Source organism: Zalophus californianus, chromosome 7 (assembly GCF_009762305.2).
Source record: "Zalophus californianus isolate mZalCal1 chromosome 7, mZalCal1.pri.v2, whole genome shotgun sequence".
Lineage (NCBI taxonomy): Eukaryota > Metazoa > Chordata > Mammalia > Carnivora > Otariidae > Zalophus > Zalophus californianus.
In genome coordinates, this window is record NC_045601.1 from 67,171,374 (window position 1) to 67,459,731 (window position 288,358).

Consider the following 288,358-nt stretch of genomic DNA (forward strand, 5'->3'; position numbering starts at 1 on the left):
TTTCATCCTACGTTCTTGATCACGCAGGGCTTTCCATGGCTCTTCCCCTGCCCCATCTTTATCTGCTAGTTCCATCATCAGGGTTTGTTTCTATTGATGGACTGTGTTCCTGGTTATGGGTCATCTTCCTGCTTCTGTGCATGTCTAGTAATTTCTTACTGGATTCCACATGTGCCAGATACCTGTGATTTTTATGTTATTGATTAATGCATTTTTTTCATATTCTTTTTTTTTTTAAGATTTTTTTTATTTATTTATTTGAGAGAGAGAGAATGAGAGACAGAGAGCACGAGAGGGAAGAGGGTCAGAGGGAGAAGCAGACTCCCCGCTCAGCAGGGAGCCCGATGCGGGACTCGATCCGGGGACTCCAGGATCATGACCTGAGCGGAAGGCAGTGGCTTAACCAACTGAGCCACCCAGGCGCCCCCATTTTTTTCATATTCTTATGAATAGTGCTTTTGGTTTTTTGCCTGCCATGCAGTTATTTAAGGTAAGTCCGAAGCAGTATTTTATCCAAGGCTAATTTATCCCAGTGCTACATTTCTGTGCATTCTACCCAATGCTCTGTATATTACAAGGTCTTTCCCTTCTAGCTGATGGGACATAAGATCTTCCAAGGCCCATGTGAATGCCAGAAAGTTCTTTGACTATTCGTTTCCAGTTTATTTTTCCCAGGATTTGAGTGACTTCCTCTCACACTTGGGCAAATTAGTGCGAGGCCTAAGACTTGAGGGAACTTTAAACTTCCTTTAAAATTTCAAATATATTAACATAAAGCTCTTTGTAGCCTTTTCTAAGTAGTTATTGAATATGTTGTATTTAGTGATGCCAGTCTTTCTTAAAAATAGTTGTATATTTTAACAGTCTTGTTAAAGAAGCAACTTTGTTAATTCTCTAATGGGGATCTCTGTTTTCCAGTTCATTTGTTTCTGATCTTCTATTTCTTTGTTTCTTCTGTGTTTCTTTGAGTTCTTATTTTTATGTTCTACTGTCGGACATTTGGCTTCTCAATAGTAAACATGTATTCTTTTCTAATAAAGTATGCACGTGGATCAATTGCCCTTAAATTACTCCTGTAGCTGTTTTTCATGAAGTTAAGATGGCATATTTTCATTAGTATTCTCTTCTCAGTTTTATTTTAAAATTTGTATTCTGTTTCTTCTTTGACGAATGAATGATTTAAAGTACATTTAAATGTGTGTTTATGCATTTTTACATTATCTTTCTTGCTTTTTCCTAATTTTATTGCCTTTGACTTAGAGAATATGAGGCTATCTTGTATTATCAGTTCTTGAAAAATTGGGATTTTGCTTATGAACGAGTTACATGATCAAATTTTATAATGTGTTAAGGGTTTGAAAAGGTATTTTTTCATTCTATGTATGTCCATTAGATAAATTTTAATTTTGTTGCTCAAACCTTTTTTTACTGATCTATTGTTTGCTTGATCTATCAAGTACAAAGGGATTTAACATCTTCTAGTGTAATAAGAATTTCTTATCTAGCTTTTATATTTTCAAGGCTATATTATGAGTTGAAAACAAGTTTACATGTGTTGTATATTCCTGGTAATCAAATATTTACTTTTTGAATTGACTGTCTTTATCTAAAATAATGTCTCTCCTCTTAATTCTATGTCATTTGCCATTATTATACCCATTTGTCTGGGCTTCTAATTAGAGCATCTAACCTTTTACCTTCATCTTTTTTGTACTTTCAACACCTCTGACTTTGTTTCTTGTATAAAGCAAAAATTGGAATTTATTTTTGTCTACGTGAGTCTGTAGATGTTTTAAGTAACTGAAGTTAATGTAACATTATTTTACATCTTACACCTGCTACTCTGAATAGTATATGTGCAGCAAGCTCTGCTTTACTGTTTCTTTAGAACATAGGCTAATGAGTGGACACTCTTCTGGAACATTGTTTTTGCCTGTGGGAGAAGAACAAGAAACATGGCAAAGTATATACTCTACCTGCTTCTTCCCTGAAGTGACATATGCTATTTCTGCTCACATTTCACTACTCAAAGTAATCTATAGAAGGATACTGACCTCCAGTCATGAGGTAAGCAATCCTACTATACAAGAATAAGACAAAGCCCAGAGTATCAAAGCATTAATTAGTTGCATACTGGAGCTTATGTATTTTCATGCTCCTTAACTTTCACTGCATATCATATTTTTCTTTTTCATGATGTTAATTTTTATACTACCTCCAGTTAACTAACAAGGGAAGGAAGTTAGAAATGTTATTCTTTTTTAGTGTATAATTCAGAAGAAATTTAGGGTTAGAATAGTTCATTTTGCCCTTTACCTTTCTTTATCTTTAAAGAGATTCCTTTCTGAGTGAAATAGTACCTAGCTCTTCAGTAGTATAAATTATATTTTCCACACTTAGTTGGAGATATCTAAAACCTTTGGGCTGGGGGCACCTGGGTGGCTCAGTTGGTTAAGGCACTGCCTTCGGCTCAGGTCATGATCCTGGAGTCCCGGGATCAAGTCCCACATCAGGCTCCCTGCTCAGCAGGGAGTCTGCTTCTCCCTCTGACCCTCTTCCCTCTCGTGCTCTCTGTCTCTCATTCTCTCTCTCTCAAATAAATAAATAAAATCTTTAAAAAAAAATAAAAAAAATAAAACCTTTGGGCTGTATCATAACTTGAAAGTTTGAAGTATTTTGCACCAGAGCTTTCCCATGCCTGAATATTTGTGCTATTCACTTAAAACATTTCCATAACGAATAATAAGCCAGATTCCAGAGAGAATAATTATTCCAATAGTTCTTAAAACTCTAGAAGCACCTTCTTTAAAAGAGCGTAATACTTTTTTTTTTTTAATGTGTGAGTAATATTCCGTTGCATACACACACACACATATACATGATACATACCATCTCTTCTTTATCCATTCACCCATCAGTGGGCACTTTGGTAGGTTCCTTATCTTGACTACTGTCAATAATGCTGAAATAAATATGGGGGTGCATGTATCTTTTTTTTATTAGTGTCTTGTTTTCTTTGGGTAAATATTCAGTAGTGGAATTACTGTATCGTATATTTCTATTTTTAGGGTTTTTTTGTTTTGTTTTTAAGGAAACTCCACATTTTTGCACTAATTTATACTTCCATCAACAGTGCAGGAGAGTTCCCTTTTCTCCACATCCTTGTGAATATGGTATTTATGATTTTACTTACATGTGAAATCTTAAGAAACAAGACAAATGAACAAACAAAAAACAGACTCTTAAATACAGAGGAAAAAAACTGGTGGTTGCCAGTGGTGGCGGGGGGGAATTGGCAAAATAGGTAAGAGATTAAGAGGTACAAACTTCCACTTATAAAATAAATCATGGAAAAGTACAACATTAAGAATATAGTCAATAATATTGTAATAACTGCGGCATCTGGGTGACTTAGTTAAGTATTTGACTCTTGATTTCAGCTCTGGTCATGATCTCAGGGTTGTAGGATCAAGCCCTGCATCAGGCTCTGTACTGGGCATGGAGCCTGCTTGGGATTGATTCTCTCTCTCCCTCTGCCTCTTTCCCCACCCCCAGCCAATAAAAAAAATATTGTGATAATGTGGTATGATTACAGATGGTTATTACATTGATTATGGTGAGCACTGAGTTATGTATGGAATTGTGGAATCAAAATGTACACCTAAAACTAATATAACATCGTATGTCAATTATATTTTAATAATGAAGGAACAGAACACTAAAAATATAACACTAAATTAGTCTTTCAAGTTCATTAAGATAAATTACATAAGACTTTCAGAGCCAGTTGAAATTATTACTCAACCAACAACATTGCTTTTAGGATCATAAGTTATGGAACAGGTAAGTGATATTTAGTAGGGTCAGTTCTCCCATTGTATAGATGGGGAAACTGAAGCCTAGGGAAACAGTGACAGAGTTAGGTTTTTGGACTTAAGCATTCTCAGACCCTGTCTATTGTTTACCATCTCCTAAAACTGACACCACCATACTTTACCCTGACTCTACCTCAATTGCTGTTTGAAGTATAACTTTATATTTTATTGCTTATTACTAGTACATTAAAATGCCATAAATAATAGTTTGGGGAAATATTTAAAACTTTTCCCTGATTGAAGGCAAATATTGTTTAGAAAATAAAGAAAATCTGAGAAAATGTTTATGACTCACAAATTATGAACACATTTCCCCAACAAATATTCAGACATCGTTGGTCATTTGTTTATTTTATAAGCTCTGACAGTTTTCCATTGTTCAGAGTTCATATGGCATGTGGTTATCAGTTCAGACAAACCTCACAGATTGTTATGAAAAGAATGTGAGTTTTAGTCAGCCATAACCTGCAGCTGTCTCCACTGTTGCAGATATATTTAGGGTATTTTTGTACATACTTATGAACTAACTGTCTATGAAATGTCACATGTTGTAACAGGGATAGTGACAGGAGCTATGGATGACTAGGAAACATCACAAGTCGGTTTGATTCTGGTTCTACATCTTAAAAAACTGCAAATCAAAACACATCACATAAGCAAAATGCATGAACTATTCAGCCCTGATTCTGAAAAAAAAAAGAACTGTCCCAACATTTAATGATATTGTCAGTATATATTTCCTTAATGTTTGCAAAGAAAGCTAAAGAAGAGAGTGCTCTGCTTTTGTTAAAGTTATACTAGATATTCTCCTTAAATTAGTGCCTGCTAGTTAGTCAGATGCTTAGTCAAGTGAAAAAAGTTTATTTATTGGCTACTAAGTGATAGCTTTTGTGATATTCCTTAAAAATTAGTTAAGGTAGTACACAGTAGAAAATGTCTTAGTTGGCACAAGAAAGAATCCACTTTTTGAACAACCCTTGTTAGTCCTTTGGTGCTCCCATTAGGAGATTGTCATGTATTTGACAGGATAGACTACTTTTGATGTGGTATCATTGGCTAGAGGTTTTAGGTACATATGTCTTTTATTAGTTGCTGCTTCTTGACTGTGTAAATAAGTAATACTGGCCTCGCATTAGGACAAATTCTGAATCTGAGCCATTTCATTCAGTTCAACTGAACTTTATCAAGTAAATACTTGTTTTTCCTCCTCATTTTTTTTTTCTTATCACTATTTGTTCTATCGCCAACACCACCCAACATGTGCGTCCTCACTATATGCCAGAAACTCTGACAAGCATGGATTTAAAATTCAATTCTGGCATGGAGGTCGCTCACGGTAAAGGCTTCTAATGCACTGGGACTAGGTGGTCATTTCAACTATAGTATGGGACATGCCTACATTAAAAAATTATTCATTGAGTACGTGACATTTAAGATTAATTGGTGCCTCGTGTTTTTATTTGTTAAATCATCTGAGTTGTGAGGCATTATGAGAGCGAGGGACTATACATTTGGTTTCCCTGAAATATAAATTCCATGTCAGGAGAGTCTAGTCCTGGGTAAGGGAAGTACAGTCCCAATATTTTCCATATAGTTAATCTATCCAAAGAACTATCTGTTCAGTTCTTTTCTCTGTATCTTAAAATACTTTTACCTATCTGTGGAAATAGCAGTGGGACTCAGCCAGCACAGTCACATATCAACAAATCCATGGCAGAGGAGGTACAAAACAGGAAAAGTAATGACTTAAACCAACAAGAAAATAAGCTAGAAAAGAATCTTCTCATTAGAATGTGTTTAGCTTACTTGAAGTTATTATTAGAATAGTGTTGCTATTTCTGTCCAAAAGCGCAAAATAAAATATTTCCTATAAAAGTATCTTGGTGAGTAAGCACGTAAAAATATGTGAAATATCAAAACAGTAAAATAGAAAGAGAAGTGTGCTCTACTCAGTTAGAAATATCTTTAACTTTTTTGCACAAAAAATTCGTTCATCTTAGGCCAAAACATGAAGCATGAAAACTTGCAGAGAATGAATGTCTTTTCATGTCCTAGTTCAGCCTTTAGAGAGCTAAGCTTGGGAAAATTAAAACAGCAAGGTTTTAGAGGTGAATTGCCATGAAAGTGTAATGTTAGCGATCTACTTAGGGTGCTATTAATGAGAGGCAGAAATAAATGTAAACTTCTTAAAGTTTCATTGACAGATGAATTATAGGTGCTAATTCATAGTGGAATTTGATTGTTAAAGCCGTATTCTGATTCCTGGAGGGAATTTCCAGGGTCAAGCCATAATGCCAGGCAGAATATTTGTGTAATAAAAGCAGTAGATTTAGATTAGGACAGACAGGTAAGTGTGAATACGGCCAGCCCCTTCCATTAATTAGCCATATGTAAATTTCTGAACTCCAAGATTACGGGGATAAAAATACACTGCACATGACGATGTTATGAGAATTAAGATATTAAATGTCTAACACCCACCAGATACTCATCTTTCAAAGAATAGTAACTATTATTATAATTATACTATCGATATAATAAAAAGGTAGTCGAGTACAGTCAGTACAAAGATTTTCCTTGTGATATTTTAAATGTTCTTTTTTTTTCAGTTTCTTCTATGATTAATTTCTCATGTTGGTAAAGACAATGTGACATATTGTTCATTGTCACAGTGAATGGCAAGGAAGATAAAATGTTTCATTTCTAAAAGCATCTGTCCCTTTCCTTCAGGTTTAGAATACTTTGCGTGAATAGACTTTAACAACAAATGCAAAAACTGCTATATTCTCATATGAATCTTCTGTTTACTAACTTAAATAACAGCCGCATTGCTATGAAATTATTATGAGAAATTGATTCTTCAAATTGCAAATATGTTTTGACTAGTAAGCCTTCTTTGGGAAGACCTTTACCTAGAGTTTTCAACATGTGCATTGAAGTGGCATGAAGATGCTTCAGGGTGTATGAAGAGATGGTCATGGGGCTTGACTTGCTAATTTCCATTCTTAATCTATCGCTCATCAATTCCATTCCCCTTCTTAGTGATTCACTTAGAAATGAACACCATGCCCCAATTCTGCCTAATAAAACATGAGGAAAAAGTCAGATTGGGTCATCTTCAAAAGGCTCTCTCTCTCCCAGAAAGATTGAGGAGGCAGAGAGAATGTCCTCCTTTGAATGTGGTCGCGTCTGGTTATAATGGCTGAACTGCTGCTGCCATTTTGCAACCATGCTAGAAGCCAGTCCATGAGCGACGTCACCATGCTGAGATGGATGGGCAGAGAGATGCAAGAGCCTGGGTTCTTGAGGATCCTAACCTATGTGGAGCTCACCATATATCATGAGTTTCCTTAGTTTTGAAACCAATTAGCATCACTGTTTTTTCTAACACGTAACTGTAAACCACCATAACTGTTAAAAGGGAAGCCCTCAATAAATGTGAGATATAGTCTTCCTCATCCTCCTACTCCTCCCTAGCGTCATCGTTATCTGTATTCTTATTTCCCCCTCAGCCTCACACAAAGTATATGGCCCACGGGGAAAGCCATTCCATTGAGTCTTCTCTCACAGGCCAAATCCCTATCTCTCAATCCTTCGGAGTGGGCAAGGGCTGCTCTTTCACATGTCTTGTTCTCCTAGCACTGTGCCCTGTTCTTCCAGGTCACTTATAACAATTGTACTTAAGTCCTACTTTGTTAGTTGCCTGTCTCACTAGATTGTAAACTTAAAGGGCAGTAAACTTTCCTGTCTTATTCAATGTTGTTTCTCCAGTGGATAGCACAGTCCTGAGAAGTACTAAGTATATACATTAAGTGAATGAAAGCGAATAAAATCAATGTTCAAAACATGAGGATTAACTGTTCTTCCAAATTACTCATTTGGAAAACATGTCTAGTAAATGTGCTACTTACACTTGGATTATGATTTGACAAAATTTTTTTGACATCACATATTACAGACTATAAAACTGTCCCCTAAGCAGTATCTTTAAAAGTATGGAAGGGAATTGGGAATGATGACAGTTGAAGGAAGCAAGGAGAGACCTGTCAGATCTACCCCAAATTTCATACTCGAGGGGTTAATGGCTTTTATTTGACAGTTATGTTTTGTCTCACTTTAATTGGATATACGCTTTTCTTTTGCGTTTGTAGTTGACAACGCTTCAAGGACAAATACTGAACCCTGCGGGGGGAGGAAAAAAAAATAGCAGATTGCCAGATAGACTCAAAAACAATTTAGCACTCAGCAAGAAAAGGAGTGGGAACCCAGGCTGATACAGCCCAGGTAGACAATGTCACCACAATACTTCCAGATAAAGAAGTAAAGCACCCCTCAACATCTCAATTAGAGAATCAAGGTGAATAGAATCATTTTCCTCGAAGCACTGCCAAATATTTGACATAAACTTCAATTTGCAGCAACAAGCTTCAAGGCATCAATTAGAACAGAAATTTTCTTTCAGAAAAATAATCCAGGAAGGAGTCTGCTTAATGTTTTTCTCATAAAACTCATTTTGTTTAATTGATCTGAGGCCCTTTCTGCTTAAAGATAGACTTGCCTATTACTCAAGACATGTCAGTTTCTTTTTCCTGTGGTGTGATCCAAAGAAAACTTTACACAGACGCGCGCGCGCGTGTGTGTGTGTGTGTGTGTGTGTGTGTGTACACACAATTCATTATGGAATCAGACTCCAGTTAGAGAAGATTGGTGTGCTTTAGAAAGATTCTTCTTAAATGCCTAACAATTTTGCACAGTGTTTTAAATCTCTTCTACTATCAATAATTGCGTTTAATTTCAGAGTGTTCACAGGTATTTTCTCTGTAAGCTTAACATGTAAATCTAATCCTATTAAAAATAAAGAATTGCCATGTTTTTCTGTTTAACTCTAAAGACCCATCAGCTGCAGAGTCTGGTTCTCTCCCAGGCAGAAAGGCAGATACTTAAGGGATTAGTCACTTACCTCCACCACTGATGACAAGTTTTCAGCAATCCCTGCACTTTCCAGCAAACACACAGTTTGGAAATTTTGTTTTCTCCATCTTGTCTTGTTTCAAGATTTTCCAATACCATACCAACCCCAACTACTGTTATTAAAACAAGCAAATGAGGGACACCTGTGTGGCTCAGTCAGTTAAGCATCTGACTCCTGGTTTGGGCTCAGGTCATGATCTCAGGGTCATGAAATGGAGCCATTCTACTCTGCACTCAGTAGGGAGTCTACTTGTCTTTCTCCCTCTGCCCTTTCCCCTGTTTGTTCTCTCTTCCTCTCTCAAGTATTTAAGACACACACACATAAACCCACAAACGAGTAAAAATAAACACTGGCAAAAAGGAGGTCTAAATTTAGAAAGGCTAGACAAGCTAGCTGTTGTGACTTTCAAAAAGTATTTTACATAATACTTTGTAGGGGCAGGAGGGAGAATTGATATTAATATCAATGTTGATATTAATATTGATATTAACATATCAATATCCTAGGAATTTCATAAGGCACAGGGAAATGGTATTTTGATAAGACCAGCCATCCAGGGCTATATGATTTTTATCTCACTAGGACATCTGAAATGACCTTTCTCTGTTCTTGAAAAATGATTAATTTACAGAGGAATTTTTTTTTTAAGATTTTATTTATTTATTTGAGAGAGAGAGAATGAGAGATAGAGAGCACAAGAGGGAAGAGGGTCAGAGGGAGAAACAGACTCCCTGCTGAGCAGGGAGCCCGCTGCAGGACTCGATCCCGGGACTCCAGGATCATGACCTGAGCCGAAGGCAGTCGCTTAACCAACTGAGTCACCCAGGCGCCCTACAGAGGAATTTTTCACGTATCTCTTAGATACTCAAAGGCAATAGGGCCACAAAGATAAATATGCATATTGCACTTCATATAGTATGGACTTTGAAATCAGTCCCTTGGTTTACCTGACAGCACAACCTTTTGCCCCTTATCACACATGACTTTAACCAAGTTACTTAAATTTGTTTTGCCTTGGTTTCTTCATCTGCAAAATGGGGATGATCAGACTGCTTTCTTTTCAGGATTGTTTTATATATATATATATATATATATATACACGTGTATATATACATTTATATATGTTTATATATATGGTTATATAAATGAAATCTTACTCTTAAGGTGTTTGGAACTAACACACTAAACACACATTAATGGTTAGCTCTTATTCCTACTATTACAGGATGCATAACTTGTCAGGGCATTTACTTATGTAATTTATTATACCACTATGTGAATTATACTATGTAGAAATATTTCCAGTGTTCCAAGGACACAACCTGCTCTTAGTTTATTGAACTTTTATGATTTAGAAAGAGGGTGACTTTTGAATACAGGAATCATCTAATTCACCTCCAGACAACCATGAATGCAAGTGAAAGGGAGTGCTATTAATGATGCTGAAACAATGGGTATAAACCAGAATTCACCAAGGGAAACTGAAATATATGATAATTCTACTTTTATCTGGCTTGGACACTTAATTTGTCCAGATGCAAAAGGAAGAAGAAAGACAAGATCAAGGATAGCTGGATGTACAATCTGATGGTCCCGAAATGGATGGAATTTTTAAGGAATAGCAAATAATTTAGTATGACTAGTATATGAAAGTACATACACGGAGAACTAAATGAATAAAGGCTGGGAGTATACTTTGGCTTCAAAATGGCACTTTATCTTACATTATAGGCAATGAGGAATCACTGAATAGTTTTAATTATGGGTGTGGCATGATCAAATTTGCATTTGGAAGGATAATTCTAGCTGCTTTGCGTGGATGAGAACGTGGAAAACCTAAGTGAGGGAAGTTCACTATAGTAGGCTAGGCAAAAAATAAGAACTCAATTAACCTGGGGGCTGTAAGAATGAAGAGAAGGAGTGGGATTCTGAGTCATTTCAAAAATTGACTTGAGGGGTGCCTGGGTGGCTCAGTTGATTAGGCGACTGCCTTCTGCTCAGGTTATGATCCTGGAGTCCCGGGATCGAGTCCCGCATTGGGCTCCCTGCTCAGCAGAGAGTCAGCTTGTCCCTTTGACCCTCCCCCGTCTCATGTTCTCTCTCTCTCTCTCATTCTCTCTCTCAAATAAATAAAATCTTAAAAAAATTGACTTGATTAACTGCATTGAACAATTTGATATGTAAAGATTAAGGAAAGGGAGCAAATGAAAATGATTTAAGTTCTAGCTTGGGTGAGTAGATGGACAGTGATTAACCAAGATGCAGAATCTAGAGTAAGAACAGGTTGGGAGAAGAATGTAATGAGGTATACCTGAAACACAAGTTCTGTGTCTGAGATGTTGCTAGAGAAAGCATCCAAGAGCTGCCCAGTACAGAACCATGTATTCTAATGAGTAAATGCTTTGGTATTTGTAATAATGGGAGATTTATGGCATTGCCTTTATGTTCTGTTAAAACAAATTGGAACAAGAGACTAGGGGTGTGCTCTATACCACTTGCCCTCAAAAATCAAATTTTTGAATTATCTGGCAGTTGTTTTTATGATTTTAAACTTTTAAACTTTTTAAAGATTTTATTTATTTGACAGAGAGAGAGAGAGGAAGCAGGGTAGCAGCCTCAGGCAGAGGGAGAGGGAGAAGCAGGCTCCCTGAGGAGGAGGGAGCCTGAGGCAGGGCTTGATCCCAGGATGCTGGAGTCATGACCTGAGCCAAAGGCAGACGTTTAACTGACTGAGCCACCCAGGCTACACTAGAAAGGAAATTTTTAACCAAAAAAAAATTATTTTTGGTGGTACAGTTTCCTTTTATTTAGAGAATAAAGGAATACAGTTTTAAAGGTTTTGATTTATATATAAACTTATATTATCATACTGGTTGTTTCACCAAAATTCTCTTAAACATGCAACCAGGTATAGACTCCTATTCTAGTAAATAACTTACTTTTCTTCCTTCAACAGAAAGCAGTAACTGAATATTTGTTAAATTGAACCCAGTGGATCTTAATGGGTTGAAATAAATATTCAAACTGAAGAGAGAACAAGCTGGGCAGAACAAAATGGGAGGTTGTCAAAGAATCCTGTTTCTTTCCCTTTTTCACTATCCTAAGGCTGTGCTAGATAACTGTGGAAGACAGGCGAGGGTACAGTGATAGAACTGTTGTTGTCCTCTGTGAATGCTGCTCATATCATGTTCTAAGGGCACTAGGGGTCACAGAAGAGGTACAAGGCAGAAAACACCAAGAAATCCCAACCAAGGTGGAACTTGTCCTCTTGCCCTTGCAAAGTGGCTGGGCTGGGGAAATTGTTTTCTTTTAAACCAAGTTTCTTGGCTCCCAACTTTAGACAAAGTGTCACCAGATGTAATTGCTTTGGGATGTGATGTTATTTATTCATTAAGGCAGATACTTGGCATTTTAAAACCATATCTTAAAATTGGACTGTATTTCTTTCAAATATTTAATTCCCTTTCATTAGCTTTATTGATTTAAAAAAATATTTAAATATTTACCTAATTACCTTAAGCTAGATACTGAATTAAAAATCAGTAAGTATAGCTTATTGGCAAAGAGAGCAGGAATCATTTCTGGCTTTCTAAGGAATTCTGCTTCAGTGTTTTTTGTTTTTTTTTTTTTGTAAATCTTATGGGCCCTGTCCATATGAGATGTTTGCTTACTTCCCTTTTTGCTGAGCCACTTGTTTCTGGTTCTGAGAACTACAGATGCTAGCATGATCCCTTGAGAACAATTCTTCCTACAGTTGATAATATCAGTAGGCAGGAGGCTCATGTCATTTTTTTTTTTAATGATTCTTCCTGACAGACCATTTCTAGAGGTAGAGACCCAAAATGATTGCCAAGGGCCTGAAAATACATATGTCTGTTTTTAAAAATCGGCTACGATGTTTTGTTTCTACTCTTGCACTCCTACTTAGCATTAGCAACCGATGTTCTCTTCCTTTGCTCTCCAGAAGACTCTCCTTCCTTCCAAGACAAAGTCTGGGTATAAGAGTATGTGCATTTGTCACATTGAAGTCCTATTAAAATGATGTGGGAAAGACTAGGCTTGGCAGAACTGCAATTGGGAGGATTTTACTTACCCAAGTCCAGACCAATGCTGGCCACTGACCCCAAATTACTTCCATTCTCTAATTTTGGCTGCTGGTTAAGGATACCATTTTTTTTTCTGGGATATGTACGATACAGCAATTAATGGAATGGAATTCAGTAGGTCTGATGCCTAGAAGAATCTTCTTGAGGCCTGGAAAGCATAGACAAGATCAAGAAAGAAACATGCAGAACTTTGTTGGGAAATTCTAGTCATCCTGCAGCTGTAAAAACAAAGCAATCTTCATATTGAGTTTTTTTTTTTTTCCCTAAGTATAGTAAAATTACGTCAGCATCCATTCATTCATTCCTTTCTTTTTCAATATTTATGAGGAAGGGGTATTTGGAAGCTTTTTTTTTTTTTTCTTTTAACTGAGAAACTTGGATTTCTTTTGAAAATGTTGAGGCTTTATTGAAGCAGTTTTAGCTTTAAGTTTTTTTCTTATGGGCCTTAATACATACATTGAACCTGCACACATTAGCAAATGATATTCCTGCATCTTCAGTTTCTTTATATAGCATTGCCTACTGTGTTAAAGTCATAAGCATTTGACTCTAGCAAATTAGACCCTGTCTGAAAACAGCACTTGGCAGTATATAAATAATCAGAGATTTCATTGCCTCAGTATTCAGACAGCATTCCCTCAAAGCAAAATATTTTATGGAAACCTTTCATGTGCATTTTATTATGTGGAGGGGTAGTCTGAAACTAACTCTTATGTTGATGGTTACTCTCATATTATTAATTATCCAGACCATTTATCTTCTGTGTATGAATAATCTCCAATTATGTATGAAAAATCAGCAAATCAAGTGTACTCTATACAGGGATATCCACAATTACCACAGGTATACTGACTCTACTGATGTATTCTTCAGATATATGTTGGAATACATATATCCTCTGCAAACCAATTGCATTTACTTCCTGATGTTGTTGTGATCAACTACCACAAATTTAGTGGCTTAAAACAACATGAATTTCTTTTCATATGGTCTGTAGGGCAGATGTCCAAAAAGGGTCTCACAGGGCTAAAATCAAGATGTTGGCAGAGCTGCGTTCTCTTCTGGAAGATCTACAGAATACTTTTTCTTGAATTTTCCAGCCTCCAGTGACAACCCACATTCATTAGCTCCTGGGCCCCTTCTACTTACAGAGCCAACAATGGCCTGTTAAGTCTTTCTCACATTGCCTGACTCTTTTGCCTGCCTCTTCCATCTTTAAGGACTCATAATTGATTACATTGGATCCACCTGGGTAATCTCTGCATTTTATGGTCAGCTAATTAGCAACCTTAATTGCGTCTGCAACCTTAGTACTCCTTTGCCATGTGGCATAAATTATTCAGTGTCTGGATATCAGGACATGGACATCTTTGGGGATCAAATTATACTGCCCACCACATCATTTTAAGATGTTGTGTTCTTTTTACCACAGCTGCAGTAGAAATGTTTTAGGACACCCCTTCTCAAATTCAACACCATTGGTCTCAACTAAATGGAGTTAGGGTAAGCATTTAACTGAAGAAGAAACCCATTTACATTTGCACCAATAATTTATGACCTCTAACACCTAGTACTGAAGATAAGCTGGGGAGGTAAATCATCCATTTTGGAGATTTAAACAGAAATAAAAAGGGAAGATACCAGGTGTCCATGAATGCAGGAGCTCCAAGGTTGTGCAGACTTGAAAGCTAGATGGCAGTAGCAGTTTTTAGTATGTTTAATTAAGCTAAGGAAGCTGGTTGAGGAAGGCAGTTGGAGTGTGGAATAGATATACCAAAAAAAAAAAAAAAAAAAAAGGCCAAAGAAAATCCGAGGTGACCTGAAGAGTTAACATGAGGCTACTTTAGTTCCTTTTATTGTTTTTGCTTATGTTGACATTTTTTGAGGAGTACTGGGTAAGTATTTTGTAAAAGTTTTCTCAATTGGTATTTGATGTTTTTCTCATGGTATTTGATGTTTTTCTCATGATTAGCTTGGGGTTGTGGGTCTCGGGGGAGGAAGATGATAGAGGTAAAGTGCTATTCTCATCATACCCTATCAAGGGTACATACTATCAATCTGACTTGTCATTGAGGATGCTGACCTTAATTACCCAGCTGAGGTAGTGTTGGTTTTGTCTAATGTAAAGATAAAGAGTGCGGAGTTATCTTCCACCTTCTTGAGGGTGGAGTATTCACATAAATTATTTGGAATTTTTTTTTCTTTATCCAACATTTGTCTATTGTCCTTTATTAGATCATTTGTTTATACCACTATGGACCTGTGGATATTGTATACTTTGGGTTAGAATTCTATTTTTCTTTTAAAGTTGTCATCTTTTTTTTAATTAACTGTACCTTTTAAGCTCTGTTTTCATTCTACACTCTGTAAAATGTTATGCCCATTGCTTTAATGGCCATTTATACTCAAAAGATTAAAAATATCTACCTCCTGACATCTCCAGGCTACTAAATGCTTTCTCATGGATGTCATAATGCTGTCTACAGTAGGCCTTGGCTAGGCCTATTGTGTTCAGTCCCTACTAGTTTGCTCTGTAATGGAAGATACAGTGCTGGTGTAAGCTCACAGACTGGTCCTCAGTGAATAATTGCAATGTGTATATACATGCATTGAGTCTATTGATAATTGTTTAAGGTCAATGTTGATAAACTGGCACCAGAACAAAATTGGAAAGTGTGCACAGAACTAAGTAGTTAGGTTTGGGTCTATCACATGATTGGTGATTATAAGATTGTTAAAACACTTTAATACATTCTATGTCTTGGCAGGATGTCACCTAAAGCAGTAAAATACCATCACCATTGAGGAGAACACATAACTTGAGAGGAAATCATAAGACCCAAAGAGCTTGGCTCTCCCGTGTCTGCTCTCTTAAAAACTTAATATGACTTGCTAGAAATATAGCTTTATAGCAATGAGGAAACTGAAACTTCTACAAGACTTCTGGTAGAGCACTCATTTTTGTCACACCTCAATCTCAATCTCAACCTGTCCGTGATGAAACATGTATTTCCTTCCTGCTGAATCAGATGCTCTCCTACTTTTCCTTATCTCTGTGAGTGGCACCACGATGACAGACATGTATCCAAATAATTGTATCAATTTATAGAAGCGTTATCTTTGGTGCTGCATTATCCCTTTTCCTTTAATTGGGCACTGAATCCTACATATTGCTTCCTATAGGTTTACTCAAGTCACCATTTTATATCCATTTTCATCATCAGTATCCTACTTCAAACTCTAATTTTCTGTCTGAAATGTACTTTGAAAACATTCTATCACATTATCTTCATCTACTCTTAAATTTTTTTTTTATATATAGAATGTTACCTTAGTTTCAGGTATACTCTGTAGTGATTTGACAAGTTTATATATTATGCTATGCTCACCACAAATGTAGCTACCATCTGTCACCATAAAACACTATTACAATACCATTGACTATATTCCATATGCTGTGTCTTTTATTCCTGTAACTTATTCATGACATAACTGGAAGCCTGTATCTCCCACTCTGCTTCACTTATTTTGCCCATCTACCCCTCCCTTCTGGCAACCATTAGTTTGTTCTCAGTATATATAGATCTGATTCTGTTTTTGTTTACTTGTCTTTTTTTTTTCCCGCATATGAGTGAAATCATGGTATTTTTTTTTTCAGTCTGACTTATTTCACTTAACACAATACCCTTTGGTCCATCCATGTTGTCACAAATGGCATGATTTCATCCTTTTTTACGGCTGTGTAACAAACCATCGTGTGTATATACCACATCTTCCTTATCCATTCGTCTAATTGAAGGACACTTAGGTTGCTTCCGTCTTTTGTCTATTGTAAAGCTGCAATAAACATTGGGGTATGTATATATTTTCAAATTGGTGTTTTTGTTTTCTTTGGGTAGATACCCTGTAGTGGAATTATTGGATCATACGTCATTTCTGTTTTAAATTTTTTAAACTTTATTTATTTAGAGAGAAAACAAAAGACCGTGAAAGCAGGGGAGGGGCAGAGGGAAAGGGAGAGAATCTCCAGCAGACTCCAAGATGAGCACAGAGACTGATGTGGGGCTCGATCTCACAACCCTGAGATTGTGACCTGAAAAGAAACCAAAAGTTGGATGCTCAATTGACTGAGCCACCCAGGCACCCCTCTAATTTTTTTAAGAATCTCCATACTGTTTTTCACAGGGGCTGTACCAATTTATATTCCCACCAACAGTACCCAAAAGTTCCTTTTACTCCACATTCTCGCCAACATTTGTTATTTCTTGTCTCTTTTTATTTTAGCCATCTGTCAAGTGTAAGGTGATATCTTACTGTGGTTTTGATTTGCATTTTCTTTTTTTTTTTTAAAGATTTTATTTATTTATTTGAGAGAGAATGAGAGATAGAGAGCATGAGAGGGAAGGGGGTCAGAGGGAGAAGCAGACTCCCCGCTGAGCAGGGAGCCCGATGCGGGACTCAATCCCGGGACTCCAGGATCATGACCTGAGCCGAAGGCAGTCGCTTAACCAACTGAGCCACCCAGGCGCCCCTGCATTTTCTTGATCATTAGCAATGTTGAGTATCTTTTCATGTGTCGGCCATTTGTATTCTTCTTTGGCAAAACTTCTCTTCAGGTCCTCTGCTCATTTTTTAATTGGAGTTTTTTTGTGTGCGTGTCAAGTTGTAGAAGTTCTTTAAATATTTTGGTTATATCATTTGCAAATATATTCTCCCACTCGGCAGGTTGGCTTTTTGTTTTGTCAATTGTTACCTTTGCTGTCCAGAAGCTTTTTATTTTGATATTTATTTTTGCTTTTGTTTCCCTTGCCTCAGGAGACCTATCTAGAAAAATGTTGCTATGGGCAATGTCAGAGAAATTACTGCCTGTGCCCTCTTCTAGGATTGTTATGGTTTCAGATCTTAACACTTAGGTTTTTAATCTATTTGAGTTTATTTTTGTGTGTGGTGTAAGAAAGTGGTCTAATTTCATGCTTTTTACATGTAACTGTCCACTTTTCCCAGCATCATTTATTGAGAAGATGGTCTTTTCCCGATTGTATATTCTTGCCTCCTTTGTCATGGACTAATTGATCCTAAGTGTGGATTTATTTCTGGGCTCTCTATTTTGTTCTGTTGATCTATGTGTCTGTTTTGGTGCCAGTAACATAGTGTTTTGGTGATTATAGCTTCAGAGTACAAGTCTGGAATTGTGGTAACTCCAGGTTTGTTCTTTCTTAAGATTGCTTTGGCTATTCAAGGTCTTCTGTGGTTCCATACAAATTTGAGTATTTCTTCCAGGTTTGTGAAAAGTGCTGTTATTTGATAGGGATTGCACCCACATCCATTCTTGACCAACCCCAATCTAGTCTTCATACCTGGGTCAGAGATCCTGGTTAAAAGCCTACATATGAACACTTTATCTTCTGTTTTCAACTGTAAATGGAATTCTGCTCTTGGGATTAAGATAAAAATACTCTAGCTTAGTTTATAAATCCTTTGTCTGTTGTTCCTATGTTGCTCTTCACCTCCTTTTAGTATCAGCTTCTCTCACCCTGTTGGAACCGTATCTGCTTGCTTCACCCTCTGGGATAGGCTATGGCCTGCTGTCCATCATGTCTGCGCTAGCTTCTTTTTTTTTTTAATTTTTTATTGTTATGTTAATCACCATACATTACGTCATTAGTTTTTGATGTAGTGTTCCATGATTCATTGTTTGTGCATAACACCCAGTGCTCCATGCAGAATGTGCCCTCTGTAATATCCATCACCAGGCTAACCCATTGCCCCACCCCCCTCCCCTCTAGAACCTCAGTTTGTTTTTCAGAGTCCATTGTCTCTCATGGTTTATCTCCCCCTCCGACTTACTCTCCTTCATTCTTCAGAAGTACAGATCTGTGATTCAACAGTCTTGCACAATGCACAGTCTGCGCTAGCTTCTTTGCATGAAGTCTGCTCTCCCTCCCTCGGAAATCCCTGTTACCATCCCTAAGATCTCCGTGTAGTCATCCTTTGCTAGGAAGACTTTCCTTATCTTTTGGATGACATAAACTCACTCTAATTTGCTGTGATCCTATAACATCTTAAACACAAGCCCCTTATGTTTCTCCTTCATAGCATTGGTCACAGAGGCAATGCTATGTCTATTTGGGTATTTGATATGTGACATGAATTTTTCTTCCACTAGACTGTAAATTTTGAGTACAGGTTTGATATATTTTCACCCCTGTACCTCTACTACTTAAAATAATATCTGGCACATAAAAAGTTTTTTAATATTTCTTTAATAAATCTAGAAATAAGTAAATTTCTTAATCTCCCAAATGAAGAAACAAAAGCTTAGAGGCATTAAAGTGCAAGATAATCAATTTGTTAAGGTAGAGACCAGCACAGTTCTCCTGAATTTTACTCAATTATTCTCCCATCTTCTGTTCCTTTGTGATTAAAATTTAAAAACAAAGCAAGGCCAAACAAAATAAAATTCAAGTACAAGACATATAATGTACTTACAAGCCATTTCTAATGAATATGGCATAAGTTTTCTCAGAGCTACAGCATGATTGATTTATATATTTATTTTATGTATTATTCCAATACATAGAATTAGCTTAACTATAGTCTTTCATTAATAACAGACTCATTTTTTATGAATCTCCTTTTTCAATTTGCCTACACTTTGTTTTTTATTTTATTTTTAATAATTTTGTTTTTAATAATAATATAAACACTCATGAAACCACCATTAAACACAAAAACTAAAATCTTGCAGATGTTCCCTACCTCTCTTACTCATTTGTGACCTCACTGACATTCAGTGGCAATAATTCCTTCACTTTTCTAAAATTATGTGCAGTTATGTGTGTTCACTTCATCCCAAAATGAAGAGATCCTATGGATTCATATACTTTCTGACATTTGTTGTCAGATTTTTAATTTTTTTAATAGGTATAAAATGATAACTCCGTGTGGTCTTCATTTGCATTTTATTGACCCCAAAATGGGTTTGAATCATCAGATTTTTACTTTCCATTAGTTCCTTTTATTCTGAGCTGAATTGGCCACAGTTCATTCTTCTCCTTCTCCTTATTTTACTAAAAATTGTGAAGAAGAATAATCTTACAAATCACTTTATTGTGATAAGCTGTTTTTACTTTAATGGACTATTATTAAAAGTATATAATTTTAGAAAGGAGGAAATAGACATTACTAGTGGTTATCATATTTTTACTCTATTTAATTTTTTTTTTTAATTTTTGAGGATTGATAGGGGAATGGGTTTAACAATTTGGTCCACTAGCAAGCAGGTGGAATTCTCCTGGCATAATAAACGTGATACTTAAAAGAAAATACCTTACTCTTAAGTGATAGGAATGATTAATTTGTGTTTGTATCTGTGTCTTTTCTTATGTTTACATATAAGTGACAAAATCAATGTTAAGGCAACACCCACATGTTACTTGGCCCATGTTCTGATTAACTGACACTTAGTGGCAACATATCTATAAGCTTAGTCTAAATAGGAATTTGCAAAGATCATCTACATCTTCCTTTTGGAAAATCTTCTTTTATGAATTATTACTAAAAACTTACATCCAAACAGTTAGAAATAATCTCAAATACAATCTACAATTATTTTTAGCAGATAAATGTCATTGCCAATCACTTGTGGGAAATTGTTCTGGAGATCAAACTAATGTGCTCATACCATTAAGTAAAACTGATGCTCAGGAAGATTAGTCATGTTTATGCTGAGACCTGAAACATTAACCTGTAGGTGAATATGTAATCTTGTATCAGCATACCTCCTCTAAATTATTTAAATCTCTGCCTTAGCTAAAGAAGGGGAAATTGTGTGTGTGTGTGTGTGTGTGTGTGTGTGTGTGTGCGCGCGCGCGCACGCGTGCGTATAAAAAGAATACCTTGAGTTGACTCAAAAATCCGGGTAGCATTTACTACAAAAACCCTTTCCAGAAAGTTAGGAAATTTCAGAAGTGTCATTGGAAACCTCTAATTCCCCTGAGTGCAAATACTTTATAGGAGAGGACACTGGTCAGTGTGAATTCTGGTAATCATGTATGCTGGATCAAATGTCTGCATTCCCAGCCAGTTACTCAAATCAGCTCTGATCGACAGTCCCAGGGCTGTTTAATTTTTTACCATGCCAATCATCAAGGCTTCCCTCTTCCCTCTCATTTATTTACATTAATAATGGAACCTTTAGCTGCTACGCTCAAAGTGAAATATTCTTCTCAGAAACCATTTACGGAGCCAAACTTTTTAGTGTCAAGTAGAGCTCAAGTCATTGACTCATTGTTTTTGTTTTCCCAGATAATATCAAACATGTGTCCCAGATCGTGTATAGTGAACCTGCTCAGAAAACATGCTGACTGCATTTGGTGTACAAAGTTTGATACCAGCTGCCAGAAGCTACACATTTTGATGTTGGCCAGATGTTAGGTATTTGTGCATAAAAACGATGGAGAAAAATATGCCTATTCATGGTCTAAGTTTTCTGCCAGCAATTACTCTAAAGGAGATTTTGGTATTTTATTTATAGTATAATAGAATCAAATTATTAAGTGGGAAGAGCAGTTTATCCCACAAAATAGGCTCTTTGGAAGAATAATTCTTAAGACTGACAAAAAAAGCAACATAATTTCCAATTATCTGTGATTGATCTTGCCTCACATCTCCAAGTCCCCTCTTGCCATTCTTCATCTAAATCTATGTACTCTACTCTCAAATCTTGAGATGGTATGGGGTCATTTTATCATTTTCATTAGGATGTTATAGGAAATATATAAACAAAAGCAAAAAAAATTGTTAGACTAGTAAATTGCGGAAAGTTTAGATGTTACATTTTAATCATTTAAACAAAAGTACATCTTTTTGCATAAAATATCTGAATATTTGTCCTCTGTTAATTCAGTTAGGTTATTCAGACAAGCCTCTTTTATGATGGAGTTCTCATTTGCATTTGAAACCTGAGGCAAAATTAATTTTCCTTTCAGATGGTATATAATAAAATCCTACTAGTATTGTCTTTCTTTAAATCCCTTTAGATAAGTGATCCTGGGAGCATTTCAAGCTTCTTAAAATACCTGAACGAATGAATGAAACCAAACTCTGAAGAACTAAAGATAGTCAGTTAGCACATATGTCAGTATTAAATAGCCTCAAGAAATTAAAGATCAAATGTTGAGTTTGACAGATATGAATTTCTAAGAAATATGGGGAAAACCTGGAAAGAGTCATAACTGCTTAGCATCTGAGTTAAAAAATTAAACTCCTAAAAAAAAAAACATTAATCATTTTTTTCTCTCTCCCTCTCTCCATATATATGTAGCAAAAGATATGGAAAATGCTGTAGGCAAATTTTTATGCTTTTGACTAAAGAGACGTATGCCAACTGGGTCAGAATTAAATGGCTAATGTATTCAAAAAATAAAATAAAAATCCTATGTGCTTACATAGAAATTTTGACAACTCTTAAATCAGGGAAGTGTAGAATATATACATAAGCAGAGAATGTTTGAAATTTGAGTGCACTTTGATATGGGGAGTTAATTGTGCATTCAATGATCAATAAAGTGAGCAACCTTAAGAATGCATTTGCATTCTAGACAAACAAGTAGCATTGTCCAGCAAAAGAAGAGGCCTGCTAGATGATCTAGTCTAGATAGTAGAAGCTAAACATAAAAATAACTGATTACTTAAAGCTCAGAGTTCATATATCAACCTAAAGGGGAAAAAATGTTCAGTGAATGTAATTTTTGAATAGCTATTCAGGTGATTTTTCTGAGTTCGGATCAGGTAAGGGTTGTGAGTCTTATTGATTCTAGAGAAAGTGATTGTTTTCTAAAATATGCTACATGCCCATGCAACCATGCTATAGGATTATTGCTTTGACGCCCAGCAATTCACTCACAAAACTGCTGTCTTATGCTGGCCAGTCAGAGATACATGAAATAAGAATATATTTTATAGAGGCTTGCACCATATGATTATGGGAGGGGGTTCTGAGAGCTACCATTTTGGTAGCACTTAGTAGGACCTATGATCAGGTAAGGTATCTAATACAACCTATTCACATTCTCATCCAGAGTGCTGAGAATAAATTTCTTTTGTAGAGACTACAACAAAATGGATCAATGGCTGTGGTAGCAACAGATGTGGTAGATATAAATCATGTGAAAGAAATGAAAGATTTATCACAAAAATCAGATACAGAATTGAGAATGGTAAGTCAGAGCAGGTAACAGGAGAATCTGGTTATCCTTATACAGTCCCAGGAAGATCTCCTACACAAACTAAGCTATAAATACTAAAAACACCAATCAGCTGTAAAACTCTTGCATTCCTAGGAAATAGCTTAGAGCCTGGCACACTGCACGTCCACTGGGACCATTTTTAAATGAATGAAAGAAGAGATAAATTTAAAAAAAAAAATCAGTTTTTGTAAGAAAAACATTTTGTATGATTGCTCTTAGCACCATAAACAGAAAGAAAATACAGAATATTTATACCTAACCAGGAGAAAGTTTTCATCCTATTTATTTAATACCACTCTATAGTGTTAAAATATGTGAACTCTTCCCCTGTGACATCTCCACCATTAATTCAAAACTGCTGGGTGAGGTTAGGTGCTTGGGAAAATGTTTTTGATTAGCATGAAGATAGAAATATGCTTCTATGACTAAAACTATGTGGCAAATGAATATGTATCATCTACCAACATATTTTAGTCATCACACCGTAGAAGTATGTGAATTGAATAAAACAGAGTTCTTTGTTGTGTGATTCTCTTGTTCAGTTCAATTAAATATAATTTCCACTTCGTGTCAGTAAGTAAACTTCAGGGTAGGATCAATGGTGAATCCTTAAAAGAATGCATTCCAGGAGTATTAAGTGTCAGAGCACTTTGATGCTAAAATAGAATTTTGAGATGAATTTAAATGAAGATGTATACGTAATAACCATTACTGAGAATCGTAACTAGAAAATGCTCTTACATAACAAAACAAGTGAGAATGCTGGAGACTTTCAATTGTTACCTTTCTGTGTTGCTTTGAAGCAAGACTTTTATCTTGGCAACACTGTAATTTGAAGTACACTGCTGGATGACTTAACCTAAATTGTATAGTAAAATCTCTAAATTTTAGAAAGCTGGAATTAAAACAAGGATCTAGATTCATAAGTGATTATTTCCTTATAAATGAGCTTACTTCAATTAATTGTAATTCTACTTAACTACATTCACTTTAGGAGGAACTCAGAAAATATTGGGCTTTAAAGTTACATGTAATCAAGGAAAAAAAAAAGCTACAGAAGTCAACAAAAATTGTTTCGGGACATTTCTAAGAATAGGATCAAAGGACATATTTTCTACTGGACCAAAGAACATGCACCTTCAGAAAGTAAATGAAAGGTGCAAATTTAAATTCTAAGTGAAATATCAGTGTAAAGTTTCTCTTTAAGTCACTTGGGAAGAGCCATCTGGCTTTTGATAGAAGGAGGAGGAGTGTAAGTAATCCTCCCAACGTGTGCTTTTGGAGAGGCTGGAGAAGCATATTAGCAGACTGGGAGAATTGCTAATTAATTTATATCATTCTTTCTCTTCTATTTTCTTCTCTCAGGCCTCCAAAAGATTGGTAAAATAGTAGTACCATGATAGAACTGATAAAACTGGGTAATTTATTGGAGGTAAGGATCCGAGAGAAAGAGGGATTGAATAATAGCTGAGCTCTTCTGATTTGGGTGACAGGTGTATGTGTGTGGGAGGGAGGTGTATGAAGGCACCACTTACAAAAATAAAATTTGAGGAAAAAAAGGTGTGAATTTATAATTAGATAGCTATTTGAGAATATGGCGCTATAGGGCTTAAAATAGAAACAAAAGTTAAATATATAAATTTACAAGGGAATCATCTACAAAGCAAAGAGAAGTAAAGCTATGAATTTTGGATAAGTTTTCTTCCTTAGGAGGAAGAAAAAAATAGGCCCTAAGTCATAGGTCTGCGGACACCTACATTTAGGATGTTGAAAGGTAAAGAGAAAGCAGAGATTGTAAGTGGACAGGGCAGTGGGTATTGAGGAAAAACCAGAAGCAATGAAGATTCGACTCAAAGGAAATATTCAAGAAATGGAATTAGGTGATCAATAAAAGACTGAGGGGTTGGATCAGGAGGAGAGAGGTACTGAAGAGGAAGAAAGGGAGCGCCAGGTGTGGAGCAAAGTGTTGGGGAAACATGAAGGGAATAAGCCAGGATGGGAAACCAGCCCGCTGTTTACTCTGATGATGGGCTGTGGCAGATGCACATTAATAGACTGGGAGAAAATATGCGCGAGAAAGGGACATTGAAGGCATTTGGTTTTTTTTCGATGAGGACTGAAAAAAGAAAAGATTTGGAAAGGTGATAGGAAATTATGAGCAAGAGTCAGTGAAGGATGATGGGGAGCTTCCACATGAAGATGAAGGGCATATGAATGTCCTGGGAATCTGCATGGGTTCGTAAATATCTTGAACAACTTTGGGCAGGCTGGGAGCGGGTCAGTACACAGACCAGTGTGATAGGAGAATGGAGGCCCAAGAAAATCAATATCTCAGTAAAATAGTGATAAAATTGCCATGAGAGATGGAGGTAGAGGAAAGGAGGGCAGCAGAGGAGGAGAATCAGCTCCTGACAGGACCCCAGTGGCAGATGAGTGCTGGAGTAGGTCCTGTATTCAAGGCCTGCCTTCTTTCTGTCTTCATTAAGCATTAGCTGTTGGACCCCAAGCCACACACTAAACAGGGTGATGAAGGCTCTTCTTCTTCCACCTGGTGAGGGGAAGTGTTGATTCTTCCAAAGAGTCACTTTAATTTCTTTTTTTTTTCTTATGTGGATTTAATTAGAAAAATATGAGAAATGAGGTCAAAAATTCCCCCCCCCACTTGATAGTGAGGAAGAAAAAAAGTGAAATGATGCAATCACTATTTTTCTCAGGGTAGGGGTCTAACCCCCTGCTAAAGATAGTCACATACTTCTGAGCTGATGGAATTTTCTAATTTTTAGAAGTAATTTCATTCATACATCTGGACTTGAAGTTTCCTTAAAATGCCTGAGGGGAAAAACTACGATTTTTGTTGTTGTTTTTCCCCTGACAGACTATTTCATTTTTATTGGCTTCATGATTTGGGGAATATTTGATAACAAGGCAGAACTCAAAGGGGTGAACTTTATTACACTCATTTATTTTGCTCCAGGGTCAAAGAGAGTTGAAACATTTATCTCCGTAGTGAATCTTATACACACACTCCTACTATGGACACTGACTCTATGTAAAAAGCTTCACACTTCTGAAGAAAAACATTTGTTTAGTAGCATGTCTACTAAACCAATGGGACACAACCTTTTTTAATTAGTAGAAACACTAGAAAGACACTGATGTAGTAGAAGGTAGCTAGAAATTTTAAAGCCCTCTGAAAATACTTAGTAAAATAAATTTTATAAAAGTCAGCCTTAAGACTACTTATAACAAAAAGAGTTTTAGAAGAGTTAAAATTTTTAAGCTTATAGATTAGGAAACAAAGACGAGAGAAAATAAATCATTTCCTGATTGCTGAAAAAAATTGTAACTAGAACCCAAATCTTCAGTTTCCCAGAGTAAGGCTCTTTCTCTAATCTCCCCATCCAGAGTGGTAATAATTACAAAGTATTAATAATAAAGAACATTGTCAAACTAATCCTGAACCTTCTTCATGAATGAAATCAAAGTCCACAGTTATAATAATCTTTATGTAAATTGGAACTAGTATCCAGGATTATTTAACTTTTGTTTTTATTTTTGTTTTCATCAGCTACATCCTTCTTGGAGCATAACAGAAGGCCATCATTTGACTGATTTTTATTCTCATCTTTGCATGGTATCTGAGTAGCTGACTTTCATTTTGTATTTTCTATAACTATTATATCAAAGCTAGTTAAATTCTTCCTTCAGAGATTTTTTAAAAAATATATGCCAAAACTTGAAAGCCTTTTCATTTGCTGTAATGTTTTTGCTTGTTTTTCTATACGAGGAACAGAATAAACCTTTAGTAAAGTGCTACAGTGTTCCAGACACTATGCTCAGCCCTTTGCTTATGCTTATTATTTTTAACTATTAAAGGATTCTCTGATTTCCTTTTATTGTATTTTCCAGTCAGGAAGACAAGAGAGTCAGATTATTAAACTTATTCCAAATAATATAAATAGTAAAGTGGCACAAAGGTTTTCACCAGGTGGTTTTTACTCCAAAGCCCATTCTTTTTTTTTTTTTTCTATAGACTAGCTCTTCCCACATGCTCCATAATCTCCTTAATTTGTTGTTAATTATGTAATTTCCTAGCCCCAATTCCTTTCAGCCATAAGTATTCTCTTCGATTCACCAAATATGCTTCCTTTATCAATTTATGATGAAATTGATATATTATTTGGCATTTATATTATTTCCTGAGGAGTATTTTTTCTCTTTCCCAGTGGCATAAATATCCATTTCTCAAATTTTACTGCTCTTTATTTCTTGAAAGAATATTCTTGCAGAGCACTATTATTTGATACTAAGTTTTAACAATATAATCTCACCCTAGATAATATGGTAATTATACCAGAAACCCAGAGAGATTAATAAGGATACACATGTAGACTTGAAGTGACAGTTTCAGGCCAACTACATGTTATCAAAGACATTACATACAAATAGTAGAAATCAAAGATGTGATGTCTCCACGTAGTGGTCTGACATCTTTTCCTAATGAAACAATAAAAGGAAGTTGTCAGTTTATTTATTTTTTTTAGGATGTTAATTTAAGATAGATACTATTGGATTGATTTAAGAGGTCTAGAACCATTTTTTTTTTCTAAGCATTGAGCTCTTTCTGTCTCCCTCTATTACTGTCTTTCTCTTTTGATCTTTCTCAGATTTCATCCTTTTCCAATCCATCAGGGATTTGACACTCTGGCTTGAGATAAATAGAATCCTCACGCTGAAAGTACTATTTTATAAGCGACAAAATACGGAATAGCAGATCTGGGATAGATTGACAATCATAATAACAACTATTATCCTCTAAAGCTGTTTTCTGCTACTTAAAGGGTCAGTATCCATTATAGAAAGAATATTCTTTAAAGTATGGCTCCACTGGAAAAATGTTTTGTTATTGTGATTGTTGCAAATATAAGCATATTGCCTTTGGCTTTTTGAAGTGAAAGCAGCTTCATTTCGCTTAAGAAGGTTATGGGAACACATTTAAATTGGTAACATTTGAATCCATGTGTAGTTAAATCTTTCAGGGGAAAAAAGAAAAGTTATCCATCTCCATTTCCACTACATTAATCTTAAGCCTGGATTTTCTACCCTCTACTCTTAGTACAAAGCCCTATTTGTGTCTCTGTACCTCATCCATACATAGTATTCAGATTTACCAGAATAATCACTTTCAAAACTTCATCGCGGTCATATTTCCCTTGTTCATGAACTCCGTTCATATCCAATAGGTTAGCAGATAAAATATAAATTTATTAGCTTGACACTCAAGGGATTAACATGCACTGCTTTGGCAAAAATAATTTCCTCATTTCTTTCAGACATGGAAGTCTGAAAAAAAAAAAAAGTGAGAAAGTGAAAACTGAACATTTCCCCCTTAATTTTTGCGTTTAACATCTAGGCTGATAATTCCCAAGTTCACATTTACAGGCCAGACCTCTCCACTTAATTCTGGACCTACATATTTAACTGCCTAATTGGCACCTGCACTTGGATATATATATAATAAGAATCTCAAAATGAACTTGTCTAAAATTGAACTCCTGATCTCTTCCCACACCAGCCCTTTCCCTCGTGTTCTTCATCTCAGTCACTGACCACTCCATGCTGCCTGTTCAGGCAAGTGATGTCACCTTTGCCTTTTTTCCTTTCCCACATCAGTTCCAACAATAAATCCTATTGGTTCTACTTCAAAACATATCCAGAAGTCAACTGCTGCTCACCATCTCCAGTCGGCAACCCACATTGGTCAAAGTTACATCATCTCTCCCCTGGACGAACACATTAACTTTTGTGCTGGTCTTTGTCCTTTTCCTTGAAACCTACTCTGAATTCTACAGCCAGTCTTTGCTGTTCTGTTCAAAACCGTATGTGGTCTATACCTCCTGTTCTCTGACCTCATCTTTTATGATTTCCTCCTTCTCACTGCTCCAGTCTCATGGATTTTCTTTCTGTTCCTCTAATACACAGGGCACCCTTCTGCCTCAGGGCCTCAAATGATCTGCTTTTGTTATTCTGTTGTCATATTCCCTAAATTCTGTTTCAATGATTTTTTTTAATTTTGTTATTTTAAAACTTCTAAATAGTTGAATCAGTATTAAATATTTTTCATTATTTTCTGTTTGTGTATTGCTCTAGGTAGTAAAAGCTATTCATTTTTCCCCAAGCATTCCTTTAGATAAATCTCATAAATTTTTAAGTGTTTTATATTATCATTTTTTAGATTTTCTATGATGTTTTATATTAACTTCATGAACCAGGACTTATCTAAAAATATAGTATTAAAATTTATGGTTAGTATAAAATTGTTTTCTGGTTATACTATTTTCATTTTTATTGACCTATGGTCACAGTATAGTTTCTGTATTTCTTTTTTCTCGATATTGAAGCTTTATCTTTGGTCAAATGTATGTTCAACTTTAATATGCTCTGAAAAGAAATTATAACATCAAATTTTAGAGTACAAGTTTTATATAATGTATGTATCAAATTTTATATTTATACAAGATAATACATACTTATATAAATACATCAATCCATACATATTTATGTACATCTATAAATCAATTAGTACTGCGCTATTGTCATTTTCTCTTTGATTTTCTAAAAGAAAGAAAATCAGTTGTTGGATTCTTTTTCTCCTTTCATAGTCTAAAGATTTATTATACTATTTTGGTCAATTTTATCTATTTTTATTTTCTCTAATACAGCTCCAGAATTCCATACATTCATTTACTTGAGTATTTTTGCTTATTTTTCCATTTTAAAGTATGCTTTTTATATAGATTTTAGGTATATTTTTATATAGAGTTTTTCCTTATAGACTAATATGAAATTATTTCTCTGGATGATTTTAGTTCATTTAAACTTGTTTGCTTTTCCAAGTATGTTTTCATATTTTTTAATGTAATGTTACATTTATTTTTTAAATTTTATTGATTTTTCTTTTTCAAGCTCTGTTTGCTTTAGTATTTTTAATATGTAGATTTTCCTGATATTTAGGAAGATTTGCTTTTTATTATAGTGGTCATCTTTATGATAATAATTTGAAACCACAGCCTTTTATTGCATATCATGAAAAAAATATATTTTCTCTACTACTTTCTCTCCCCATCTCTTATCTACATCTGATTTTACTCAGTAGTACTATTTTTATTATTTAGCTTTGCATCCCCAATGATACTTTCAATGATATCACTTAATTTTTATCTGTATTGGATGAGGTATTGAACTTACTCTACTTCCCATCTTTTTTCTCTTACATTTTCTTTTAATCGTTTTTTCATTGTGGCCTATCACTTCTACATTTTTTCCTCACCTTATATCTTAAATAGATCTTAGATTTATTCCACAGTTTCATATGTTTAATGCTCGTAACCTCCTCTTTTACATAATCTCTTGAGATTTTCCACAGTTAAATAAATTTCTTCTTATAGTTTACTTAAGAAGTACTCAGGAAAAATATATTTTCAAGCTTTTTGTATGTTCAAGCTTCATAGTTGAAGAGTGTGTTTTCCCTACATAAAATCCATAGCCCCACCTTCTTCTCTTGAGTGCCTTGTAACTTTGCTCCTGTAACTTCTGGTATACAAGTTTTAAAGAATTTTGAGGCTAGCCTAATTCTCTTTTTCTTCATAAAAGACTTGATCTTTTGGCCTTGCTTCCCCAAAAATTCTTCTCTTATCTTTGACATTTAGGATCCACATTGATATTGACAATTCTATGTCATTTTTCCTTATTCCACATAGTATCCTTTTGATATGTAAATTTAAGATCGTTTTGATTTCAGAGAATTTTTCTTGATTTATAATTTCAAATATTCTATCTCCATTTCTTTTTGGAGGAAGTGGGTGGAATGAAGACCTAAGCAACCAGACTTCTCCTTGATAAATCCTCGAAACCTTATTTCCTACTTAAGAGCCTAACGCTTTATTTTAAATCAATTTTGATTAATTTTGTCATTTATATCCACCATTACCTTTACCAAGTTTTCCATAGTGTCAGTTACTTCTGCTTTTTCCATTTTATCTCTGTTTTTCCTCTATGCTTTGAGGATTCCTACCAGCTCTTATGTCATTACCTTCTGCTGTCTTTTCTGAGTTCTCACTTTGTCTTGTGGTTTTACTAATCAAAATCCCGGTAAGAAACAGATGATCTACTCAAATGAGACAACACTAATGAGGCAAGTTTAATAAAAGGATTATTACAGCAAGTGCATAAACATGGTGAAGCACCTAAAGCTGGCAATAGTGGAAAATACATTATCTTTTGGAGGCTGCAAGGGAAGAAACAATTACTGGAAGCCAAAGGAAATGGCAGTTGCTGTAAGAGATGGTTACTTATTAGAAGCTGTAAAATTTAGTGGAGGAACAGGGCTCGCCAGTGTCCTGGCTGGAAGAAAGCTGAGGAACAAATGTCCTGACCTTAATCTTTTACCCCTAGATCTGCTATCAGTACTCCCACCAACCCAACTGACCAAAGTCAATCTGGAGGAGCAAACGAGAATGGCTGAGGAGGTTCACAATGATCCAGCATCCATAAATTCCTAGCAAATCGGAGAAGAAGGAAGCATTTATTAGGAACAAATGGCCCCCCACAGGGCCATTTTTAAATTCTTGGTAAAATTTTTCTGCTCTATTTCTCATTTTTCTTCTCCTAGTATCTTGTTGTTCTGCATTAATTCCTTTTTATTATCACATTGAATGAGTTTGAGTAGAGGATGGAGATGGGGCCATGTTTCAGGCTGAACCATAGGAAATTGCTATCTTTATAGGTTTAAATTGATGGACAGTTAATATGATTCAACATACAGAGGCTAATTAGTTTTCACAATCTTTTCCTTCACCTTTTCCTTCAGGTGTACATGATAGACTTACACTTGCAAGTGTGCCTTGGCATTGTACTTCTTGTTGGAATTCTGTTTTCTTTTTAAACCAAATTGGGTCCGTTGGCTTCTGCTGCAGCACTCTCTGCAGTGCTCCAAACTGCAACTGCAAACAAAGGTGCATGTTTGCATCTGGGAGTGTTCCCTTCACTTTTAGGAAGCATTTTTTTTTTTTTTTAATTTCCCAAGTTCTTTTCACCATTGAATCCCAGAAAGCATCAACAAAAGTATGTACCCACTGCTGAAACCTCTATCCCAATTTCTTTTATTTACTTCTTCCCATTCTAATCCTGGTAAATTTCAACTGTTTTTAAAGTTTTTAGACTTATTTATTAGTGTGGGGATGACACTTATCTTTTATTCTTCCAAAACTGGAAAATTATTTTTATGCTGCCACATCCATACCACAAATGAATATTTATTATGCACATGTTAAGTGCAATGCCTAAGTATTCATGATATAACCAAAGATTCTTTATTAGTGAATCTTATATTCTGTACAGATAGGATTGATCAATAAGTAAAGGATTTATTATAGATAGATGGTCTGAATAACAAACTATTCTATCCATCATTTTGCTAGGCTACAAAAATACTATGTAACAAACTACACCTAAACATAAAGTATTAAATGAATAATACTTTATTGTCCTAGAGCTTGGGCTGAAGATTGGCTCACCTGGCTGCACTGATCATGTTGGGTAGGCTTGCTCCTCCAACTAGGAATTGGTATGGGGTTGGAGAAGGGTGTCAGCAAATCTAGGCTGGGCTGAACTGGGGCATTGGCTGTACTCAAGGCCATCCTCTTCCTAAAATTAGCAAATTAACCCAGGCTTTCCCTTACCCACCCCCCACCTTGTTTGTTTGTTTTGTGGCAATGGTAGAAGCACAAGCATGCGAATAGAAATATAAAAGGTGTTAGAGGTCTTGACTCAGAACTGGCAGATGGTCATTTTTGTCCACTCTATAAAGACTTCATGCAGAGAATAAGTTGAATTTACTGTAGACACATTTCAAGAGAATTAGTGTGTGAAATTTCTTTTAATGCATTTTCCATGAAGAATAAAGTGCACCTAACATTTAAACAGTTCTTTTAGCGTTGCGCTTCACTCCTAAACTCTGTGGTTTGTTCCATCTACTGAACTTGTTAGCACCTCAGGTGGCTTTGTTAAAACCTCATGAAATCTGTCTTTGTAATGTTCTCAAGTGGGACACTGTAAAAAAACAAAAAACCCACAACAATCCCTGAACTGTCATAAAGAGACAAAAGATTTCACTAAGGACTCTTCTTGGCCAATCCCGCAGAACACTTAGTTCTGGTCAGTAAAGATAAAGGCAACTGTCATTACCCACCATAAAGGTTAAGAAAGATGGTGTATGTACATATGTATACATATATGAAATATGTATAAAATTTCCATTATGAAAACATTAGATGTTACAGTAAAAGACTAAAAAGTTTTAAAGGGTCAGTCCATTAAAATGTAGAGATTTCTCTTAGGTGTGCAAAGAGTACATATAAAAGAAACTAAAGGTCCTATCACACATTTAATCTGGAGACTTTCTGGGGGAATTCCACTGGGAGTGTGAAATAACATAGAATCAAAGACCATGTTATTATGGAAATTTGTCATTGTGCTGCTTTCAAATTTAAACATTTTATCTTATGTCCAATAACCTATGATTGCTTTTCTATTTGACTTTATTTTTAATTACCTACATGCTGCTTCACAACATGCATATCTTAAGGATCTTCCTTCTTTCAGACACCTTTCCTTTCATACTTGCTTTAATTCACCTGCACCTATTATAGGAAGTGAGCTGTGACACCCCTGTGATCTACATGGAATTGTAAAGCTATTGCATTAGGAATTCTCTGGAAATCAAAACAGCCTCAAGGGACAGCCTCATATAGTTGCCTATTTGTATTTCAACAATGAAGTCTGGAGAAGTAGGTTTTCTTTCTTCCCAGTATTTTTTAAGTAACATATATGCATTATTACCTATATTCATTTGTATAAACATATCATTAATGATTCCATGAAAAGTTCTGTTTCCAATATAGCTAAGCTTCTCTGCCAACTCTGCAGTGCACGCATACACACACACACACACGTCTCCAGTAAATAGTAATAGCTTACTTTTCCGCCTGAAATAGGTAAGTTCTTAAAATGATAAAACCAAGCGTTCTGGAGAAAAGTCAACAAGTACTCTCTGGATAGTCCCATTAGATGATATTCCCATTAGATGATTATTCTTAACTCTCATGTGCTGCTTCACCTGAGACAATTTCTTCTTCTTTGAAATAAATGAGTCTAATTATTTTCCAGTTTTAAAATTCCCAAGATAAAGCATTTTGAAACACACACACACACACACACACACACACACACACACACACACACACACACATGAAAATGTAGTCAGATACTTCATTTCTACTATGCAAGCATTACTTTACTCTTATTCCACACCCAGAAAAGTCTTCAGTGATCTTCCCGTTTTAAACGGTCCACTTACGCCTTTAAATCCGATGATTGCAGTAAGTCTTTCTACTTACCTTAACAATCAGATCTTTATTTCCAATACCTCACATTTTTTTCTTTTTAAGAAACATCTCTTGAGTAATATTTCTATAATTTTTAAGTACCCAGTGTTTTTAGATTAAAACACTACATTAAAATGAAGAAAAAGGAAAATTGTTTCTGATGACAATGAAGCTTAAAATACTAAAGAAATATTTCATAAACCAGTATGGAGTAGTTTTGAATCTATTGCAATGAATTAAGTAATAATCTCGAATCATGCAATGTTTACTGTAGGTGTCAACTTCACAGTAGAATAACTCAGGCAACGTCTGTAGCACAATTAACCTGAATGTAAGCTATGCAATTAGAAGGCTGTTTGCAGTATTATATTAGCATGGTTACAACCATTCTGGGGGTTTTCCTTAAGTTCTAATTACTGATTCATGTGGTATCAATAATAACTAAATTTCATGCCCCTGTAAGAAATGAAACTTAGAATGTGGCTACATATGTTATTTTAAATGAATTAAACAGTTCCTTTACTTTTTAGAGCAATTAACTATAATTATGTAATTTACTTTCATGTATAATGCAGTGGCTTTGTTTTTCCTCTTTGGGCTTAGACGGAATTTTTTTGGAGCTTATTTGTGAAAAAGAATGTTACAAATACACTAAAATTTTAATAGTGACTTTTATATCAAAGTTTTAAAAAACACTAAATACAAATAATGAAAAAAAAAAAAACAACTAGGGAACGCCAAAGCATAAATTGGTTTTTATAAAATGAAGGAGATCCATTACTATGATTTTTTTTTCATTTTTCTTGGGCTGATCCTGTTCTTATTTACACCTGACAGGAAATTCTGGAGGGCAATTAGGTCTTCTCTTATGAAAGGAAATTATCATTTTTTTTTTTTCTTTTAGCAATGACCCTGATCTTTATGCCCAATGAAGACAGATAAACATTTAGGTGACTGGCTTGAATTCAGTAGCTCACATGTATAATACTCCTCTCACAAACTGCTGAAAACAAAGATTATCTTTAAAATATTAAAGCTATAAGCCCAACAAGACAATATGATGAATTGAGAATTTGTAATTTATACTGTCCAAGGACAGCAAATCCATAAGGAGTGACACAGGAACAAATAGGGATGGGGGATTTTTTTTTTTTTTGTCAGAAGATAATGGTGACAGTAGAAAGCATCAAGAATATATACTTAAATAAATTAATCACAACCAGAACTACAAAATTATCTTTAAAGCAAGAAAAAACTGTATTTATGTGTTCAAAGAAGCTTCTGATTTTGACTACCTAGAGACTTGAACCTCTTTGTTTACAATTATTACTGATAAGGGGTTCTGAAATGGACATGAAAGCCATTACTCCTCCCTCATTTTGACCCTTAATATAGCTTTCTCTGAATGTTTACATTCACAATTTGAATGGCAAGATTACAGCATAAAAGCAATGTAATAGAATGTTTTGAGAATGTTCTCAAAACATACCAGCAAATCCAAAGGTTTACTGTAACTTCAAGGCTCAACTGCAACTAGCTTTGTCTTGGCTCAATAAGGACTGTCAGCTATGAAAACCTGACAGTTAACAATTGTACATTTCAAGATGACACCACACAGAAGTTTCGTTAAGTTTAAATATGAATATATGTTTATTTATGTTAAGATATAAAAGCCAACAAACAAACAAACCACAACACAAAGTAAACACATGAGTGAGTAAAGACGGCAGCCCTTGGGCTCAGTTGTTTAAATGGATCTGAATGTAAATTCTGGGACATTCACATTCAAACTTCCAAAGGGAAATCAGAACACAGATTTCTATTGTCATTATGTCATCTGTTACATACTCTTGGAAACCAGAACACAGATTTTTATGCCATCAGGATATGTTATATAAATTTGGGATCTAAAAGCTACTTCTCCAAGTGCCTTAACTCAGAAATTACTTTACATTTGATAATGCTATAGGACCGAGGGATTTGCCTCTAGAGCTAATTATAGGAAGCTGTGAGTTTGGACACTTTTCTGAATGCAGAATGAGGGTTCAAAAACAGGTGTTCAATCAATAAATCAGCTATAATATTAAAACTATGCATGCCCATTGATACCTCAGGTATAGAAGCCCATAGATGTACATAAATGTCTGTGTATACAAGGGGTCTGCTAACCATGGGATGCTGCCTGTTTTTGTAAATAAAGTTTAATTGGAACACAGCCATGCTTGTTCATTTATACACTGTCTATGGCTGCTTTTGTGCTCTAATGGCAGAGTTGAGTAGTTGTAATAATGTGTAGCCCACAAAGCTGAAAATACCATCTGCCCCTCTACAGAGAAGTTTTGCTAATCTGTGATCTATGATGTTTGTTTAAGCTTTTTATTTTTTAAAATTTTTTTATATTTTTAATTTTTAAGATTTTATTTGACAGAGAGAGAGAGAGAGAGCATGAGCATGTGTGCACAGGCAGAGGGAGAAGCAGGCTCCCCACTGAGCAGGGAGCCTGATGTGGGGCTCCATCCCAGGACCCTGGGATCATGACCTGAGCCAAAGGCAGACCCTTAACCAACTAAGCCACCCAGGTGCCCCTCATTTAAGCTTTTTAAAAACTATAAAAATTTTGATTTGCTAGATTTTTTTTCATGAACTGTAATAGATTCTTAGCAGCGGTGAGTCTCTCAAGCCGATATTTTAAGCAAGGAAGTGGATTTCACAAACATGCTATTATTTCCATACCCTTTTCCAAAGTGTAGTGAAATCAGTCACGGGGAAGAGTATTCTTTAGAGTCTTTTGTAACTTACAACTGGTCCTAATTTTTAGAGAAATAATTTAACAATATGACAATTTGTATGTGCTAATTATTTTTGGTTATTAGTAACTTGTCATAACTTTTCTTTTAAGAATTTGGGTAATTTCAATGAGCAGTGGGACCCTGGTAAACTTGATCACATTACAAATAATGTTAGATCAGAGCTAGCTTAGGTAAAACATAAATGCATTAGAAGGATATTACATATCTTATAAAATCAAGGGAAGTCCTAAATGACCAGATCATGTGAATAATATACAGACCTTTCCAGGGAACTCAGCAGTGAGATTTTTGTGAACCATTTCATTAGGACATTGCTATGGAATACTCCCAATTGCATTCTCTCCCTGAGTTTCAACTTGGGATTCAAATCCCTAAGAATCTGATCCATCTGCCTACATGAGGTCTTATGTCTAACTAGACAGACAAAAGTTTGTTCACAATTGATAGTCACACAGAAGTCACAGGGAAGAGGCATTTTATAAAATAAATGGTATGAAGAACTAAACAAAAGACGTTCATGAAGGCTTCTGAGCAAAGGGAAGAACATGCTTCAAGCTCTAAGTTTGGAAATTGAGTGGTAGGGCTGATAAAACAGAAAATAGAACTTTTATTTAGAGATAAGTTCAGGTCTTTGTGGGAATATAGTCTCATTACAAAGTGTGAAAGTAGCCACAGACAATATGTAAAGCACAAAGGGTATGGCTATGTTTCAATAGAACTTTATTTACAAAAACAGGTGGTACATTTGATTTCACCTGCAGCCCATAGTTTGCTGACCCCTGTTCTAGGTCCATGGTTGCCAGAGGAGACTGGATGTTTGCCAAAAGTCATTCAAGATGAAAGCCTAGAATATGAAGGGAGGTAGGAGGTTTTCATTTGTATTTTTCTCATCCTTTAAAAAAATTCTAGTTGTATATGTACATTATATCGAATATATTTGTAGAATAATATGACTCTAACATAATTATAAATGCATGTTTATTCATTTTTTTACTAAGGTAAGTATATAACCAAAAAAGTATATATGTACACACACATACACACACAAAACTGTTCTGGGCTATAGGGAATAACTGAATAATTGTACTTTTTTTAAATCAGTGAAGTAACTTAATCAGATTTGTTTTTAAGAAGGGTAATTTTGTAAGCTGTATTTTCATTATATTTAATTTCTTTACCAGGAATGCAGCTATCATTTTCTTGATTCAGAAGACTTTTTACCTTGGTTTCTTATGTCTTTGACTATTTCAGTTTTATCAAATGCATTTTCTGATGGTAATCCCAAAGTAAAGCCATAAAAAGCATCAGTATTACAGAAAGTAATGATGCCAAAAAATGACAAAGAATTTTAGTAACTTGATGAGATCTTGTTGACCAAAACAATTCAGTGTAATTTTTGGTTTCAGTTGGAGAAAACCATGAGATCATTGAGTAGAGCAAGTTTAATAGATAGGCTGAAGTGATTAAATGGCAAAATCTCAGAACTACTACTGACAGGAATATTAAAAGGGGTAACAGAATAAGTCATGATTTAACACAATGGAGAAAATGTATTTTTAAAATTTAAATCAACAGTTCTTCCTATTAGACTAGAACATGCATTTCAGAATTAATACAGTACAACAAATACAACAGGAAAGAGTTCATCATGCTAAAAACAGTTGCAAGACTAAGGAAACAGATTCATCCATAATGGTTTTAACAGAAAAAGGTATAGTTTCTTGAAAATAATGCAGAGAAACATTTTCTATAGACATCTACTGGGGAAACCTCATTCACAAAGGGAAAAAAAAATCAAGGATTCACATTTTTCATAACCAAATCCTAGCGTAGATGACCTATACAAAGAATATAGTAAAATATGAGAACAGATATTATCCACTTGGCCAACAAGTAGGGTACTGGAAAGACTGATCATCCTCAGGGGTAACCCACCTTGCACTCTGATCTTAATATCATTGTCACTCCATCTCAGGCTCTCACCCCTGTGGTCCCATACTTGATATCAGTATAACCAAGAACTGTGCCAACCAAAAATTATGACCATGTATTTTCATCCTTCGTGCATATTTGCACAGTCTGTCTCTGCAATAATCTTTTACCTCATTTAGAGCTCAAATCCATTGACTAATAAATAGTATTATCAGTTATTTTTCTCTAATTTGGATTCTTGGATTCATCATTACAATCACTTTTGTACAAATACTCAACATCTTGCCCAAAAATAACAGATTATCAATCAAGATGTTGTTAAATAGCTGTGTATGTATTCCTGTTGCAAAACCACAGCCTGTTATTTTATGCTAAATGGTGTGGAATGGATGAGTGATTTGTTCAGATGTAAAAGAGGACATTGAGTAATGGTGGGCAGCTTCCTGGAGGCAGTGTGGCTTGATCTAAAATTTTATAATGTATAGAAACTGGATGGGAAGGCATTTGTAGGAGGGAGAATCTGATAAGAATAAATGGGATAACTAAAATATCAGTTTAGATCTAAGGGATATAAGTACAAGGGGTTAAGATTAGGAAAGAAAAAAATCCAAGAATAATTTGAAAGTATAGGGTTCATCTTTGCATATACCAGTTTCAAAGGTTACAAAAAATTATAGCAGAGACCACTGGGCAGGACACACATTGAACAGCAATTTATTTTTTAGTTAAATAATAGCACTTTTCAGGTAGTGACAGCAGTACTTTTTTTTTCAACAAAAATATCTCTAAATTTTGTATACTTGATCATATTTAGTCTTAGGCATATATATAAAATTATAAAATTAATTAAGTTAAATGTTTAGTATTTGATTAAGTCTCTTTTATATAACGCCATACCCAATCATTTTTATGGCTCCAATATATTTAGCATGACAGGGTAAACGAGATTAAAAGCACAAAAGCTACTTACTGAGCTCAATCAGCATTTTCCCTGCATGCATTACAGACTTTCATTTGCAACTTGGTATAAATTGAAATGTAAGTGTATATATTAAAGACAATTAATCATGCTATGTTAGTAGTTTCCTATATCTTGATCTATGACCACCATCTTAAGCATTCATAACTTCTGTATGATATTTCAAAAGCTGAAAAAGTAATTTCAAACACTGGGACAAAATTCAAGATTTTCACAGCTGCCTATCAGAAAAAAATTAATAGTGGATAAACGATGGTTGCACTTAAGAAATATAGCAATGACAGTGTTCTAGATTTTACTTCTAATATTCAAAACCAGGCAGCACATTTATAGAACACAATAAGCCTTTAACTTATAAACAAAAAAACCGAAAAACAAAATCACAAAACTTTTTAGAATTTCATCAGAATGTTTACTCCAAACATATTTTATATCACATGGGGGTAGAAAGGAAGATGAGTCTACTCTGAACCAACTGGCATAGATTAAGTTCTAAAAATCTGTAATTTCATTATTCTAGATAGTATCTGAGGACTAGCTCTTGCCTGGGACATGAGAAGAGAGCAGGTAGAGACATAAAGTACACTTGAGATGACATTGATTCTTTGTCTAGCCAGGTAGTTTATTAATGGCCATCATAGAGATCTCTGTCTAGATATACACAAGTTTTATAATCTATTAATTCATTCTGAATAAAGATATGTTGACCTGACTAGTCAAAACTGTCAGAATATGCAATCTGCTATGTTCATGTAATGTACATTTATAGTATCAGATTCACTGAACCTGTTAAGACGCAAGGGAGAAGGTTTGGATCAAGGGTCACAGCTCACTTACAAACATATGGGTACAAGTCACACATACACATGCTTTTTGAGTATTATCAATAAACAATCAAGATTATAGGGAAATTAGAAATATAAAAACAGGCCTTTAAAATAGGATCCTTAAAAAATACAGAATAAATTAAATAGAAGTATGCAAAAGCTTTCCTGACATGAAAAAGGAACCAAGGTTTTCTTTCTTGGTTTCCTCTTAATCCAAATCTTTTAATCCAAGGTTTTTCTAACATAATTAAGATAATAAAACCCACAATTCTAACATACTTGAAAAATTAACAGAAAATATTACATTCATAAAATTTCCAAATAAAAATGCATATAAATTAAAAACTTTGATTTATGTTAGACTTTCCTTCTTCGACATTGAATACTGAAAGAAAACATTGGTTTGAGGAAGACTTTTGTGTTCATAAGCTGAGAATTCTATATTATATGGTTTATACGTGAAGGTCAATGGGAATTCATTGTTAAATACAGGAATAAGAATATATATGCATATTCCTATATGTAAACATTAATATATTTCCAATAGTATTAGATGTAAATATAGAGCTATGAATATAGACATATAGATATGTTTACATGCACACATAATCAAGGTATAAGAGAGATGAAATAACTCAAAAATGAAATGTCCAATTAAAAAAAGAATATATGGAGGGGGCGCCTGGGTGGCTCAGTCAGTTAAAAAAAGAATATATGGGAGATAAGCAGCAAAAAATACATAAATATAGATATTTTGGAATAGAAAAGATCTGACTGGAAAAAGAATTGAAAGCAAAATCAAAATGTTCTTGAAAGAGATATTTAAATATATTTATTATTGTATTAAAAATAATTACTCTCTGCTACTATAAGCCCACATTAAATCAACAGAGTTCAAAATGAGAGAGAGCATGAAAACAGACCAAATCCCTCATCTTAAATAATAGGAAGCAAAATACTGCCATTTTTTTGTCTTTATTCACTAAAGGAAAAGCTAAGGCAATTGACATAATACCACACACATCAGACATGCCATCTGATGACTTAAATTTGCTACTATGAGCAGCAGTACAGTATAATGCTAAGAACACGGACTCTGGAGGCAGACTACCTGAGACTGCAAACCCTGTGTAAGGCTTGCTGGTGTTTAACAGTGCTTCAGAACTCTGGGCTTTAGTGTCCTCATCTATAAAAGGGGAATTATAATATACCCACCTGATGATTCAGTTAGTTTAAATAAGAAAAACTTAGAACAGTACAAGCACATAGAAACCTTAAGTGAGTGTTGCTGTTATTGAAAAAAGAAGCAACGATATCCTATTGTATGTTACAAGAAACAAATTTAAACAAGATGCTAAAAGTCAAAAGTTAGGGAAAATACATGTAAGTCAAAATAAGCAAAACTACATAACTATTAATACCTAAAGAAATATACACATGGGAAATAAAAGTGAGAAATAAGAATTTATAAATCTGGACTGTATATTTAAACATATAGTAATTTTTTTTAAAGATTTTATTTATTTATTCATGAGAGACAGAGAGAGAGAGAGGCAGAGGGAGAAGCAGGCTCCCAAGGAGCAGGGAGCCTGATGCGGGACTCAATCCCAGGACTCCGGGATCATGATCTGAGCCAAAGGCAGACGCTTAACCATCCGAGCCACCTAGGCGCCCTAGTAATGTTTATTTTTAAAACAGTTGGAAATTCAAGGAGAAATGGACAAATACATAAATGTAAAGAGAGATTTAAACATAGATCTGAGAGATGGATAAAAAGACAAAAGATTTGAATAATAAGGTTGAATGTTATTTATGCGTCTTTGATGTTTGTGTTCTATCACAAATACACTTCCTTTCTATCTAAACACCTAAAAAAAAATTGCCAAAAGGACTACCAGATGTTTATCCCAACAGGAATAAATAACACACTTATAACTTAAGGAGGGTTCATTTACAAAGTGACTATTTACAAAGGTGGGTGTAGGAGCAGAAGGAATGCTGTAATAACCCAGGCCTAGAGTCCACAGGCACAAGAGGATAGCAGAGGGGAGGTATTATAAACCCAGAAGGGTAATTAAACACTACACCTCTGTTCTCCCCTTGTCCATTCCCTTGCTGTGGCTTCCCAATGGACAAAACCAACTAGAAGCCAGAAAACTGAGAAATCCATTGATGCAATTCCATGTAGGTCAGACATTTGAGACAGAAAGCAGAAGGGAGGAAGTGAAGAATGAATCTGGAAAGACAAACAAGATATGTGGCAGAGAAGCCACAAAAAAATTCCAGTAAATTCCAAAATCCAGGAAAGGCTCTGGGCACATTCATTCTGATCCCAATAAAACAAAAGGTAAATTTTTAATAGCAATTTTAAGTCAAAAAAATAGATCCACCTTAAACAATTTCTTTGCTCATCATCCCTTCTTGCAACTCCTTATTTCCAAGATTCTTTTTTTCCCCAAATAGCATTAATTCCCTTAATAGTTCTTTCAGGAAAGTCTTCAGTGTTAAATTGTCTCTACATGTGTGAGTCAATGGTAAAGAAAGTAATCTAGGAAGCAAATATTAACATATTCATAAACTTAAATGTTGACTATAAGAGTACCAATTTGGGGGAATTAAAAATATGAAATTTCTGAAACAATATGAAAGGCAGAATTAGGGAGCTCAGAATTAAAGCATTTGAAAAAGATATTTACAGCATTTGAAAGAATGAAGATATCGATTGCTTCATGGTTAAGTATGACCTTAAAAAAATTGATGGTAAGTGAAAAAGATTACAACACCCAAACCAATATGTGGGAAAACAGAATAAAAGAATACTTAGTCAAACAGAAGCTAGGAAAGGAGAAAAAGGACGAAGAAAAACATGCTAAATAGGAGACAGAAATTAACATGTTCAGAAATCAAAATAGGGGCACCTGGGTGGCTCGGTTAAGCGTCTGCCTTCAGCTCAGGTCTCGGGGTCCTGGGATCAAGCCCCACATCAGGCTCCCTGCTCAGTGGGGAGTCTGCTTCTCCCTTTCCCTTCTCCCCCACCACTCATGCTCTCTTTCTCTCAAATGTTAAAAAAAAAAAAAAATGCAGACATTCAAATAACCTAATAAGGAAAAGTTTATCTAATTACATTAAAATATTGTTTCATGAAGTTTATAAAACATACACTTGAAACAAAATCAGAATTATTGGAAATAAAGGAATGGAAAAATATTTTCCAGAGAGAATTGCTATAGCCAACATTTGAGGAAAAAATTGAAAGTCTATCAGTAGGGTATACATAGGGGGCGGGGCAAGATGGCGGAGGAGTAGGAGACCTGGATTTCTTCTGGTCTCAGGAATTCAGCTGAATAGGGATCAAACCATTCTGAACACCTACAAACTCAACAGGAGATCGAAGAAGAGAGTAGCAACAACTCTCTGAACAGAGAAGCGACCACTTACTGGAAGGTAGGATGTGCGGAGAAGTGAATCCAAGGCGATATTTGGGAGGATAGACGGCGGGGGAGGGGACCTCCGTCGGCCGCTTCTGGCAAGTGATAGAGCCACGGAGCACAAAATCGGAACTTTTAGAAGTCGGCTCCGCGGAGGGACGTCGCTCCAGTGGCTAAGCGGGGGGTGGAACCCTCGCGGGACAGTGTGGTCTCAGGACCCTCAGGGTCACAGAAAGACCGGGGGTGCCTGAGTGCGGCAGAGCTCCCAGGTATCAGAACAGGGAAGCCAGCTGCAGAGACGGAGCTGAGGCGCGGACTCTCAGCTCGGGGTTGCCATAAACCGTGATCCGCGGCCCAGTCGGGCCACTGCTCCTCCAGCAGGGACCCAACAAGCGGCAGAGCCAGAGAGACTCCCCTTCCTCCCCCGGGAGGATCGGCACGGGAGCACACCGCAGGGATCTGCTGGGTTTGGAGACTCCACACGGGGTCAGGTGCCAGAGATAGAAATGCTCGGTCACAGGCGGGGTGAGCACGGAGTGCAGCCGGAGACCGGGGACACGGGAGTGACTGCTTTTCTCTGGGGGCACACTGAGGAGCGGGGCCCCCCAGTTCTCAGCTCCTCCGGGCAGAGATTGGGAGGCCGCCATTTTCACTCTGGTCCTCCAAAGCTTTAGCGAGAGCTTGCAGGGAACAAAAGTGCCTGAGAGCAAACCCGAGCAGCCTGCTTAGCCCGGACTCACAAGGGCAGGGCAATTCCTCCTCTGGCAAAGACATTTGGGAACGACGGCAACAGGCCCCTCCCCCAGAAGATCAGCACGAACAGCCAGCAAGCCAAGACCAAGTTTACCCATCAAGGAGAATGGGAGAACTCCAGTGCTAGGGGAATACTGCACGTAGAATTCATGGCTTTTTTACCATGATTCATTAGTTTTTCAAAGTTAATTTTTAACTGTTTTTTTTTTTTTGAATTTTTTTTCCCTATTTCAACCAACATCTTATCAATCCCATCTTTAAAAAAATTTTTTATTTTTCATTTTTAGAGTCATATTTTATCCCTTCATAGTAGTTACCCTTATTTTTGGCATATATATATATATATAAGTTGTTCTCTCTTTAAAATTTTGAGATAGTTTCTTCTAACAAATTAAAATATACCCTGAGTCACTAGTGTATGGCTTTGTTCTAGTCTCCTGCCTGATCACATTCTCTCCCTTTTTTTTTTCTTCTTTTCTTCTTTTTTTATTTAAATCTTCTTTCTTTTTTCAAACAACTTCTTATCAATTTCTTTTATAAAATCTTTTATAATTCTCATCTTTACAGTCATCTTCCATTCCTTCATTGTATCAACCCTTATTTTGTACATATATTAGTCTTTCTTCCTTTAAGATTTTAGCAGGCACTTTCTTCTAACAGACCAAAATATGCCCAAGATCTAGTGTGTGGCACTGATCTATGCACTAGCCTGATCATATTTGATCATATTCTGGTTTTTTTTTGTTCTGTTTTTGTTTTTATCTTTTTCTTTTTCCTTTTTTTTTTTTTCTTTTATCTTTCTTTCTCTTTCTTGTCCCCTGGTTTTAGGTCTTTTCTGATTTGTATAGAGTATATTTGCTGGGGACCTTGCTAACCTGTTAGCATTCTGTTCTCTCATTCATCTCTTCTCTGGACAAAATGACAAGATGAAAAAAATCACTTCAGCAAAAAGAACATGAGGTAGTACCGTCTGCCAGGGACCTACTCAATACTGACATTAGTATGATGTCGGACCTAGAGTTCAGAATCATGACTTTAAAGATACTAGCTGGGCTTGAAAAAGCGTGCAAGTTATTAGAGAAGCCCTTTCTGGAGAATAAAAGAACTAAAATCTAACCAAGTCGAAATCAAAAAGGCTATTAATGAGGTGCAACCAAAAATGGGGGTACTAACTGCTGGGATAAATGAGGCAGAAGAGAGAATCAGCGATGTAGAAGACCAAATGATGGAAATAAAGAGGCTGAGAAAAAGAGAGAGAAACAACTACAGGATCACGAGGGCAGAATTCGAGAGATAAGGGATACGATAAGATGAAAAAACATTAGAATAATTGGGATCCCAGAAGAAGAAGAAGAGAGAGAGAGAGGGGCAGAAGGTATATTGGAGCAAATAAAGCAGAGAACTTCCCTATTGTGGGGAAGGAAACAGACATCAAAATCCAGGAGACACAGAGAACCCCTCTCAAAACCAATAAAAATAGGTCAACACCCCGACATCTAATAGTAAAACTTACGAGTCTCAGAGACAAAGAGAAAATCCTGAAAACAGCTCGGGAGAAGAGATATGTAACCTACAATGGTCGAAACATTAGACTGGCAACAGCCCTATCCACAGGGACCTGGCAGGCCAGAAAGGACTGGTAGGATATCTTCAGAGCACTAAACGAGAAAAATATGCAGCCAAGAATACTATATCCAGCTAGGCTGTCATTGAAAATTCAAGGAGAGATAAAAAGCTTCCAGGACAAACAAAAAGTAAAAGAATTTGCAAACACGAAACCAGCCCTATAAGAAATATTGAAAGGGGTCCTCTAAGCAAAGAGAGAGCCTAAAAGCAGCATAGATCAGAAAGGAACACAGACAGTATACAGTAACAGTCACCTTACAGGCAATACAATGGCACTACATTCATACCTTTCAATAGTCACCCTGAATGTAAATGGGCTAAAGGCCCCAATCAAAAGACACAGGCTATCAGATTGGATTAAAAAACAAGACCCATCAATATGCTGTCTGCAAGAGACTCATTTTAGGCCCAAAGACACCCCCAGATTGAAAGTGAGGGGGTGGAAAACCATTTACCATGCTAATGGACACCAAAAGAAGGCTGGGATGGCAATCCTTATATCAGACAAATTAGATTTTAAAACAAAGACTGTAATAAGAGATGAAGAAGGACACTATATCCTACTTAAAGGGTCTATCCAACAAGAAGATCTAACAATTGTAAATATCTATGCCCCTAACGTGGTAGCAGCCAATTATATAAGGCAATTAATAACAAAAGCAAAGAAACACATTGACAACAATACAATAATAGTGGGGGACTTTAACAGCCCCCTGACTGAAATGGACAGATCATCTAAGCAAAAGATCAACAAGGAAATAAAGACTTTAACTGAAACACTGGAACAAATGGACTTCACAGCCATATTCAGAACATTCCATCCCAAAGCAACGGAATACACATTCTTCTCTAGTGCCCATGGAACATTCTCCAGAATAGATCACATCCTAGGTCACAAATCAGGTCTCAACTGGTACCAAAAGACTGGGATTATTCCCTGCATATTTTCAGACCACAGTGCTTTGAAATTAGAACTCAATCACAAGAGGAAAGTCGGAAAGAACTCAAATACATGGAGGCTAAAGAGCATCCTACTAAAGAATGAATGGGTCAACCAGGAAATTAAAGAAGAATTTAAAAATTTCATGGAAACCAAAGAAAATGAAAACACAACTGTTCAAAATCTTTGGGATACAGCAAAGGCAGTCCTGAGAGGAAAGTGTATAGCAACACAAGCCTTTCTCAAGAAACAAGAAAGGTCTCAAATACACAACCTAACCCTACACCTAAAGGAGCTAGGGAAAAAACAGCAAATAAAGCCTAAACCCAGCAGGAGAAGAGAAATAATAAAGATCAGAGCAGAAATCAATGAAATAGAAACCAAAAGAACAGTAGAACAGATCAACGAAACTAACAGCTGGTTCTATGAAAGAATTAACAAGATTGATAAACCCCTGGCCAGACTTATCCAAAAGAAAAGAGAAATGACCCAAATCAACAAACTCATGAATGAAAGAGGAGAGATCACAACCAACACCAAAGAAATACAAACAATTTTAAGAACATATTATGAGCAACTCTATGCCAGCAAATTAGATAACCTGGAAGAAATGGGTGCATTCCTAGAGGTGTATAAACTACCAAAACTGAACCAGGAAGAAATAGAAAACCTGAACAGACCTATAACCACTAAGGAAATTGAAGCAGTCATCAAAAATCTCCCAACAAACAAAAGCCCAGGGCCAGATGGCTTCCCAGGGGAATTCTATCAGACATTTAAAGAAGAATTAATACCTATTCTTCTGAAACTGTTCCAAAAGATAGAAATGGAAGGAAAACTTCCAAACTCATTTTATGAGGCCACCATTACCTTGATCCCAAAACCAGACAAAAACCCCATCAAAAAGGACAATTACAGACCAATATCCTTGATGAACATGGATGCAAAAACTCTCACCAAAATACTAGCCAATAGGATCTGACAGTATATTAAAAGGATTATACGCCAGGACCAAGTGGGATTTATCCCAGGGCTGCAAGGTTGGTTCAACATCTGCAAATCAATCAACGTGATACAATACATTAACAAAAGAAAGAACAAGAATCATATGATCCTCTCAATAGATGCAGAAAAAGCATTTGACAAAGTACAGCATCCTTTCTTGATCAAAATGCTTCAGAGTATAGAGATAGAGGGTACATACCTCAATATTATAAAAGCCATCTATGAAAAACCCACAGCGAATATCATTCTCAATGGGGAAAAGCTGAGAGCTTTTCCTCTAAGGTCAGGAACACGGCAGGAACACCTCTATTCAATATAGTATTAGAAGTCCCAGCAATCAGACAACAAAAAGAAATCAAAGGCATCCAAATCAGCAAAGAGGAAGTCAAACTCTCACTCTTTCCAGATGATATGATACTGTATGTGGAAAACCCAAAAGACTCCACCCCAAAACTGCTAGAACTCATACAGGAATTCAGTAAAGTAGCAGGATATAAAATCAATGCACAGAAATCAGTGGCATTCCTATACACCAACAACAAGAAAGAAGAGAGACAGATTAAGGAGTCGATCCCATTTACAACTGCACCCAAAACCGTAAGATACCTAGGAATAAATTTAACCAAAGAGGCAAAGGATCTGTACTCAGAAAACTATAAAATACTCAGGAAAGAAATTGAAGAAGACACAAAGAAATGGAAAAACGTTCCATGCTCATGGATTGGAAGAACAAACGTGAAGATGTCAATGCTACCTAGAGCAATCTACACATTCAATGCAATCCCTATCAAAATACCATCCACTTTTTTCAAAGAAATGGAACAAATAATCCTAAAATTTGTATGGAACCAGAAGAGACCCTGAATAGCCAGAGGACTCTTGAAAAAGAAAAGCAAAGCTGGCGGCATCACAATTCCGGACTTCCAGCTCTATAAAGCTGTCATCATCCAGACAGTATGGTACTGGCACAAAAACAGACACATAGATCAATGGAACAGAATAGAGAGCCCAGAACTGGACCCTCAACTCTATGGTCAACTAATTTTTGACAAAGCAGGGAAGAATGTCCAGTGGAAAAAAGACAGTCTCTTCAACAAATGGTGTTGGGAAAATTGGACAGCCACATGCAGAAGAATGAAACTGGACCATTTCCTTACACCACACACAAAAATAGACTCCAAATGGTTGAAAGACCTAAACATGAGACAGGAGTCCATCAAAATCCTAAAGGAGAACACAAGCAGCAACCTCTTCGACCTCAGCCGCAGCAACTCTTCCTACAAACATCACCAAAGGCAAGAGAAGGAAGGGCAAAAATGAACTATTGGGATTTCATCAAGATAAAAAGCTTTTGCACAGCAAAAGAAACAGTCCACAAAACCAAAAGACAACTGACAGAATGGGAGAAAATATTTGCAAATGACATATCAGATAAAGGGCTAGTATCCAAAATCTATAAAGAACTTACCAAACTCAACACCCAAAGAACAGATAATCCAATCAAGAAATGGGCAGAAGACATGAGCAGACATTTTTCTAAAGAAGACATCCAAATGGCCAACAGACACATGAAAAAGTGCTCAACATTGCTCGGCATCAGGGAAATCCAAATCAAAACCTCAATGAGATACCATCTCACACCATTCAGAATGGCTAAAATGAACAGTTCAGGAAACGACAGATGTTGGCAGGGATGCGGAGAAAGGGGAACCCTCCTACACTGTTGGTGGGAATGCAAGCTGGTGCAACCACTCTGGAAAACAGTATGGAGGTTCCTCAAACAGTTGAAAATAGAGCTACCATACGAACCAGCCATTGAACTACTGGGTATTTATCCCAAAGATACAAATGTAGGGATCCGAAGGGGTACGTGCACCCCAATGTTTATAGCAGCAATGTCAACAATAGCCAAACTGTGGAAAGAGCCAAGAAGTCCATCGACAGATGAATGGATCAAGAATAAGTGGTATATATACACAATGGAATATTATGCAGCCATCAAAAGGAATGAGATCTTGCCATTTGCAATGATGTGGATGGAACTGGAGGGTGTTATGCTGAGTGAAATAAGTCAATCAGAGAAAGACATGTATCATATGACCTCACTGATATGAGGAATTCTTAATCTCAGGAAACTGAGGGTTGCTGGAGTGGTGGGGATATGGGAGGGATGCGGTGGCTGGGTGATAGACATTGGGGAGGGTATGTGCTATGGTGAGCGCTGTGAATTGTGCAAGTCTGTTGAATCACAGATCTGTACCTCTGAAACAAATAATGCAATATATGTTAAGAAAAAAAAAAAGAAGATAGCAGGAGGGGAAGAATGAAGGGGAGTAAATCGGAGGGGGAGACGAACCATGAGAGATGATGGACTCTGAAAAACAAACTGAGGGTTCTAGAGGGGAGGGGGGGTGGGGGGATGTGTTAGCCTGGTGATGGGTATTAAAGAGTGCACATTTTGCGTGGAGCACTGGGTGTTATGCACAAACAATGAATCATGGAACACTACATCAAAAACTAATGATGTAATGTATGGTGATTAACATAACAATAAAAATAGTAGGGTGTACATATATGTTTACATATATGTATATATATATGATGTATATATAATGGGATATTATGCAGTATATATGAACTGAATCTATTAATATCGATACATTTAAAATATGACTTTGAAAAACTATTTTGCTTAATTATACATGTGATACAAAATTTATGTTCATTTATTTTTTTATAGATTTTATTTATTTGACAGAGATATAGTGAAAGCAGGGAACACAAGCAGTGGGAGAGGGAGAGGGAGAAGCAGGCTTCCCACGGAGCAGGGAGCCTGATGCGGGGCTCGATCCCAGGACCCTGGGATCATGACCTGAGCTGAAGGCAGACTCTTAATGACTGAGCCACCCAGGCGCGCCAAAATTTATGTTCATTTAAATCCATAAATCAACAGTGTGATGCATTTTTCTGTAATACAACCTGAAAACACTGGGATGATACATATCAAATTAATGATACTGGTGAGGAGGAGGGAAATCAGCCTAAACAGGGATCAAATAATTCTTCAATATAAAGAAAAACTGACTAAATGTTAGTATTTTCTGGATATTTAGAAATTAATGTTTATTGCATCATTCCTTGTATGTTATTAACTTAATTTTTAAGGCAGATAAAGTTTGAAAGAACAGTAAAATAGGGCAGCAGAGTGGTTAATAATCATAAATGGTACCCAACACACTGTGAAATATGTCACAGAAATAAGGTCTTGACAGAAATAAAGATCAGGCATCATGGATTCACATGCATATGGTCCTAGTGTTCAGAATCACAGTAAGTTCATCTCTACCCTTGGTATGAGAACTTGTACTTTTTTCAGCTTATTTCTTTAAAAAGTAGCTTAAACCTCTGTTTCACTTGTCCTTTATTACATGAAAGACATTAAGATAGACACAAAATATTTGGACAAGTAATGGTCCCAGAGAAGAAAGGGTAACCAATGGCAGAAACAATTCCCTCAGAACAAAGGAAGCAAACAAAAATGTTCTTGTCTGGGAGGGTGAAAGGGACCTTGAAGTAAAACACTTGACGCAGTGCTGGTAACAGCAGACAAGGATAGTAGACTGACTTCACTATGGTAAGGGGTCAGAGGGGTTGCCAGTGGCAGCCAGGAGTAATGTGAATGAGTGACGTCAGCCAGGCTTTCGTACATGGACAGGTAGGTGACTGACAGCCTCAGTGTGGGGGAAGACCCAGGGATTGACAGACGCTGTGCTGAGCTGGAGAAGAAGTATTCCTTTCTGAACAATCAGCTCCAGTTGATCATTTTAATCAAGAAAGTGGTCTTAGGGTTGCTGTACTTCTGGTTTCTCAAGAGAAGATAAGAATTCTGGTGGTTGTAAGAAATCCGCCTTCTTGAAAGCTGGAAACAAATTTTAGATGTATAGCATTGTGCTGGTCAACACTGTGAAGGAAGCAAATCCTGGCTTTGGGCTACCATGGCCCTCCGGCCAACAGCATGAGAACAAGTGAGTTGGCAACGATGGTTTACTCTATGATGAAGTGTCTGGATGCCTTGGTCAGAGTCCCAGCACCAAAATCTCCCTGTCAAGCAAACAGAATGACTGTCAGATAATCCAGAAAGCTCCCTACTTGTATGTCTACTTCATTGCGTAACCGTTTGTTTGTTTAGCACACTGAGAGCTTTGTGCTTGCTCTGACCATAACACCATGCCTTCGACTGTGTGATCTCTATAACATCTTTCATTTTATTGAAAGGTATATACACAAAACTGGATTCTGAATATTATGCTTATTATCTTTTTAATGGACACTTGGGTGGCTCAGTCTGTTAAGCGTCTGCCTAGGGCTCAGGTTCTCTGTTCAGCAAAAAGCCTGCTTCTCCCTCTGCCCTTCACCCTGCTCATGCGCTCTCTCTCGCTCTCTGTCTCTCTCGCTCTCTGTCTCTCTCTCGTGCTCTCTGTCTCTCAAATAAAATCTTAAAAAAGAACCATAATCTTTTTCACATGCCTGAAGGTTTTAATTCATGGCACTAGAATCTAATGTTATATTTGTTGAGTGGGCGTCTAAGAGTTTGAAGTTGACCGCCTTCTGGATGACATCCTAATAAGAATAAAGTTGGCAAAAATCTTACGTGAGGATGTTTCCCAGATTATATACACAGGAACAGACTTCATGATGAAAAAGAAGCTAAGCCAGGGGCAGCACTTACAAGTGAGCACAAACCACCAAGAAAGAGCTTTTTAAAAATTTGTGCACATGGTTATACATCTTTGGGGCTGAGTACGTATCATGGCACCCACAGAGCAGGACTGGAGAAAACTCCCCACCAAGACTGACTCCTGTAAACCAGAAAAGTATCCTGACCTCAGGTCTTCACAGTTAAAACTGAGTAGCTCTTTGAGATTATTAAAGCAAAGCCTTTCTCTTGTTCACTTAATTTCTCTATATTCTCCTTACAGGCAACAACATGCCTTTCCCCATACATATGTATCTTATAATAGGTTTTACATTGGGTTAATAGTAAATAAGTGAAATAAGGCCATTTCAAATGTTTATTTTTCACATGAAACCTAATCAAATAAGTTTTTCAATAAGTACATTACAAGATCCTAATTTGTTCTATAAATTGAACGAAGAATAGAGAATACAGAAGAAACATAAATTAAAATTAAATTACGGAAGTAATAAGTAAATGGGCAGTTTGCTGCAAATAATTACTAAATGTATCGGTATTCAAATCCTCTGGATTTCCCAAATTGACATCACCATAACAGTTAAAATGGAAAAAAAAAAATGTAGCTACTTCAAGGAAATAATCATTAATGAATAGTCCTTAGTTGGAAAAGCAAATGAGTCACAGTGAGTATTCTGGTCTTGTCTTTGTGACATGCCCTTCTAAGCCATGGTGGGCTCGCATGTGAATTTCCCCTTAGTTACAATATGAACTAGAAAGTTAGGCAAGTCTTCACTGTTGAATCAATAATTGGATTAGTGTTTGGTTGTGTGTGTTTAATGAATCAATTACTTACCTTTGTTTAAATGCCACATAATCAAGTGATTGACTTGTCATATATGATATTTTGATTACCTTTATTATTTCTAGTTTCTATTTGCTTTTAAGGATTAAAGGCATGTGAAAGTCAAAAGAGTAATGAAAGGAAGTAAGTGGCCACCTTCCTGTGAAAGCATCACAAGAGGCTGTATCAGTAACACTGTCAGACTCCTGACAACTTTATGGTGTATATAGACAATAGGGATTTAAAAAAAAAAAACTGATATAACTATATGTTTTGTGAGTTAGAATGACTTCAGAGAGCTGATTCCTTAAAATTGCAGTTGAATCAGTTTTATTGCTGTTACATCTGGTGGCAGAACCAGTAAAAATCAATCATTCAAAACAAAACCATTTACTGGAGAAAAATATTCTGACTGGATATTAGAGTAAGTGTATTTTGATATTTGTCTAGATTTTTTACTTTTTGTTATTAGGCAAAAGAATACATGACAAAAAATACATTAAAAGATCATACATCTTAATATGAGGTGCATATTTCAAAATAAAAAAATAAAAACACATGTTGATATGCTACAAAATGTAGTCTCTATTTCCTAATTCTTAACAAGTTACATGCATTAACTTACCTTCAGTTAATTATAGCTCTGTATTTTAAAATCAATTATTAATTCTAACATGGTTATATGTGCATTAGAAGAGTACACAAAAATAACTGCCAAAACATTCAATAGCCTAAAAGCTTTTAGAAAGGCATTAGTTTATTTTTGAGGTATTTTTTTGTTTTTTAAAGATTTTATTTGAGAGAGCATGTGCGAGCACAAGTGGTGGGGGGGGGGGGGCAGAGGGAGAGGGAGAAGCAGGCCAGACATGGGACTCTATCCCAGGGTCCAGGGATCATGACCCAAGCTGAAGGCAGCCGCTTAACTGACTGAGCCACCCAGGTACCCCATATTTTTGAGATATTTAAAAAAGGATTTCATTTACCAATCTTTTAAGTAGTATTAAACTTGAAGAAAAAAGTGATTAACTTCTGAAAAACCTAAAGCATTTCAATTGTGCCTAAATAATCCATCCTCAAGTATAGGTGCACATGTCTGTGTGTATACACATTGACAGCATTCTAGAAAGAGCACTGTTAATTATGTTATTTTAAAAGAGTTTTAGTCTGCTCATAAACATATTTGTCATACCAGGCTCAGGTCTGCAGTCTCCTCCAGTCTGTCCCCGTCCTGTCTCCTGTTCCTGCTTATATTCCTCCCCTCCCACAGTGAGCTCTACTGATGGTCAGACATGGGCCCATAGCCCCACAACCTCTTCCATGCCACACCTGGCTCCTGTCCTGTCTCCAAAACACTTCTCCTCTGTCTGCTGAAAGTTTGACTCCTTACCTGTTAAAATACCTGTTATTTTTTCCTCATTTCTTTAAGGAATTTTTTGTCCCCTGCTTCATGTTACTATGCAGGCATCTCACTTCCCATCAAAGTCATTGCATCTTCATCCACTGAATCAAACACCCTCCATTCTTTCCTCTCTGTGAGATAACAGGAAAAAATATATATATACATATGTCTCTGTGTCTCTGTCCCCGGTTCCTGGCACAGAGCTTATAAAACCCTTGCAATTTCCTAAGTGAAAGGAGCACTAGGACCATGTCTTGCTCGAATATTTGGTCTTTTGACTTATCTCTGACACAGGGCTCCCAAAACTCTTATAAATTCCTACGTGATAAGAGTACTAGGAGCCTCCTTTGTTCTACTGAACTGACTCTGGGTGGGTTCCTGAATAGCTTCTGGATGCGGGCTGGTCACCAGAAAGACCAAGCCCTGGTTAGCAGCTTAGAATTTTCAGCTCCATCCTCAGTCATCCTCCTGAGAAGGGAGAGGGCTAGAAACAGTAAATAATCATGCCTATGTGAGGAAGTCTCCATAAAATCCTGAGAGAATTGGGTTTAGAGAGCTTCCAGGTTGGCGAACACATCCACCTCTATGGGATCAGAAGCTCCTGTGCTTATCTCTTCATCTGGCTGTTCACCTGTATCCTTCATCATATCCTTTAATCAACTGATCAATATAAGCATTTCCCTAAGTTCTGTGAGCTGCTCTAGCAAATTAAACAAACCCAAGGAGGATGTTGTTGTTATAGATCAGGAACCTCTGGTCTATAGCCAGTTGGTCAGAAGTTTATGTGATAATCTGGGCTTGCAACTAGCTTCTGCAGTGGGGGTTGGGGGGCAGTCTTGTGGGACTGAGCCCTTAACCTGTGGGATCTGGTACTATCTCTAGGTAGAGTGTCACAATTAAGACTCCAGCTGGTGTCACAGAGAATTCTTGTAAAGGGATAAAGCCTCCATAGATTTGGTGACCAGAAGTTATCTGAAGTGCAGTGTTCTATATGAATATTCTGTATGAATATTAAAAGAGATTCACACAGGAAAATTCTTATAGTAGGGAAGAACCGGGTTTTTCCCTACAAAGGAAGGACAAACCTGTTTTTCCTGTATACTACTTCAATTTACTAAGCTCCCTGCTCTTTCTTCTACTTCTTACTCATGACTGCATCTTTCCCCTTAGCATTCATATATGCTACAGTATGACCTAACCAAAATACAATCTGAGCCCCTTCCCTGAGAGCTCTATTTCCACACACACCCAATATCAACTCCTTGCATGTCACTAAATTTTCTTCCATTCACCTCTCAGCTCATTTCAACTGGGGTTACAAGATTTAGCAAACAAAACAAAAAGTATGAGTAGTTAAATATTCAGATAAATAATTTTTAGTATAAATATGTTTCAAGTATTGCCCGTATTTTATCTGGCAACACAAGTTTCCCAAACATTCATCTTCCATCATGAACCAAAACTGCTCTTGGTCAGAAACGGTATCTTTGTTGCTAATCCAACTTTCTTAGAAACAAAGAATGCCCCTTTATTCACCTGGAATAGACTGAGAGGGTTAGGTAATGACCTATTTCTGGGAATAGCAATACTCAATGACAGGTGGGTTTTGGCAGAAATATTCCAGTTCTTGTGCCCTTTCCATAGGTTAATTCTAAAGTGTGTGATCTACTTAATTTCCAAGAATTGCACCATGGGATTAAGCTTTAGAGTGGTAGCCAGCTTAAATAATATATTTTGTATGGCTATTTTCTCTTCCTTGTCTCCTTCCCATGCTGCTCTGCCAGAGTTCCTAGCTCTTCCCAAATAAACTACTGTTCTCAAATCCTTGACTCAGTCAATTTCTGGAAGAAACCAAAGAAAGGCTCATGTCTAAGCCTCTTTCACTCTTCAATCTATATTCTGCTTTTTTTTTTAAAGATTTTATTTATTTATTCATGAGAGACAGAGGAGGAGAGAGAGAGGGGGAGAGAGAGAGGGGGAGAGAGAGAGAGAGAGAGAGGCAGAGGGAGAAGCAGGCTCCCAAGGAGCAGGGAGCCCAATGCAGGACTCGATCCCAGGACCCTGGGATCATGACCTGAGCCGAAGGCAGATGTTTAACCATCTGAGCCACCCAGGCGCCCTCTATATTCTGCTCTTGATCTCTTCTTTTCCATGGCTTTACCAACTTCCTATAAATTAATATGTTCCAAAAATTTTATCTCCAGCTCAGACCATTCCTTCCAATGTTCAGGTTTATAAAACAGATACTTGACCTCCATCTGGATTGCTCTTAAACATCTCAAAATGAACATGTTTAATTTTTCCCTTTTCCTTATTTATGCTCTTACTTTAGTCTCCCCTCTCTCAATAAATGGCTTTTCTACCTACCCAGTTTTGTTTTGTTTTTGTTTTTTGGTTTGGGCTTTTTTGGGGGGGGGATTGTTTTGATTTTTTTTTTTTTTTTTTTTTGCCGTAGGTGAAGATGGAGCATTCTCAACAGTTTCAAGTCTCTCGCCTATACAGCTAATCGGTTACCAAGCCTCAGAGACTACCTCCGCAGTATATTTATAATAGGTACATTGTTCCCTCATGATTTCTGTCACCTTAGCCCTGCCACAATATTCTCTACATTGGAAGAGACTTCACTCTTCTACTCTTGACCTCTTCCAATCCATTCTCCGTGAAATAGACAAGTGGTACCACAGAAATATAAATTAAATTTTGTACTACTCTGCTTATAAGACTTGGCCACTCTTACAGGGCCATTTAACACACTGACACACCAGTCTTCTTTAAATTAGTTGAATCACTAACCTCATGCTATACCTGAAAAGTAATATTCTATTTCCTCAGCTGATTCTTAACTAATTTAACTAGTTTTTCCCTCCAAATTATATCATAACCTGTAATTATATTTTATTTTTTAAAACATTTATTTAAATTCAGTTAATTAACATATAATGTATTACTGATTTCAGAGGTGGAGGTCAGCAATTCATCAGTCTTATATAATACCCAGTGCTCATTACATCACATGCCCTCCTTAATGTCCATCACCCAGTTACCCCATCCCACCACCCCCCCTTCCGGCAACCCTCAGTTTGTTTCCTATGATTAAGAGTCTCTTATGGTTTGTCTCCCTCTCTGGTTTCATCTTGTTTTATTTTTTCCCCCTCTACCCCTATGATCCTCTGTTTTGTTTCTTAAATTCCACATATCAGTGAGAGCACATGATAATTGTCTTTCTCTGATTGACTTATTTCACTTAGCATTAATACCCTCTAGTCCATCCACATCATTGCAAATGGCAAGATGTTTTATTATGTTAATCACCATACATTAAATCATTAGTTTTTGATGTAGTGTTCGATGATTCATTGTTTGCATATAACAACAAGTGCTCCATGCAGAACGTGCCCTCTTTAATACCCATCAAGAGGCTAACCCACCCCCACAGCTCCCTCCCCTTTAGAACCCTCAGTTTGTTTCTCAGAGTCCATAGTCTCTCATGGTTCGTCTCCCCACCAATTACCCCCCTTCATTTCTCCCTTCCTATTATCTTTTTTTAAATATAAAATGTATTATTTGTTTCAGAGGTACAGGTCTGTGATTCAACAGTCTTACACAATTCACAGCACTCACCATAGCACATACCCTCCCCAATGTCTATCACCCAGCCACGCCATCCCTCCCACCCCCGACCACTCCAGCAACCCTCTGTTTCCTGAGATTAAGAATTCCTCATATCAGTGAGGTCATATGATACATGTCTTTCTCTGATTGACTTATTTTGCTCCGTATAATACCCTCCAGTTCCATCCACGTCATTGCAAATGGCAAGATTTCATTCCTTTTGATGGCTGCATAATATTCCATTGTATATATATATACCACATCTTCTTTATCCATTCATCTGTCAATGGACATCTTGGCTCTTTCCATAGTTTGGCTATTGTGAACATTGCTGCTGTAAACATCGGGGTGCATGTACCCCTTCGGATCCCTACATTTGTATCTTTGGGGTAAATACCCAGTAGTGCAATTGCTGGGTCATATGGCAACTCTATTCTCAACTTTTTGGGGAACCTCCATACTGTTTTCCAGAGTGGCTGCACCAGCTTGCATTCCCACCAACAGTGTAGGAGGGTTCCCCTTTGTCCGCATCCTCACCAACATCTGTCGTTTCCTGACTTGTTCATTTTAGACATTCTGACTGGTGTGAGATGGTATCTCATTGGGGTTTGGATTTGGATTTCTCTGATGCCGAGTAATATTGAGCACTTTTTCATGTGTCTGTAGGCCATTTGGATGTCTTTGGAAAAATGTCTGTTCATGTCTTTTGCCCATCTCTTGATTGGATCATTTGTTCTTCGATAAGTTCTTTATAGATTTTGGATACTAGCCCTTTATCTGATATGTCATTTGCAAATATCTTCTCCCATTCTGTCGGTTGTCTTTTGGTTTTGTTGACTGTTTCTTTTGCTGTGCAAAAGATTTTTATCTTGATGAAGTCCCAATGGTTCATTTTTGCCCTTGCTTCCCTTACCTTTGGTGATGTTTGTAGGAAGAAGTTGCTGCGGCTGAGGTCGAAGAGGTTGCTGCCTGTGTTCTCCTTTAGGATTTTGATGGACTCCTGTCTCACGTTTAGGTCTTTCAACCATTTGGAGTCTATTTTTGTGTGTGGTATAAGGAAATGGTCCAGTTTCATTCTTCTACGTGTGGCTGTCCAATTTTCCCAACACCATTTGTTGAAGAGACTGTCTTTTTTTCCACTGGACATTCTTTCCTGCTTTGTCGAAGATTAGTTGGCCATAGAGTTAAGGGTCCAGTTCTGGGCTCTCTATTTTGTTCCATTGATCTATGTGTCTGTTTTTGTGCCAGTACCATACTGTCTTGATGATTGCCACTTTGTAATAGACCTTGAAGTCTGGAATTGTGATGCCGCCAGCTTTGCTTTTCTTTTTCAACATTCCTCTGGCTATTTGGAATCTTTAATGGTTCCATACAAGTTTTAGGATTATGTGTTCCATTTCTTTGAAATTAGTTGATGGTATTTTGATAGGGATTGCATTAAATGTGTAAATTGCTCTAGGTAGCATTGACATCTTCACAACATTCATTCATCCAATCCATGAGCATGGAACGTTTTTCCATTTCTTTGTGTCTTCCTCAATTTCTTTCATGAGTATTTTATAGTTTTCTGAGTACAGATTCCTTGCCTCTTTGGTTAGATTTACTCCTAGGTATCTTATCATTTTGGGTGCAATTGTAAATGGGATTGACTCCTTAATGTCTCTTTCTTCTGTCTTGTTGTTGGTGTATAGGAATGCCACTGATTTCTGTGATTTGTTTTTATATCCTGCCACTTTACTGAATTCCTGTATGAGTACTAGCAGTTTTGGGGTGGAGTCTTTTGGGTTTTCCACATACAGTATCATATCATCTGCAAATAGAGTTTGACTTCTTTGCCGATTCGGACGCCTTTTATTTCTTTTTGTTGTCTGATTGCTGTGGCTAAGACTTCTAATACTATGTTGAATAGCAGTGGTGATAGTGGACATCCCTGTCGTGTTCCTGACCTTAGGGGGAAGGCTCTCAGTTTTTCCCCATTGAGAATGATATTCGCTGTGGGTTTTTCATAGATGGCTTTTATGATATTGAGGTAGGTACCCTCTATCCCTATACTATGAAGCGTTTTGATCAAGAAAGGATGCTGTACTTTGTCAAATGCTTTTTCTGCATCTATTGAGGATCATATGGTTCTTGTTCTTTATTTTATTAATGTATTACATTGATTGAATTGCAGATGTTAAACCAAACTTACAGCCCAGGGATAAATCCCACTTGGTTGTGGTGAGTAATCCTTTTAATGTACTGTTGGATCCTGTTGGCTAGTATTTTGGTGAGAATTTTTGCATCCATGTTCATCAAGGGTATTGGTCTGTAACTCTCCTTTTTGATGGGGTCTTTGTCTGGTTTTGGGATCAAGGTAATGGTTTCCTCATAAAACGAGTTTGGAAGTTTTCCTTCCATTTCTATTTTTTGGAACAGTTTCAGAAGAATAGGTATTAATTCTTCTTTAAATGTTTGGTAGAACTCCCCTGGGAAGCCATCTGGCCCTGGCTTTTGTTTGTTGGGAGATTTTTGATGACTGCTTCAATTTCCTTAGTGGCTATAGATCTGTTCAGGTTTTCTATTTCTTCCTGGTTCAGTTTTGGTAGTTTATACATCTCTAGGAATGCACCCATTTCTTCCAGATTATCTACTTTGCTGCCATATAGTTGCTCATATGTTCTTATAATTGTTTGTATTTCTTTGGTGTTGGTTGTGATCTCTCCTTTTCATTCATAATTTTATTTATTTGGGTCCTTTTTTTTTTTTGATAAGTCTGGCCAGGGGTTTATCAATCTTGTTAATTCTTTCATAGAACCAGCTCCTAGTTTCGTTGATCTGTTCTACTGTTCTTTTGGTTTCTATTTCATTGATTTCTGCTTGATCTTTATTATTTCTCTTCTCCTCCTGGGTTTAGGCTTTATTTGCTGTTCTTTCTCCAGCTCCTTTAGGTGTAGGGTTAGGTTGTGTATTTGAGACCTTTCTTGTTTCTCGAGAAAGGCTTGTTGTATTGCTATATACTTTCCTCTTAGGATGCCCTTTGCTGCATCCCAAAGATTTTGGAACAGTTGTGTTTTCATTTTCTTTGGTTTCCATGAATTTTTTTAAATTCTTCTTTAATTTCCTGGTTGACCCATTCATTCTTTAGTAGGATGCTCTTTAGCCTCCATGTATTTCAGTTCTTTCCGACTTACCTCTTGTGGTTGAGTTCTAGTTTCAAACCATTGTGGTCTGAAATTATGCAGGGAATGATCCCAGTCTTTGGTACCGGTTGAGACCTGATTTGTGACCTAGGATGTGATCTATTCTGGAGAATGTTCCATGGGCACTAGAGAAGAATGTGTATTCCGTTGCTTTGGGATGGAATGCTCTGAATATGTCTGTGAAGTCCATTTGGTCCAGTGTGTCATTTAAAGTCTATTTCCTTGTTGATCTTTTGCTTAGATGATCTGTCCATTTCAATGAGGGGGTTGTTAAAGTCCCCTAGTATTATTGTATTGTTGTCGATGTGTTTCTTTGCTTTTGTTATTAATTGGCTTATATAAATGTCCGCTCCCATGTTAGGGGCATAGATATTTAAAATTGGGTTAGATCTTGTTGGACAGACTCTTTAACTATGATATTGTGTCCTTCCTCATCTCTTCTTATAGACTTTGGTTTAAAATCTAATTTGTCTGATATAAGGATTGCCACCCCAGCTTTCTTTTGGTGTCCACTAGCATAGTAAATGGTTTTCCACCCCCTCACTTTCAATCTGCAGGTGTCTTTGGGTCTAAAATGAGTCTCTTGCAGATGGAATATCGATGGGTCTTGTTTTTTTATCCAATCTGATAGCCTGTGTCTTTTGATTGGAGCATTTAGCCTATTTACATTCAGGGTAACTAATGAAAGATTTGAATTTAGTGCCATTGTATTGCCTGTAACGTGACTGTTACTGTATATTGTCTGTGTTCCTTTCTGGTCTGTGTTACTTTTAGGCTCTTTGCTTAGAGGGCCCCTTTCAATATTTCTTGTAGGGTTGGTTTGCAAATTCCTTTAGTTTTTGTTTGTCCTGGAAGCTTTTTATCTCTCCTTCTATTTTCAATGACAGCCTAGCTGGATACAGTATTCTTGGCTGCATATTTTTCTCGTTTAGTGCTCTGAATATATCATGCCAGTCCTTTCTGTCATGCCAGGTCTCTGTGCATAGGTCTGTTGCCAATCTAATGTTTCTACCATTGTTCTCTGCTATAATTTGCTCCAATATACCTTCTGGCCCTCTTTCTTCTTCTGGGATACCAATTATTCTAATATTGTTCATCTTATAGTATCACTTATCTCTCAAATTCTGCCCTCATGATCCAGTAGTTATCTTTTTCTCACCTTCTTTATTTTCCATCATTTCTTCTTCTATATCACTAATTCTCTCTTCTGCCTCATTTACCCTAGCAGTTAGAGCCTCCATTTTTGATTGCACTTCATTAATAGCCTTTTGATTTTTACTTGGTTATAGTTGTTTTATTTCTCCAGAGAGAGTTTCTCTAATATCTTTCATGCTTTTTTCAAGCCTAGCCAGTATCTTTAAAATTGTCATTCTGAACTCCACTTCTGACATCTTTCTACTGTCTGTATTGATTAGGTTCCTCGCAGTTGGTACTGCCTCTTGTTTTTTTTGAGGTGATTTTTTCCATCTTGTCATTTTGTCCAGAGGAGAATAGATGAATGAGAGAACAAAATGCTAACAGGGTAACAACGGTCCGAGAAAAATATACACTAAACAAATCAGAAGAGACCTGGACCCAGGGGAAAAGAAAGGGAAAGAAAGAAAAAATAAAAAAAAAATTAAAAAAAATATGATCAAATATGATCAGGCTGGTGCATAGATCAGTGCCACACACTAGATTTTAAGCATATTTTGGTCTGTTAGAAGAAAGTGCCTCCTAAAAATTTTAAAAACTTATATATGTACAAAAATAAGGGTAAGTATGATGAAGGGATGGAATATGACTATAAAGATGAAAATTATAAAAAATTTGTAAAAGGAATTGATAAGGAGTTGGTTGAAAAAAGAAGAGAAATTAAAAAAAAAAAAGGGAGAGAATGTGATCAGGCAGGACACTGGAACAAAGCCATACACTAGAGATTTAGGGTATATTTTTGTCTGTTAAAAGAAACTGTATCCCAAAATTTTAAGGAAAAAACAACATATATATACCAAAAATAAGGTTAACTATTATGAAGGGATAGAATATGACTCTAAAAATGAAAAATAATTTTTTAAAGGAATTGATAAGATGTTGGTTGAAAAAGGGAAAAAGAAAAATTCAGAAAAGGAAAAAGAAATAAGAAAATTAAAAAAAATAATTTTGAAAGACTAAAGAATCAGGGGGAAAAAAAGCCATGACTTCTTTGTGCTGTATTCCCCAGCACTGTTGTTCTGCCATTCACATTGATCGGTAAACTTGGTCTTGGCTGGCTGTTCTTGCTGATCTTCTGGGGGAGCGGCCTGTTGCCGTGGTTCCCAAATGTCTTTGCCAGAGGCAGACTTGCCCCTCCCTTGCTGGGTCCGGGCTAAGTAATCTGCTTGGGTTTGCTCTCGGGAGCTTTTGTTCCCTGCAAGCTTTCTGTACAGCTTTAGAGGACGAGAGTGAAAATGGCAGCCTCCCAAACTCTGCCCCAGAGGAGCCAAGAATTCAGGGCCCCACTCCTCAATGTGCCCCCAGAGAAAAGCAGTCAGTCACTCCCATCTACCTGGTCTCCGGCCACACTCCATGCTCACCCGGCCTGTGACCCAGCATTTCTATCTCTGGGTCACAACCCCGTGTGGAGTCTCCAAACCCAGCAGATCCTGGCAATGCACTCCTGCACTGCTCCTCCTGGGGAGGAAGGGGAGTCTCCCCAGATCTGCTGCTTGTTGGGTCCCTGCTGGAAGAGCAGTGGCCCAACTGTGCTGCAGATCATGGTTTATGGCAACCCCGAGCTGAGAGCCCACTCCTCGGCTCCTTCTCTGCAGCCAGCTTCCCCGCTCCAATACCTGGGAGCTCTGCCACACTCAGGCAACCCTGGTCTTTCTGTGACCCCGAGGGTCCTGAGACCACACTGTCCCAGTGAAGTTTCCACCCCTCTAGCTCTAGCCACTAGAGCGACGTCCCTCAGTGGAGCAGACTTCTAAAAGTTCCGGTTTTTGCTCCGCTGCTCTGTCACTTGCCAGTAGCGGCTGACGGAGGCCCCCTCCCCTGCGGTCTATCTTCATGAATATCACCTCGAACTCACTTCTCCGCACGTCCTACCTTCCAGAAAGTGGTCGCTTTTCTGTTCAGACAGTTGCTGCTATTCTTTTATTTCCTGTTGAGTTCGTAGGTGTTCAGAATGGTCTGATCCCTATCTAGCTGAATTCCTGGGACCAGATGAAATTTAGGTCTCCTATTCCTCTGCCATCTTGCTCCTCTCCCTGGCAAGATTTCATTTTTGATGGCTGTGTAATATTCCATTTGTGTGTGTCTGGGTGTGTGTGTTCCTTATTTATTCATCTGTTGATTAACATCTGGGCTCTTTCCATAGTTTGGCTATTACAGACATTGCTGCTAGAAACACTGGGATGCAGGTGCCCCTTCAGATCACTACATTTGTATCTTTGCAGTAAATACCCAGTAGTGCAATTGCTGGATCGTATGATAGCTCTATTTTCAACTTTTTGAGGAACCTCCATACTGTTTTCCAGAGTAGCTGCACCAACTTGCATTCCCACCAACAGTGTAGGAGGGTTCCCCTTTCTCCACATCCTTGCCAACATCTGTCGTTTCCTGGCTTGTTAATTTTAGCCATTCTGACTGGTGTGAGGTGGTATCTCATTGAGGTTTTGATTTGTATTTCCCTGATGCCAAGTGATGTTGAGCACTTTTTCATGTGTCTGTTGGCCATTTGGATGTCTTCTTTGGAAAAATGTCTGTTCCTGTCTTCTGCCCATTTCTTGATTGCACTATTTGTTCTTTGGGTATTGAGTTTGATAAGTTGTAGATCTTGGATACTAGCCCTTTATCTGATATGTCATTTGCAAATATCTTCTCCCATTCTGTCGATTGTCTTTTTGTTTTGTCAACTGTTTCTTTTGCTGTTCAAAAGCCTTTTATCTTGGTGAAGTCCCAATAGTTCCCTTTTGCCTTTGTTTCCCTTCCCTTTGGAGATGTGTCTAACAAGTATATGATTAGTTGTTAAATGTCTTTCCTCTCTACCAGAATGTAACTTCCATGAAGATAAAAGCCATACCTGTTCCATACTGCCAACATAATGTCCTGGGATGTAATTTTGTGTCTGATTTATGATATGGCTCAGTAACTGATTGAACGAATATACCAAAAGATTCAGAAAATACATGTGATAAGCTGTAACTACTGAAGGGTTTCAACCCATTTACTCTTTACAACTATATAGAATCTAAGGGAAACCATATCTAACCTTTATTGAGCTTCTATTACATTCCAGGCATTTTGCATGTTTCCCTTTTGTTCTTCACAATTTAAGCATCATCATCATAACCATTTTAAAGCTCAAGAAAATGAGTCTCTGAGATGCTCAAAAATTTGAGCATGAAGTGACTCATAAATCTAAGAAGGATCATAAATGTCAGAGCTGGAATTAAAATTTATATCTGGCCTCAAAATCTCTTTTTCCAGTAATATTCTAAAAACTTCATTGAATAATATTTCAACTTGGTGTTGTAACAATAGGAACTGATCTCAGAGGTTTTAGAATCTATTACATTTAAAGAAATCTTGGTAAGTAACCCACAACTTGTTTTATTAAATATTTTTCTCAGCAAGGTTTATTACTGAAAGATAATTTTCCTATGGTTTTCATAGTGAAAATTACTGGGAATAAGATATTGCTTGTACATTAAATGTACATAACAATTAACACTACCTTATAGGCAGATATTTACAGCAACACTGAAAACATCCCTATGTCAGGAGAAACAAAATTATCATAGCACTTATGGTCCCGAAAACTAGGTAGGTTGCAATTTTTTTCCACACTTACTAGTGTGGGGCATTTGGCAAGTTACTTATTCTCTCTTTACATCTTTTAATCATCTGTAACATGTGGATGATAACAGTATCAACCTCATGAGTGTAATTGTGAGGAATAAATAAGTTAATATGTATAGAATGCTTAAAATAGTTCTTAGCACATATTAACATTGATTATCTGCCTCTGAAAACTCAATGTTAATAGTTTGTCACCTGCTAATTTATTTAACCACTATTAAGTCACCACATAATAGATGTTTAAATTCTATTATGGCAGGTAAAATCATTTCATCTTAATCTAGATGGGGAAAATGACCCTAAAATAATACAAGAATGAATAAGAAATTTCAGATGGTGAGAGTTGCCATGAATAAAATGAAACAGGAAGACAAATTTGTTTTCCATTAATTCTATATTAACTTTAATTGAAGTAAACTCCATATCTATAATTTGATTTGGGCCTTTCAACCTAAAGAGGAATATGCTAATATTTGTATTTACCTTTATACTATTCTCTTTTAATTTTTACTTTGCTCATTCTCATAGTTATCATTTTCACTTAATGTTAAAAAGAACATACACTTTGTTCTAACTGCAAAAATCATTTGAATTTTAATCATAAAATCCAAGTTGATAATCACTCCCACCTGCATTTTGTTCTGAATGTCTTTAAGATTAAAAAAATAGTTGGTCTGGTTAAATGTATTTAAAAATTCAAATAATCCAAATGTTTTATGTTTAAGTTAAACCATCTAGATCCCTTGATTTCTGTTGGAGTAGACTGTAGGGACCCACGTAGTTCATCACTGTATACACACAACCTCTGTGGCATCTTCTTGTCTATCTGTCCTAAGGGGAGGAGAAAGAGAATATGTGTTTACATGGTGTCAAAAACAAACTATAATTTGTCATGGAGAGTTTATCTTGAATACTTTCTTATTCCCATACTGAAATCATTCTTATCAGACCAAAAGTGGTAGTAAGTAAACCAAATGGGTGACATAAAATTTGCCTTAGAAAAATTTCCTTGGGCACCAGGGTGGCTCAGTTGGTTAAGCGTCTGCCTTCAGCTCAGGTCATAATTCCTGAGTCCTGGGATTGAGTCCCATGTCAGGCGCCCTGCACAGCAGGGAGTCTGCTTCTTTGTGTCTCCCCTGGCTCCTGTGCATTCTCTCTTTCTCTTTCTCTCTCAGATAAATAAAACCTTTTTTAAAAAAAGAAACATTTTCTTATGACTTCTCTTGTTCTCCTTGCCTCCAAAAGAAATACAAAGGAATTGGTCTGAGCTATGTATGCATTCCCTCATTTCACAAAATAGGCACTAAATCCATTCTAAAATGCTACTTTTAACTGAGTTTCTCCAAACAAGCCATAGGATTATACATGCTTACACACTTCAAATAAAATTAGAGATGAACAAATGTTTTTAAAACTTGAAGATATAAACCACATATGCTGAGATTCTATTAAAAATGGAAACTATAATTGGCCTGGGGGAGATTGGAGTGCTTTCCTAGGGAGCAGTGAGGAAAAATGATTTCTAAAAGAAAAAAAGGGTCATTCATCTCAAGGAAAATTAAATTTAAAAAGGAAGGCATCAAGAAATAAAATTTTACAACACGTGTATTAGGAAAATACTTTTGAAAAAATATAAATTCCTTTCCATTTCATATGTCAGCAAATAACTCATTTTCCCATTCTGATTTGATAACATTTGGACTGAGTCAAAAGAAAATACAAAGTGTTCACTGGAAGTGTAAAGATGTCATAAACTTAAACCATAAAATATCTGGAGATTTTACTGAGTCCTGGCTGCATAGTTAAGTTATGACATAATTAATCTCCTCTTAAAGAACAAAAATAGTATGTATTTTAAGAAATTCTCATCTATCCAGTGGGGAATCCTACTGTCTTGACTTCCCATTTCCTCAACTGTTCTTATCCCTGATTCAGGGATGTGGAAACATGAGTTAGAAAATCTTGTTCTAAAGTGAAAAGAGGCATCACCCTCCCCATGCTGAAAGCTAATTCATCTCCCAATGCTCTCCCTCCCACTCTAGTTTATGTACTCAGGGACTTTGTTCTAGCTAATAATCCTTTTCTCTGCATTGTCTAAAACATTTTTGTCACCAATGGTTTCTTCTGCCTATAAATGTCCTCAATTTTTTGTCATAACTCAAAAAAAAGTTCTCTTTTGATTCTATGTCTCCTCCTAGATAAATATAAATCTTGAATACCTTCCAGTCTTTTGAGGCCACTTCTAAGTACTGCTGCTCTGCTTTCTCTCCTTACTTCCCAAATCTCCCCTTGACTGGGTACAATCTGGTAACGTTTTTCCAAGTCACTAAAGTTGCTTTGCTAAGATCATTAACAATTCTATTTGCTGACTACAAAGACCAGATTTCAGTGAATATCCTGACCACTTTTTCAGCTGAAATGCTGAGAAGAACGTTCAAGTTGTTTTCAACAAACAAATCAACCACGTATTTTAGAAGTGGATGGTAAAGGACATGACATCAATCAATCCTTCTCCTCTGTTTTCTCCTATAATGCATTTTGTGTCATGGCAATAAGTGAGTACAGAAAGAGAAGACTAATGTGATTTTCATTGTTCCTTCCTTGACCAATTAAAGTGTGTGATTACTTTACCTTGCTGCACTTTATATTCACATCATCATTTACATTATTAAACTCTTACCAAATACCATATGATGTAAGCATTTAAAACATGTAAAATAAGTAGGTCAGCAGGAAATCAACACACTAAAGGAACTGGAAACAACCTTTAAAAGATGAATGTCTACCCGTCTTAAAATTTTGTGTTTAATTTCTCCTCATCCAATTCATATTCTTGTTACATCTTCATTAGTGATTAATTAAAAATTATTTCAAGAAAAAAATAGGCATTAAGAGAAAATCTGAAAGGCCATATAGTGTATAAATGGTTTTGATCCCTTAAATACAAAATTCAATTTCATTCTAGTTCCATGAATATGGAAAAATGTTTCATGTAAATAAAAGTAAACCCCCACAAGATATAGCAATGCTCTATTAATATCACTCAAACAGAACTAAAATTTTGAAAAAAAGTTTAATTATGATATATATATGCATATTTCATGCAAATTCAGAAATTCAGATAGATTTCACCAATCAAAGCAGAAGATGTTCAGTTCTAAAACATGCCTCTGGTTCATAGCTTAAGTTTGATCTATTTTAAGACAAACTGCTACATGCTGTTATTTATTTCCAGGTGCAATAAAATCCATTTAATTTGAAGACTGATTAAAGTAGAGAAACCTAATAGCAAGGAGTAAACTAATGCTCTACCAGTCAAACTAGAGTCTGACACAGACTGCCAAAAACAACAGTGAACACTTGGTAAGGGAAAATGTCAGCACTGATATTAAACATACATAGTTTGTTACTGTTGTAAGTCATGAAATTAAGTACATAACTTAATATTTTGAACCCCAAGCCATATTAAAGCCTATAGTTGATATCTTCCTCTAAAAGAGTTAACTTTTTAAATTGCGTCAGTAAACATGACTACTTAATAATCTGTTCCTATTTGCTACATGTATATATTTCAGAGCACATGAGTAATCATATAAAAAATTAAGGATAAATTAGAAAAGTTATTTATGTTCTTTCTGCTCATCTGTAATTAATTTCCAACCGAAATACTCTGATTTAAGCTATGATACTATCAACTTTTTAAGATTTAAAATTTTTGTTTGCTTTGTTTTTGTCTTGGAGATACATGAGATAAAGTTTTGACTTACTTTCTACTTAAACAAATGTGAAACATTATGCCAAAATGATTTAAATGCTTAAAGACCAAAATGCTAGTGAAGGTGAACTATCTCTTTAAATGTAAATTTTTCCTATTTTTAGGAATCTGTGAAAAATTTAGGATCTGTGAAACTAAAAATAAGTTTACGTAATTCAAAATTTTCTGACTTCTATTTCCAATACTATACATAACAAGCACAACCTTTAAAACTCTAGGTAGTAGGTATTATTAAACCAAAGAATGTATTTTAAAACTGAAGATTTAAATTAAAATCCAGAACCATTCTGTGAGATATTTACTCACTTTCCTGAGACTTCTTTTCCTATGTCAAATAGTTAAAATACTTGTCACATATTGTTTTCTTTATATTAAATATAGAAAGCAGTACAGATATAGAGTAGGAGTTCAGAAAAAGCTGTTTTCCTTATATTAATGATTGAGTTGTTAAAAAGAAAATCACAGGCCCAAAATGGCATCACTTGGGTTGAGTCACCAAACCAGGGCTTAACACCTAATCTAATTGCAGTTTCAACCACCCCCAGAAATACCAAGTCAGTCAGGAATTTTCTGATCAGCACCAATAATGAAGTAGTCTGTCACATGGGACCTCTCCATCCATCAAAATAAGATGAAATAATCTGCCTGATAAGATTCCCTGTTCTTCACCCTAAAGGAAAGAGATCTTGCCAGAATAATCCTTTTGTTTTCCCCATAACTTTCAGGTTCTACCTTTCTTCCTATAAAAAGTTTCCATTTTCTTCAGCTACACAGATTTCCCTTTACTTGCTAGATGGGATAGTGCTGGACTCATTTTTTTGAAGATTTTATTTATTTATTTGACAGAGATAGACACAGCGAGAGAGGGAACACAAGCAGGGGGAGTGGGAGAGGGAGAAGCAGGCTTCCTGCCGAGCAGGGAGCCCGATGCGGGGCTCGATCCCAGAACCCTGGGATCATGACCTGAGCTGAAGGCAGATGCTTAATGACTGAGCTACCCAGGTGCCCCAACTGCTGGATTCATTAATCACTTAATAAAGGAAATTAGATCTTCAAATTCACTTGAAAAAAAATTTTTTTTAAACAGATGTGGTGGCAGTGGTAAGATCTGAAGCAAATTTCTGACAGTATTTGGGGACAAGAAACACAGGTGTGGTACCCTGTGAATCCTTTGAGTTCACTGTCTTTTTTGCCTTTTCTGAGGGCCATTGGTAAGTCCCTCTAGTCCCTTCTAGCTCCGCTCCTTTTGTATTTGAGCTACTGATCTAATTCGCTTTCCAATCCAGGGTTAACAGGTCAGTCTAGACCAACTGGAGGCTCTAACAGAGTTCCAATCCTTAGCCCTTGGCTTAATCTGCAACTTCACATTGGAAAAACTTCCCCAGCTCCAATCCAAAGTCCCCATTTACTGGTATTTGCTGATTTAGTCCTTTCCCCATTTCTAGACTGCAGTCTCACTGAATGGAATCGGTTGGTTTAGTCCACAGAGGGGACTGCTGGTAATGTGCAGACTTAGCCAGTCTGCATGACCTCTTTTGGTTACTGCTGGTATGTTGAGGTCCATGTTTGTTTCTCTTGTTTTGTGTAAATAATGCCTATTGCTAATAGGGTTTTCAGAGGCCAAAAAGCCTCAAAAAATGGTGGGCATGAGTCTACCACTTAAAAGCTGTTAAGAGTCCACCATTGCCCACCACCTAACTCAAAGACTCCTGTGTTAGGCCCATGCAGTGAGGCACACTGCAAAGCACCCACAAATCCCAACCCTAGGGCAAGTCTCTCATAGGTATTAGTTTAGCTCTACGAAACCCAAAACCCACAGTCCTAGCTAAAAAAATGAGATCTTTTATATCCAGAGAATTGAGAGAGCCACATTCTGGCATACCTGCTTATTTTATGTCTAAGAACTATAGTCCCACAAGTTGCATATATCTAGCAAGATAAAAAAAGAAGTTACTAAAAAATAATGTGGAATTACATTGGCTATTTTGGGGAGCCTTCCAATTAGGTAAAATCATATAAGCAGCACCCTTGAAAGCAAGGGTTCCTAAAGTAAATGGAATGGGATACCTGTTTTAACTGAAAAAAGAGAAGCCTCCAAAAGGTTTCAAAATTCCAAAACAGTTGTATTAAGATTCATTGCAAAAGCTAATAAGAATTAAGGAGAAAGATATGCAAAATTAAAGACTGTAAGACTGATATAACTCCTACTGCTGCCCTCTATCCTTTGAGCATTTGTCCTATTGATCTTTTGTTTAAATCGCCTATGGAAGAACCCAGATGTCCATCGACAGATGAATGGATAAAGAAGAGATAGTAATAAACATAATGGAATATTACTCAGCCATCAAAAAGGATGAAATCTTTCCATGTGGAATTTAAACAAAACAGAGGATCATAGGGGAAGGGAGGGAAACATAAAATAAGATGAAATCAGAGAGGGAAACAAACCATAAGAGACTCTTAACTATAGGAAACAGTCTGAGGGTTGCTGGAGGGGAGGTGGTGCGGGGGATGGAGTAACTGGGTGATGGGCATTAAGGAGGGCATGTGATGTAATGAGCACTGGGTGTTATATGTAATTGATGAATAACTGAACTCTACATCTGAAACTAATGATACAGTATATGTTAACTGAATTTAAATGGGATTAAAAAAGTAAGTTGCCCTTCTACTCTACAGAGACTATTAAACAGTGACCTTTTAGAATAGGACCACTCAAGGCTATAGCTGATCTTCTTGAGGTATTTTTTGTTCATTGGTCAAAGGCCAAACTAAGGACCATAGTTAAAATATTTCTTGAACCTAGGGGGGATGCTGAAGAGTTTTTATAAACAGAATACCTCCTGAGCCTGGTAGAGAAAGGGAAGTAAAATTTCACATTGTCCCTTCCTCTCTAAATCCAGACCCACTGGTTATTGATCCTTCTTCTCTGTAAATAGCTATTTCCTTCTGGCTTGTTTCGTTCCGTGTCCCAAGAACAGGGTTTGACTTTTCTACCCGCCTGGGACACACAGGTTGTTGGTTGTTTCTCTGGCTATCTTTAGGAGAGACTCTAGATCTTATGAAGACAGTATCTTTTGCATACTCTTTGATGACACCTCTTGAGTCCATAAGATTGTTTAATACTGCCAGAAATATTTACTATTTGTCCTTGCTGAAGCCTGACAAGATATTAGAAAGGACTTCATAACTCTATGATCAGAAATTTGGCCAAATTGGAAGCTGATATTCAGAGCTTGATATAATTTTTTTCTTTTTAGGACTTTTCCCCTAATCTCAATGTATCAGAGGTAAAAACATTCTTATAGGTGGATGCATCTGTTAGTCCTTTGATATGATTCGAGTGGCAAAATAATTCTTTGAGGAATTAAAAATAGCTATCCTTGTTTTACAAATCTAGTCTTTTTTTTTTTTTTTTTAAGATTTTATATTTTTGTCAGAGAGAGCACAAGCAGGGGGAGTGGCAGGGAGAGCAGGTAGAGGGCGATGCAGGCTCTCTGCCAAGCAAGGAGCCTGATGTGGGACTCGATCCCAGGACCTTGGGATCATGACCTGAGCCAAAGGCAGACGCTTAACCAACTGAGCCACCCAGGCATCCCACAAATCTAGTCTTTATAGGGCCAGAATCAATTCAAAGATAACCCATCCTTCTTACCAATACCCAAACCTCTCCTATTTATCTCAAAATGCTTGTAAGTATTATAAAAATTATGGCCTTGAAGGAACAAAAGTTCCTCTAGGAGGACTTTGCTTTTCTCCCCTGTGCATTAAAATGTAATTGTTCAATGTTCTATCTGGTCTTCTCAGGAATGCTTATCTACCATCTCTTTTAAACGCAAACTTCAGAGAGATGATTTTTTTTTTAAACCAAAGTATAGCTGACATACAATATTAGTTTTAGGTGTAGATTCCACAAGCCTATAGGTTATGCTATGCTCATAAGTACAGCTACAATCTGTCACCATACAACACCATTATAATACCACTGACTATATACCCTATGCTGTACCTATTATTCCCATGACTTACTCACTCTGCAACTGGGGGTCTTTATCTTGCATTCCCCTTTACCCATTTTGCCCATCCCCCAAGCCTCTGCCCTTTGACAACCATCAGTTCTATTTATGCATTTGTTTCTGCTTTCTGTTTACTTTTACATTTGTTTAAGTTCCACACATAAGTTAAATCATATGGTATTTGTCTCTTCACTTAGCATAATAATCTCTAGGTTCATCTCTGTTGTTGCAAATGACAAGATCTCATTCTTTTATATGGTTGTGTAATATTCTCTTTATATATAACATCTTTATCCATTCATCTATCGATGAACACTTGGGTTGCTTCCACATTTTGACTATTGTCAATAATGCTACAATAAACAAAAGGGTACATATATTTTTTTTCAAATGAAGTACTTTTCTTTGGGTAATTATCCAGAATTATTGGATCATATGGTATTTCTATTTTTAATTTTTCCATAGTTTCTGCACCAATTTCCATCCCCACTGACAGTTGCAGAGGTTTGTTTCCTTTTTCTCCACTTCCTCACCAACAATTTGTTATTTCTTGTCGTCTTGATTCTGGCCAACCTGACAGGTGTGAGGTTGTGGTTCTGATGTGCATTTCCCTGATGATGAGTGATGTTGAGCATCTTTTCATGTGTCTGTTGGCTATAAGTATATCTTCTTTGGAAAAAAATGTCTATTGAGGTCCTCTGTTCATTTTTAAATCAGATTATTTGTTTTTTTGGTGTTGAGTTGTATGAGTTTTTATGTATTCTGGATATTAATCCCTTATTGGATTTCTCACTTGCAAAAATCTCATTAAGTAGGCTGTCTTCACTTTGTTGATGGTTTCCTTTGCAGTGCAAAAGCTTTTTTATTTTGTTGTAGTCCCAATAGTTTATCTTTGCTTTTATTTCCCTTGCCTGAAGAGATGTATCTAGAAAAATGTTAAGACTGATGTCAAAGAAATTATTGCCAGTCTCCTAGGAATTGTACAGTTTCAGGACCCATATTTAGATGTTCAATCCATTGTGAGTTTACTTTTGTGTATGGTGTAAGAAAGTGGCCCAGTTTTCCCAAACCATTTGTTAAAGACACCATCTTTTCCCTATTGCATATTCTTGCCTCTATTGTCATCAGTTAACCATACAGGTGTGAGTTTACTTCTGGGCTTTCTATCATATTCCACTCATCTGTGTGTATGTTTTTGTGCCAGTATGATATTGTTTTGATAACTATAGCTTTTTACTGTATCTCAAAATCTGGGATTGTGATACCTCCAGCTTTGTTCACCCTTCTCCAAATTGTTTTGGCTATCAGAGGTCATTTGTGGTTCCATATAAATTTTAGGATAATTAGTTCTAGTTATGTGAAAAATGCTGTTGGTATTTAGATAGGATTGTATTGAATCTATAGATTGCTTTGGGTAATATGGACATTTTCACTATATTCTTCTAACCCATGAGTATGGAATATCTATTTGTATCATCTTCAGTTTCTTCCATCAGTATTTAATATTTTTCAGCAGATAGGTCTTTCACCTCCCTGTGAAGTTTATTCCTAGGTATTTTATTCTTTGTGGTACACTGTAAATGGGAATGTTTTCTTAATTTTTCTTTCTAATTTGTTAATATATAGGAATGCAACAGATTTCTCTATATTAATTTTGCATCCTGCAATTTTACTGAATTCATTTATTACTCCTAATAGTTTTTGCTGGAGTCTTTATGGTATTCTATTTATAGTATCATGTTATCTGCAAATAATGAGTTTTACTTCTTCCTTACCAATTTGGATACCTTTTGTTTTTCTTGTCTGATTGCTAGGGCTAAGAATTCTAGTACTATGTTGACTAAAAATGGCAAGAGTGGATAGGCTTGTTTTCTTCCTTATCTTAGTGAAAAGTTGAGTTTTCCTCTATTAAGTATGATATTAATTGTGGGTTTTTCATATATAGCCTTTATTCTTTGTTGAGAGTTTTTATCATGAACAAATGTTTAATTTTGTTAAATGACTTTTCTACATCTACTGAGTTGATCAAATGATTTTTATCTCTTGTTTTCTTGATGTGGTATATCACACTGATTGATTTTCAAGTACTGAACCATTCATATGTCTCTGGAATAAATCCCACTTGATTGAGGGGAATGATTCTTTTAATGTATTGTTGAATTCACTTCACTAATATTTTGTTGATGATTTTTGCATCTATATTCATCAAGGATGTTGGCCTATAGTTTTCTCTTTTGTATTGTCCTTGTCTGGTTTTGGTATCAGGGTAATGCTGGTCTTATAGAATGTATTTGAAAGATTTCCTTCTATTTTTTTCAAGCAGAATAGGAATTAACTCTTCTTTAAATGTTTGGTAGAATTCACCCATGAATCCATCTGGTACTGGATTTTTGTTTGCTGGGAGGGTTTTTTGTTTGTTCTTTTTTACTGATTCCATTTTGTTAGTAGTAGTCTGTTCAGATTTTTTATTTCCTCCTGATGTAGTTTTGGAAGATTGTATGTTCCTAGGAATGTATCCATTTCTTTTAGGTTTCTTCTAAGTTCAATTGTTGGCATATAACTTCATAGTACTTTCTTACAATCCTTTGTATTTCTCTTTTCTAATTTTGTGTCCACTTTTTTCTTGATGAATCTGGCTAAAGATTTATTAATTTTATTAATCTTTTCAAAGAACTAGCTCTTTTATTGATTTTTCCCATGGTTTTCTAGTTTCTATTTTTGCTTTGATCTTAATTCCTTATTTCTACTAGCACTGGACATTTTTTTTTTTTTCTATTTCCTTTAGGTGTACAGTTAGGTTGTTCATTTGAGATCTTCATTTCTTATGGTAGGCCTATATTGCTATGGTTCTTAGCAAAAGCAGTTCTTAACAGGGAACTAAAGATTTTGGCCCATTGTGTTTTTATTTCTGTCTCCATGTATTTGTTGATTCACTAGTTATTTAGCAGTATGTTCTTTAGCCTCCATATGTTTGTGTTTTTTTTCTTGTAACATACCTAGTTTTGTACTGTTGTAGTCAGAAAAGATGCTTGATATGATTTCAACCTTCTTAAATTTATTCAGACTTGTTTTGTAGCCTAAAATGTGATCTTTCCTGGATAACATTCCATAAGCACCTAAAAAAAAAGTATTCTGATGTTTCTACTGTTTTTAGACAGAATGTTGTGTTTATATCTGTTAGGTCCATCTGGTCTAATGTGTTGCTTAAAGCCACAGTTTCTCTTGTTGATTTTCTGTCTGGATAATATATCCATGATGTAAGTGGAGTGTTAAAGTCCCCTACTATCCTATTACTTTCATTTTTCCCTTTATGTCTGTTAATTTTTGCTTAATGTATTTAGGTGCGTTGATATTTACTATTATGTCCTCTTGTTGGATTGATCTTTTATCATTATTTAATGCCTTCTATTGTTATATACTTTTGCTTCCATTTGCAAGGTAAATGTTTTTCTATCCCTTTACTTTCAGTTTGTATGTGTCTTCAGGTTTGACTGCATATAGATGGGTATTGTTTTTTTAATCCATTCCACCACTTTTTTTTTTTTTTTTTAGATTTGTTTTAGAGAGAGTATCCTAAGTGGACTCTGTGCTCAGCACAAAGCCTGATGTGAGGCTCAATCTTTTTTTTTTTTTTAAAGATTTTATTTATTTATTTGAGAGCAAGAGAATGAGAGACAGCATGAGAGGGAGGAGAGTCAGAGGGAGAAGCAGACTCCCTGCTGAGCAGGGAGCCCGATGTGGGACTCGATCCCGGGACTCCAGGATCATGACCTGAGCCGAAGGCAGTCGCTTAACCAACTGAGCCACCCAGGCGCCCATGTGAGGCTCAATCTTATGACCCTGAGATCACGGCCTGAGATGAAACCAAGCATCAGACACTTAACCAACTGCACACCCAGGTGCCCCCATATCTTTTGATTGGAGCATTTATACCATTTACATTTAAAGTAATTATTGCCATTCTGTTAACTGTCTTCTGGTTGTAGTTCTCTGTTCCTTGCCTTCCTAATGCAGGTCCCTAATAGTGGTGGTACCTCCTTTTGCTTCTGCATGCTTGTTATTTAACTCCCGTTTGTGGTTATTTGCACTGGGGGTTTGGTTCCCAACACCATCTCAGCCCCTCTTACCCTTTCTGATGTGGCCTTCTCTCTACAACTAGCTACGGAAGAGCTATTATGCCAGTCTTCAGGTCATTTTCAGATGTAGTTGTATAAATTTAGTTGTTATCTCAATGTGTTCCTGGGATGATAAGAGCTCAGGACCCTCCTACTCTGCAACCTTACTGCTACTCTCTGTAATTTGAGTCTTCTTTAGGGCATTATGATGGGTAAAGGAATGTAAAAAACAACAACAAAAAAATGAGATTTGTCAAGGAGCTGGAAGTACCCAAAGCAGCCATTTTGGATTTTCCACAGCCCCAATTGTTCTTTAACTTAGAGTCACCATTTACCTGTCTTAATTTCTGATTCAGGTGTAGATGGATGTGAAGATGGCAGTAGTCTGGCAATTAGGGGCCTCCCCCCCCCCACCCCACCAAAGCAGAATGGACTTCATCCACATGTGCAACAATCTTGCAAATGCAATATAAAGAAACCTTAGTATTACTTATTTCACAATACTTCCCATGTAATTTACATATTAAATAAGCCTAACTGGTTTAACAAATCCCCTGTTAAATTCCAGATAAAAATGTTTTAAAAAGGTTTTAAAACACTTGATGAAACAGAATCACAGATCATTATGAAATTTGATTGTGAAAGTTTCTTTACCTTTAAAATATTATCAAAAGCAGAGCAAAAGTCCAAGAAAACTTTCATAGAGTAAAAAAAAAAAAAATCTAAATATGTACCAGCTTACTTTTGATTTTAAAACCCATTTTTAAATAAATTCATTTCGATCTTAGCCACCTTGGCCATACAGTAAAATTCCTTTTCAAATATTCCTTTTCAAATATTCCTTTTCCACAAACCTTCTACAACTGTATTTTTCCTCTTTAAACAACCAGCCTTATTTTAGGAAAAAATTACTTTCTTTGCCCTCAACGAAAAATGCATTTCCATTTCTTATACCCTTTTCTTACTGAAAAGACATCCCATTTTCTAGCACATGGAGATATTATTTCTACTAGCTTTAATGGTATACATCACTTAGAATTCTTAAACCTCAGAATCTTAATTTCTAGTGAAAACTAAGAACCAATTGTGATCTGTTATACCAGCATTCTTTAAATTTGGAAATTTTTGAATACATTTCATAATTTCTGGAAGCATAGGGTTTTTTTTTCCAGTGTAGCATTAACACACCCAAATATTGCTTTAGTTTCTGTGAAATAAGAAACCAAAAGTAAATAAACCTATACTGATAATTCTTTAGTATTTTGTCTTATTAGGAAATGATCTAGATATTTTAATGAATTTACTCATCATTTAACCTAACTCCGAGAAACCTCAATATTTTAGGTTACCAAAAGATTTGGAAAGTAGACATAAATATTGCTGAGTTCATTTATGAAAACTTTTATCTTGCTTACATCTATTTAATTCACTTGTTCTTAGTAATTCTGTTTAGATTGTCTAATACATAATGAAGTTTTTCTAGGTAAAGTCAGCTATTATCCTAAGCTATTTTATTGTTGATCTTGTGTGGGATAACAAACTTATTTGGCTAATAAACTCTGGTAAAATAAAAGTTGTATATTTAATGTTGATAACTCTAAAGACATAAGTTTTAATTAGATTTTCAACCTTAAGCTGGCTTTCATATTAAATATTTTTTAGGGTCACATGAACTTGAATAACATTTGGGTTGGTATCTATCTTTCTGAAGGTTTCAGAGTGCTTAATCCTTACAGGTGCTTGCCTTCCAACCAACTAGAGTTCTTGTATGAATTCTAGTAATACTACCCAGAGGTAGAAAACGCCACATATCTACAACATACGTGAACATACTCAGCAAACTTATAGCTTCCATTTTAAAATTACTACCATGAAATACATACAAAATTCACTAGTTATAAAAGGTCAGTGTGAGTTTGTTTTTTGGGTTGGTGGAATAAGTTAAGGTTATCTGTGTAGATGCATAAAGCTTTTTCTAGTATTTGTAGAGAAGACATGATTTGTATTTGTCCTTACCAAGCCAAGTTCCAAATGACCTTTCCCCTCATTTTGTTTATTTTGATAAGAATTACCTCTCTGGGGTTCCAATCCAAGGTGGCAATGTAGGAAGACCCTGAACTCACCCCCTCCCAGACATAACAAGTCTCAACCTATTTATAGAGTAATTCCTACCGAAGAAGCCTGACTGAATAGCTTCTGTGCAACAAAAGATAGACCACATAGAGAACAGCATGAGAGACAGAGACACAGTACAAACGGGAATCCCACCTCATGCTGCGAACAACAGTGGGAGGGATAGTGCTGATGAATCATGAATCGATACGTGTACCCTGGGGCACAGAAAAAAAAGCTACAGACTAAAGGAGCAACCAGAATATAAAAGATCCAGCCCTAGAACTTTGCCAGACACAGGTAGAGCTGCTGGAACTCTCTGGGTCTGAGGAGCCAGCAAGATCCATGGTTCACATTTCCTCTCCATCTTAATGGTACAGATGGGAACAGGGTTTGGATGCCACAGTTGGCCTGCTGCCTCAGCCATCCCTGGAGTCTAGCCCCCACCAGCTCCAGATGCCCTGGGGCATAGGACAAAGGTATAGTTTAAAGGAGTAAGTAGGATAAAGAGGAACTGTCTCTAGAACCCTGCCAAACAATGGGGTAGCTGCTAGAACTCTTTGGGTTGGAGAGCATAATGAGCAACACAGTTGATAACAGTCCATCTTGATTATGGGATCTGGATGCCTTTGCTGGCCTATGATCTACCATCCCCAACTGTTCCACTAAGGCAGCCTCAGTGTGGCACACACTGGGACACCTCTGGTCAGCATTCACTGTAACTCTATCCATCATGCCAAGGTGACACCAGCACAAAGCACTGGAACACTCGGGCCTGTAAAATTTTGGCTCCGGATGGCTTGCTAAGGAATACGTGGAATGGGGTGCTCTAGGACTTCCTTGCTCATGCCTATTTTGTCTTCAGCCAGGGCCACCCCCACCAGTATTTCCTGCCTATTATACCCCAGGTCACCCTGGTCCATATCAGCCATGACTCCAGTTGCCCCCACTCGGGTACCCCTTGCAGTGAGTACCCTGGGACACCCTGTCCTATACCCACTTCAGCTGTCCTGCCAGGGTGCCCTCTGGGTGGGCTCCAGTCATCCCAGTCACCAGCCACCACACAGTCTATACAGGGGATGACCATATATAAGACCATTCCTTCAAGTTTAGGAGAAGCAGCTGTTCTGCCTAATTCATAGAAACAAAACAAAGTTAAACAAAATGAGGACACAGAGTAATATGCTCCAAATGAAAGAACAAGACAAAATCTCAGAAAAGTAACTAAATGAAACAGAAATATGCAATATGTCTGATAAAAGAATTTAGAGTAATGATCATAAAAATGGTCAGTAGACTGGAGAGAAGAGTGAAACAACTTGGAACTTCAATAAAAAGACAGAAAATATAAAGAACCAGAGTTGAAGAATACAATAACTGCAATGAAAAATACATTAGAAGAAATCAATAGACTAAAAGATACAAAAGAATGGATCATTGATCTGGAAGACAGGGTAATGGAAAGCAGTCAAGTTGAACAGCAAAAAGAAGAACTTTAAAAAATGAAGATAGCTTAAGGAATATTTTGGGCAACATCAAGCAAACAAATATTCACATATAAGGGTCATAGAAGGAGAAGAGAGAGAAGGGCAGAAAAGTTATTTGAAGATATAATAGATGAAACTCTCCCAAACTGCAAAAGAAAAGAATCTAGTATCAGGAAGTACAGAAAGTTCCAAACAAAATGAACCCAAGAAATCCACACCATGACACACAATAATTAAAATGCCAAAGTTTAAAGACAAAGAGAATTTTCAAGGAAAAGTTTACAAGGGAAACCCCATAGGGCTATCATCTGAATTTTCAGCAGAAATTTTGCAGGCCGGAAGAGAGTGGCATGATACAATCAGAGTGCTGAAAGGAAGAAAAAACTACAACCAAGAATACTCTCCTGGCAAGGTTATCACTCAGAATGGAAGGAGAGAGAGTTTTCCAGAAAAACAAAAATGGGTTTACCACCACTAAATTGGTCATACAATAAATAGTAAAGGGACTTTAAGTGGAAAAGAAAGGCCATAATTAGGAGAAAATTATGAATAAAGATATATAAAATATGAAAACATATATAAAAACATGAAAGGGAAATTAAAAAAAGTTGTTTTAGAATTTATTCTAACAAGTGACCATCAACTTAATATAGACTGCTATATACTTAGGATGTTATATATGAACCTCATGGTAACACAAAACCAGAACTTATAATACACAAAAAATAAGAGAAAGCCAAGCATAACACTACACAAAATCATCAATCACAAGAAGAGAATAGAAGGGACAGAGAACTACAAAAAAAAAAAAAAAGGAAAAAAATTAACAAAATGGCAATAAGTACATACCTATCAATAATTTATATGTAAATGGTATGAATGTTCCAATCAAGAGATGTAGAGTGGTGGAATGGATTAAAAAAAAACAAGACCCACCTATACACTGCCTACAAGAGACCCACTTCAGACCTGAAGACCTATACACTGAAAATGAAAGGATAGAAAAAAAGTCCATGCAAATGGAAGCAAAAAAAAAATCCAGTATAGTAATAGTTATATCAGACAAAATGAAATCTTAAAAAAAAAAATTTAAAAATAAAGTTTATTTGTCAGAGCACACAGGCAGGGAGAGCAGCAGTGGAGCAGGCAGCGGGAGAAGCAGGATCCCTGCTGAGCAGGGAGGCCGATGTGCAACTCCATCTCAGGACCCTGGGATCATGACCTGACCAAAGGGAGATGCTTAACCAACTGAGCTACCCAGGCATTCCCAAAATAAACTTTAAAGACCGTAAAACAAAACAAAACAATAAAAGGGTATTACATAATGATAAAGGGGTCAATCAACAAGAGGATATGATAATTGTAAATATACCCCACCATTAGAGCTCCTAAATGCAGAAAGCAAATATTAGATATAAAGGGTAAAATTGATAGTAATAATATAGGTCTTTAACACTCCACTTATATCAATGGATACATCATCTAGTCAGAAAATAAAAGTGTCTTTGAACAGTACTTTAGACCAGATGGATGTACAGATATATACAGCACATTCTATCCAAAAAACAACAGAATACACAATATTTTCAAGTCCATACAGAACATTCTCCAAGACAGATCACATGTTAGGCTACAAAACAAATCTCAATAAATTTAAGAAGACTGAAATCCTATCATGCATCTTTTCCAATCAGAAATAGTATGGAACTAGAAATTAATCACAAGAGGAAACTAGAAGAAACACAAATATAGATAGGCTAAATTACAGGCTATTAAACAGCCAGTGGGTCAATAAATAATGTGAAAATGAAAAAAATACATGGAGATAAATGAAAATGAAAATCCAACAAACAAAATCTTTGGGATGCAGCAAAAGTAGTTCTAAGAGAGAAATTTATAGTGATATAATGATACACAGTGGTATAGTGATACCTCAAGAAACAAGAAAAATCTCAATTAATGTAATCTTACATTTATAGGAACTAATAACAGAAAAACCACAAAGTCTAAGTTTAGTAGAAGGAAGGAAATAATATAGATAAGAGCAGAAATAGAGATAAAAATAGGAAAGATCATGAAACAAAGCAGATTCTTTGAAAAGTTAAAATTGATAAATCTTGGGGCACCTGGGTGACTCAGTCATTAAGTGTCAGCCTTCAGCTCGGGTCATGATCCCAGGCCCTCGGATTGAGCCCCATATTGGGCTCCCTGCTCGGCGGGAGGCCTGCTTCTCCCTCTCCCACTCCCCCTGCTTGTGTCCCCTCTCTCGCTGTCTTTCTGTCAAATAAATAAATAAATAAATCTTTTAAAAAATTGATAAATCTTTAGGCAGACTCACTCAGAAAGAAAAATCAGACAAAAGAGTAAAAGTAATAACAAATAACACAAATTCATAGGATTATAAGAGAAAACCATGAAAAGTTATATGCCACCAAACTAGACACCCTAGAAGAAATGAATAAATCCACACATGTAAAGAGAAGTTAATACCTATTCTTTTCAAACTATTCTAGAAAATAGAAGAGGAAGGAAAACTTCCAAATTCGAGGTCAGCATTACTCTGATACCAAAACTAGACAAAAACACTACCAAAAAACTACAGGTCGAACATTTCTAACATAGATGTAAAAATAATCAACAAAATATTAGCAAACCAAATTCAACAATACATCAAAAGGATCATTCAGCATCATCAAATGGTGTTTATTCTGAGGATGCAAGATGGTTCAATATTTACAAACCAATGAATGTGATGCATTAACATTAAGAAGAAGAAAAGTAAAAGCCATATGATCATCTAATAGATGCAGAAGGAGCATTTGACAACATACAATATCCATTCACCATAAAAATTCTCAACAGCCTGGATTTAGAGGGAACATACCTCAACATAATAAAAGCCATATATGAAAAACCCACAGTAACATCATATTCAATGTGGAAACACTGGAAGAGTTTCCTCTAAGATCAGGAACAAGACAAGGATGTCTACCTCATCACTTTTATTCAATATTGTACTGGAAGTCCTAGCCATGGCAATCAGACATCCAAACTTATAAGGAATAAGTAAAACTGTCACTATTTGTAGATGACATGATACTATAAATAGAAAACCATAAAGACTCCACCAAAAGACTATTAGAACTGATAAATGAATTCAGTAAATTTGCAGGATACAAAATTACTATACAGAAATTTGTTGCATGCCTATACACTAATTACAAAGTACAAAGAAAAATTAAGAAAACATCCCCACTTCTAATTGCACCAGAAAGAATAAAATAGCTAGGAATAAACTGAACCAAGGAGGTAAAAGACCTATATGATGAAAGCTATAAAACATTGATGAAAGAAATGGAAGACAATATAAAAAAAATGGAAAGATGATTCTATACTCATGGACTGGAAGAGTTGATATGGTTAAAATGTCCATACTACCCAAAGCAATCTACAGATGTAGGTAATCTCTCTCTAAATACTAACAGTATTTTTCACAGAACTAGAAATAATTATCCTAAAATTTGTATGGAACCACAAACATCTCTAATAGCCAAAGCAATCTTGAAGTATGACAATCCCAGATTTTGAGATACACCAAAAGCAATACTAATCAAAATGATATCATACTGGAACAAAGACAGACACACAGATGAGTGGAATGGGATAGAAAGCTGTCATGGCAGTCATACTCTCAGTTTTGAAGGGGAAAACACTTTATTGACATTATAAAAATCTAACAGAAACAGAAAGGAAAAAAGGGAAATCTGCACATACATGAGGGCAACAGTAAGCTGTAAAGGAGAATAAGACAGTTACATCAAATCGGATACTTAAAACATCCAACTTCATCAGCTGGGGAAACCCCATGGAAATAGCCAGGCTGACTCCCAATTGAGAGGCCTGAGTGGAGCATCCTCCCCTCAGGTGAGACTTCCAAATGACCATTCCCATAAGGGCCACATTTGTAGGGCAAATGAAGGGGTCTGAAGTTAAACATTTGTTTGCCTATGTGCAATTTGGAGCCAGCTGCATTCCTATGTTATCATGTCTTTACATACTCAAGGAGCCTGGGCTAGGTGGGTTTGCCTCCCCTCCCAAATGCCATTCTGGGGAGTGGATGGGGACATAAGGCAAAATTCATTGCTCATGGAGTCCAGACCAGAAGGGCCAATTCTAACCTGGAGGCCAGCTAATGTCAACTAATCAGACTCCCAAGGTCACTCATGAAGCTCAAGTCTCACAAACAACATTCTTTAGCCTGCCTGTGTATGTGCAGGTCTGGACAGTAGGTTATAGAGGACAGATCACAGAAACCTCCATCCATACAATACAAAAGCCCAGAAGTAAACTCACACCTATATTGTTAATTGATGATAGTGGAGGCAAGAATATACAATGGGGAAAAGACAGTCTCTTCAATAAATGGTGTTGAGAAAACTGGACCACTTTCTTACACCATACAGAAAAATAAACTCAAAATGGATTGAACATCTAAATGTGAGTTCTGAAACCATAAAACCCCTAGAAGAAAACATAGGCAGTAATTTCTCTGACATCAACCTTAGCAACATATTTATGGATAGGTCTCCTCAGGCAAGAGAAACAAAAGCAAAAATAAATACTGGGACCACACCAAAATGAAAAGCTTTTACACAGCAAAGAAAACCATCAGTAAAACAAAAGGCAACCTACTTAATGAGAGAAGATATTTGCAGATGATATATCCAATAAGAGGTTAATAGCAAAAATAGAGAACATACACACACACACACATACACACACACACACACACACAGCTTACAAAACCCAACACCAAAAAAAAAAAAAGAAAAAGAAAAAGAAATAAAGAACAATCTGATTTAAAAATTGGCAGAATAGACACTATTCCAAAGAAGACAGAGCTGGCCAACAGGTACTAGGAAAGATGCTCAACATCATTAATCATCAGGAAATGCAAATCACAACTACAATGAGATACCACCTCACACTCGTCAGAATGGCTAATATCAAAAAGATAATGACAAGTGCTGGTAAGGATGTGGAGGAAAGAACCTTCACATACCATTAGTGGGAATGTAAATGGGTATAGCCACTGTGGAAAACAGTATAGAGATTCCCCTGAAAATTAAAAATGGAAATTCCGTAGGACCGAGTACTTCCACTGCTGAGAATTTACCCAAGGAAAATGAAAATACTAGTTCAAAAAGATATATACACTCCTATGTTTATTGCAACATTTAGAATAATCACGATATGGAAGCAACCCAAATACCCACCAATGGATGAATGGATAAAGATGTGATTCATAAACACACATACACACACAGAGTAATATTATTCAGCCATAAAAAAGAATGAGAACTTGCATTTTTGAAAAGATGAATGGACCTAGATGGTATTATGCTGGTATGAGCAGCTATTGTAAGTCTCTAATATCTTATGCTCAAGACTATTAACAGATTAAAGAAGACTTCCTGGATTCCAATTTAAAGGATCCTGTTGATCACAACCTGTTGATGTGATTATTATTTTGGAAACATCATCAGAGCAAAACAGCTCACATGCCCAGTTGGAAAGGACCTTACTAAGCATTTGTGACTTCTGATAATGCTGCACAACTAGGAGGTACTAAGGCTTTTGGGTACACATCACACAACTATAGTAGGTTCCACCTGATGCTGGAGACTTCTAAATCCAATTGCCAAGGAAGATAAATAGCTAACATTGAGTTAGACTGCTTCTACCCAAGACAGCAAATTAAAACTTCATACTTTAAATGTTTCTTCTTTTCCTTTCTGTTATCTGGCCTGGAAAGATAATGTCCTCATCTATATTTTCTTTTTTTTATTTTTAAAGATTTTATTTATTCATTTGAGACACAGAGATAGAGAGAAAGAGCACGAGCAGGGGAGAGGCAGAGGGAGAAGGAGAAGCAGGCTCCCTGCTGAGCCAGGAGCCTGATGCGGGGCTCGATCCCAGGATCCCAGGATCGTGACCTGAGCCGAACGCAGACACTTAACGACTGAGCCACTCAGGTGCCCCTCCTCATCTATATTTTCCAGGCCATTGCTCAGTGAGGGGGTGGAGGATGAGCTCTAGAATTAAACAACAACAACAACACCTTTTATTTCAAGCTGGGAGAAAATCTAACTGTGCCCCTAATTTTTCACAAGCAAAAGAAAACATCTCATCGGTCAACTCCCTGAATTTACATTATTGAGTTAAAAAGAACCTACCAGGAGGCTTTGTGATTCAAAATTTATTCCTGGGTGCCTGGGTGGCTCAGTCAGTTAAGCGGCTGCCTTCGGCTCAGGTCATGATCCCAGGGTCCTGGGATCGAGTCCCGCATCGGGCTCCCTTTTCAGTGGAGAGCCTGCTTCTCCCTCTCCCTCTGCCTGCTGCTCACCCTGCTTGTGCTCTCTCTCTCTCACTATCTCTCTCTCTGTGTCAAATAAATAAATAAAATCTTTAAAAAAATTGATTCCTTTTGGCAGGTCCCTATTTACCTGGTTAGGGATAAATATAAATAAGTCTATGATCAAGAACTTCTTAAATCTGGGCGCCTGGGTGGCTCAGTTGGTTAAGTGACTGCCTTCGGCTCAGGTCATGATCCTGGAGTCCTGGGATCGAGTCCCACATCGGGCTCCTTGCTCAGCAGGGAGTCTGCTTCTCCCTCTGACCCTCTTCCCTCTCGTGCTCTCTGTCTCTCATTCTCTCTCTCTCGAATAAATAAATAAAATCTTAAAAAAAAAACTTCTTAAATCTTAAAATTATTGCAGAATCTGCTGTTAAAACAATAGTGGTCCAACAAAGATCCTTAAATTCTCTAGTCAAAATAGTTCCTTATAATAGGATAGCCCTTGATTATCTTTTAGGTGAGCAAGGAGGTGCCTGTGCTGTGGCTACCACCACCAGCTGTATCTGGATTAACACTTCCGTGAAAGTTAAAACTCAGTTACAAAAGATCACTAAATACGGCACTTGGCTTCAAAGGGTGACTTCTTCAATTGGGATTTTCTTTGGTTTGGATCTTGACCATGGTTCTGAAGTACACTCCAAATCTGGGAATTATCCTGCTTATATTTATCATAATAATCTCCCTGGTGCATTGTATCCTCTCAAAAGCTTTAAATGTCTATTCACGGCCACTAAATACCAAGCAGATGTTCTAAGATTAGAACATCAGAGAAGTGAAGAACATAACTTAAGGATTGTGGACCTAAATTGTGGCCTATGAATATCACAAGGGTTCAGAAAAACAAACACCCATGACCTGTGAATATCACACACAGGATCAGTAAAAGCTACAAGAAGTGCAGACCAGTAGCTGAGAGTATCACCAATGCCTTAAGTTTTTAATTGATCATAAGGGAAGAATTGTTAAGAAAACCACAGGACCCAATCTAATGGCAGTTTCAACCTCTTCCAGAAGTGTTAAGTCTTAACCAGTCAGGAATTTTCTGATCAGCCCCAATGAGGTAATCAGTCACAGAGGCCCTCTCCATCCTCCAAAGTAAGATGAGGTAATCTGCATAAAATCTTCTATTCTTCCCCCTAATGGAAAGTGACCTTGCCTGGAACATTCCTTTTTTTTTTTTTTTTTTTAATAACTTTCTTACCTCACCCTTTTCTCCCTATAAAACTTTCCACTCTATACAACTCTACAGTTTTCCTCTACTTGATAGATTTATGAATCATTTAAACAAAGCCAATTTGATCTTCAAATTTACTCAGTTGAATTTTGCTTTTTTAAGAGTAAAGAAAAATTAATCATACATTTATGTTTTTATTCATAAATCACATTGGTATTATATATTAAATTATACAAAATATTATATAGAAGTAGCATAAGCTTTCTAAATATTGTCAGTAGAAAATATTCCAGTGGTGATTTCAGCTTTTTGTGGCATATTATTGAACATGGACAACAGGACCTAAAGACTTTTAGATAGAAGAAGGGCATCTGGGTGGCTCAGTCAGTTAAGAGTCTACCTTTGGCTCAGATCATGAGCCCAGGGTCCTGGGGCTGAGCTCCATGTAGGGCTCACTGCACAGTGGGGAGCCTGCTTCTCCCTCTCTCCCTGTGGCTCCCCCTGCTTGTGTTCTCTGTCAAATAAATAAATAAAATCTTTATAAAAAATTTAGATAGACAAACAGTATTTGATTTTTTTTAATTTAGCACCTTTCGATACTAGTACAGAGGATCTCATTTCTTCTCCTTCAAAATTCCAGCACCCTAACTTTAGCTGAGCACCATTTATTTTATTATTACAGATCCTTAGGTCACCTCTGTACCTTGAATTTCTCAAATCTATCCTTCCTACAGCTTTCAGAATCTACTAATAAAATGTAAATATGACCATTTCACATCCCCATATGTGGTTACTCATTGTTAAAAGGCACATTTCCAAGTTTCTGATTACAGCACACATTTTTTCCAGTATTGAGATCCTACCTACTTACCTTTTCCAATCCCATTTACTGCCACTACCTACCTCATACTTGAAGCTCCAGCACACCAAATGATATTTTCCCTGAGCATACCTGTGTGTTCTTCTTTCATCACTGTTCCTTTGCTCATGTGATGAATTCTACCCAGAAGCCCCCTCTCCAACACAAATTGGTGTGAATAAATTCTATTTATGGCCATAAATTCAATTATGCTGTTACTACACCTCCACAAATTTTTGATATCTCTTCAAACAGTGATATATAACTCAAAGATAAAGGAATGATTGGCTCATTTAACTTTATAAGACCATCAAAAACTAAATACCATAAATATGAGATAGACTAAGTGCGAATATATTAGCAGTGTGCATTCAACAGATGAAAGGTTAATATAGAAACTACAGAGTTCCTCCAGACAATAAGCAAATATTAACTGAACTAATTTCAATGGGGGAAACATACAAGTAATTCAAAAAAGGAGAAACTCAACATGTGCATGAGTAGATGGTCAACTTTCAATATTATCAAGAAATCACAAGTAAAAGAAAAAAAATCAATCCCGCTTTTTACATATTACCTTGAAAAGTGTTTGAGAGGCACCTGGGTGGCTCAGTCGGTTAGGCATTTGCCTTTGGCTCAGGTCATGATCCCAGAGTCCCAGGATTGAGCCCCACATCTCTAGCAGGGAGTCTGCTTCTCCCTCTGTTCCTCACCCCGCTCGTGTTCTGTTTCTCACTCTCTGTCTTCTAATAAATAAATAAAAATCTTAAAAAAAAGTGTTTGAAATGACTGACAATATTCTGTGTTGGTAAAAAATTAGGAAAGGAAGCTTTCATACACTAAGTCCTTTTTAAGGAAGTCAATTAAAATGTATACGTATTTTGACATGGCAATTTCCCTTCTAAAGATTTCTCCTACAAAATGCCCACACCCAAATACACAAAGATGTATGTACAAAGACCATTTCTTAATTTTAACAGGTCAAAAATTTAACAGCTTATGTGCCCATTGAATTTTATATGTATAAGTGAAATTATATACAGTAAATGCTAACTTTTAAATACCATGCACATATTGGAAAATAATAAAAACTAGGTTATATATTTGCAAAATACATTAGGAATAAAGATCACATCACAGAACAGTAAGAACAGTATAATATTCTTATGTTAAAATATATTTTTAATTTTCAATATAAGTAAGACAGGAAGTATGGATAGTTGGCTAAAATACTTATTTTATAACACTGCCTGTGTTTATTCCCAGTTCCACCACTAATTATATGACATTGAGTTATATGTCTCTTTATAGTTCAATTTCCTCATCTGTAAAATGGATATAAATATGTTTTTTAATGAGTACTAAAAAAATTGAAAGATGCTCATTGGTATATCACTAGGGGTTATTTCTAAGCAAGGAATTGGGAACACAGGGGTTTCACTTGAAACTTAATTCTTACTCTATATATTTCTGCATTTTGAAATATTTTACATTAGGCACATTATTTTTACAATGAATTCTGTTAAAGTGGCATTGCTCAGATCTACAATATAAACAAGTCTTCCATGTAAACACAGTTAATTCAATTGTTACAAGGAAGATCCATGTCCAGAATATGAGCATTTATGCTGTGTTCATTTTTATGGCTATACCACAGCATATAGAAGAAGAAAATTTATCCACACCCTAACTTTCATCTAAGATAAGAAATGTTAGTATGAAACTAAATAAAGTAAAGCATACACTGATAGGTGAAGTCTTAGGAAGGTATTAGTTTGTACAGGGGCTGTTCACCTAGGTTGACAATTCTGGGTGGTAAAAGCTTGATTACAGTTCCCAGTTCAAATTAACTTGGTTAAGATATCTATCTGAATCATAGGTATTTTATTTAAAAATTCATATTTTTTAAATTTTATTTTTTTTTCAATTTAAATTCAATTGGCCAACATATGGTACATCATTAGTTTCAGATATAGAGTTCAGTAATTCAAGGAGTTGCATATAACACCCAGTGCTCATCACATCACGTGCTTTCCTTCATGCCTATCACCCAGTTACCCCATCCCCCCAGCCCACCTCCCCTCCAGAAACCCTCAATTTCTTTCCCATAGTAAGAGTGTCTCATGGTTTTTCTCCCTCTCTGATTTCTTCCCACTCCATTTTCCCTCCCTTCCCCTATGATCCTCTGTTCTGTTTCTTATATTACTCATATGAGTGAAACCGTATGATAATTGTCTTTCTCTGACTTATTTCACTCAGCATAATACCTCCAATTCCATCCACGTCAATGTAAATGGTAAGATTTCATTCTTTCTGATGGCTGAGTAATATTCCATTGTATATGTGTATATATATATACCACATCTTCTTTATCTATTCACCTCTCAATGGACAGCTGGGCTTTTTCCATAGTTTCACTATTGTGGAATTGCTGCTCTAAACATTGGGGTGCAGGTACCCCTTCAGATCACTACATTTTTATTTTTGGGGTAAATACCTAGTAGTGCAATTGCTGGGTCATAGGGTAACTGTATTCTTAACTTCTTGAGGAACCTCCATAGTGTTTTCCAGAGTGGCTGCAACAGCTTGCATTCCCACCAACAGTGTAGGAGGGTTCCCCTTTCTCTGCATCCTCACCAACATCTGTCATTTCCTGACTTGTTCATTTTAGCCATTCTGACTGGTGTGAGGTGGTATCTCGTTGAGGTTTTGATTTGGATTTCCCTCAAGCCGAGAGATCTTGAGCATTTTTTCATGTGTCTATTGGCCATTTGTATGTCTTCTTTGGAGAAATATCTGTTCATGTCATCTGCCCATTTCTTGATTGGATTATTTTTTTCTTTGGGTGTTGAGTTTGGTAAGTTCTTTATAGATTTTGGATACTAGCCCTTTATCTGATAAGACATTTGTAAATATCTTCTCCCATTCTGTTGACTGTCTTTTGGTTTTGTCAACTGTATCTTTTGCTGTGCAAAAGATTTTATCTTGATGAAGTCCCAATAGTTCATTTTTGCTTTTGTTTCCCTTTGCTTTAGAGATGTGTCTAGCAAGAAGTTGCTGAGGCCAAAGTTGAAGAAGTTGCTGCCTGTGTTCTCCTCTAGGATTTTGATGGATTCCTGTGTCACATTTAGGTCTTTCATCCATTTTGAGTTTATCTTTGTGTATGGTGTAATAAAATGGTCCAGTTTCATTCTTCTGCATGTGGCTGTCCAATTTTCCCAACACTATTTGTTGAAGAGACTGTCTTTTTCCATTGGATATTCTTCCCTGCTTTGTCAAAGATTAGTTGACCATAGAGTTGAAGGTCCGTTTCTGGATTTTCTATTCTGTTCCATTGATCTATGTGTCTGTTTTTGTGCCAGTACCATACTATCTTGATTATTACAGCTTTGTAATATAGCTTAAAGTCTGGAATGATGGACATTCAACCAGGAAATTAAAGAAGAATTTTGAAAATTCATGAAAACAAATGAAAATGAAACACAACTGTTCAAACCTCTGAGATGCAGCAAAGGCTGTCCTAAGAGGGAAGTACATAGCAATACAAGCAAGAAAAGTCTCAAATATACAGCCGAACCTTACACCTAAAGGAGCTAGAGAAAGAACAGCACATAAATACTAAACCAAACAGGAGATGAGAAATAATAAAGATCAGTGCAGAAATCAATGCAACAGAAACCAAAAGAACGGTAGAACAGATCAATGAAACTAGGAGCTGGTTCTTTGAAAGAATTAGTAAGATCAATAAACCCCTAGCCAGATTTATCAAAAAAGAAAAGGGCAACTATATGCCAACAAGTTAGGCAATCTGGAAGAAATGGATGCATTCCTAGAAACACATAAACTATCAAAACTGAACCAGGAAGAAATAGAAAACCTGAACAGACTCATAACCACCAAAGAAACTGAAGCAGTATTCAAAAATCTCCTAACAAACAAGAGTCCAGGGCTGGAGGGCTTCCCAGGGGAATCCTACCAAACATTTAAAGAAGAATTAATACTTATTGTTTTGAAGCTGTTTCAAAAAATAGAAATGGAAGGAAAACTTCCAAATTCTTTCTATGAGGCCAGCATTACCTTGATCCCAAAACCAGACACAGACACCACCAAAAAGGAGAATTACAGACCAATATCCTTGATGAACATGGATGCCAAAATTCTCACCAAGATACTAGCCAATAGGATCCAACAGTACATTAAAAGGATTATTCACCATGACCAAGTGGATTTATTCTTGGGTTGCAAGGGTGCTTCTACATTTGCAAATCAATCAACGTGACACATCACACTAACAAAAGAAAGGACAAGAATCATATGATCCTTTCAACTGATGCAGAAAAAACATTTGACAAAATACAGCATCTTTTCTTGATTAAAACTCTCCACAGTATAGGGATAGAGGGAACATACCTCAATATCATAAAAGCCATGTACAGAAAGCCCACAGCAAATATTCTCAGTGGGGAAAAACTGAAAAGCTTTTCCCATAAAGATTTATATTTTTAAAATAAAAGATTGAATGACATTTGTAGATCTGACAGTAAGGAAGAAGACCAATTCAGAAATGATTAAACGTTAATCATAAATACATAGACACATAGTGTAGAGGTCAATTTTTAAACTTTCCTCACAAGTACTGCTAAAGCATTTATTTATATGTAGTGGATAGGAGTACCTCTATTTTCTCCCTGCTTTAACTTTATTTCCATATTAATTATAATCTGATTATTTTCTTTTTCAAATATCTCTGTGGCAGAATTATTACCTCTACTTATCAAGGTTTCCCTAAAATTGCAAATAATTTTGTCTCTGTAAGTACAGTGTTGACACTTGAAATACAATTTACATTTACTATAAGGAAGTTATATTCTTCAATTGTATGTTTCCTGTATATTGGAAGTAGATCTGAAGATCTACTTTTCTCTTTGTATGATCAGAAAATGCACATAATTGAACTGTTTTTGTTTGTTTGGTTTTTGTTCTTTCTTTACTTGGGAATGACTGGACTCCTCCTAAACTGTGTTGCACTGATAACTGTCTTTGTCTGTCTTCAAGGCCTCTAGTTTGTTCTGTGATGATAGCAGTTTTATAGTCAATCCCATCTTGTAGCAGGAAAAGAACTGCTTTCAGATTGAGTACGACCTCATAAAAAAATCTTCCTACCGTGTAAAGTCATTGATTCTACAAGCTTTTCTAAGTTCTAATTGCCAGCATTTCCCTGGCTATAGGAATCCATGCTCTTACTACTTAACTGCTTTTTGCCCATTATATGTAAACTACATGTATTAATTCAAAACAAGTTAATTTAAAATTAGAATTGACTGAAAAAAATGTTTTGATACACATAAATACATTTGATGTATGATATAAAAGGAGACAGACCCTCAACATATAACTGATACCTAAAAATTATAAAAAGCTCGGGTAAGAAATCTTGAAAGCCACTAGTTATTCAAGCTCTGAAATAGTCAATTTTAACATTTAATCATTGGGTTATAACAGGCTAAAATAATTTCATAGTATGCATGTGATGCTTATTAAGTAAATAGATGAAAGAAGGAATGAAGTGAATAATTTTTTTGCAGATTATTTCATTACTGCTACTTGTGGGTCTTGTCCAATTTCCACTCAATTTACTCTGTGTGGACAGTGAAATTTTTATCTTTGCTGTAGCAACTACTATGAAAATGGCTGTTCTCTCCCAGAGGGTAATATAATTTTGACTTTTAGGCTGTCTAAAAATAAAGGCCTAGAAGCAACTTCGCTCTATGATCAGGAAAGACACATTTTCAGGCACCCAGGGAAGAATTAAAGTCAACATAATATTTAACAGCCATGGGAGTACCTAATAATCCACTTTGATCATCCTCATGAGAAATACAAATTCACCTTTATGTCTTTATTGTGATTCCTTCAATCTATCAAATGACTGAATTTGGCATTTCTCATCCCTTTGATTGCTGTAATCCATCAAATAATGGAACTATGTGATTCTCATTTCCTCCAAAACGGTGTTCTGTTTTTCTCTTTTCTTTTTCATAGACTGATTTACAACCTTTTCTTCTATTACTCCCTCTGGAACTCTCTTTCCATATTTCTACCAGCTTTTGTGTTAAACAGTTTAAATTGCATGGTGGCTCACCCCCTCATTAACTTCAATCCCTGCCTTCCTACTTTTAAATTAACAATGCCTGACTACCAAGGGAGTTTTATGACCATCAACCCATTTCTTTCTTTTCATGATTATATAAATACAGTTATTTTATTCCCAATGAGAACACTCCTAGAACACATTTTCTCTGAGATTAAAACAAAACCATTCTGCCTAAATTCCTTCATTATACATGTTTTAATTTTTTTTATTGATTTCTACATTTGGGAAAAGCTGAATGGAATTGCACATACTATTCTAAGTGGAAGTGCATATACTATTCTAATACTATTTCAACTCAATATTTTAAAATTATATTTAATGCTTATAAGAAGATCTTCTTTAACTTATAATGCTAAATACATTATTTTTTATTTTTTCATATGTTGAAATAATATTGTTTGGATATTCCTAGGTATTTTTGGTATTTTTACTGAAAATAAGTTACTACTTTATACATTTTTATCATTATGTGCTCTTTGATTTTGACATTGACGTTTTTAGTAATGATTCTAACATATGCTCGGAGATGCTTGTTGTGAAATTATATCATTTAATATTTTTGAATATATTTATTCAGTGTTTTAAAAATGTTTATTATCAGTGGTCCAAAGGGAAGGTCACCATGAGGATTGTGACTGGCCATATGTGGTCACCAGTAACCCAAAGACCAAATAAAGGATGGCTAAACTACAGGATAGTTGTGTGGGAAGTCATTCATTCAACATTGTATGTGTGATGTTATATAATAAATGTTGCAGAAGATGAGTAAAGCAAAGTCTCTGCCCACAGACATAATGAGAGGCTAGTGGGGAAGTTACAACATACACTACTAACTACTTCAGGTACATTGTAATAAAAACTGTGAAGGGAGCATAAAGTGCTTTGAGAAATGCCAGGTGATGATGAGAGGAATCTTTACCAAACTTCATTGATTTAAAATCATATATTCAGTGATGCTACAAAATAGACACATTTGTAAGTATCATGTACACAAAAATGCATAAAACAAAGTCACCTGCTCTTATGGAGTTTAATCTCTAGTGAGTGATAATCTGCACACATTCAAAGAGGAAGTGGAAGAGGCAGAGAAACATATTTCAAGCAGAAAAAAGAGCCCCCCAAAAAGCAACTTGGAATTATGAAATGATTAGAAGTACTCAGAATCAAGTACATGTGTACTCATGCAGGGAAAGGGCTGGCAGTAGAAAAAGAGTATTGGGATACAGGGTGAGAAGGGACCATGGAGGAAACAGGGATCTCCCCACCAAGGATTTTAATTTTAACTGTGTAATCAGTAAGTGTAATAATAGAGGTATTGACAGATCTACATGTACAAAAGTAACTGAGGCAACAGAGGGAAGGAAGTGTTACCAGTGCAGACAGGAAGACCAATGATAGTATTTCTTCTAATGGTTCAATACAGACATGTTATATGACTGGAGTTTTGGATGTGGAATAAGGTAGCTATAGAAATTAAGTGACAGAAAGAAGGGTACAACGTGGTCCAAGTTTGGGTGGCAGGGTTTGATGATAATACAGTTTCCCATAATGGGAATATAGAATGCAATGAAGTTTGAGAGGCAAAGTGTTTAGTTTGTCTGTTTTTGTTTTGAGGGAGAGAGAGAGAGAGCACATGCAAGCAGGGCAGGCAGGCAGGGAGGGGCAAAGGGAGAGAGAGAATCTCAGGCAGGCTTCACGCTCAGCATAGAGCCTGACATGGGGTTTGATCTCATAAACCCTGAGATCATGACCTGAGCTGGAATCAGGAGCGAGACACTTAATCAACTGAGCCACCCAGACGCCCTGAGACAAGTTTTATGGCGGAAAATTTGGATTTGAAGAACTTGTGGTTCCTATTGGTTGAGATACCAAGTAGGCAACTGGAAACTGAAGTAATGTTGAGAATTAAAGATGAATATTTGGTATTAATATATGTTGAAAGTTCACAAAACGGGACTGGGTGAGATTGCCTGGCAGAGAAAACTGAGAGAGGAGGAAAGTGGACAAAAGGAAAGACCACTGGTGAACAACAAAATGGAGAGGCGGGAAGAGAAAAAGATCTTAAGGGTCCTGTTAAAGGATAACCAGGGAAAATACTACTGTGATTCCAGAAGAAAGGAGTATTAATAATCACATATGATAAAAAAATCTATTACATGTGGGGATCACTAATGATCATTACAGAAGCAGAGTCATAGAGTAAGAGGAGCAGGGATCATACTAAAGAAGAGTGAAGAGTAAATGAGATAATAAAGTGGAAGCAACAACTGAAATACAAGAAGTGAGCGCTTTACATAGAGTTTACAATTTTCCAGGCCCTGTTATAAACACTTTACATGGTTTTACACATTTAGCTTTCAACAATAACCATGTGAGGTATGTATGATTATTAGTCTCACATTAGAGATAACAAAACTGAGCTAGAAAAAATGAAGTAATTAATCCAAGGATACAGAGCCACAAATAATGGAACCAGGATTTGAACTTGGTCAATTTGTTCCAAAACCTTTCCTCTTAACAACCACGTATTATTTCCCAGTGCATATACTTCTCTGCATTATGTTTTGCTGCTCTTCCCAGAGGTGGAGTCAAAGTTACCACAATCATAAATTTGTGCTGGCCTTATTATTTGCTTTAATGAATAGAATGTGGCAGAGGTAATGTTGCTTGAATTCTAGAGGCTAGGCCTCAAGAGGCCTTGCAGCTTCCACCTTCACCCTGTTAAAAACACTGTCTTGAGATACCATGTAAGGATGCTAGTTTAGCCTGTTAGCCACATGGAGTGGAAATGAAGTGCCCCAGGGAAAAATTAGCACTGATTTCCAGACATGTGAATAACTAACTCAGCCAAAGATGCAGCTGAATGAGCCACATGAGTAAAGCCCAGGGGAAAGCAGCAGAGGAAACACCCAGACAACCCATGGGATCTTGAGACTAGACCACTAAATTTGGGGGGCATTCGCCATGCAAGAATAAACAGTTGGTGTAGAAATTGGTATCTAAAACTGGGTTGCTGCCATAACAAAAATCTAAAACATGTGGCATTAGTTTTGGACAAAGTAATAGGAAGAAACTTTAAAAAGCAGCAAGGAGAGTGTTAGTGGATTCTGAGAGACCAATGAAGAAATTGCTACTAAAGGATTGAGAAAGGGTGATCTGTATTATCTGTAGGGTAATCTGTATTATATAGTAGACAAACAACTGACAACAATGTCATCTGAAAAACTTGGAAGATAAAAAATAAAACCAATGAACTTGTGAATCTGGCCAAGGAAATTTCCAGAGTATCAAAAATGTCAATTGGCTTTTTACAGGTTCATATGACAAGGTATGAAAAGGGAGACATAAACTGAAGTTCAAGCAGCAAGAAAAATCTTCAGAAATTACAGAAGATACAGTATACATTATGAGTTGGAAAATAAGTCTATTTCTCTTCTCCATCTTCTCCCCATAAAAGATTTTTTTAATAAAAATTGGCCTCATAGGGGCGCCTGGGTGGCTCAGTCGTTAAGCGTCTGCCTTCAGCTCAGGTCATGATCCCAGAGTCCTGGGATCGAGCCCCGCATCAGGCTCTCTGCTCCGAGGGAAGCCTGCTTCTCCCTCTCCCACTCCCCCTGCTTGTGTTCCCTCTCTCACTGTGTCTATCTCTGTCAAATAAATAAATAAAATCTTTAAAACAAAAATTGGCCTCATAGTACGTATGAAATTTAAGGTATTAAGACCTCAGAAAGTTAAGTTACTACTAATAAATCCTTTTAGCAGGAAAAAAGAAAAACTATCTTCTGAAAATCATAAGGGCATTATCTCTTAGAAGTTTCATGTATTCCTCAAATAGTGGTTTGTTTCAAAGTGAATTGTTGATTTATCTTTTAGATCATGGAGGAAACATAAATCAGATTCACAGGAAACTAGAAAATTGTAAGAAGAAATTATCAACATTACTGGCTTGAGCTAAAGGGGTCATGGTAGATTAAAATGAACAGAGGACTCTGGGAAAATTGCACAGCTACAGAGACTATTTCTTATTAATAATAAAAAAAAGAGGGAGGGAAAAGAAAAAGAGGGGAAGGAAAAGGAAAGGAAAGGAAGAGAAAGAAAAAGAGACAGACTGAGAGTCATTGAGGGCAGAACATGAGTCCAAGGTCTTGAGCTAAAAACCCAGAAGGCAGAGCCAAGAGCTGAAGGGAAAAATAGGTTAGGGAACCATTTCTGGAAAATGGAAATGGATCATCGCCAAGTCTAATTTCTTGTTCTAGGAGTTGGGAGAAGTCGTGGCATATGCCTTCCTAGAATTCAGAACCACCACAATTTCTATAGTCCACTGGCTGCTATGTCCCTCCTTTTCCTTTCTTTTTAAAATGGTAATGAAAAATTCCTACCATGTGGGAAATGGGAATGGTAGATAAATTATTATCTCTTTATTTCACAAGTCTCTGGATTAAGAAAACCTACATCTGAAAAGCCTCACCCAGAACTGATAGAATCATGAAATCAAAAACTTTAATCCTGATGATATGATTTGATGAGATTTCACTGAGGTCTTTGAAAGAGTGAATGCATTTTGCATAGAAGAACTGTGTAATTACTTGTGGCCAGAAGACAGGCTATAGGAGACTAAACTTCCCCAATTTTTTTTGCAGCTTCTTCCATCAAGAGGTGAGGGCTGTTTCCCTGCTCCTTAAATCTAGGCTGTTCTGGTGGCTAGTTATGATAAATGTAATGTGTTAGAAATGACAATTCTAAAGTCTTTCAGATTCCACTTTTCCCCCTTAGAACGCTACACTGACACCTCAGTGAAGGAAGAAGGTTTACTTTAGTATAGGGAGGAGAAGCCACATGGAGGGGAGGCAAAGTGTCCCAGCCAAATGGAAGCATGTGAAAAAATCCTGGACTATTCAGCCTAGCCTCCTCCCTTGTTAAATGTAGCAATATGAGTGGGCTGGGAGAACTCATAAAAGGAACCTCCCAGACAACCCACAAAATTCTAAAGAACAATCGTTTTAGCTAAGTTTGGAGTGATTTTTTTTTAAATCTAGCATTATATAAGTGATAAACCTATTGTTGCTCACTACTGTACTCTACCTTTTAAAGGTGTTTGTTTGCAAAAGTCAAGAATTAAGGTTTTAATTTAAAAGAAAAGCTGAATCAATGGATGTGTATTTGTGTATGTATTTTAGAATAGGGAAGTCTAGACACATTTGGCAGATGGGACAAAATATAACAAGGTACGAGTAAAAATTATTACAAATGTAAAGAGAACATAAGTATCTATGCAGCTGAGATTAAAAATTTAAGAGATTATTATAAACAGCCATATGCCAACAAATTTGAGAAATTTTAACATAAATGAGAAATTCGACTGACCAAGAAGTCACAGAAAATTTGAGTAATATGAATGATATCTAGTAAGTAATTAAAAAACATCCCAAACAGATAAAACTGGCTCTTAGGGCTTCCTAGGAATATTTGGTACTCAATAAATAGTAATTTCAACCTTAACTTCATTCTTCTAGGAAATGGAAAATGAAGGAATGCTCAACTGAGTTTATGAGATTATGCCCAACTAGATAGTTTGTTAGTTAATACCTAGTTCAATATGAACAGTTCAGGTTTTCTTCCTCCCAAACTCCTGTTCTATACTGCAATTCCCCATCAGTACTTGACACAATCACCAGAGAGCATTGCAGTCTGATAATAGGCACCCTGAACACTCTTGATTTTAATAGATTATAAGCACAAGTAATAACACTCTTTGCTCTGCAGTCTGGGCTAGCTAGAAGGCCTGCATGGCTCTGAATCCCACTCAAAGCTCTCAATATTATGTGTTACCAGGTAAATAGGTAGGACTAGAATTTCCAAATATGTGTATCAGTTGAGCAATCCACTGAATTTTGACCTACGTCATCCATATATCTAGAGAGGTCCAGCAGGCATTGTGCTTTTCATAGAGTTAGGGGGTCTGAGATGCAACTTATCTGATACCCGGAAGGGGCATTCCAACATCCTTTGGACAACTGAACAGCTAAAACATTTAATTCAGTGGCAAGCATCTAAAAGTCCTTCATCTTATTTTCTATCGTCTAGTATGCACATATCTTTCAAGGTATCTAGGATACCTGCTATTTACCAATCAATGTCCTATCAGCATGGACAATCAATGTAATAGATCAGCATGATTTTCTATAGGAAACAAGATAATTAAGGTTCCACTGAGCTAAATTATGGAGCCAAGCCCAGGAACTGATAAAGCCTTGTCGCAAAACAGTGCAGTTATACTCTGCCAGTTGAAAGTAAACGACTTCTGATGCTCTTTGTTTATTGGTATTGAGAAAAAAAATACATCAATCAACTTGATAGCTAATTTTCCAGGTGTCAGGGACTATATTCACTATCACCATTAAGGAACACATGCAACTGGAGACACCTCTTGATTGAGCTTAAGATAGTCGGCTATCATTCTCTATGATCCATCGGCCTTCTACCTAGGCCAAAGTTAAATGGGGCTGTGATGGTATAAGCACCTCAGTGGATGGAAATTACATCCTTCCAGTTACTCAGGGCAAAAATTATAGAATCATTCTTGATCTCTCCCTTCCTTTCATGCACACATCCTATTTGTCAAGAAATTCTATCAGGCTTATATTACTGTGATAGCTTCCAACCTGCTCTCTTACCTTCATCTCTGTCCTCTACCATTGATTTTCATTGGAGCAACAGAGAAATGCTTTTAAAATATAAGGCAGATTGTGTCACTCCTCTGTTGAAAACGCTGCAGTTCTCCACTTCACTCACAGAAAAGGCTGATAACTATACAGTGGCTTACAAAACAATATGGGTTCTGGATCCCCATTAAATCTCTGACTTCATCTCTTGATCTCCTTTCTTGCTCACTCTACTCCAGTCATACTGGCCCCCTTGCTGGTTCTCGATCACACCAGTCATGTTCCTGCCTTGAGTTCTTTGCTCTACTTGTTTCTGCTGCATGGAATGTTATTCTCCTAAAATCCATATTGCTAGCCTCCTTATTTTCTTTAAGTTTTTGCTCAAAGTCATCTGCTGAATAAGGCCTCCCCTGGCCATCCTACGTAATACAGGAAACGCTCCTCCTCCCCTAGTGCCTGCATAGTCCTACTGTTCCCCATACTCTATTTTTTCTATATATTTCATTTTAAATATGCTACATATTTAACTTGCTTATTTTACTTACTCATGTTTATTAGTTACTATTTGTTTATTTTTTACTAGAATGTGATCCCTACGATGATAAAAATCTTTGTCTGATTTACTAATATATTCTGGGACCATAGAAGGGTGTGTGGCATATATAGGATGCTCCCAAACTTTTGAGGAATCCATAAATGAATAAATAGATAAATCTTAAAAGTATTTTAGTGAAATAAGGCAAGTTGCAGAAAAATCCATATCATATAATTCCATTTACATAGAACAGAATAAAGGAAAACTCTAAAATGTTATTTAGCAATTCATCCATATATGTTAAACTATGAAGGAAAGTATGACTATCATTCCATGATAATCATGAGAGTCAGAACAGTAGCTATTCTGGGGTGCAGGAAGGGTAATGTAATTCAGGAGACAGACATAGGTTACTTTAAAGACAAAGGGAGGTCCAAGATGGCAATATAGGAAGAGCCTGAACTCCCCTCCTCCTTGGATATACTGAATCTGTACCTTCACTACAGCAATTCTTCCTGAAGAAAAACTAAGGGCTGACTGAATAACTTCTGCACAACAGAGAATTAGAGGGACCACATACAAAGACCGCAGCCCAGACACTGAACTACAGAGGAGATGAATACTACTGAGGGACTGAGAGCAGATTCATTTGCCTAGGGGCACAGAAAAAAGTCATGGTTTAAAAGGCAGCTAGAATTTAAAGGAACCAGCCTTTGAGTATCTGCCAAATGGAAGGCAACCTGTGGAATGCTCTTTGGGGTATGAGAGGCTAGAGTCCATTGTTTATACTTCCCCTTCACCTTGATAACACAGACAGAAGCAGGGTCTGGGCACTCTGGCCAGCCTGACCCTTCAGGCCTCTAGCCCATAGCAGGCCCAGATGACTTGAGGCACAGGAAAAAAAAAAAAAAAATCCCACAGTTTAAAAACAACTAGAATATAATGGAAACAATCCTAGGGGAGCTGCAGGAATGCTTTCTGGGGTTGGAGGGAGCATTGAGCACCATTTTTCATTTCTCTCTACATCTTGATAGTGCAGAGAGCAGCAGGGTATGAGTGCTCTGGCTAGCTAGCTGCCTGAGCAAGCCCTGGGACCCTAGCCCACATGAGCCCCAGCTGTCCCCACAAGGAGGCTCCCTCAACCACTCAAATTCCAGCCATCCCCAAAAGATAGCCCCAGTGCAGCACACACCAGGACACCCTTGAACAAAACCCCCTGCAGCTCCAGCCACCTTGTTCAGGCAACAATAGGCACAAAGCATCCTGAGACAACCAGGCCTGCACAGGCTTCAGTTCCTGCTATCCCACTGAGACCCCTACACCTCCCTACACCAAGCACCCTGAGAACCCCCTGGCCTATGTCTGTTTCAGTTTCAGCTGTCCCACCAGAGCACCCCAGTGTGGAGTGCTCCAGGATCCCCAGCCCATGCTTGCTACAACTCCAGCCATCTAGTCAAAACTGCTAGGCACAAGCAGTCTATGAAGGGTACATTACTATACAAAGGCATTCCTTCAAGACTAGGAAAAGTAGTTGTTTTGTCTAATTTATAGGAGAAAACACAAAGAGTCAAAATGAGGAGACAGAGGAATATCATCTAAAGAAAGAACAAGACAAAACTCAAAAAATACCTAAAAAAATAAGATCAGGGGCACCTGGGTGGCTCAGTTGGTTAGGCGACTGCCTTCAGCTCAGGTCATGATCCTGGAGTCCCGGGATCGAGTCCCACATCGGGCTTCCTGCTCAGCAGGGAGTCTGCTTCTCCCTCTGACCCTCTTCCCTCTCATGCTCTCTATCTCTCATTCTCTCTCTCTCTCAAATAAATAAATAAAATCTTAAAAAAAAAATACCTAAAAAAAAAAGGAGATAAGCGATCTACCTGATAAAGAGTTCAAAGTAATGGTCATAAAGTTGCTCACCAGACTTGAGAGAAGAGTGGATGTACTCATTGAGAAATTCAACAAAGAGAAAATATGAAAAAGAACCAATCAGAGTTGAATAATACAATAACTGAAATGAGTACACTTAAGGGAATTAACAACAGAATAGAGGATGGAGAAGAACAGGTCAGTGAAATGGAAGACAGGGTTCTGAAAAACACCCAAACTGAACAACAAAAAGAAAAAAATAATTTATAAAAGGGGGATAGGTTAAGGGATAGTTGAGATATCACATGTACTAATATTCACATTATGGGTATCCCAGAAGGGAGAAAGAGAAAGGGTGAGAAAACTTATTTGGAAAAATATTAACTGAAAACTATTCCCTAACCTGGGAAAGGAAACAGATATCCAGGTCCAGAAAGTGAAGAAAGGTACGAAAAAGATGAACCCAAACATGTCCATAGGATACCACATAATAGTTAAAATGTCAAAGATTAAATATAAAAAGATAATTTTAAAAGCACAAGAGAAAAGCAACTAGTTACCTACACAGGAAACCCCATAAGGCTATCAGCAGATTTTTTTTAGCAAATCTTTAGGTGAGAAGGGAGTGGTATGATATATTCAAAGCACTAAAAGAAAAAAAAAAAAAAAAAAAACTACAGCCAAGAATATTCTACTGGCAAGGTTATTATTCAGAACTGAAGGAGAGATAGAGAATTTCCCAAACAAAACTTAAAGGAGTTCACCCCCACTAAACTGAGCTTACAAGAAATGTTAAAGGGACTTCTTTAAGCAGATGTGAAAAGGTCATAACTAGAAGTAAATACACACACACACACACATATGAAAGAAAAAATACATATATATACATATATATGAAAGAATTCACAAGTAAAAGAAAATACATAATAAAGGTAGTAAATCAAACCCTTATATATCTAGTATGAAGGTTAAAGACAAAAGTAGTTAAAGATTTATTTATTTATTTATTTATTTATTTATTTATTTTTATTTGTCAGAGAGAGAGAGACAGAACACAAGCAGGGGGAGAGGCAGGCAGAGAGAGAAGCAGGATCCCCGCCAAGCAAGGAGCCCGATGTGGGACCCGATCCCACGACCCCAGGATCATGACCTGAGCCGAAGGCAGCCGCTTAACCCACTGAGCCGCCCAGGCATCCCGAAAGACAAAAGTAGTTAAATCAGTTATATCTAAAACATAATTAAGGGACACACAAAATTTTTTAAAAGGTAAAATATGATATCATATACATAAAACATGGACTGAGGAGGGGCGCCTGGGTGGCTCAGTCAGTTAAGCATCCAATTCTTGATTTCAGCTCAGGTTATGATCTCAGGGTTATGTGACTGAGCCCCTAATCAGCTCCATAGTCAGCAAGGAGTCCGCTTGAGATTCTCTCCCTCTCCCGCTGCCCCTCCCACCCCCACTCCCTAAATGCATGCTCACGCTCTCTCTCTCAAATAAATAAATAAATCTTGGATGTGAGGGCGATCTGGCTGCGATATCTGTCACCCCATTGATCGCCAGGGTTGATTCGGCTGATCTGGCTGGCTAGGCGGGTGTCCCCTACCTCCCTCACTGCTCCATGTGCGTCCCTCCCGAAGCTGCGCACTCGGTCGAAGAGGACGACTTTCCCGATTGAGGAGAGGACCGTTCTTCAGTCAAGGGTATATGAGTAGCTGCGCTCCCCTGCTAGAACCTCCAAACAAGCTCTCAAATAAATAAATAAATAAATCTTAAAAAAAAGAAGTGGAGCAGGGAGTAAAAATGTAGTACTTTTAGAATGTGTACAAAGTGAAGCAATCATCAACTTAATATAGACTCTTCTATAATGTTATATATGAACCCAACATAACCACAAACCAAAATCTATTATATAGATGCACAGAAAAATAAACAGAATGAAATCCAAGCATAGCATTGAAGAGTCATCAATCACAAGAGAAGAGAGGAGAAGAGAGGAACAGAACTACAAAGAAAAATCAAAACAATTAGCAGAATGTCAGTAAATACATACCTATTAATAGTTACTTTAAATTTCAATGGTCTAAGTGCTCCAATCAAAAGACACAGTGTAACTGAATGGAAAATAAAACAAAGCAAAAAACAAGATCCATCTATATGCCACCTACAAGAGACCCCCTTCAGACCTAAGGACATATACAGACTGAATGGGAAGATATAGAAAAATATATTCCATGATAATGGAAGGAGAAAAAAGGCCAGGATATCAATACTTAAAACAGACTAAATAGGTTTTAAAACAAAGGCTGTAACAAGAGACAAAATAGCTTTACATAATGATAAAGGGATCAATCCAGCAAGAAGATATAAAAATTTTAAATATCTATGTACCCAACACAGGAGCATCTAAATGCATAAAGCAAACTTTAACAAATATAAAGGGAGAAACTGACAGTAATTCAAAGGGAGACAAACCATAAGAGACTCTTAATCATAGGAAACAAACTGAGGGTTGCTGGAGGGAAGGGGTCAGGGGAATGGGGTAACTGGGTGATGGACATTAAGGAGGGCACATGACATAATGAGCACTGGGCTTGATAAAAGACTGATGAATCACTGACCTCTACCTCTGAAACTAGTAATACATTATATGTTAATTAACTGAATTTAAATTTAAAAAGGGGGGAATAAAATAAAAAATACAGTAATAATAGGAAAAGGGAGGGGGAGGGGAGGAGGAGGGAAAAGAGGAAGGAGGAAGGGAAAGGGTTTTCTGACTGTGTCATTTGTCCATTGACGTAGGTTTTATTCAACATTAGTACTAGAAGTCCTAACTGGAGCAATCAGACAAGGAAAAGAGATAAAAGGTATCTAAATTATCAAGGAAGAAGTACAACTTGCACTATTTGCAAATGACATGATACTATTATAGAAAACCATAAAGACTGTACCAAAAATCAGATAAAATGAATTCAATAAAGTTGTAGGATACAAACATACAGAAATCTGTTGCATTTCTCTACACTAATAATGAAGTAGCAGAAAGAGAAATTAGGAAAACAATCCAATATACAGTTGTACCAAAAAAATATAAGATACCTAGGAATAAACTGAACCAAGGAGGTGAAAGACCTATATGATGAAAAGTACAGAACACTGATGAAAGAAACTGAAGATGACAGAAACAAATGGAAAGATATTCCATACTTATGAATTGGAAGAATTGATATAGTTTAAATGTCCATACTACCCCAAAAAATCTACAGAGTCAATCCCTATCTAAATGCCAACAATATTTTTCAGAGTTAGAACAAATAATCCCAAAATGTGTATAGGACCAGAAAAGACCCTGAATAGCCAAAGTGATCATAAGAAAGAAGAGCAAACCTAGAGGTATCACCATCCTGTATTTCAAAATATACTTAAAATTCTATTAATCAAAACAGTATGGTACTGCTACAAAAAAAAAAAAAATAAACACATAGATCAATGAAAGAGAATAGGGAACCCAAAAATAAACCTGTGCCTATATGCTCAATTAATCTAGAGCACTGGAGACAAGAATATATAATGGGGGAAAATCAGTCTCTTCAATGATTCGTGCTGGGGAAACTGGACAGCTACATGCAAAAGAATGAAACCGGATTACTTTCCTATATCATACACAAAAATAAACTCAAAATGGATTAAAGACCTAAACCTGAGTTCTGAACCATAAAATTCCCAGGGAAAACATAGGCAGTAATCTCTTTGACATCAGTCTTAGCAACATATTTATGGATGTCTCCTTAGGCAAAGGAAACAAAAGCAAAAATAATATTGAAACTACTCAAAATAAAAATCTTTTTTTACAGCAAAGAAAACCATCAACAAAATGAAAGGGCAACCTAGGTAATGGGAGATTATTTTCAAATTATATATTCAATAAGGGGTTAAGATCCAAAATATATAAAAACTCATACAACACTAACTTTCCCTCCCCCACAAATAATCCAATAAAAAATGGGCAGAGGGCCTGAATAGACATTTTTCCAAAGAAGACATACAGATGGCCAACACATACATGAAAAGATGCTCAAATCACTAACCTCGCACCATTCAGAATGACTAGTATCAAAATGACAAGAAATAACAAGTGTTAGTGAGGATGTAGAGTAAAGGGAACACTTATGCACTGTTGGTAGGAATGTAAATTGGTATAGCCACTGTGGAAAACCATATGGAAGTTCTTCAAAAATTAAAAATATAAATACCATAGGGCCAATAATTCTAGTAGTGGGTATTTACCCAAAGAAAATGAAAGCACTAACTTAAAAAGATAATATGCATCCCTATGTTTACTGCACCATTATTTACAATAGCAAAGATATGGAAGCAACCCAAGTGCCCATCAATAGACAAACGGATAAAGAAGATGTAATATAAAAATGCAGTGGAATATTAACCAGGCCCCCCCAAATGAGATCTTGTCATTTGCAACAATATGGATGGGCCTGGAGGGTATTATTCTAAGTGAAATAAATCAAAGACAAATACCATTTGATTTCACTTACATGGGAGTTTGTTTCCTTACAAAATCAAAGGAAACAAAGAAAACATAAACAGACTCATAAATACAGAGAGCAAACTGGTGTCTGCCAGAGGGAAGGAAATGATATAGGTGAAGGGGATTAAGAGGTACAAAAGTTCCAGTTACAGAATAAATAATTTACAGAGATGAAAATGAGAGCATAGGTAATACAGTCAATAATATTTTAATAACTTTGTATGGTGACAGACGGTAACTACACTTATTGTGGTGAGCACTGCATAACATACAGTATTGTCAAATCAGTGTGTTATACACCTAAAACTAATGTAAACACAGTATATCAACTATAATTAAATAAATGTTTTTTTAAATAAAAATAAAGTAACATTTGAAGCAGAGATGATATTCTAATACCTGTTTGATTAGAAGGCAAAAAGATACTTTTTTTCATATACATGAATTAGTGAAATAATAGATTTCTAATTTGAACATTTAGTGGTATGAAACTGAACAAAGGGATAAAGAGGGTGAGTACTTTCACTCTTATGCTAAGTAGGTGATATATTCATTCAGCCCTTTATTTACTGAATAAAGTTACTCAGCATGTTATATATTAGGTACTGTCCTTGGTGCTAAGAACATCTATGGAAAATTTAAAAAAAAAGAAAAACAAAACCAGCAAAAACTCAAAAAACCAAACAAAACCCCCTTTGCCTTCCCAGAATTTAAATCTAGTGTGGAAGATTGATAATAAAGAAATAAATACATGGCTGTGACTTCTATTAGATATTGAAAAGTATAATAGAAGTGGTATTTTACATATGAAAATCAATAAAGTCTTCATTGAACTGAAACCTGAGAAACAAAGAAATTCAAATCATAGAGAGATCTCGGGAAAATTATTTTAGGCAGGTAGAAAAGCTGCTGGGCATATTCTGACTTGAAAGTATTTGGGGAATAAGACAGCCTATGTGACTCAAGAACCAAGAGGTGAAAGGACAGAGCTGTAGAATATGAGACCAAGCTGTATTTTAAAGGCTTTAGATTGTACTCTGAATTAGATGGGAAGACCCTGGAGGTTTTGATCAAAGGACTGTTATAATTAAAATGTTTAAAAATGGAGCTATCTGGCTGCTGTGTTAAGAACTGACTGTAGGCAGATGAAGACAGAATGAGGGAGACCTGTTTGAAGACCACTGCAGTAATCCAGGTAAAAGACAAGAGCATGGACCAGGGTATCACAATGCAGGTGGGGAGATGTGGTCAGACCCCAGGCATATTTTGAAATTTTATCTGATGGATTGGATGTGGGTTGTGAGAGGAAGAGATGAGTTAAGGATAGCATCAAGGCTCAAAACCTGAGCGATGGAAAGAGAGCTATTTAATAAGATAGGGAGACCATGGGTAATGTCTTAGTCTATTTGGGATGCTACAACAGAATACCATAAACTGGGTGGTTTATAAAACCAATGGAAATTTATTTTTCACAGTTCTGGAGACTGGAAGCCTGAAACCCAAGGTACTGGAAGATTCAGTGTCTGGTAAAAGCCCTCTTTCTGGTTCAGATATGGCCATCTTTTTGCTAGGTCCTCATATGGTACAAAGAGCAAAGGAGATCTCTGGGGCCTCTTTTTATAAGGACACCAGTCCTATTTGTGCTAATCACTTCTCAAAGGCCCCATACCTCCAAATACCATCACATTTGAGGATTAAGTTTCAACATACGAATTTTGAATGGACAGGAACATTTAATTCATAGCAAGTGGGATTCAGAATCAGATTTACATATATTAAATTTGAGACATAAAGTAGATTAAATAATTGGATATACAATCCTGGAGTTCAAGGAAGAAGTCTAGAGATAACATTTTTTGAATCCTCAGAAAACAGACTTGATGGGGAAAACAGACTGTGACTGGATGGATTCATCTCAGGCATCTGTTTAGATAGAGTACTTTCAAGGACTGAACCTGGAGGAGGCCTTTCAACATTTGAAGTCAGAGAGTTGAGGAGAAATCAGCAAAGCAGTTTGAGGATGACTAACTCAGGAGAATAACCGAAAGAGAGTGCAGTGTTCACTCCCAAGGCCAGGGTAAGGTCTTTCACAAAGAAATGATCAACTCTGTCAAATGTTGCCATTATGAAAAAAAGAAAAAAAAGAGATTTAAAATTGGCCTTGGAGTAACATGAGTTAGACCTGGTAAGAACTGGTTTTGTAGAGCACTGAGAGTAAAATGTGTATGAGAAGGATGAAAATGGTGAAAATAAAACAGTAGAAACAATTTTTACTTTCAATAAAGATATCTGAAATCCCCTTTAAGTGAGATAGGAAGGTTAACTCTTAATATTTCTCAGTTGTGCCTCTGAGAATAGTCATACCTTTACTTGGTCCCTGGCACCCTGGGTGGGGTTTGAATCAACAGTTCATAAGAGTATTCTGTGAGTCATCTGGCTTTGTTCATCATGAGTAGAATATTTTACAGTCTACTTTTCATTTGCTTCCCTCTACAGAATAAAAATGTTCTTGGAAAGTTCAATTCCTGAGTAGCCACCAGAGGAACCGGCACCAGTTTCCTTATGGAAACTTCAGCAATCAACAGTGTGAATCAACTGCCAGTTGTAACAGAAACAGTGTGTTAGTGGCAGAGCTGAAATCAGTTGGAGAATAGATCTTGATGGTATTATTGTTCTTTACAACGTTGATGGTAGTGAACCAGCCACTGCTCTCATATTCTCTCTTCCAAGACTTACTGAATTCACAGAGAGGATATTTTTACTACCATATAATTTATATTCAATTGTTTTTGAAAAGAGACTGAGCATGCTGCACCTAAGATAGACCACACTGGTTTCAAGACCTCCATAATTGTGAATTTAGTAAAAGTGAAAGCTGAAACTTTTTCTTAGCTTTTTTTACAGCATTATCATCAACTTTATCTGTCACTAACTTTCTACTTAGATTCCTTAACAACCCCACTGATTCTTTCCCTGGTTGTTTGTTTCTTTTATTGATCTCTCTTTTCCAAAGCCATAGGCAGTACCAAACACAACAAACAATTTAAGGTCTTTATTTGTCTCCTGAGTCAAACAGTTTAAAACCCATCTGATGATATTATCTCTTCAGCCCATAAACTTCATAGTGGGCTTCAACAACACAACTTTATGTTTTCAGAGCATAATCTCATTCTAATTTCTTCTTCTGTGTTGCCATACAAGACCCCACCTTCATTGCGACTTTGTCCTGTCAGTTTCAGATTTGCTAAACAGAGGCATGCTAGCATTCATTAGCTTTAATTAACCATATCATGCATTCCTATGCATTTGTTCCATAAAAATACATTAAATATAATCAAAACTTCCTTTTCTGTGGTGTGCCACTGTAAAGGTTATTTGAGGTATTGTTTATTCACATTTAGTTATACCCTTAGGGTTATCATTTGTTATCCTGCAGAGTTCAGTAATGTTCTAATTCTCTAGCTGTGTTTTAACTACATGAGGATTTTTCTAGATTCTCTTTATGTTTGTGAGTCTGAAATAATATATTTTAACAATAAAGCTAATACTTTATCAAATATATTTTATGTATCCCTTCACATCTAGCTGCTGCTGAAGTTTTTGATAAAGTTTTATTTTCCCCAAATTATAAACTCTATCTCATGGGAATTATTTTTATTTTCATTACTAATGGCATAAAGAGTTTTCAAAATTTCTTGGACTAGGGCTAAAGGTCTTCTTGGACTTAATATTCTTTTGTATACTAGACTATAGATCATATACCATGCAAAGAACTGGTGATAAAGCAGTGAACCAGACAGGCATAGATCCTGCCATCACAGATCATTAATCAGGAAAGCAACTAATAGAATAGGTAGAGGGGATAACAGCAGAAGTACATCTTAGGCTTGAATATTTCCCTACCCTTCATTCTGGTGCCCCTCATGACTCAACAGTAGAATGTAGTTCAACTGGGATTTATATTTTGTGCACCACAGAGTCTTATATTTAAAGAATGAAACAGAATAAGTGTTTCATCAACAGTAGGTATCTTGAAGTCTAAGAGCTTGTGAAAGAACAGAAGCAACAAGCCAAATACAACCCTATTAAGTTTAGGATTTTGCTTAGTATTAGAGCTATTGGGATTACATTGTTGGAATGGATACCTTCAGTACAGCAGCTTTCCATGCTGTGGGATCCTCATCTTTCACCTGTCATCCTGAGATTATTTTGAATCTTTATACCAACTTTTGCCTCTGAAATAATAGGCATGTTAAAAGGAGCTTGGTCAGAATGACTCTAGTAAATCTACTTCCTTTAATTTGCTGTGTAGAGCAAATGTGGACATAGCCGAATCACTATAATTATCCTGAATCCATTTTTTTTTTTTTTTTTTTTTTGTAGAATTTGTGGGGGTATATGGATAGAGAAACTTGCAATATATTACTAACTCATGGTGTGCTCTATGCCTGGTTGGGGCCAAGAAGTGACACAGGAAGGCTAGATAAGCCTGCATAAGCAGGATAAGGGATGGCTTAAAGATGAATAAGATGAAAGATGCATTTAGATGAGCCATATGCACAAAAAGCATCTACAATAAATATTTAGTATAATTCACAGAAAGCATCCAGAGCACAACATTCAGGAGTTTCAGGAGAAGAAAGCACAATAGGTGCTGGCTTTCAGGGAGAGATACCTATCCTGGTACCAACATAATGGCTTTCCTAAAGGACCTGGTTGAGACCTATTAACTAAAATACAAGATAGCCTTAGAAGGAAGATAACAAATGATGTAAAAGGAAGCAGCAATGAAACAGAACTGATTCTGAACCAATGACCTAAAGGCCTACAATGTGCATTCCGTTTTCCTGACAGAGGTGGGAGGGGGTTAACAATAGGGAAGTGCTCAAGTGATCCCAATTTGTAAAATTATGGAATTGGAGAGAAATTCAAGGTAAAGAAAACTCAGAAATGACCTTGAATTAATGCCACTAGTCTTCACAACAGACAAGACTGAGCAATTTTTGTTACAGAGTTGCCTGAATGGCTGTCAGTCCATGGTATTGACAAAAAGTTTCTTCCCAATTTCAAGAAACCAGAGATATGTCATAGCACCATAACTTCAATTATGTAAGAAAGACTTTATTAGAACTTCCAGTCTATTTTTAAACCTTTAGAAATCTATATGTGATCTCAGTAAATATTAACCTGATTCAATCATACCATATCCTCTATGAATGCTAAAGGGTTTGAATAAACTAACATTTGTTTGAAATAAGTCATCTATTTCTCTCTTCTCTGATCCCTGGAGTAGTTTCTCTTTTGGTCCTTCCTGACTTGACATTTTCATTATTCACTTTTGGACACTTGTTTATCCACTTTTTCCCTACTTCCTATTTATAGATCATACTGAGTTTTAGAGTCTAGAATCCTTTGAATATAATGACTGATTATAATTCCATTCCTGGAAAAAATACTGGGTATGCCAGTCACAGTTCTATAAACTTGTTTACCCTTCAGGGAGAAATATTTGATCTTATCATTTCCTGAAATTTATCTCTTTTTAATTTACAAGTGATTACAGATAGCTAAGCTTCTACTTTAGGGGTGTGATGATGTCTCTACTTAGGAGTAGAGACCTACTCTTTGATTCTTTAGCTGTTCTCCCATCAATGAAACCTTCTACTTTTATTAAGTAAATATGACACATTAGCACAAGATTGATATAACTCATTTAGTGAATTCAATGAAACTGCAATTTGCCTTTTACTGTTATTTCCTTCCATGTTTTTAAAATCTGTTTCCTAAAAAAGGAAAGAAAAAACAGTGAAAATAATAATGCTTCAAAACAAAAAGTAAACATTTGTACAATCTAGTCTGTGATTTTTTTATCTTTGAGTATTAAGCTCAATATCCTGATTGTTAGCTTTTTATGCTTATAAAAATTGTATCAAATTCTATATATTTTTAAGTTTGCTTTCGCCTTCAGTTTTTCCCTCATGAGATAGTATAATACTACTGTAACTTTTAAAACAATAATCTTAAATTTACTTTTACATGAGTAAGAATATTTAGTGTTTTCAAGTAATATTTTTATTGATTATACTGATTAGAAAAAGAAAATTTGCTCTGGCCCCCAAAAGGTTTGTGCTTTCTTTAAGTATGCCGGACTACCACAAAGGACTCGAATTCTCAGAAGAATCCTATGATCAGACTGTTAATTACTATGTATTTAAACTGCCTCAAGGGTCAATCTAATCAATCATGTAAAAATACTATTTCTTTTAAACAGAGTATGTGTCAAACTTAGTGCTGCTCATTTGACAGATTTCTAAATTTTACTTCAGTGATTCTTAGTCCAATATAGAGTTCTATCATATCCAAATGGTGTTGTGGAAATGTCCATATCTTCTAAAATGAAAAGAGCTCATTTTTATGATAAATTTAATAATAATAGTGTTCTGGAGCTAGCTGTACCAGCTTGCTGGAGTCAGTGGTATACATTTCCTGCTAACTCTTCATTCAGTAACAACATATTGGTAGCTTAGAATAGGCCATGGTGGGAGTATTTACACCACAGATCCACAAATCCTATAAATAAAGGTCTTTTGTTTTTGAAGAGCAAGTTGTTAAATATTTACCTGCACACTGTTGATAAAACCTCAATACCAAAGTATACAAATGTATAATAAAAAAGTTAAAACTTCCCCTGAAATTTCACCACCTAGAGATTATTATTTTAGTGTATATAACTTTCTAGAATTTGATATAGTAAAAATTTCTACATTAAAGGGGAAAAAATGCAAACTCTGAGGAAATAATTGGTTCAAACAGAAGGAAAACCCCAGTAGCCAGAATTCTAATACGGTCCTCAAGATTTTCCCTACCTGATATACAAACTCTGTATAACCTCCTCCCCTTAATTTTGGTAAGTGTTAGTGAATATGCTAGCAAGATCATTCTTCTGATCAGGTTAATAATCAGATGAGTTTGGGTTAATCCAAAGGAGATAATCCTGGAGGACATAATCTAGTTAGATGAGCATTTTTCTCCTGATGGCCTGGAAGAAAGAAAAAACAGCCATGTTGCCAACTGTCTAGGGAACCCATGGTGCAGACTTATTGGTAACCTCTAGAGCTAAGAGAACAACCAGAAAAAAGAGAGACCTAAAAAAAAAGAGAGACAACAATCACAAGGAACTGATTCTGCCAACAATGTGAATGATCTTGGAAGAAGACAGCAAGCTCCAGACAAAATCTCAGTCCTTCTCAATATCTCGAATGGGACTCTGAGCAGAAAACTCAATTACACTGTATGAACAGAAATTATGAAATAATAGATGGATGCTGGGTTAAGTGGCTAAATTTGTGATAATTCGTCACTTAGTAATAGAAAACTAGTATACCCTATAAGGAATATTTCGAACATTTTTAGAAAATGGTGACTGGGACAGAAAAATTAAAATGGAGTCCAACCACAGATAGAGGTTTCAAGGATGTATTTTATGTTCCTCTTGAGGAAGAATAAGGGGTTCCTAGGTCTAGGCCTGGATAAGTAGAGCAGGCTACCCAATATGGCTCTCCAAGGTGCTTTGATGGTTGAAGGGGAAACAGCACAATCTCCTGGCACTTGGATTCCCAGGATTAAAATGAAATAGGAGACAGAGAGTGGATCTCAGCCTGGTAGGATTCAGCTCTGCTGGTAAAAATCAGTTGCCTTAGGCTTGGTTTCAAGGGTGCTGGTAAAAACTGGCCATGGGAACTCCTACTTCCTAAAGATTCTTCATGAGGAGCTCAACGTTTAAGCTTGGAACAGAGGTATCTAAGTCACCACAGCTATACTATCTGAAAAGAACTTGTTGTCATGGGCCAGGAACTGATCAAACTAGACTTTAAAATTCTGAAATCAATATTTATCCCTTGAGGACTTCTGCTTGCAAGAAATAAAAGCAACTATAATGAAAACAGTTGAAGGCAGATGGAACATCATTTTTTTTCCAATCTCCCAAATTCCCCAGGCTTATTACATGATTTGATACAAGGCAAGGACAGTAAACCCTGAAAAAATGCTGATATCAGGCTTTTCTTCTAGCTAGTTGGATGGTTTAATTTTGTATATACAAATAATGACGTGACCTCTAGTTTCACAGAGCAACTTACATTTATGAATTCATAATATTGTAACTTGCTTTGTTAACTTAAAATTCCTTCTATAGTTGATATATACAAACATTTTCTTTAGAATATATTTTTCAAAGTAGATTAACTTGGAGAAAATGTGGAAACACTTTCAAACTTTAGATATGGATGGCCAAATTGCCTTTAGGAAAAATGGCATTAAAATTATACAACACATCAGTAATGCACATTTTATAGTATTATCACTAGCACTGAGTACTGTATGCTTTGTTATTGTATAGGTAGTATTACACATTTTATAGTTTAAATTGGCTGTTCTTGGATAATTTGATATAAGGAATACACTTAATGTTAATTCCCTTTTCTAAGAAATCTAGTGAGGCATTTATGTTTTCCTCATCAATTTTTCAGATTTTTGCCCATTAAACACTTTTATAAAATAATTTTAGCTATTTATGAAATCATTAAACAAAACAAAAAGAAAATAATATTATTGGCAATATTTTCCTGAATATGACCATTTATTCTTCATAAATCAAAAATAATGTCCTAGGATTCATTTATATTCATAAAACCTGGCCAACAAATTTTATGTTGTGAAAAACAAAATATGTTTTTTTAATTTTTTTTTTTAATATTTATTGGTTAGAGAGAGAGCGTAAGAGAAAGCAGGAGCAGGGCAGAGGGAGAAGCAGACTCCCCGCTAAGCAGAGAGCTCAATGCGGGCCTCGATCTCAGCACCCTGGGATCACGAGCAGAAGGCAGACGGACGCCTAACCAACTGAGGCACCCAGGTGCCTCGTGAAAAACAAAGTATGTTTAAGGGTACATATTTACAATATATGGAGAGAGAGACACACACAAAATATGCTGAGATATTTTTGTTTACTATCTATAAGGCAGCAAGAGGCATATTTTTAAAAAAATAATAAGTTTGAATGGATAACTAATCAATAGCTAACAATTTGGTAGCTCTGAAGTTTCTGATAATCTGTGAGACTCTGGCAAATCTACTTAGCATCATTAAAGCTTATGCATACAGAACTTGGTGCAGGGATGCCTGGGTGGCTCAGTAGGTTAAGCGTCTGCCTTGGGCTCAGGTCGTGATCCCAGAATCCTGGGATCGAGCTCCATGTCAGGCTCCCTTCTCAGCAGGAAGCCTGCTTCTCCCTCTGTCTCCTCCCTTTGCTTGTGCTGTCTCTCTGTCTCTCTCTTTCAGTCTCTCTTAAATAAATAAATCTAAAATCTTAAAGAAAAAAAAAAGAATTTGGTCAAACCCCTGTCCCATCACCTTATCCTGGTATGTGAGAGGCAGCCCTGCCAACTCTATAAGAATAGTAGAAGGAGAATCCCTTATGTCTATGGGTGAGTCACCAATATCAAGGCCTTTACACAAGCCAAAATAGAGAATAGTTGTTACTGGTTGAGGTTTGTGAGCCTGAGAAAGGGGCCGAAATATTCCTTCTATTAAATTGATCTTCATTATATTTTATGGGTAGTTCTTCCAATTATATTTATATGTTTGTTAATATAATTAAAATAAAATTAAAAAATGGATGTGATCTTGATAATTTGAAGAGATTAAATAAGCAGCAGAGAGACTAACTCATCAAGGAAGGGCAAAGCAGGGCATATCAAGAGTTGAATGAGATTGATTTGGGCCCATATTGGAGATGGAAGCTCTTGTGGAATTCTGGTTTCTCATTTCCAGGTGAAAAAATAATAGTAATTTCTAAGGAGTAAGGAATGGTTTATTGCATTACAAAGTCATCAGTTAACCTTGCAAAAAATGGCCCTAAACAAAGTGTTATTACTTATTTCTCCACCTATATATCAACACACACACTAATTGATTAGTTTAACCATTACTATCCATAGAAAGAAATCTGGGAAGGTACAAGGTCCTGGTCAAACTGGCTGATCTGGATGAGACAGAAAGTGTATCTAGCCTGGAACAAGGAAGGTTTCTTACCCTGGAGCAGTAAGAAAGAGACTCAATTAGAATTAGAAGTGAATTAATCTCTCCCAGCCCCTCCTCCCCCCATGTTGTGACAACACATCAGTTTTTACTCTCATAAATCAGCTTTGATTTTTCTCTGGTTAGGATTCTATATTTAGGTTGTCTCCCATGTAGAGAATTAAAATAATTTCTGAAAATACAATCTGAATCAGAAACAAAATCTTCACAATGGGAATTTGATAGAATATTTAGCTTAAATGAAATTCCAGACAGAAATAAGACTTAATCTTTTTCTTAAATAAACATGTCCAGAATGCAAATGTTATGGCAGGATGAACCTAAAGGGAGGTCTCTTTGAATAATACAAATCTGCTTTAATTTCAAACCACCTATCTTATACTGAAACTGTCTTGAGGGTAATGGCCATGTGAAAAAGCCTACAGTGGTATGGTAGATTTATTATGTTTGCAAATATTCATTCACACACCCTTGTCCTCTTTACCCTTGGAGTATACTTTCCATCCTATTGATACTGGGCTTAATTAGTGATACATTTTGATGACTGGAATGTAAGGGGATTTGTCATACACCACAACTGAGCAGAACTTTTACATGTAGAGTTTGTCTTAGTCTCTTGCTAATTCCCACTGCCAAAGAATGGGCATGTCCTAAATAGTATCAAGGCAGAGGATCATAGGGGAAGAGAGTAAAAAATGAAACAAAACAAAACCAGAGAGGGAGACAAACCATAAGAGACTCCTAATCTCGAAACAAACTGAGGGTTGCTGGAGTGGTGGGGGGTGAGAGGGATAGAGTGGCTGGGTGATGGACACTAGGGAGGGTATGTGCTATGGTGAGCACTGTGAATTGTATAAGACTGATGAATTACAGACCTGTACCCCTGAAACAAATAATACATTACGTGTTAATAAAAAAAAGTGGAAATGAAAAAAAAAATAAGTAGTGTCATCTCTTTCAGCCTTGGTCTTAAAATAGATTTGCTGAGGAGGGCAAAGCTGAATGAAGTAGAGTCACATCAACCACAGATAAGCTGAAGTCACAAACACCTACAGAGGCAAAGACTAAATGTATGCTGTAAAACACTGAGAGTTTGGATTGTTTGTTTAGCAACAAAGCTGACGGATACAAGTGAGAATTTAAACATTGGTTAAATTTATAAACATTTTTAGTTTTTTAATAGATTTATACTCTTTCACCCATTTCTCCCAACCTTTAACCCCTCCTCTGACATCACTAATCTATTTTCTGAATCTATGAGCTTTTTTCCTTTTCTTTTTTTTTGATTTCACATATAAGAAAAATCATATGATATTTGTTTTTCTCTGACTTATTTCACTCAGCATAACATCCTCAAGGTCCATCTATGTTGTGACAAATGGCATTATTATATTTTATGGCTGAATAATATATATATATTATATATATGTCACAATTTCTGTATCCATTAATCCATTAATGAATAGTTTGTTTCCATATTTTGGCTATTATAAATAATGCTACAATGAACATGGGGTGGGGTTTCATATGTCTTTTCAAGTTCTGGACAATGCCATTGAAATTTTGATAAAAATTGCACTGAATCTGTAGATTGCTTTGGGCAGTATGGACATTTTAATAATATTGATTTTTCCAATTCAGAAACATAGAATCTTTTTTCATTTATTCATGTCTCCTTCCACTTTTCATTAATCCTTGTAGTTTTTTGGTACACAGGTCTTTTACCTCTTTGATTAAAGTTATTCCTAGGTATTTAGTCTTATTCCCAATATTTATCAACCTACCATGACTTCCAATTAGCTCTGAACTCAAAGTTGAATAAATGTCCTTCAAAAGAATAATGAGCATATGCAGATTAATATTAACAATGACTCTATTTATTAGTTAACAACTTTATTTAAGTCATCTCGTGGTTAACTATAGACCCTTCAAAAAAGTTTTATGACTTTGAAATTATACAAACATATAATGCCTAAATTCAAATTATATCATAGTTTTTTAGATTAGAAATGTTTAAATAGGAAGATTTTAAGGAAATCCAGTCAAAATTCAAAATAAACTATCAGAACATGTGCAATTCAAGCAGTTGGCATTAATCTGAACAAGGTCTCAGAATTTGTTTCCAGTTTCATTATTCGCCTTAATTATGTATTGTCAGTTTATTTTTTATTCATGAGAACCAAGAGATACCATTCCAAATGTGTATCATAATTGTCCTTTCAGAAGCAAAAAACATTTCATAGTAAATATTGTGAAAGATTAAGGTGGCCACTTTAGCCTTTTGCTTGTATGATTGTGTTTAATCTCATTTTTCCAAATTCACTGTTGAACAGATACACAATACCATTATTTCATGAATTCTACTTTTCAATTTGTTTGATAAAGAGGATGTTATGCATACTAGATATTTTCAAGAAAGTTTTTGAGGCTTGTGATTTCTTCTTTTCCAAAATGTACACTTTTCTAGGTGTCATTGTCTTGGATCGTAAGATGACAACATTCTAAATATGTCATTAAAATGCATCCTATCTGATTTGTAGAGGGAATAAATATTCAAAGATGCTATCCATGTAATCCTATTAAAGCACAGTTTGCAAGGAAACGTTTCACATGCTCTTGAATCTTTGAAGCTCATGATGGTTGTAAGCCATACTATAGCTCTGTTGTTAAATTTTCCCAAAGCAGTTAAAGCTAATGGCAGTAACAAATGAAATGCTGTAAATCCAGGAAAGCATCAAGCCTGCTTAATTCCTGAGGCATACATTTTAATCATTGGAATAGAATTTTTTTCTGTTTCTTTAGCTAATCTCACTTTCCTTTGTTTCTCCCCAAGAGGATTTGATGTTTTGTTAAGAATGAAATCAATTACAATACGACTGCAATTTATAAGAGATTTAGCCCTAGACAGAAGTCACTAAGATGCAAGAAAGGTGTTTCACTCTGTTTTTCAAGCAAGAGTCTCTCTCTCTCTCTCTCTCTCTCTCTCTCTCTCTCTCTCATTCTCTCTTCTCTCTCTCTCATTTGTTTGATTTTTTTTTCTGGTATTTTCATTGAGGAATTTCTGGCAAATCAAGCACATAACATTGACATTGTGACTATATAGATTTGTTTAGCCTGTTACAACATGAATCATTGCCATCAGAATTCCCTGGGTTTCTTTCCTTCCCCCCCAAAAAAAATGCACATTCCTTGGCTCTGACTAAAACTCACTCAACTAGAATGATTCATAACCCATGTTTCTGGATTTTAACAGGATCTTCAAGTGACTGAAATTTGAGAACCATTGCTATACATAAAGTAGCTGAATACATAAAATCACTGACATTTTTTACCCCTCCCTTTTCATTTGCCTTTTTTGTTCTTCGTTTCTAAATTTGATTTGCTATAACTATATCTTCAAAGTTGAGTTTCACCTTTCATCAACAGAATTCCAGCACTGCTGGGTAAATCTGAAATAAATTAAATTTGTGCCCTAAGGTATTAAGTCTTATTTTTTTCTTGTTTCACTGAATTTGTTATGTTTGTTATGTTTCCAAATAGGAAATTCATTTGTTTTTCTTGTAGATTAGTGAACTTGTACTTATAGGATGTACTTTAGTGAGGGGAGAAATTGTCTATACGGGACTTTTAAGAATTTATTTAAGGCCCTTCCTTCCAAGAGAATGAAGATAATTTAGTGAGTGTTTATTGGGATATCTGAAATGATCAATATCTGGAAAGAAAAAACCTATGTCAAAGATGAACTTGTTTCTTTCATATTTTGAAGAAAACTACATTCAAGCCCACAGCATCATAAAAGGAAAACTACAAGGCTATAGAATAGGAATAAAATAACGTATGCTGAAACATCATTCCCTGAGCAAATGGACAAAAACTTCAAACCCATGCTATAACCCAGTAATAAATGACTCATGTGCACATGCCAATACAATTCAAGTTAAACTGGTGTTGACTTAATCCAGTGTACATCATATGGATAGACTGAAGTAATATCTTAATTTCTACCTAAATTACAAAAGAAAAGCATATATACTAGAAAATCTTGTTCAATATAGGAGATAAACTCAAAAATATTATTCAGTTAGCTAAAAATACATTACAGAATGTATTATAGTAATCCTGACATAATCGAGGGTGTATGTGTATAAAATCTGCAAATTCTCTTAAGAATTACCTGTAGAACTGAATTTTCAATGACTAAGAAAAAGAACATAAAAGTAATTTTGTGTAGCCCTAAGAAAAACGTTGACTGCTGAACAATTATCCTTGTATTTTAATGCTCAATTTTGGTAAACAACAATAATAGACCTTATCATGACCACTGTTCTCCCTAGCTGGTATTTTCCTTTTAGATTTTCTGGATATTTCTCTTAACTCTTCATTTTATTTTGTTTCTTTTGATGTAACTTATATAATCTTGAAATAATAGAGGTCCCCACTATCTCTTTCAGAATGCTTTATATCTGTACTATCACTGGAAAATGGTCATAGGATGTTTATAAATACTTGAGAATGAGTTCATTTACTAATCTACCACTAATTAGGTATACGGAAATAACATAAAAAATCTGGATCTTAGTGCCTTTACTCCTAAAATAAAAAGTGTTTATCCCTTTTATCTCTAAATTTCCTTTCACCTCAAAAAGTATATAATTCCATGGGGCAGTTTGTACCATGACTGAAAGAGCACTGACTTCCAGAAATTTCTCCCTTGTATTAAGAATAAAGCTGGTCAGCCATGATTTTCATTCTTTCTGGAACAGTACTCAATAGGATCTTTTTAGACATATGTGAGAGAAATCCATGTCAAACTGAATTTAGCAAATACAGAATTTATTGTCTCACAAAACTGATATGGCTTGAGCCAGGTGCTCAAATGATATAATTAAAGTTATCTCTCTCTCTCTCCATCTTTCTGTTTTATTTTCCTCTTCAGCTGCTTTTGTTTTGAGAATGGTGTCTCCAAATGGTGACAATGATGCCAAGCAGCAATTCTGGCCAAATAGTCTTGTTTTATCAACCCCTACAAAAAGAGACAGCCTCTTCTCCAAAGCTTCCTGCAAAAGTCTGAGAATTGAGTCTCATTGGCTTGTACCCATTTCTGATTAATTACTCTGGCTGCCAGAGGAAGAAATAGGGCTTATAAAAAATGTACTTATTGGTTATGCCTAGGTAGAATATCTACCCCTGTGGCAAGGAGTTAAGATAAGCCCCAATTTTAACAGGGGCATTCTGATTCATCAAAGGAAAATGGTGTGGTTCTATCAGAAAAACAGAAATTGTATGCTAAGCAGGTAAAAACAAAAGATGTCCAAGTATTCTAACACTTAATGACACCTAACATTTTGTTTCATTATTCTTCTGTTAAGTTTATTTAAGCAAGCACTTCTCATGTGTTTCAGTCTCAGGGCTTCTTTAAACTCCTGCAATTGTTGAGAACTTCCAAGAATTTTTACACATGTGAGTTATATGTACTGATATTCACCATATTAAAAATTAAAATGGAAAACCTAAAAATCTTTTATTATTAATTCCTATAAAATAACAAGAGTAAACCTATTACTTATTAGTGTAACTATTGTACTTGTTATGAGAAATTAGTATATATTCCATAAGAAGTAATTCATGAGAATGGCATTGTTTTACATGTTTTTCAAATTTTTTTAATGACTCCAGGTGGCTGTATTCTCATATCTTCTCTGCTTCATTCTGCATTGTTTTAATGAAAACCTAACCCCACATACCATGTAGTTGAAAAGGGAGAGTATTCTAACAACGTTTTCAGGTAATTGTGGATATTAATTTTTGATACTACATCCAAACTTGACAAATAGTTTTTTAAAGGCTACAACATGGAATCCAAAACTGTACCAATAAATGTTCTTATTCTATCCCACAAAAATCTATTAGTCTAACTTGCACTTTGATTGGGACTTTTATCCATGCATAACTTTGAAATTTTGAAACATCATGCATTGTTCATTTGGAAAATATTGGTTCACTTTGGTATGCAGCCGAAATGCCTCATGTATATTCCCCATTTCACCACACAAAATATTAAGGAGACATGTGTTCAAGGGCTGATATTTAATACGAACCATATTTTTGCTTCATCAAGGACAAAAATTCTTAAATGAAACTGCTTTTCTTTTTTTGTGTCTTCTAGTGAATAATACAATGACTATTAGTATAGTTTTGTACCACTGCTTCGATTTAAGCAAAAGCATCAGAAATTTTACTCATCACTGCTCTTGTACCATCAGTGAAAATGTCAATATGCTGAAGAGGCAAATAATTTCTTAGTATCATTATAAAAACTGTGTTTACCTTCCAGTTCTCAGAACGAATCTTGAAAAACCTAAGTCCAAAGACCATGCTTTCAAAACCAAAGTCCTGCCTTAAAACTGTTGCCTAGGGGTGCCTGGATAGATAAGCATCCATCTCTTGATTTAGGCTCAGGTCATGAGATCAGGGTTGTGAGATCAAGCCCCATGTCAGGCTCCATGCTCAGCATGGCGTTTGCTTGAAATTCTCTCTCTCCCTCTGTCCTTCCCCCCTGCTCATGTGTGCTCTCTCTCAAAATAAATAAAATCTTAAAAAAAAAAAAAAAACTGTTGCCTAAAGTTTTTGTTGTTTCTTTCCACATAACTTGTTTTATCATCATTATCATTATAACTATTAACTATTATTCTTCTATTAATGTCATCTAACTTATACTAAATTTTAGCAGCTATTTCACTATAGTGGCATACTGAATTTGTGGTTAACATAAAAGATCAGGGATATTTTTTATGTGTGGAATTCTGGTATCCTCTAGTCTGTATCCCTACAATTAAACATTAAAATTTTGTTTGGTTTAGTAATTGGAAAACTGAGTTGTTTCCTTGTGACTGAAGCCCTGACATCATAACCCACCATATTTCCAGTCTTTGCAGGACTAGAGGCTTTGGCTTACACTTGTCAGTTCTGTATTCTGCACCAGAAAGCAATTGCTCTTAAAGTTCCTGTCTAATAAAATGGCTTGCTTTCGGGGCACAAACAACACTTACACACATACTCTCTTACAGAGTAAAATGAGGAGAACTTAAGGACAGTCCAATGTCTTTGTTAAGGACCTGAAGATCAATGAGATATTTAGAATCTCTCCTCCATATCATCTCATGGTCCTTCAACTCTGATCCCATTGTTCTTTGCCTAAACTATTTTTATAGTTTAAGTCATTAACTTGGAGAAGCTTTCAAAACATTCTTGTATTTTACACATATATGCATCATAAAAATCGGATAGAGTTTTTTGTACTTTCTCTGTTGCTATGTCCTATTTAAGACCCTAATCACCATATAACTTTATGTGTTAATAATCACTAAATCCTGACCCATCCACTGATCGATTCTCTAGTAAACCCTTGCCCAAAACTAAACTTCAGCATAATACACTCTTCTGGGTCACCTAACATCCGAATACTTTGAAGCACATAGATGATTTGTACTTTATGCACTATCCTGAAATAATGTAGATATAACCTGACACTGTGATACTATAATAGGTATTAAGAAATATACGTAATCCTGGAAAACAGAAACCTAAATGAAATTAAAATAGGAAATACCATAGTTCTGCTACAGAAATAAACTAATTTTCGGGGCGCCCGGGTGGCTCAGTCGTTAAGCGTCTGCCTTCGGCTCAGGTCATGATCCTAGGGTCCTGGAATCGAGTCCCACATCAGGCTCCCTGCCCGGCAGGAGACCTGCTTCTCCCTCTCCCACTCCCCCTGCTTGTGTTCCTGCTCTCGCTGTGTCTCTCTCTGTCAAATAAATAAATAAAATCTTTAAAAAAAAAAAAAGAAATAAACTAATTTTCAAAAGATGGATCCAAATTTTAAAAATAAATTATGAAAAGCATGTTCAATGGACTATGCCCCATGACTTACGTCCAGAGTACACTATGGAAAGGGCAAAAAAAAAAGTACATTGGAGAAACCTGACAAACACTACCTCAGCTAGGTGATAAAAGTTAACATCATCAATGATAAGTCAGATTTATAGTATGTACCTTTGATAGCGTATGGTGAGAACTTTACCTCTGTGGTCTTCCTCCCCCCAAACCACAACCCTAGTCTAATCATAAGAAAAACACCACATAAATTCCAATAGGGAAACATTCTAAAAAATCCCTAACTAGTACTCCTCAAAACTGTCAAGGCCATCAAAAACAAAGAAAATGTGAGAAACTGTCACAGCAGAAAGTTGTTTTAGGAGACAAAATGACTAAATGTAATATGGAATCCTAGATTGGACCTTGGAACAGAAAAAAATACGTTAGGTAAAAAATATAAAAATATGAATTAAACATGTAGTTCAGTTAGTAATAATGTAAATGTATAGAATGTGGGATATATGGCGACTTTGTACTATGTAACTTTTTTGTAAATCTAAAACTATTCTAAAATAATAAGGTTTTTTTTTTTTTTGTAAAAGCATAGTTAACAGTTAAGAAAGAGAGGAGAAACCATTTGTTTCAAGTTCAGAATACCAGGGAAAACTCACCAAAGTTCATTGTTGCAAAAGCTTACACATCATTTTTAGTCAGAATATGGGGTAAAATCAAGGTCCAGAAGTTATGACATGAAATTTAGATAAAACATGATGAAATTCTGAAGGATAGTCTCTAAATGATGGTAGCTCTATCCAAAGGATGTAGAAAAATTCATATATAATTGGGATGTATTAACTAAATTCATTTTTAAAGAACTCCATTGGTCATCTGTTAGAAATAGCCTGTGGACATTGTGCTTTCTATGGAAAGAAATGCACAAGATAATTGCAAAAGTGCTCATGGATTGATTGACCTTTTAACAAATCAATATACTTAATATCTGGTCTTTTTTATGTCATAAATATATGGCACTATGGGCAAGATATGTGAAAGATAACCAGATTTATTTTTAAATGGAAGATTTCATATTCAAGAATTAACTCCATTAACACTTGAAGTTTTAGAAAATAAAAGTAGTTCATCATTAGGTTCACTTACAAATATAGTATAAAAGGAAAGATTTTCCTTAAGTCAACCTCGCACATAAGTTAAATGTTAGCAGGGACACAGAAAATTAAATAAACTCTGTGAGCTCCTTTATAATTTGTAAAGTTCCCAAGGTATTATCAAGCCATCTTTCTTTTCTTTGTCTTTTATATCCGGTTTATGATTGGGGAAGAAAGTTCATAATATCAGGGATCTGATATTGTCCCGAGGTTCTCTCAGGGGCCTGTGAATTAAATAGCATGAACAATTAAAATGGCTACATTCGTGCTCTTTTTTTTTTTAAGGAAATAACTCAATACTTTAATTTTGACATTTAATAAAACTCTGTTGCTTAACTGGTATTTCATCAATGGCTTCCATTAATCTGTTGAGGATTTTTTTCCCTATGGGAAGCAGGAACATGTGGAGTAGGCATTCCTTTGGAGTATTTCCTCTTCCAATATTATTGTACACAAGAAAAAAGATAAAGGCCAATAATTTAGGACACATTAATATTTGAGTTATAACCATTAAATAACTGGAAAACACATCAGAAAAGAAGGTAATTATTTAATTTCAAGGCAAAATAAGTCAATATTACAACTAAACATGAAATCTTCCTTCAACCCTAGAATATGGAAGCAAATGTCTTGACTGGTGAACTACTGCTAATTGTTTTCAATACTAATCTTTGTAGAGTTTGCAAATGCAGCTATTCTCCCAATACTAATTCTGTAAATAAATAATCCAATACATATTAACAAAGCTATTTAAAACTAAGGCCAATAAAGTATGAACCTAGGTTACTAATATTTAGGTCTAACAAAATTACATAAGTTAGGGTAAGTAATGTTAGCTGCTGTAACAGGTCTCAGTGGATTAACACACAGAAGTTTATTTCTCGTTGACATAAAATGCAATCCTGCTTCCCAGTTGATAAATAGACTTCTGTGCAGTAATTTGTGGTACCTGACTCTACATTCTTTTAAGCCAAGGTTCAGAGACATTTCATTTGATTGGAGATGAAAAACAAAAATATACAATCACAACTGGGAGATTTGAATGGATCAAATCTAAACATGGCACACATCATCTTCACTCGGGTTTTACTGGCTAGAACTCAGTCACATGATTGTACTTAACTTCAAAGAAGACTGATATATTTAATCTAGTTGTGTATTCAAGAAGAGTCAGGTGTTCTCCTACATGCTATACAAATAAGGAACTAACCTATTTTTAAAGACCTTAACTATTTCATTATATATAGTGGGGTTGTTTTCAAATTGTCTTCAGTTACTCCCCTCCCATAATCTATGCCCTTGCAATACAATTAAGTAGCTTTTACCATTAAGAAGCAAATCCAGTTGAGCCTTGAACAATGTGGGCGTTAAGGGTATCAACAACCCATGCAGTTGAAAATCCACATATAACTTTTGACTTCCCCAAAACTTAACTACTGATAACTTACTATTGACCAGAAGCCTTACTCATTACATAAAGTTAACACATATTTTTTTGTATGACATACATATTATATACTATATTACTACAATAAAGTAAACTAGAGAAAAGAAAATGTTACTCAGAAAATCATAAGAGAAAATACATATACAGTACTGTACTGAATTTATCGAAAAAAATCCACATGTAAGTAGACCTTCACAGTTCAAACTCATGGTGTTCAAGGGTCAACTGTATATGCCCAAACTTATATATATATAATTTTTTTTTTTTTTTTTTGCCAAAAGAATGTGGTAGAAGTGACAATGTGCCAGTTCTGAGCCTCTCTCTCAAGATACCAAACATGTTTCTGCTTACCCTTTTAGAATACTGCCCAGCCACCACAAAAGGAAGCCCACTTTGGTCTGCTGGATGATAAAAGACCTTGAACAGGAGAACCAAAGTGCCACAGCCACCAGCTAGCCAATCTCCAGAAGCAGTCATCTAACCTCACAAATGGCAGCAAATGCACAAAGAAGTTCAGGTAAGACCAGAAACATCTCTCAGATGAGGCTAGTTAATCTAAATTGTTGACTGACTGGCAAAACCACTAGCTAAACAAATAATTTGGATATTGTTTAATAGATAACTACCACATATAAATACTGAAACATAAATATTATCTCACACAAAAACATCCTTTTAAAATTGTTTTGTTGAAACACTTAGAAAAATGTATGATACTAATATTCTCTTTAAAGTTAATGAAGGTGATTCTTATTTTCAACCTAATAAATTTGCCCCTCACAATCTTACTAGGTATGGCCAACCAATCAAGGAAAAAAAATCTTTGCACTAACATAGTTCCATTTTTCAAAGAAAATTATTACTTCACATTCTTCATTAGTCTATACAGTATGTTCATGAAACATGACAAATACATTGCCTATTAATCTTTTAAAGCAAAAAGGCATTGAAGAGTGAGCTGCCTAAATAAGATTAATTAAAAAAAAAAGTTGGGGCACCTGGGTAGGTCAGTCTATTAAGGGTCTGACTTCAGCTCAGGTCATGATCTCAGGGTCCTGGGATCAGCAGGGAGTCTGCTTCTACCCCTCCCCCCACTCATGCGGGTGTGCTCTCTTGCACATGTGCGGACGCGTGCTCTACCTCAAATTAAATCTTTAAAAAAAAAAAAGGAGTTGGCAAAAGAAACTGAGTTTCCTGACTTTTAGGTTAAATATGTTAGCATTTCTTATTTTGGAAGTTTGATTTTGTCCATTTTTCCCTTAAATACCCACTTGGAAGTATCCATTTCTAGTCACTTTGGAACACTATTAGCATCCTATTGTGATATCCTGTGCCTTCACACTGAAAAGATCGTTAAAGAGAATGCCAGATTTTGACAGGTTTAAAAGCTACATGACTTGGCAATGTTCTGCTTTGTTCTCCTATCTTTTACTCTGGCTCAGATTCTAGGACACTGAAGCCAACTTAGAAGTTCAACATCTGACCACCAAGAGAGAAATGCATGCAGTCCCTGTGGTATTCCATGATTCCTTCTGGGCCATTCACTGCTCAAGAAATTCTAATGTTCTTTGACTGGAGGAATGTAGGGTTTTTTTTTTTTTTTTTTTTTTTTTTGAGAAGTTGGAAGGAAATAGTTTTCAAGATGAAATTTGAATTTATAAATTTAATCAATGCATGAGAATTGTAACTAAATCATAATGAAATTGTTAATATTTTAAAAGTAGTTCATATTTCAGAAAACAGATTATGGCAAATTCCTATCTTTTTAAGGTTTTCCCTCAAATTGCTCTTTCATTATTTTTTAACTCACACTCAAATTCACATGAACACATCAAATCCTTTCTTTTCTCTATAATTGGTTATAAAAATGTAGAGTTTTGTGTGGGGAAGCCTCACAGTAGAGACAAAAAGACATGGACAGGAGGTGACAGCCATAGTAGAATCACAAACCAACAGCAGCTTCCCAAATCACAAGTTCTGCTGCTATTCAAAGGAGAGTTTGGGAAAAATTGAAGACCTAGACATTGTTATCCATCCATTTATAAACTGATGGAAATAAAATAAAATAAACACATTAATAAACACAAATCACAACATTTATATCCAGCAGGTAGAGTCACTGCCTTGAGGACTGCTTTTCTTTGTCCCTGTCAGACTGCCTGCATATGGAAGCAAAGTTCTACTGAACAAAGCAGAACGACATCTAGTAAGTCCCAACAGTAGTGCAGCATTCCTGCAAATACACAACTAAAACACAAAGAACTGCTAAATAATACTGCCTTGGGGATGGGATCAACAGCAATTCCTCTTATTAAAGTAACTCTAAAAGTTAATTTAAAAGTCTCAACATCCAATTTTATTCAATACCCAATATAGTAAAAATAAAACCTATTTCTACTCAGTTACAGTATGAGATATTACATGGGCTTATGTGACTAAATGTTGGCTTATTATATCCTGATAAAATAGTGGAAAAATCATTTTAACAATGGATGTTTAAGTTATAGATAGTTACATTCTTCTAATTTCCTACAGTATAAAAATAATATTCTCCTTATAATGGTCTGTAAAAGATGCCCAATAACATTCTGTTGCAACATGTAAACACGAACATACAACTATATCAATGAGAGGATCACAAAAGAAAATCTTAGGAGTCACTTATTAAGTGACAGACATTTTGATTTGTGAGAAATGTATGCCCAAATGACAAATCAAACTATATTAGATCCAACATAATAGATTAATCAGTCTGCAAGGGTATGCTGAACTTTTATACCATGTACTATTTAGAACTCTGCCAAATGCTATATGTGAGACAGGACCATGAGATGGTCTTGGTCTCAAGATCTGTATGATCTTATGAACAACATACACTATCAACAGAGGAATTAATTGTTCAATCGCAAAGTTTTAACTATGTATGTTATTGGAATTTGGAACTTCAGCTGAAGTGATTAGAAACATTTTTTTAAATTCTGATTTGATGAAGAAGAAAAAAGCGTACTGTATCAGTCAGAAAACTTCCAAGAAATGTATCATCACACTCCAATACAGCATTTGAGTAGAGTTTAATGGAGGGTCTATTTATAATGGTAGGAGCAGTGCAATACTCTAGGGCTAGAAATTGATGTTGCTCCCAAAGTCAAGGATAGGGAACAGTAATTAATAGTAAGAGGGAACTGAGCATAGTTGTAGGAGAGGGCTGCTTATGAGGTTGGAGCTTGTGGTCATCAAAAGCGGGGGATGTGCTATGACACTGCCCTCTTTCCTGCTGGAATCTCTCACTGGTCAAACCCACAGGAAGCTGAAGGACAAGAGAGATTGTTATTGATCCAAAAAGGCCAGCCTCCCACGATGGACCAAGACAGAAAGTATAGAGGGGAAAATAGACCATATATAATATAGATATGAATGTAGGTTACATAAGTACATGGTCATTTCTCTCTGAACCCAACAGCAAAGTTCTTATTACCATGACACTCTGATGGGAGAGAAGGAGTCCCCATCCTAGGACAAGATGTTACCGAACCTACCTCCTTCTAGATTCTGGTTCCTTCCTATAGTTAGTCCTAGAGTAGTTATGTGTTTTTTTTTTTTTTTTTTTCTCATCTGATGTTCTTGGTCTTAATTTCTACTTGTAGTGACCTACAGAATTTGAAAAAAAAAAAAAAAATGGTCTCTTTTCCGCACAGTAACTCCCACAGTGCCCTAACTTTCACAAGCCCCTTTCCTCAAAACCTATTTTACTTTGTTCTGCTTTTGAGCTAATCCCTTAAAGTTAGTATGACACTCGAAATGATTACATCAGTAGCAAATTTATCTTCAATTACTTCCCACTCTTCTTTTCCACTACCTCTGTTTCTCTGTAATCCCGGAGATTTCCCAGAGGGCCCATTTACTAATTCCTAAATGTCCAAGACAATGTACATCATATGTTAAGATTTACCCTCCTTGGGCAGCTCGTCTAGTTGTACTAGAGTAGCTGCCTCAACACATAGAAAGCTCCTCTGAGGCCAATTCTCTGCTACCTCTACCACCCAGGCTAGTTAGGTGGAACAAATAACTGTTAACTTATTTTTGAATCATACACTCAAGATAAGCACCTGAGCCAGGTGGAGCCAAATGTTTTATATTATCATTATATGTTATGATTAGATCAAGGAGCGAACATGAGTCATAATCAAGTCAGGGGCTTTGCCTAGTTTTGGAACTAGGACTAGATAGGTTATCTTTCTCATTTAGTAAGATGCCCTGAGGATGCAAACTACAGCTACAGGTGACCACATGCCTTAAGTGTAAAGCATATTATTGGTAAAAGAAAGAATGAAGCTAACCTGAAAAGAGAAGCAGGAATCAAGCAGAGATGGAGAATCTTATGTGTTGATTTCCCAGTTTCTAAAATATTCCTGGTTCCCTTCTTCCCAGCTATTTGCTTTTTCTCTTTTTCTGTATATTCTAGGAGATTCCCTTACAGCCTTAAGCTAGTTTGTGTTAACTTTTGGTCACTTGTACCCAAAAGTCCTGATGAACGTATCAGTGTTCGGGTCCTCTTGCTCCTTTCCATTCTAATGCTCTATTATCATTACTTGTCATATAGTCTTTCCTTCCTCTCCCCACTCCATCACTCCCTGCCCCTCCTTCCATCCTTCCCTCTCTCCTTCCTTTGTCATTTGAAGTAATATATTTAGATCATTTATGCTGCTAATGGACTTAAATAGGTTTATTCTTTTCAGTTTTGCACTTTACCACAGAGAAAGGACTTAAATCAAAAATGCCATGATTTCTTAGTAAAATACAAAGACCTTCTGGAATCAGATGGCCTCGTATTTGAGTTCAGCTTTTCCATTATTAGCTATATACCCTTGCAAATTTACTTGCCTCTCTGATAAAAATGATTGCAATAACACATGTCCTGCTTACCTTTTGAGTTTTTAAATATAGTTTGTGAAATCAATCTTAAGATTCTAAATCTCATAGAATATTAAACTTTTATATTGTACTAATTCCATATATTTCAGATACATTTTTGATAAAATGAGGAGGAACATATTTTAGAGAAAACAACTTTCTGTTTTCCTCTAAATGTCACAATGTAAGTGACCTAGCCATCTTTCATCTTTCAAAGTTAGCACAGACAATAGGAACTGATTTTGGTCCTATTGTTGAAGAGCCCAGAAAATCTGTATCTACATGGATTGTTACTGGTAGTGCATCAAGGTCAGTTCTCTGAGTTCATGGGACAATGACACAGATGTACAGAATGTACATAGTATCTTTCAAATTCAGTTTTAATTTTCTCTCTCAGCCAAGAAAAATTTTATTGTATTGAGAAGATGCATAAGCTGTGCATATTAAGAAAATAAAATAATATAGCACTAATTATTTACTGTACTAAAATAGAACACTCCTAAAATTAAAAAGAAACCCAAATATATATTCAAATAGCAAAGTTATGATAAGGGTGTCAGAATTCACTTGAGTCTACAACTTTTCCAGTGTCTGATTTTACCATGAGGTCACAAGTATGTTCCATCTTGTGAGTGTTGAAACAGTAAGACTGACCTGTCCTGACACTGTCATAATACTAAAGGTTTCATAAGTTGAACTCCCAAAGCCTCTCGTGACTTCATTAGCCACTTTTTGTTCTCTCCTGTCAAAAATTCAAAAAGGTAATTCATGCCAATGTGTCATTCCAAGTTATACCCATGACATGGAATTATGCTTTCTTTGTGTTTACAATAGTGCTTTAGGGTAACATTAGCCATTCTTTTCCTTTTCGGCTGCAGTGGTGGTGACTTGGTGTTTTTTATTGTTTGAATGTCAGCTGGAAATAAGGCAGCTAAGGACAGAGGAAATGGGATTAAAAAATAAAACAGCACCAGTTCTTCATAGGAGCTTTATTGTCCTCTGCAAAGGGAAGAGCAAATCTACCAGCTACAAGAGAACAAAGGGCTGTGACATATACCCTAGGTAATGAAGAGCTCTGAGAATCTGAGGGGAACCTCAGATTCACCACACAAGCTCTTAAGGTCCACTGTAGGTGTATTACCATTATGATGAAAGCTTTAGTAGGTTTAGCCTAAGGGGACATCAGTTGTTGTGCATAAAAAAACAGAGACCCAGGGTATGTGTTTCCATCTTTAAATAGGTTTTGCAGCTTCAATTTCCTTTTGTTAAGTTCCCACAGATCTCAGAGTCAGACACATTAAGGATGTCAATTTCCTTTCCTACATGCTGATCAATCACTTCAACCATTTTAACAACTGATAACTGATGACAACTGAAACAGCAATTCACAGTACTGCAAACAAGACCCCACAGTCAAGTGTTGTGTGTGTATGTAGATAGGTGGATTATATATATGCATATTTGATGCATATTATCTATCTACTTATATGTGTATTTATTATATGGCTATTTTTTTACTTGAATACTTTACTTAAAGCAAAGAAATTAAATGAGAAAACAAGATTTAAAAATAAACATATGTTTAAACTTTTTTATACCAGAGTTCCTATGCTGTCCACTGATTATTTTACATGCTGAATGAAAGCATGGGCTGCATATTTAAATAAACTTCATAAAGACCAATATATCCAGGCAAATTAAAGAAGGTGCTGGGGAAGGTGACTGAAAAGATGTGACTGCCGGCTGACCTGTGAGCTGGCCTGGGCATTCCGAGACTCCTTATCCCTTCTCCCACATTTTTGGAATGTGTGTTCCACTTGCTTTACCACTTCCAGAGGCTGTTCTAAGGACCCAGCTTTGAGATAGTGATGTAGTGTTGAGAACACACCTACACAGTATATGTAGTTTTGCTGCTGCCCAAGACAAACCTTGTATGTAAGTTTACTTTGTTTATTAAAAAGCAAACAAACAAAAAACCCTGCCACCTACCAACCTGGAGTGGCCTCTTTCTTCAGTCTCTTGCTGCCTTCACTGTATGGGGCCAGTTTCAGATGACACAAGTGAAGCTCCCAAGAGGGCTGTGCACCAACAATTGGTAGCCGGCCAGAAGATCAAGGATACGGGCTTTAGGAATGAGGAATCCACAGGGGCAATCCTGAGTTGGCCATCCACCTCTATGTGGGGAGGAGTAGCCCATATGTTAGATGCTGTGGACCACCACGTGAGAATGGGGGTGTCCCCCAAATGCCAGCTACTCTAATGCACATGGAGGAACTGTACGTAGCAGTGGCAAAGAAGGGAAACACATGATTGCTGCAGGGGGCTGGCTTCTGCTGTGTGGGCAGTTTGGCCAGTGACCAATGCCCAACTATAAGCTGAAGCTCGAGTCAGAAAGTTCAAAGAGCTGAGGTTAGACCAGGGCATGTGGCTGTCCATCCTCTGCTACCTTCAGGGCTGGTAGACAAGGTGGGAGAGCAGGAGAGTAAATTAGAGAATTTAGCATGCTGTTTTGCAAAGGAGGGGGAGACCTCCCAGGGATTAAGATCTGGGCACTTGTGACTCAGCCTGATTAAGGATGCTGAAGAGGGGGGCACCTGGGTGCCTCAGTTGGTTAAACCGCTGCCCTCAGCTCAGGCCATGATCCCAGGGGTCCTGGGATCGAGCCCCACATCGGGCTCCCTGCTCATGCAGGAAGCCTGCTTCTCCCTCTGCCTGCCACTCCCCCTGCTTGTGCTCTCTCCCTCTCTCTCTCGCTCTCTCTGTGTGTCAAATAAATAAATAAAATCTTAAAAAAAATAAAAGGATGCAGAAGAGGTAGAATCCTTGAGAAAGTGATGAAAACAGAGAGAAGGATATTATGGTGACTGACAATAAAATAGGCAAGATGCCCGATGCCTTGTGGACCCTGATACAAAGGAAAATTTCAAATAGCTATAACCCCAAAACTCCTAGGAGAAAACTTGCATTCTTTCTCTATCCCTTGAAGTTGTAAATCTTATCATATCTCTGAAATGTAAACACCCCAGGAAATAACCAAAACATTGCTCGCAGAGACTGAAAGAAAAAGGAGGCCAGAGGGAGGCTTTTAAAAATGCAGGCTGTTGTAAAATTCCCTTGTCAACTTCATTATAATGTACTCCCATCAGATCCTTAACCATGGCCATTTTTAGTTCTTGTCAATTGCCGTTATTGTTGTATTCTAATGGTTTGTCAAAAAGGGTTCCTGCATAAGTACTTCCTCTTCAAGAGAGTTATGGAAAAGACTTTGACAAGGTTTCTGATAACTAAGATCAATTTGCCTTCATGTGGGAAAGATAATAATAAACTATTCAAGTGCCCCTGCAAGGCTACCTGCCTATGTCCACAGTATGTCATGGAATGGTGGCCTGAGACCTGTCCCTGTACCCCGTCCCCACATCAGTAAAATGGGCCCATTACCCTGATGATAGAATGTTAACATGTAAAGATTTTCCTCTGCTGTAGGACACCTTGCAAGCTTTTCTGGAACATCTGCAAGGCAGAGGATGAGCAGTGAAGGATTCAAGGCCCAAGCACTGCCATAAGGTTTTAGGGAGTTGTCTGGTGGGGTAAGACCCATGTTGTCTCAAGAGCTGTGACTCATAAGGTATAGTTTTATCCATTCCCTAAGAATGTGAAAGAGGTGCAAGTCTTTGTAGAGATTTTGGGGTTTTGAAGGACTTTTATTCCCCACCTGGCACAGGACCTCCATTCCTTGTAACACCTGACAAAGAAAAGGCATGTATGAGACTGGGGGTCAGAGCAACAAGCCACCTTTGAGAAGGCAAAAACACTAGTGAAGCAGATGAAAGATCGGGGCATCTCTGTGACTTCGGAAGGTATGGGTCAGATACTGTGGCAGAGATGACAGACGGGGAGAATGACCCCAGGATTTTGGTCCCCACTCTGAAACCCAATATGCTACCATACAGCAATAGCTTCAAGCCATGTACACAGTGCTCCTCAAAAGCCTCTCACATGAAAGCCAGTTCAGCAGCCAGTAGGCTGAACTCAGAACAGTCTAGCCGGTGATTACTCATGAGCCCTGGCCATTAACCCTTTGACTTTGGACCATCCTAAAAAAATTAACCCTATTGCTTAGACATTGGAAAGCCAAAGGATGGGTGATCATAGATAAGCCCTTGTGGGGCCAACATATGTGGAAGGACATATGGGTCCATCCGCAGGAGTCTAAAGCAACCCTCAACGTTTATAATGCCCCAGTTCATAAGATACTGACACTCTCTGGCAATCAGGAAGCTGATGCCCTAGCTTGGGTACCAGTGCTAGTTACCGACACCTCAGTAGTTAACAGGAGATTGGACACATACAAAGAGTTGCCACCACAGTGCCCGTGCAAGATGGCATATTACCAAGGATGCCAGATTGCCCTTAAAGCATAGTGACTTGTTTACTGCTGTAACAGAATGGCTTGTGTGTTCTAAACAGCACACAAGGCAAGTGCCAAAAGAATTCAGGGCCATCCACTGGAGTTCCCAACCAGTGAAGGACTGGCAAATTATGTTAACCTCCTCCCTCTGAGCAAGGGTTCTTAATATGACTTGGTTTGTATGGACACTGCAAATGGCCTAACCCAAGCTTTCCTTGTTGCCATGCAAACAAAGCCGCCACGATTAGCGGATTACAGAAGCTGAGTACCAAGTATGGATACCCTCATCAAATATATAATCATGGGGTCACATTTCACATGTATATTGCATGATATACAAGACTGACCAGCAAAAAAATATGACATTAAACTGATGTTCCACCTCCCCTATAAGCCACAAACAACAGGGTTGGTAGAAAGAAAAAATGGAATATTAAAGCAGCAGATTAAATTATTCACAGGTAAAATTACCTTGGCTAGGTGTACTAAAGTACTGTCCCAGTCTTTAATACATTTGAATGGTCAACTGGCAGGTCCTGCTGCCCCACATACCAGACTGGGGGCCCCCGCTAAGGCACCCAATATCAGCAAGGTATAGAAGCCGTGGGAAATAGCTACTGCCCTGACTCTCACTGTGGATCAACATGCTATGCTGCTGAGAACACCAAGCCCCATCACACAGGAGAAAGAAACTATCTACTGGAATTTACAAGGGTATGTCCCACCAAGATGGGTGGGGATTACTTCACACCCCCTGGGTAAAGGCGGAATGCACAATCTCCTCCGGGATCCCATTATTCTCCTACAAACTGGACTTGTTAAAACACGCTACACCTGGAATGGAACATGCACTATCGAAAGGGGAGAGAATGGGGGTCCTGGTCTGGCATACCCCCCTCCAGTCATCTCCTCGTGCCTGACGGTGCTGTCTCTCCTGGCCAACATATATGGTACATATGACCAGGTTAAGTTTCTAAAGCTGCCAACCTCCCTCTCATCAAGACCAGGTAGGAACATTCTGTTTTCTTAGAACAATCATTTGACTGCCATCTTTTTTTTTTTTTTTTACCTCCTTTAGCCTGAAAGATGTTATAGCATATATAGAAGCCCTTACTAAATTCACTCAGCAAGACTTAAATGATAGCCAACAAAGCCTGTCCTTACTGAACAATGAAAGGCCTCTAATGAGAAAAACTGTCCTCCAAAATAAGATGGCCTCAGACATTGTCACTGCCTCGCAAGGAGATGTGCTATCTTCAAAACAGAATGTTTCGTGTTCATACCTGATGAGTCTGCTAATATATCATCTTTACAAAATCACATGAGGACACTAGTGAATGCCCTGAGTGATTTGATCCCAAGCCTAGGGGATTTAATAAGTCAATGGTTTGGGTCCTGAGGATATTGGTGGAAAAAAGTTGTCACTGATTGGGAGGATTATTAGCTTAATCTGTGTTTCTCTTACATGTGCCTGCATCGCGGCCAGATGACCACCAAAGGAGCCACCTCCATGCTAATGAAATGCCTTGCTGACTGCTGAGAGCCCACTGTGGAAGAGTGGGACATATGATATTGTAAGAATTGGTCACGAGGGGTGGAATGTTGGGAAAGGTCGTCAAAAAGATGGGACCACCAGTTGATTCATGAGGTGCACCAGGGTCCATGGAGGCTCCTCATCATTTCCTTGACCTTGGAATATGGGTTCCATTTACCTTTCCCCCTCCCAGAGGCTGCTCCAAGGACACAGCCTTGAGAAAACGATGTGGTAGTCCAGAATACCTGCATGGTATACATAACTGAACCCCATTAAGACCTCTTTCTAAACTTTTAAGATTCAGTGGGAGGGTGTGGGGATCCATTTGTTTTGCTGTCACCTAAGACAATCTTTACGTGTAAATTCCCTCTTCTTATTAAAACTACCACCTACCAACCTGGAGTGACCTGCCTCTTTCTTTGGTCTCTCCCAGCCCTCTGTGTGCAGGGGCCAATTTCAGTCAGCTTGCATCAGGGAAGCTCCCAAGAGGGTTGCAAACCAACAGAAGGGAGAACAATATGTGCCTACGAGTGGGAATCAACATGACACATTTAAAAACTTGAAGGAATCTGTGTATGTTGGAGTAGAGAGAGAGGTGGAGTAGCAAAACATGAGGTTGGAAACATTCTTGGGAACCAATTACTGAGGACCTGGTAAACATGCTAAGAGTTTTTACTTTGCATTTTATCTGTAAAGCAATGGCATATGGGCTAAACTGAAGAGAGTGGGATTTCTAGTAAATAAACAGATCTAGCTGTGATATGAAAAATGGAAAGGCAAGAGACATAACTCAAGACAGAAAGCTGTTAAGAAACTATATCAGAGGCTCAGCCTTCTTTTTAGGGACTTTTAATGAGCTTCTAAGTTCACAGGAGGGAAGAGTGTCACCCATGATAAATACAAAAGTAAATGTAATCAGGAAAAAAAGAAAGTGAATCAGAGATCTGAGAGCTGTAAGCAAACAAGAAAGGAAAGGCTGTGCTGAGAGCAGGTGACAATATCAGAGCTCTAGAGACTAATTTTGAGCCATTAACAAGATGAAGAATCTGAACCTCAGCCTTTAGTTTTAAGCCTGGGACCTGGAACTAAAATGGGCCCTGGGCCATATCAGTCACTTGCATCCAGGTAGAACAATCTCTCTAGAATCAACTATTCCCAGTTGGGCCTTCATGATTTCCGCAGTTTAAAACCACATATAATCCTAGGCCAAATACAAATAGCTAAACCATATGAATCAGAATCAGCAGAAAATAAAACAAATTTAGACTTGCAAGGACATATTAGAATTATCAAATACAGATTATAAAATATGGATGAAGTATTCAAGGAACAAAGGATAGGAATAAAAATGAGCAAGCAACAGATTTTTAAAAATTGATCAAGTACATATTAAGAAAAACGCATTTTAAAAAATGGAAAATGAGTAAAACAGTACGTTACACACAGTTATGGGGGGACAAGTAAGAAGATAAATCTAAATAATATAATCAGGGTACAATAAAGAGAAACAAGAAAATGGGAGCTCAGGAAGAGACAAGGAGGACACAGTGAGAAGAGGCAGCATATGGGAGTTTCAGAAGGAGGAAAATAGAGCATGGAGCAGAGATTGTATTTATGCTTCAAAGGTAATGTCTGAAAATGTTCTAGAAAGGAGAAACATAGGAATCCTCATATACAGAAAGAAATAACAGATAAGCAGCAGAATTTCATGAGATAGAGAAGGAGAGGGAGAAGGAATGTGGAAAAAAGATAATCCACAGCTAGACATATTTAAGGCAAAGCAGAAAGATTCTTCTACCAAGGATACTTAGATGTTGACCAATTGAACATAAGAACATACATACATACATACATACACACATACAGGATACTTAGATTAGCAACAGATGTCTTAATAGCATCAACAAGCCAGAGGACAGTGGGAAAATATCTTATAAGTACTAAGAGGGGAAAATTTAAAATAAACATTTTCAAATTGGACTTAAAATTTCCAGAAATAGAACAAAACTAAGTTTATTTATATTTAGATAAACACAGGGGATTTACCATCAACCAATCCCCACTATGGCAAGTTTATGAGGCATGTACTATGGAAAATACTACTCCAAAAAGGTTAGCTGAATGCAGAAAAAATGAGACAAAGAATAGGTAAGTATATAGATAAATGCATTTGTTTCCCCCAAATATATATTGAATATCAACTATGTGCCATGCACAGTTCTTAGAACAGAAAGAAAGAAAGAAGAGAAAAGAAAGAAGAGAAAAGAAAAGAAAAGAAAAGAAAAGAAAAGGAAAGGAAAGGAAAGAAAAGGAAAGAAAAAAGAAAAAAGAAAAGAAAGGAAAGGAGAGAGAGAAAACTGTATTTTTGGAGCTTACATTCTAGTGAGGGGAGACAGTAAATAAATAATAAACATAATAAATACATAAATTACACAGTTTAAATAAAACATTATCTATACAAAATAATAATGTCAAATTTATGAGGTTAAGATAAATCTAAAATACTTTACCATTATATTACATATGTCAGGAAGGGATTCAACAAGATTCAGTTTTCTAAGGCCCTTGCATCTTTCAGAGGGTGGGATTAATGTGCAATTTTAGAATTTGTTAAGTATACATGATATCAAGTTTAACTGTGAAAAAATAAATATTAAGTATAAAGCTGCCAAACCAGCATAGAATAAGAAACTACAAGCATATAAAAAACAAAGAAACTGTAGCTGAGATCCAAGTGAAAAATGCAATTATCTTAATCCGAGATAGTGATAGCCAGGATGAAGAAAACCGAAGAAATAAATGTTCCAAATACTGAAGTAGAGGAACAACAGGTAGGGTGAGGGATTGCCATGTGAGGGGGGTGGGCGAAGGAAAAGTCAAGGGAAAAACCCAGGTTTCTGTCCTGATGTTTGAGGATGGTGGTGCCATTTGTTAGGATGAAATAAGCAGCTGAGAGAGGAAAGCAGGGATTTTCACTTTGTTTTATATATTCCAATTTCACCATCAAGGAAATATTCACATAAATTGCATACACTAAATGTGCAGATAGTGTGTCTGAAACTCACAAAAAGTATAGAGGCATGAGTTATGGATTTGGCATCTCAGTTCACGGTATGGTATGCACTTCTTTCCGTAATCCCCCCAACAGCCTCAATTTTCTTCTGTCCTGTTCTTATCTTCTTGTTCACTTTCTTATTTTCTTACCTTTTCCTGTTTATTTTTCCCATCTCCACTCAATTGCTTTCCTTAATATCACCGCAGTAAAGTAGCAGTTGTAAGATTAAAATGGGTGGAAATGTTCATTATTGAGTTTGGTAAAATTTGTAAAAATATAAAACTTTTTAACATCTAGAAAAAAAAGACATTTTACTAAATATCTTTAGATATAGTAATTGCACTTCTAACAAACCATCCTAAAAATTTTTATATATGCAAGCAAATATGTATGCATAAAAGGGTTCATGCTAGATATGTTTGGAATAGCTAAAACTAAAAAAGCTGACTAACATGGGTAAAGTATTGGTTAAACACTTTGGCACATTTGTGCAGGGGAATACTGTGTATCTTTTTTTAAAAAATTGAGTAGCTAACTTAGGATTTCGGATTTTATTAGTCAAGTTTCTGCCACCAATCATGCTGTCAGTAAAAAATGAAAATAAAATCTTAAATCTATTCATCGAAAATGTATCTTTTGTCTTTTTATACTTAGAGACAGTTTTTTTGTTTTTGTTTTTGGTAATCTCGATGGACTTCTATTGAATCTGTCCTTTGCTTTTTATAAAATAAAGCTCTGATAAAGTAGTATGCCTTTAAAATACAAACTTGCCAAATTTTAGTGAAGACCAAATTAAAAATTTATCAAACTGAAACACTGGAAGATTTCCTATTTTCCTATGCTTTGTATTTATTTGGCCTTTAGGGTTTAGTCAACTATAAGAAACAACATATTCATGAACACACCTTGAATGAACTACTAATGGAAATTATTATAAACTGTTTACAGTGTTTTAAATGTATTGTTGGTTCAATCATTTAATTATATTTAGTTCACCATTTCTGATAAAGTCATCATCCTAGCTTTCTCCAATTTTATCATTAAAGTGGAAAAGAAACAGTGTTGATATAATTCCTATGGCTTTTAACATAGCATGGTTTCATATCAGGAGGTACCAAGACATTATTTTATGAATCAAAAAATACATTATGATACATGGGCTTTTTAAAATTTGCTTGTTATTCTTATGTTCTGTATATTTTATGCTCGGCAAATACAAACAAGCATGAACATCAAAAACACAGTCGATACTTTACCTGTTTGTATTATATCCAAATATTATAGGATTAGTAACTTTGTGATCAAGAGGCATCCAGTATCACCCCCCCTTTACCACTTGAAATGTGTCCCCCCCCCCTTTTTTTTTCTCCTTTTCACCTATCCTCTCAAAGAAGAGAGCTAGAGAGCAGAGTTCTCAGGACCCAGGAAAGAATATCTAGAGCTCAGGAGTGTTATATGGGTGGCTCAGACAAATGGTATAAGTTAGTGGAGCACTGAAAGATTTCCTACATCCAGATCATCTGGCCTTGCCTGTTGTGTGTGCATAAGAGGCAGTCAGGTGGGCACTGGATCTTCCATTCCATTATCAAAAAGAAAGCTTATAGAAAAACCCTATGGAGAAGAGACACATGCCTCAAACCTAAGGGGCACAGATCATTGGAGGGGGCTAGGTGTTGTCATCTTGAGGAAGAAAAAGGTATGGGAATATAAACTTTTTCTTCACTTTGTCCCTATCTAGTAAGAGTCAACCAAAAAACATGTGGATGTACACTTGGCTCAGACGAAGATGAGAAACTTACCTAGAAAACCAAATTAAACTTTGAAGCATCTGGGTCTCAGCTGGGCTAGGAACGACAGAAAGTGAAAAGTCCTGAGGCCAAAAAGCTGAAGCTACTGGGCAGTTGAATCTTAATCACAGATGAATTTGCCTGGAAAATACTGTATAAATTATACTTCTTCACCATGATGTCCCCAATTCTCTGCTCTCTTCCGTAACCTTCATTTCCAGGTAATAAATTTCAATGACACTCTAATAGGGACTCTATTGTGATTTTTGGAAGCCATCTAAATATCACTTTATGCCAGAACATAAGTAATAATCTTAGCATTTAGTTAGAAAAAAAAATCAAGATAGAGACGATGATATTTAAGAACCAAATCGTGGTTTCAATTTCACTACAAATACTTTTAACATTATTCCCCTTGCCTGGAATCCTTCCCTGTTCTGTTGTCAGCTCCTCTTTTAAGACTTCCCCGACCCCCTTACTGGAATTTAGTTTCTCATCTCTTTCCCACTGCTTTACTAGCTCTCACCATAATGGGATTTTACAAGTCTGTCTTCCCACTTGACTGCAAGGCCTGTTAGGGCAATGACTGTATTTTACAAAACATATAAAACATTTTCTCCCAGCATCCAGAGCATTCCTGGAACACAATAAGTAAGTATTGGTTGAGTGATTCTTGCTATTATATTGTTTTGCCTATGTTTTCTTACTGTATTTTATATAGATTTGAATTCCCTAATTTAAAAAATGCTTGATTAGGCTCCATAAACTCTCATTTTCTCCCTAATTTGGTACTTTTTTCATCTTCAATGGCTAATTAGAAATATGACTACTTTAATTTTGCATGTTACAGGAGAAAATTATGTTGTTCTCACCAAATTAGTAAAGAGAGGTGAGATTTGAAGGCCATATAGGAACAATTACTCACTGAAGGGAGATTCTCAAACATATAGTTAGCAGACGACTATTTATTGAAGGTTATGTTTTGGAAGAAAAGGGGATGGGTAAAACCTAGAATTAAAATATATTTGAGTATTTACAGAGGGTATAGAAAAAAAATATGTGATCCTTGTGACAAAAAATCCCAATTACATAAATGATGGGACTCAGATGTCTTCTGCTCCCCACACTCTTATCCCGCAACCTCTGCCTCTCATGCCCAAGTGAAGAGCTCAGTATCAGCATGATGGTGCCACCCTGGGATCTTTAATGATATATGCTGGAGGCAGGACTTACTAGCTGTGAATGTTCCTGAACATAGATTTCCTTTCTTTACCACCTAAAACTTCTGTCCCTGAATTTTTTTTTAAGATTTTATTTATTTATTTGACAAAGAGAGACAAAGCGAGAGAAGGAACACAAGCAGGGGGAATGGGAGAGGGAGAAGCGGACTCCCCGCGGAGCAGGGAGCCCGACGCAGGGCTCAATCCCAGGACCCTAGATTCATGACCTGGGCTGAAGGCAGACGCTTAAGGACTGAGCCACCCAGGTGCCCCATGTCCCTGAATTCTTTCCCTGGTTCTCAGTGACAGGTAAAAGTGAATTTGAGGGACATGAGAAACTGTACAGCTGAGCCTTGGAAAGGCAGCAAGAGCGGTGGTTAGAAGATCTGCTGTTGCAGAGGGCAACTTCCATTTACAGGAATACTACAGCAAAGGATTTGGTTCTTTATCAAAGCAGCCATGTCTATAACCATCCTCTGTTGCATTTCTCCAAACCCTCTTTACTCCCTCTCTCTTCCCCTCCACCTAGGGATTCCAGATTACATATATTTACTAGTTAAATAAGGCAATTCTACCACCACCACATTGGTATTTATGTAAAGAATTCACTTGGCTACCCTCCTGCCTGAGCAGGGAGTATAGACTGGTAATACTAAGACTAAAGATGATGACCTAACCCCTAGGAAAGCTACCCATTTGATAAATGTTTACATAAGGTTATTTGCTTCATTCATTAATAATTGATTTTTCAAAATGATCCTGCCACGTTTGTTTCTATCTTCTTTTAACTTGCTGTCTCCTAGGTCTAAAGATGATCAGGGTTGGTGATTTTTCACCTTCTGCCTCACTTGATTGAAGTAGTTCTTATGCATAATTTGCCCTGCTACTTGCTTGATTGCTCTATTTACAACAAGTATACTGTTTTTGTGCTTATATTTAACTTGAGTCTTGAGGCTGCTATGACTATAGCTTCAGTTTGTGAAAAGTAACCTTCATTATTTGTGGAGAATTTATAATATATGTGATTTTACATGGGGAATTTTCTTTGTGTCATTTTTTTCCCTCCTAATAACAACACGGTATCCTTGATTTCTTGCATATTGATGGAGCAGTTTTTAGTATGTTTGTGTGCGTGTGTTTAACTCTGTGAATGCTAGTCAACCTCAGAATAATATGGTACGATTCAGAAGACTGAAATTACATAGATATATAATTCCTTTCAAAACTCTTTTTCCCCCAAGGGCATCATAGTTGTTTTTAGAAATTTAACAACACTAGACCTTTAACAAGGGACAATGAAAGTTTGGAAAATATTTAGAGCATTTGCTCCAATGATTTGAAGCCTCCTCCACCTTTCAAAAATGGTCTTACGCTATACATTAACACACACACACACACACACACACACACACACACACAGTTTAGAATAAAGTGTAGGTGGTTCTTTATTTGACTTAGTATTCCTAGTATTAATACTTTGATTTTTCCATATCACCAGTTATTGATTCTAAATTCTAACAATATTATGAACTCTTTAAATTATAAAAGTTGTGCATCTCTCAGTGGAAAACATATAGAAAATACCAAAAAATATAAGGGAAATAAAATTTATATCACTCAGAGACAGTTGCTGTTACTTTTTTACATATTTCCCCAATGGTTTTTCCATATGCATGTATGCATATTTGCAAATCCTTATATATAATACAAATTAAGATAATACTATAAAGACAATTTTGCATTTTGCACTAGTGTTCTTACTGCAGATAGTTTTGGAGGGTGGTCATCTAAGAAGATCCTCTTATCTTTTCTTATGATCAGCAGCTTTGGGCAATAATAATGCACCTTAAGGAGTAAGGATAGAATAGGGAGCCCACAAGGAGAGTACTGGGAAGTAACAGAAAAGAGGCAAGCAAGCGTGTCCTGGGCTCTGAGCGACAAAGAAAAGGAAGAAAGTGACTAAAGGAAGTACATGGATATTTAGGGACCTCTTTTTCTAACCCAAAAAGGACATCCCCTCACATAGGTCCTAGAGAGTTATACCCATTTAGAAAATGAGTCTATAGAAGATTCACCAGTCACTTTGCAGGACAGAAAATAAGGATGGTGTTGGAAGATTTTCAGATACACAAACAATAAATTATATTTTCGATACCATACAAGGCTGTAATCAATTAGAAGGCAGAAGTAAGAGTATAATTAATCCTGATATCTACTTAGATTTTTATAATGACTAGTGCAATGTTAGTAGTTTTGTCACAAATGAATAAAGTTGAACTCATCTGAAGTTTCACTCTTCCACAGGCTAATGTACCATGGAGAGAGAAAAGCAAGAGAAGTGTGAACTGAAGTAATAGGTGATAACTATTAGCAGAATAGGAGCCTCAGGAGAATTGGGGAAGACAGTTTGAGCAAAAGAATGTATTCCTCCAGGGGCGCTTGGGTGGCTCAGTCGTTAAGCATCTGCCTTCGGCTCAGGTCATGATCCCAGGGTCCTGGGATCGAGCCCCACATCGGGCTCCCTGCTCAGCCAGGAGCCTGCTTCTCCCTCTCCCACTCACCCTGCTTGTGTTCCCTCTCTTGCTGTCTCTCTCTGTCAAATAAATAAATAAAATCTTAAAAAAAAAAAAAAAGAATGTATTCCTCCATACTTAGGGATGAAGTAATTGTGAACTACCAAACACTTAACAGAAAAAGCTGATGCCAAAATTAGTCTTAATATGATCACTTGTTTTTCTGGATGCAGGAAGAGAAATTCAAGTCACACAGCCTCACTGCTCTTCTCAACAGATTTGCCACCTTCATGGGTGTTCTACTCCCCATGTAGCATTCAGGAAGAAGGAGTGACAGGGCACGTTCCTCTCTTTATAGAGTTTCAAAACCTGTCATTATGGACGTTTAAATAAAATATCTTTATTTAGGGAGATGATATCCAGAGACAAAATCCTCAAACTGAATTTCAGCTGAAGAATTACCACTGACAGATGACGACCCTTACTGAAATTTTCTTTTTTTTTTTTAAAGATTTTATTTATTTATTTGACAGAGAGAGACACAGCGAGAGAGGGAACACAAGCAGGGGGAGTGGGAGAGGGAGAAGCAGGCTTCCCGCTGAGCAGGGAGCCTGATGCGGGGCTCGATCCCAGGACCCTGGGATCATGACCTGAGCCAAAGGCAGACGCTTAACCACTGAGCCACCCAGGCGCCCACTTACTGAAATTTTCAAACAAGTTATCTTTAATAAGAATTGCTTAACTTACTATGACCTTGTTTTACCATTTCAAAAAAAATAGTTTTGCTGAACTGTATGTGCATTTTTATATATTTGTAGATCTTAAACTGCATATTTTATTATTTGGATCCTAACTCAAAGAGCTTAATCTATTGTATTAGTGCAGTAGTAAACTTGGTAAGCATTTAATAAATAGTGTTAAATTAACCTATTTAGCATTTTACAATGATCATGATAATGACAATGACAACCATAATGATTTCTATTCACAAGGCTTCCACTCACTGAACTGAGTGGTACCGTAAGAAGTACAACATGAACCAATTACTTTATGTAATCCCTCTAACAATACTATTCCGAAGGTGCCGTAAATAAGACTTGGAGATGTGAAGCATCATATAAGCTGCAGTAGAGCCGAGCTACTAATTATAATGTTTAGAAAGGCCCTTGTCCTCAACCACTGTATGTTATTTCCATCACAATTTTGTTTTTCAACCATGAAGTATTATGTATACTTTGGTGCTACTCATTGTTTTTGAAGCACTCAGGGGCCAACAGTTTACACATTGTTTCCTGAGACACCAAAAGTTTCAAAAATGATTACTGCAGACCCAGGCCCAGAAACAGTTTTCTGTAGGCTGTAGATAGACAATTCCGAACCCATCTCCTCCAAGGAACCAAACAACTGGCACTCAGCATTGGTAAACCACGGAGTACTAAAATATAGGTTTATGATGTTTTAAAATTTATTTTTTAGTGTTTTATAATTTTTAAAAAAAAAAATGTTAGAATGGGGCGCCTGGGTGGCTCAGTTGGTTAAGCGACTGCCTTCGGCTCAGGTCATGATCCTGGAGTCCCAGGATCAAGTCCCACATCGGGCTCCCTGCTCAGCAGGGAGTCTGCTTCTCCCTCTGACCCTCTTCCCTCTCGTGCTCTCTGTCTCTCATTTTCTCTCTCTCAAATAAATAGAATCTTTAAAAAAATAAAAATTAAAAAATTAAAAAATGTTAGAATGTTTTTAAAGAGGTCACCTTAAGAAATCTCCCTCAACAAATTTTCTGAATCAACAAAGCTGAAAGTTGAGAGCGAGGCTTCTACATACAATTACATAAAGGATTTGGCAGAGGCACCTGGTCACACTCACTTAGCTATATTCTCTGGAGCAGAGGCAGCATTAGTTGGGAGGAAGGGCACATTTTTTCTTGGCACTAAGGCATTGTCTGCACTCCTGGACACCTTCACAGAGACAGCTCCTTTCCTAATATGAAGGCAATGCATTAAGCTCATGGTGGGCTTGGTTGTGGGCATCTAGCACGAAGTCATTATAGCAAAACCTGCAGAAATCAGGGAAGCCAATAGAACAGCATATAGATTGCAGAGTCCCCATGCTCAGGCTCTTGACTGAGTTTTCAGAGGAAAATTTAAAGAGACAAAAATGTTTAAATACACTTGGCATCTTTTGCTCCATTGCTTTAAAATTGTTGTACTTCAGTACCCCTCAGAAAAGCCCAGTTAAGTGCTAAACATCAGAATGAATAAAGAGTTTGCCAGTTTGAGGCAGTACAATCTCAAAGTAAGATAAGTTTTGTCTGTAAGTAAAACTACATAGGACTTACTAAAACCTCTGGAAACCTTCAGGTAAAAAGTTACAAAGCAGCCCAGCAAATTTCCAGGCTTATGGAAGTTAATGAAAATAGCATAGATGTAATTTAAATAAGAGCTCTGTTTGGACTCTGGTTACATACTTTAAAATGTTGTTGGAGAATGCTTCAGAAATGATGGAGTGGATAGACAATATATATGAAACAATGTTTTCAAACATTAGACAATAGGAAGGGAAACAAAGGAGGTAAGCCCACTACTTCCCCAGTTTATTGTGTTGAAACAACTGTCTGGCCACAGTGAAGAGAGGATAATCCCAACAGACACTGGCAGTTTTGCTGAGTTGAGGAAATTGAAAGTCAGGAAAGCCAAAGCAACTAAAGTTTGGGAGGCAGAGTATCAGAGAGGGGAGCGCTACAGAAATGGAGAGAGTTCTGCAGATCTGAAGTAGGGTTCCTTCCGATCTTTGGCTAAATAATCATCAGTGCTTGTATGAAAGGAACTAGGTGAGGCTAGACAAAGAACTTTGGAAAGCAGCAGTCCCAACACAAAACACATAGTAGTTCAAGTGCACTAGCAATAGTTTAAGCTCTCACTATCCCGAGATAAAAGACCCTGTAGCATACAGAGCATTGGGAAGAGTGCCTGGAAAGATATACCTTAGAAGTGAGATTAAATTAGTCCTAGACTAAAAACTCTAGTCCCTCTTTTAAAAAGTTTAACAAGAGCCTCGAAAGGGTGGCTCAGTCATTAAGCATCTGCCGTCGGCTCAGGTCATGATTCCAGGGTCCTGGGATCAAGCCCTGCATCGGGCTCCCTCTCCACGGGAAGCCTGCTTCTCCCTCTCCCACTCCCCTGCTTGTGTTCTCTCTCTCTCTCTCTCTCTCTTTCTTGCTGTGTCTGTCAAATAAATAAATGAAATCTTAAAAAAAAAAAAAGAGCCTCAAAAGGATCAAACTGAGTCTAAGTAATTCAACTGTATGCAGACAAATTCAACCCTAGGTAAAAAGAATCCAACAAAATCCAGAAAACACATGCCTACAATCCAATAAAAAGTTATCAAGAGGGAAAAACAGAATAAAAGCAGAATAAAACACAATAAACAGAAACAGACCCCACATGACAGAAATGACCTTAAAATAACTATTATAAAAACTCTGCATCTACTCAAGAAAAAGGAGAAAAATATGAAAATGATATAGGACCAAAATGAGATTCTATGGAAAAAAAATATGTGAAATGAAAAAGATAGTAGATGGCATAACAACAAATTAGACTAACCAGAGAAGAAAAGATCAGTGAAGTTGAAAATATATTAATATAAACCATCTAAAATAAAACCCACAGAGTAAATAAAAGACTGAAATAAGTAAACAGAACAATAGTGAAACGATATAAAAAAAAAATCTAATATTTTGGAGTCCAGGAAGAAAAGAAACAGAAAACAACATTTGGAGAAATAGTCAAAACATTTGTAAATGTTACAAAAGCTACAAATCCACAAAACAAAGCAGCTCAAGTAAACACCCCAAATAAAAGAAAGTAAGGTGCACTCTAATCAAATTGACAGAACCAAATGGTACAGAAGAAACATCATTAACACAGCCAGAGGAAAAAAAGACAAGTTATGTACAGAGAAACAAAAATGAAAACTACAGCCGACTTTGTGAGATTAGAGGGAAAAAAAAAAAACAACTATAGCAATGTGTTAAATTACTGTAAAAACCAAACCCGAACAAAAAAACTTGCCACCATAAACTACTGTACCCAGCACATGTACCTTTTTAAGATTAAAGGCAAAATAAAAACTCTGAAAATCAGTAGCTGAGAGAATTTATTGCCACCAGACCTGTATTCCTAAACATATTTAAATTAGTTCTTCAGGCAGAAATAAGATGAAACCAGAATGGAAAGATAAATCTCCTCACAAAAACGAATAGCCATATAAATGGCTAGTATTTTCATGAATGAAAAAGGCTTATTTTCTCATTTTAATCTTTAAAAAATAGTTGACTGTTCAAAGCAAAAAACAACATGGTGGTATGAAGGGAAGGAGCTAACAACTGCCAGGGAAAGTAGATTTTTCCTCTATATAAACAGTAAGCAAAATCATACCTAGTTACAAACATTCCAGATGAGATACAGAGCAAACGTACATAAACCAAAACAGAAAAGACCCGGAAAGGCCAATCATATTAAAGGGCAGACTTAATGTGATATTACATTGTCACTTTCCAGTCTGCATTTACTACTTCTCATTATCATGCTAGGTTCGATGTGTAAGGAATGACATGGAGACATTACTTTGGTTTCAAAGTGTTTAATAGTAATCCTGGCATTAATTTTTAAAAACTGAGTCATGACTTACAAAGTTCACAAAGATCTAGGTCTCTGTTTTAGTACTGATTCCTGAGCCATTTATTAAAAAGAGCTAACTCATTTTTCAAAAAACAGACCAAAATTTTATACCAGCATAAGAATGGGATAAACCTTTAGAGTTAAGAGGTAAGATGTCCACGGAGCATATTTTCTATTTCCAAAGCTAACAAAGGAGGGAAAAAACCTTCAATGCATAGGGAGAAATTAAAATAACCAGTTGAATAATTCAAACTGTGATTAACTGAGAGGCTTATACCCTTAGAAGCATAAGAAACTGCATTAAACTCCTATAGATATTACCCTGAACCTGTAATTACATCGGCACATTTTTACTTTCTTTGGGGATCATCACAGCTTGAAGGAAAGGAGTGGAGTAGGAAATATTGTGTTCATTACATTATTCAGAATGGCTACCCATATGTAAACAAGCTGATGATCAGGAAGCTGTTCAGATAAGAACATTTCCCATTTATAATTACGTGGTCTCAGAATCTTATGAAAGTGAATTGACAGACTTAGGTATCAAGAGTATTTGGGAAAGCAAAAATCCTCTTAATAAAATAAAAAAATGAAAACAAAAGCAGAAAAATGTTATGCCCAGGATTTTAGCCCTTGACTTTACATTTCTGTTTCACTATGAAAACAACCTGGGAGCTAATCATATCAAAATCTTCTAAGACTCCCTACCATCAAAGGTATTTACATAAAATAACAATATAAAATACTAAAGCTGTATTTCAGGCCCAAACAATACGCAATTCTAATCTTCCTGGCTTTAAAAATAAGTCTTACTAAAGGTCAGGCACATGGCTCTCAAAAAACACTTTCCACTGCCCTATTTTAGAAAAAAACAAAGAGTAAAAACATGCCACACTGAGGAAATGGCAAGAAATTTTATTTAGATATCAACTGGTATGATATAAAGATAAAAACTTAAATCAAATTCTCCCTAACAAATTTAATTATCTTTGTTAACCTCAGTAACCTTCTCAGTATAGATTAGAGTTATTTTTATTTGCATATAAGTGAAATACAGAGAAGCAGTTTTCCTAGAGAAACCCAATAAGCCATAAGCAAAGTCATCAATTAACTGGTGGTTATTATTTATGTGTATGTATCCATATGTAGAAGAATATATACACATATATACTAGACTGTATATATAACATTACATGAGTATATACATGAATATGTATATATGAATACATGTACATATTTATATAGGTGATATACACATATAAATGCATATATGTACCCATATACACATATGTGTATATAAGTATATACATATTGCCTAACCTAGAAGAACTGCAATGTAATTAATCACAATTATTAAAACAGCATCTCAATTAACTTTTTAATCAGAACCACAAGAGAAAATGCATCATAAGTTATATAATATAAATGTGAAATCCCTAGTGCTATGAACAACACAAATCCAAGAGGTATAGAATGCTGGCCATGTGCTTGGAATACAGCACTGGGTATTTGAATAAGGAATATAAAGTCAATAAACAAAAGCCAATTATATTTCCATATATTAGGAAACAAATGGAAAGTAAAATTCAGGTTAAAAAAAACTTTTATATTTATAATAGAGGCAAAAACCTTAAAACATTTAAGAATAATTCTATCCAAGCCTATTTAATATCTCTGCACTGAAAACAATGACACTTTGCTAAGATAAATTGATAAAGATTACATAAATTGAAAGATACCCAAGTTCATAAGGTAGAAGACCCAATACTCTTAAATTGACAACTATCCAAATAAAGTTGTAGATTCAATGTAATCCCATATATTTTAAAAATAGAAATTTACAAGCTATTCCTAAAATATAAATGGAATTGCAAAAATCCTCTAATAGACAAAATAATTTTGAAAAATAAATAATAAATTGGAAGATAAATAGTACCAGAATTTAAGGTTTTCTATAAAGCCAAAGACAGTATGAGACTGACATAAGGATAAACAAATATATCAAGAAACAGAGTGTCAATTCCCCTACTCAATAGGAAATGGAGGGCACCTGTGTGACTCAGTTGTTAAGGGTCTGCCTTCAGCTCAGGTCATGATCCGGGGGTCCTGGGATCGAGCCCCGTATCGGGCTCCCTGCTCTGTGGGAAGCCTGCTTCTCCCTCTCCCACTCCCCCTGCTTGTGTTTCCTCTCTCACTGTCTCTCTCTCTGTCAAATAAATAAATAAAATCTTAAAAAAAAAAGGAAATGGAGAATATTTTCAACAGATTATTCTGGATATCAATATATTTTTTATTTTTTTTAAGATTTTATTTATTTGAGAGAGAGAGAGAATGAGAGAAAGAAAGCACATGAGAGGGGGGAGGGTCCGAGGGAGAAGCAGACTCCCTGCTGAGCAGGGAGCCCGACGTGGGACTCGATCCAGGGACTCCAGGATCATGACCCGAGCCGAAGGCAGTCGCTTAACCAACTGAGCCACCCAGGTGCCCGGATATCAATATTTTTAAAAAAGAACTTTGATATTTACCTCACACCACAAAGAAAAATTAACTTACATGAATCAGGCCCTAAAAGAAAAGCTTAAAGTTTCCAGAAGAAAACAGTGGAAAGAACTTTGTGGCATGGTAAAAGACAAATATTTCTTAGTTCACAAGAAATAGTAAATTTAAAAGAAAAAAAGTGAAAGTAGATTTCATGAAAAGCAAACTTTTTTTTTAATTAAAAGACACTGCTAAGAAGTATAAATTGGTAAGTCACATATTGTGAGAAGATATTTGCAAACATATATGTAACAAAAGACTTGTATCCAAAACAAAAATAATTCCTGAAACTGTTAAAACAAACACACACTTCACAAGGAAGACTTCAGGGTGGCCTATAAGCACATGAAAAAGTACAAAGCATCTACTAATCATAAAGAAAATGCAAATTAAGACCACTGGGATGGCTAATGTGAAAAAATTGTTCATACCAGATATTCATAAATATATGAACAACTGCAACCCTCTAGGACATTGAAGTCTGAAGTATAAAATCTTAAAACCACTCTGGAGAGCTGTGTATCAATTATTTCTAATATTAAACATACAGCTCCTCTATGACCCAGGAGTTCTAAGGGGAAAAAAAAATTCCTAAAGAGAAATGTGCCTGAAGTATTTGCCTAGGAGAAATAAAAACATTTGCCCAAAAATGACTTACGTTAAGACTATCAAAAGCAGCTTTATTCAGTAGTCAAACCTGGAAACAACCTGAATGCCTATCAGCAGGGTATATAAATCCAGGTATACAGGTATCCCATGTTTTTTGAAAGTTTGCCTTATGCCACTTTAACGAAAGACCTACATTAGTATCTGCTTTTGCTAACTGGATGGAACCGAAAGAGGATTTCTGCTTTTATGAAAAAACAACGAAAAGCAAAAATAGCGTTCAACATTTGTTTTTCAAAGAGCCATTGTAGAGGCAGTATGCACTCCCAGCAGTGAGAGTGGCAAGGCCAAATTCTTCATTCCGAATCTACCCTCAGCTTCTCAGTTATCAAGCCTCCATAACTCTAAAATGTGTGAGCATTAGTGCTTTAGCTTGGTTTTGTGCATTAGCAAGATGTGTCCTAAGGAATCAGAAGAGCCTAAGAGAGGTTATCTTTGGGGTCTGGGAATGCTGAAAAATTTTTCCATATGAATTAACGGTTATTGCTTCTTCGCCTTACACCAATTTCAGCTTATGAAAGGTTTCATAGAAACAGTTTACTTTTGGATAATGGGGGAAACCTGTATTCACATGATACTACACCACTTAGCAATAAAAAGGAATTAACTGCCGATATATGCAACAAGATGGAGGAATCTCATAGACACTATGCTGAGCTCAAGAAACTGAACGCTGTTAGGGTGGCCCGTGAATGAAACAACAAGCAGGACAGAGTTTATTCACTCTCCACATCAAGAGAGATGTCAGCCATCAGCTTCTGTTGGGCTGGGTCTTGTAAGGGTTTTTGTTTGTTTGTTTTGGTTTCGTTGTTGTCTAAAGGATATGAGGGAGGTTGCAGCTATGTCCACGGAAGGTGCTGGAGGGGGTTGATTCTTGGCCAGGTAGTGCAAGCGGTGGCAGGTTTCTCAAGGGGTTCTGTCCAGGGCTCATCTGGGTTGTGGATTGTAGTCAGGCTAGAGAAGAATATGCTTTGTAATTGGGGTCTCTTTTCTGAGAAAGTAGGGCCCTGTGACTTAGAGAAACAGAGTTAGGGCCAAGTGCAGACACCTGTGAGTTTTGTCTATAAGCTTGGCTCCGGGTGGGACTTTGAATAGATTCCTTTCCAACACAAACTGGTACTGATTCTCTTTATAGAAATTTCTAGAACAGGCAAAGCTAAATTTTAGTGCAAAGAGAACAGTGGCTACCTCAGACACCCGGGTAAAAATTGTTTGAGAAGGGGTAAGGGAGAGGTGAGGAAATGCTCCTTATCTTGATAAAGGTATGGCTCACCTGGGTGTATATATTTGTCAAAAACTCATATAACTCAATGCTTAAGATTTCTGTACTGTAGGGCCCAGTGCAGGCCACCCCTAAATGTAATCACACTAGAATATTGATTATTTTGAATTGAAGTACCTTGGGAAATGACTGGTACAAAGAAACTCAGACCCTCCTTTGTCCCCCTGAAAGCAGGAAACAAATCTCTCATATGAGAAATATTCTCCCTGTCCTAAGAAACAAAAAGACATCCTTATCACCAGATATAAGAACTTTCAAGTCGAGAAGGCTATAGGAATAAACCTTGCTACCTTTTTACTAATCTACTGACTCAGCCCAAATTCCACTTAGAATTATTTACTAATTAAAGCTCCCAAACACATGTTTTTCTTGTCCTATAAATTCCTCATAAGTCTATCATCTCTAAAATATATAGAAACTGCCTGCCTTAGTCATTTCTTTGGAGTCTCAATTTCATTATTGAGTCTTTGTGTGTACGTAATAAAACTTCGTTTTTTCTCTGTTAATCTGTCTCAGGTAAATTGAATTCTTAGTCCAGCTGGAAGAACTTGAGGGTAGAGAGAGAACGGTCCCTTTCCAACAGTCTTTAATAATTTATATAAATTTATCTCAAAAAAGAATTATAAATAGAAGGAATAAAAATTCTAAGAATATAAAAATGTAAATAATCAAGTTAATACACACTTTGAATGACTGAAACGTGCCTAAACATTACCTCCACCATCCTTCTTAAATAACTGCTAAAGAAGCTATCATTAACAGATATGCATCTTTTTTTCAACTTTCTATTCAAATGCATAAAAATAATTTACTGAAATGGCATCAGACTCCACAAAATTTTTCAGCTCGTATATTTTACCTGAAATAGACGTTGGGCAGGGATGTGCTGCGCATCAGAGGTTGCTTCGAGGAGAGCCGAATCAGCAGCGAGGCGCAGGTGCCACTGGCGTAGACCACTCTTGGCGGCGAGAAAGCCAGATCTTCTGGGTCTTGGGAGAAACCGCTCTTCCTGGAGGATGCCTGATCTCGCGAGATCTCGAGATGTCAGGTGTTCAGTGGGGGTTGGCAGGGCGGTCCTGGTATCCTACTTTTACTTTTTTTTAACGGCTTACTCGTTTAAATAGCTGAGAACTACTGCATCACATAGATATGCTGTCATTTATTTGAGTAGTCTTTTCTTAGATGCTTAGGTTGTCTTCAATATTCACTTTGCATAAACAATTCACATTAACCATTTTGCACAAATTCTTAACAGTGTAATATTAATTCATACGTATGCTATTTAAATTGTGATGCTTTTTGCTTATTGTCCACCAGTTCTCATACCTGCCAAAGGGATTGAATGTATCCTTTTTCATGGAGTCATCATATTTAGTTTTTGAGTGCAATCTATGCACTTACCAGTTGCGGGGGGGGGGGGGGGGGGGGGGGGGGGGGGGGGGGGGGGGGGGGGGGGGGGGGGGGGGGGGGGGGGGGGGTGGGGGGGGGGGGGGGTGTGAAGATGATGACTCTAAGAAAGAGTCTTCACCCAGCCCCTGGGATGGGTGGGAAGGAGAACTTATTTTAAACTCCTTCCTACTCTCTCATTACATATGCTATGGTGACAGAGAGAAAATAAAAAAAACAATTTGGCCCTAACAAAATAATTGCCTAAGTTTCAATGCTTAAAAGGGTCCCTTTTCCAAAAGGTGTGAGAAGATTCATTCTTTTGAAAAAATTGTGTCACCAATTCTTTCAAGTATATATTCTACTTATTCTGTTTACACATTTCATAATTCTTCCCAACTCAGTGTGTTTCAGTAAAATTTACAGAAACTGCCTCTGTTATCAGTAATTATGCATTAAAAAAGATTGTAGTCAATTGCTACTTGGTTGGAAACCATTTATATTATAATATATTTTCCTATATTCCCATATAACCAGTTATTAGGGATGTGTGAATGGTGACTTCTTCAGTTGATTTTTCATTTTAATTATGTATAAATAATTTAGCTTGCAGGCTTCCAAATAGACACAGCCAGTCCTCCTTTTCTGTGTATTCAATTTTCATATTAGCCAAAGCTGTAAACTTTGCACTGATACTCTTAAAATTCATTTTGTATTTAAAATGTAGTATTTTTAGTATCATCGCTAAGAAGGATTTCAAAATATTACATCAGGCATATCACACAGTGCCTTCCATAGTGTTTCTTCTCCCTGATGACTTAATATTATGTGACATGTCCCCCACTCCCAACTTCTCTCTGGACTTTCCCAAGATTCTTTGGCACTATGATATGTGGATTTCTAATCTTACCTCTCTGAACCCTCTATTTCCCCTTTCATTGTGTGTGGTCATTCTCAAGTTTCAAGAGGTCTGTACTTTTTTTTTTTTCTATGAAATCTTCCCTTAAGGGGAATGTATTTACAACTTCAAAATATCAGTTTCCTAGGAGTATTTCAAATATATACTTGCCATGATTTCCCATTTTAAATGTAGCAGAAGACATCCAGCTGCCTACAGGTAATTCCTTTTCAATATCTTATTCTGTCACCTCCAAGAAACTCACCCAGATCTGAATACAACATTCTTCTAAACCAACTTCACTTCTTTCATTTTTTGTTTTCCGTGAATAGCACAGCATTTCGTACTCTTTATAATATCCTCTGTACTTTCCTTTCTTTCTTTCGTTCGTTCGTTCATTCGTTCTTTCTTTCTTTCTTTCTTTCTTTCTTCTTCTTCCTCTTTCTTACTTTCCCTTTCATTTTACTTTTTCTGCCATCACTCTGCCATAGCAGGATCTGTAATCAATGTACTATCTGATCTCTAAGTGTACATCTTTACCAATTTATCTATACTACATAAGCTGCTTCCCCATCTGCTCTCTCCCACTCAAATCCCATTGTAGACAGCCTTGCTTCACCCACACATTCTCCATGAAATGCTCGTTCACACTGATCCCTTCCTTCTCTCAACTCTAGTAGTCATCTGTACAACAGATAGGTCTTTCATGATCTACTACATCTTCTGGCTCTTACAGCCACGGAAGCATGTGGGGGCAGTTTCTCACAATCCAAATTCACTTATTTTCAGAGCTGTTTGACTGCCTGCCTCTTTAAGTAGAAGCCAAAGAGGCTATGAGCACCTTGCTCATTTTCAATATATTGATACCAACCTCTCAGGCCATGATCCTAAACCCGAGAAAGAAGTATTTGACGTTATGTTTTTACCCACCATCTTCCAATAAGCGGAATTATCAATGCTGTTTCACTGCAGTAATTTGCTTGCTTGAACTTAATTCCTAAGTGACTATTTTTAAAAATACTCTTGAAAGGCTGAATATGCAAATGGACATTGGTCAGATGTCATATATGACAATAGAACCCTGACCCAGAACCTTTGCAGGAACCAGTGCAGAAAACTAATCACAGCCTCTGCAGCAATTGGCCGAAAACACATGAGTTGTTCAGTGACTGCCAACTTCCCTACTTTTTTTGCCCTTTTGACCCAGGAGGAAGCCATCCTAGTCCATCACATAGGATGCACCACATCTAGTTAGCCCACCTCCAGCTTTCCCGTGCCCATGTCCTCCAACCGGAGCACACCCGAAGCCATTCCTGCCCCCTTGACTCTAAAGATTTCCACCTCATTGCCTGCCATGGTGTCTCTGCCAAACTCAAATCATGGTGACTGACTCCCTTGCTATAGTAAGCTTTGAATAAACAGCTTCTGTTTGTTCTCATTTGGATGGTCTTTATTTATTTCCACACTCTTAAATAATTTGTTTTGACCTTGATTCAAGCATAATTGAAATCACTTGCAAGTGATGGCATCTTCATCTGTATGTGCCTCATGCAGAGAAAGTTTGAATCATTGCAGTTATCAGTGTTTATTTGTTGGGTAGTGATGTGGGCTGGCTGTTAGGATACTGCTTTCTGTCCCTTAATCACACTGTGTATAGAGCAGCCATTATTATGGATGCAACTGTATTTGCAGGTCATGAGTATTATATATGGAAAAATTATTAAGCCTAAATGCAGTACTTTAGATCAGGAAGGGGAGAAAGGACCCAGATGCCCAGATCACTACCTGGAAGTGTAACAATATCATCTCATTATCAGTCCTTGTCTTTAAAGGTTTCCCGAATTTTCCAGGTGCCAAGGCTGGAAACACACACTTTTTCCTCCTAAATGTTCAATTCTGAAATCACAGAACCACTCCAGGCCTGGGGAAAGCTGCAATCAATACCCTTTTTAATCTGCACTTTCAGTGAACACAATTTAGCAAGGGTATACAAGTAAAGCATTTTCTGATCCAAAAACAATAGGAACACAGAGCTATAACGCTGTATCTATGTCTCCGCTGATATCCTGAAAGAGCAATTTAATTTTGCAGCCAGCCATGTGTAATTCGAGTGTGACACATTAACAAATGGATGGCTGGTCCATCTTCCTGGCTTCCTGTCAGGATCTGGCTCTCTTGATGCCTTTGGGCATGTCAGTGGGAGCTTCAGCCCATTCAGAGCTGCATCTGAAGGAATTAGGGGACATAAATGTGAACTGATGAGGACAGCGGCTGTGAGGCAGGAAAATTAATAGTCTCATAGAAAACAATATGCAATGTAGTAACAAATCAGGGGAAATTGACATTTTACTTAGTTCCTTGGAACTATTTTAAATATAATATAGAGAATTTAAATTATTGTTGGGTTTATTGAACCTATTTAACATCTGCCAGAATTTAAAAATAAGTAAATCAAATGGAATGCTAAACTGTAATTGGATTTCTATTGTATGTCTTCTGTATAACATTGGGTTGCCCTGGGAATATTAGACCTGATGTAATTAACCTGAGCTTGTCCTAAATGTCTTCCAGAGAGAAGCTGGAGGGAGAGTGGTGAAAAATGTCTCAGTAAGGTTGATTAGGATATACTCTGGCATACAATCTTTCCTCAAAGTAAAAATTCATTTTAACCAGGATTCCAAGCAGGATATGACTCTTCCCACCAGAATCCAGGTTTACAGGTCTCTCCCAGCCTCACCTTGACCACTTGCAAAAAGCAACAATTCAGCAGGAATTTCTTGGGTTGAAAAAGAGAAAAGAGAGATGAGAACCAAGACTACAACAAAACTTACCCCTGGTTACACTGGCCAAAGTTATCGTTAGAGTCATCTATTTTTATTAGAATCACATGTTTATAATCTACTGGTTATATTTTATAATGTGCATAATAAACCGAATGCACCTCTTTTTATAGGCTGCTGGCCTATCATTTCTAACAAATTTTTTAAAATAGTTTTTAGTTATTTTAAGAATAGCTCTTCAGATATTGCTAAATACAGAAGTAGAGAGCAGCTACAACTTCACTTTATTATCTGCAAGATTTCCTGATGAGAATTAGGTGAAACCAAAGTTTTTACAAAGTTGTGTTCTGGAGAAATTTTTCTCTATTTGAATATGCTGTCAATGGCAACTGGATCACACACTAACTTTGTATTGCCAACACCCTGTCTTAGTCATCATTGAATTTTTGGTGCATAGGTAGTTTCTGACGTATGACAGACCCCAGAAAAGATATGGTTAATGAAACTCATAAAAAGCAATACAAAATCACTGAATATATGAACTTCAGCAAAAATCTTTTAAAAATTACATTGGAAAGGGTATAACCTACAGCAGTTACTTAAAACAGTAGGTAAATGAATGCATTTATATTCATTCATAAATTTTATCATATATATATATATGAACATTTGAAAAAAAAAAAGGTGAAGTAGATTCAGGTTTGAAATTTTGATGACATAAAACGACCATATACTTGTCATTACTATTTAAGGGCCTCTGAATGAAGAATCTTCTAAGAACATCAAATAACTTAGTCCTCTGACAGTTAAACTAAACTGTCAGTTTTAGCTGGAAAAGTAGGCCTTAGCTAAAAGCACCAGCTTCGAGGTGGAGCAAGATGGCAGAGGAGTGGGAGACCTGGATTTCGTCTGGTCTCAGGAATTCAGCTGAATAGGGATCAAGCCATTCTGAACACCTACGAACTCAACAGGAGATCGAAGAAAAGAATAACAACAACTCTCTGAACAGAAAAGCGACCACTTACTGGAAGGTAGGACGTGCGGAGAAGTGAATCCGAGGCGATATTCGGGAGGATAGACGGCGGGGGAGGGGGCCTCCGTCGGCTGCTTCTGGCAAGTGATAGAGCCGCGGAGCACAAAATCGGAACTTTTAGAAGTCGGCTCCGTGGAGGGATGTCGCTCCAGTGGCTAAGCTGGGGGTGGAACCCTCGCGGGACAGTGTGGTCTCAGGACCCTCGGGGTCACAGAAAGACGGGGGGTGCCTGAGTGCAGCAGAGCTCCCAGGTATCAGAGCGGGGAAGCCGGCTGCAGAGACGGAGCCAAGGCCCGGGCTCTCAGCTGGGGGTTGCCATAAACTGTGACCCGCGGCCCAGGTGGGCCACTGCTCCTCCAGCAGGGACCCAACAAGCGGCAGAGCCGGGGAGACTCCCCTTCCTCCCCTGGGAGGAGCGGCGCGGGAGCACACCGCAGGGATCTGCTGGGTTTGGAGACTCCACCCAGGTTGGGTGCCAGAGATAGAAACACTCGGTCACAGGCCAGGTGAGCATGGGGTGTGGCCGGAGACCGGGGACACGGGAGTGACTGCTTTTCTCTGCAGGCGCACTGAGGAACAGGGCCCCCAGTTCTCAGCTCCTCCGGGCAGAGATTGGGAGGCCACCATTTTCACTCTAGTCCTCCAAAGCTGTGCCGAGAGCTTGCAGGGAACAAAAGCTCCTCAGAGCAAACCCGAGCAGATTACTTAGCCTGGACCGACAAGGGCGGGGCAATTCCGCCTCTGGCAAAAAAATTTGGGAACCATGGCAACAGGCCCCTCCCCCAGAAGATCAGCAAGAACAGCCAGCAAGCCAAGACCAAGTTTACCAATCAAGGAGAACGAGAGAACTCCAGCACTAGGGGAATACTGCACATAGAATTCATGGCTTTTTTACCATGATTCATTAGTTTTTCAAAGTTAATTTTTTAACTGTTTTTTTTTAAATTTTTTCCCTTTTTCAACCAACATTTTATCAATCCCTTTTTTAAAAAAACATTTTTTATTTTTCATTTTTAGAATCATATTTTATCCCTTCATAGTAGTTACCCTTATTTTTGGCATATATATATAAGTTGTTCTCTCTTTAAAATTTTGAGATACAATTTCTTCTGTATTCAACAACTTCTTATCTTATCAATTCCTTTTATAAAATCTTTTATAATTCTCATCTTTGCAGTCATCTTCCATCCCTTCAATGTATCAACCCTTATTTTGTACATATTTTAGTCTTTCTTCCTTTAAAATTTTAGGAGGCACTTTCTTCTAACAGACCAAAATACGCCCAAAATCTAGTGTGTGGCACTGATCTATGCACTAGCCTGATCATATCTGATCATATTCTGTTTTTTTGTTTGTTTTGTTCTGTTTTTGTTTGTTTTTATCTTTTTCTTTTTCTTTTTTTTTTTCTCTTTTTTCTTTCTTTCCCTTTCTTTTCCCCTGGTTTCAGGTCTTTTCTGATTTGTATAGAGTATATTTGCTGGGGACATTGTTAACCTGTTAGCATTTTGTTCTCTCATTCATCTATTCTCCTCTGGACAAAATGACAAGATGAAAGAAACCACCTCAACAAAAAGAACAAGAGGTAGTACCGTCTGCCAGGGATCTACTCAATAAGGACATCAGTATGTCGGACCTACAGTTCAGAATCATGACTTTAAAGATACTAGCTGGGCTTGAAAAAAGCATGAAAGTTATTAGAGAAACCCTTTCTAGAGAAATAAAAGAACTAAAATCTAACCAAGTAAAAATCAAAAAGGCTATTAATGAGGTGCAAAATAAAATGGGAGCACTAACTGCTAGGATAAATGAGGCAGAAGAGAGAATCAGCAATTTAGAAGACCAAATGATGGAAAATAAAGAGGCTGAGAAAAAGAGAGATAAACAACTACAGGATCACGAGGGCAGAATTCGAGAGATAAGCGATATGATAAGACGAAACAACATTAGAATAATTGGGATCCCAGAAGAAGAAGAAAGAGAGAGAGGGGCAGAAGGTATATTGGAGCAAATTATAGCAGAGAACTTCCCTAATGTGGGGAAGGAAACAGGCATCAAAATCCAGGAGGCACAGAGAAACCCTCTCAAAATCAATAAAAATAGGTCAACACCCCGACATCTAATAGTAAATCTTATGAGTCTCAGAGACAAAGAGAAAATCCTGAAAGCAGCTCAGGAGAAGAGATATGTAACCTACAATGGTAGAAACATTAGATTGGCAACAGACCTATCCACAGGGACCTGGCAGGCCAGAAAGGACTGGTAGGGTATCTTCAGAGCACTAAACGAGAAAAATATGCAGCCAAGAATACTATATCCAGCTCGGCTGTCATTGAAAATTCAAGGAGAGATAAAAAGCTTCCAGGACAAACAAAAAGTAAAAGAATTTGCAAACACGAAACCAGCCCTATAAGAAATATTGAAAGGGGTCCTCTAAGCAAAGAGAGAGCCTAAAAGCAGCATAGATCAGAAAGGAACACAGACAGTATACAGTAACAGTCACCTTACAGGCAATACAATGGCACTACATTCATACCTTTCAATAGTCACCCTGAATGTAAATGGGCTAAAGGCCCCAATCAAAAGACACAGGCTATCAGATTGGATTAAAAAACAAGACCCATCAATATGCTGTCTGCAAGAGACTCATTTTAGGACCAAAGACACCCCCAGATTGAAAGTGAGGGGGTGGAAAACCATTTACCATGCTCATGGACACCAAAAGAAAGCTGGGGTGGCAATTCTTATATCAGACAAATTAGATTTTAAAACAAAGACTGTAATAAGAGATGAAGAAGGACACTATATCCTACTTAAAGGGTCTATCCAACAAGAAGATCTAACAATTGTAAATATCTATGCCCCTAACGTGGGAGCAGCCAATTATATAAGGCAATTAATAACAAAAGCAAAGAAACACATTGACAACAATACAATAATAGTGGGGGACTTTAACACCCCCCTGACTGAAATGGACAGATCATCTAAGCAAAAGATCAACAAGGATATAAAGACTTTAAATGAAACACTGGAACAAATGGACTTCACAGATATACTCAGAATATTCCATCCCAAAGCAACAGAATACACATTCTTCTCTAGTGCCCATGGAACATTCTCCAGAATTGATCACATCCTAGGTCACAAATCAGGTCTCAACCCATACCAAAAGATTGGGATTATTCCCTGCATATTTTCAGACCACAATGCTTTGAAACTAGAACTCAATCACAAGAGGAAAGTTGGAAAGAACTCAAATACATGGAGGCTAAAGAGCATCCTACTAAAGAATGAATGGGTCAACCAGGAAATTAAAGAAGAATTTAAAAAAATCATGGAAACTAATGAAAATGAAAACATAACTGTTCAAAATCTTTGGGATACAGCAAAGGCAGTCCTGAGAGGAAAGTATATAGCAATACAAGCCTTTTTCAAGAAACAAGAAAGGTCTCAAATACACAACCTAACCCTACACCTAAAGAGCTAGAGAAAAAACAGCAAATAAAGCCTAAACCCAGCAGGAGAAGAGAAATAATAAAGATCAGAGCAGAAATCAATGAAATAGAAACCAAAAGAACAGTAGAACAGATCAACGAAGCTAGGAGCTGGTTCTTTGAAAGAATTAACAAGATTGATAAACCCCTGGCCAGACTTCTCAAAAAGAAAAGAGAAATGACCCAAATCAACAAAATCCTGAATGAAAGAGGAGAGATCACAACCAACACCAAAGAAATACAAACAATTTTAAGAACATATTATGAGCAACTCTATGCCAGCAAATTAGATAACCTGGAAGAAATGGGTGCATTCCTAGAGATGTATCAACTACCAAAATTGAACCAGGAAGAAAGAGAAAACCTGAACACACCTATATCCACTAAGGAAATTGAAGCAGTCATCAAAAATTTCCCAACAAACAAAAGCCCAGGGCCAGATGGCTTCCCAGGGGAATTCTATCAGACATTTAAAGAAGAATTAATACCTATTCTCCTGAAACTGTTCCAAAAAATAGAAATGGAAGGAAAACTTCCAAACTCGTTTTATGAGGCCACCATTACCTTGATCCCAAAACCAGACAAAGACCTCATCAAAAAGGAGAATTACAGACCAATATCCTTGATGAACAAAGTTGCAAAAATTCTCACCAAAATACTAGCCAATAGGATCCAACAGTACAATAAAAGGATTATTCACCACGACCAAGTGGGATTTATCCCTGGGCTGCAAGGTTGGTTCAACATCCGCAAATCAATCAACGTGATACAATACATTAACAAAAGAAAAAACAAGAATCATATGATCCTCTCAATAGATTCAGAAAAAGCATTTGACAAAGTACAGCATCCTTTCTTGGTCAAAACTCTTCATAGTATAGGGATAGAGGTTACATACCTCAATATCATAAAAGCTATCTATGAAAAACCTACAGCGAATACCATTCTCAATGGGGAAAAGCTGAGAGCCTTTCCCCTAAGGTCAGGTACGCAGCAGGGATGTCCACTATCACCACTGCTATTCAACATAGTATTAGAAGTCCTGGCCACAGCAATCAGACAACAAAAAGAAATCAAAGGCATCCAAATCGGCAAAGAGGAAGTCAAACTCTCACTCTTTCCAGGTGATATGATACTGTATGTGGAAAACCCAAAAGACTCCACTCCAAAACTGCTGGAACTCATACAGGAATTCAGTAAAGTAGCAGGATATAAAATCAATGCACAGAAATCAGTGGCATTCCTATACACCAACAAGACAGAAGAGAGACAAATCAAGGAGTCAATCCCATTTACAATTGCACCCAAAACCATAAGATTCCTAGGAATAAATCTAACCAAAGAGGCAAAGGATCTGTACTCAGAAAATTATAAAATACTCATGAAAGAAATTAAAGAAGACACAAAGTAATGGAAAAATGTTCCATGCTCATGGATTGGAAGAACAAACATTGTGAAGATGTCAATGCTACCTAGAGCAATCTACATATTCAATGCAATCCCCATCAAAATACCATCCACATTTTTCAAAGAAATGGAACAAATAATCCTAAAATTTGTATGGAACCAGAAGAGACCCCGAATAGCCAGAGGAATATTGAAAAAGATAAGCAAAGCTGGTGGCATCACAATTCCGGACTTCCAGCTCTATTACAAAGTTGTCATCACCCAGACAGTATGGTACTGGCACAAAAACAGACACATAGATCAATGGAACAGAATAGAGAGCCCAGAAATGGACCCTCAACTCTATGGTCAACTAATCTTTGACAAAGCAGGAAAGAATGTCCAATGGAAAAAAAGACAGTCTCTTCAACAAATGGTGTTGGGAACATGGACAGCCACGTGGAGAAGAATGAAATTGTACCATTTCCTTACACCACACACAAAAATAGACTCCAAATGGTTGAAAGACCTCAATGTAAGACAGGAGTCCATCAAAATCCTAAAGAAGAACACCAGCAGCAACCTCTTTGACCTCAGCCATAACAACTTCTTCCTAGAAACATCGCCAAAGGCAAGGGAAGCAAGGGCGAAAATGAACTATTGCTACTTCATCAAGAAAAAAGCTTTTGCACAGCAAAAGAAACAGTCCACAAAACCAAAAGAAAACCGACAGAATGGGAGAAAACATTTGCAAATGACATATCAGATAAAGGGCTAGTATCCAAAAATTTGTAAAGAACTTATCAAACTCAACACCCAAAGAACAAATAAACCAATCTAGAAAAGGGGAGACGACATGAACAGACATTTTTCCAAAGAAGACATCCAAATGGCCAACAGACACATGAAAAAGTGCTCAACATCACTCGGCATCAGGGAAATCCAAATCAAAACCTCAATGAAATACCACCTCACACCAGTCAGAATGGCTAAAATTAACAAGTCAGGAAACGACAGATGTTGGCGGGGATGCGGAGAAAGGGGAACCCTCCTACACTGTTGGTGGGAATGCAAGCTGGGGCAACCACTCTGGAAAACAGTATGGAGGTTCCTTAAGCAGTTGAAAATAGAGCTACCATATGATCCAGCCATTGCACTAATGGGTATTTACCCCAAAGATACAAATGTAGGAATCCGAAGGGGTACGTGCACCCCAATGTTTATAGCAGCAATGTCCACAATAGCCAAACTATGGAAAGAGCCAAGATGTCCATCGACAGGTGAATGGATCAAGAAGAAGTGGTATATATACACAATGGAATATTATGCAGCCATCAAAAGGAATGAGATCTTGCTATTTGCAACAACATGGATGGAACTGGAGGATGTTATGCTGAGTGAAATAAGTCAATCAGAGAAAGACATGTACCATATGACCTCACTGATATGAGGAATTCTTAATCTCAGAAAACAAACTGAGGGTTGCTGAAGTGGTGGGGGGTGGGAGGGATGGGGTGGCTGGGTGATAGACATTGGGGAGGGTATGTGCTATGGTGAGCGCTGTGAATTGTGCAAGAGTGTTGAATCACAGATCTGTACTTCTGAAACAAATAATGCAATATATGTTAAGAAGAAAAAAAAAGAAGATAGCAGGAGGGGAAGAATGAAGGGTAGTAAGTCGGAGGGGGAGATGAACCATGAGAGACAATGGACTCTGAAAAACAAACTGAGGGTTCTAGAGGGGGGGGATGGGTTAGCCTGGTGATGGGTATTAAAGAGGGATTCTGCGTGGAGCACTGGGTGTTATGCACAAACAATGAATCATGGAACACTACATCAAAAACTAATGATGTAATGTATGGTGATTAACATAACAATAAAAAATTAAAAAAAAATAAAAGCACCAGCTTCAAACAACTTTTAAATTGGTAGGTATAGATTTTTTGTTTTGTTTTGTTTTTTGTTTTTTCCCTAATTAAGCAACCAAAGTAGAGGCCCAAGCCAATTGTTAAGAAAATTTAGCTGGAAAAATAAATTTCATCTGAGGAATTTTTAAAATGCAGATTTCCAGGGATCTTTCCAAGTTCATTCTGCTTTAGTGGGTCCACATGAGGCCAAGAAGCTGAGTTATTAACATCTCTGGTGGTTTTGATGTAGGTATCTATGATTTCACTCTGAGAAACACTGATCCAAGCAGATTTAAGTTATATTTATTAGACTAAACCTGCAGCCCAGAAAATTACATTAACATGTCTGCAGAAGAAGTAAAACGAGACAGTGACAAAAGGTAGCATAGCCTGGTGGTAAAGGGGAAAAAGATGCAAAAATGGATGTGCTCATAGGACTGCCCTAGGGAGATACAGTGGTCCAAAGTAGGTATAGGAATTAGACAAAATTGGTCTTTAGTGTGTCTGGCCCCATTGTCAAAAACTAGTCAAATGGAAGGACTCTCCTTCAATTACCTAATTACAATGTTGTCTGCCTTCCTTTTTGGGGGTGATCTGGTATTTACAAACCTTTTTCAATATTATAAATTGGCTTTATATTTAACTATACTGACCTTCACTACATGAAGATGATGGCTTTATTTCTCTCTTGTAAAAGAACAAATAAATTGGCATTCTGGAATCTTGATTTTATACATTTGTGATTACTAAAAGCCTGAATTTTCCTGGACTTTAATATGCTTTGCTTTGAGATATATATTCAATATTAAACAGAATCCCCATATGAAGCATAGCCAAAACTTTGAACCTCCTCTTTCATTCTCAGAGATCTACGGGGCCATTGGACTACCCCCACTATTACTGCTGCTTCACTGACGTGACCTTGCAGAGCTGTATTTTTCCCCCCTTGGACAGGGAACTTTTCCTTCATTCTCTGTAAAAAATTTGAGATAATGTTATAAAATATAAATCAGATTTTTTTTTTTAAATCTCAAAAAATTAAAAAAACAAGGACTGGATCAACACACAACTAATTTCACAATAAAATATAACTGATTTGTTTTCCTCTTGCAATGCTCCCCAGTTTTAATGTTCGTAGGAATCACTTGTGGATCTTCTATTATGCAGCTTTAGAGTGATGAGGGTTCCAGGCCTGAGATTCTGCATTTAGAAGAAGACATTATTACATGGTGAACCTCAATTCTGAGTAGCAAGGGTCCAGGATAACTTCTCTCTTCTTCTCTACTCTTTATCTCTTATCTCTGTGTCTGTCTTCTTCTCTTCATATACTACAAAGAGAGAATCGGAAGTTACCTCTCCTGCTTCTCTAAGCACTGGCTTCTAAGCTTTTTGTCCTCAGCACATTTTTTTCTCCTGATAATTTGCTGCATAGGGAAATACGGCCTTAGCCTTGCAATAGTCCAATGATATTAAAACGAATTATAATAAGCTTAGTATTCATACAAGAAAGACGAACACACAATAGCAGTGGCAGTGTTCCCATTTACAAGCACTGAAAGGCCTGGGTATTTGGGATTTCTAGCCACGTGCTGCTCTGAGCTCATTTTTCCTTTTCTACTCCTCATTTTTAGTAAATTCCTATTTAAAGTCTTTCAACTAAAGTATGACTTGATGAGGTTCAACTCCAGCTATCATTTTCTGTATATCAAATATGTAGAGGGTATTTGCCAGAAGTTTATAACTATGAAGGAACAACGTGGTTCACAGTTACCCAAATAAGTTAACAAAAATGTTTCCAAACTAAGTAATTTTACTTCATGCTTTTGTCTTTCTGAGAAATTTTAAGTTATTTCAGATTATCTATAGAAAATCTGGAAAAAAGATTGTTTCTGTGGTTAGAATATCAAAACCCTAATTCATATTAGCTGCATAAAGAAGCCCATTATGGTTTTGGGGTAGGTCAAAAAGCCAAGAACACCCTTCCTCCTTCATCACTTCCTAACCTCAAATAGAAGATCAAAGATTGACCCCCAGGAAATGAAGAAAGAAAGATGGAGATGATAATTCAAGACAGGTTCTTCAGTAAGTGAAAAAAATGAAAGTCTGAATCCAGTCAATGTTTTAGTGTATTAATTGCTTTGTTTCCCTGTCAAGAGGTTCCAAAGCTTGAAAAATGAAATAATGAAGTTTACCCTTGAACCTGGGTAGACACACTTTCATAAAAATCTGGATTCATGGGTATTGAAGATTATTATTATCTAATTGAATTTTCTCTCTTGTTGTAATCCAAAGCTTTGAAAGAACTTTTTAAAAGGGAGAGTTCTGAGAAAACTGCCAGAATATTCCTCTGGAAAAATACCAGCAGAACTGCCCCCTACTGCAGCTCCCTGGAACAAGCTTCCAATGGAAGAGACTAGGTCTAAGGGCAGTCCATTCGAGGGGCTCTTCTACATGAGTATACATTTTAGTTCTTGTCTAATTCTTCCTGACAGGTAGGGTGGGAGAAGGAAAGCCATACCGACTCATTTTGCTATTGAAAACCCTGTCTGGGACTCTGAGCCAGGACCTCAGGCAGAGGTTACCAGGGGTTACCTGGAAGAAGACTCAAAATGCTATACACGCTTGGCTAGGTCTACTATTTCGTCATTTTAAAGCAAAGACTTTGAACTTTTGTCAGAAAACTATGAACTTATGATTAAATAGCTTGGAGAAGGGGCCTGAAAAAAATAAACACAGGTCTTTTTTCTTCTTCTTCTTCTTCTTTTAATGGATGAAATGCACCAGCACATGATTTCAATAATTGCTGCTTGTCTCTTGGGAGTGTTGTGAAAGACTAGGTGAAGGATATGGGGCTCTTGCACTTCCTATAAAATAAGCAAGGTCAGATCCACTGGCCTGTAGAAAGGATCAACTTTTTCCTTTTGCATTTTTATGGGAAAATTTAAAAGGCACTCTCTCTCATCAGTTAATATATTTTCACAAACTTATGAAGTGTCGGGCATTTTAATAGATTCTTGAAAAAGAACAAAACAGTATATTCATTTTGATCAGAATCAATGAAAGGGAGAAGCAAATAAGTAGAAAAACAGATTTTATTTTTAGATGATTTCATTGGAGGACTATATATATATATTTAATTGAGAGAGAAGATTCAGAGATTCTCAGTAGTAATGACGGTGATAATGACGATAATTATTTTTATCAAGTGCTTGATATCAGTAAGACACAAAATATTTTGGGGGACTATGTAATTGAATTATTAATAAGAACAACAACAAAAACCATATCCTCATTTTATAAATAAGAAAACTAAAAAAATAAAAAAAAAAATAAGAAAACTGAGACCAGAGAGATTAGAAAATGATATTGGGAAGGCAACTGTCATTAGCTCCAAAATTAGTAGTTGACAAAATTATGAAATTATTTCACTATTTTCTCTTTTTTTTCCCCCTTCCATTGTCCACTACTACCTACCAGTCACCTTGGGTGTTCTCTTTTTTACTGAATGCATCTCCATCTTCTTTTTTTCCAATTTCACTTGCATAGCTATACAAATGACACCATAGATCTGTTATCACCCATGACAGGAATTCTATTTGCTAGAACTGTAGTACGTTCTTATAAAATTGAAATGTATAAATAAATACATTGATGTGGGCTGGGTACATTTAAAAAATCAACAAACAAGTAAATGACAAATTGTAATTCCTCAACTTTATTAATGTTTTCAGAATTTCTATATTTGATGGGATCCAGTAACACACATAGTCTATAAAACACAGGTTATTCATGCATGTTTCTATCATATTACATGTAGGGTCCAGATTATAGATGATCACTAGGTATTTAATGACAATAGGCAATTTGCACTTAGGATTTTCAAGAGAGAAATTCAGCATCAGGCAGTTGGAGAACCTTCAACATACCTTTTAATCCTGAATTACTCCAATTAGAAAATTCACTGTTTAGAAGTCATCTTATTCCCATTATTTTATATTTCATTTTTATTTACTAAGAACTTGGTCTCCACAGTTATATCTAATAAAGCATATGCCATATATTGTTTTGAAGCTCAAGAAAATCTTTAATATGTCATATTGAAAAATCAAGAGTGATTGTTTTTTGTTTTTCTCTTTTCTTCTAGGATTCAGTTCACAGCTATTTATTTATCATTTAAATGCATTCAACTGAAAAACGAACATTTTCCTGCTGAATATAGGAACCATCAAAGATAAAGATGGGCTGTTGTTTTTAGTGCCTGCTAACACTGGGTCTAGATTTATCTACCTTGAAAGACATGCTATTTGTCAAAAGCTTGTTTAGCATGGAAAATCCTCTATGGCCAGTATTAGTCAAGTTCAGTCATTTTTGTTCCCTGTATTGGATGTCAGGAAGAGAAAAGAAGAGAATCCTCAGTAATCCAAGCACACTATTCTTTTATCTGAAAGACAGCTTTAAAAACGTCTCATAAAAATATAATTTTATAGGCATTTATACATTAATTTGGATTAAATATCTTTTTGGTAACTAAGATATCATGAGTGTGTATGTAGTGTGTGTTTGTGCATGTTTTGGTGGGGAAAGAATCTTCAAATCTCTCTCACATTATTTAAATAGCTTGTGAAATTCCATTCTCTCCATTAAGCTTCTCCAATTGGAGACCATTTTCTACTGCCCTGCCATGTCAGGTTGACATTGCCCTGGCCTTTTCCCTGAAATCTTTGGAATCTATGTTCTTACTTTGCTTCCCACACACAAAAAATGCAGTTACTGTTGATTCATTTTTTTCTGATTTACTTGCTTATTCATGTATTTGCTTATTTATTTATACTGTGAAATAATTTATTGTCTTTAGCATCCTTGGCTTTGGAAAATCTTGACTCAGTATAATTATATGGTCTCAGAATCGTCTTTTAATCTGGTCCAAATTTTATGAGCTATGGCAGCTTTGCTTCACAGTTTGTGGTTTAGTCTATGAGCAGTTTTCCAGCAATTCTGGAGGTGAAGTTGTCTGTCCTTGTTTCATTCTTTTATTGTTTCTTGGTATCAGGAAAGAAGAAAAAGTTTTCTAATTGTAAGAATCAAATGCCTTTGTTCTTCCCCGAGCTTGAGGTCTTCTTAACCTGCATGTAGCACATTATATTTATCTTTAGCCTATTTTCATTCACTTACATATACATGTTACAGTTTTTTCTGGTCCAGAGCTTTCAGAAGAACAGGGATAGTGTACACCTTCTATATCTCTACTGAAGTAAATAATATGTTAACAACCCAACTTTGGTCAAATGCTGTATGTTGTCCCTTTAGAAAGAATATTAGTCAAAAGATAAGACTTTGAGGTTGTTAATTTCTCAAATAGGAAATGAATATAAGGAGCTGAAAAAGGGGATGATTTGTTTGACACAAAGGACAGAAACCTCAAGGACTTTTCATGTATAGTCTGTGCCAGCAAAGAGAAGAGTAACTCTTGTCACCCATGAAAACATGTTCTAGTGAAGAGAGCAAAACCAATGTTCTAGAATTCTTTAGAGAGAAAACCCCAGATAATTGTAACTCAGGGATGTCTTTATGGATACTTTTGTGTGTGTGTGTGTATACCCTGGTCATTTAATGAGATGAGTTTGGTTTAAGAAGTTCCATTCAAAGTCTAGAGAACTTGGGGTCAAGTAGGTTATTTTTTTTGAGTTGTCAAAAGAAAAAAGAGTGAAATCATTAATAAAGACCCTCCTGAATTTTGCCAAAACCTTATGACAACTTTCTTGGCTGATTTGGGCATTGTTAGTGAGTGAAATGTTTCCTATGGGAAACTGATACCTTTGCGGCCAGGAAATGATGATGAAGAGCAATTTAGAAGTCCTATCTCCTTCATAATGCTTTAAAATTGGAGGCTAAAACCTTCATCACTGTATGTTTTTTCATAGGTTTCTTTTATAGCACTGAAGACTCTAAGGGAAATGGAGCTGAAAGAACTATTTCCAGCCTCCCTAGCGGTACAAATCTACAAATCCCTAGGGGTCTTGATCAATCTTAGGGTATGCCAATGTACTTAAACATCCTTATCTATTTTACTTCAAGGAAAGCAAAGAAGCCCCTGAATATTTCTGAGTTGACAAGTCATCTGTCATGGGTATGATCCTGGACAAAAAGAGGAGTGATACCAACTCTGTCTCCATAAGGTTATTTTTGCTAGTTTGTTTTCAAAATATTTGAAACAAGATTTGAAAAGGAAGCTCAAAGTATGAAAAGTTGACAGATGAGATGTATTTGATGTGCTTATGGAGGTAGATGAGATCCCAGAGACTCAGCTATGAGGCTCTTTCTCCTCTCTCCAATCCCAGGTTAGCCCTGGGACAATCTCCACGAAGTCACTCCCTCAGAGTCCTAGAACTACATAAGCTGTTTTAAGCTTACTGCCTATTCAGCTGAAGCACAGCCTTACTATTCCTGATATTAGGGTAGTATAATGTGTTGAATGGCACATTACCCCCACTCCCCAAAAATGTCTACATCTTAACCCATGGGACTCGTGAATGTGACCTTATTTGGAAAAAGCATCTTTGCAGAAGTAATTAAGTTAAGGATCTCAGAGGTGAGATCTTTCCAAATTATCCAAGTGAAACGTAAATCTAATAATAAGTATCCTTATCAGGGACACACAGAGGAAAAACATACAGGGAGAAGAGAAAGCCATGTGAAGATGGAGGTAGAGACTGGAGATAAGCAGCTACAAGCCAAGGAATGCCTGGATTCAACAGAAGCTAGAAGAGGCAAGAAAGGATTCTCTCTAGAGGCTTTGGAAATAGGAGTGCAGCCCTATCGACTCCTTAATTTCAGACTTCTGGGCTCCAGAACTGTGAGAGCATAAATTTCTGCTGTTAGACATCCAGTTTGTTATAGCAGCCACAGGAAACTAATACAGGTGGTTAAATTTCTTTCTGTAAGTTGATTTACCAAAGGTTACAAGAATAGTATCTTTACTCACTGCTACATTGATTAGTGAATGCAAAAACAGAACAAAATCAGTTTTTTATGGTCATTACTAAAGACAGTATTTAACATGTTATGGAGCATCAAGGCTGGAAAGATTTATATATTCACTATTCATTCAATAATATTTGAGAGTGTACTAAAGCATTCTTAAAGGAACAGAGTAGTAAATACACAAACATATAAGGTTTCTGCTCTTGTGAAATTTACATTCTAGGGATAACACTAAATAGAAGTTTTTTTCAAAATAGCACATTTGAATTTTAAAACAGATTTAAAAAATCTTTTGACATTTGACAGGTATCATTAATATGTAGTAGAGGAAATCCTTTCTAAACTAATATAATGATACCACGGTATCCTTTTCTTAGTTACAAAGGACTTGTGAAGGTCAAATCAAACTAATGTGTGCCTCTGTTTCTCAAAGTGCTCCATGTGTGAGAAGTTGCATTATGTATTCCATTATTTTCTAATAAATTACCGTATTTTCAGAAAACCAAATGGGAAAAAAAAAGAATAAAAAGAAGCAGCTGACAATTAAATGCTAGAATAGATGAAAATAAATATTTAATTGTGTGACTAAGTATAAGGGTATGGGGTTATTAGAAAAATGTTGGATTGAGAGTTTTTCCGGGGGTATTTTAAGCTTTCATTTCCTTTTTGTTCATGCCAAGCAACCTCAGGCAATTGAGACTCGAGAGATTTTGTGGTATGAACTGTTAGGCCATAACTTAGTGAACTAAAACACAGCATATGGCAATTAGTGGCGTGTGGTTTCCTTTAAGCTATTCACTTGGCCAGTGTAACAGGAGCACCTAAATTCTTTCAGCTTATCATAATTTGGTGCAATGGAGGGGGTCCAAGGCAAAGAAGGGCATTGAAGGAAAGAAGCGTTCCAAAGGGTACAGGTACTTAGATGATGAAGGATGGCAGCAACAGCTAACTGCACGGAAACTTTACCACAAAATGGAAATTAGACAAAGAAGAGCAAGAGCCAGAAAAGATATCTGAAAGAAATAAAAGTCTTCAGGCATCAGAAACTCTTCAAAAGTTCTTTTGACCCATTACCCTTTACCGTTTCAAATTTTCACTTTATGAAGTATAAAAGGTGTTTCCTGGCTTGTGTTCCTTTGGAGGGGTTGAGTAGCTGTGAATTGTTCTCCCATATTTAAATTCTAGAGGCTTCCTCCTCCTGTGTTTTTAATTGGATCATATGAACAATACCATACATCAAAAACCAGAAAGACATCTTCAAGACACTGGGACAGATTCCCCAGTGAAATAATTGCCCAAGAAGAGATCATATCCTGCCATCTTTCACTGAAAAGTTATCTTCCTTTCATAAAATACATCACATTTTCCTCTAAAACTTTTGCAAAGGTTGGGATGTATATACTGCTTGTTCAGTTATCAGCCTAATCCTGATGATTGGATTTCTATTTCAATATTACTGATTAATCATAATAAAACATAAATCTTCAGCAAATCACATTTACGTTCTGTAAACATGATTGCTTCTATAACCAAAACTATAGTAGTTATAAAGAAATGGAAGACTAAACTCCAAATGTTTTCACTCTTCTTATTTTTTTAAAGATTTTATTTATTTATTTGACAGAGAGAGACAAAGCGAGAGAAGGAACACAAGCAGGGGGAGTGGGAGAGGGAGAAGCAGGCTCCCCACTGAGCAGGGAGCCTGATGCGGGGCTGGATCTCAGGACCCTGGGACGATGACCAGAGCCGAAGGCAGACACCTAAGGACTGAGCCACCCAGGCACCCCGCACTCTTTCTTATTATTAATTCATGGACATAATGGGAAGAAGAAGTTGTTATTTGTTGCCCATATGTGCTACATACTGTGCTAAGTAATTTACATGCTTATTTCTTTTACACAGTGACCTTGCTAAGTAGATATTATTGCCTCCATTTTATAAGGAAAATCTCTCTTCCATCACCTAAAGCTGAGAGTTGTAGTGATGGACTATGTTCTCGGCATTTCCAGATATGGTTTTTCAAATCCGCTTTTCTTTAATGTTAAATGTTCTGATTTTAAAGTGCTATCATGTAGTTCATTTAAAAAAAAAATCACATGTACAAAACAACAATAACAAAAGGCTCCATAGGTCTGCCTTAAACACCTGAGCTTTTGAAATCATAATCATCCTTCATAAAGAACATTCTATTATTAAAAACTTCTATCACCTACTATCCACATCAAAATGAGTCAGTCTATATAGCAGAGAATGAATGGACTCTAATGGATTCTAATGGATTCATCTTATGACTGAAGAAACTGAATCCCAAGGAGGGAAAGTTACTATCCCAAGATCACACAGTAAAGAGTAAAGATGAAATTAGGACATAATTCTCTTTGGAACCCACCTGCACCTTTCTTGCACTCTACTAGGCTGCCTCAAAACCAAACCAGGTATGGAAGATGCAACATGTCACTAAGAGGTTATTTGGTTATGATTTTTCCTCAGCTATAGCTAGCCATCATTGCATAAAACTACATTTTTAAACTGAAATCTATGCACATATGAAATCCATTCATTTTGCTGCTGTTTTATTTAATAATGGGGAATGTGATACCAACACAATATATAGAAAGTGATGACAATAGCTTGATAAAATACTATATACATATATATTGCTTGTAACTTGCTGATGGCCTTATTTCATAACTTTAGTCAAAGAAATAAAATTACTTACATACCTCAAATGAAATAAACACAGAAAATCATTTATACTTTGTAGCACTCACAAAAATTTTGCCTATGGTTCCTGTTTTATTCTAGTCTTGGTTTGGGAAGCTGACTTGCATACTAATGACACTATGAATGCAATCCTCTGGTGTCTTCTGGTTCTCATCATTCATTATTGATGCAGTATTTTTTTCTCGGTTTTTCTTTCACTCTCAAAGTTTATGGTCCACAAAGAGCTATTCTTTAAAGCCCTATCAATGTAATTGTATTATTACATTTATCTATTCTGAAATGCCTTGGACAGTCATTAGTCTTTTTAGGGGTTTAGAGTTTTATGATATCTGCTTAGATTCTTCCTCATTATTTACTATATATTTATAATCTTTTCCTTTGAATTGTTATAAATCAAAATATTCTAGTGTGGACATGAGCATGATTTACAATTTCTGGAGAAGATAAATCCCATTTTTTTTACTGTATTTCAGTGAAAATGTGTATTGAATTTTTTTAAAGATTTATTTATTTTAGAGAGAGAGAGAGCATGAATGTGGCAGGGGAAGGGTCAGAGGGAGATGGGGTGATCTCAAACAGAATGCCTGCTGAGCCTGGAGCCTGACGTGGGTCTCAATCTCACGACCCTGAGATCATAACCTGATCTGAAATCAAGAGTCAGACACAACTGGCTGAGCCAACCAGGCACCCTTGAATTGAATATTTGAATGAGATATATTCATTTTTTTTTAAAGAAAATAATAAAAAGTGAATTGTAAAAGGAAAAAAATATTAAATGGGCTTGTATAATTAAATATTGATATATAATATGTAAGTGTATATATGTACATGTGTGTATGTGTATGTGGATATACATATGCAATATGTACATATATAGCAATACTTAAGTTTATTTCCTTGGGAGACTGAAAGTCACCTCCCTTCAGTCTTTAACTTTTCAGATTCTAGAGGATTCAAAAGTTAATCATATTTAAATCCAGCTAGTTAGAAACCTTTATAAAGGTAAGACATTGAAAACAAATTTCTATTATTTGCTCAGTAAAGCAATGTGGTGGTAAAATAAAATACATGATCTCAGGCAACAAATCAGTGGGAAAACAAGCCAACAACATCTGAAATCCTTTTTGCACTAAGGAGAAATAAAGACAAGACTTAATTAAATGCCTCCTATGTGATAAGCCCATTGCTAAGCAGCTTGCATCTTTCATGTCATAGAACTCTCACAACACGAATGTCATAAAAACTTAGGGGACAAAGAGGAGTCTACTTGCTAAGGAATAGTGAGAGGATTTGGATTGGAGAGGTAAAATGGGTCAGCAGATGAAGGCCAGGTGGGGGATTTAGACCTCATGCTTAGGATAGACGCTACTCAGCTTCAGGTGCAGAGAAATGAAGATGGTGCTTTAGAATGTGTGTCCATCCTTTGAAGAGCCATTGGGATGCCTAGAGACCGAAAGGTATAAAATTATTTTCATAACAAAAGTAAGCTCATGGTGGGTTAATGCAAAATAGTGGGAAGAGACAGAAGACTAAAGAAAAAATCAAGTTAAATCATGACTATTTAATTTGAGTCCTCTTAGTAAAGGAGGATAAGAAAATGCTTCAAATTTGTTTTAAATATAATCCTTTTAAAAACATTGAAATAGATGTGTTTCTAATAGCATATATATGGCAGGTAGGTGATTATGGGCAGGGGAAGATAGGGGAAACAAACAAACAAAATTAAGTTATGGCAATGTAGAGTTTATTTTGATGGTAAAAGACTCCAAAGGAGATCCGAGGGAGCTTGTGGAATGTGTGTGTGTGTGTGTGTCTATAATGACAATGGTGGGAGCCATAAAGAGATGCACAAAAAAAAATTATAAAGAGCAGGGAAGGAACAACCACAGAATCTTAAAGAATACCCACATGAGTTTGGGATAGGAAAAAATAATTACAGAAAAGCCAACAATGGAATCTAAATCAAAGCTCAAGTAGATGGAGCAGAATGTGCATTCCACTACTTGCTGCCTTTTCCTGTTTTCTTCATAGATTTAAATACATGTTGATTCATATAACATTTGCTTAGAGTGTTTTCTTTGGGTAAGTTATTATGTATTGAGCATTTGTAAACATTTTATAAAGTAAGCAATTTTACGAGGTGCTCTTGATTTTAATGGAATGGGAATAAGATCTGCCTGATGTACAGACAGGCAGATAGGCAACTCCATGTTTTGTGAGTACAGTCCTTTACTTTCTCTCTTCATACGTTGTATTTACAGACTTATTCACAAAGCAGTCCTGCCAAATTCTGCTCCAGTTACAAATAAAAAGCACCTTCTTATCTCCCATGGAAACTTTCTGTAAGTGTTGAATGTCAGAATTTGGCCTGAATTGCACGTCCCATAAATAAGAAGATAATCTAACTAAAATGTTGGCTCAAAAAATCTTCTCACACAGACTTAAGGAATTTATTTCTTCTGCTCAGATTTATGAGATGTCATGCACTGTCCTTCCCCAAATTTTTTTTGGATAAAGCCAGGCACATTTCTCTGATGACATGTCTCTTGGATAAAGGCTTAATCTTCCTGATTTCTAAAGTAGTTCTTTAAAAAGTGGTTCTACAGAACACGAACATTTAAACTTACTTTTATAATTTTATTTTTCTTCCTAGTTAAGTAATCTGCTCCTTTTCTTCCTGCCTAACTGCTTATGTGAACTTTTATTTCCCGAAAATTTAAAGCTATTAACATATTTATATATCTCATTATACCTATATATCTATATCTTTATGATATTCTTATTTCATCAACACATTCTTACTTCTTGAGTTCGTGTTTTCATTCATTCTCTCGTTCTACTGCAAAATACTTTTAAAATCTACTTGTCTATCCCTCTTCACCTCCACAGTCTGTTCCTTTACTTTCTCTGGGATGCCCTCTGAACCTTCCTCAGAGAGGCATTTCCTGATGCTGATGGAGAGTGTGGGCTCAGGTTAGAGCACTGGACTCAATCTCTTGCTCCACCATTTACTACCTATGCACCTGTAGAAATTTACTTCATTGTTCTCTGCCTCAGTTAAGAGAATAACAATACTAATTATATTAAATAAGTATAATAATACTAATTTTCTCATAGTATTACCATAAGGAAAAATGCACATAAGGCACTTCAAACAGTACCAGGTACAAAATAGTCAATAAATGTGAATTATTAATATTCTCAGTTATTAATCTGAATGGTTGGTTGATGTACAGTTGTTTATTATCAGCTCTGTGATCCATTAACCCTAGGGATCTGGAGAAGTAGCTGATATGTGGACAATCCCAACAGAAGAATTTCATTTCTGCACCATTCCTCCCTGTGTTTATTGAAACTGTCATGCAAAAAGCCTCCTTTATGGGGAAGATTCTCTGTTCAATCTTATCACAACTCCACTCCCATGATGTGGTGTTGTGGTCATCTGTATGTAAGGTCTGCATATAGAGTCCTGATGCAATGGGGGAAGGGGAAAAGAGGTGAAAATTTTCCCTACTTTGGAGAAAGTCCTAATATCCAGGAAGGATGGCTGGCGTCTTGGGGCGCTTGGGTGGTGCAGTCAGTTAAGTAAGTGTCTGACTCTTGGTTTTGGCTCAGGTTGTGATCTCAGGGTTATGAGATTAAAGCCCGTGGTCCGTCTCTGTGCTCACTGCAGAATCTGCTTAAGACTTTCTCTCCCTCTCCCTCTGCCCTTCCCCCTTGTGCTCGCATGCTCTCTCTCTTTCTCTCTCTCAAAATAAATAAATAAATACATCTTTAAAAAAAAAGATGATTGGTTTTTGCAGATGGAGGAGGCACATCAGTGCAAGAAAAAAAGTAACACAAAGTTCTTGCACCTTCAGATGTCCTGCTTGGGATTAAACGCCCCAAATTTTGGTAACTAATATTTTTTTTTAAAAGAAGCTTCCAGTGCACTGTCTTCTGATCCAACATCAGTTTTTGCCTCCAGCCCAGAAAAAAAATTAGTACAGAAAAGAATTAAGTGAAGAGTGTTCATGAACAAAAATTTGAAGTAGACCATCCATGATTTAAAAAATATATATATATTTCCACACTTAGCATATCTATAGTTTTCAAAATTTATAGTATGTATATTTCACCTTTTATTAATTTTACAGAATTAAAATTGCTACATTTTTTTTCTTTTAGTCATTTTGCATCTATTCCAGGAAGAAACATTTCCTCTTTCTCCAGGGACTAGTTTTTGTTTTTGTGTTTTGGGGTGGGCTACTTTTGTCTAAAGATGTATAATATAGATTCCAAATCAATTTTTTTAAAATCCATCTTGACTACCCCTGACCCCTAGTTCAAAGTCCTGTCTCATGTATACTATTGCCAAAGGCTCCTAGCTCGTGCCCTCATTGTCAACAAGGATATCAGAGTGATCTTTAAACATGGATTCTGATTCTGCCACTCAACCTGCTTATAACCCTTCCCACACTGATCTCCTAAAATGCTCCCAGTGTTCCAAACACAAAGCTCCTTATAAATGCAGAGACTGTGCATAAGTTTTTCCTTTACTGAAAAGTATTTTTGATCCCTCTGGTTTTCCTCATCCCTATTCCCTTTGCCTACTATTAACTACTGCCTCTTCAGTCAAGATTAGTTTCTGAGACTTAGGTTTTTCTATCACTTGAACATTTTCTTTACAGCCTTATCACAATTTTTAATATTTAATCACCTACATGACCATTTCTTTCATTCTGTCAATCCAGTCTTTAAGTTCCATGAGGTTAGACGTCTATTCAATTTTGAAAGGGTAGTATTAACATCTGATAGTTTCTGACACCAAAATATTTACTGAATGAATAAATTTAAATCTTCTAGGATTCTTATTTAACTTAGGGGTATTAATAAATTCAGAGTGTTCAGCAGATCATGGTAGCTTTTTATGAGCTTCAAGAATTTTTTCCCACCTAAACTTCTTTGAATTTTGTCATTTGTAAAGTTTCCTTAGAGCTTTGAAAGAGGGCCAGAGTAATAAGAAGGAGCATTCTGACTTCATAAAAATAATGCAGAGCTTTATTCTTCCTTTATCACATATGCTCTTTGCTTTTCACATTACAAAAGCATAAGGCTACTTGATTCATGTTTTATGCTTTCTCAATGTAATAAGAATTTTAAAACATCCCATTTTAAGATATTATGTAACTACTGATTTATTTTTCTCACATTATCAAATATTTGTTTATTTCACTTCCTGTTTCAAAACCAGCTATTGGTAAGTTACCTCCTTACCCAGCACTGGAGCTATTCTTTCCCAGCATCTGGATACACTCAGAAAGCCAGCATCGAATACCTCTTATCTGCAACAAAATTGTTATAAAATTTGTCTTTGAAATAAAACATACAAATAGGAAAATAAAAGAGACAGGTATTGTTTTGTAGTCTGTCTTTACATTGAAATAGAGAAAAAATACTAGAAGGCTAATCTATTTCAAATGTTTGATATGCTGGTAGTTGAAAACAAAGTCCGATTTGCTAAAATTAAATCCTAAGAGTGTTTTATGTTGCTTTAATAATGCGTATTCAGAGTACAATTATGTGGTTTCATGTAACTGAGATTTCCAACCACTATTTTTGCATTGTTGGTCATCTTTTGTGTACCTGTTATCACCACAGTTTTCTGTTGTTTCTTCTGAAGTCATTCATTTGCAAATGACAGACAGGACTGTAGAGAGGTGCTTATTTTCTCTTGTCAGCTTTATTAAATTATGATACTTACAGGGTTGGTTCTCTATGAAATATGTAGTTTGCGCTTATTTTTAATTTGACATCATCTTAACTGCCCATCCCCCTGCTGGGGGATTAGATTAACCATTGTCTGCATGGTGCCTGATTCTTCCAAAGTCATTCTGGTACAGAATTACCGCAGAGATGTACATGGCCTTGGGCAAGTCATTTAGCTTCTCTGTACTCTCCTTTCTTCATTTATAAAATGGGGATTAAATGGCCTTTCTCTACCTACCTATCAGGAGTGCTTTGGATACAATTAGATAATAGACTTGAAAATATGTGGGAAGTTTGTAATAAAACATGATAATCTAGTCTAAGGAACCCAAATAGGAAAATACATGTATATAAGCTTTTAAGGAGATTTTTTTGCATGGCTAATTATATTCATAAATCAATTTGCTATCAAAAGAAAAAAATGTTGATTTGAAAGTATAACAAAACCATTTTCTATTTGTTATAAAAATGCTTACTTAATACCTAGTCAATATGATTTTTTAAAATAGATATTCTAGTTTAAAGTGAGATTTTCATAACTTAAATCTTTACAGTAGCAAATGATCTATGTCAGAGGCCAGGCTGGAAACTCTAGGGGATCTTCTGTGACTTATGGAGGGATGGAAAAAAATTTTTTTTAATAGAGGGACAGATGTTTGGTGGAGAAGACCAGTCGATAGTTATTCTCTACAGATAGGGAAAGAAGACGAAATGGGAAGATCTCATGAAAAGCTTCTAAAACAGAAAACTCAGGAAAAACCTTAAAAGATCAATTCTTGGGAAACACTGATTGGTAGAAGACAAGCATCAGACTTTCAAACAACAATGCCACACTTGCTTCTGATTTTCATTTCTATTTTTTTCCTACGTAGTTAGGAGAAGCTAAAGAAAAGCAAAGAAATTCAAAGGACAAATGTGATCTTTGCCAAAGAGATTGTAAACACTTAATGGTTTCTTTTTCTAGATCAAGATGAAAGGTTGAAATGAAGCCTATGGCAAGGACTTTTAAGACAAGAGGAAATCAGAGAGGGAGACAAATCATAAGAGACTCACAATCATAGGAAACATAGGGTTGCTGGAGGGGAGGAGGATGGGGGATAGGGTAACTGGGTGGATGGGCATTAAGGAGGGCACGTGATGTCATGAGCACTGGGTATTATATAAGACTGATGAATCACTGACCTCTATCTTTGAAACCAATAATACATTATATGTTAATTAACTGAATTTAAATAAAAATAAATAAGTAAATGTAAAAAAAAAAAAAGGTGAAGTTCATTCGATACACCAAAGCATACTGGATTCGTGATAGAGGCTCACTTAATGAAAATGAGGACAAGTTCAATCTACCATAGCCTGGAAGAAAATCATGGTTAAGTTAAGCAATAAATGGCAGCAATTAAAGATAATGAAATGGAAACACAGTAATATGTAGGTATGTGTATACGGTGTAAAACCCAATTCTGTAGAATTTAAGTATGGTGTACTTACTTACTATGGTTTCAGTTTTCTTAAGGAGTTCACCTTTTATTGAGTAAGCATGGAGATATGAAAATCGTGCTTTGATATTTGATTAACCATACCTAGGGAAATTATTTGAGATTTATTCTAAGGATGCACAGCTGGGTAAAGCCTGTCTATCAGCTTCCCTGCCTGAAATGCAATAACCATTCTAGTCACATAAATAGGAAGGTGGATGCAATGGACAGCTTTACCAAGACAAAGGTAATCACTTAGATTTTTAAAAAGTGTGGACACATACTCTTGTAATTCTAATAATAGAATTCTGAAGTCTTCTCTGAAGATTTTCTTTAGTTTATTGGGTTTTTATTAACCTTTTCTTTTGTAATCTTGTCCATTTCATTAGGCAGATTAACGATATCTTAAATTGATTTACAATAGTTTCTTAGAACCTATTTAACGATTCTGTAAAGTGTTTCCAATTTTGTTTTGTTGTTTTTATACAAAAAAAATTTCTTTGCTCTAAATAGCTACAGCAAACAAAAACTACAATAACTATAACATAAAAGCAAGAATCTTGTATGACTTATACATGTGTGCTTATTTGTCTTACACACTTGAAAACTAATTTCTAGAGAGCAGAGGTAATAATTTGCATCTTTCCTCCATAAAAATAAACAATGTGTGCTGAAGTCTTTATTTGCAAAACAAATGAAACAAAAACCAAAAGCTCTCAGATATCATGGATTGAATAAAATATGCTTTAAAGATACAGTAAGAGAGACTTTGGGGGCTTGTTTTTAATCACTTGACATACGAACAGACCATCTTCTGTATATATCAATTACTGTCTGAATGCTAAAAGAACTAACATTTAAAATTTAATAGATACATATAAATGTATACCATGAATTCCTACAGAGTGTATAAGTGATGTAGAATATATATGGGTGAACACCTTTAACAATCACTTTATAAAATATCTATGTTTACATTTATTAGTTTTTATTGAGATGTTTTCTATCATCGAGAGAGTTTATGATTATGAACCATTGGCAGTTTCAAGGAATTTTCAGGTTGTGTTGCCATTAGATTTAGGACATAGGAAGAGAAGGGATCATGGTGTACAGGAAAGACCACACACAAGGAGCAAGAAAACTGATGTAGTTGGGAAATATTTATCATTCATTGTGTCTAAAATTTTAAAAAGTAAGGAATTGTCAGGATGAATACTTTTAACCAAAGATGACTGAAATCCTCATATGACACATTATCAAAAATATTTCAGACACAACTTTTCTTTTTTTAATTTTACTGAATTTTTTCCTTCTAATCTGTTATTTCTCCTTGCTAAGATGTATTTAATTTCTACTAAGAATCACTATACATAGGATTTCCTTTCTTCTCAGCACCCCTTCTTGAGCTTCCTGCTGACAACATCATTGATAATCACTAAGGATAAAAGTTTACAAAATCCAGTCTAACTTTTGAGTGCTTTATGAACATGGATTTGTAAATGAGCCAGCTTATGACCAAAAAAACAAAACAAAACAAAACAAAACAAAACCGGTAGCAGGTTTGTGAAGCAAATTAACTGGGGGCCAAATTTAGCCTTCTAAACTCATTTCATTTGCACCTCAGCTTGGATTTAAGCCATTAGCACAGCAGGAAAAAGCAATGGTTATGCACCAGGCCACCAGCACTTCCATGCATAAGATTTTGCAGAATGACAGAAATAATGAATGTAATTAAAACAGCATGTAGCCAAGAAAAAATAATTAGTATACAAGTTGGATGGCTCTGGGAGGCCCATGACATGACAAAAACATTTTTAAGGATTTTAATGATATCCTAAACTAGTTTAGTTTCCAAATAAGAGCTCATGTATCATAATATTTGATCAAAGAATCTTCCTAATAATTATTTTCAAGCTGTAGACTTAAGGTGTTCTAGTTTTAATAACTTCAGTTTTAATCTTAAATTTTTCCCACTTACTCTTTAAATGACACCTATAAATTATTTAATTATTTTATTCAAGAGGAAGGAATAATATAAATGCCCTACAGTCATAAAATGATAAAAGTTAGTTGAGATTTTTGGAAGTTGTCAGCAGTGAAATTTGAAAGCATATTTTTTTCATAATTATAAATCAAATTTAAACACCAATCCTAAATTATTTATTTTTAATCATATAGGCTATAATTTTTAAAAGCTTTTTAATCTTGAAAGAGAAAAATAGAAACCTGAACTTCCTCAAGGGAGATTGTTTTGAAAAATCAAGTCAAGCACCACTGATAACAGTGCTAATTCTTTAAAATCATGAAAGTGTCCTACATTCTAGGAAGCAGAAGTCCTTAAAATAGAAGAGATGTATATATTACAGAAAATTCTTTTCATTTTTTAGAATTAAAAAAAATACTAATTGTTAAATTAAAGATAGAATTTTACAAAGTAGGACACCTTTTATTCTCTAACTTAACTATTAATACACAATATTTTGTTATTTTTTTCATATATCTGATTTCTGTAGGAAAACCTAAAATAATTTTTTTTGGCATACTTTTTAGAATTCTAAGAAATTACAGTAGAAAATAAAGCCAAGTTGGTTGTGACTATGGAAAAATGTGTCAAAGTAGATAGAATTTGATCTGCTCTTTAAGTATAAGTAAATTGCAGAGAGATTGCAAGGCAAAGGGAGAGTTTGTCACGTGTTTAGAGGTGGAATTAGTGAAGATAAAGGAAAGCTCAAGATTTGGGCATTGGATGCCTAAGAGAATAATAATGCTGCTGACAGATGTATGTACAGTACATTATATTTGTTGGGAAAATGATGAAACTAAGATGTCGAGGTTGAAGTAACCATGAGGCGTTCAGGATGAAATGTTTAATAGATCTTTGAATGTAGGACATGGTACAAAGTGAAGACCTCAGAGATGACAGTTGTTTGCAGAGCCATTTGCTCAAAGCTATTACTCAACAATACTATTGTTGAGTATTTTAATATTTAGTGGTTGAGGCCATATTTCAAATGATCAACATTCAAATCGTTTTTAAAAGAGAGAATCACATATAAGGGCAAATTTTTGAAAGTATCACATATAAACATAAATTAAAATATTATTGTAGTTATTACATTTTAAGCACTCTTCAACAGAACAGTAGCATTACTTCACTTTGCCTGTAAGAAATAAGTAGTTTTATATTTACAAATAAAATTTAAGATTTCGGTTCAGAATAATTATTCATAATCATACCAGCCGGAATTGTTAAATTATTTTTCAATGTTAAGAGGGAATAAACTCCAAATTTTCTTGAAAAAAATGATTTAGGGAAACAAGTCAAACATCAGAAAGTGAGCCCTGTGGAGCACAACATGGATCTGCTTTACCTGTTCTTCCCAAATCGTACTTATAGACATAAAATGTAGGCAACATGGTGATTTGTGCTCTTTAGAGGGTAAATTGCATACCATGCTGTAAACAATGAGTGCTATAAAACATCTCGCAGAGTCCCTGCCCTCTAGAAGATCACAGTCTAATGAAAGAGAGAGAGAGGCATGCTTAACTGTGATCAAGTTCTATGAGAAGGCATTGAAGTCACATTGCATTAAAAATAAAAAAAAATAAAATTAATAGTCTTGGGAGCCTACCTAGCTCATGCATGCTTTTAATTCACAAGATATTGGTTTTATTCACAAGGCTCTTTTTATCTGTCAACATAATTTCTGGCATTTTATTCTATGCTTGTATCTAGTTTATATGAGAGGTTCTCTTGAGGATGTATCTGGCAAGAGAAATTTTTTGTGATAGTTTTCCTTTATGTTAAGTGATAAAATAACTATTTGTGACTTTTATTAATTTTCCCCTATAAATCACTGTCAAGGATTTTCTACTTTGAATAATTTGGTTATTGTTTATTATATGATCTTGCTATTTGACCTTGAAGTTTTAGTGAATATCTATGTAAGAAGTGAAATATTTGAAGCATAATAATCAGTCTGCATAAGCACAGGTCCCAAAGCACCTAAATAACATGTTTTTACTGTGTCTTGTTGGAACCAGTCATTTATTTATTTTAAGTAGAGGTTTTAATTGAAACAAATTATCAGTGGCTAATGGTCTATTTGGCAGAGCTCATGGCCAGCACTATTTTGGCCACATTTGATTAGGATGTGAACCTTAGAAGGCCAAGAGACTCTTAATTGATTGTTATTAACAGTCTGTGCACTGTGTATAATTATGAATAAAACTGGATCAGAAGATGTTTTGAAAAAATAAGAGCTAAAGAGAATTAGAGTTATCAACTCCTCAAATATGGTTGAGATAAATGTAGTCTAAACAGCACCTGAAGATCTGTATACCTTCCCTTCAACCCTGTTTCTAAAATGCCTTGGGAAAAAGGAAACTGATTTAAAAAGCAAGAGCTATAAGTATTTATTTAGGAAATCAGTTACGTGGCAAATATAAAAACTGAAGCACACTGGAGGTCATCAATTCATCAATTGCATACTTGATTCAACTTGGAGCATACTCTTTAGAATCTATGGCCTTATTAGCATGTTACAATTGCTTAACAAATGAGAAGAAATGTCTGGTCAAATGGACAGCACAGTTATATATACTTCTGGATACAGATATAGACATATTAAGATTAATATTTGGTGCTATAATTTGTCTTAACTCTAATAAAAATACCCATATGCTAAATGCTAGCATGCCCTAAGTTTTGAGGAAAGGGAAAGGAAGGGAAGGGAGGAGTGGGGAAGGAAAGGAAAAGGAAAGAAAAAACAATACTATGGCCATCTTCTTTAAACTAGGTTTGCAGCTTGGCAGGAAATGGATAGTAGAAATCATGAATACTTAAATATGTTTTTCTTAGTAGTAGTGTTTTCCTGTTGTACAAAACACCTAAAAACAACAGGGAATAGCAGATTAGATACAATTTTCTCAGTTTGGCTAAACACTAGTAAAAAGTCATTAACTAATTTCCAATCAGGCTGTGAATAAGAAGGGGTTGGCATTTATGTGATTTCCAACATGAATAACGTTGCCTTAGGAATAAAATATACATTATTCATTGGCCAAGACCCAACAAAGTTCTTCAAATGAAAATAAATGACTAGCTTTGTTTCAAGTAACATACCAAGAGTGCAGGTTGTTATAAACCATGCTGCTCTACCTGTTTCTAATTATACTAATGTGGGTGATTTAGTTAACTAAAACAGTATTTCAGAAATGGCAAACTTAAATTTAAAAAAAAATTATTGTAACAAATTATAATTATCTTATTGATCTCATTCATTTATGGAAGATTCTGGCAGAAAAAAAATAAGATTACTAAGTAGGCTAATAGATGTTTCTCAAAGCAAAGACCAACTGACAACAATGTTGACCTCTTTTCTTTGTGAATACAATCGCAGCTTTTATTCTTTTTTATGATTTTCATTTATCTATTTTAGATAGATATTTAGATAAATATTTAAATAAATAAAGAAAGAGAGGGCTGGGGGAGGGGCAAAGGGAGAGGGAGAAAGAGATTCTCAAGCAGACTCCTCACTGAGTGCAGAGCATGATGCAGGGATGCAGAGCTTGACTTCATGTCCTTGAGATCATGCCCTGAGCCAAAATCAAGAGCTGGGCAGTTAACCACTCAGGTGCCCCAAACTGCAGCTTTTAAAATGCTAGTTATAGGGGCACCTGGGTGGCTCAGTAGGTTAAGCATTGGACTTTTGACTTTAGCTCAAGTCATGATTTCAAGGTCCTGGGATTGAGCCCTGCTGGAGATTCCCTCTCTGCTCTCCCTCTGCTTGCCCCTTGAAAATAAATAAACGAACAATTTAAAAAAATAAAATGCTAGTTATAGTCACCAGTTCTTAATTTTCTGGACTTAGATAAATTTGAAATATTGGTACTCTTTTTTAATATTCTTATTTGTTTTATTATTTGTCATTTTTGATGTCAACAAATGTAATGATTTTTATATATCAAATGGTATCCATCATATAGACAAGATATATCCCTAGGAAGCTACATTAATTTGCAAAATTATAACAATGTGAACTCAATACTTTTGTTTTGAAAACTCTCACGATTAAAAACAGTCCAAATGAAAGATATATTGAAATACACTTAGGACTCTCAACTCCATTAAGTGGAATTAGGTACTGGCGAATCCCCAGGATTTACCAAATACATCATACTAAAGCTCTCAGAATAGGTAGATATTTGCTTACTCTATAAATATATTTGTCATATCTGCATTAATAAATGAATGACTTAGATGTTAAAACATAGTTTCTTATTATGAACCTGGGTCTACTTGAATAAATTAGATCTGAAACTCTATAATCTATAGATTATAGTAAAAAGTAGAGAGATTGCTGCTGTACTGTTTTCATAATAAAGTTGTGTAAAAGCTATGATAATGATTAAGTTGACTACAGTTTATATTTGAATTGTTTTATTCCAAAATCAACCTAGTAGGAGAAATCATGATAGGCTGTGACCATTTGTTGTGAAATTCTTATTGTTAACAGCATTGATCTTTGCTATGCATTACTTATACATATATGTTTGTCAGATCGGAAAAGTGTTTCAATGGAATTAAAAGTTTAGAAACAAAATTGGAGTAAACAGAATGGAAAGGATGTCCAGGTCTAGGTAAGAAGACAGCTGGTTGTTTTGTCCAATTTCCCCAAGTCTGATCCTGCTTCACTGTTAGAAACTGAGAGTGATATTCACATGCTAAGAAGTTGAGGCCTTTTTTCTAGATCTGTACCAGATGTGAGCAGATTGAAGAAAACCAGTCAGGCCTGGAAAAGAGCTGCTCTGATTGAGAAGCAGCTACATACTGTGTAAACTGAGTAGAGGTGACCTTGGCTGAGTCACATAACAGGAAACATAAACTGCATCACATGTCCTCATGGTTAACGGGGGAAAGTCAAATTATAACAATATTCTAGACAACAAAGTATCCGGAAATGATCTCCACACCCTGTTTTGGGATAAATACCAGGACAAAGAGAACTCTATGCAAACATGAAAATATTAGTAAACTGGAAAAAAAGAAAAAGATATAGTGTAGGAAATGTAAAAATATTTTGCTAGATAAAAAGCAGAAATTATTCTTAAGAGTAAATATGTGCTTATTTTTTTAATGGTCTGCTGTTGAGGGCAGTATATTTGTTAAAGTACCTACTTTGCACTTTCAGTAGAATAGATCAAAGACTATACGGAAACAAAAAGAATTTATGATTGTGATCATGAGACAAAAGTCTAAGGTGAAAGGAGAATTAATTGACATGAGGAAGGTTGGTAAGTAAACTTTCTTTTCCTTTCCTTTCCTTTCCTTTTTCTCTTCTTTTCTTTAATTTCCTTTCTTTTCTTTTCTTCTCTCTTTATTAAAGTCTGTATTTCAAGAGGAAAGCTATGAGAGTAATGAACAAAATCTGAACAAAATACTGGATTCTTCTCAACCTAACCCTACTTGATAGCTATTATTTTTCTCCTCCCGAAATGTGATAGGATAATCAATCTCAGCTTTTGTGGAACAAGTTTTAATCTTTTTCATGTCTATCTTCTTAAAAAGTTACCATGATAACTGCTTAATTCTTTGATGAAAAATAGATTTTCATTACATTAATTTTTAATGGCTCAAAATACCAAGTATTAGAAAGAGAAGGAATGAAAAGTAGGACAGTAATCTGAAAATGATATTAAATAACTACTTTTGAATGAATGATGAAAATTCTGTCATTAATCTGCAATTGGATAGTCCTTTAAAGTATCAAGTAAAAAAAGTCAAATGCAGAAAATACTGGATTTACACACATAAAATGTTATAGTAAATATAATGGCTTGCAGCTTAAAGCAGAGTGTTTGATGAAGAATATTGGTTGCGGGCGCCTGGGTGGCTCAGTTGGTTAAGGGACTGCCTTCGGCTCAGGTCATGATCCTGGAGTCCCAGGATCGAGTCCCACATCGGGCTTCCTGCTCAGCAGGGAGTCTGCTTCTCCCTCTGACTCTCTTCCCTCTCCTGCTTTCTATCTCTCATTCTCTCTCTCTCTCTCAAATAAATAAATAAAATCTTAAAAAAAAAAAAGAATATTGGTTGCAACACTTGATATTTTATAGACATGTAATTCCTATAATATTGGAAAGTATCTTTGGCATTATTTATCTTAAATTTCTCATCATATTTCATATCATAAATTTCTCATGCTTTTTGTGGTATATAAAATGTCTTATGCCTTAGCCATTTAAGTATATGATTGTGACTTTCACATAGCCATTGTCTTCTAATTTCAAAACTGATTTTTTTCTGTTCCCTTAGCGAAGCCATTGCTGAAATTTTCGTTTTCCAGTCTACCTTTCTCTAAAATCAGTGCTTCCTTTGAGTAAGCCAGTCTCCATTCTTCACAAAGATCCCACACTTGCTTGGCATTTAAAGTAATGTATGGCCTGACCTCATGTTATCTTTCCAACTTTAATCCCTAATTCTCACATTAATGAGATCTTTTACCAGGGTCTAACTATAGGGTGTGTGTGTGTTATCAAGCACACCTTTTAAAATACCTCCTCATTTGCTTATAGCATTGTTCTTCTGACCTGAGTGTCCTTCCCATTTTGCCAGCCTCCTTCTGCACACATCTCTCTCTCTCTCTCTCTCACACACACACACTTAATAGCCTCTCAAAATATCCAAGATTGGCTATTTTCTCTTAGGAAAACTTACCAGACATTTTATGTACACATTGATTTATTTCTTCTCTGATAATTTATTCATTATGCAATGCATTTAACAAGGAATCATGTATTATTTTATTATCCTTCTTGAACCCTTGCTTTTAATCATTATTTAACTATATCTATGTATAGCAAAACTATATCCAGTTTTACTGTCTGTGTTTCATTTCCCCAAGTAGAGTGCAAACTCTTTGAGCAGAGGGAAAATTAAATTATACTTTACTTGTTCTATCCTCTACATGCTTGTCCAAAAAAAAAAAAAATATATATATATGAATTGAAAGCACATTTGTTAATTTATTGACAGTATCCAGATTGCAGAATAACATACTACTAGTTGGGGTGGGAAAATAACATTAAATATCCCCTTAGAATTGGTAAGCATCAGGCATTATTACATTTAGAAGAAACTTGAATTATTCAACTTAAAGTTACTAAACTATGAACTGCTCTGCTGAAAAGCCAAAGGTGTAAGTGCAGCCGTGTATAATGTTGCTGTAGGTTAACGATGAAATAGATCTTTTCCACATTTTCAGGGGAAGCATTTGTGAAAAGATGTATTGCTCCAAGTTGGAAATCTATATTCTGCGACAGCTGCTGACTAGTAATGAGATCTAATGAGCTGTCTTTTTATTGGAAAAAATAACATTTGCAATAACAACCCCTTTGCAAATTGTAAAAGAGTATGGGAGTGCCGATATAACCCCAAGTTGATAGGGGTATATTCATGTCAATGTCATTTCAATTCAAATCTAAGTTTCTGTTCTCATTGGAAGTAAGGTACTGTACACTCAATGTGAAAATCAACTCCTTTTTTTCCCCTAATAGCCCGTGGCTAAAAATTTAGTTTCTTTCATGTAATATTAACATAACACTGATGCCAATATTATCATACTAAACTTAAGGCAATTAAGTTTAAACAATGATAAGCTTTTCAGATTTCATTTCCAAGTTTAACAGAAAGCTATTGTCCTTTCTCATTGTGTACAGATAATATTCAGAGTTCATTATTTAAAATCATTATTCTGATAAATGAATGGTCTTCCCCTCTATCACTCCACAACCCCCAACATACATAAAAAAGAAAACTGTGATCAGTACTACATTAAAATTTTTGAAAACTGATGGTGGTTTACACCATCTTGGAATGCCTCAAGGCTCAAGTTAAAATCATTTAAAGCAGCAGTGGTAGCAGAGATATAATTGATTTTGGGAATATAAAAAAATCTAATATTTTACATAATGAAAATAGAGGTGTTATCAAAAAGTTGTCAACAAAATGCACTTTCTTTTTTTTTTTTAAATTACTTTACCCTTGACTCACATTTAAATCACAGAAATTTGAATGCACAAAACATATAGTACTGAACAAAAACTTTTATGGCTTCCAATGCTCCATCACATAATGTATTTTACGGCATTGGTATTATGTATTGGTAATGATTCCTAGACCCAATGCAACCTTCCCCTTTTCTCTCCCATTATAGGAGAAAGGACTGCATTATTCTTAAAGTTACTTGTTCTAGTTCTCCAATTCTCATGTCTTCAGCTTTTCTCTGGGATCTTTCTGTGTTTTACCCCCTCAGTCTTCCATATTTTCTTTTCTTTTTTTTTTTAAAGGTTTTTTTTTTTTAAAGATTTTATTTATTTACTTGACATAGAGAAACACAGTGAGAGAAGGAACACAAGCAGAGGGAGCGGGAGAGGGAGAAGCAGGCCTCCCGTGGAGCAGGGAGCCCAATGTGGGCCTCCATCCCAGGACCCTGGGATCATGACCTGAGCTGAAGGCAGACACTTAACGACTGAGCCACCCAGATGCCCCAGTCTTCCGTATTTTCAACATGACCATATCCAGTGGCTCTCAAATCACCTCTTTTTTTTATGTTATGTTAATCACCATACATTACATCATTAGTTTTTGATGTAGTGTTCCATGATTCATTGTTTGCATATAACACCCAGTGCTCCATGTAGTACGTGCCCTCTTTAATACCCACCACCAGGCTAACCCATCCTCCCACCCCCCTCTCCCCTCTAGAACCCTCAGTTTGTTTTTCAGAGTTCATAGTCTCTCATGGTTCATCTCCCCCTCCGATTTCCCACCCTTCATTTTTCCCTTCCTGCTATCTTCTTCTTTTTTGTTTTTTTAACATATAATGTATTATTTGTTTCAGAGGTACAGGTCTCTGATTCAATAGTCTTGCACACTTCACAGCACTCACCATAGCACATACCCTCCCCAATGTCTATCACCCAGCCACCCCATCCCTCCCACCCCCACCACTCCAGCAATCTTCAGTTTGTTTCCTGAGATTAAGAATTCCTCCTATCAGTGAGGTCATGTGATACATGTCTTTCTCTGATTGACTTATTTCGCTCAGCATAATACCCTCCAATTCCAACCACATCGTTGCAAATGGCAAGATTTCATTCTTTTTGATGGCTGCATAGTATTCCATCAAATCATCTCTTAGCTATACTTAAATATTTCCTATGTTTAAAAAAAAAAACAAAACAACAAAAACTTAAAAAAAAAAACTCAAAAAACTCCTACTCTATTTTTCCAAATCAAAAATGAACCATTACTGAGGCACCTGGGTGGCTCATCAGTTAAGCGTTTGCCTTCAGCTCAGGTCATGATCCCAGGGTTCTGGGCTCAAGCCCCACATCTGGCTCAAGCCCCTGCATCTGACTCCTTGCTCAGCAGGGAGCCTGCTTCTCCCTCTCTCTCTGTCTTCCACTCCCTTTGCTCGTGCTCTCTCTCTCTGTCAAATGAATAAATAAAATCTTAAAAAAAATTACAAAAAAACTAGAAAAGCTCTATATTTTCTGTTTCCACATATGTCTCTTCCACTTACTCTTCAGTCTAGTCCTCAATATATTGCAATTCCTTCCTCCAAGAAATCAATCTCTCAATTCATTTTAAATACATAACTTTTGGAATTCCTCAGCAAGGTTTAACATTGTTGATCACTCTCTCACTTGACTTCCATATCAGCATATTCTCCTGATTATCTTTCTCTAATTTAGGATCTTCTTCAATCATATTTTCAGAGTCCTTTTTGTCCCATCACCTAAATGTTGTTGCTTTTTAGGATTCTATTCTGGGCACTGTTTTCTCTTTATTCTTCAAATTCTTCCCAGAATGATTGCTTGAATTCTCACCACTTATGATCCAGCTACTGATGACCCTCACCTATCTGCCCAGATCTGATGTGTCTCTAGAGCATCAGAAACATCCAACATCAGCAGGACATATCCACAGCTCCACACTCAATATATTCAACTCTTTGTTTATAGGCCTCCTTTCCCCCCACAATTTGCTCAGATTTTTCTGTTAAGAAATGCCTTCTCAAGTCAGAAAACCTTTACTATTCCTTCACCTCACTATTCTCCTGTATTCAATAAAATCACTAAACTCTGTCCATTGAACCTTCCAGATATCCCTCATATTCATCAGCTTTCTAGTCCCATATGACTAATTCATCTGACCAACAAATCCCACTGTTATTCAGGTTTGTGGATCAGCATAATAACTGTCATCCTCTGGTCCAGTGACCAGGTGGGACCAAAGTGATCTACCTAAACACAAACCTGATCATGTTATTTCCTTCCTTAAAGTTATACTATTATTTTTTTGTGTCTTAGGCTAAAGTCCAGATGTTTAACTTGGCTTCCTACTTCTTCAACCTCTCTCTAGCTCACTCACTTAGTTTCTGAAAGTTTGCATGTTATTTTTGCAAAGGTTCATGTGCATCCTTTTCATTTAAGCATGAGTTGCCCCTCCATATTCACCTAGAAAAAATTAAATAAATATAATTACAAAAAATGTATTAAGTGTCTACTGTACCAGGCTATGGCTCATACTTGCCAAACCTGCCTGGCTAGTTTAAGCAGGAATTTGAACCTAGTTCTTTCTTGACTCCAAATTCAGAACAATGTCTCTTCCTTAAGGAAGCCTTTATTAGACTTCAAAATTGATATTGCCTGGTTTATGTTTTTCCAGAGCAGCCAATACTTTCATTAACATAGCACTTATCACTTTGTACCGCAGTTATCTTTTAAATTATTTGTGCCGTTGCATGAGGCCCTACAATCTCCAATGTCTGTTTTGTTCACCATTGTACTTCCTAGCACAGTGCTTTGAAAAGCATCATCAGTCAATACCCAAGCTTTGAGATATCCAGGAGGAAGCAAAAGTCAGCCAATCCTACATGTTTCCACCCAAATCTCCAACTTGAATCTTAAGGTAAGAGCAAATTTTATATGAGTAATTAGCTATTTTCATCATTAGGCACTATGTTGGGCATTTGTTGTCCCAATTACTTCTAAAAATGATACCCCCCCATTTGCAGAATTGCCTTTCCTTCACTATTAGCTATTCTTGTGTAGCTGCCAATCACAATACTCGAACTTCCTGACCACAGGGGCAAGGGGGTGATGGAAATCTAGCCGATCTTAGTACTTATTATTCTGACCACCCATTTTGGCTCTGGGTGTGCATATAAACTATGCCACTCTAATCAAAGTCTAATAGCTAGATAATGAAATGGAAAAGCTCCATGTATCATTCAGAACTCTAATAAAAACAGTATAATTTCCTTAAGGGGAAATGAGTCTTTTAAAGTATCTCTCTTAGGGCCAGAGGGTTGAGTTTGGAAAATATACAGCCAAGACCAATACCTAAACCATGCCACAAAACTACTCCAGCAGAGACTGCACAGATGCCCCCTTGTCATTTCCTTAGCATAGGCTTGGAAAAGAGTTGGTACTTGGTAAATACTAAGTGTCCATTACACTAACGTATGTCATAATCTATCACACTGCCCCAGAAAGCTAGAACCAATGGCCCCAATATAACCAGAAACAGATTCTGCCTAGGACCTGTTTCTTCACATCACCATCTTCTGAAGCAATTAATATTTTTTTAGTACTACGCATCTTGATACACCCTAGCTTCAAGGGAGGCTGGGAAAACGAGTCTTCAGCTTTTATGTCACAGAGGTACAACTTACAATATGGGAAGTTCCCCCGAAAAAAGGAAAGTATTTGAATGGTTCTGTGTAGCAACTAAGCATAATAATCACTAACTCTTTATTTCTTATATAGGATTACTAAACTTCAGGATGATATGAGCAGGTATGTATTTGCAGCCATGTATTTTTCCCCAATACTCAGAGGAAATCATATGTAGTAGGAGATATTGAGCCAATAGACAGAAAGAAAGAAAACACAAAGAGAGCTAAAGATATCATTTAACTTTGGAATTCTTAGGCTACCTTATCTATGGGTTTCATACACATGACCCCCACCCCGACCCCAACACACATACACACCACTTCTTATATTAGTTTGAATTGTATATCTATCTCTTGTAGACAGGAACGTCCCAACTGAAAGAATATTTATGATGGTTAAATTTTTTTTAAGATTTTATTTATTTATTTGAGAGAGAGAGCAAGAGGGGAAGTGAAAGAGAGAAACAGACTCCCTGTTGAGCTGAGAGACTAATGTGGGGCTTGATCCTAGGATGCTGAGATCACGATCTGAGGCAAAGGTAGCCACTTAACCGACTGAGCCACCCAGGCACCCCTTGTGATGGTTAATTTTATGTGTCAAGTTGTCTGGGCTATGGTGCCCAAAAAATATGTGGTCAAACACTATTCTGGATGTTTTTGTAAGACTGTTTTTGGATGAGATTAACACTTAAATAGTTGCATTTTGAGTAAAACAGATTGACCTCCATAACATGAATGGGATTCATCCAATCAGTTGAAGACCCTGATAGAAAGAAAGAATGACTGCAAACAGATTACCTGTAAGCTTGAACTGCACTATTCTCTGGGTCTTTGGCCTGCTGGTCTACTCCATCAGATTTTTGGACTCACCAGGCCTCCACAATTACATGAATCAATTTCTTAAAATATATCCCTTTCTCTCTCTCTCTCTCTCTCTCTCTCTCTCTCTATATATATATATATATATATATATATAGTAATAGTTATTTTAATGTATCAACTTGACTGTGCCATGGGTTGCTTAGATATATGGTAAAAAATAGTTTTGGGTAGGCCAGTGAGGGTGTTTTTATGAGATTAACAGTTAACTTTGTAGACTGAATAAAGCAGATTACCCTTCATAATGTGTGTGTTGCGGGGGTGGGGGGGCACTCATCTAATCAGTTGAAGACCTAAATACACCAAAAAGGCTTACTTTCCTCCCAGAAAGAGAGAATTCTTTCTGCCTGATGGCCTTTGAACTGAGACATTGGCTTTTTCCTACCTTTGGACTTGAAACATTGGCTCATCCTGGGTCTTAAGCCTTCTGGCCTGGAACTAAAGCATTGGCATATGTATGTGTGTGCATATAAACATATATATCCTATTATATATGTATATATTTGTATATGCTATTGTGTGTGTGTGGGTGTATGTGTGTGTGTCACACACACATTCTATTTGTTTCTCTGGAGATCTTCAAGTAATATAATATTTTACCAAGGAAATTGTTAATGGCAGAGATGGGGATGTTTGAAGCAAATATTACTTCATATTTTATAGAAAAGTAATGCCCTTTGCATGGAAAACATGGAAACCTTGCTCATCTTTTTGTTCCCTACAATGCAGCAGCAATTTCAGAGGTTAGGTGGTTAAGTATACTCAAAGGGAAAGGCTTTATTTTAGGGAAAAGGAATTCTGTGGATCAGCTTTGGTCTTAGCTCATTTAGGCTGCTGTAACAAAAATATATATTGGGTGGCTTAACAACAAATACTTATTTTTCACAGCTCTGGAGGCTAGGCAGCCCAAGATCAAGGCACCAGCAGGTTTGGTGTCTGGTAAGATCCCACTTTCTGGTTCATAGACAGTTGTCTTTTTGCTGTGTCCTCACACAGTGGAAGAGATGAGGGAGCTCTTTGGGGTCTCTTTTATAAGGGTACCAATTCCATTCATAAGAGCTCCACCCTCAAGACCTAATAACTTCCCAAAGGCCCCACCTTCCCGTATTAGGCCCCCAAAGTCTCTTAATATGATTACATTGGGGATTAGGTTTCAACATATAAATTTGGGGGGGGACACAAATACTCAGTCTACAGCAAACTTCTATTCTTATGTCTCCAATTGGCCCACTGCTACACACAACAGGGTTTATATTTCAAACCAAAGAGCAAATGCCATGAAGTATATCTACTCTGGGCTCCTACTCAGGTATGTTGATCATGAGCTATCAAACTGTAGAGTCTAGTTGAATGGTGATCATACAACTAATGCAAACTGGGAAATACATGGACACATCAGGATTTCTAAATTTTTCTACATCAGAATTGTTCAACTTTTCCAATTGTATAAGAATTCCTTGCACTTGGGGGCTGTGACCTTATTATGTGCCATATGAAGTGCGGCTGATGGAAAGTTTGGAGTAAAGTGCATGAATAGAAGTAGTTCTTGGAAAATGTACTCTACCATTTTACTACCTCAAACAGTATTTATTAAGACAAGTATCAATGTTTATGTTGAATTTTGGCTCTTATTTTTTCTTTACGCAGTTATTTATTTTTTTATTCAACAAATATTTCTGGGGAAGCCACTTAGTGCCTACAGCTTTTTTGGAAACAATCATTTTAATCCCAGGGGAAGCTTATGGACTAATCGTTTTTAACTAGAGAATCCAATAAAATTCATCAGAGTAAAAATTTTACCAGAGTAAAAATTATTTCTCTAGTCCCAGAATTTAACTTCATTCTGTCGTAAGGATTCATTGAGACCTTTAAAATATATTGAAAATATTCTAAAGCCAAACATCTAATGATCTACTTTAATTTGATAGTTCAGGTTTCTTATAGGTATAAAATAGTAGTTTACACAGAGTATAAACAAGCATATTTAATTTATATTCAGCTTTGTGGCATATACATTTGGGGAGCATTGGCGGTTTATCAGATTACCAACATGAGCTTAAATGTTAAAATCCAAATAAAACAAAACACATTGCTACTATGAAATCTGATTGATTTTCTTCCTTATCACTACCCTAATCAATAAATGATGGAAAGGAATTTTGATTACTCCTGACATAATAATATAAATTTTGTTATTAACAAATAAGGGATAATTTTTGAAATAGGTACATTATTTTCCCCAATTTATAGAAGGAAATCTAAGAACTAGAAAAATTAAGTAACAACTCCTCAGCTGTAGAGCTTGTTAGTGTCAGAACCATGATTCAAACTCATTCTGTCTAATAAAGCCTGGGCTTACTATTAGCCAATGTCTTGTTGCCTACCCACTTGATCTTGAAAGTGAGTCAGACAATTTTTGGAGACTAGCATCAAGATCCACTTTAGGGGAGAAAGATATTTTGAAAGGCAGCATTGATCCCCACCCCCAACTCCTCAACCCCAATTAAAGAGCAAGAGTAAAGACAAAATAGTTGAGATTAAAATGGGTTTGTTGGTGGGTTTTTCAATCTTTAAACTAAGGGACTTAAGAGATCTAGAGTAATGAAATGGGCAACATGAAGAAGATTTAATAGTTTTTCCCACTCAGCTTCTAAGGATGGCACAACAGAGGTTTCCTAATGCAAGGTGGTGATGGTTGTGAACCCTTAGCTACCACATGGGAAAACAAAGATCAGGTATGTTGTTGGACAGTCCTGAGTGTGTGTCTCAATAGAAAAAACAAAATTATAGAGGACTGTTCTCTCTCTCCTTGACAGAGAAAGAGAAATCACCAGTTGCCCTTCACAAATTCATCATTAGTTTGCAGGTATATCTAGGTGGTTGATATGGAGCTAAAGCATACTTCAGTGGTGAAGAGTAAGCTTCTCTATGTTCACTCTGTTTGGCAGGAAAGAAGATTTTGGTTCACAGTAAAAGGTAGTAAAAGCATAATCAGCTTTTAATGGAGTGATAAACTCCAACAGCGGCAGCATCAGCTGCAACAGTAACATTTACAAAAGCAAAGCAACTCAAGATTGCAAGCACTTAGTACATCCAGTCTGTGCCTGGCAATACTGGTTGGTTCTATGCACTATTTGGAGTTGGAAGGATAAGATGGAAGAAAGCATTTCTTTCTCCCAAATGGAGATTCAGAATATCACACTTGAGAATTTTTTCCTTCCTTTTTCTCCCCAAGTATGTTCATGGGAGAAACTTTATTAAAAAAAAAAAAAAAAAAAATCATGAGAATGGAGAGATTTTCAGGACTGGGGCAGTTATTAGTTTTCAATTTAACTTAATTCCCAGCATAGTGAATAACCAAAGGGAAAAAACTATTTAGGAAATTCAGTAGACTCTCCGATTAGGATATGGTATTAACTGTAATTTAGGAGGGGCGCCTAGGTGGCTCAGCTGGTTAAGCCTGCAACTCTTGCTTTCAGTTCAGATCCTGATCTTAGGGTCCTGAGATTGAGCCCTGTGTCAGGCTCCATGCTCAGTGCAGAGTCTGCTTAAGACTCTCTCCTGGGCGCCTGGGTGGCTCAGATGGTTAAGCGTCTGCCTTCGGCTCAGGTCATGATCCCAGGGTCCTGGGATCGAGTCCTGCATCGGGCTCCCTGCTCCTTGGGAGCCTGCTTCTCCCTCTGCTTCTCTCTCTCTCTCTCTCTGTCTCTCATGAATAAATAAATAAAATCTTAAAAAAAAAAGACTGTCTCTCCTTCTCCCTCTGCCCCTTCCCTCCCCAAATAAATGAATACATTTTTAAAAATTAAATGAATAAATAAATAATAAATAAATAACTATAATTTGGGAATTTATGGTGCCTTATTTAATGAAAGGTTTGGGCAATTTGCATGTGATATCTAAATGCTAGAATAGAGACACATTAAATTGTTCACTTCCCATGTATTTGGGCTACGGTTTAGAGTCATGGAGATGGGTAAGTCATGAATCCTGCCCTCAGTGAGTTCATGGAATGGTGACAGAGTTCAATACATAAATAAATGATTACAGGATAATATGATTATGTGCTAGAAGGTTTGAAAAAAGCATCATTAAGGCCAGATGTAAAAGAGAACTTATTTTGCTTGAGGTGTTATGCTTTAGCAGAGCTGAAAGAAAAGTTTGTGCAGAGAGGTAACATGATCAAGATCTGTCTGATATGTGTTTTCTCTTTTCTAAAATTATAGAGTAAAAAGTGTCAGAAAAATTTACTAATAGAACTTTCTTTAATTTATTCCATTACTTACTTCTATTATTCATGTGATCTTCCATCTGGTGATAGAATTGGAGAAGGAAAGAGAAATAGATGAGATCTTTGGGTACTTGGTTTTGACTGAGTACGTTCTTATTAATTCACTTAACAAATACTTGTTTAATTCCTAATATAAGCAAGCATGTTATTTTAGGATTGAGAATACATCAGTGAACAAAAAAAAACCCTGCTTTATTCTAGTATAGAGGAAAGAAAATTTCTTATTTATATATATTTATATTTATATATAATATAAATGGTATGATAAATATGATTACTTCTATGGGGAAAAGTGGTGTTATTTTATATAATATTATTTTATATTAGGTGGTATTTGAGCAGATACCTGAGGCAAATGAAAGACTGAGTATGAGGATTTCTGGGGAAAAGCGTTTCAGAGAAAGGGAACAGCATGTGCAAAGGCTATGAGTGGGAAAAGTTCTCCTTTGTTCCAAGAACAGCAGGTGGTCAGCGTGACTGGGACAGAATGACTGGGTAAATTGTAGGAATTGAGGTCAAGGATATGAGGGTCAAGGTCATACTAAGCCTGGAAGGTCACTGTAGGGATTTTGGCTATTACTTTGAGTAGGATGTTAGTGGTGTAACACTTTAATGATTTAAAAACTGCTAATTCTACTCTAAGTTGTTCAGCCCAACAAGCAACTATAACTCTTTAATCATTTCCATAAAAAGCTTTTCTTTTAGATTGATTGGTTACAAATCCTGCAACAGGAAGCAATCTCCAGAGTAAGCCATTCTCATTGAAATCAGTAAGAAACACTTTTAATTTTACTACCTGGAGCTATTATACTGAATATTTAAAGGGCAGATTAAAACTCAAGGAATCAGTAATTAGTAATTAATTGGGTTATAGAAACATCAACACCAAGGTCATCAGTTCAAATCAAAGAAACATAATTGTTAACATCTGAAAACACTTCACTGGAAATTATGGAATGGAGGTTTGTCTCAATCCTTTTTTCTTGTCAAGAAGCATTCATATGCACAAGGCAAGAATGACCCTGCTTTTGATATTCAATGGTATGCCTGCAGGAAGCCTTTTTTTAGATACTAAGGTTAAATGAATCTGGAAACTGGCCTATTGGGTCAGGGTAAAACACTTTAGCACAGCACATAATCAAACATTTTCTAAAATGGCATTAGCGTGTGTGCTCCCTAGTTGATTCTAACCCTCATTATGCAAAATGCACTGAAAAATGTAATGCAGAACATGATGATTTGATTATGTAACAAAACTAGTTAAATGTTTTCATTAGCTGCATAATATTTTTGCACAATAAAGATAATTGAGTGTTGAAAATGTACTAATTCATTTAATCCCATGAGGCAAAAAAAATATTGAGGGAAATAATGATTTTGTTAGGGACTCTGATTAGCAGAGAACAAAGCACAAATTCTTCTTGCTAATAGGCATAGTTTCAATTTGAAGCACAATATGGAAAAAAATTCAGGCATTTTACTTGTTGAATTATTTAAAGTTAATAAAGTGGTTAGACTTTGCCTTCTTATAAGGTTCAGACAGTTTTACCAATTGGGTAGGATGGCAGGAAATATTCTTTGCCCACATATATTACATTCATAAGTATGTATATGCTAATTTTCAGGCCCCTGTGGAGAAGAAGAAAGGAAGACCGTATTGTAGTGTCTCTCCTGATCTGATGGTGGCCCCCAAATGTGGGGAAACGTAATCTGGTAAAAGCCAGCAGTGTGTGCATGGTCTGGGGTAGGGTGGAGGGGGGAGGGCGGTGAAAGAATTCACCCCAGGCAGAACAAAGGAGATAGACGTTTACTGAGTACACTACAGGGAAGTGGCAGGAAGGACAGCAAAGCAGAGATTGCAAGGAGAGCGTGGTGAGGGACCATAGCTATAGGGTGGAGTGAGGAAGTTTGGGACTTATGGAATGTTCCCTTTTTTGGTAATCTTAGGAACTGGGCCTGGGTGTAATTGGTCAGTTAAGGCCTATGGCTATTTCGACTTCAGTTGCTTAATGAGTTTATGCGCATTCAGCTTTGGGGGGGGTCACTGTGGACCCTTCTTCGTTGATCAAGTTTCCATTGCTCAAGCCAGTTGCCTAAAAGTTGTCTCTACACTTCCCCTGATAGACTGACAATAACGAATCTTTGGTACTTGGGCAGAGATCTCATCTTCAGCTTCTTCCTGATGAATGAGGGATGTAGAGATGACCCTACCTATGGGTCAACACTGGTCCGTTAGGAATTTATAGTAGGCATTACAAAAGGAAGAGGTGGATGAATCCAAGGAAGACTGAATATATTAATTTCCCTGAATACAAAGAATCATCTGTTGGCTTGAAGTTATGGCAGTGAAGGAACCTCAGCACCAACTGGAGAGACATTGGAAAAACCAAAGTAAGATTGTTATTATTATGAGAAATAGAAGCCCGAATAAAAGACCTTTCATAGTTGACCAAAATCTTCCTCCAGTGTACGAGTTTAATCATTAAAGGAAAGAAAGGGATTGTTTAAAATGCCAGTTTGAGTATTCATGTCTTCTAGTAAACCTGTCACATTTTTATGGTAATCTGGAGTATATACATAACATTTTTAATGAAGCATAGGTTTCTCCTTCAGCTGCAGTCAAGTTATCAGTGGCCACTCAGTTTTGGAGTTTCATCTTTTAAATTTGTGGGTGACTGCTTGTCGAGCTTAGTTAAAGGTGGCCACTGTTTGCTTGGCCAAAGCCTCTATTTATAATTTTATATCAATAGAGGCAGGTCCTGGGACAAATATAGCTAAGGGATAAAACCATCAAGAAGCCTTTTGTTTGATGTCCAGCCTTAACAATATCCTAATTACAAGGAATCACTGGCAAGTGGGAGCAGACTTGTCTGGGGATATGGGCGAGGATATGGGTGACCCCAAGTGCATCATCCAATCAAATCATAAAGAAAGTGGGCCATCCATTATTTCCACAAGTCTGTAGTTAACCCCATAAAGTGGGGTGCACTCTGGCTTTTAAGGAGAGATTTTGTCATCCCAGACCCACAGAATTGGTCAAGGTGACAGCTGAGTTATACAGTTGTTGGGGAATCCATCCCATTTTCCAGCTGTTCAATTAATCATATGCCCATGGGGTCTTGTTATTATCCCCACAGAATAACAAGCAGGAAGGTGGTCTATACAAGGGCTATGGTGGCAATTTCTCTGAAGTTTACTTCAAGTTGTCAAGCTTAGGCAAACAACAAATGGCCAAAGACAATCAAAACTAGAATTTAATATCTGTAAATGTGCATTATTGAAACTTAATTTACTCTCTAAAATCACTGTCATTTTTAATCAGAGATAACCAAATTAAGACTAATTCATTTGAAAAACAAGTCCAATTTTAACAAACTTGGCCTAGTTATTTACATAAGCCCAGCAAGAATAGTGATTGATTATATAGATTGTTTTAAAATCTGCTTTGCTGAAACCTTTTATAAGGAATCTCTAGATTGAACTTTCAGTAGACTCTCAAGGCCAGAAGCCAAGCCAAATGCTTGCCATCAGAGATGCCTGCAATACCTGTAGATTTGGGTGAATTCCTCTTCTTGAGTTCCCCAAAATATCCTGAGGTTCCTGCACCTGCCAGGAAGTGTCATTCTTTACTCATCTGTTAAGGCTGCTGGGAACTCTGTAGGTGAGGTATCGGGACATTTCCAAGGGGCTTTATTGGCTCCGTAAAGTCAACCTTAGTTCCTTAAAGCTGTCTGGTCATATCTGAGTCTATGCCTGTCTCTCAAATATGACATTCTGGCCAAAGCCTTGGTAAAATAATCAAGGTTTTCCAATGGTGTCCTGTTACAAGAAGAACAGGTTCTTACTGAACTTATGCAAATAACTATAATTTCCATGAAAGAAAGAATACTCACAGAGAGTTTCTGAATTTCAAAGGTTTCAGGTAAGGAGAAAAGTTAAATGCTTCAATTTGTTCATAAAGGAACATTTTATCATATTTCTGTATATCATGGATATCTTAAGAGATTAAGGTTCCTAACTTGGAAGAGCAAACATTAGAGAACCAGCAATATTTCAAACAAGTCACAAAAACTATAATAGTCTTCCTCATTTAATTTAGTCCCATGTTACTAATTAGTCCCATGTTTGACACAGCTTTTCTTATTAGTTCTGGAAATTCCTACCCAGTTCAGTTTAATGACCTTAAAGATATCAAATACCTAAAAAAAAATTAAATACCTAAATAAAAAGTCCTTTTCATGAATTCCTTGAGGACAAAATTCATTTTGCAAGACCATCAGAACAATAACTATAAATGACAAAAAAGTCAGAAATGGACATGGTTAAAGATCTGATATGAAATGGGCACCTGGTGGCTCAGTTGGCTAAAGTGTCTGCCTTCGGTTCAGGTCATGATCTCGGGGTCCTGGGATGGAATCTCACCAGGCTCTGCAGGGAGTCTACTTCCCCCCTCTCCCATTACCCCTCTACCCTGCTCCCACATGCTCTTTCTCTCTTTCTCTCAAATAAATGAATAAAATCTTAAAAAAAAAAAGATCTCATATGAAAGTTCATTATAATGCAACTGACAAGGAAATTCAGTTATTTCTGTGACACATGAAATCTTGGGGAAGTTTGTTAAAAACCTTAGAAAGTTTTAAAGCACATGCCTAAAAAGGATTATGGGTCATCAAAGACCTGATAAAGACAAAACATAGAAACTTGTTTTTTCTGGGCAGACAAAAAAAAAAAAAAAACCTTTGTTTACGTTATCTTGTCAAGAGCAGACCAACAATCCAAGAAAACATAGTCTTTTTAACAGAGGGAAAGCAGAATTTCAATGTTATACCAGTGTACCTCTAAAATCCATTCCTTTCAACCTTAGTCCATCCTGACCACTCAAAATTCCTTTGCAAAGATTTCCTTTGCAAACCTTTTACAACTTCCTTTTGCATTCAGATCTTGTGCCAAGTCTTTTCCCACCAAATAACCAGTTTCGTTTTAGGACAAAATTACCTTCTTTTCCCTCAACAAAATGTATTCCCATTCCTTATATCTTTCTTACACATCTCTTGCTTTCCTACATACAGAGTTGTTTTCCTTATTTCTATCAGTCTTAATTACATTTAGCAGAATTTTAACTCTTAGAAACCTTAGTCTCCAGTGAAAATTAAGTAGTAACCAATTGTGAACTGTCTGTTACACCAGAATTCTTTAGATGGCAAATTTATGAATATATTTCATAATTTTTAGGAACATGCATTTTTCATAGTACAATCGTGCAATAATGCACAAAGCATGTTTTCCAACAGACCCAAGTATCTTTAGCTTCTCTGCAATAGAAGTCAAAAGCAGATAAACCTTACATTCAGCAATCAATGCTTCAGTATTTTATCTTATTCGGAAAAGACAAATATCCAATTAATTCAATCCAATTTATCTTTGAACTTAGCAAAACTTCAGTTTCAGGTTTAACATCTATCCACAGGGCCAGATGGCCATGAAACTGAGCAAGACACATTCTACAGTTTTTGCAGAGTTTGGGATTTGGGGACAATGACATGAAGGCTTGCACATATGAGACCTCTGACCATTTGGAGAAGTTCTGGCAAAGGAGGTCAAGCTGGAAAATAGCATTATAGAAAAGAGTTCCATGGAAGGGTTGTACCTCTTGATCTGGGAGTTTGTACTAAGACCAGGAAACGTTACTAAAAAGATGAGACATTTTTTCCCTCAGGCCTTGGAGGTCAAATTTGTTCTAGTTTTTAAGAATATAACCCAAGGGTGAGTCTGAAGGAATAGAGGGAGGTTTGTCCCATAGTGGGAAAGATCAGCCACTGATTCCCAAAGGGGAAACCCTCCAAAGGGAATGGAGCTCCACCTCATGGTCATGATTTCGGTCAGGGAGTCCTGCCGACCAGTATACTGGGCTACTTTGGAGCATCCCACCAAGGAGAGGGTTGCAGCAAATAGCCATGGCACTTTCTGTTGGGGCCCCTGCAACAGAGAAAGCCAGATACCGGTTGGCCAAACTGTGTGAGAAAGGGAGGGGCAGGACTCACCGCTCAGATACATTGGAATTTTGCCGGAAGATCAAGATGGTGGCTGGATCTGCGGGAACAAAGCAAAAAGGGGAGGGGGTGAAAAGAAGCCAGGTAGTTGAAAACCAGCCAGCATCAGGAAAGGGTCCCAACCAAGTCTGTAATGTGTGCAGATTGACCCTGGGCGAACTGCAGATGGAATGAGGGAGAAGAATAAAGGGGTCCTTTGCCCTCATAGGCTCAGGCAGTCTGCCTTCCGACCTTTAGACCACGCCAGAGAGCTGCCCTGGCCAGAGACCTTCACTGGTCTGAGAAGTACTAGGGTTAGGCAGCTGAAGGACAGGAAAGAGAAAGAAGAGGATAGGAAGGACCCCTCCGAAGGGGAAAAAGGGAAAATCACTCCCCCTTTTGAGCATGAGTGGTCTGGTGGTCTCCCCCTGGGGCTTCAGGTCCTCACGGAGTAATATGAATAATATCGGTCAGAGGTTGTCAGTTCCCCAAGGAGTGCTAGAGTCAGTCCAACAAGGGAAAGTCCTGAGAAATTCCTGGAGAATCCAGGGAAAGCCCCAGGCTGACAAAGGCTCCCTGAGCAGAGTCCACCAAATGTGTGTTGTGGGGGGTGCCCACAAAGGCTCCCTGTAGGGGCCACCAAATGTGGTGTCTCTCCTGATCACATGGGGGCCTTTAAATGTGGAGCAACCCATCTGGTGGAAAAATCAGGAGCACTGGCAGTGAAAGAATACACCGGAGGCAGAACAAGGGCGATAGAATTTATTGAATACACCCCAGGGGAATGACAGGCAGGACAGCCAAAGAGAGACTGTCTGTGAGGAGGAGGTAGTGAGGGACCCCAGAGGGTGAGGGCAGAGTGACGGAGCATGGGGCCTTACGGCATTTGCCCTTTTCTGGTAATCTTAGGAACTGGGTCTCGTTGTAATTTTTCAGTTAGGGCCTATGACTATTTCAGTGAGCCTGTTTGCATTCAGCTGTGTGGCCACTGTAGGCCCTTTTGCCTTCATCAGGTTTCCATTGCTCAAGCCTGTTGTCTAAAAGTGGCCTCTACTTGTGTTGCGTGAAGTAAACAGTTGCATGTGAAGAACTTAATTCAATAAACTACAACATTATCTTTAGATACATATTTTCCTGATCTATTTTCTGACTTCATTAAAAAATAAGTATAAAAGATGTAATTCACAAAAAAGCAATAATAATGACCTAAAATACCATAATAATACTTACATATTTTGTGGTCCTTTATAAACTTTACACCAAGTGAGAAACCATAAAGGAAAAGAGTAATAAATTTGAATAAATGCCCCAAATATCCAAATACAAGACACAGAAATGGTAAACTATGTGTGGTATTTATTGGAGACCATGGATTAATATTTTTAATATTACTAAATAAAAGAAATAAAAGACAAGCATCTTTAGAGAAAAAATGATCAAGAACATAAACAAATTGACGGCAATGTAATAAATATTATGGTTAATGAACAAATGAAAAGGTATTTCAAGTCACTCATTAATTAACTTAAAAATGAACAAAGCTTATATTTTGCCCTATCAAATATCAAATTGGCAAAGGTTTAAAAAAGTGCACAAACCAGAGTTAGATATTACAAGGATAAAAAAATGAATAAAATGAATAAAAAATTCTTGTTTACTTCTAACAAATATATATTTATATATAGACAGATACTAAACTTCTGGGGAATAATTGGTTGCTCAAATTTAATCCTGAATATGTACCCAACATTTTTAAAATAAATTTTTCCTAGGGAAGTAATGAAGGATGTCTACAAATAATTAGCAAATATGTGTGAATATTAGTAATAAATTCATATTTATGTCCATATATGTGTATCTCTATCTACAAATGCAGGCATATTTATCTATTTTAGTAGATGGACAGTGGTATCTCATTGTGGCTTTAATTTGTGTTTCCTTGATGGCTAATGACTCTGAGTACTTTTTTTCATTTACTTACTGGCTATTCATGTTTTCATTTGTAAAATATCTGTTCAAGTCAATATGTATGTGCATTTTTATAATAGTTTTTAAAGAAAAATATAGTCTAAGTACAGTACAGTGTAAAGACCTTAAGTGCTCAGTATAAAGAATTTTGATAAATACATATAACCACATAACCCATACTTTGTGTCCCTTTGTCAATCCCAGCTCTAAATCCCACATCACAGTTCTTAGATCACCACAGATTAGTTTTTGCCTGTTTTAGAGTTTCATGTAAATGGAATCACACAGTATGCACACATTTTTTGTGTCTGGCTACTTTACCTAAAAATAAGGTTTCTGAGATTCATCCATGCTGGGCGTGTCCATAGTTAGTAGTATTCTTTTGTATGAATACACCATACATTGCTTATTTATTTTCTGTTACTAAACACTTAAGCTGTTTTCAGTTTGTGGCCCTTATGAATAAAGTTGCTATGCATGGTCATATGCATGTCATATTGAGAATATATGTTTTTATTTCTCATGAGTAAATATCTATGAATGGAATTGCTGTGGTACATGGGAGGCTATACCTTTTTCCACACCATTAGTAATTTCTGAGAGTTCTGTTGTTTCATATCGTCACCAACATTTGGTGCTTCCGTTCTCTTTAAACTGCGCTACTTTAGTAGGTTACTAGTGGTATCTCATTGCAGTTTTAATTTGCATTTCTGTGATGACTAATGATGAGCACTTTTTTGTGTGTGCTTATTATCCATTCATATGTCTTCTTTGTGAAATGCTTCCTCAAGTCTTTTGTCAAATATTTTGAAGAAGGGGGTGATACTTATCTTTTCACTATTGAATTGTAGGTTTTCTCTGTATGTTATATATTTAAATCACATCAAAATGTTGTGAAAACCTTTCTTGCCATTTAACATTTTCCTATTTATTTTCTTAATAATGCCCAGAAGTTTTTAGTTTTGTTGCATTTCTAATTATCATTTTTTTAATATATAATTTGTAGTCCTTCCTATATTTTATTTAGGTTCTTTGCCTACTGAAAGTTTGTGAAGATACTCTTGGATAAACTTTTTTTTTTTTTTTACTTACACCTTCAGTTTTAAAATTTAGCTCTATAATCTATATAAATTTCATACTTATGTATAGTGTGAGGTAGAGATGAAGATTTTTTTTCCATATAGCTAGCAGATATTTAAGTACAATTTTTTGAGATGATTTTCCTTTCCTTTCGTCATTAAACTGATTTAGCTTCTTTCTCAAAAATTATTTGACTGACAAACCAAACAAACTGAGGGTTGCTGGAGGGAAGAGATGTGGGTGGATGGAGTAACTGGGTGATGGATATTAAGAAAGGCACAGGATGTATGAGCACTGGAGATTAAATGAGACTGATGAATCACTGACCTCTACCTCTGAAACCTGTAATACGCATGTTAATTAATTGAATTTAAATAAAAATAAAATAAAATAAAGACAATAGCACACTCCAGAAAAATTATTTGCTTAGGTCAGTCTATTTCTAGAATCTCTCTTAATTTTTAAAGATATATTTGTCCATCCTTTTATCAAAACTACACTACCTTGGGTGAAATACATGAAGGGGATTAAGAGGTATAAAGTTCTAGTTATAAATAAGTCACAGAGATGAAAAGTACAGCATAGGGAGTATAGTAAAAAATATTATAATAACTTCATGTGGTGACAGATAGTGACTAAACTTACCGTGGTGAGCATTGAGTAAGGTATAGAATTGTTGAATCACTATGTTGTAGACCTGAAACTAATAAAACAGTGTATGACAACTATACTTCAGGTAAAAAATAAATAAATAAATCACTGCCTTTGTTACAGTGACTTTATAGTAATTTCTTAAACCAGATATTTTAAGTCCTCCAACTTAGTTCTTCTTTGTTAGATTGCTTAAGTTATTTTAGGTTCTTTGCATTTCCAAATAAATTTTACAAAAACCTTGTCAATTTCCACAAAAATTCTGCCAGAATTTTCACTGGGGTTATATTAAATCTACATATCACTTTGAAAAAAAAGAAACTGGCACCATAACAATAGTGAATCTTTTAAAATAAAAATGGCATATCTCTCTATTTATTTAGGCCTTTAATTTCTTTCAGATATTTTCCTAGTAATTTTTAGAGTAAAGGTTTTGTATATTATTTGTTATATGTAGCTCTCAATAGTGTATATGCTTGGATGCATTTATAAATGTTTTAAAATAAAATTTTATTTAAAACTATTTGCTAATGATATAGAGCAATTCTAGAATTTGTTTGATTTCTTCGTTAAATTTACTCAATAGTTCAAATATTTTCCCATAGATGCCGTATTATTCTACTTAAATAACCATGGAAACTTGAACGGAGATTCTCTTCTTTCTTGCCAATCTTTATGTCTTAAATTTTTCCTAGCCTTCTTGCATTAGCTGGGCCCTATAGTACAATGAAATGAAAATAGAGAGAGTGGACATCTTTACCTTGTTCCCACAATTGGAGGGAAAGAACTAGGTCTTTCACCATGTAAGTGTGGTGTTAGCTATGGTTTTCATAGATACCCTTTATCAGACAGAGGTTTTTGTAATCATAAATGTGGGTTGCATTTAGCCAAGTGCTTTTTCTACATCTATTACAATCATAAAATTTTTCTCTTTTACTTTGTTAATGTGATGAAATATGTTAATTGGTTTTTGAATGTTAAACCAACCTTTCCTTCCTGGGAGAAAATGCATTTGCTCATGACATTAATCTGTTGTGTCTGTATTCAACTTGCTAATTTTTTGTTACGAATTTTTATGTCTCTATTTTCTTCATTTTATTTTCTTGTAATCCTTTTCTGCTTTTGATGTAAGGTCTATCAGGGTTATGCTTCCTCATAAATGATCACTTATTTTCTATTTTCTGAAAGATTTTGTGGCAGCTTTTAAAATGATTTTTTCCTAAGTGTTTGATATAATTCATGAGGACAGCCTTTTGGCACCAGTGTTTTCTTTTTAGGGAAGTTAGTTAGATACCGATGCCTTTGACAGATACAGAGCTCTCTAGGTTTTCCATGTAGTCTTTTGCCAATGTTAGAAGGCTATGTTTTCAAGGAATTTGTAAACTTCACCCAAACTGTCAGGTTTATTGGCATAAAGTTGCTCATATTCCCTGTTCACAATATTTCCATACACGTAGATGTATGTATATGTGTGTACAACCTATAGTGGTAGGCTTTTTTCATTCCTGATACTGGACTTTTGTTTTTTTCTCCCTTGTTTTTCTTAAATTACTGTTACTAATGGCTCTCAATTTCATTAATCTTTTCCAAGAACCACTCTTTTTTTCTTTTTTGATTTTATTTGTCTGCATTCTCTTACACTGATTTCTACTTATGTTATTATCTACTATCTCTTTATTTTTTTAAATTTGCTTTTCTTTTCCTAAAATCTGTTAGTAGAACCATAATTACTTGATTATGTCCCTTTCCTCATAATATGGTCACTGAATTCTATAAAGTTCTCTTATGGACTACTTCATAGGCATCTTACAAATTTAATATGTTGTATTGTATTTATCAATCAATTAGAAATAGTTTCTCATTTCAACTGTGACCCCTTTTCTGACATATTTTTTAGCAGTGTATTGTTTAATTTCCAAATGTTTGGGATTTTTAGATATATCACTATTATTGTTTTTGCATGTAATTTAGTTGTCAGAAAATATGCTTTGTAATAATTTTAAATCTTTAAAAGTTAGTGAGAATTGCTTTATGGCACTGAATATTATCTACAGGCATACCTTGGAGATATTGTGGATTCAGTTCCAGACCACTGCAATAAAGCAAATATAGCAGTAAAGCAAACCAAATGATTTGTTGGCTTCCTAGTGCATATAAAAGTTATGTTTACACTATGCTTATGTTATGTTTAAGTGTACAATGGCATTATGTCTAGAAAAACCAATGTACGTAACTTAATTAAAAAATACTTTATTGTTAAAAATATTAATGAAAATCAAAAAGTAAAGCAAAATAAAATAATTCTTAGCATCTGTGGGTTGGGGTAGGGAAAGCTCATTACATGCAGGAGCACAGCATAAAAAGACAAGTTTAAAGTAAAAGCTGGAAAACATATAGCACGTAAACATTAAGCATAACAAAACTGCTGCGACTGTATTAATATCAGAAAAAGTAGATTTCAAGGCAAAGATTATTATCAGAAACAGCTATTTCATAATGATAAAGGGCCAATTTATCAAGAAAACATACAAATTTAAAATTATATATAATTAATAACAAAGCATCAAAACATATGACATAAAAACTGACAAGCTTAAAGGAAGACACTGACAAATCCCAATCATATTTGGAACCTTAAATGCTGCGTCTTAAATAATAGAAAAACTAGATTTAAAATACGAAGAAAGCCATAGATATTTAAACACTATCAACCAACTATACATAAGAAACATTTATAAGTTATTATGCCGAACAACTACAGACTACACATTCTTTTCAAGTGCACATGGATATTCAGCAAGATACAGGCATACCTCACTTTACTGTGCTTCACAGATAATGCTTTTTTTTTGGTAACAAATTCAAGGTTTGTGACAGCCTTGCATCCGGCAAGTCTATTGGTTCCACTTTTCCAACAGCATATGCTCACTTCTTGTCTCTTTTTCATCTTTTCCATCTACTTTCTTCTTCTTTCTTTTTTTTTAATTTTTGCTATATATTGGAAATTTCTTTTGACCTATGGTCTTCAAGTTGATATATTTTTTCATATTTTTTATTCTAACATTTATATTTAGTTTTTTATAATCTCCACTTTTCTACTGAAATTTTCCATAAGTTTAAATACATTTTCTACCTTTCTCCTACACCCTTTAAAATATTCATCACAGTTAATTTGAAGTCTCTGCCAGATAATTCAATATTTGGGCCCTCACTAGGTCTGCTTCTATGGACTGATTTCATTCTGGACAATTGATCACATTTTCTTGCTTTATCTATTTCTTTATTTTTATTGTACACTGGATGTCTTACGAAAAAGAATAGTAATGATTAACTTAATTTTAAAATCATTTTTGCTCAGAAAAGCACCTACTCCATCTGTAACTGCCAGCCATTGACACAATCTCATCTCAGTTGAGATGGTTCTGTTGTTACTTTGGTTAGATTCAGTTCAACACTGACTTCAATGATTTGAATACATGATCAAGACCTTCCTTTGGTCTGGTATTGGAGCACCAGGGAGAGGCCAAGGATCCCTTTGGGCTTTATACTCCAGCCATCAACCTTCCAAACTGTTGGAGATCTTATTTTTTTTTTTTTTTTTTTAATCTACAGCCTAGCTTCCAGGTCTGTTTGGTCAGTTTACTGGGGATTTCTCTGTGCTCGGAGTATTGTTCCAGGCTCTCTGTCACACAGGTACTGTATCTCTGCTCTGTTTTCCTGCATCCAGGCTTACAAGGCTTTGGCAGCATGTACAGTAAAGGTCTGCAGCATCTGTGGAGGGTTTATGTCAGGTTCCCATCCCTCCCTTAATAGTACTAGGCAACAGCAATGAATTCTGAGGTGGTTCAAAAGGGTTTCTTGCATTTCTCCTGTTCTGTCTTCTGCCTTCCTCCGCTTTGCTTCCCTGTACCTCAGGGGTCTTGTTTCTCACCTATTTCCTCTCCGCTCCAAATATTACATGTGAATATTCAGCGATAATCCATGGGGAAGTTAGTGAATGGCTGCAGAATCTCTGGTAGCTGTGGCAACTCAGTTTTTGAAACCATTTTACCAGCCCGTTCTTGGCCTCTAAAATGCATAGGAGGAGTTTAGCTAGTTTCTTCTTAACTCTGCCAATGGTTGCTTACTTACCCTCCTTTTTTTCCATCAGAAATGAAAGCCACTGGGAGAAAAGTTTCTTTTCTCCCAGGGCAGGGCTTACCATTTTCTATTTTGTAATCATTTTGAATTTTGTGTGTTCTCACCTGTCTGATTAATTAAAAAAAAAACCCTTTACTTTTATAAATTATCCAGAGGGAATGACATTATGTTGTTACTTTCTTCATCTCCAGCAGAAGCAGAAATTTTAAAATTATTTTTAATATAAAAAAGATACCCAACAATAATAGGTTTAAATAAATTATGATTTTCCATAGATTGGAGCATTATTTGAACATAAAAATGATACAGAAAATTATTATTGTTACAAAAAGATTTTATATTTTTATTTTTGTTAATTTTTTTAAAAAATCTATTTATTTGAGAGAGAGAGAGAGAGAGATACAGTACACCAGGAGGGGCAGAGGGAGAGAAGCAGACTCCACTAAGCCTGGAGCCTGACACAGGGCTCCATCCCAGGACCCTGAGATCATGACCTGAGCTGAAATCAAGAGTGATTTGAACTGACTGAGCCACCCAGGTGCCCCAATGATTTTATATTTTTATATGACAAATGCAGATGATGAAATTTTAACTAATGCATTTTAAAATTATGGTTATCTCTGGTGGGATTATATACTCCTTAGCTAGGGATCATCTTGTTGCAAGGGACAGAATTCCTTCTAGGTATTTTTTCTTTTAATGTCAAACTACAGTATTCCCACACAAATAGGCAATGCTGGGGCATATATAGTATGGTTCACAGGGAGCTGCTCTTTCTAACGCTGTGAGATTAAACATCCTCTCATATCTGCTACTCTCTGCACAGAACTGCCCCCTGCATCTAAAATGATTCTCTGAGTTACACTTGGAGATATTTAGGAAGGAGAATCTGGCCTGCCAGCTCATAGAAAGTTTTCTCGGGTTCAACCTGTTTTGACAGGGGAATGGGTTATGAGGTGCTAACAGGGAGGTTGGGAGACTTTATTTTTGAATGTTGTCTTCGTCGTCATCGTTGTTGTTTAAATGTTTATGATCTTGCTTCTTCGTTAGTGAGCAACTCTTTTAAGATCAGCACTTGACTGCTTATTCTACGTTATATTCCCAGTATGGAAGAAAGTGTCCTGCACCTGGTGTGTACTCAAGAAACATTTTCCCTCTCGTGCTTTCTATCCCTCATTCTCTCTCTCTCGAATAAATAAATAAAATAAATAAAATCTTTAAAAAAAAGAAACATTTTAAATAACAATCTCAAGCTCTTCTCCTGCCACAGAAGTGTTATTTTTAATACACTTTATTTCTTTAAAAAAAGATTTTATTTATTTATTTGGCAGAAAGAGAGAGAGAGAGTGCGAGCACAAGTAGGCAGAGCGGCAGGCAGGAGAGGGAGAAGCAGGCTTCCCGTTGAGCAAAGAGCTGGATGCGGGGCTCGATCCCAGGACCCTGGGATCACGACCTGAGCCGAAGGCAGATGCTTAACCAACTGAGCCACCCAGGCGCCCCAATACACTTTCTGTTATTTATAAAATACACTACCTGGTGCAATGGTTTTTAATACATATGAGATTTAAAGTAGTATACAGAGAAAGACAATTATCATACGATCTCACTGATATGTGGAATTTAAGAAAGAAGGCAGAGGATCATAGGGGAAGAGAGGAAAAAATGAAACAAGTCAAAACCAGAGAGGGAGACAAACCATAAGAGACTCTTAATCTCAGGAAACAAACTGAGGGTGGCTGGAGGGGAGGGGTGTGGGGGGATGAGGTGGCTGAGTGATGGACATTGGGGAGGGTATGTGTTCTGGTGAGTATTGCGTGTTGTGTAAGACTGATGAATCACAGACCTGTACACCTGAAACAAATAATACATTGTATGTCAATTAATTGTTTTAATTTAAAAAGACTTCACAAAAAATAAATAAAGTGGTATACAAACACTACTACCTAAAGGATTATATAAAATATGAATAGAAATTAGACCTGCTGAATCACAACAATTAAGAATGGAGTTGAGGTTTAAGAAAAAAATATGACCATGCTGTATGAGAACAGTCGATTCAGTGACTAAGGTAATACATTCGATGGTCGATATGATATAGGGTAAAAGAACGGGAGTTTATGGAATTCTGAGTTATGGATATTTCTTCTGAGGTGAGTCTTGATTGTTGAATATGTTTCATCAGGCAAATATACTAGGAAGATTGGAGAACATCTGAAGCCTCATTATGGAGTGCTGCTAGCAAGTTCTTTCTTTTATTTGTTCTTTCCTCCCACTCTTCCTCTTTTCCTTCTTTCCCTCCACAAAATTATATTGGGTACCTACTATGTACGAAGCTTGGCACCTTTATTCAGAGCTACAGAGAGGAATGAACAAAACAAATCCCATTCCCTTGTAGCTTGCATTTTATCGGGAGAGAAAAACAATGAACAACTAGATTCATAAAGATGGGTTTGTGTGTGTGTGTATGTGCGTGTGCCAGCGTGTGTGTAGGCAGTGCTAAGTGCAGTGGGAAGAGTTATTGATAGGGAGTACTACTAGCTGCTCCTTTAGATAGATTGTCCTCTGGCCAAAGGCTTCATCCTTGTACTTGAGTGAAGAGAAAGAGCCATCCAGGTACAGAAACAGTGGATTGGGTGCAATATATATCAGATGACAACACTTGGAGATGGGAGACCTCAGTTCAAAACCCAAGTACATTCACCTAAGTTCAAAAATGCCATTAACAGCTGGAGTGGAATGGAGAGAGCACTGAGTGATAGAAAATAAGTTTGGAGAGGCAACGGGGAGCCAGATGATACAATGTATCACAGACCATGAAAAACACTTGGGATTTTATTCTAATAAGATAAATTATTAAAGGCTTTGGAGCAGAAAAAAAGATATGATCTTAAAAGGATCAGCCTGGTTGCTGTGTAAAGAATAATCTGTATAGGACCAATAGGGCTTGTGGGAGGGTTGTTTCAGCTAAGTATAATTTTTGTTCATCTTTTGAAATAGTGTTGGGGCATATGTGTATCTTCTGTTGTAGCTTTATGTGTCATTAAAGTGTTCTACGTCGAATACCTTTTTGAGACTTCTATTGTCAGTCAGCAAAATGAATTTGTTTTACTTATGACACTAAGATATTTAGATAGGAAAAAAAAGTGAAAATATCATTATGTATTTTAAGCCTCCAAGTAGCTGAATGCATTATTAGGCTGAGTATGCTTTTTGTGATCATGTAAAAGCAGGCAGCAGTTATAACAAATAGTTTAATGTCAAAATTATAATTTTAAAGTACCATTCAAGATACTAAAAAGTATAAAATCATTGATATAATCATGTGAATGTAAATGTATATAAAAATAATTTTCCATATTGGATTTTAAAATAAATAATTTGTCAGAGACTATTACCAAAAGAGAAGACTTACGAAGAACACGTGAAATATATTTTTAACAGCATCATAAATAGCAACATAAAATTAAATGAATTTCAAGAAGGCTTAGATTGGAAAATATGGGGATCTAGCTGGGAGCTGTTGATGTACTTAGAAGAAGTTATTTCAAGTCAAATGTTATATAATAGTTACAATTTTTGGACTGCTACTGTCTGCCAGGGACTGAACTAAGCATATTGGACGGATAAATTATTTTAATATTCAGTTAGTTCACTGCTAAAGAGAATAAATTGTGGTCACTTACTACTGAAAAATAAGGCCTTTTGTTGCATATCTATTTTAGGTAAGTAGCCAATTCTTAATTAAGAAAGTAAAAATATGATTTCATCAGGTTAGAATGGAGATCATTGATGAAATAATAGAAGCCAGGTCTTCCTATTGTCCTAGAAAGAAAGAACTGAAAAATATTTAGCTGTAATGGTACAGAAAGAACTAATACACTACAGCTTTATATTTCATTTGTTTACTTCCTGCAGCTGCCTTGTAGGAAATGTTGTATCATCTAATTGGGAAGGTGTCCACCAGCAATTACCTCAGATGGAATCCATGGGATCCAGCAATTATAGCAGATTGGATTAAGAGCAAATGGATACTTAGTACTTCTTAATGATGATGATGACGATGACCATACTAAGAGTATTGGTGTGACATTAACAGTGAATAAAAGACTATTTCCATTATCTCTCTCTCTCTCTCTCTCTTTTACTACATTTGTAACATTCCTACTTGCATTCCAAGTTTTCAGTGAGAACACATCTTTCTCAAGTTCTCTCATTTGACAATATACCAGATATTGATAAATGAACTAAACAAGGTAGGATAGCATGCTTTAGCTAGATGTCATACAAAGGGCGACTAGTAGTAATCATAATTTGCTTCTGCATAATACATTTCTACAGCGATCTAAAATTAAATTATATACATTGAATAATTTCACCTCTTGAGCCAAAGAAAAGGTCATTATTTCCAGAACTGAACTTCAGCTGCATCTTACTCAATAAATATCCACCTATCTAACTTAAGCTGAATGTGAAGTAGAGAAAATACAATTAGTATAAAATGCAGAAAATCAAAAGATAATTTAAATGGGATTTTAAATATTTCTCTCAGAAATCAAAAGATAATTTGCATTTTAAACTAAAAATGACCAATTTAATCGCCCGTTCAATTGTAAATAGTTTTTAAAGTGTAGCAAATGTTATTCTTTTGATACTGTAAACTTTGATGGGTAATGTGATCTTGCACACTTCTAATAAGCAGAGATCATATATAGAATCACTTATGGAACTTTACCTAGTACTAAGTACTACAGAGACAAAAGGAACTGATACTGCCAAATTGATACTATAAACAAAATACTAAATTTAACAGGACATCCTAATTAGATTGAAAAATGATCAAGTTAAAAACAATCCAGCAGAGTTCAGGCTTTTTTCATGTTTCATAAGAAAATATGGAAAATGCATTCTAGAGTTAATATTTGGGGAAAATTAACTTAATCTCTTTCCACTCATAATGTAAACTTTTAGAAGTCTACATAGGATTTATGGGAATAGGTATTTGCAACTCTTGTGTATGTTAGGGGTGTGTGTGTGTGTGTGTGTGTGTGTGTATTTCTTTGAATTTTACTTTGATGTGCTAGTTGCCTTTGGGTATTTTGGAGTATGCTTTTGCAAAGAATTTTTTTTTTCCATTCCAGTCCATAGGAAATAAAATTAAGTTTGGTGTTTAAACATACCTAGACTAGGAAGTAGAGTTTCAAGACACACAATTTTTGGAGAGAACACTCGTATTGTATTATTTATGTAAGCATTTTACTTTTTATGAATGCATGAAAGAACCTAATATGTGATCTCTCTGTAAAACTTTTTTTTGTGCAGGTTATAGTAAAATGTATTTCTTGTCTAACTCTACTGTCAAAATTGTTGTTGCTATGTGAGATAACTTCTTTATATGTTACAGTATTATAGAGAACAGTGCTCTAGCACTGATGGTCACTTTTTCACTCATATCTATAATCTCTCACAGGAGTTGCTGGCCCTGCATTTGCATGTGGTCTTCTTTAACATTCCTATTGTAAACATAACCATTATGGTCTATAACATTTATTTTGCTTTAATAATTGAAGTAATCAAGGTAATAGAAGGGGTCTCATACATTATCACTTTGATTAAATCTCAACTCCCGATTATGATAGCAGGACACTTACGGCATTCTGGCTCATGGCAGCTTTTTCAATGGTAAATCCATACTGTGACCCAATACTCCTTTAGTTTTTTATGTTTGGAGAAGCAGTGCATTCTATGTAAGTAACTTTTTGTCAATGAGAGAGAAAGACTAGTGAAAAAGGGGAGGAGATAATGTCTATCAAAGTACAGTCTATGTACTTTGAAAAGGCATATTCAAATTACCTTATGTCTATGCATGTGATGTTATAATAGAAGAGGGTCATTGAGTACAAATTATAGAAAAAAAAAACTCAACGAAATTTTCTGGCTTGGTAGGGATAACAATGAAGGAAAGTTCCACATTCTCTGATTCAGTTATTTCTCTGTGGGGATGACTACAGCAGCATCTGTACATAGGCTTACATTTTTATTATTATTGAAAGGAGCAGCCATGGGTTTAAAAGATTACCCGTGGTATGTGCTATGGCGAGCGCTGTGAATTGTGTAAGACTGATGAATCACAGACCTGTACCTCTGAAACAAATAACACATTATATGCTAAAAGAAAAAGAAAAAGATAGCAGAAGGGAAGAATGAAGGGGGTAAATCGGAGGGGGAGACGAACCATGAGAGACAATGGACTCTGAAAAACAAACAGGTTCTGGGGGGGGATGGGTTAGCCTGGTGATGGGTATTAAAAAGGGCACGTACTGAATGGAGCACTGGGTGTTATACGCAAACAATGAATCATGGAACACTACATCAAAAACTAATGATGTACTCTATGGTGACTAACAAAACATAATAAAAAATTATTTCAAAAAGAACCATTAAGAATAAATATATTTTTAAAAGCCACATCCTATAAAAAAAGAAAAAATATATCACAAGATATTTATGTTCCCATTCATAGACTGTGGGCATACGTTTGGGAGGACCTCACATAATGCCTGTCTCACCTGACTTTCCCACCTCCCAAGAGAGTCAGCTTTCTGCCAGAAATTGTCTAGGCAGCCCATTCTATATTGAAATTGTTCTAATCCTTCTCCCTACTGAGCTAAATTTGCTTCTCTACAACTTCCCCCCCCACACACCAATCCCAGTTCTGCTCTCTGAATCTGCGCAGAATTATCTAATTCTCTTCTCTGACAACCCTTGACATAGCCAAAAGCAACTATCAAGTCTCCCTAATATTTATTTCCAGGCTATTTGCCCATCCCTAAAATAAGATTAACTACTCCTGGTGTGCCTTGTCTCAAGATGGTGATGAGAATAAGGTGAAATAATAGATGTGAACGTGTGTCAAGAACAGAAATAAAAATACCTGGAATTTATCATTGTTATATTTTAAAACCAATAGCTTTGAAATGCTAAGCTTTCAGCTAAAATATTTTTGGTCTGGTACTTAAAAAAATTCAATTGTTTAAACGTCTGCATTCTTAAGATTGAACTGAATTAGTGCTGATATAAGCAATAATTAGGGCAGGTAAGGCAGGTTAATGCAACCTCCAGGAAAGATAAAATATGTAACTGAGGAGACTCTTCTGGTTTTGTGAGCCCAAAGAAGTTGAAGAATTGATCCAAGGAGGCCCCTTTTCTTAGGACAATGTCTCTTACAACATGAGAACTTCAACCATAGGCCCTGTCACCCTGATAGAGATTAAATTGACCTGTGGCATCTGCATAGTTATTCAAACCTTGGACTCCGGGTCAGATCAAGCTTACATCTGGCTATACCACTTGTTAACTGTGTGAACTGTGGCAAGTTATTTTAACTTTTGGCTTCCAATTCCTTGCCTGAAAATGGGGATAATAATAGTGTTATTGTAAGGAATGCATGACTTAAAACATAGGAAGTTCATAGAACTGTGGCTCATAGCTCAGTAAATGCCAATGACCATGATGATGAATTCCTCAGTACCAGGGCTATAATGGGTATCTTCAACCATGCACTTTCCTTAATTTGCACACAAGGTTATGTATTGTGGCTCCATGTTTAAGACAATGGGCACAGAGCTGGTTTTCTTACTCTTTCTCCCATCCTTCGACTGTGTCACAGAGAGAGATCTGAGATACTGTGCACTCTAAAGAACTTATTCATTAGAAAAATGCACGCCCCATAATTAACTGACAGGGCTATGCTGTAGACAATGTTGACGACTTGTTACAATCTGCTTACCCAATCTGGACAGACTCGTGTCTTTCTATGTCTGCCCAGAGAGTAACATCGCTGTTCCAAGGGCTCAATTCAAAGCCAAATAATAAGGGTCAGTCATACCACAGTCAGAAGAACATTCCAGCCATGTCATTGCCCTTAACAGGAGAGAAAAAATGTAGATGCAACTACCAGATTAGCATCCTCATTAATGCTAACCAAAGTTGGAGAGAAAGACAAAACAAATGCACCTTGTGCATAAGTTGTCTTAAGTACACAGGCTCAAGTTAGCACCTTTATTAATAATTCGTTCTATTCTTTTTTGACCTTATTTGTTGCTGTATAAATCCCTTCCAAATGTCTTTCCAAAGTAGGAGCAGCAAACTAGACCACCAGAAATTCAGTCAGTCCCTGACTACTGTTACTTCATTTTCCTGTGGATTTCTCTTTCCAGTAGAGTCAGATGGAGGAGTAGGTCCCCTTTGCAGGCCACATGGAGTGATGCTTATTCACGGCAACCATTCTGTGAAAGCCAGAGGCAACTTGGCTTAGTTGTAGTGTGTTGTTGGCTCATAAGACTATACTAGTTTTGCAGTTTCTCCATTTTCATTATGTTTTATTTTTCATAAGTCTTGCTGACTGATACAATTTCTTCTGAATTTTCAACTTAAATTATTCTATTTCCCTCATATTTTGATGCCTTTCTGATTTCTTCCCTGATCTACTTTTCTAATCAATACTGCCCACTCAAAATATAATAGAGGCTGGGGAACTACACTCTTGAATTTTCATGGCTTGGTTTTATTTTCTTTTTGTTTCATTTTATTTCATTTCTTTTGGTTTCATTTCACTTTTTTTTTTAATTGGAAACTTCTCTTTTTCTCATATTTCTAAAAATCTGGGTTCCTGTGGAACATACTTGTTGCCCACTGGTATGATCTAGAATCCATCTGCATTCTGTAATCAGACTTTGAGGTTGTTAGCTCAGAACCTCCAGCAGCTAAAAGCCTTCCATGGGAGCTTGGTGGAGACAGGACCCCTTTACCTTTTTCTCCTGGAGGTTAGACCAACCTTAACTGGCTCTTATCTTCTGCCCTTAAAATTCCGTGGTTGTGGTTGAGATTTTGTTCAGGGGATTCTCCTTACTTCTGGTCTCTTTCTTCCACACCCCTTCCATAGCCATGAATTTACTTTATGTTTTGTAGATATCTACAGCCTCATTGCATTGATAGTTTATGCAGGCAGAAAATTTCCTCAGCAGATAAAACACCAATAAATAAGGGCTTCACTAACTGTGATATCAGTGAGTAAGGGGTGGTGTTGATTAACCAGGTCATGTTTTAAATTTATGAGCTAAATCTATGAGCTAAATCTATGAGCTATCAAGTCAAACCAATCTTGAAATGTTTTAAACTGACATCAGAGAAAGGTGTTTCTTCATACTTGGTGGAGAAAGAAGTTGTCACAGAGAGATGGAAAGTTTAGTGTGAGTGGAAAGTAGTACACAGGTCAGAGTAAAGGGAACAAAATCAGAAAAATGGGTAAGACTCAGGATATGTATGGTCTTAGAGACATAATAAAGAATTTGGATGGCATTCCAGTTGTAATGATAAACAATAGAAGGGTTTTATGCCGGGGAAAGTCATGTTTTGGTTTATGCTGTTAAATATATGTACCATTTCACATTTCACAGATGAGAGAAGAGGTAGGGAGATGCCATAGGATATGTTGAACAAACCCAGATGAGAAATGAGATCGTGGTGAGGTCCAATGTTGTTACAGTGCAAAGGATGGCAAATTACATGTGGAATGGAAAGAATATGAAAAGAATCAAGGATGAGTTCTTTTTTATAGACCTAAGAAACTAAATAGTTGGTAGGGCCATTTAATGAAATGGGACCTTTATTCTGCTCCAGGCTTTGAGATATGTAGAGTAAGGGAGAAAAAATAGTTTCCGTTTGAGATTGATGTACTCAAGGAGTTGGAGATAACCTTCAAAGGTGGGAGTGAAGATTCAGGGAGGTTGCTAATGACAGAATAGCCATTACCTCTGCTGGGGGGAGGATTTGTTTGACTGGGAAGGATATGAGGGAAATTCCTGTGGTAATGGAAACGTTCTATAATGTTTTGCATACACGTGTATGCATTTGTCAAAACTAAAGATGTGTTCCCTTCAATGTGTGTATAACTCAAAAATAAAAACTTGTGTGCTACAAAAACAAAAGTAATTTTGCTTGCATATAAAGAAGGATGGTAAGAATAAAAATCAATTCAAGTAAGGCAGTTGTCCACAGAGAGAAGAGTCAAAATAGCTTTAAGTCTCTGAGTAAACTGGTTCTACTTAGCTTATTGTAAACAGAAGTTTGACAACCTCGACTGTGAAGAATCCATCACAGTTACTTGAAGAGGTAAGTTATAAAGAACTCCCTCTGCAGTAATGATATCTTGTCAGTTAATCTTCCTCATATGATCAGATATATGAAGGTTTGTATCAGTCACCACCTGACCCTGAATTTCTCAATGAAGTATAAGAAACAATGATTCATGGATATCTTGTGTTCTTGAAGAATAAACATGTCTTGGGAGCTATAGGGAATGTCTCCCTAAAGACAGAGACACCCAGAGACATTTTAGGACAGTGACGTGTGATTGTTAATACGATGTGTCAACTGAAGTCTCCTTGCCCTCATTGGTGGCATTTGCTCAATTTCCAGGGTAATGAGCACTCATTCTCTCTCCGGAGGGAAGGGTAAACAGATGTGCCAATAGCCATAAAAGCTTTGCATCTTTTACTTTGGGGGGGTCCTCCACTGTGATGTAAACCACTGCTTACAGAAGTAAACATTTTGGCCTCATCATGTTGCCCTGTGGGGTTTGGGGCATGGGGATTCAATACTAAGATATTGCTCTGGCTACCACTTTTGCTGTGAGTAACAAATTATCTGGGTCTCTGGCTTTGGGTTTTGTGTTCCTGGCAATACAAGTAAATGAAAAAGCAAACTAACTTGGTAGCTTGCAAGTGGGATAATCTCAGATCCTTCACAGTTTTGGAACTAAAATAGAGATTCTATGGTGATTATACTAATAGCTTCTCATGCTGTAGGTCAGATCCTTGGATCAAGGCCTTAGCTCTAAAGCCAGGTGAACCACAGAGGCCAGCAAAATTTGTTGCATATTTCTAGCCAAGATAATGGGACCTATGAAAATTTAGAGCTATCTGCCTTTGAGGAAAAAAAAAATAAACAACTCTGGAACAGTCTTTACTGTGTTCCCAAGCTCCAAATACTCTGTTAGTAGCCTGCATTGTTGTTGGAGCCTAGTCATTTGCTATCAGTTGTCGCTGTGACTCTGCTTTATAAAATTAGGTACAAGCAGTAAGCAGGAGGCACCCCTCCATCACTGCCACCACAGGAGACAAATTTTGCATTTAACTAGCATTTAAACTGAGCAAGCTGACATACTTTCATTGCATAAAACCTCCCCTTAATTTCAAACTTACACATTCTCAATTATTCTAACAGGAGGCTCAGTTCTTACTTTTTCTGAAGGTGGAATGTACAGACCACTTAAAAATGGACTTCTGTTCAGATATACCACCACTATCTTCCTAGATCAAACTCATATAAACATCTCTATAGCAGCTTGTAGGAAGATCAGAAAATCTAAAATCTGCCACACCATAATATTCCCCTTGATACTACCTCTTCCCAGGATAGAGAGGTCTCTCCTCACAACTCACTTCTCCTCTGACACTCCTAACTTCAAGACCCAGCCCTCTTGTGAAGAGAGCTCTTTTACTGACATGTTGCACACTTCTTGACCTGCTCCGAAGACATTCAACTTGTCCTTCAGTCTCATTCTTAGGCAGTGAAACATATGATTCCAGTACATGCTACCACTTTGCCAGTCCCTGGCACTCAACTCCTCTAGTCTAGGATTCGATGGGCTTAATGAAACATATTAATTTTATGAATCTGCCTGAAGCAAAAACTCCTCTGTAAGTTTAGGGGATTAGATAAAACAAAGAGGTACTTAGAAAAGTCTACGAATGTGAATACATCTTGAAATGTAGATAAAATTGACTTTAGTCCTAACAACATTGTAATAACATTTATGCTTATATTATCAATTGAATAGTGGCAATGGGAAAAACATTCAACACATTGTGTAAGCCATTACTTTGTGTGATTGACTACTCTAACCAGGTGATTATTCTAATGCTTTATTGAGAGACAGAATCTGATAGTGTGTCTGCTATACCTTGGTGGGTTATTTCTTCTTAGGTAGTAAACACATGTTATGCAATAGACAGGACTTTGGGTTTTAGATTTTGATCAATGATCTCATGCTAATTTCTATTCAGTTTGTTTTGTTAATGGGAAGCTTTAAGAAGTTGCAGATCTATTATGTATTTTTGCGGGTATTTAAAACCCAAACGATATCCTTTACAGAAGAGATTGCTCCATATCTCTTTCCTTAATGTCGGTTCTTTACATACCTAGGATTATTATATATCTCTTAGAAAACTCTGATCTTTTATGAAAGAATGAAGTGCAAGCACAATCTATTTCTTTTTTTTTTTTTTTTTTTTTTAAAGATTTTATTTATTTATTTGAGAGAAAGAGAGAGAGAGAGAGCACATGAGAGAGGGGAGGGTCAGAGGGAGAAGCAGACTCCCTGCCAAGCAGGGAGCCCGATGCGGGACTCGATCCCGGGACTCCAGGATCATGACCTGAGCCGAAGGCAGTCGCTTAACCAACTGAGCCACCCAGGCGCCCCAAGCACAATCTATTTCTAAGAACAAAAGCACTGAATATCTTTCTTTTCAGCAAGGCAAAATAATCTTAAATTGCCTTAAATTCTAAGTGATATTATCTGGTCTAGAACACAAAGATAATGCCATTGTGTTCTTTATAACATTTGCCATCCTACACTCTGGGACTAATTAAATGAAAGATTTGTAACAAATAATGAGATAATAAAATAAGAAAATCATTTTTTCATTTGTCTTAATTCTTTTTTTTAAAGATTTTATTTATTTATTTGAGAGAGAGAGAATGAGAGATAGAGAGCACGAGAGGGAAGAGGGTCAGAGGGAGAAGCAGACTCCCTGCTGAGCAGGGAGCCCGATGTGGGACTCGATCCCGGGACTCCAGGATCATGACCTGAGCTGAAGGTAGTCGCTTAACCAACTGAGCCACCCAGGCGCCCTGTTTTAATTCTTATATCTATGTATGCACTTAAAACCTCTAGAAAAAGTCAATCTATCTTCAATTATGAGTATCAGTGAGATATTTCAATTACCTTTGAGCCACCAAGATTACCTACTGAAATACATGGACTATTTTTCTTTTTTCTTACAATCCACTAGACAGTCTGCAACTTGGTGAATTGTTCCCAAACCAGATCACATTAATACAGAGTCCTGGGAACTGGGGCATCACTTGCCCTGACTGTGGATCCCTTTTCTCTCAGTAACCAAATAGTGGGATGTGCCCCTTCCCCTCCCAGTAATTACCCATGGCATGATAGCCGTGGTGTGGAGCTGGGATACCAGATGTAGAGAAACAGTTGAGTGGGCTGAATATACTGACTTGATAGCTTTGAAAAATGCTTCTCAATCTGGCTGAATGCATGACATCATTTTGAAGTTTCCTTATTAGGGCCCAAGAGCCAACAACCTTCATGTTTCAGTGTCCTCTTGCCCCATTACATCTGATGAGTTCCATCCCCAGTCCCTTCATTGGCAGCAGAATAGAATGGGTTCTCAGTATTCCCCATCTTCTTCATCCTTTATGAAGCATACAGTACTTCTGGGGGTTTTCTCTACTCACACACATTCTGTCTGAACACCTGTCTTTCACAATATTTAGACGATAACCTGGGAAGATATGTGTGGTAAAAACCTGTCTTCTGAAATCTCTCATCCTTTCTAAACCTCACTTGGTCCTATAAGATGTGGTCTGCAAACTCAGTAGCCCAACTATGATGATTTGATGCTGATTGCTACTAGTGAGGGTACAGGTTCAGGATAGGAAGATACCCTTCTCTTTTAAATACTCATTGAACATAAAATCTCAATATTATTAAATATTGAAAATTAGTTTTATAAAATCCCTCTATTACCTCGCCACACCGAAACAAAACTGAACATCTCTAGGCTAAATATCACCCACAGGGCTAGCACCTTATAGTGTCAGCTGCAGAGAAGGAAAAAAGCATACACAAGGTGATACTGGCTGGTCTTTGCCTATAACACAATGGAATCCAGAGTCATCTCTACCACAGAGATAGCTATAAAGGGTTTCACATATTTTGAGGTGGAGTTAGCACGTATCATATTCCTTTATGTCTCTAAATGTAATTAGACTGGTTATTTCTCCATTTGTCAAACTCTTAAGGAGTTTATCATTCATTACACTTTTAAGGACTTTTTTCTCTCTTGCAAATTACTCCAGAAATCCATGGGATTAAACTTTTTTGAACATAAGAGGTTCACCTGAACTTCATTGCCAAAGGGAGAAAAGATATGGGCATTTCCTGTCTGCCCCTGCTCATCACTGACATGATCCTCACTACCATAAAATGCCTACCCATAGTGTGATTCAGAACATCAGCTCTGAGTTATTTTCTCAAAGCCCTTCTTCAGGTCCCCCATCAGTGTTCAGCCTCAAGTCACTTGCCATTGTGTCTTCTTACCTAGTACCCATTCTATTTGGGAGAGATCTTGGCTAGATAGATTTCTACTGACTTGACTTATAGTAACTTAAACAACCTTATCACGCCAAATGGACAGAGTATATACCACTCCATCACTGTCCCCTCCCCCTGCCCCTTTCTTCAATTTTTCATTCTCCTATTTAAGGTATGGAGCAGATTAATTTGCCTACCACTTGCATAGATATCAATCCAGAGAGTGATATGTCAGTGTCCCCTTTCTCTAGCCCCCTACATCTGTATGAGTGACTCTTTTAATGGATCTTTCAACTGACCAGGACCAGAGAGAAACATGCCTTTATTTTTCCTTCTTCAGGGAGGAAATGAGAAAGCCCCAGCATTCACAACCAGATTGACAATTTCAGATCCTACAGATTCCTTCCTCCCCTCCCAGCTCTGATTGTTTGCTTATAGATTTTATAGCCTGATTGGGGGGTAAACAACTTGAATGATGTTTGCAGGGAGTGAGTCTATTATTTTCAATTCTCAATGAACTTCAGCTGGAGTTGTCTAGCTACCATATGTTGTTCTCTACTTGATGTCTTTTTCCATTTCTTTCTTTCTTTCTTTCTTTCTTTCTTTCTTTCTTTCTTTCTTTCTTTCTTTCTTTCTTTCTTTCTTTCTTTCTTTCTTTCTTTCTTTCTTTCTTTCTTTCTTTCTTCCTCCTTCCCTCCTTCCCTCCCTCTCTTCCTTCTTTCCTTCCTTCCCTACTTCTCCTTCCCCTTTGTCTTCCTCCTAGCCTTCTTCTTCCACCACCACCACCACCACTACTACTACTAGTACTACTTCTTCTCCTTCTTCTTCCTCTTCCTCCCCTTCCCCTTCTTCTTCTTCTTCTTCTTCTTCTTCTTCTTCTTCTTCTTTTCTTCTTCTTTTCTTCTTCTTCATCTCCTCCTCCTCCTTCTCCTCCTTCTTCTTCTCCTTCCAACCTTAGCTTTGGACTCCAGATCCATCCCAATTCTGGGATACCAGAACACATTCTGCTCAATATTGGACTTTTGTATGATGTTGGGACAATCCCAAAGGGAACAGGCTGTGAGGTTTAGGGGAAATTCTGGAAACATTCTGAAGGCTGAGAGCTCAATGAGGTAACCCCATGTTAGTATGACATGAAGAAAACATTGATGGTGTGCCAGTATAGGCAGAGAGAAAATTGTTCTCATCCTGTATAAATAAATGATTCTTGGAGGTCAAAGAATAAGGGGAAAAAACAAGTCTTCAGAGCACAGGAGTCTTCAGCCAGATGTCCTGACAGTAAGCAGTAAAGCTAGTGGTCAGGGACCCAGAGGAGAAAGTAGACTGATGGGCTGAGGGAAAGTATGACAGTCCTGCCCCTTCAGATGGTGCAAGGGGTCTAGCTGATGTTTGCCTAGATTCCTTGGGAGGAAGAAGACACTGTCAGTGAAGGCATATTGAAAGGAAGGATAGAAGCCTGTGTACTTTCTCCTCCCATCAATTCCTCTCTTGAGCAAGCTCCCTTTCCTTGTTACCATCATCTCTGGAGTACAAGTACAAGACAGAGAACAGCAGTAATCAGCCTGTCAGGACCAGGTCAGATATGAATATGACACCCTTTCTGAGCCTGTGATCCTGTGTAAGCCACCTGGAGGGTAGGTGAGTAGTGGTGGTAGCAGTGATGGCAGTGGTGAGGGATGGATGCTGGAGAGGCCTAGAGAGAAAGACTTACACTGGATAGTGAGAGCCCAGTACTCCGAAAACATACACACTTGGTAGTAGTATCTTTCTGCCTCGACTGAGCCTCACAAAGGAGACTGAGCTGGGTTAACAGAATAAACTTCCCACTGTACAAATAAAGGATTTGTGACTGTCATTCATACCCGATGGAGGGAGAATCCTTGTGAGAAACTCTTTTCCCTTTTCTCCAGCATAGTCACAGAGGGACACTCCCCACCTTTGGCCCTAGCCCAGTACCCCTGGATGAAAGAATCCTGAACATAAGCAGGGGAAAATTTCAGTCTCCATGGTATCAGGCTCAATAAGAACAGAGAAAACTTGTTTTTCCTCCTCCTTCTTTTCATCTGATGTTACACTTTGATCTCAGTTAAGTACTAAGATCCAGTTAAAGTTTCTAAGTTCTGGTCCTCTTCCCTAGGGCTGGATTTCTAACTTGAGGCCCCATTGTGGAAATGGCGGAACAATCGGTCAAGAAGGAACTTACGGCTGAAAGCTCATGTGTTGTAGTGTGTGCACAGGGGCACATCTCTGGTTTGAGGTGGAGAGGACTCAGGGAAGTGTAGAGGTGATTCTCCAGCTGGCTGTAAAGACCAAGGAGTGAAGAGGGTGGTAAAGAAACTGTACCTGAGTATGTGACCCCATCCCCTGGAATCTGTGAGGCTCATAAATAAGTAAAGCTGCTCATTCCAAAGGACACAAAGAGGGTCACACCTAAAGCAGGCAAATGGCGGTGATCTGAGCAGAGTGGGAAAGGGAACCATCCCAGGAGACTGCAGCATAGGGATAGGGAGTGGTGCCAAAGGCTTGTCCATGTTGTTAGTGGCTGGGAACTTGTTGATACAAATCAGAAATACAAACACATGGGGAAAAGGGAGTTTACTGATTTCATATACCAACCTCCGAATGAATGCCATTTTTTATTATATAAAGAAAAAAGTTTTTTTGAAATTAAAATTTCCTTTAAGTGAGCCTTACAAAAAATTTTCTATTGGCTCCAATAGTTGAAGCCCATTTTAGCTTAGCTGAGAACCTATACAGGTCTTGAATATGTAAAATAGGCCCTTGAACCTGAGTGTAGGAATAGCAATCAGAAAGAGCGGAACACTGCTCAGTGGAGTGAGAGGAATTTGAGTTCAGAAGGCAATGCAAGGGTAAAGAGAGGAGAGGAGGGACAAGGGGAGAATAGTCTAGAAGGTGCAAGGAGAGAGCCTTAGCAGAGGAGATGCAGAATGGGGGCAGCAGGTTGGAGACTGAAAAATGACCCTTGACTCAGCAAGTCTGGCAGGAACTGGAGCTAGGGCCCTGCACAATGAACTCTGTATTTTCCATATGTTATCAAATGAGCTTGGAGTGACCTAGCCTCTATCTTAGAAGCAGGAAGCTTCCAAATAATTAAACATACCAAAATAATTAAGTGACCAGAATGCCTTTCCCAGTTCAGATGTTTTTAGGAGTGCTGGGTGACAGGAAGAAATATGTGATTACCTCAAAATAGTCTAGGAAACAAATTACAGGAAATCTTTAAGCAAGAATGACTCGCTAAAGATATTTACCTGTATACTCCTCCAGACTGTGAATCTGCTAACGGACAGAATTTTATTCATTTTAGTTATTTCAGTGACTGGTACAGTACACACCTAACAGATGTTCTATAAAGGTTTGTGAAACGAAGAAATAAATAAAAGGAGGAAGAAGTAGAAGTGGGAAGCAGGGCAGATACCATAGAAGTAAGCAGCACAACAACTGTTTTAGTTCAGCAACTTTGACTTTGCCTTTCCTTCTATCTAGAACATGCTTCCCCTCTATATACATGCTCACACACGCACACACACACACACACACACACACACACACACACACAGACACAGGGTATGGTTCCCCCACCTACTAAAAGTTTATATTCCTTTATCACTTTATTTAAAAGTACAACTCTCCCCTGGGGTGCCTGGGTGGCTCAGTCAGTTGGGTGTCCACTATTGGTCTCGGCTTGGCTCATGATCTCAGGGTCATGGGATTGGCCCCCAGTCAGGCTCCGTGCTCAGCATGGAGTCTGCTTGTCCCCCTTCTTCCCACTCTGCCTCTCCCCCTGCTTGTGTGCGTTCTCTCTCTCTCTCTCTCTCTCTCTCTCAAATAAATAAATAAATAAAATCTTAAAATAAAAGTGCAAAACTCCCCTAACGCATGTTGGCATTCTCTATTCTATTTCCTGCTTTACTTTGCTACATGGCCTGCATACCATCTGGTCCATTATATATTTTATGCATATTTATTTTCTGTTACCACACTTTGGTAGTAAGCTCCAGGATAGCATGAGCATCTGTCTGTTTTGCTCACCGATATATTCCTAGCAACTAAAGCGTATCTGGTCCATAGGAGGTACTTTTGAAGGAATAAATATATATATGAATGAAGGTGTGCACATGAGTCATGAAACTGGTTATTTGAAAAATAGAAATGATTTTTTTCCCAGCCAGACTGGAAGAGTCACATTGAAGAAGTTAAAAGAGAAAAAAGAAAAAGAAAGGAAAAAAAAAGGGAAACCCATGACCAGATATGAATTAAAGTCTGTCTGCTTTTATGTATTCAAAACCCCAACCAACACAAAACAGTAGGCAAAAGCTGGACCTAATTTCTAGGAAGGAAATTAGAAGCTGATTTTCTGTCTTTGCATCGCTTTTGAGTCCTGGTCCTGATACAAGCCAACTGTTGTCTGTCAGCCTGTTACAGCACATGCTCTCATGTGCTGCCACACTTTTCACTGCTGTCCCCCCGAGTTAAACTGCTCTGTTCCGCTGCCTCGCTGTCTAGGGCTCGAGATAAAAATGCTCAGCGGCTGATGCCGTGCTGTCTCCAGTGTTGAAATGCTTCTGTATCACGGTGTTTGCATCTGACTACATCTTGGCAGCTTCCAAAGAAGACAGAGAAACCGAGCAACTGCTGGGATGATGACTAATCGTTTCACAGAACAGTGAGGGGAGAAGAAAGTTGGAGCTCTTAGGGCTCTCCGTTTTGCCTTGAGACAGACACCCTCATCACAACGAGAAGATGGGTCGCCTGCGGGCACCATCACAGGTGCAGCTGTAACTGGTCAGCACATGCCGCTCTCTGACTATTGGCATTCCCCAAGAATATGAAATTGGATAAAGTTACAATTTAAAATATAAAGAGTTTGAGGGTGCCTGGGTGGCTCAGATGGTTAAGCATCTGCCTTCAGCTCAGGTCATGATCCCAGGGTCGTGGGATCGAGCCCCGCATTGGGCTCCCTGCTCCGCAGGAAACCTGCTTCTCCCTCTGCTTCTCTCTCTCTCTCTGTCTCTCATGAATAAGTAAATAAAATCTTTAAAAAAATATATAAAGAGATTGAGCCTTTCTTCGAAGAAGATGGGTATAGATGCCAAAAAGTCACCCTGGCCTTGGTTTTCGACCTTTCCAAAGAGTGCGGATGTTATAAATTCTACCAAATTAAAAAAAAATGCAAATGTCCAGCAAAGTCTGAGTGATCCTTAATGCAAAACAGCAGGAAGGTTGAAATTCAGAATTTCTAGCAAGTTGTATTTATTAATATTGTTCACATATTCTTTCTTTCTTTCTTTCTTTCTTTCTTTCTTTCTTTCTTTCTTTCTTTCTTTCTTTCTTTTTCTTTCTTTTTTTTTTTTCGGTCTTTAGGGTGTTCTTTGATGTAAGTCCAAGAAGTGGCTGTACAAAGGGTGTAGAGGGATATGCGTGATACTCTTATTTATTGAAGAGGAATATGCCGTACCAAGTACATGCCAGTTGCCATGAGCTTGTAAGCCTTGTCCCTGGAAAGAGGTAGGGCAGTATGAAAGGACATACAGTGTGTCCTTTATTAGGTTATGTACCTCTACCATTTATCTAAAATGCCCTTCCACTGGTATGGCTGCCTTTCACATTCCTTTTGTAACGTTCTGAAATTCAATTCCATTCACGACATTTTCTCAAACTTTTCACTGATTTTTTTTTTCTAAGTGTCTTCATAAAATTTATAAAGTTAGGGCGTGAGAAAGAAAAGTTGTCATAAGGGACCATTTGTCAATATTTGTTTGAGGTGTATTTATTTATAATATAGAAACCATGTTATAAACGTGGTTTATTTTATTTTATTTTTTTAAAGATTTTATTTATTTATTTGACATAAAGAGAGACACAGCGAGAGAGGGATAACAAGCAGGGCTAGTGGGAGAGGGAGAAGCAGGCTTCCTGCCGAGCAGGGAGCCCGATGCAGGGCTCGATCCCAGGACTCTGGGATCATGTCCTGAGCTGAAGGCAGATGCTTAACGACTGAGCCACCCAGGTGCCCCATAAACGTGGTTTATAACAAAACAGGGGCTCTTGGAAGGGGCATTTGAATAGTGCTCTGAACTTTTTGATATTCAATAAATATTATCACTCAGAAAATAAAAGCCCCCCGAATTTAGATTCACAGTTTCAGTGTTTAAATTTAGAAGAGAATATCGAAGGCCAGAAATCATTTAATCTCTGCTCCCCTCTCAACAGGAACGAATGGGAATTAATATAAACAATGTAAACTGAATATTGCAATCATGTTACAGGAATTCGGTTCCCTTTACTGACTGTTGAGGGAACACATTATGACAAGCAATCTTAATTTAAAAAGTTAAACTTTGAAAACAAAAGTAATGACAATTTCACATTGCATTTGAAGAACAAATGTCAAACCTTACAGATTAATGTGTGCTTAGGAAAAAAAAAATCTTTCCATGTTTCTTTATCTAAAAGATCTACCTGTCATCATTTGAAGATAGGAATCTGAGCCTATACGGCAGTACTGCCTTTCTAGCGCCCTCTACTGGACACTACAGCTGATGACTCTGTATCTCCTTCCCATTATCCTGATTTTATTTCTAATTCATAGAATCAAAGGGCAGGGCTGGAAGGAATTTGAGCATACCTTCTCTGCTTTCCTTTGGGGTCATATCCAAGCCACCTGAGAGATATGAGAATCTCTTCTGTTTTTCAAGACTATTAGAAAAGCAAAGTGGTTCAAAACTACTTTGCTTGGTTTTTTTACACACCTGGCCTCATACTGTGTGAGCATTTAGGATGACTTATATTACTGCACCTGCCACACGTGCCTTCAGGGTGCTGTAATCTATACCACTACCTTTATCCCTTAAACACAAAGGATGTGACTTTCATTCCGAGCAGATGGAATTTATCAGTGTAACAAAAATTGCAAGAGTGTTTATCTCCATCACTTCTTTTCTCACCATAGTAATGAGTGCATGTACACAATGGAGAAGTCACATTGTTGCTGTTTTTAATTTTTTTATAGAGAAATATCTAGAAGACTGTATATTCACAAGTTAGCATCCCATGTTACCTTCTAACGAAATTCATTTTGCTACATTTTCACGTAAAGGGCAAAATATCCTTTATTATTAGATTGGAATTTAGTATCTATCAAAATTAAGCATGTGTCCAGAATACAGGCTTTAGTATGTTTTGGTGTATGCAATTGATCTCCAAAATCTTATTAGCAGGATTTAAAACAAAATGAGTTAAATACTCTGGCTGAAGGGACCCTACAAGCTCTCCCTGTTCTTTGTCTCCTTTGGTTTTTGATAGAATTTGTTAATTGGAAGCATTAGAGGGGATGAAATTTGGTACATTTAAGAGCTGCTTTTGATTGAGTTTTGACTCCCTGAACATTAAGCACATATGAATATTTATAATGTATCAATGTATGGAAAACCTAGTCTATCTCTTTTCTTTCTGAAATTCACTAAGGCCACTTGATGATCTCCTGGCTATGGTCGAAGAATGCAACCACCACTATCCCCAGCAATCTTCCAGTGGGTTCAGAACTGCAATACCTTAACAGCATAAACTTTCTGATGGATATAACATCTTTCTGTTTCCTGAACTTAGTCTATTATTTTTTATAGGTCTCAGATAATCAACTGTACAATGATGAATAAAAAGGTCCCGCAGCACTCACGATAAAATACCCATCCACCATAGTTAAAAATAATTGTAAAGAGATCCGCAAACATTATGCCGTATTTCTGCAGAAATGTTACAAATATGTAAAATATATGTGCATATTATAAATAATATCGCTTTGCATCATTTTCTGTAGTCATTTTTTACAAATATTCTATTGCAAAATGAAAATAATGCAGTGGAAAAATACAGGAATCTTTAACTTGGGGAAAAAAAATGAAACTTTGCTCAAAGCTAGTGGAAGACCAGCACACTGATCATATCTTTCAGAACCTCCTGAAGTGTAAATTTAGTCAGAGGACCAAACATAGAAAGTTGATCTCAATCAAATCTTCAAATGGACAAAACACTTTCTTTGCCTCAACAGGGACTGAGTCAGGTAATACAAGTGAGCAGGAGGGTTGAATACCTGATTCTGTTCCTTTGCTTCAAGGTAACAAAGCTTCAACATCATGGATCGGAGCTCTGAAAATTTAGTAGGGGCAAAAGGAACCTATTCAACTTCTAGAATTATTCTAGTTTGAGATATTTTTGACCATGTTATCGTGTTTATAAATTTTGTGATAATATATAGGAGAACAAAGACTTCATGCTGGAAACTTTGTCACCCAACTGCTGGGCCCAGAGTTATAATTATTTACATTTTTGTTGCATTTGGCTACCAACTGCTGTTTACTACCTGCATGTGGAACTAAAAATTGCTGATGAAAGCCTGGTACGATAATGGAGAAAATGTTGCACTGGGAGTCAAAAGAATCGAGTTTTTTTTTTAATCTTCCAAATCTCTCAGTGGCCTGAAACAAGGCCTTTTATATTATTTTTAAATAAACCTTTTTTTTTTTAATTTTTTAAAGATTTTATTTATTTATTTGACAGAGAGAGAGCACAAGCAGGGGGAGCAGCAGAGGGAGAGGGAGAAGAAGGCTCCCCAATGAGCAGGGAGCCTGATGTGGGGCTCGATCCCAGGACCCTGTGAAGGCAGACACTTAACTGACTGAGCCACCCAGGTGCCCCTTAAATAAACCTTTTAAAATATACTGACCTCATCTGTAATAAGTATTGGTTGGACTAGGATGATTATGTGTTGTGTAGCTATAAAATTTTATAAGCCAGACTTATACATATATCCAAGTGTTTTGTCAACATCTTTGCTTAGAAATCTAACCAGATATCAATGGTAGCATGTCACTATGTCAAAAAACAAATTTTGGATTCTCCTTCACACATCTGCTTCTCACTCGATCTTCTCAATGTCACAACACAGCTATTATTCAGGCCAAAAGATCTGAGGTGTCCCATTCTTCCCTCTATTCCTTACACTTCACACCCAACTAATCAGCAAAATCTGTTCATTCTACCTTCAAAATCATCCTCATACTGACCAGTTCTTTCTCTTTCCATTGTTTGTGCTCTGCTCTAAGCCTCTATTGTCTCTGGACTGGATTATTTCCTTAGTGCACTGGTATGAGTTGAATTGTTTCCCTAAAAAAATAAATTGAAGTCCTAACCCCGAGCACCTCAGAATGTGACCTTATTCGGAAATGGTCTTTGTAGGTGTAGTTGAATGAATGAGGTCCTTAGGGTGGACCCTAATCCAATATGCCTAATGTCCTTATGAACAGAAGAAATTTAGGTACAGAGACAGACAAGTACAGAGGAGAATGCCATGTGAAATGAAGGTAGAGATCACAGTGATGTATCCACAGGCCAAGGAACACCAAAGATTTCCAGAATTTTTGAGATTAAAAAGAAGATGAAAAATGGAGGGCTGAGTACATAGGAGTCAATTATACATAAACTGATAAGAACTTGCAGCATTTCACTCATGCAATTGACACACCTATGTTACTGACTGTTGTGAGCCCAGTGCCATTTTAGGCACTAGATTTCCAAATATGGAGAGGACACGGCATCTAAACATCTGGCATGGATAAAGTGTTGACTACAACACATGAAGGTAGAAGTGAGAACTCTGGAAGTGAGAACAAAGTCTTATGGTGTCACAAATCAATTACTTCTGCCCAAAGTAATTACTGGAGGTGTCACAAAAAAATGGACACTTAAGCCAGGCAATCTGGGAAGTTTGGTGGTGGTGGACCTGGTGTGAAGTATCAATGGGGAGGTAACATGTAGCGAGGCAAATATTTCAAGCTGCGAACACAGTGCAAATGAATGGTAGAATCGTGCATCTAGAAGAAGTGTCACAAGTTTCAGCAGGTTTACCCAAAGCTGTGTATCGCTGGCTTGCCATTTCACTGTTTAGCAGCCAACCCACTGCAGAATGCTATGGAAACACTAGAATCTCTGATGTCCAGGAAGCAAAGCTTCATTTATTTATATGTTCCACAGGCCAATAGGATGGGAGACAAATGAAGTAAAAGCTGGATTCCGACTCTGTCTTCAATTCAGCAGCTGGGTTATACAGGAGCAGGGAATGGAGTATGGCCTTGACACCTAAGATTTGACATACATATCTGAGTGGGCTTTTTTTCCCCTATTTTTGTAATTCCTAATATTTTATAACATTAATATTTTATCACCCCATTCTTTTTCTTAAAAAAGATTTTATTGACTTATTTGAGATAGAGTGAGAGAAGCATGAGCCGGGGGGTGGGCAGAGGGAGAGAGGGAGAAGCAGGTTCCCTTCATGGGGCTCGATCCCAGGACCCTGGGATCATGACCTGAGCTGAAGGCAGACACTTAACCGGTTGAGCCACCCAGGCGTCCCTATCACCCCTTTTCTTATGTTACAAGTGTATAAACAGAAATGAAAAGAAAGCAGGTATTTTTTGATAGGCTGATCACTACCTAATGTAAGGTTCAAGGTATTTAAACATCTCCTTGTTGATATTTAATGTAACATTAGCCATCACAACTGCGTTGTCTAGACTGGTAAAACTGAGTTAAATAACTAGGGAACTGCATCGTTTCTGGGTTCTAATCCCAGTTCTACAATTAATCACCGTGTGTTATACAACAAGGCATTTAACCTTTCTCTTAGTGTTAACGTCTCTCCAACAAGGAGCTGGGACTGTAACAGTTGCTGAGATTCAGCATTCCCTGATTCTAGAAAGTAAAAAATAAACACACAAAACTGCCAAATGAAATTGGAAATGGTCTAAAATCACCATCAGTAGTTATTTGGAAAGCATTGAGGTTGTTTGTTTGTTCATTTATTTCAAATACTGACTTCTCAAATGTGTGAATCCTTCCTATGGCTTCTTGATCTACATGTCTATTACTCCACAACCATCTGGTCATGGTTGGAATGCTGAATTTAAAGAATTTATTACTTTACATATAGTGTGAATGGCATCTGTGTGTATCTGCATCTGTGTGTTGCTGTGTCTCTGTGTGCGTCTGTTGTATTTATCTTCCTAAATGTCTCAGGCAAGGATTATTTAAATCAACTAGGGACTGTTTTGCAATAAATTAGGGCAGGTTTTGCTCTTTCATCATAGCACTAGGTAGTATGAACATGACTTAAATGGGTGGCTGGTGGTCATTTCACATCATTGCTACATTTAGTTGCTTTGATAAATCTTAGACGTGTTAGAGAAATTCCCTGGGCATGACACACCATTTTTTCCCCGTGCCTGAAATGATAGGCAATACTGACTACAAATCTGCAGTCTTATTTCCCTGATGGAAACTTGTACCTCTGGATCCCATTTTGACTCCAGGAAGCCCACCTGGCTCTTCAATCCCACACATCACTCATCTACTCCCCTACTTCCCTGGTGGCACAATACCTCCATCCAAGGCTTAGATTAATTTAGGAAAGATTTCTATGGGAACTATGCCAAGCATATTTTCCTAGTAAAATACAAGTTTATTTTAAAAAGAGAGTTGTTAGAAAAAACAGAACTTGGGGTAAAAGAATATGATTGGAAACAAAAAACAACGGTAACCATTACTTGTTTGAAAAGAAGGCAGGCAGATGTTTATGTATTTTTTTAAGGAAACATGCTTTATTTATTAATTTGTTTATTTATTTGAGAAAGAGAGAGTAAGCACGAGCAGGGGAAGGGCAAAGGGAGAGGGACAAGCAGACTCCACACTGAGCGTGGAGCACAGCACAGGGCTCAATCCCACAACCCTGAGATCATGACCTGAGCTGAAATCAAGAGTTGGACGCTTAACCAACTGAGCCATCCAGGTGCCCCACTTTGTTTTTATTATTTTATTTCTTGTTGCTACCTTCCATCACACTGCATAAGAATGTGATATCCAATTTATATTTTAGGGTACAGGGATTAATTCCTTTAAATTAAAAATATAGTAAATAAAGATTTTTAAAATGATACTTTCCAATGTCTGATTACTAAGCTCATATGATTTGAAAGAAGAATCTTTACACATTAAGAAACTAAATTTTGAATAAAATCATTTAATGATATTTCTGTGTATGCTATATTCATCTTCACATGATCTGATAATCTTCTTGCTACTAGATTGAAATCTAGTTTACATGATTTTAGGGCACTTTACCTGTTTTATTTCCTTTTTTATGAAAATTTGTGTAAGTCCCATCTCTGATGATATTAATATCCTTGGTTTCTATTCATGTTTCAAACATATTTTCAGAAGAATATAATTCTGACAAGCATTTACGGGACATATGATCACAATGAGCCAGATATTATAGCTCTATGTGAAGGGATTAAGTAGCTTACCACACTGTCACAGATCCTGGATTCTCCCCTCTTTCTTGACAGCCAAGGTCATGTTCACCTGGCTGCTTGTTTTCAAGCAGTTTTGCAGACCCAGTGTTATACCCTCACAATCAATGTACTCTCTTGGAGTTGTGGGGGGGACATCACCTCTGTAGTGATGTTTATGTTAAAGCAAATTCAATTTTTATGAATTCTGAAAAATAAACCTGCATTTATTTGCAGCTGTTGATGAAAAGAAAATGTCACCAAAAACAGCTTCTATTTCCGCTTAGTTGAAAATCAGCAAAAACCAGTCTAGGCACAATTAGGATGACAGGACATGTTATGCTCTTCATCTCGCATTCTGCTCCCTCACCCTCTTGTTGGCCATGCTCTGCCATCTCCTGTTTCAAGAATCTGGTGCTCCTTCCTTCCTACTCCCGTTTCAAAAGGCTCAGCTGCCCATCAGGACCCTTTTGCATTGATTGATTTATTGCCCTTTACATAAAAAGCTTTCAGGTATGCTCCTAACCCAGCTCACAATCTTCAGCCTTTTATCCCTGATTGTGAAATAAATGTTATAAATTCATGAGCAGGTGGCTCATAGAGTTGTTAAAATACCTGAAATCACAAAATACAGTCAGTTCTGCTATAATACTTGTTTTGAGAATAGAATTTGTTCCAATGTGATTGATAAATTAGGAAACAATTTAAGCATAATGCAAATTTCACATTTGCTTATGTGCAAATTCCTCTTCCAGAAACACCAGGTGAACTCAGAAAACTGCACGCAACTGAATCAAGCTGCATAGGGATGCACAAAGCTCAGACACGAACACTAAACAGACATCTACCAGCTACCTCAGTTCACTATGCATGTTATGAGCTACACCCATCCACATCTGGTGTTACAAATGTACTCCCATTCTGAGAACACTCTTCTATCATCTCATAATAATATACAATCTACTACCTTTCTGTTGCTCACTTCCACAAGCAAACTCCAGGTCTTTTTAAAAGCAAAGTGCCATGTTTATTATGATATTTATGTATTTCTAAAGCAGGTAATATTTGTAAAACTATGTTACCTTTTTTATGACATTCCTATTTTTTTAATGTGTCACAGACGATGTATTTGACTGTTGTGTATCTGGTTTTGTTGCATGACTTTGTGTAGCATGATGATTTTTCAGAACATATGCACATACATTGCATGATAGCAGAACTGACTGTATGAAACCTCCTTTATTCCCAGGAGTGCCTTTTATTTCTCTAGGGAGGGCATCTGACAATGCCTAGTTTGGACCTATTCTGAGAACTTCTCCTCATCCTTGACTCTTATTCATGTCAACTTACATTTGCCAACCAAAGACTTTTCCTTCACTTTTTCAGAGCAGATATGAAACTTCCTGAACATTATTCTAAAGGGTTTGGTTTTTATTGGAAAGCAATTCCTGAAGAATTCTAAGCTGGATAATGGCCAAGTTAATGATGGGACTCAAGCCCATGCAGGTGAGAGTTTGTGTAAAAGTTTCTGTCGGGGGGGCTCTGATTCTGGCTCAGCAGCCTGTGAACTCCTGGAGAATATTGTTTTATCATCTCTGAAGCCTCAATGCTGGGCATCCTACCTGCCCTGTAAGAGCTCAAAGTGTTCACTGAACTGAATCCCAACAGCACAAATGCAGATTAAGCCTCAAAACAGTCACAAAGAGACACTGGAACTGTCTTAATAATGATAAAGATAACCAATTTCTCCTCTGAGGCAAGAAAGCATTCCCGTGCATTTTAGCAAAACAAACAAACAAACAAACAGTTTGACAGAATTGAAACAAAAATGATTTTTCATTTAGCCTAACTGAATTGCTCCTGTTTTATGCTTGATAATGCTGGGCACAGGGCCTTTCCCACCAGGATATGATTGGTAATCATTCAGTTCATCAGAAAATCAATTAATCAGAACATTCCACTTCCTCATAAGCATTCTGTCTAAGTGTCTGTTTTATATAGTTTAATGTCTTCGCACTTTGGCTATTTTAATTGTTTTAAAGAGTTTTGGAGTTTTGGAGATGAAAATATGAAAAATCCAATATATGAAACATTTATACAGTTAAAGCTAAGAAAGAGAATGAAAGTCAGAAGTAAAACCATAGAGAATATGGAATCATGAATATGGCTTACTCTAAATGCGGTCTTTACTGGTTGACTCTGACTTCATTTCAATTAAGTGCATATTACAACTCCCCAGGTGGGTAGCCCATCTGCCTCTCACGGAAGGCAATGCCACCCAAGCTCCTGGCTCTCTTCCCTGTCAATTAGGCCCCTATATGCATTTTATAGGAGTGTTGCAAAGCCTCGGATAGGTGTGAGGTTTGCACCTTCTTCAGTTTTGCTGAAATCTGGCTTAAACAGATACTGACAAAAGAATGGAAAGAGTAAATATCAATATGAGAACTCAGAAATGTCTATAAATGTACCTTTTTATTCCATAAGTGGTTATATAAATTTGAAATAATATTCTTCAGGCTTAAATTAGATGAGTCACCTAATAATAGATTCATTTTTAGTAAAAATGTCATCTTTCGCTACCCTAATTATCACTGAAATTCAAATATAAGACAGTTTTCCAAACACAGTTTAAATATATATAACTCGCCATAGTCTTGTTGGGCACGTTGGCCTCTCTGTGTGTTCTACATGTTTGCCAACTGTTCTAAGTGATTACATTCGACCCCCAATATTTTTTTTTTTGCCTTATAGCATTATTCTGTGCAGCAAAAATAAAACCAAACTGGAATTATTTAGGCCAAATGATATAGTGGGTTTCTAGGAAGCCTGAGGCAGAGTGGCTGTTTTGCATTCAGAAGAAGCCACTGGAGAGTGACAGTTCAAGTAAAATATTGTTGTGAAATAGTTGATTAGGGAAACAGAATTTGGGGAAGCTCAGTTTAACACATTAAGATATTGTTATGTGCCCCCAAAATAGATATCCTGGAGATAGTCTGCCATCTTCAATATATTCACCCTAGTTTCTACCTACAAGTTCAGTTGCTGTCACGGACTAGATCTAACCTAAATTAAAAAGTAGAATGCTTTAAATAATAACTTAAGGAAATCAGAACAGAAATTATAAGCTTTATTACCATCAGAGGTAGTATTAAAGTAAAAGTTAATCAGAATCCCCTATTAGTAATTATTTCTATTTTAATTTTCCAGAACAGTTATTTTAGGTTACTGTTATAAACCAAGCTGTTGTCATAAAAAGACATGAAATAGCAGTGATTTGAGGAAAACAACAGAATTTTATATCTCTTGCCTGTGACAATCCAGAGTCCCAGGGCTGGTAGGCAGTTCTGATCCTGAGAAGGTTTTCCTTCCTCATCTGCATGGTTGAAGCTGACCACCATTAAGAAAGAAATAAGGAGATGGGGCACAATTTCTTGTCTAAAAAATTAGAATTTCTTTCTGAAAGATGTGATCCTGTAGTTGCACACACAATTTCTCATGCCGACTTCAGGTGAGGCTGAGAAATGACATTCTGTTATACAAAGGAAGAAGGGGAGAATGGATATGGAGCAATCCTGCCAGACCTACTGATTAGCCATTCCTTCATTTTGTTTTTTACTACTGGCATAACATAGAAGCTTTTCTTTTTTGGGGGGGGGTGGGTGTTGAAGGAGAAGAAGAGATAGAATCTTAAGCAGTCTCCATACCCAGCACATAGTCCCATGCAGGGCTTGATCTCATGACCCTGAGATCATGACCTGAGCCAAAATCAAGAGTTGGTCGCTTAAGTGAATGAGCCACTCAGGTGTTCCCTTCCCCCCCTTTTTAGAGAGAGAGAGATAGAGAACACAGGAGCTTTTAAAATAAGTCATACCAACTTATCTTCTGCTTAAAATTATTCAATGGGTATATTATATTTCATTATCCCTAATATCACTTACCAGACCATGTAGGCACTGGCCCTTGCCTACAACTCCCAACGCTACCTTATACATTCTCTTCTTAGCTTCCTATTTTCTAATTACAAGACCTACTTTCCCTTTTGTGGACATCCCTCATATTTCTGTTTCTCTGTCTTTGCGACTCACCCTTTAAGAGATGTCTTTCCCATAATTCTATGTTCAATTGGCAACTGCTTCTTGTGAGTCGAGTTCAAATACCATTTCTTCACAGGTCTTTTCACTACCAGGTTTTTCCATATCTATCTTGTCACCATTTTGTTACTTACTTCATAGCTCTTATACTATCAATTATTATCTGGTTTATTTACTTTCTATGTGATCTCATCTGTTTTGTTTCTGATACAAACCCTGTGATACCATTACTGAAACATAGTAGATGCTCAAGAAATATTTTTGAAATGAGCAGATGAATATATAATTATCAACACATAATGGGCATATACATAAATAATGCTTGCAGTATATTTTTGGAACATTATGTTGTCAAATTAATGTCTGCTGTTTTCTTACTCTCTCATTAAGGATTAAAAAGATAATGTAAAGAGTTGAGATACAGTTCATCACTTACCTCATCTGAGATGTAGGCAGCCTGCTGACTCTAATAGGGTTTATAGAATCTGGCCCTATGTAATAATACACTTAGCTACAGCCTGACATTATATTTTCTGTTGAGATTGTATTGCCAGTGCATTTTCACTTGCTTTGTACCATAGCCATATAACTCTATTGACTAAATCCTGAGCAAACATTCTGAAATACAATCAAATATTTTTGGTCTGCGAAAAAAAGACCAATCCACAGTGATGATCAGAAATAAATAGCTACTCCTGAATTGTACTAAAAAATCTTCATATCACAAAAGCAAGACTATCTTAGAAGAAATGTAATAAATATAATCACAAAAACCTTAGAGGTAAAAGAAATAACATATAGTTTAGCATATATTTACAGAAATAGAGTTTACAAAATGTTTTAAATGGGCTATATTACATTTTGCTCCTTATCCTTTAAACAGTCATATGAAATGACTTAATAGAGTGAGACTGAACATTTGTTTCCTACTATTGTTTATTTTATTTATATCATTAATTTAAATTCTTTGAAGACCACACACAAAGAAAGGGTTAGTCACTATATGGTGATATAAATGGTCAATAGAGCTTCTCAGAGCCAGTAGACTGGACCACAAAATAGTAGCAGAAAGGTTTCAACGTGTAGCCCAATTTCATTCATTTGACCTAGAAAATTATAAACTTCAGAAACTTTTTTTATTCATTAGTTGGCTGAGTCATGGTCAGATAGATAGCAGAATCAACATTAGATGGAGCTTGCTGGAACCATCTCCAATGCAATATATCTTTTAATTAAACAGATTTTCAAAGCAAAAGCCTTGAGATAAATAAATGAGATCTCTGTGAATTCTGTGATAATCACAGTGATTCTTCCTGAGACTCAATGGTAAGTCTATTAAAAACAACCAACAACTGCATTATTACTATGCTAGTATTAATAACAACAAGCTACATTTTATAAAACTTACAATATTTTATTTCTTTTATGCTAACACAAATGACAAATATCCTATAACTACAGAAAAGTGAATTCAGTGAAATGAAATAAGAAAATACACTTCAAATTTAACTATTAGTTTTTTCTATTAAGAAATGCACCCTAATTCACATGAACCATCCAAAAACTGTTCTACATGCCATCATCATTAGAAAGACCTCCTTACCTTATAAAGTAAGTAAATATTGGCCACATGCAAAAGTCTACTGACTCAGGGTATCCACAATATCTACAGCCATCTTCTGAGAAAAACCTCAACAAGCCCTTGGTTTTCCTGTTTGTTCTGTCCCTTGAAACTTTGGCTACAGCTGATTGGATCTGATCAGACATTTGAGAGCTTTGAGTATGAAACACATAAAGATTAATTAATATAAATAAGTGGTAGCCGAGAAATAGAAGCTGATGATTTGAGGGAGAGTGAGATGCAATGAAGGACAGTAATAAGGAAAACCAGAGACAAAGGCATGATGGAGTCAGTAGGGCCATGGTTACCAAACTTGACCGCACCTTAGAATCTCTTTGGGAAGAGTTTTTAAAATCTCAGTGCACCCTAGATCAATTAAATCAAAATGTCTGAAATGGGATTCAGGCATCAATAGCTTTTAAAGCTCCCCAGGTAATCCCAATGCACAGCCAGTACTGAAAATCAATCCAGAATCACAGGGTGGAGCAAAGCGGGGAACCTTACTGAAGGGGTGCAGAAGAGTCCAGGGCACCACAACCACTGCTGTATCACTAGGATAGCCATTGCATTTTGGATATAGTTGGAATGTGGTTGTATTTCTGTAAAGCCTGAAAATGCAACTCCTGTGCTGTTTTTTAGTACTTCCTCCATAGGTCAAGTATCCTTATAATGATAAGGTGAGGCAACTTGAATTTGCATATAATCTTTGCAAACTGCAAAGACTCTGATAATGTAACCATGGTCAACAAAATCTGAACACTGTATCTTTATATTAAATAAATAAAAACCAAATAGGAGAACAAAGAGTTATTACCTTTAACCAACGGCAATTTTTCCAAAAGTAATACGATGGTAGAAAAGGTTTAGAAAATATTCTTAGAACTGGTAAAAGGCACTTGCACAAACACTAAATCTAAGATTAAAGTACCAAATAAAATCATACAAGGCATATTTTACACTAGAAAAATTCAGAGGTACATTTTCAAAAACAAAGTATTTGGGACACAGAAAGAAATCTTAAAACTCAAACTTAGACAAGAATGTGAAAGTGACAGTGAGAATATTAAAAATTATTTTAAATGCTAATACACTACTATGCTGAGTTTACACTGAAGAATTACATGATACCTGATGTGGTTAAGAGAAACAAAGTCTACTTGCTAATATTTGAATACCAGAGATGTAAATTTGTGTGCACCTAAATCCATTCACTCTGCTATGTGCAGATTGATGGAAGACATACTTTTGTATTTTAATTAAATATAGAATGTGTAACTAGTCTTTGTGTGTTCAACATTAATGGCAAGAGTATGACTTAAGTGCATATTTATTTTTGTAATAAATAGACCTTAGGACTGGAGTTGTGTGTTGACATCATAAATGGATTTTTTTCTTACATTTTATTAATGTTTTTTCAACCTGTTTCTTATTTTCCCAAGAAATCATGCTGCCACTTGCATAAACTAGTCAGATTTTCAACTGAAAGGCAAACATATTATGGTGCATCAGTGTTGAGAAAAATGGTATTTATTAAGTAAAATATACCAAGTGACTGCTGAAATCTTAACACAAGTGAATTTCTTCAGGTTTTATATTTAACTCCATCATAGCTTTGAACCACTTTTAATATTTGTTTTCTTCCTCACTCTTAATAATGTGAAAAAGAGATGAAGTATTCCAGATGTGCTTGAAATGTTAGTGACATTACATTATTCTCTCCTGACTTCTGCTCTACTTTTTAGATTAGTTATAAAATTGCGTCAGTAAAAGTACTTAAGAAACAAAGCTGTGTATAATGAAGATATAATCATTACTGATGTTACCAGTGCTTTTATTACTTTATTTTATTGCAAAAATATACACCATACAAAATTCTGTAACTTTTTCAGAGAATATTTGACGTATGGCCAAAATTCCTTTCTACTTCAAAATAAAAGTATTTTTTTTAAGTAGAAAAACTCTGACTCTTAGGGCCATAACAATATTTCACATACTCTCAAAATAAGAAAATGATTAATAGCCAAACAGGAGGTGGGGGGTGGGAGGGACTCATAGTGGAATACAAACACTAACAAATAAATCTAGCTGAATTTAAAAAAATGATTAACATAACTACACTGAAGGGGATGAAGGAAGACTAGAACTAACTTAAGTAACTTTGGAAAAATGATATCTTAACTAGATGTTGTAAGGCTAAAGACAAAACAAACAAAAACACTTTACATATATGCTGATTTATAGTTGGTGAATGTATTTATGTAACCCTATAAAGAGCAATTTTAGTTCCTGAACTTCACTAACTTCATAACCAATCGAGAAAAATGATTAATTTCTCTTTATAAGTAGAGGCATACTTCATTTTATTGCACTTTGCTTTATTGCACTTCACAGATACTGTGTTTTTTACAAATTGAAGGTTTGTGTCAATCCTGCCTATAGTAAGTCTATCTGCACTATTTTTTTCAACAGCATTTGCTGGTGAAGAGGCTGTGAAGGTGTTGAAATAACAACAAAGGATTTAGAATATTACATAAAATTACATAAAATATTACATAAAATTATACTGCTTGCTGAAGCAGTGGCAGCACTTGAGAGGACTGACTCCAATTTGGAAAGTTCTACTGTGGGTAAAATGCTATCAAACAGCATTGTGTGTTACAGAAAAATCATTTGTGAGAGGAGAGAGGTCAATTGATGTGGCACACTTCAGTGTTGTCTTATTTTAAGAAATTGCTGCTACCACCTCAACCTTCAACAACCAGCACTGTGATCACTCAGCAGCCATGAACATTGAGACAAGACTCCCCACCAGCAAAAAAATATTACAATTGGCTAAAAGCTCAGATGAGGTAACTTATCATTTTATAGCAATAATGTATTTTTATTTATTTATTTATTTATTATTGTTATGTTAATCATCATATATTACATCATTAGTTTTTGATGCAGTGTTCCATGATTCATTGTTTGTGCATAACACCCAGTGCTCCATGCAGAATGTGCCCTCTTTAATACCCATCACCAGGCTAACCCATCCCCCCACCCCCCTCCCCTCTAGAACCCTCAGTTTGTTTTTCAGAGTCCATCGTCTCTCCTGGTTCATCTCCCCCTCTGACTTACTCCCTTTCATTCTTCCCCTCCTGTTATCTTCTTCTTTTTCTTTTTTCTTAACATATGTTGCATTATTTGTTTCAGAGGTACAGATCTGTGATTCAACAGTCTTGCACAATTCACAGCGCTCACCATAGCACATACCCTCCCCAATGTCTATCACCCAGCCACCCCATCCCTCCCACCCCCCCACCACTCCAGCAACACTCAGTTTGTTTCCTGAGATTAAGAATTCCTCATATCAGTGAGGTCATATGATACATGTCTTTCTCTGATTGACTAATTTCACTCAGCATAACACCCTCCAGTTCCAACCACGTCCTTGCAAATGGCAAGATCTCATTCCTTTTGATGGCTGGATAATATTCCATTGTGTATATATACCACTTATTCTTGATCCATTCATCTGTCGACGGACATCTTGGCTCTTTCCACAGTTTGGCTATTGTGGACATGGCTGCTATAAACATCGGGGTGCACGTACCCCTTCGGATCCCTACATTTGTATCTTTGGGGTAAATACCCAGTAGTGCAATGGCTGGATCATATGGTAGCTCTATTTTCAACTGTTTGAGGAACCTCCATATTGTTTTCCAGAGGAGTTGCACCAGCTTGCATTCCCACCAACAGTGTAGGACGGTTCCCCTTTCTCCACATCCCCGCCAACATCTGTCGTTTCCTGACTTGTTAATTTTCGCCATTCTGACTGGTGTGAGCTGATATCTCATTGAGGTTTTGATTTGGATTTCCCTGATGCCGAGCTATGTTGAGCACTTTTTCATGTGTCTGTTGGCCATTTGGATGTCTTCTTTGGAAAAATGTCTGTTCATGTCTTCTGCCCATTTCTTGATTGGATTATTTGTTCTTTGGGTGTTGAGTCTGATAAGTTCTTTATAGATTTTGGATACTAGCCCTTTATCTGATATGTCATTTGCAAATATTTTCTCCCATTCTGTCGGTTTTCTTTTGGTTTTGTGGACTGTTTCTTTGCAATAATGTATTTTTAAATTAAGGTAAGTACATTTTTTTAGACAAAATACCAATGCACACTTAATACATACCAGTATGGTGTAAACATAATTTTTATATGTACTGGGAAACCAAAAAATTCATTTGACTTATTTTATTGCAATACTTTCTTAATTATAATTGTCTGGAACCAAACCCAAAGTATCTTTGAGGTATGCTTGCCTATTATCTATAAAAAAAGCAGTGCAACTCTGATCTTCATAGAATAATGGGGATTATCACCATTAATTTTGAAAGCAAATATTTTAAATTAAAATATATCGTGTCTAGAGTTCTAATAATTCTGGAGAAAATAATATATTTGCCTCCATGCAATAAACAAATTAGTCATGAGACAGTCTTTATGACCTTTTACCTTATGCAGAAAATGGATTTTATGAAAATGACTGGATCAAACTCCAAGATGCTATTAATCTTAGGTTAAGATAGAAGAGAGACCAGACATCCTTCAACATGATCTAATTTCTTACCCTGATGGTAGAAGTAGCTAAAGTTAAGCACTTTGGAGAATAATAATTAATCCTCTCATTCCCCTGGAAAGAACCTTTTAGGTTACTGAAGTCAGGATTGTCTATATGGCTTGACAGAAGTGCCTTTTATAAACACATGGAAAAGTGTATTAACTGGAAGTCTCCTTCCTACTTAGCATCTAGACATTTTAGTGAAAACCTCACATTCCCCTCAAGAGAGGCATTTAACTTACTCTGAAATGGACACTAAGTAATCAGGCATTTCTTAATATTGGACTGAGACAGATCAATGAGTAAGGAGCTTTGCCTTTGAAGTCCTTGTTGAAAGTTTTATTCTCTCCATTACAGCATGGACTTCTGAATCTTGTAGACTATGTATTTTCAGGCACACTGACATTTATCATTTCCTTTTCTGACAGGATCTTGATATCTGACAATGTAATTATATTAAGACAGCATCTTCCCTGTAACATTAGCTATGAAATTTGACTTTTTTTAAGTACCTAAAATGACAAATGATTTTAGACTGAACCATTTGCAATTCTTTCTTTGGAAACTTTTTCCCAAACTGCACGATAAATTTAAATTTAAGTTATGAAATAAAGAGTAAAAAAGAAAAGCATAATTGAAAAATGCCTATATATACTGTGCTGTATACTTACAAACATAATGTGCTATTGTAACAAATATATTAATCTCCCATAAACATTTACTGGGTGTCCTGCTCTAGTTTATTGGTGGAAGAAATATTTCAGATTTGCATTTTATTGACTGTTAGAGTTTTTAAATTGTTGTTTCTAGTGTATATTTCCAGTTATGACTTTAAAATTTGTGTGTATTGATGAAGTCACCAAGTCCTAGTTCAATTGCTGTGGGATTGTTTCAGTTATTCACTTAAACTAGGAAACTTTTTAAGTTTTGGGACTTAATGAGGTAAGCTTAGATTAGGTTACCTCAGAGACCAGCTTGAATTTCTCTTTAGCTGGATCAAATATAATTGAGATTTCTTTGAAAGAGAAACAGCTGCCAAAACTCACGCAAGAAGAAGTAGATAATTTAAATAGATTTACATGTATTTGAAAAATTGAATAAATAATTAATAACCTTCCAAAACAGAGGGCCTAAGGTCCAGATGGTTGACTGGTGAATTCTACCAAACACTTAAGGAAGAAATTATATCAATTCTCTATAATCTCCTTCAGAGTGAGAAGCAGAACGAACACTTCCTAACTCATTTGTGAGAATAAAATTATCCTACTACCAAAATCAGACAAACTTTACAAGAAGAGAAGAAAACTACAGACCAGTATCTCTCATAGATATATACGCAAAAATGCTAAAAAATATTAGCAAATCAAATTTTAAGAGAAGTTTAAAAAGAATAATGCATCATGACCCGGTGGGATTTATCCCAGATGTGCAAGGCCAGTTCAACATTAAAGAAATCATTTAAACGCTGAACTTCATTAAAATTAAAAACTTGCCTGTATTTGTGTATATAGTGTAATTCATTTAATTAGTGTAATTCATTACATCAAGAGATTAAAAAAGACAAAATACATGATAATACCAATAGGTGCAGAAAAAACATTCGACAAAATTCAACACTTATTCATAATACATAATAAGTCTCAGTAAACCAGGAATTGAGGGAGACTTCCTCAACTTGGCAAAGAGTATAAAAAAAAAAAAAAAAAAAAACACACACACCTAACGTCATACTTAATGATGAGAAACTCAGAGTTTCCCACTAAGAGTAGGAGCAAGACAAGGATTTTCCTTTTCACCATGGCTTTCAACATTGCTCTGTAAGTCCTAGCTGATACAACAAGACAAGAAAAGGAAATGATAGGTATAAAGTTGAGAAGGAAGAGATAAAATTGTCTTTGCTTGCAGATGATATGACCACTTATGCAGAAAATTCAAAACAATCAATAAAACAACTCCTGGAACCAATAAGCAATTATAGCAAGTTTGCTGGAGGCAAGGTTAATATACAAAAGTCAATTTCTTTCTATATACCACCAATGAACAAGTAGGATTTAAAGTTAAAAACACAATACCATTTATATTAGCACTCCCAAAAATGAAATATGTACTATAAATCTAAAAAAATAAGTGCAAAATCTATGTTGAGGGAAACTACAAAGCTCCGATAAATGGAATCAAAGAAAAACTAAATAAATGGAGAAATATTCCATGTCCATGAATAGAAAGACTCAATATTGTTAATATGTCTTCTTTTCCCAACTTGGTCTATAGATTCAATGCAATCCTAATAAAAATCCCAGCAAATTACTTGGTTGATATCAACATACGGACTCAAAAGTTTATAGGGAGAAGCAGAAGACCCCGAAGAGTCAATACAATATTGAAGGAAAACAAAGTTGGAGGACTGATACTACACTACTTTAAGACTTACTGTAAAGCTATAGTAATCAGGACAGTCTGATATTGGTGAAAAGACAGACAAATAGAACAAAAGAACAGAATGGAGAGCCCAGAAATAGACCCACATAAATATAGTCAACTGATCTTTGACAAAGGAGCAAAGACAGTACGATGGAACATAGATAATCTTTTCAACAAATGATGCTACTGGACAGTCATGTGCAAAAAATATGAAAACACAGACGTTACAACCTTCACAAATATTAACTCAAATGCACTGAAGACTTAAATACGAAACTATAAAAATCCTAGAAGATAACTTGGGAAAAAAACCCAGAAGACCTTGGATGGTGGCAATGACTTTTTAGGCACAACACCAAAGGCGTGAATCATGAAAGAAATCATTTAAACGCTGAACTTCATTAAAATTAAAAACTTCTGCTCTGAGAAAGACAATGTAAAGGAAATTTTAAAAACACACACAAATAAACAAGCCACAGATTAAAGGAAAATATTTTCAAAAGACATATCTGCTAAAATACTGTTATACAAAATACATAACGAATTTTTAAAATCCAACAAAAAGAAAACAACCCAATGAGAAAATGGTCAAAGATCTGAACAGACATCTTACCAAAAAAGATATATATATAGTAAACACATGAACAGATGCTCTACATCATAAATCATCAGGGAAATGCAAATTAAGGCAACAATGAGGTACCATTACACACAATGGCCAAAGTCAAGAATATCAGAATATTGAAAACATCAAATACAGGCAACTATGTGTAGCATTAAAAACTCTTATTCAGTTCTAGTGGAAATGTAAAATGGTACAGCCTCTTTGGAAAACAGTTTGGTACTTTCTTACAACACTAAACATATTCTTACAATCCAGCAATCACATTCCCTGGTATTTACCCAAAAGAGTTGAAAACTTATCTCAACACAAAAACCTGTACACGGATGTTTAGAGCAGCTTTATTCATAATTGTCAAAACCTAGAAGGAACCAAGATGTCTTTCAGTAGGCTAATGGATAAATACCAATTCATTTAGTATATCTGGACAAGAAATTATTATTTAGCACTGAAAAGAAAAGATCTATCAAATCATGAAAAGACATGGAGGAAGCTTAAATATGCATATTACTAACTGGAAAAAGGCAATCTGAAAAGGCTACATACTGTACGATCCAAATATATGATATTCTGGAAAAAGCAAAACTATGGAGACAGTAAAAATATCAGTGGTTGCCAGAGCTTAAGGAGGGGAGGGAGTTATTAGGTGAATCACAGAGGATTTTTAGGAAATGAGACTACTCAGAATGAAACTGTAATAGTAAATAGATGTCATTACACATTTGTCAAAAGTCATAGAATGTACAACACCAAGGGTAAACCCTAATGTAAACTATGGACTTTGGGTGATTATGGTGTGTCAATGTAGGTTTATCAGCTGCAACTAACGGACAATTCCGTGGAGTGATATTGATAATGGGGAGGCTATGCATGTGTGGGACAAGGAGGATAAGAAAAAGCTCTTCACTTCTTTTTAACTTTGTTGTGAATCTAAAACTGTTCTACAAAATAAAGTCTTTATATAAATTATTAAGATATTAACATATTTTGTGAATATGATTAATTTTGATATAATAATATCATAATACCATTAATGATCATTGAAATGATTAATACAGTGGACTGGCATGAATCAAACAATATATACATATATTTATATATTTTTTAATTTGAATTCAAGTTACTTAACATATAGTATATTACTGGTTTCAGGAGTAGAATTTCATTATTCATCACTTACATACAACACCCAGTGCTCATCCCAACAAGTGCCCTCTTTAATACCAATTACCCATTTAGCCCATTCCCCCACCCACCTCCCCTCTAACAACCCTGTTTCTTTTAACTATAAAGTCCCTTATGGTTTGTCTCCCTCTCTGTTTTTATCTTATTTACTTTTCCTTCCCTTCTCCTATGTCCATCTGTTTAATTTCTTGATTTCCACATGTGAGTGAAATTATATGATATTTATCTTTCTCTGACTTATTTTGCTTAGCATAATATACTCTAGTTCCATCCATGTTGTTGTAAATGTCAAGATTACATTTTTTATGGCTGAGTAATATCCCATTGTATATATATACCACTTCTTTATCCATTCATCAGTTGATGGACATTTGAGAACTTTCCATGAATTGGCTATTGTTGAGAGTGTTGCCATAAACATTGGGGTGCCTATGCCCCTTCAAATCAGCACTTTTGTATCCTTTGGATAAATACCTAGTAGTGCAATCGCTGGGTCATAAGATAGTTCTATTTTTAACTTTTTGAGGAACGTCTGTACTGTTTTCCAGAGTGGCTGTACCAGTTTGCATTCTCACCAACAGTGCAAAAGTCTTCCCCTTTCTCTGCGTCCTTGCCAACATCTGTTGTTTTCTGAGTTGTTAATTTAGCTATTCTGACTGGTATGAGGTGGTATCTCATTGTGGTTTTGATTTGTGTTTCCCTGATGCCAAGTGATGTTGAACATTTTTTCATGTGTCTGGTTGCCATTTGTATGTCTTTGGAGAAATATCTTTTCATGTCTTCTGCCCATTTCTTAACTGGATTGTTTATTTTTTGGGTGTTGATTTTGATGAGTTATTCATAGATTCTGGATACTAGCCCTTTATCTGATAAGTCATTTGCAAATATCTTTCCCCATTCCGTCGGTTGCTTTTTTGGGTTGTTGATTGTTTCCTTCCCTGTGCAGAAGCTTTTTATCCTGCTGAAGTCCCACTAGTTCATGTTTGCCTTTGTTTCCCTTGCCTCCAGAAATATATCTAGTGAGAAGTTGCTGCAGCCAAGGTAACAGAGGTTACTGCCTGTGTTCTCTTCTAGGATTTTGATGGATTGTTGTCTTACATTTAGGTCTTTTATCCATTTTTAATTTATTTTTGTGTATGAAAGTGGTCCAGTTTCATTCTTCTGCATGTCACTGTCTAGTTTTCCCAACACCATTTGTTGAAGAGACTGTCTTTTCTCCTTTGGATATTCTTTCCTGCTTTGTCAAAGATTAGTTGACCATAGAGTGACCATTTCTGGGTTCTCTATTCTGTTCCTTAGATCTATGTGTCTGTTTTTGTGCCAGTATCATGCTGTTGTGATGATTACAGCTTTGTAATACAGCTTGAAGCCTGGGATTGCAATGATTTACACTTTGCTTTTCTTTTTCAACATTACATTGGTGATTCAGGGTCTTTTCTGCTTCCACACAAATGTTAGGATTGTTTGTTCTAGCTCTGTGAAAAAATGGTGGCAATATTTTGATGGGGATTGCATTGAATGTGTAGATTGCTCTGGGAAGTATAGACTTTTTAACAACATTTGTTTTTCCAATCCATGAGCATGGAATGTTTTTCCATTTCTTTGTGTCATCTTCAATTTCTTTTATCAGCGTTATATAGTTTTCAGCTAACAGATCTTTTGCCTCTTTGGTTAGGTTTATTCCTAGGTATCTTATGGGTTTTGGTGCAATTATAAATGGGATCAATTCCTTGATTTAGCTTTCTACTGCTTCATTATTGGTGTATAGAAATGGTGTATAGCAGATTTCTGTATGTTGATTTTGTATCCTTCAACTTTGCTGAGTTCATGAATCAATTCTGGCAATTTTTTGGTGGAATCTTTTGGGTTTTCTACATAGATTATCATGTCGTCTATGAAGAGCTAAAGTCTGACTTCTTCCTTGCCAATTTGGATGCATTTTATTTCTTTGTGTTTGATTGCTGAGGCTAGGACTTCCAGTACAATGTTGAACAACAGTTGTGAGAGCAGACATTTCTGTCATGTTCCTGACCTCAGGGGAAAAGCTCTTAGTTTTTCCCCATTGAGAATGATACTAGCTGTGGGTCTTTCATATATGGCCTTTATGATGTTGAGGTATATTCCTTCTATCCCTACATTCTTGAGGTTTTTTATTAAAAGAGATGCTCTATTTTGTCCATTGCTTTTTCTATTGAAAGGGTCATGTGTTTTGTGTCCTTTCTCTTATTAATGTGATGTATCATGTTGATTGTTTTGTGGATATTGAACCACCCCTGAAGTCCAGGAATAAATCCCACATGATCATGTTGAATAATCCTTTTAATGTATTGTTGGATTTAATTAGGTTGTATCTTGTTGAGAAGTTTTGCATCTATGTTCATCAGGAATATTGGCCTGTACTTCTCCTTTTTAGTGGTGTCTTTGTCTGGTCTTGAAATCAAGGTAATGCTGGTCTTGTAGAATGAGTTTGGAAGTTTTCCTTCCATTTCTATTTTTTGGAACAGCTTCAGTAGAATAGGTATTGATTTCTCTTCAAATTTTTGATAGAATTCCCCTGGGAAGCCATCTGGCCCTGGACTCTTTGTTGGGAGATTTTTGATTACTGATTCAATTTCTTTGCTGTTACGGGTCTGTTCAAATTTTCTATTTCTTTCTGTGTCAATTTTTGTAGCATATATGTTTCTAGGAATGTATCCATTTCTTCCAGATTGCCCAATTTGTTGGCATATAATTGCTCAAAATATTCTCATGATTGTTTTAATTTCTGTGGTATTGGTTGTAATCTCTCCTTCTTCATTTGTGATTTTATTTATTTGGGTCCTTTCTCTTTTCTTTTTGATAAATCTGGCTAGGGGTTTATTAAATTCATTAATTATTTCAAAGAACCAGTTCCTGGTTTCATTGATCTGTTCTACTGGTTTTTTTTTTCTTAATTATTATTTCTACATCATTTATTTCTGCTCTGATCTTAATTATTTCCCTTCTTCTGTTGGTTTTAGGCTTTATTTGCTGTTCTTTTTCCAGCTCCTTTAGGTGTAAGTTCAGGTTGCATATTTGAGACTTTTCTTGCTTCTTGAGGAAGGCTTGTATTTCTAATTATTCCCTCTTAGGATCACCTTTGCTGCATCCCAAAGGTTTTAGACTGTAATGTTTTCATTTTCACTTGTTTCTATGTATTTTTTTTTTATTTCTTCTTTAATTTCCAGGTTAACCCATTCATTCTTTAGTAGGATGTTCTTTAAACCCCATGTATTTGCAGTCTTTCTAAATTCCTTCTTGGGACTTCTAGTTTCATAGTGTTGTGATCTGAAATTATGCATGGTATGATCTCAATCTTTTTGTACTGGTTGAGGCCTGATTTATGACCCAGTATGTGATCTACTCTGGGGAATTTTCCATGTGCACTCTAAAAGAATGTGTACTTTCCTGCTTTGGGATGAAATGCTCTCAATATATCTGTTAAGTCCATCTGGTTCAGTGTGTCATTCAAAACCATTGTTTCTTTGTTGATTTTCTGTTTAGATGATCTGTCCATCTGTGAATGGTGTGCCAAAGTCACCTACTATTATTATATTATTATCAATGAGTTTCTTTAAGTTTGTTGTTAATTGATTTATATACTTGGCTGCTCCCAAGTTGGGTGCATAAATATTTATAATTGTTACATCTTCTTGTTGAACAGACCCCTTTACTATGATATAGTGACCTTCTTCATCTCTTATTATAGTTTTTCGTTTAAAATCTAGTTTGTCTGATATAAGTATGGCTACTCCAGCTTTCTTTTGCTGTCCATTAGCATGATAGATGGTTCTTCACCTCCTCACTTTCAATCTGGAGGTGTCTTTGGGTCTAAAATGAGTCTTTTGTAAGCAGCATATCAATGGGCCTTTTTTTTAAATCCATTCTGATACCCTATGTCTTTTGATCAGAGCATTTAGTTCATTTACTTCCGAGTATTATTGATAGATGTGAATTTAGTGCCATTGTATTCCTTGTAAAGTCACTGTTCCTATAGATTGTCTCTATTCCTTTCTAGTCTTTGTTGCTTTTATTTATTTTTAAAGATTTTATTTATTTACTTGACAGAGAGATAGAGAGAGAGCACAAGTAGGCAGAGCAGCAGGCAGAGGGAGAGGGAGAAGCAGGCTCCCCGCTGAGCAGGGGGCCCAATGCAGGGCTTGATCCCAGGACCCTGGGATCATGACCTGAGTCGAAGGCGGACGTCTAACCGACTGAGCGACCCAGGCGCCCCTAGTCTTTGTTGCTTTTAGTCTCTCTTTCCTCCTTAAAGGGTCCCTTTTAATATTTCTTGGAGAGCTGGTTTAGTGTTCACAAACTCCTTTAGTTTTTGCCTGTCTTGAAAACTCTTCATCTCTCTTGCTATTCTGAATGATAGCCTTGCTGGATAGTATTGTTGGCTGCATATTTTTCCCATTCAGCACATTGAATATATCATGCCACTGTTTTCTGGCCTGCCATGTTTCTGTGAACGGGTCTGCTGCTAACCTTATGTGTCTACCTTTGTAGATTAAGGACCTTTTGTCCCTACATGCTTTCAGAATTCTCTTTTTATCTTCGTATTTTGCAAGTTTCACTATGATATGTCTTGGTGTTGACCTGTTTTGTTGATTTTACAAGCAGTTCTCTGTGTCTGTGGACCTGAATGCCTGTTTCCCTCCTCATATTAGGGAAGTTCTCAGCTATAATTTGTTCAAATAGACCATCTGCCCCTTTTTCCGGCTCTTATTCTGGGACTCCTATGATATGGAAATAATTGCACTTTGTGGAATTGCTGAATTCCTAAGTATATTCGTGATCTAATAATTCCCTTTCCTTCTTCATTATTGTCCATGATTTTATCTTCTATATCACCTATTCATTCCTCTGCTTCGTCTATCCTCTTTGTGATTACATCCAATCAATTTTGCATCTCAGTTATAGAGGTTTTCTTTTTTTAGTTTGTTTGTTTTTTTGTTTTTGCTTTTGTTTTATTTTGGCCTGACTAGGTTTTGGTCTTTTATCTCTGCAGCCATGGTTTCTCTGGTGTCTTCTGTGCTTCTTTCAAGCCCAGCTAGTATCCTTATTATTGTTGTTCTAAATTCTTGTTCAGATATATTGTTTATATCTGTTTTGAGCAAATTCCTGGCTGTGATTTTTTCTTGATCTTTCTTTTGTGGAGAATTCCTCCATCATACTATTATGCCTAGGTTTCTGTCTTTGTGTGTTATAAAAGCTTATTATGGTTCCTGCTTCTTAGAGTAATACTGTGTTAAGAAGTGTTCCTACACTTTTCAGGGTCTGGTGCTTCAGGAAGTGTTTCTGGTGTGCGGTGTATAAACTCTGCTATTGTGTTTTGGCTGCTCTTTCCCACAGGGCAGTCCTCTGCAGAAGGCAGTGTTTAGGCCTTTAACTAAGCATGCTTTGATTTGCTTTTTACAATAAGCCTGATTAAAAAAAAAAAAACCGATTCAAGAAAAGAGAAGAGAGAAAAGAAAAAGGAACAAGAAAGCAAACAAATAGACAAAAAAGTATAAGCCTGATCCCAAAGAAAAGGAAATGAAGAAGGAAAAGACAAAGAGGGGGGGAAAAAAAGCCTGATCAAAAAAAAAAAAAAAAAAACTGAGAAAAGGAAACAAGCCAACAAATGAACAAAAAATTATAAGCTTGATGATAAATAAAAAAATTTAAAAAATAAAATATATATAAAATCAAAATAAGAAATGAAACAACAACAACAACAATAACAAAACAAAAACAAGCTTGGTCCTAGTTCCACCAGAACTGAAGCTGATCATTTGGTGCACTCTATGATCAGTAATAGCCTTAATGCATGGGAAAGGCCTGTGTTGGTCAGAGTGAGAGGGCCAATGTGTTGGCTCACAGTCAGATGCCCTAATACAGCTGTCCCTGCTGAGTTCAGGGGAGGCGGAGTTGGTGTTAAGTGACTCCAGCCTCTGCTGGAGGCTCTTTGTTTCTTTCTGGAGTCCCACCATGTTGGTGGGTGGGTGGAGGGTGTAGTGGAAGATGGCATCACCTTGCCCTCTCATCCCTGGGAAGGGGAACTCACTGCTGCTGTTCAGGAAGCCCTCACAGAAAAGTGAACAATCTCCTTTTCGGTGTCCCAGGCTTTTACCAGATCCCTACCCTCAGCCTGTCTGTGGCCAGCCCTTGGCATGCCCAGCACCACAGTTCTCCTGTCTTATCTCTGTCCATTGGCTGGGATTCAAAACAACAAATCTTAAAGTACCCTGCAGTACACAGACCCAGTCCCTTCTACTGCAATAGAATGTCACAGCACTGCATGGGCACTGGCAACTTTCTGTCCCTGAAAAGCAGTCCTATGCCTGCATGAGTGCCCAGAGTCTATCTGCCCTCTTTGTGCATCTCTGTCCCCTGATGTTGAATGACTGCTCAGTACTGCCCAGTGGGTGTTTTGTCCTTGGAGAGGCAAGATAGCCTCTTCCAAATGCACTCCAGGAAGGGGAACATTCTCTCCCTGTGGGACTCAGGGCCTCCCCACACCACGGCACCTTGCATGAACCCTACACGCCACTTTCTCTTCCACTCTCTCCCTCTCTCCCTGATTTCTGTCTGCAAAAAGGGTTCCCACCTGTCCCCTCCACAGCACCACAGCTTTTCTCTCTCCCAATTCACATCTCCAAACCTCGCACCTCCCACGTTCTCCCTCCAGTTGTGCAGATTGTTTTCTTAATCCTTAGATTGATTTCCTAGTTGTTCAAAATGATTTGATGTTGATCTAGCTGTGTTCGTGGGACAAGGCAAGCCCAGGGTTCCCCTACTAATCTGCCGTTTTTGCTCCTCTGCCTAAGCAATATATATTGGTTGAATTTGGATTCATGGTATAACAGGGTGTGGGAACAAAAACACAAACATATAAAACACAAACATCCACATCCACACACACACACACACACACACACACACACAGCCATGATCTGCAACATTTGAGTTTTTATATGAACAAGAACTAAATGTAAACCTGAGAGTCTCATGAAGAAAGATGTATTAGCTTGTTAGGACCATTGTAACAAAATACCACTGACTGGGTGGCTTAAGCAAAAGAAATTTATTTTCTTACTGTTCTCTCTGCTAGAAGTCCAAGATCAAGGAGTTATCAGGTTTGGTTTCTTCAGAGACCTCTCTCCTTAGCTCACAGATGGCCATTTTCTTGCTGGTTCCTCACATGGTCTTTCCTTGGTGCATGCAAGCCCCTAATGTGTCTCTGTGTGTCTGAGTTTCCTCTTCTTCTAAGGATACCAATTAGAGTCAATTAGTCCATCCTAATACCTTCATTTTAATGACATCACTTTTTTAAAGGCTCTATCTCCAAATATAGTCACATTTTGAGGTATGGGGAGTTAGGGCTTCAACTTATGAATAAGGGGGGGGCAATTCAGTTTATAACAAAAGTGATAAACAGCTCACTTTGAACTATTTTTGCATTCATTCCCTCCATTTTTTAAAAAGAACATTATTATATTTCATAGATCTTCATACAATGTCACCCCCCACATTTCATCCTAGAGACATTAGTCAGAAAATATCAGGAAGGCCTTCACAGAACATAATAGTGGAAATAGCCTTTGGTGTTACTGTGCTTACAGTATAATCTTGCCACATAGTTTGAAGTTTAAAAGTTATCTTATAAATTTTGTCTTTATACTACACTGACACATATCTGAGAGTCAATTATTTTTATTATCAATTTTTATTATTGCTATGAATAAACTCATTTCTACAAATAGAAATATTGCTTTTTAGCTTTAATTGTGAATCTTTTTTAGTTTGAACTGTTAATTTCTTAACAATTTCCACATGGTTGGATACAAAAAGACTTTTCAATTTCATTGAGAACATGCACTTTTTAAAAAAAATATATCTTCATGTTTGCTGATTTTTAGTCTCTGCACTATCATTATTCTGAGACAACTATTGGAAAATGAAAGCTTATTGGCAATGTCTGTTAATAAAAATAGCTTGGGTGTTTCTCTTGTTAAATCATTTTTGTGTGTATGTTATATAACACTCAGAAGAAAAATGTGGGTTTTTTTTTCATTTTACTAGACTGTTTATATTGTTTGAAAAACATTTTAAACTCTGTGTTATGTACTGCTATTCACTTTCTTTTTCTCTTAATTTAAGATATTATATTGCTAAAGCATAATTTTCTTTAAATTTTTTGAAATAAAAATTAGATCTGGGGCTTTTTAAAAGTTTCATGGTGCTACACATTCCAGGGGATGCATAAACCACAATATAAAATGATACTTCAGTAAGTGATGACTGAGAGGATTTACACAATGCACTCCAGCGTTTTCTTAATCACTGACTAAATCTACAACTAAATCCAATAGTGGCCTTTCTGTGCTTTAAAAGTGCCTTTTAGTCTGAATTCTTCAAACGAATAGGAAAATTAATCAAACAATTAAGATTCCTATAAGGTATTACTAACATTTTGATTTTCTCGAAAGTTTAATAATTTCTTGCCATGTAAATTTAGAATTTATTCAGAGTAAGGCACATGTCGCTGATGAAGCAAGTTTAATTAATTTTCTGACTTTTATTACTTTTTCCATAATTAACTTATTTTTTTTTAAAAATGAAAACCTAGAGATTATGATGTTCTAAAATACATCCTTGCTAATTTTGTATAGGCCTACACCTAAGAGACTCTTTAGAGACAACATCAAATACTTTGAAACTTAAAATGGATATTGGAAGTGGAATCTTTATTGAAATTAAGGGAATATTTTCCATTTACTTGTCCTTCTCCACATTCTTTGCTGAGCAAACTTTGTGTGTGGTGTTCCCGGGGCAGTTTCAGTATGTGATCCAATAGTCCAGTGGGTGGAGATAAATGGAGTTTGGTCATATAGTAAAAGGAGCCAATAAGCTAAATTGGAGGGGAAGGATGCAAAGTAAGGATGTCAGCCTGACAGAGGGAGTTATTGGAGGATGAAGATCAGTGCATGGTGGGGTAAAAAGGAGAAAAAATCCTGTGGTAATAAGTATACTTGCATACTTCTGATAAGAGGCCCATGTAGATCAATCAGGATTGCAAATCTGCATGTGCTGTTAGCTTTATCTCCAAAAATCAACCCAAGAGAAACTACAGAAGAAGAAAACACATACTGAGACAAATCAAATGAAAACTTTGAGACACTTCTGTCGAGATCAAAAACTGTCTTGGACTAGGATGATGGGTCGCAGCCTGGGGCAGGGGCGGCCAGAAGGCAGTGGCAGAGCAGGTTGGGAAGAGGTTATAAATTCTACTTTTTCCTTCTCACAACTTTGCTGGGGCAAAATTGTTTCCTCCTCCTTCTCCACATAAATCAATAGCAACAGTCAATTGCGTTGGGCAGTGGACAGGAGGTAGTTGTAGTAATTTTAGGGCAGCACAAAAGTGCTGCTGGGTTGAGAGTCGAGAGATAAGAGATGTAGTTTATCCCTGTCTCCTCATCTAAACCTTCTGGGCCAGCGAGTTACCTCTTACTTTACTGCTTCTTTTCAAAAATGTTACAGGCAAATCCCTTACCACAGTATTCGCTTGGTGCTATGCCAGCAAATGGAGTTGTCTAAAATTTTCGTGCTTGAGTTCTTTGCCCTGAAGCTGATTCTTCCCTTCCTCTTAAACTTCAGAGAAGTGTCAGAGAATACAGTCTGTCTTTCCCCAGTCTCCAGTGCCCACCACCAGACAAGATAGTCTTTAACTCAGGGAAAATAAAAGCACAGGCAATTAGTTACATATACAAGTTACACATCCACTGTAAAAGAAAAACACACAGAATAACACATATCAAAGACAAAAAGAGACTCCTACTGGATTTAACAACAATAAAACTAAGATTCAATATTATGTTGCCTACAGGAGACACATTTAAACAAAAAGACAAAGTTTGAAAATAAATACATACAGAAAATATACCCGGGGAAAGAAAGTTGCTAAATAAATTTAATATCTGAAAGACAGAACTCAAGAAAAAAGGTATATGAGACAAAGATGGGTGTTCTATACTGGTAAGATTAAAAAACAAAAGTTATGATAACCATCACAAAATCCATCTATTAAACATTTGAACCTCTAAATTTATGAAGTTATAACTGACATTGTGACGGATTGACTCACTATATAAAGAGAAATAAAAGTGAATTTGTTCCTAAAACTATACAGTGAATTGGACACCAGATGGATTAAAGACCTAAATGGGAAAGGTAAACATAAAGTCAATGGAAAATGGGGGAGTTCTTTTTAAACAAACCCCTAAAACAAATTATAAGCCAATATATTTATGTATCAGACTGCACCAAAATCGATGATTTCTGTTCATGAATTACACCACAGACAAAGTAATGGGTAGATGACAATGTTATGTGTAAACCTATTTTATAATGCCCAAAATTGACGAGTGATTAACATCTATCATATACATATACCATTAAAACTAACAATAGGAAGACAGACATAAGATGAACAGAAGCAATACAAACCAAAACATTTAATAAACATATGAAGATACACAAACTCATTAATAATGAGAAAAACATAAGTAAAATAGTGATATCATATTAAATTCATCATATTGACAAAAATTAGAAAGCTAGATAATATCAAGTGTTGCTAGAATATAGAGATACAGGAGCTCTCATGCATTGTAAGACAGTCTTTAAATTAGTGATGCCATTTTGGAGAGCAATCTCACAATTCTTAATCAAATAGCATATGCATCCTCCATCACTCAAAAATTTCACTCCTGAATATAAATCTCAGGAAAACTCTCCCACCATTTTATAAGGGACCATACATAAGGATTTCATACAATGATTTCGTTGTGATACGTGGATCTTGGGAAATGTCGGTGCTTATAACTGGGTGATTATATATATATATTTATGTGTATATATATATATATATATGGCAATATGAAGAAATGTTACAGACATAGTACTGAGCAAAGAAAGTAAGAATCAGGATAAGATATTTAGTGCCATAGCATTTATATAAATGAAAAATTCTTGTAAGAAATATCAATAATTTTTTTCCAAGTATGTTTGATGCATAGTCATCAAACACATTAGATTGGTGGTAGGAAGGGGCATAGCAGTGACCTAGGGATAAGGGAGTTCTGTATGGGAGTATAGAATGGGGAAACAGTGAATTGGATAAATAAATAAAACAAGAAGACTCATTAAGGCAAAGGGAGATTTTAATGAAAAGATATGATTAATTCAACCATTTTCTGCACCTGAGTAAAAAAAACCAAAAAACAAAAAACAAACAAATAGAAATTTAAAGTAAATTAAGTAAAAAAAAAAGAAAGAGTGCAAAGAATTTTTGGCTCTTAATAAACTTGCATTATGTACTCTAACAAAAAAAATCTTATCCACAGTATGAACTGAACAGTAGCAACAATGTATATAGTACAGTTATTAAGATATTTTAACATTGTTTATGTCTCCCCAAATGCAGTTTCTCATCAACATGTAAATATGATTACTGAATAGTGTATTTATTTCTTCCATTCTTATTACTTTAATAACATTAAAATAGATTTTCAGCTATTTTTTCTAAGTAAAGTTTATATATATTTTATAATATATAAATATAATATATATTACATTAATAATATATAATATATAATTAATATCTATTAATAGGCAATATATATACAATACAAATTTAAGGATATATTCCAGAAATAACTAAGACAAGGAAAATTAGCATCATTAAAATTTTCATCTAATTTCATTAAAGAAATTTGGTTTCAAGAAGTTTTCAATGAATACATCAATTATATGAAAGCCTGTGACTTTTTTGTTTTTAATAACTTTTTAAAAATCCATCTATCAGCAAATATAACATTGTAATTAATTCCAAGAACATTTTAATTTACAGACTCAAATTCTATATCTTGTATCCCAATTTAAAAATCTAATATACCAATTTATATTAATGAAGATTCTTGGGACTAAAATATATCCTCATGCTTGTTATATATAAAGCATTGACATTTTAGTCTCTGTATTCATCTGACTCTCAAAATGGCTACCAAAAGACAAATTATTCAATTTTCTATGTCATTAGAATGATTTTCCTGCTTCTTATTTTGGGTAGTCTCCTGATCTTTTACAAGTTCTCAACCAAACAGATACAAAAAAGAAAATGTCAAATATCATTAGAGAACTTGAACATTTTTACAGGTAGCACTTGTTATTAGAGTGTCAAAGTTATGAAACAACAGTATTCCAACAATCCATTCCTTCCACCTGGCTGTGGCTATTCCATTCGGGAAATAGTCTGGAGATTTAATTTAAAGGGCATTTTAAAACTGAGATGAATGAATTTTTAGCTACTTGGGTGTCACGTGGCTGCCATAAGTACAGATGACCATCTGAAGTACTGAGAGTGTCAAAGAGGGGTATGTTGAATGGAACAAACATCTCTACCCCTGCTTAATCACTATCTCTTCTCAGCTACCTGTTCCCCTCTCTACCTCCATGAATTGTTCTGTGATCCACTCTGTTTAGGTCTATTTCTCCTTAGTTTTTATTTGCCTATCTATCTCACTCTTTCTTATGCTTTTTTTAATCTTCTTTTTGTTCTCCATTTCTCTGATTTTATGATTATGTTTATAAACCAGATAAGTTAAAGTTTTATATGCTTCCTTCTTTTTCAAGCTTTCAAGTCACCCTAAAGCGATTTGTGTCTTGATTAATGAACTTGAGAGGAAGAAAAGAAATTTACTTCTAATACACAGGTCACTATAGATTATACTTAATCATCCATTTTAGCAGCTAACAAAACAACTCCTTCAGTAATGTCCTTCTTTCCAACCACATTAATTGGATTTTTTTCGGTCTTACAGTAACAGTCACATAAAAGGGGTGGAGAATTACAGACTCACGATATGAATTTCACCTCTGTTTCTTGAACATCATTCTTGAGGAATATATCAAATCTATCTTTTCTTCAACATTCATTCTACAAATGTAAAAAAAAAAAAAAAAAACACCTTATCTAGAGTGCTAGCCACTGAGTTACAATGGTCCCCCACTGATGGAAGTTAATGGTGACATGGAAAAGAGAATAAAGTAAATACACTGATCAGTGTAATGTTAAAAATATTCTGGAGAAACAAATGACTAGTTTAGAACAGCATCTAACACAAAATCTTATGTTTCTTTTAGCAAGTGATGTTTGACATGAATTTGGATCTGTGAAAGAAGGAGGATCAGCAGCATCTATTCCTGTTCCTCTCCAGTCTTTCTTCCATACTGCACCTAGAGGAATCTACTTAAAATTCACAGGAGATGCCATGTTCATGGGCCCTTTCTCCTTCAATTTAAAACCCTTTGGTGCTCAATACTTGACATCATCTGAAAGGCTCTCCAGTCTACATATGCTCTCACCCCAGAGAGGAACAGTCTTCACACATGCTATTCTTGAGGCCTGGAAACTTCTTCCCATATTTTCCTTCCTCTAGAGTTAACTCGTTTAGAACAGGCTAGATAGAAACGTGGAAGGCATAGTGTTTTCCTTGTCTTAACAAAAATTTTGAGCCTCTTTAAAGTGAGAAAATACTCTCTAGTTAGATGCATATTTCCAGGAAACCTAGAAAATTAGCACATCCCTAATATATCGACACATATGATTTACCTTACTATATCTCTACAATTTTCTTATGCTACATAAGAGATAAAGTCTTCCCAATAAGTACTTCCTCGTACATATCCTAGAGATGATCACAAGACTGAGTTTTCATCAAAAATTCATCTAAAATTTTAAATCCAGAAAATACGTTGTGAGATGGAAATTGTATTTTCCAGTTGATAGCCCTTGCTCTGCTCAGAGATACAATCTCAGAGTCCTTTAACCTATTTCCATATGAATGTATCCTATACTTTATTTCATTAGCTCAAATTTAAGTGTAAAATAAAAATTGTTCATGCTAATCACTCCATTTGTGATTTTTACCATTGACTGTTTGCTGACTTTATTCACCAAAAACCATAGCGCTATACATTCTCATGAAAATCAAGTAAGTTAAGATACATAACAGCACTTTGCAAACTCTAACAAGTTCTGTAACTGTAAAATACAATATTTTGGGAATAGTATTTCTGTCCTCAATAAAGAACTGGTGTTATTCTTCTGAGACATAAAAGCAACAGTTGTGTTTTCTTAGTTGTGAAAAATCTACACAAGCAAACCACACTTCCATGTCTGAATGTGAATTATTTTTATTTCTATCATTTCCTTGCCAAAAATGTGAATGAGAACTTATGAGAAATAAAAGATTGCCTTAAATTCTTTTCTTTTGGTTTCCTGTTTGCAAATCGACTCTCTTCTGTATACCCTGGAAAATTATGTTTTTTTGGTTTAATATTTGATAAAATCTTACAAAGATTATTTAGAAAATCAGGAACTGGATCTGTTTGTAGATGGAATAAATGGCCTGCTTTCAGACCTCTTCCCACTGGACTGAGAAGCAATCTAATTTTCAAAAGAAAAATTGGAGTCCTTTAAATTAAACCATGTTTTTTCCTAGAGATCTCCTTCACTGAATACCTGTGAAGTACCACATACATAAAGAGATCAAGGGGTAGTAATGAATTCTTAAGTGTGTGCATTTGGGGTACTCATATGAGGTAAAAAAATATATATATGTGTGTGTACATATGTAATTTTTCACGAGACTGGTTTCTACTAGGTATCTTCTAGATGACCATTTCCAGGCTGTTAAAAAGACAAGTTGATTTAAATAATCATAGTTATGTATTAATAGTGAGTTCTTGTTAATAACTGTTAGAAGGTGAAGGAGAATTGGTAAAGTATCCTTTAAACTGAGAAGGCATTTTATAATTGAAAAACAAAGCCAGGGAGCCTGGGTGGCTCAGATAGTTAAGCATCTGCCTTCGGCTTAGGTCATGGTCCCAGGGTCCTGGGATCGAGTCCCACATCGGGCTCCCTGCGGGGAGCCTGCTTCTCCCTCTGCTTCTCTCTCTCTCTGTCTCTCATGAATAAATAAATAAAATCTTTAAAAAAAAAAAAAAAAGAAAAACAAAGCCAGCCACTCCACACTCTTTACAGAGCTTTAGTCAAGGTGACTTACAGTGAGGATCCGGCAGTGATTCAGACGGTACTCAGCTATTCTTTACCCCCATTTTCCACCAAGTCTGGACCTTAACCCACAGCTTTTATAGAGCTAGGGGCATTGTTGTGAGGTAAAGGATAGTTACCTAAATTGGTGCCATCTTTGTGCTAGAGAATCTCCACTAATTATCTCAAGTAGCGCTCTCTATGCCTTCCCAAATTCCAGTCAGGGCATACATTAACCTCAACTGGGTCGGGGACACATAGCCCCAAGGGAGATTATCCCATAGGCATGAACAAGATGGAAGGCCAAAGATGGAGTCAGTGTTGTCAGCACTCCTATAATAACACAAACAATAACAATACAAAAGTAAAAAAAAAAAATCAGGAATTCTAAATATGGATACATTTAAGTCAGCATACAAACGTTTAGCCCACTGATTTCCTCTTTGCATCTTTCTCCACCTCACCTCTGGTGAAGAAAACATCCTTGATAGAAATTTCTGTTTCTCTTCTAGAGACTTAAACAAACATTAACCAATTTAATATTAAAACAAGAAATTTTTCTTTCTATAAATGTAAAATCTAAAACAGTTTAAATATCTCCCATTTGGGAACTGATAAGTAAATTATTACATTTCTATAAAATTAAATATCACAACAACAATTTTTTTAAGGATTTTATTTATTTATTTGAGAGAGAGAGAGCATGAGTCAAGGGTAGAGGAGAAGAGAGAGGGAGAAGCAGACCACTGAGCAGGGAGCCTAATGTTGGTGTCAGTCCTATGACCCTAAGATTATGACCTGTGCTGAAGGCAGATGCTTAACTGACTGAGCCACCCAGCTGCCCCTCATGACAGCAATTTTAAAATGAGATACAAAACATTTGATAAAATATAATTCTGTTCTATAAACAATGAATATGGATTCATATTTGTATGGAAGATTTCCAAGAGAACTTATAATCATGTGTTAATAATGTTTATTACCTGAGTCATTGGGCAGTGGTGATATTTTTCAATATGTTTTTGTATTTTTCAAATATTCTACAATAAACATCCATTTTACATATCAGAAGAATGTACTGGTATTTTAGATGAAAAATCTTATTAATCTGGGTTATGCAAAGGTTTTATACATGTTGTGCTACCCAGCTATGAGGTCTTAAAGATATACCAGAAAATGATTTCCTACATCAGACAACCAGAGATACATTCTAATCAGAAACCTGTGAACACATTCTTTTGGCTCAAGGGCAATCTCTGTGTTTACTCATGTGGTCTCAAGAAATCTAACAGCCAACACTCGACCTCATTTCCATCTCTTATCAATTTTGTGTAAAACCTGTTTAATATGAAGAAATAATGTTATTGGGACCTACAAGAAGAAAATCATCTTCAGTTGCCTTGGTTGATCTCAACATTTTCAGGCAAGAAGATTCAGTGTTTTGCACTTACTTCTGCATCAAGCTTTAAAACTGACACGGAAAAGCTGGTGCTCTTGAGAAAAATGGTCATAATGATAAGTGGATTTTTCAACCTGCCATATGAGGTAGAGATGGAATAAATTGTGATCACTAGCAAGGAGAGTAGTAGACTTGAAAGAGAAATGATAGCTATCTTAAGATGCTAGAAAACATGTCAAAAGAAAGACACGTGGGACAGATAGTCTGATTGCTTAGTTGTTGCCAAATAAGAGAAAGTAATTGATGACTGATTAAAACAATAAAGACCATTTGAAATAATTGGAACAATTCGCAAATTAGCTAGACCACTAAGGACCACTAAGGATAGTATAATCCACATAACTAAATGAATTCAAGCTGAGCCTGGATGATGATTACTAGAAAAAATTTTAAAATATCGATATGTCAAGAACAGATTGGATGAGATGGAATCTATATTACCTTTCAGTGATAATTCCAAGCTAAGCCAGGGAATGACATAAAAACCACTGGCCCATCTGTGAGCACGGGCATGTGGTGGAGGATTTTGCAGATAGTGGGAGAGATGACAGCAGAAGTAAAATAAATAAATAAATAAAAAGTTATGTCAAAAAACCATATAAATACAAGGGTTGCAAAAAACCTGACCACTGTAAAAAGTTTAAGCAATACAATAAACAGACTGATAATTCATATAGGTGTGAATGACTGTAAGTTTCTTTACAAATTAATTTCTATGTAGAACCTTTATACTCTGGTCCTTACTCGAGTCTCTCCCTTTCCAGATGCTTGTCAAGATTCTGGAATGCTTGTGCATGCTAAGGCATTTAGGGATGAGTCCCTGCAACTACCCTCAAACTTTCATCTGAGTACTTTCTCATCCCAGGCAGCCTGACTCAGTTCCAAGGGCTCTTCCCCATACAAGCGGTGCTCAGGGAACAGGAAGCTTCTCACAGAGCAGCACCTGCATCATCGCATTTCCCACTGGGTTCTGGCCAACCTCCCATAATGCTGAAGGGAGCCTGGGCTCCATGCCCACTGCTCTTGGGGTGTTCAGACATTTCTGCACCCACTACAGCACTGCAGGAGAGCAGAGCACAGATGAAACCCTACTGCAATCCCAAGGGAGTGTCTTTCCAGTCGGGAAAGAGAAACTCTTCTCTCTCTTCTGCTTTTGGTTAAGATATATGTTTTTTTATGCCTTGCAATCCTCTTCCTGTGTTTTTGGACAAGATGTTTTGTCTATAGTAGCAAATCCTTTTCCTCTCCCGAGGGCTTAAGCTTTTTGAAAGTAAAGCCAGGATGTCTTACAGGAGTTTCAACTTTCTGTCCTGCTACATTCATTCCCTGAGGCAATAAATACATGTTGACCAACTTGCTCCAGTGGCGATAAAAGAAAGGGAAAGATACAAGGAGTACCAAAAAAGATTAATGTCTCCAAATATTACCTTCTTTTTAAAATGAAAAACCCATCATAACATATATACATTTTTATGTAGAAGACATCAGTGAATTAGGATACTGGAGAAAAAATCTTAAGAAAACACCAGGAATCAGTTTCTCAAATGGAAATTTCAAAAAGTAGAATTAACAGTGGATTATATAAATGACAGAGAGGTAGGCTTTACAACAAAGATTGGTTATATTGTGTTAGAATGGTGAAACTAAGAGTGCAATGAGTGGCAGATTGAGACCTCCTCAATACACTTTCTGGAAAGGCTCCAGGAGGAATGGATGTTTTCATCCTTAACTCATTCTCCATTTTACTCTCTGCTTTCTAATTTGCATATGGACAAGGCTTCCTGTGGTTGGAAGTATCTTCATCAACTTACCTTCAGTATGGCTAGTTGTGAATTATTCCAGCACATATCAGCAACAGAAGGATGTGTCAGAACTTTTTTCACACAGAAGATACTGATGAGCCATGATCAGCAGGAAGTCACTGATAACCATTTTGAAAACTGCCACTGACTTTGATAATAATTCTATCATAGTAATAGCTACAAATTCCCTACAAATGTGCAGTTATCATGGTTGGGGGATTTTGGCAATGCAAATTGGGCTTTTTCCCTAAGCAAGATTATAGGGGTATAGTAATTGTAGCAGATATCTATATTCCTCCTCAAAATCCATATTATTTTCCTTCTGTGGTAATAGATGCAATCACTTTTTTGATAGATATAGTATATATTCTTCAATCTCCTTTGTAGCAAGGCAAACTCAGATGACTAGGTTCTGAGAACAGAATACCTATACAAGATGTATACAGATTCTGACAGTATCCTTAAATAAAATTTATGTTTATGTCTCTTGACTTTTTTTTTCTTTCTTTCTTGCTGGTTAAAAGGCAGATGTGTTGGGTGGAACTGAAGCAGTTATCTTGGACCATGAGGTCCTTTGAAAGAGCAATAAGGAAAAAGAGCCTATGCATTTGATATTAAGTACCATTCCAGCCCTAGACTGACTACATGAATTTTTATGTGAAAATAAACTTCTGATTTGTGTAACCCTTGAAGTCCTTTTTTAAACCTTGAAGTCAATTCTCATAAAAAAAAAAAAAGAATCCAACAATCTATGTGTGTTTTTATTAGTATTCAGAATTCAAATTGCCATGGGACTTCTGCATTCAATAATGCCTCTAGAAATAATCTACAGAATAAAGTATTGATGGAGATAAACTACTTTTATATCAATTTAGAAGGTATATAGTTGCCATAAAAAAGACTTATGTATTATCTAATAAGCATTTCTGCCAGAAAATAGTGTCTCTTGTTAAATAATTACTTAAAATTATAGTTACTATATATTTGAGAAAAAATACACAGACTTCAATCAGCTCTCAAAGGTATTCAAAATAACTCTGGAGGGAAAAAGCAAAAAACAAAAAACAATTAACTCCTTAATAGTAGCCAAACATGTTTCATTTGCTAAGGAAATTCCATGGTAAAGGAAACAAGTATTTTCCAAGCGGCAAAGTGTGTATCTAAGCTTTCAGTATTTCAGAGTTTGGGAGACTCTCCGTTAAAGTTCAGACCAGCTAAGACTTCAAATGACAAAATGTTTAAGAACTTAAAATATTAACCTGGTTTTCTAATCGTTCTGAAACATGAAAAATCAAGCTGGCAAGCAGGGAATCTATGAGTGTGCAAACAAAACAGACAGCCAGTGGCCTATTATGGTTTAACTTCTTTCCTAAACAGAATAAAGATTTTTGTATTTTTTAGTATTTTTAAGAAAAATGTTTATTCTCTGATTAAAAGGATGGCACATCAATATGATATTGTTGTCTAGTTCCACTGTACAATCAGATTCAGCCAGAATGAAACCCTAACCATCTATAGGGACACAACTTCCATTAACTTCAATGAGAAATTTTTTATGAAAGGACTACTTCCATGACTCACCCTCATCTTGAGCCATGTTCATTACTTTTATCTGGCAATATAAAGCCTTTCTTTTCATACTTCATTCTTTCACACATACGGCTGTTTATCAATTAATAGAGAAAAGCCTAGTTATAAACCACATCCTGGAAGGAATAAATTAGGTGAATTTGAATGACACAGGATGTTGTTAAGGATTTAACAATATTGCTAGCATTCCGGGGTTTCACAATTATGAGTATGTGATTTTTTCCAGATTCTGTCTTTCTTGTTTGTTTGAAATCCTGGCATAATTTCAAAATTGTTATGTGTGTGAGAGAAAGAAAAGTGTACTTACAAACCTTTCCAGGGGAGAAATACAGCCCTTAAAAATGCATCATAGAGCACATAACAGAAGCATCTATACCTCTAATGAAACCTACCTGATTCTCACAGTCATCACTTCCAAGTGTATAAAATCCATTTAGCCTGATTCCTGGCATACATACATCCTCATGCTTAAAAATATTTTTAAATGGTGCTCTACTTCATTTTGAGGACATTGGTCCTCTATGTGAAAGAGTGAGTTTAATCTGATTGAATTTAACATGAGGCAAAGCAGGGAGAGGCAGGAGTTTCTTAGAAATAGTGTATAGTAGCAAAGAGACCATCATGACCAATGAGGAGAAGCTAACCCTTGAAAAGGCAGAGAGCCAATTTTAGATGTTAGCGAAAATAAAATGTAACACTGGCGAGGGGTGTAGTGTAGTTGTAGTTGGTAACTACACAGAAACGATCTCCTATTTGTTTAAAGGTACTCAATTCATAGTTTGAACTTAGGCTCTAACTTATACCTCATTTCTTTTGTTCCTGCTTCTGAATTTAAAGACAAAATTGTGGCCAACACAAGCATTTGCTTTAGGGCAACCTTGAGTTGAGATAATCACCATTTGCTTTATTATTGTGTAATCCTGGGCTGCTGTTAATTTAGGATAAAGTAAGAAGAGTGGCTCATTCTACACTTAAAATGCTTTTCACATTTAGAACTGGTTTTCTAAACCCTCAAGGTTTATTGTGTTCGATTTTGAAGGAAGGGGTCCATTAACTTGCTAAGACTTTTCAGAGAAACTTATTGCTGACCTTGATAATAGTCTCTGAAGCTGGCAGTATGAAGAGAGGATGAAGATGGGGACTGCTGTTTTGTCAGTGTGCTAGGTGCATGGTAGATATCGTTTAAATATTATGTAAAATTACCAAAAATATCCTTCCTGGGCCATACATTTAAACAAAAGTCTTTTTAAAAATTTGAAGCATGATTCTTGAATAACCTATTTAATTACAGAACAGCCATTTTTTTCCTCTTACTATTTAATTCCACAAATAGGGCTTATAAACTTGAATTTTACTTATGCATGTATTATACAGTGCATATATGACAGGAATTAATTTGAATTCCAGGAACTAAAAGATAATAGATTAATCACTAAGGAGAAAATATTAAAAAAAATGATTTTCATTTTGAAGCTATTGGACCTAATGGAAGCGTCCATCTTTGTTTTTATGTTGTGTTAACATGGAGGACATTAGGAAAAGGAAGGGAAAAATGAAGGGCAGGAAATTGGAGGGAGAGATGAACCATGAGAGACTATGGACTCTGAGAAACAAACTGAGGGTTCTAGAGGGGAGGGGGGTAGGAGGATGGGTTAGCCTGGTGATGGGTATCAAGGAGGGCATGTACTACATGGATCACCAGGTGTTACAAGAAAACAATGAATCGTGGATCACCACATCAAAAACTAATGATGTATTGTACGGTGATTAACATAACAAAATAAAATAAAATTTAAAAAAATTGTGTTAACATTTAACATTTACCCTCTTAAAATTTTTAAGTGTACAGTTCTATTGTTAACTATAGGCATGATATCGTATCACAGATCTCTAGAACTTACTCATGTTGCATAACTGAAACTTTATACCCATTGAATAGCAACCCTCTATTTTCCCCTGCCCCAGTTCCTGGCAACACCAATTCTACTTTCTGCTCCTATGAGTCTGACTATTTTAGACTCCTCATATACGTGGAATCCTGCAGTTTTTCTCCTTCCATGAGTGGCTTATTTCATTTAAAATAATGTCCTCTGGGTTCATCCATGTTGTCACATGTTGTGGGCTCTCCTTTTCTAAGGCTGAATAATATTCCATTATATGTCTACATCAAATTTTCTTTCTTTGGCATTATAATCTTTCCCAGTTTTATTGAGAGGTATGCCACATTTTCTTTATTCATTAATCTGTCAATGGACATTGAAGTGTTTCCACATCTTAGCTATTGTGAGTAAAACTGCAATGAATACGGGATTGCAGATATCTCTTCAAGATACTGATTTCAATACTCATAGGTAAATATTCAGAAGAGGGATTGATGGATCATATGAGAGTTCTATCTTCAATTTTTTGAGAAACCTCCATAATGTTTTCCTAATTTGCATTCTCAACAACACTGTTCAAGGGTTCTACTTTCTCCACATCCTCATCAACACTTCTCTCTGTCTTTCTCTCTCTCTTTTTTTTCTAAAATATGTGAGGTGATATCTTATTGTGGTTTTTATTTGCTCATTTCTGATGATTAGTGACATTGAGCATCTTTTTCTATGCCTGTTGGTCATTTGTATGTCTTGTTTTTAGAAATGTCTATTTGGATCCTTCATCCATTTTAAAAATTGGGTTAGTAATTGTTGTTTTGAAGTTTAGTAATTATTGTTTACAAATTTCTTATATATTTTGGATATTATTCTTTTATCAGATATATGGTTTGCAAATATTTCTTTAGATTGCTTTTTCACTCTGCTAATTGTTTCCTTTGCTATTAGTTTTTGGTCACCATACAAAGTTATTGCAATATTTTTTACTATATTCTCCACGCTGTACCTTGCATTCCCATTAGATTATATTTAAACTTTATTATAATCATCATTGTATTGCATTAGAATACGCTGCTTCCAGAAACAGAATGTGGATTATCATAGCCAAGTATCTAGTGGAGAATCTGCATAAAGGATACTATATATTATGGAGTATTTAATTATTAGAAGGTTTAAAGTACTCATCTGTATGAAATATATGATCGTCAATACATCCACTTTAAGTTAATACATGGCATAGAGTATCGATGCCATTATTCTTACTTTAAAAGGCAGGTCAAAAAAGTTATAGTCAAAAATACTCTTCAGCTTTTGCCCTTCTAGTATTAAAGGATCTTGTGACATATTCATTCTCCAGTTCATTGAAGAAATCTGAAAAGCATTATGCATGAATATAAAAATATAGGTGGTTTCAGGCCTTTCTATAAAAACTATCGCACTATTGATGTAGTAGACAAAACAATTGAAAAGAAGTCTGATTCTTTTTGACGCCAAATATCTTACTTGCTTAAATTAAACCTTAAATCATTCACTGTTTAGATGTAAGATCCTAAGTCTAGATAGATGTTTATTGAAGATATTTCAGTTGTCAATTCAGTGTATCAATATTTAATAGAAGAATCACATATTATAGTGTTATTTCCTTTGCTTTCCTTACTTAACAAAATCAATCTGGAAAAGATGATTTACTAAAGATCCTTCTTCATTTGCAAGACTAACAGAGGTGTTAATTCATAATGGAAGAGTTGACTGGAATTTAATGATTTACAGGAGAAATTCATATCACTCAGTTTGCTTTGGGGTACACAGAAAGATATGAAGAAGGTTTGATTATGCCTTAAAATATCCTGAATTTGAGTTGCTTTCTTTTCTGGTTGATTCAAGGGAGATTATTTAAGTGAAAATGGAAGAGGGGTGCCTGGGTGGCTCAGTTGGTTAAGCATCTGCCTTCAGCTCAGGTCATGATCCCAGGGTCCTGGGATCAAGCCCCACATCAGAGAGCCTGCTTCTCCATCTCCCTCTGCCTGTCCCTCCCCCTGCTTGTGCTCTCTCTCTCTCTCTCTGTCAAATGAATAAATAAAACCTTTAAAAGAAAAAGAAAATAGAAGAATGGGTCTGGGAAAAAACTTACAGAAATGCAGACTATTTTTGTTACCCATTAAAGC

General features: G+C 36.4%; 1 long non-coding RNA gene across 2 annotated transcripts; it reads right to left on the minus strand.

The window, feature by feature from the left end:
* Positions 1–52,373: 52,373 nt before the first annotated feature.
* Positions 52,374–161,359, minus strand: LOC113927668. Of its 2 annotated transcripts, none has more exons than XR_003521701.1 (3): positions 161,254–161,359; positions 55,872–56,014; positions 52,374–53,048 (listed from the first exon to the last, which is right to left on the minus strand). It is a non-coding gene; the product is annotated as an uncharacterized LOC113927668 (long non-coding RNA). The 2 variants fall into 2 exon arrangements; XR_003521702.1 differs by lacking the exon at positions 161,254–161,359 and adding an exon at positions 62,669–62,711.
* Between the last annotated feature and the right edge of the window lie 126,999 nt (positions 161,360–288,358).